This window comes from Coregonus clupeaformis, unplaced genomic scaffold (genome assembly GCF_020615455.1).
Source record: "Coregonus clupeaformis isolate EN_2021a unplaced genomic scaffold, ASM2061545v1 scaf0080, whole genome shotgun sequence".
Lineage (NCBI taxonomy): Eukaryota > Metazoa > Chordata > Actinopteri > Salmoniformes > Salmonidae > Coregonus > Coregonus clupeaformis.
The window spans coordinates 1,632-289,989 of NW_025533535.1; the positions used below are offsets into that span (position 1 = coordinate 1,632).

The following is a 288,358-nucleotide window of genomic DNA, read 5'->3' on the forward strand; positions in this document are numbered from 1 at the left end:
CTGTACTGACCTCGCCTTCTGGATGATAGCGGGGTGAACAGGCAGTGGCTCGGGGTGGTTGATGTCCTTGATGATCTTTTGGCCTTCCTGTGACATCGGGAATAGAGAGGAGACTGGGCCTATTAAGCTGCATTTAGACAGGCAACCCAATTCTGATCTTATTTTCACTAATTGGTCTTTTGACCAATCAGATCAGCTCTAAAAAAGATCTGAAGTGAAAAGTTCTGATGTGATTGGTCAAAAGACAAATTAGTGGAAAAAATATCAGAATTGGGCTGCCTGTCTAAACGCAGCCAAAGGGGCCTGGCCAGGACATAAGTGGGTGGTTTCCAGGAAAGAAACAGGACTGGACAGAGTTCAGTGTGTGTGTATGAGAGAGATAGTGTGGGGCCCCGTGTAGCTCAGTTGGTAGAGCATGGCGCTTGCAACGCCAGGGTTGTGGGTTTGTTTCCCACGGGGGGGCCAGTATGAAAAAATGTATGCACTAACGGTAAGTCGCTCTGGATAAGAGCGTCTGCTAAATGACTAAAATAATTGTTTTAATGGAAAGTGCGAGCGTGTAGAGTTAGAAGCTACACTTTTTTTTTTTAAAGCAAGCATGAATGATGGGACCAATTCAAAATTGGGGGAGATGGATGGAGATTACTGGACATACCGGCATTACAATTCTGATCTTTTTCCACTGATTCGCATTTTCACCATTCACATCAGATCTTTTCACATTAACTCTTTTTCAGAGCCGATCTGATTGGTCAAAACAGAAATTAGTGAAAAAAGTATCAGAGTTGGGCTGCCTGTCCATTACAAAAGCAGTATTTTTGTCTATGCTAAATTAAAAGTATGACCTATGACTTCCATCTAGTGGTTCTATAATCCATCTTCAGTCTAATCTAATATGATAAAACATTGAATGTCAGACGGTATCAGTTATGGAAGAGGACCATCGGAGAATGGGCTTTTAGTTTCTAACAGTGGAACACTATTCAAAAGAGACATTATTTTGAACAGTGCTGAGATTCAATCAGTGCCACATTGTGGGTGAGCAGACCCTAGCAATCATGTCTGTTGATGGCACAGCATGTACTGTATCTGTCATGCCAAGGGACAAAGGACAATAGGTCCACTAATGTGGAATGCAGGGGGTCTGGTAATGAAAGGTATGGAGTCTTGGATGGTAGTGAGACATTTACATTTTTACATTTAGCAGATGCTCTTATCCAGAGCATTCATCTTAAGATAGCTAGGCGAGGCAACCACATATCACAATCGTAGTAAGTACATTTTCCTCAATGAAGTAGTTATCGGCAAAGTTAGAGAGCTGAAAGAAAGGTGCAGCAACAGATATGAAGGACAGGAAAGGTTTTATAGCCCAGGGCTGATTGCCTCTACAGACAAGTGGAGGACATCAATGCATGGATGTTTGTATAGTTTACAGAGTAGAACACGCTACTGGACAATAGGACAAAAGAGAAGAGTGGGACTCAACACCAAGGTGGCACAGAGAACACAGCTGCCCCTAACACTTCGTTAACACAGCTGCCCTAACACTAATTTACAACATATTCAAATCTGGGTCTTTGAGACAGGAATACAGGTATGAATGTATGCAGTTTGTAATTCTTTATCTTTGTAATCTTGTTAAGCAGCATTTAAATAATATATAACTATTTTACTTAAAAGACTGTTGGAAGTTTCAAAAGCAGGACACACACAAAAGCACAAACTGACAAACTGGTAACAATGTGTTGATAAAGAAGTGTGTAATTCATTATTAAAATGTGATAATACCTAGGGCTGTTGAGGTCATGACATTTTGTCAGCCGGTTACTCATGCAAATTACTGCCGGTCTCACGGTAATTTACCATTAATTAACATAAACAAGTTTAGCATCTCCAGGGCTCCACACATAGAAGCCGTTGATGCGCGCCTTTGGAACATCTACAGTACATTTTTTTTTAAAGTCTAATAAATCTATTTAATATACACCACCACAATAAATCCATTATTTATTTTAGGCAGGTCTAAAGATGCATTATGATATGAAGAAAATGTATTTCAGAAGAATAGAATATGAGTTGGCCAACGGTCTGTTATCTGGCTATGCGCCATGTCATAGGCTGTAGGCTAGTTAATTTAGCAGACAAGATATGCTTACAAGTCCCGTGCCTTTAAAAAATATATTATATTATTTTATAGAAAGAAGATTCTAATTGAATTTAACTGAAAAAAATACAAAGGATATTTTTCCAATTCTGGAGCGAGTGCGCATATGAAGTGGCTATGTTGAGTGTAAACGTGATAATTTTAAACAGGTCCTTTATGATAGATTTAGAGTTATTTGGAAACTTTAGTTGTGAATGATAAACCTTTGAATGTCTTAGAAATCAAAGCATATATCGGCTGCATGATGCGACGATAGGCTGTTCTCTCATCAAGTGATCATATTTTCACCAATCAGACTATCCCCAATTTAATCTTGTCTTTACTAATATGTCAAATTAGTTTCGATTTAGAATTGGCCATTATCAAATGGGCAGGAACCGGGGCAGGGAAAAAATATGTAATCCAAAGGCTAGTCCGGATTTGAAACGGAGTGGGAGGTTTGAATCTATGCAACCTGCATACACATATTTTTGAAGTACAATACCAACATAGCTACTGTAGGTCAAAGCTTTGTGGTGGAAAACCTTGGTAGAGCATGGGTGGAATAGTCATTGTGGTGCTAATGTGAATTTCCTTTCTTTTTCAGCTTCAGACCAATGGCCTATTCTCATTTTAAACATCGTTTTTAGTTTTTAATACAGAAATGTCTGGGCTTATAAGAACACTCATTTTACTCCACGCATCAACCACTGTTTGAGGAGCATGCAGCCTCTGGCAGGTGATATTCCGCCCAAACTCTGTATGCCATGGGCTCTCCAACCCTGTTCCTGCAGCTACCCAGTGCTTAATTTGGGAAACTGTTCGGGAAAAGTGAAATCTGTTCGGGAACATCGATAGTAGCATGTTTTCACAACGAAACATATTTCATTAAACAGTTGACAGCCCCCCTCTCTGCGTGCTGGAGGGGGGAGGGAGAGAGAGAGAGAGAGAGAGAGAGAGAGAGAGAGAGAGAGAGAGAGAGAGAGAGAGAGAGAGAGAGAGAGAGAGATACGTATGGTGGTGAGATATCCTGTAGCTGAAGGTAATGTGTCAACCTTTTAATTATGAAAATATTTTGTGTGTAGGCCAGTGACAAAAAAATAATCTTATTTCAATCCATTTTAAATTCAAACTGTAACACATCAAAATGTGGAAAAAGTCAAGGGTTGTGAATACATTCAGAAGGCACTGTAAATTTGATGATATAGAAAAATTTGGAGGGGCTGACACTGTTAGTTATTAAGTAGCCTGGGTTACTATAAAGGAGACTGGGTTTCGGTAAGTGGGGGGAGAGGTTAAGTGCGGAAAAAGCTTAATTATGTAACCTATGCAAGCTAATGTTGAGCCTACGTATATAATCCTGCAGTGTTTAAGCCGGTACAGTACATTTGATAATGTAGAGAAATGTGGAGGGGCTGACACTGCACATAAAAGACTATACTGTACATTATGTTTGCTCTTGAGCCAAAAGGGGTCCCCTAAATATTGTCCAGAAAGGACCCAATTGGACAGAAAGGGGCACATGCTGAGTGAATAAAGTGGTCGAAGATACAGTACATCTCTTTCACTGTCAACATTTCTCCTTTTGTTTTCTGACTTGTTAGAGCGCCACATACACTGAGTATACCAAACATTAGGAACACCTTCCTAATATTGAGTTGCACCGGTGCGCCTGGCACCTACTACCATACCCTGTTCAAAGGCACTTCAATATTTTGTCTTGCCCATTAACCCCCTGAATGGCACACATACACAATCCACGTCTCAATTGTCTCAAGGCTTAAAAATCATTATTTAACCTGTCTTATCCCCTTCATCTAAACCAGGGGTGTCAAACGTACGGCCCGCGGGCCGGATCAGGCCCGCAAACGGGTTTAATCCGGACTGCGAGATGATTTTGAAAAAAACAAAAAAAAAAAAAAAAAAATTTAAAGTATAAAAATGCGCTGTGTCTCTGTCTCTGTCAAAAAAGACAAAAGTGGACGCAGAGTGCAGAGTGTTCCAAGAAAAATGGTCATCCTATTTAATCACGGAATTGAATGGGAAAGCTGTATGTTTGGTGTGTTCAGAGCATGTTGCAGTGCTGAAAGAATATAACCTTCGTCGCCACTATGTGAGTCTTCATGCCGACAAATATGACAACTTTCAAGGACAGCGGAGATGAGAGAAGGTGAATGAACTGTTGGCGGGTCTGAAGAAACAGCAGTCTGTGTTTACTCACAGCCGAGACATCAGTGACGCTGCAGTGAAAGCTAGCTACCTCATTGCTAATGAAATAGTGAGGGTGAATTTGTAAAAACATGCATGATGAAGGCAGCGGAGATTGTGTGCCCTGAAAAGCGGCAGGCTTTTGCAAATATCAGCCTGACAAGAAACACAGTTGCAGACAGGATTTCCGATCTTTCAGTGGATTTGGACAGCCAGTTGAAGCAAAAAGTAAAGTCATTTATTGCGTTTTCGGTTGCAATTGATGAAAGCACGGACATTACAGATGTTGCACAACTGGCCATTTTTTCATCCGCGGAGTTGATGACACATTGACCGTCACCGAGGAGTTCGTGGAGTTGGTGCCGATGACAGATACAACGACAGCAGCTGATATTTTTACCGCACTCGTCGGGCGCGCTGGACAGGGTCGGAGTGGACTGGTCCCGCGCTGTCAGCCTGGCTACAGATGGTGCGCCCTCAATGATCGGGAAAAAAGCAGGCGTTGTGACAAAGTTCAGAGAGAAAGTGCAATCTGCAAATGGAGGACGTGATTTTTTGACTTTTCACTGTATTTTGCACCAGGAGGCTTTGTGTTGCAAGTCATTAAAGATGGATAACGTCATGAAGGTGGTCATCCAAACTTAATTTCATCCGATCCAGAAGCCTGAATCACCGTCAGTTTGACAGCCTTCTCAGAGAGAAAGACCACATCTATGGCCTGCCATACCACACTGAGGTAAGATGGTTAAGCCGAGGTGCTGTGCTGAGAGCGTTTCTTTGATTTACGAGAAGAAATTGAACAGTTCATGGAAGAAAAAGGGCAAACCAGTGTTAGAATTTCATTCCGCAGAATGGATGCCGGACCTTGCATTTATGGTGGATGTTACAGAGCACCTGAATAACTTGAACAAACAGCTGCAAGGGCGCAACAAAGTTGTCACGCAGTATTATGACAGCATACGTTCTTTCAAGTTGAAGCTGTCATTGTGGGAGACGCAACTTGCCGGTGGTGATGCAGCTCACTTCCCCTGTCTGAAAAATGTGTGCGCGACCCAACATGTGGCAGACATGAAGCGGTTCAAATATAAAATAACTGGACTGTTACGGGAGTTTGAGCAACGCTTTCAGATTTATGTTTATGTTTTTATGTTGATGTGCTATTGTTTTTAATTGATTTTATTTTATTTGTATATTTAACCTATTCTTGACTCTGTGGTTCTTGCACTTGTTTGGGGAACAGGATTTCATTATTTTTTATCTACATTTCTGCCTGAGAAATGACACCCTGATATAGTTCTGTGATCTGTGAAACAGTTCTGTTAATCACTGAGGCATTGTGTGTTTGTGTGTTCTTTTTCTTTAGAATTTTCAAATAAACTTGACGTGTTTTATGATTAATAGTGATGTTGTGCTTGTACTATTTTGGACACACTGTCCTCAGGCTCCAGCTTTATGTTGTATGTTGATCGTATTAAAACAAAGAAAACAATCTGAAGTTGTTGTTTTTAAGTTATATATACCATGATTTTTCCGGTACGGCCCACTTGGGAATAGATTTTCCTCCATGTGGCCCCTGAGCTAAAATGAGTTTGACACCCCTGATCTACACTGATTTAAGTGGATTTAACAAGTGACATCAATAAGGGATCATAGCTTTCACCTGGATTCAACGGGTCAGTCTATGTCATGGAAAGAGCAGCTGTCCTTAATGTTTTGTATAATCAGTGTATAAGGCTTGTGTTATGAGTAACTGTTTGAATAAAGCATTACCTGTCAAGAGCAACACACAACAAATACACACACACACCACACACTGTAAAATAAGAAAGTTCTCTATTGTTAATGTAAAGTTTTCAAAGGGAAAACAGCAGTTAATAAATAAGCAAACTGCAGTATACTGTATTTTATCAGTATAAATAAATATAAGCTATATATCTTTAAAATAATAATAACAGTATAGGTAATAATATTGTAATAATAATAATAATAATGTAATAATAATAATTGTATAACTATTATCTCAAGTTCTATTCGAGTTGAACATAGAGTGGGGAGAGTCTTGTGATTGGTTCAGAACAGAGGAATATTCAGGAAGTGACTAGGAAGGTCTAGATGCATCCCTCCCACAACTGACCACAACGACATCGTCCACATATAACTCACTTTACACACAACACACACAGACACACACACACACACACACACACACAACGTGTAACTTATTTGACGAACCCACTGCAGTGCTGACTGAGGCCTCCAGCCTGTCTACAGCTCAACCATTGGACAGTCAGAGAATCTGAAATCTCTCTGTAACTATCTGCCTATCTAAGGGGACTGAAACCCACTCATTCTATACTAAATATTTTATGTACATGTGCAGTCAATTAGTAAACCAATGCAACTTGCTTTGAGTATAATACAAACATTTAGATTATACATACAGTAGATATATTCATATCACTTATTTGATTTTAAAACTCAGTTTTATGTTTTCACACCAGGTTTAAAAATATCTTAGGGATTGACCAATAGGACAGGGCATAATCCACATGTTGCTAAATTCACTAACATCGAACTGCCAAATCACTGTTTAAGCAGTGGGTCTAGTACAGTAACAAGAGTGGGACAAAATTAGAGGTCGGGGGGAGTCGCATTTCATACAAATATCATCATATATTTAAATTAATCCAGATTTCACATGGGCCGGCCCTCCAATCCTCAAAATGACAGTAATTTCCACGTTGCCCCCCCTGCCCATATCTAATATGAGGGCCTTGAAGCCTTAAGGCTAACTCCTCATTCCTCCAATATGATATCATTCTCCTTATTCATCTCCTCTGAGTTCCTCTACTGGCCCAGAGGGAGGGGTCGGGGACTGGGGAGGCAGTGGGGTCCCGCAGGTAACATGGTTTGCGATTGGTGCTTTTTTTTGTAGGTCCACCTCCCCCTGTGGCAATTGGTCAGAGCGTTGTCTTAGATCAGGGCGTGGGGCTCATCAGTCCCCGAGGATGACCTTGACAAAGCTAGCCACGTCAGTCTCTTTCGATTCATGGGAGATGAAGAAGGGATGTTGCTGGGATAAAGAGAAGAATATAAACGAGAGAAGAAGAGACAATTTAAGTGATTTATGCAAAATCAAATAAAGTATTACAATAACATACTCAACAAAAGTTTGATATATACTCAATAGCACTGATGGGATATACATTTAGTGGGGAGATGATTACAAAACATAAAGTATTACTGGACTAAGTCTGCCATCTAGTGGTGAACTGATAGTAATGGAAGTCCATCTAGTGGTGAACTGATAGTAATGGAAGTGGACATGGTCACATCAACTTTTTATTGAGCATTTCTTAGAGTTGAAAATAAAGTGTGTAACTAAATAATAAGACATCTCCAAAGTTCAAAACACACTCACCATGAGTTCTGGGTAGTTTGGCCGCTCTTTTGAATTTTTCTTTAAGCTGGGAATGAAAAGGGCAATGAGACAAAGGATTACAACTGCAATGTCTATGATTCATACAGAGATACTGTTAGATTACTCGTATCTGGTAATGTGTCACCCGCTCCACTCTACTCCAGGCAGACAATGATTGCATCAGATGCAAGTGGACATGGAACTGTCAACGGGGTAAAAAGATGAGTTGAGAAGAAAAGAGAGTGAGAGAGATAGAGTAGTAAAGCGTTCATCCTGTGATCTATGCTCCATGTGGGAGTAGAGTAGCTAAACCAGAGGACGTCATCAGTGTGTCTGCATCCTACCCCTACTGCCCTTCAATAGACAGATCTCTCAGGTGTGTGTGTGCCCATATTGTGGGGTGAGGTAAGCATATCCCCACCGCCCCCCATTACATGTTTATTAACCCTCTTCCACAGAAGGATAGTCTCTATTCAAGCCAGAGGAGAGGTTTACTCAGGTCTTCCAATTATCAATGGTCTGATAAACAGTTGAGTCACTAAGGTATAAAACAATGCTGTGATCCACTGCTGGAAAGTCCTGCTTTAACCTCTGACCTTTACAGAGCCCAGCTAAACATGGGGAAAACATCCTGGTAAGAGATTAATGATGAATACCTGCATGCATGAGCAATACTGGGACTTAATATGGTACTTAAAATATGAACACACAACGTGCAGTATGTGACCAATGAGACATTGGCTCTGGCCACAAGTAATGCACTACATACTGTAAGTCAGGGATGGGCAACCCTGACCTACAGAATGTAGTGCATTACATTGGCCAGAGCCAATGTCTCATTGGTCACATACCTGCCGTTGTGTGTCCATATTTTAAGTACCCCCCTTTGTAGGTCGGGTGCAATTTCGAAATTTGGTTGTGCATCAGCAGTTTTTTCTGTTGTTATATCAGTAACTGACAGTCACTCAATTAGCCCATGTCAGCTAACATTTTTTAGATTGGTAAATTAGTCAAGCCAGCTAACTAAACTTCTAGTAATCATGGTCAAATTACTGATCGGGGGGGCCCCCATTGATTTTGTTAATCATTCTCATTCAGATATCATATTCAAAACTGCAAACATTTTTCTCCGCCTATGGCAAAATGAGTAGAATTTCAGGAAATTAGCTGTAAAACTGAAACAAATTATCATTGCCCATGGTAAAATGAGTAGAATTGCAGCAAACTTGCTTTAAAACGACAACATTTTCTCTACACCCCATGTCAAAATGCAGGACATTAACTTTAAAAAAAAAAAAATTCTCTCCACTGTCTAGAGGGAGGCCACTAAAATGTTTCGCTCGCAAGGAGGAGGGCCCCCAACAAAATGTATAGGGCTAGGGCCGGCTCTGACTGCATGTGTGGATTTGGATGTGGGCCACTGCGGCCCCTCATGATGAGTTCAAATTTTTTGTGGACCCCACCCCGATCAAAGTTGCCCATCCCTGCTGTAGGTAATAGGTTCCCATTTCGGACAGCCATAAGACCGAAAAACTAGGGCCTACATAGTACAACACAACAGACTAAGATCCCCCATTAGCAAGGTTTTATGCTGGGAAAAATGTAATTTAGCTTTTATACTGTAGGCCTACATGTAAAACAAATGTAAAACCTTTTAGGGTTGCAGGAAGGGAAAAATGGCATGAGAAGATGCAACATATTTGGTGTGAAGACCTAACAATGCGCGGTAGACATAACAGGCTGGTGAGAATGCATATTTAGACACATTCCACAGAGGGTAGCCTAGACTCTGGAACCCAGGCATCACATTCTGTCCTGGTCATAAAGTGCTTGTGGCTATTACAACAACAACGGGAAAAATTGTCAAGAGAAATTCACTTGTGCGTCTCAATCCAGCAAGCGCTCTAGTCGGACTCATACAATAGCCAAGATATTGAGTGGAATTAGATGCGGCAAAGTACAGAAAGAAAATACTCCACATAACTGACATTGACAACACTTTTGGAGGGCCTAAATTATATACAGGTAAGCCTGGTCCCAGATCTGTTTCTGATGTCTTGCCAACTCCAATTGTCACTGTCATGACAAACATACAGTGAGGGAAAAAGGTATTTGATCCCCTGCGGATTTTGTACGTTTGCCCACTGACAAAGAAATGATCAGTCTATAATTTTAATGGTAGGTTTATTTGAACAGTGAGAGACAGAATAACAACAAAAAAATCCAGAAAAACACATGTCAAAAATGTTATAAATTGATTTGCATTTTAATGAGGGAAATAAGTATTTGACCCCTCTGCAAAACATGAGTTAGTACTTGGTGGCAAAACCCTTGTTGGCAATCACAGAGGTCAGACATTTCTTGTAGTTGGCCACCAGGTTTGCACACATCTCAGGAGGGATTTTGTTCCACTCCTCTTTGCAGATCTTCTATAAATCATTAAGGTTTCGAGGCTGACGTTTGGCAACTCGAACCTTCAGCTCCTCCACAGATTTTCTATGGGATTAAGGTCTGGAGACTGGCTATGCCACTCCAGGACATTAATGTGCTTCTTCTTGAGCCACTCCTTTGTTGCCTTTGCCGTGTATTTTGGGTCATTGTCATGCTGGAATACCCATCCACGACCCATTTTCAATGCCCTAGCTGAGGGAAGGAGGTTCTCACCCAAGATTTGACGGTACATGGCCCCGTCCATCGTCCCTTTGATGCGGTGAAGTTGTCCTGTCCCCTTAGCAGAAAAACACCCCCAAAGCATAATGTTTCCACCTCCATGTTTGACGGTGGGGATGGTGTTCTTGGGGTCATAGGCAGCATTCCTCCTCCTCCAAACACAGCGAGTTGAGTTGATGCCAAAGAGCTAAATTTTGGTCCCATCTGACCACAACACTTTCACCCAGTTCTCCTCTGAATCATTCAGATGTTCATTGGCAAACTTCAGACGGCCCTGTATATGTTCTTTCTTGAGCAGCGGGACCTTGCGGGCGCTGCAGGATTTCAGTCCTTCACGGCGTAGTGTGTTACCAATTATTTTATTGGTGACTATGGTCCCAGCTGCCTTGAGATCATTGACAAGATCCTCCCGTGTAGTTCTGGGCTGATTCCTCACCGTTCTCATGATCATTGCAACTCCACGAGGTGAGACCTTGCATGGAGCCCCAGGCCGAGGGAGATTGACAGTTCTTTTGTGTTTCTTCCATTTGCGAATAATCTCATCAACTGTTGTCACCTTCTCACCAAGCTGCTTGGCGATGGTCTTGTAGCCCATTCCAGCCTTGTGTAGGTCTACAATCTTGTCCCTGACATCCTTGGAGAGCTCTTTGGTCTTGGCCATGGTGGAGAGTTTGGAATCTGAATGATTGATTGCTTCTGTGGACAGGTGTCTTTTATACAGGTAACAAACTGAGATTAGGAGCACTCCCTTTAAGAGTGTGCTCCTAATCTCAGCTCGTTACCTGTATAAAAGACACCTGGGAGCCAGAAATCTTTCTGATTGAGAGGGGGTCAAATACTTATTTCTCTCATTAAAATGCAAATCAATTTATAACATTTTTGACATGCGTTTTTCTGGATTTTTTTGTTGTTATTCTGTCTCTCACTGTTCAAATAAACCTACCATTAAAATTATAGACTGATAATTTCTTTGTCAGTGGGCAAACGTACAAAATCATCAGGGGATCAAATACTTGTTTCCCTCACTGTAACAACGACTTGGAAAGACAGCCCAAACAGATCTGGGAACAGGCTAGCTTTACAGGAGAGGAGAACGTACCACAGGGAGGTGAAGTCAACAAATTCAGGGGAGAACTGGTCAACAGGGAGCTGGGGTGATGGTTCCTCCACCACCTGCTTCAGCTGCTGGAAGGGTGTGCCCCACGAGTCATAGGGAAACCGCAAGATGGCCAGCTCAATCTGAAGAGGGTGGCACAGGATATGACTGGGCATGAGATATGACAGGGCACAGGATATGACAGGGCACAATATATAACAGGGCACTGGTAGAGGTCAGGCTATTCATGGGTTGCATGTTTCGTCACAATATTGATTTTAATCAAAATATTTAATCAAAAGTGCCTTACAATGGCTTATAAATACAATACCATTCAAAGGGATGCAAATCATTTATAGGAAAACCTTTTATCATCATTTTGATGTCGCCAGATTGACTTTAGATGCAGTATAACGTTAGCTAGTTAGCTAAGATTGAGGGGAGGCCCCCTGATTTTAGCTAGCTAACATTAGCATTGCTAGCTATTTTTGACGAACTTTGCTAGCTAATGACAACATTGCCATCTGTCTAAAGTAAATTTGACAACATAATGCTGGCAAAGTTGTTTCCTACAAAACATTTGACTACTTTAGCAACGTCATCGTATTTCCAGGCACTATAGTGTAATTTACACTAAACAGTCGTTAGCCTCCGTCCAGAATGACTGGGCTTATCACGACTTTAGGGCACCACTATTGCGCCACCGGTAGAGGACGGCTTGAGAACGTTCAAAACAATGGCATGACGTGACCTAGTGACGGAGGTGCAACCTATGAATATGAATGCAGCATTGTATTATTGTACATAAAATGCACTAAGCTAAAGATTCTGTCATTAGATGCCAGAAATTGGGTGATTTGTGACCCTAAACCCCTCAAACTCAATCTGGACCTTGAAGCCAGTTCCACTGCGTTTTTTAATTGTTCCCCTCTAATCATTATTGATTTAGACCTGTGACACCAGGTGTGTGCAAATAATTATCATGTAAAGAGAAAAACAGTAGGGTAAGAGTTTAATACCCCTGCCCTAGACAGTGTTACATTTCTGAAAACTACCATAGCCAGTTGGAGGATCGTCACATGTTCTTTTGAGACCAACCTGTTATTGGGTGTGACAGAATTTAGGATGTGTAAATGAGAGATAGGAATATTTAATAGCGCTCCTGATAAAATGTCGAGACACCAGTTAGTCTAGAGCAGAGCAGTAGAGGGTCATCATGTCTCACTGAAAGAAGGCAGGGCTTTTCTTGAACATGTAAAACATGTGCTTTTTGCACAAGAATTCATTTCAATTCAATATAACTTTATTTGTCCATTTAGGACTATTACTAGCAATATAGAAAATGTCATTCAGAAAAAAGTAAAATATAACGTTTTATCTGTGGTTACTGTATCAGAGGTTGCTAGTGATATTCATAAATCATATAATATAGGCCTACTAGTGTAATAATCATATAATACGTTTGTAATAATAAATGAATAATCTGCATAAGTAAAAATGTTAATAGAGACTCACCATAGTGATTCCTAAACTCCAGATGTCAGACTTGACGTTGTAGCCTTTCTGACTCGTCTCTGGATTGATCCTCTCCGGCTGGGGGGCAGAACGACGCGCACGCACACACACACACACACACACACACACACACACAGCACGAGACCCGGATAATATCACTTTAGCATAGCAAACTGACATTAGTCGTCCTAGACGACCCAAACTCCCCCGTCATCTGTACCTCCAACACACACAGCCCATTCTGTTCTTTGAGTGCTACCAGGCCCTAAAAACCGCTCAGCCAATCAAAGGCTCTGTGGACACACTGTTTGGGCACACAGCAGTTAAAAGCTAACTGGGGTTATTAAAGGGCATGGCTAATGACATAACATAGAGACCTGTAGCACTTAAACATATAGGTAACAAGCAGCCAATGCAGTTCAAACTTGTACAATAATAAATTAACATGAACATCATGTATCATATCTCTGTTCTGTAAACAGTTATTCACTGAGCCAGCATAAAGAGATTGAACAGGATCTTATGCACTTACAAATTCGTAACATATTGTACAAATTGGAATTCGTAACATGTCATATGAATTGCAGGAAATGTATTTATTTGTATAACTTTTTTGCAGGACGTAACATATCATAGGAAATGGATGACGTTGTACACAACTGTGCAACAGTTTTGGGGACCAGCTTTGGGTCATGAGCATCTTTAAGCTTAAATCCTTTCTAGTTTGTTTTGACTGAGTAGACCTCTCCTACCACACACCCACACACACACAACCGCTCACCGCCATGTAGGGCTTGCAGCCGGCATCCATGGTCTTGGCCACGGAGTCCACCAGGTAAGCGCTGATCCCAAAGTCACACATCTTCACCTGGCCCTGTGTGTTGATCAATACGTTCGATGGCTTCACATCTGAGGGAGAGAGAGGGGGAGAGAGAGAGAGAGATGGAGGGGAGAAAGAGAGGAGGAGAAGGAGATGGAAGGATATAGAGAGAGGAGAGAGCAAGAGAGAGAGATGAAAGAAAGATATGGAAGAGAGAGAGGAGTGTGAGGGAAGTGAAAGAGAAACAGGGGTCATCACTGATTTAATCTGCCGTGTCAGTTACCCACAGCGACAGAACTGGGAAGCAGTTAACGGTCTCAAACACACAGCCCTCAAAACACTTCCGCAGCAGGAATGTGGTCGCTGGCTAGGCGTAGTTGTGTCACTTTATTTTAGTAACCTGCAATCATCTTAAATTACTACATGCGATGTTAATACAGAAACAGCCGCATGTCGGTTCACGGTTGGAACACTGAGGTTTTAGACACAAGAAATCAACACTTTGACCTTTGGTGAGGCATGGTTTTAAAGGATGGACACTAGTCCAACTGTTTTAAGGTGTACCCTATAGAGATGCATGATACAGGTAACTGCCAAAATAAAGGAAAAAACAACATAAGTGTCTTATTAGGCGTTGGGCCACCACAAGCCGCCAGAACAGCTTCAGTGCGTCTTGGCATAGATTCTACAAGTGTCTGAAACTCTATTGGAGGGATGCGACACCATTTTTCCACAAGAAATTCCATAATTTAGTGTTTAGTTGATGGTGGTGGAAAACGCTGTCTCAAGCGCCACTCCAGAATCTCCCATACGTGTTCAATTGGGTAGAGATCTGGTGACAGACACACACATATACACACACCCTTTAAATGTGACCCTAAGCATGATGGGATGTTAATTGCATAATTAACTCAGGAACCACAACTTACATTGTATTCATCATTTACTCAAATGTTTCCTTTATTTTGGCAGTTGCATATTTTAATATAAAACGTTCCATTTAAATCTGTGATGTTCTTACCTCGGTGGATCACTGACAGATTACTGCGCAGATGTTCCAGATCCTTCACTACCTGTAACCAGTGAGATTAGAACATGAGAACATTAGAACAGAACACCGACACATTAGCAGTAAGAGAAGGAGGAGATTGGGGAATCCATATGGTTGCATCTATTATTTATTCATTCTTAGTATATTTAGCATCTAGCATGAATGAACACATTTAGTCAACTACATGTACTGTATACCCATGTACAGTACTAGGCTATTCCTCTTGGTCTACAGACTGACTGATCTGACAACAACACGTTCATAATATACTGTATATTCCTACACATAACCAACCCATGTATTATTCTTCTTGGTCTCTAGGCTGACTGATAACTGTAGTCCTACTCACATGAATTAAGGAAGTAGGGCCAATCCCAAATCATCCCCTAAACCCTATGCACTTGTGGAGATCTGAGAGGATTTGATTGTTATAAGCAATATGCTGAAACTTCCAGATAGCCTATCAGAGGGCAAGGTGGAGCTATTACCAATATGATTACACCGGTCAATTTCGGCTCAGATCTCCACAAATACATAGGGCGCAGAGCTTAGGGGGACGATTTGGATTGGGCCCTAGTCCTACTCACCGACTGCCATTTTTCCAAGTATGTCCTCGGGGATGGTCATGCCTTTATCTATCACCTGCTTGTAGAATTTATCCAGAGAAGTGTCCATCAGCTCCATACAGATCCACACGTCACCCTGATGACACAACAAGGGGCATCATTCAGATAAGAGTCTAGGGGAGGATACAGTAAGAGGGAGAGATGGAGAGAGGGTGGAAATTGAGAGAAATAGAGATGGAAAGAGGGTTATAAGCAATGGAAAAAAGGCAAGACAGAAAGATGGAGAGAGGGGTTGAGAGAGGGATTGGAAAAACACAGAGCCAGACCACATTCCTGACACACGGTTCGACTAACAGGAAAAGAGCTTTTTCCAATGTGCTCTGCTGCAGAGGGATATCCTGTGGAACGCTCTTTTCTCTTCAGGAGGAAGGTAACTATATCCGGAAATATCAGGAATTCTTTATTTGTTTATCTTGACTACAACATAAAAGGCTCTGCCCTCCCACATCTCTACGCTACCGGTCTGAATGGCAGCCCATCATAGAGTACAATGCCATTGTATAAATGAAGGCTGTAATGGCAGTGTAGGAAGCCTTATGTTCCATATAGTTAGGAAGAGGCCTAAGTTAGTTGCTAAGTACCTGCCTCTATGAACATACAGATGCGGTCAAATATATTGGCACCGATGCACGATTCACTGTTTCTCCTAAAATAAGTTTACATTTTAAAACTTTGTTGTTTACACTAGTATTTGTTTTATTTACAACTGATCAAAACTGAAATGAAGATTTTTCATCTCAAAGTAAAAAATGTCCGGACTACACACTAACAAAAAATGGTCCTATATAGTGCCAAATAAGGGTTATTTGGCTTGTAACAATAGTGGATCCCTTTTTGGTGCTATTTACAGTGCCTTCAGAAAGTATTCACACGCCTTTACTTTTTCCATATTTTGTTGTGTTACAGACTGAATTTAAAATTGATTAAATTTAGATTGTGTCACTGATCTACACACAATATAACATAATGTGAAATTGAATTTTGTTCGTAGACATTTTTTTGAAATGTATAAAAAATGAATGGCTGAAATGTCTTGAGTCAATAAGTATGCAACCCCTTTGTTATGGCAAGTCTAAATAAGTTCAGGAGTAAAGATGTGCTTAACAAATCGAATAATAAGTTGCATGGACTCATTCCGTGTTCAATAATAGTGGTTAACATGATTTTTGAATGACTACCCCATCTCTGTACCCCACACATGCAATAATCTGTAAGGTCCCTCAATCGAGCAGTGAATTTCAAGCACAGATTCAACCACAAAGATCAGGGAGGTTTTTCAATGGCTCACAAAGAAGGGCACCGATTGGTAGATGTGTAAAAATATCAAAATCAGAAGTTGAATATCTTGTTGAAGTTATTAATTAGGCTTTGGGTGGTGTATCAATACACCCAGTCACTACAAAGATACAGGCGCCCTTGCTAACTCAGTTGCCAGAGAGGAAGGAAACTGCTCAGGGATTTCACCATGAGGCCAATGGCGATTTTAAAACAGTTAGAGTTTAATGGTTGTGATATGAAAAATCTGAGGATGGATCAACAACATTGTAGTTACTCCACAATACTAACCTAAATTACAGATTTAAAAAATATATATTCCAAAACATGCATCCTGTTTTCAACAAGGCACTTAAGTAATAGTGAAAAAACTAATTGGAAAACACATCACTGAGTACCACTCTTCATATTTTCAAGCATGGTGGTGGCTGCATCATGTTTTGGTATGCTTGTCATCGGCAAGGACTAGGGAGTTTTTTTTGTTGATAAAAATAAACGGAATACAGCTATAAGCACAGGCAAAATCCAAGAGAAAAACCTGGTCTGCTTTACAACTAGTGCATAGCGATTAGTGCTTTTTGAGGTCAGTTCGGTTTGATTATGAAAAAATTATCACTACAATTCCCTTCAGCCCAGCGTCCCATATACTTCTTGATTTAATGTCTCTTGTGAATGATTTAATTTCTCTCTATAGAAACGGGCTCACAAAAAAAACAGAAATGAATGGAATTCAAGTAATTGAATCGACGTCAGTCAATTAGTTGTTTAATAACCAAAAAATAAAACAAATCGGTTAATCACTCAGCACTATTTCCAACAGACACTGGAAGACGATTTCACCTTCCAGCAGGACAAAGACCTAAAACACAAGGCCAAATCTACACTGGAGTTGCTTACCAAGATGACATTGAATGTTCCTGAGTGGCCTAGTTACAGTTTTGACTTAAATCGGCTTGAAAATCTATGGCAAGACTCGGAATGATCATCAATAAACTTGACAGAGCTTGAATATATTTTTTAAGAATAATGGGTAAATATTGTACAATCCAGGTGTGCAAAAGGTATATATATAAAGTATTGACTCAGGGTTGTAAATACTTATGTAAATGAGATATGTATGTATTTCATTTTCACATTTGCTAAAATATCTAAAAACATGTTTTCACTTTGTCATTATATGGGGTATTGTGTGTAGATGGGTGAGAAAAAAATATATTGAATCCATTTTGAAATCAGGCTGTAACACAACAAAATATGAAATAAGTCAAGGGGTATAAATATTTTCTGAAGGCACTATACAGTGGGGGAAAAAAGTATTTAGTCAGCCACCAATTGTGCAAGTTCTCCCACTTAAAAAGATGAGAGAGGCCTGTAATTTTCATCATATGTACACGTCAACTATGTCAGTCTATGACTAGGGTGGCTGGAGTCTTTGACAATTTTTAGGGCCTTCTTCTGACACCGCCTGGTATAGAGGTCCTGGATGGCAGGAAGCTTGGCCCCAGTGATGTACTGGGCCATACGCACTACCCTCTGTAGTGCCTTGCGGTTGGAGGCCGAGCAGTTGCCAAACCAGGTGGTGATGCAACCAGTCAGGATGCTCTCGATGGTGCAGCTGTCAGTCTCCTAAGGGGGAATAGGCTTTGTCGCGCCCTCTTCACGACTGTCTTGGTGTTTTTGGACCATGATAGTTCGTTGGTGATGTGGACACCAAGGAACTTGAAGCTCTCAACCTGTTCCACTACAGCCCCGTCGATGAGAATGGGGGCGTGCTCAGTCCTCTTCTTTTTCCTGTAGTACACAATCATCTCCTTTGTCTTGATCACGTTGAGGGAGAGGTTGCTATCCTGGCACCACACGGCCAGGTCTCTGACCTCCTCCCTATAGGCTGTCTCATCGTTGTCGGTGATCAGGCCTACCACTGTTGTGTCGTCAGCAAACATAATGATGGTGTTGGAGTCGTGCTTGGCCATGCAGTCATGAGTGAACAGGGAGTACAGTAGGGGACTGAGCACGCACCCCTGAGGGGCCCCGTGTTGAGGATCAGCGTGGCAGATGTGTTGTTACGTACCCTTACCACCTGGGGGCGGCCCGTCAGGAAGTCCAGGATCCAGTTGCAGAGGGAGGTGTTTAGTCCCAGGGTCCTTAGCTTAGTGATGAGCTTTGAGGGCACTATGGTGTTGAATACTGAGCTGTAGTCAATGAATAGCATTCTCACATAGGTGTTCATCTTGTCTAGGTGGGAAAGGGCAGTGTGGAGTGCAATAGAGATTGAATCATCTGTGGGGGCGGTATGCAAATTGGAGTGGGTCTAGGGTTTCTGGGATAATGGTGTTGATGTGAGCCATGACCAGCCTTTCCAAAGCACTTCATGGCTACAGATGTGAGTGCTACTGGTCGGTAGTCATTTAGGCAGGTTATCTTAGTGTTCTTGAGCACAGGGACTATGGTGGTCTGCTTGAATCATGTTGGTATTATAGACTCAGTCGGGGACATGTTGAAAATGTCAGTGAAGACTCTTGTCAGTTGGTCAGCGCAGGCTCGGAGTACACGTCCTGGTAATCCATCTGGCCCTGCGGCCTTGTGAATGTTGACCTGCTAAAAGTCTTACTCACATCGGCTACGGAGAGCGTGATCACATAGTCATCCGGAACAGCTGATGATCTCATGCATGCTTCAGTGTTGCTTGCCTCAAAGCGAGCATAGAAGTTATTTAGCTTGTCTGGTAGGCTCGTGTCACTGTGCAGCTCACGGCTGTGCTTCCCTTTGTAGTCTAATAGTTTGCAAGCCCTGCCACATCCGACGAGCGTTCGAGCCAGTGTAGTACGATTCAATCTTAGTCCTGTATTGACTCTTTGCCTGTTTGATGGTTCGTCGGAGGGCATAGCAATTTCTTATAAGTGTTCGGGTTAGAGTCCCGCTCCTTGAAAGCGGCTGCTCTACCCTTTTAGCTCAGTGCAGATGTTGCCTGTAATCCATGGATTCTGGTTGGGGTATGTACGTACGGTCACTGTGGGGATGACGTCATCGATGCACTTATTGATGAAGCCAGTGACTGATGTGGTGTACTCCTCAATGACATCGGAAGAATCCCGGAACATATTCCAGTCTGTGCTAGCAAAACAGTCCTGTAGCTTAGCATCTGCGTCATCTGACCACTTCCTTATTAACCGAGTCACTGGTGCTTCCTGCTTTAGTTTTTCCTTATAAGCAGGAATCAGGAGGATAGAATTATGGTCAGATTTTCCAAATGGACGGCGAGGGAGAGCTTTGTACGTGTCTCTGTGTGTGGAGTAAAGGTGGTTTAGTTTTTTTCCTCTGGTTGCACATTTAACATGCTGGTAGAAATGAGGTAGAACGGATTTAAGTTTCCCTGCACTAGGAGCGCTGCCTCTGGATGAGCATTTTCCTGTTTGCTTATGGCCTTATACAGCTCATTGAGTGCAGTCTTAGTGCCAGCATCGGTTTGTGGTGGTAAATAGACAGCTACGAAAAATATTGATGAAAACTCTTGGTAAATAGTGTGGTCTACAGCTTATCATGAGATATTCTGCTGTTGTTTACAAATATACACAGACCGCCACCGGAGTCAGACGTTCTATCCTGCCGATGTAGCGTATATCAATCAATAAATCAAGTCTATCCATCCAACTAACTTATTACATCAACAGCTGTCACTATGGCTGCCCAATTCTGATTTTTTGCCCAATTATTGACAAAAGAGCTGATCTGATTGGTCAAAATACCAATTAGTGGGGAAAAAGATCAGAATTAGGCTGCCTCTATAAACGCAGCCAAAGTGCTTTTGCTAGTATCCTGAACTAGATCTCCTTAAAGAGAACATCCATAACATCATCAAATCTCACATACCTTCACTGCCATGATCAAGCCACTGGGCATGTGCCTCATCTTGTCCACCACACCGTACGCCCCTCTTCCCAGCTCGTCAATCTGCTCCAGGTCATCGGCTTTCATCACAAAGTTCTGCTCAGGCCAGACAGGGGAGAGAGCAATGTCAGGCTTGATTCAAACATTAAATGGGTGACACATTGACGTGAGAGAGAGAGAGTGAGTAAGACTGGGTCAAATTCTCCCTTACTTCTCCCATACTTGAAGTAATCACTGAACACAAAAAGAGAGGGATAAAGAGAGGTCCTTGGGGTTTTTGGTACCCAATCCTCATCTTGTGCAAACAAACAGAAACAGAGAGTGAAAAACACTACAAGAAACACTAAATCCTAATCTACCAACATACGGGGTCATTCTAGGTGGGAGTATCTCTCTTCTCCTCTTTGTTTGAGAGTGCTGCTTTGGCTCGGAGCTATGTCTTTGTTTAAACAACTACTCCAACAAAAGTTTATCAACATGGAAAGCTTTGGACATTGAAACACTAAATACTGTATATAGTCTATTCTAAGGGGTTGATGGGTTGAGTCCAAAGACGCCACAAATGTCCCTTTTCATCTGAAAGAATAGTTTACGTAAATCATGGGACCATTTTAGTTTTCTTACACTTTATACAAGAACAAAAAAATAAATTGCTGCCCTGACTTTGACTTCAGGCTATATTGTAGCACAAAAAAAACGGGCATCTTTGCCAACGGAAAATTCCACTTATTTGATGAGTTTAAAATAAATATTTTTACTGCCCGTCAGGCAGTAAAGCACATTCCAGTCTGCCTACAATCAGAAGTGTTCAATCTGGGTCGTAATGTTCGGTAGACCGTTCCTTACGGCTCACAGACCCTTAATTGAGCCAAGCTTTCAGCTTTCTGCATCCAGACCACAGACAGAGGACCTAACTCAACCTAAAGTATACAGAGGTTAGAACAACTCTATACAGATGTAAAAACGTATGTTTACGTAAGTACTTCAGTTTTAAATAAAGGTTTAGTCAAAGGAATATGTGTGGGAAAGAACATAGTGGTAGATGAAAGGTAAGAATGTGAGACAGTTAGAGATAGCGTACTGAACATTAACTAGATGAGGTACCTTCTCTCCTATGGTCACACAAGCTTTCGAATCCATATCTCTTGGGGGTCTGTAAGGTAGACAGTTGTTAGGATAAAAAACGGTTTATGTACAAAATTATCTGTATGGATCAGGGTTGGGATCAACTTGGAATTTCTGAATTTAATTAAATTCAGACAATGAATTTGAAATGAATTTGAATTGGCCACACCCCACAGGATGCAGAATCTGAATTAAAATTGGAAGTAGAATTTAATTAATTAATTGAATTGAAATTAATTAAATTCAACTGAGATGTGAACCATGAAAGTCTCATTCATTTGACAAATATTTGATCAAAAGGATATGCCACTTATTAATGCAAAAATACACATACCATTTCAAATATTAATTTGATTATAACTAAAAGATGTCAAACAGTTTTTCTTCTTTGTCATGATATGTTAGATTGTTCCCTTGCATACTGCAGTGTTCGGGCTAATGAATTCTGGGAAATTATTTTTTTCTGATATTTAAAAACATTAAGGGAATTCTTAATTATTATAGACAACCCACAACATGATCTTAGAATATTTCCAGACCACTGTCATTATAAAAAATTGTTTTAGAAGAATGAGTTTTAAAAATTAAATGTTTCAACCTTATGCTGCATGGTATTGCTAACCATACATAATGTCAAAATAAAAATGTATATGGTGATGGGTAGAATAAATAAGCCATTTGGATTTCATTGAATTTCATTGATTCAATTCTACTTCAATAATTGAATTGGAATTAAAGAGCAATTTGAAACTCAATTCAGAACCCTGGTATGCATTAATTCATTATGCTTTACACATTTCATGTGAAGAACTGCATGTAGCCTAAACGATAATGTAAGAAACTGAGCATTAGTCTAGAGTTATCTTCTTTCTGACAGTGAAAATGTACTACATCAACAATATTCACTGGCACATTGCTCCAAAGATAAACAGTATGTGAACCACTGGGTGAACGCATCCAAAAGGTAATCTCTAACTAGCCTTCTCTATCCTCAGTCATGGGAGGAAACAGAGTCGTCAGTGACATCTTTAGAATCATTAAATTGATTTAGCAGCATTGTATCCTGTAATATTCATGTGCAACATACTGAATTGTAATTGGTTGCATTCTGCTGTCATATACTGTGCTATGATTGGTTAAGACCAACCAGGTCGTGAGGTTATTGCAGTTCATCATGGCCGGAGACACGAACATGAACATGCCAGTGTAACGTGGTTTGTTATGGTTCCACATGCTACTGCAAAATGTGTATTTTATGTTTATGTATTCTAATTGGTTGGTTCAAGTCAGATGTCAATAAGGTGTAATGTCATTGGCTGCGCTTGCAGATAGGGGGAAATCGCGAATATAAATTCTTCCCAGTCCGATAGTTCTGTGCAGGCAGTAGTCCCGTGTAGCTCAGTTGGTAGAGCATGGCGTTTACAATGCCAGGGTTATGGGTTCGTTTCCCATGGGGGACCAGTATGAAAAAAAATATATGTATGCACTCACTAAATGTAAGTCGCTCTGGACTAAAATGTAAATGTAATGTCACGTTCTGAAGTGCTGTGTTCTATTTTCATATTTCCAATTTCACCATATACATTAACTGGTGTATAATATACTGTATGTACAGTATCCTGTTAGACACTATGAGCGAGTTTGATTAATTCTAGCCATGCATTGACATTATTGCTGTACGAGCGATTAATTAGCATGCTCTATTGAAGTAATTGTGGTCGCATTTAGCTCCTGACTCATACATAGTGAGTTCTCCTTGCTGCAGATCCATGCTACAGCAGTCATATTGGTGCATGTCAGAGCCATGTTACAGCAGCCACCTTGATGCATGTCAGATCCATTTAACAGCAGTCATCTTGGTGCATGTCAGATCCATGTTACAGCAGACATCTTGGTCAGAAACTATAATTGTTGTAAACTACAGCGGTTCAATGTTTCTAGGAATAGACTAACTCAGTTTATTCAGCTAGCTAACTAGGTGCAGTATTATTCCGTGAAAATCGTCCGGGCATCAAGTCATATGACGCCACAGCCAGCTAGCATGCCGGACTCCAGCAACACGGTTTAGCGCCAATACTCTGCCACAACAAACCACCAGTGTATCAACACGCAAGCAGATCGTCCGTGTCTAACGTTGTGGGTTAGTCCCGACAGCTTGAGCGAGTCCGTCGTCAACTTATTCAGCCAGTTAGTTAGCTAGAATAGTTAGCAAACTAGCTAGCCATTGCTTTCAGACAAAGAAGAACCCCTCCTTTCACGGCACGAACACACAGAGAGAGCCAAACTAACATTAACTAGTCACCCATGTCCCAAATTCCTTGAACGACTCGGGCTATCAATATGTAAAAAACAAAACAAATGTAGGTTATGACTTACCCCTAGCAGCTACTGTTAGCTAGCCAAGTGCAAAGCTAGCCACTGAATTGACTCTGCCAGTTCGCGTCTGTTCACACGGTCGTTCCAGCTATTGTTTACTAGTAGCTATCCAGGTAGCAACGAGCGAGCTAATATTTCAAGCACAGTAGCCGCTTGCTACCTAACGTTAACGGTTCAGACAATGAGGTTAGGAAACAGCTGAATGGTAGGCAATTATTGTATGTAATTATTGTAGGCAGCCAGCTGGCGTAATTACAGGCACTCTCAGGCGTGAAATAACTATACCGTTGCTAATAGCTACTCGCCAGCTAGTCCCAGTGGTGGGTTAGCTAGCTAGCTTCGTGCTACGCTGGGCACAGCCGAATACAACACTAACCTACAATAATTACATACAACAACCCACAATAACTACCTACAATACCTAACTACAATCTAAATACATAGTTTAAGCCTTACTCGACAAAGCCCAAGCTATGTGTAAAGCCAAGCTTACCCGACGACCACCCCGACGTGAAATAAACATTCAACAAAACAAGAAACAACGTAATGTGAAGTCCAAAGGGCTATACACATACCAGCCTAACAGGAACAAGATCCCACAATACACAGTAGGCAATAGGCTACCTAAGTATGATCCCCAATCAGAGACAATGAGCGACAGCTGCCTCTGATTGGGAATCATACCTGGCCAGAGATAGAAATAGACTACCTAGAACATAAACATAGAAAATATAACATAGATTTCCACACCCTGACTCAACAAACAAGAGTTCTATAGGTCAGGGCGTGACACACCCAATGGTCAAGAATGGCCTTTTTCCCTTTATTCAGATTACAACCTCTCACTTTCAGTTATTTGAAAAGGAAATCATCTCCCAAATATCACTACTTCTAAAACAAGCCATAAAAAGTTGGTTGCAATTTCAATTTAATCCTCCAGAAACGACAGAACAAATAATACAACAAATATTTTGGTTAAACTCAAATATACTAATTGATTAAAAAAAACATTTTTTGAAAAAACGTTTTAAAAAGGTATAATCTTCGTAAATCATATCATAGGTAGGACTGGTGGAGTTATGTCGCACATGCAGCTAACAAAAACATATGGAAATGTCTGCTCTACCCAAAATTACAACAAAATAATTGCAGCATTACCGCAAAAATGGAAGAGGAAAGTGGAAGGGGGAAAAAGTAAGGAACTTGTCTGTTGGCCCTGGTTAAAGAAAATTGTGATAAATAAAAAAGTATACCAGTTTCATTTAAGGACCAAAGGATTGACAGCCGTCCCATATAGATTGCAAAATAGTTGGGAAGAGATTTTTGATGAACCGATTCCATGGCATAGTGTTTATGGACTGATACGCAAATCAACGCCAGATTCAAAACTTAGAATTTTTCAATTTAAATTATTATACAAAATTCTTGCTACCAATATAATGTTATTTATATGGGGGATACAATCTTCCCAGCTCTGCAGATTTTGCTGTGAAGAGACAGAATCAATAGATCATTTGTTTTGGTACTGTTCATTTTTTGGACACAGGTCCAGGAATGGCTAAAGGATTGCAATATTTACCTGGAGCTAACCCTGCAGATAGCACTACTGGGTGATCTGAAAAGTCATAGTCAATCGATCAATAATATAATAATACTTTTAGCAAATCTGTAGAAACAATGAGAATAGAAGGGTTCAGAACTTTTGTAAAACATCACAGTACAGTTGAAAAAATATATGGCAAATAGAAATCCAATATGGATGGTGTTAAGAGATAGATGGGAGGTGTTGAATGGAGTTGAAGGATGGGACTAATAACAACAACTAATAACAACAAGATAACTAATGTAAAGCGTACTGTGTCCATAATAAGTATATAGGTTATAGGTTGAGAGCTTTTGTGAAAGAGCACAGTTAGAAAGATATGGCATATAGAAGCAAACCGGATGGGCATCATGAAAATGATCGGAGAGGTTGAGGGTAGAGGAAGTTCAGGAGTAAAAACAAACAAAATGGAATCATTGTAAAATTGACTGTGTCCATAAAATGTATATAGTATGTATAAGCTGGAAGTAGAGGCGTAAGCATTGTTGTTCACTAGTTTACTCCAATTAGGGAAGGGGTGGTGGGGTTGGAAAGTAATAAAGGGAAATATATATTTTTAAAGGATATGTATATATATGTATGTATTTATATGTATGTATGTGTATATGTATGTGTATGTATATGTACACTGCTCAAAAAAATAAAGGGAACACTAAAATAACACATCCTAGATCTGAATGAATGAAATAATCTTATTAAATACTTTTTTCTTTACATAGTTGAATGTGCTGACAACAAAATCACACAAAAATTATCAATGGAAATCACATTTCTCAACCCATGGAGGTCTGGATTTGGAGTCACACTCCAAAATTAAAGTGGAAAACCACACTACAGGCTGATCCAACTTTTGATGTAATGTCCTTAAAACAAGTCAAAATGAGGCTCAGTAGTATGTGTGGCCTCCACGTGCCTGTATGACCTCCCTACAACGCCTGGGCATGCTCCTGATGAGGTGGCGGATGGTCTCCTGAGGGATCTCCTCCCAGACCTGGACTAAAGCATCCGCCAACTCCTGGACAGTCTGTGGTGCAACGTGGCGTTGGTGGATGGAGCGAGACATGATGTCCCAGATGTGCTCAATTGGATTCAGGTCTGGGGAACGGGCGGGCCAGTCCATAGCATCAATGCCTTCCTCTTGCAGGAACTGCTGACACACTCCAGCCACATGAGGTCTAGCATTGTCTTGCATTAGGAGGAACCCAGGGCCAACCGCACCAGCATATGGTCTCACAAGGGGTCTGAGGATCTCATCTCGGTACCTAATGGCAGTCAGGCTACCTCTGGCGAGCACATGGAGGGCTGTGCGGCCCCCCAAAGAAATGCCACCCCACACCATGACTGACCCACCGCCAAACCGGTCATGCTGGAGGATGTTGCAGGCAGCAGAACGTTCTCCACGGCGTCTCCAGACTCTGTCACGTCTGTCACATGTGCTCAGTGTGAACCTTGTGACGTCACGAGAGGCTACACAGCTTTCAGCGGGATTGCTCAAGTAGTGCAAGGAGACAAGGTTCAAACAAAACAAGGAATTTATTATAGGTCTTGGGAAATTAACGAAAATATAACAAAATTCTGTTCTCTTGTGGCTCTTTAAGGGTTAACAGTTCAGGGATGTCTCTTCCACATCCAAAATCATAATTCTCACTCGCTCAGATAACTTTTCCCCAGCCTTACTGTAGTCCACGTTGCAGCTAGTGGCCAACCCAGCAAAAAGTCCTTCCAAATGTCTCTCACGTATTTCCACAGGTGCATATATCCAAAGGTGAGTATTTCCCAAAGGTAAGTATCTCCAAATCCTTATATTCCTCATGGAAGTGGACGTGCAGCACTCTTGTCCTCCAGAGAGCCCAGGTTGGAGACTGTGTCTCTTCCCTTCCCAAACCTTCAGCTCATCAGCTCCTGATTTGTTTCAGCTGCGTGGGAAGATTGGCCATAGAGGGGTGCAGTTCCCGACCATACCAGCAGATGGAGCCATAGCTGTCTGGGTTTGCAGCCATCTCAGGGGGATGTAACGTCCCTCCAGGACACAGCCTCTCGTGACATCACACATCCCCCTCCTCGGGACCGACGTCCTCCGTCGGGGTAAAGGCAGCGAAGAAGGCATCACGCCGGGAGAGGGCGTCCGCATTGCCGTGGTGCTTGCCAGCCTGCTCTCTCTTCAACTCCTCCACCTCTAGGACCAGGGACTCAGCCTCCTGTTGTCTCTCCTTGAGTTTCTTACTGAACGCATCAGCCTTGGTTTTAGCAGAGTTTAGCTTCTGTTGAGCAGCTTTCAGTTCCTCTCTCTCTCTGCCTCCGCATTCTTCATCTTGTTCTCCAACACCTTGTACTTCTCCTCTGCCTTCTTCTGGACCTCCTTACTACTGCGCAGGGTCTCCTCACACTCCTCGATGGTCCTGCGCAGCCTCTCCAGCTCCTCCTGTTGCTTATGGAAGGAGCTCTGTTGGAGTTTAGCCTGGAGGATATCTAACTCTTCTGTCTTCATGTCTAACTGTTGCTTTAACAAACGATACCTCTCAGCGGTCCCCTTCAGCCCAGACAGTTCTTTGTCCAGATTCTGTAGCTCCGTCTCTGTGTCGGTCTGGGCACCTGCCATCCCTATCAGAGCCCGGGCGGGAGTGAGTAATTCGGAGGATTGCACCGGAGCCTTCCCAGGATGAGTCTTGCCTCTCCGTTTCCGAGGTACTCGGGTTATCCTCTCCTGAGACTCTCTCCAGAGTGGGTAAAAGGCTGGGCAGTCTCGTCCCAATTAGGACAGGGACGGGAGGGGAATCAACCACCCCCGCCGTCGTGTGTATGGTTCCCCGTGTGCTGGTCATTGTAAGTTCAGTAATGGGGTATTCTCTGGTGTCCCCATGGACACAGGAAACTGGGAGGACTTTCCCCGGGGTCAGACACGTTGGGCCCACCAAATCCTTACGCACCAGGGTGGCCCGGCTACCAGAATCCAGTAAGGCCTCCACATCATGGTGATTCACAGTTACCAGGCAGGTGGGGGGTCGATCTGGGCCGCCATCTACGACTCCCAAGAGCGAGGCAAAACGGTGTGTGGGTGCTGAGCTGGAGGACTCCGCAGTGGGCATAGGTTCATCGGCTGGTTTCCCACACTGCCAGGAGATATGTCCCATCTCCCCCACACCGGTAACACTGTCGAAGTTTCCCCCTCCTGGTGTACTCTTCTTGGACCCGCCTGGTTTCTGGCTCCCCCTGGAGCCGGGATAAGTCCTGACGTGGCTGGGTTCGAGACCTTGGGGTCCTTTGGACGGGTTCTTCCCATTTGTGGTGGGGCCGCACTCCTGGGGTCTTTTCGGGAAGCATTCAGCATCTCCGCTGTGGCCTGGTACTTTTCCACAGCTTCCACGGTCAGATCAGCCGTGGTCAAGGCCTGTTGACTGATGAACCGTTTTTGCCTCATAAGGCAGGGCGCGTAGGTAACGATCCACCACAACGGCCTCCACCACCGCCGCTGCTGTATTCCTCTGCGGATCCAGCCATTTCCTTGCGATTCGGACAAGTTCATGCATCTGCGCCCGAGGAGGTTGGTCTGGTTGGAAGGTCCAGCTGTGAAAGCGCTGGGCCATACCAAACTTTGTGAGTCCATATCTGCTGAGGATCTCAGACTTCAGGGCATCATAGTCAGTAACCTGGTCAGGGCCCAGGTCCCGGACAGCATTCAGCGATTCCCGGTTAGAAAGGGGGCTAACAGACCAACCCACTGTTGCTTGGGCCAGGCTTCCCTAGTGGCCGTGGCCTCAAATGCATGCAGGTATGCCTCAATGTCATCGGTAGCTCCCCATCTTAGATATAAAGTCACTTGCCTTTATTGGGCGGGTATTTTGGACAACCCTCTGTCTCTGCAACTGCAATTCCTCTGCCTTCAGAAGGTTGGCTTTCTTTTGCTCCTCCAAGAGAGCCACGTTTGCTTGCATCTGGGCTTGCTGGCCAGCAACAAGGGCTTTCAATATGTCCTCCATTTCAGTCGGCGGGGAGCCTACGGCCAACTTGGAAAACTGGGTGATCAAACCTTCGGTATCCTCCTCTGACATGCACTATTAACGCTTGAGCGTGCCCGTATTCTCCACCATCTGTGACGTCACGAGAGGCTACACAGCTTTCAGCGGGATTGCTCAAGTAGTGCAAGGAGACAAGGTTCAAACAAAACAAGGAATTTATTATAGGTCTTGGGAAATTAACGAAAATATAACAAAATTCTGTTCTCTTGTGGCTCTTTAAGGGTTAACAGTTCAGGGATGTCTCTTCCACATCCAAAATCATAATTCTCACTCGCTCAGATAACTTTTCCCCAGCCTTACTGTAGTCCACGTTGCAGCTAGTGGCCAACCCAGCAAAAAGTCCTTCCAAATGTCTCTCACGTATTTCCACAGGTGCATATATCCAAAGGTGAGTATTTCCCAAAGGTAAGTATCTCCAAATCCTTATATTCCTCATGGAAGTGGACGTGCAGCACTCTTGTCCTCCAGAGAGCCCAGGTTGGAGACTGTGTCTCTTCCCTTCCCAAACCTTCAGCTCATCAGCTCCTGATTTGTTTCAGCTGCGTGGGAAGATTGGCCATAGAGGGGTGCAGTTCCCGACCATACCAGCAGATGGAGCCATAGCTGTCTGGGTTTGCAGCCATCTCAGGGGGATGTAACGTCCCTCCAGGACACAGCCTCTCGTGACATCACAACCTGCTTTCATCTGTGAAGAGCACAGGGCGCCAGTGGCGAATTTGCCAATCTTGGTGTTCTCTGGCAAATGCCAAATGTCCTGCACGGTGTTGGGCTGTAAGCACAACCCCACCTGTGGACGTCAGGGCCCTCATAAAACCCTCATGGAGTCTGTTTCTGACCATTTGAGCAGACACATGCACATTTGTGGCCTGCTGGAGGTCATTTTGCAGGGCTCTGGCAGTGCTCCTCCTGCTCCTCCTTGCACAAAGGCGGAGGTAGCAGTCCTGCTGCTGGGTTGTTGCCCTCCTACGGCCTCCTCCACATCTCCTGATGTACTGGCCTGTCGGTAGCGCCTCCATGCTCTGGACACTATGTTGACAGACACAGCAAACCTTCTTGCTACAGCTCGCATTGATGTGCCATCCTGGATGAGCTGCACTACCTGAGCCACTTGTGTGGGTTGTAGACTCCGTCTCATGCTACCACTAGAGTGAAAGCACCGCCAGCATTCAAATGTGATCAAAACATCAGCCAGGAAGCATAGGAACTGAGAAGTGGTCTGTGGTGACCACCTGCAAACCAGTCCTTTATTGGGGGTGTCTTGCTAATTGCCTATAATTTGCACCTGTTGTCTATTCCATTTGCACAACAGCATGTGAAATGTATTGTCAATCATTGTTGCTTCCTAAGTGGACAGTTTGATTTCACAGAAGTGTGATTGACTTGGAGTTACATTGTGTTGTTTAAGTGTTCCCTTTATTTTTTTGAGCAGTGTATATATATATATATATATATATATATATATATATATATATATATATATATAATCGTTTTTTGTTTTTTTTACTGCCCCTAACATTGGCTGAGCTGAAACGTCCTTTCACCAAATGCAAGCTATATGGTGCTAAAGATATTAAAGCTCTTCAGTGTTCGAAGACGAATTTAAAGATAAGCAGCATCTATCATAGATGTATTGACAGAGAATGGTATTTGACCATAGAATAAACACATTATTTAGGAACTTACAGTATTAGCTCTAAAAACTAAGAAGAACATAGACTTGCTTTGTTAACCTATGAAGGTGATGCAACATGAGGAAAGAGTCACATTTGTTTTCACGTGTGGTTGTCAACCAATCTTGAAAACCAGAGCCAAATCTCAAATGCACTGGCCAGCTAAGAGAGACCAGTAGATGGGGGTGTAATTACTAACTGCCTGTGTTCTACTATGAGCCCTCCATCACCGAATCAGGGCACTAATCTTGGCACACAGAACCAAATCTTGCCCGTCCTGCGTGGGCGCTGGCCAGCTGTTCAATTTGATGGTAAGAGTCTATCACGAAATAATAGGTGGGCACAGACAAAATGTCCCCGACTTAGATTTCCTGTGCTCAGCCTGAACTCACGTGTTCCCTGGCTTTACAAACCAGCTCTATGACCCACTGGTTAAATTAATCAGCTTGATAATGAGGGTATGTGTGATGAATCAAATCAAATCAAATTTTATTTGCCACATACACGTGTTTAGCAGATGTTATAGCGGGTGTAGCGAAATGCTTGTGCTTCTAGCTCCGACAGTGCAGTAATATCTAACAATTTCACAACATATACACAATACACACAAAACTAGTAAGGAATGGGATTTAAGAATATACACATATACAGTGAGGGAAAAAAGCATTTGATCCCCCTGCTGATTTTGTACGTTTGCCCACTGACAAAGAAATTATCAGTCTATAATTTTAATGGTAGGTTTATTTGAACAGTGAGAGATAGAACAACAACAACAAAATGTCAGAAATGTTATAAATTGATTTGCATTTTAATGAGGGAAATAAGTATTTGACCCCCTCTCAATCAGAAAGATTTCTGGCTCCCTGGTGTCTTTTATACAGGTAACGAGCAGAGATTAGGAGCACACTCTTAAAGGGAGTGCTCCTAATCTCAGTTTTTTACCTGTATAAAAGACACCTGTCCACAGAAGCAATCAATCAATCCGATTCCAAACTCTCCACCATGGCCAAGACCAAAGAGCTCTCCAAGGACGTCAGGGACAATATTGTAGACCTACACAAGGCTGGAATGGGCTACAAGACCATCGCCAAGCAGCTTGGTGAGAAGGTGACAACAGTTGGTGCGATTATTCGCAAATGGAAGAAACACAAAATAACTGTCAATCTCCCTCGGCTTGGGGCTCCATGCAAGATCTCACCTCGTGGAGTTGCAATGATCATGAGAACGGTGAGGAATCAGCCCAGAACTACATGGGAGGATCTTGTCAATGATCTCAAGGCAGCTGGGACCATAGTCACCAAGAAAACAATTGGCAACACACTACGCCATGAAGGACTGAAATCCTGCAGCGCCCGCAAGGTCCCCTGCTCAAGAAAGCACATATACATGCCCGTCTGAAGTTTGCCAATGAACATCTGAATGATTCAGAGGAGAACTGGGTGAAAGTGTTGTGGTCAGATGAGACCAAAATCGAGCTCTTTGGCATCAACTCAACTCACCGTGTTCGAAGGAGGAGGAATGCTGCCTATGACCCCAAGAACACCATCCCCACCGTCAAACATGGAGGTGGAAACATTATGCTTTGGGGGTGTTTTTCTGCTAAGGGGACAGGACAACTTCACCGCATCAAAGGGACGATGGACGGAGCCATGTCCTTCCCTCAGCCAGGGCATTGAAAATGGGTCGTGGATGGGTATTCCAGCATGACAATGACCCAAAACACACGGCCAAGGCAACAAAGGGGGCCAGTATGAAAAAATAAATAAAATAATGTATGCACTCACTAACTGTAAGTCGCTCTGGATAAGAGCGTCTGCTAAATGACTAAAATGTAAATGTAAATGTAAAGGAGTGGCTCAAGAAAAATAACATTAAGGTCCTGGAGTGGCCAGTCTCCAGACCTTAATCCCATAGAAAATCTGTGGAGGGAGCTGAAGGTTCGAGTTGCCAAACGTCAGCCTCGAAACCTTAATGACTTGGGAGAAGATCTGCAAAGAGGAGTGGAACAAAATCACTCCTGAGATGTGTGCAAACCTGGTGGCCAACTACAAGAAACATCTGACCTCTGTGATTGCCAACAAGGGTTTTGCCACCAAGTACTAAGTCATGTTTTGCAGAGGGGTCAAATACTTATTTCCCTCATTAAACTGCAAATCAATTTCTAACATTTTTGACTTGCGTTTTTCTGGATTTTTTTGTTGTTATTCTGTCTCTCACTGTTCAAATAAACCTACCATTAAAATTATAGACTGATCATGTCTTTGTCAGTGGGCAAACGTACAAAATCAGCAGGGGATCAAATACTTTTTTCCCCTCACTGTATGGACAAGCAATGACAGAGCGGCATGGACTAAGATACAGAAGTATATTATAGAATAGAATGCAGTATATACATATGAGATGAGTAGTGCAAGATACAGTGGGGGAAAAAAGTATTTAGTCAGCCACCAATTGTGCAAGTTCTCCCACTTAAAAAGATGAGAGAGGCCTGTAATTTTCATCATAGGTACACGTCAACTATGACAGACAAATTGAGAAAAAAAATCCAGAAAATCACATTGTAGGATTTTTAATGAATTTATTTGCAAATTATGGTGGAAAATAAGTATTTGGTCACCTACAAACAAGCAAGATTTCTGGCTCTCACAGACCTGTAACTTCTTCTTTAAGAGGCTCCTCTGTCCTCCACTCGTTACCTGTATTAATGGCACCTGTTTGAACTTGTTATCAGTATAAAAGACACCTGTCCACAACCTCAAACAGTCACACTCCAAACTCCACTATGGCCAAGACCAAAGAGCTGTCAAAGGACACAATAAACAAAATTGTAGACCTGCACCAGGCTGGGAAGACTGAATCTGCAATAGGTAAGCAGCTTGGTTTGAAGAAATCAACTGTGGGAGCAATTATTAGGAAATGGAAGACATACAAGACCACTGATAATCTCCCTCGATCTGGGGCTCCACGAAGATCTCACCCCGTGGGGTCAAAATGATCACAAGAACGGTGAGCAAAAATCCCAGAACTACACGGGGGGACCTAGTGAATGACCTGCTGAGAGCTGGGACCAAAGTAACAAAGCCTATCATCAGTAACACACTACGCCGCCAGGGACTCAAATCCTGCAGTGACAGATGTGTCCCCCTGCTTAAGCCAGTACATGTCCAGGCCCGTCTGAAGTTTGCTAGAGTGCATTTGGATGATCCAGAAGAGGATTGGGAGAATGTCATATGGTCAGATGAAACCAAAATATAACTTTTTGGTAAAAACTCAACTCGTCGTGTTTGGAGGACAAAGAATGCTGAGTTGCATCCAAAGAACACCATACCTACTGTGAAGCATGGGGGTGGAAACATCATGCTTTGGGGGTTTTTTTCTGCAAAGGGACCAGGACGACTGATCCGTGTAAAGGAAAGAATGAATGGGGCCATGTATCGTGAGATTTTGAGTGAAAACCTCCTTCCATCAGCAAGGGCATTGAAGATGAAACGTGACTGGCTCTTTCAGCATGACAATGATCCCAAACACACCGCCCGGGCAACGAAGGAGTGGCTTCGTAAGAAGCATTTCAAGGTCCTGGAGTGGCCTAGCCAGTCTCCAGATCTCAACCCCATAGAAAATCTTTGGAGGGAGTTGAAAGTCTGTGTTGCCTAGCGACAGCCCCAAAACATCACTGCTCTAGAGGAGATCTGCATGGAGGAATGGGCCAAAATACCAGCTACAGTGTGTGAAAACCTTGTGAAGACTTACAGAAAACGTTTGACCTGTGTCATTGCCAACAAAGGGTATATAACAAAGTATTGAGAAACTTTTGTTATTGACCAAATACTTATTTTCCACCATAATTTGCAAATACATTCATTAAAAATCCTACAATGTGATTTTCTGGATTTTTTTTCCTCATTTTGTCTGTCATAGTTGACGTGTACCTATGATGAAAATTACAGGCCTCTCTTATCTTTTTAAGTGGGAGAACTTGCACAATTGGTGGCTGACTAAATACTTTTTTTCCCCACTGTATGTAAACATTATTAAAGTGACTAGTGTTCCATTTCTTAAAGTGGCCAGTGATTTCAATAGGCAGCAGCAGCCTCTAATATGCTAGTGATGGCTATTTAACAGTCGGATGGCCTTGAGATAGAAGCTGTTTTTCATTCTCTCGGTCCCAGCTTTGATGCACCTGTACTGACCTCGCCTTCTGGATGATAGCGGGGTGAACAGGCAGTGGCTCGGGTGGTTGATGTCCTTGATGATCTTTTTGGCCTTCCTGTGACATCGGGAATAGAGAGGAGACTGGGCCTATTAAGCTGCATTTAGACAGGCAACCCAATTCTGATCTTATTTTCACTAATTGGTCTTTTGACCAATCAGATCAGCTCTAAAAAAGATCTGAAGTGAAAAGTTCTGATGTGATTGGTCAAAAGACAAATTAGTGGAAAAAATATCAGAATTGGGCTGCCTGTCTAAACGCAGCCAAAGGGGCCTGGCCAGGACATAAGTGGGTGGTCACAAGACTCACAGTGGTCACACTAGGGCTCAGGGCTCTTTCCAGGAAAGAAACAGGACTGGACAGAGTTCAGTGTGTGTGTATGAGAGAGATAGTGTGGGGCCCCGTGTAGCTCAGTTGGTAGAGCATGGCGCTTGCAACGCCAGGGTTGTGGGTTTGTTTCCCACGGGGGGCCAGTATGAAAAATGTATGCACTAACGGTAAGTCGCTCTGGATAAGAGCGTCTGCTAAATGACTAAAATAATTGTTTTAATGGAAAGTGCGAGCGTGTAGAGTTAGAAGCTACACTTTTTTTTTTAAAGCAAGCATGAATGATGGGACCAATTCAAAATTGGGGGAGATGGATGGAGATTACTGGACATACCGGCATTACAATTCTGATCTTTTTCCACTGATTCGCATTTTCACCAATCACATCAGATCTTTTCACATTAACTCTTTTTCAGAGCCGATCTGATTGGTCAAAACAGAAATTAGTGAAAAAAGTATCAGAGTTGGGCTGCCTGTCCATTACAAAAGCAGTATTTTTGTCTATGCTAAATTAAAAAGTATGACCTATGACTTCCATCTAGTGGTTCTATAATCCATCTTCAGTCTAATCTAATATGATAAAACATTGAATGTCAGACGGTATCAGTTATGGAAGAGGACCATCGGAGAATGGGCTTTTAGTTTCTAACAGTGGAACACTATTCAAAAGAGACATTATTTTGAACAGTGCTGAGATTCAATCAGTGCCACATTGTGGGTGAGCAGACCCTAGCAATCATGTCTGTTGATGGCACAGCATGTACTGTATCTGTCATGCCAAGGGACAAAGGACAATAGGTCCACTAATGTGGAATGCAGGGGGTCTGGTAATGAAAGGTATGGAGTCTTGGATGGTAGTGAGACATTTACATTTTTACATTTAGCAGATGCTCTTATCCAGAGCATTCATCTTAAGATAGCTAGGCGAGGCAACCACATATCACAATCGTAGTAAGTACATTTTCCTCAATGAAGAAGTTATCGGCAAAGTTAGAGAGCTGAAAGAAAGGTGCAGCAACAGATATGAAGGACAGGAAAGGTTTTATAGCCCAGGGCTGATTGCCTCTACAGACAAGTGGAGGACATCAATGCATGGATGTTTGTATAGTTTACAGAGTAGAACACGCTACTGGACAATAGGACAAAAGAGAAGAGTGGGACTCAACACCAAGGTGGCACAGAGAACACAGCTGCCCTAACACTTCGTTAACACAGCTGCCCTAACACTAATTTACAACATATTCAAATCTGGGTCTTTGAGACAGGAATACAGGTATGAATGTATGCAGTTTGTAATTCTTTATCTTTGTAATCTTGTTAAGCAGCATTTAAATAATATATAACTATTTTACTTTAAAAGACTGTTGGAAGTTTCAAAAGCAGGACACACACAAAAGCACAAACTGACAAACTGGTAACAATGTGTTGATAAAGAAGTGTGTAATTCATTATTAAAATGTGATAATACCTAGGGCTGTTGAGGTCATGACATTTTGTCAGCCGGTTACTCATGCAAATTACTGCCGGTCTCACGGTAATTTACCATTAATTAACATAAACAAGTTTAGCATCTCCAGGGCTCCACACATAGAAGCCGTTGATGCGCGACTTTGGAACATCTACAGTACATTTTTTTTAAAAGTCTAATAAATCTATTTAATATACACCACCACAATAAATCCATTATTTATTTTAGGCAGGTCTAAAGATGCATTATGATATGAAGAAAATGTATTTCAGAAGAATAGAATATGAGTTGGCCAACGGTCTGTTATCTGGCTATGCGCCATGTCATAGGCTGTAGGCTAGTTAATTTAGCAGACAAGATATGCTTACAAGTCCCGTGCCTTTAAAAAATATATTATATGATTTTATAGAAAGAAGATTCTAATTGAATTTAACTGAAAAAAATACAAAGGATATTTTTCCAATTCTGGAGCGAGTGCGCATATGAAGTGGCTATGTTGAGTGTAAACGTGATAATTTTAAACAGGTCCTTTATGATAGATTTAGAGTTATTTGGAAACTTTAGTTGTGAATGATAAACCTTTGAATGTCTTAGAAATCAAAGCATATATCGGCTGCATGATGCGACGATAGGCTGTTCTCTCATCAAGTGATCATATTTTCACCAATCAGACTATCCCCAATTTAATCTTGTCTTTACTAATATGTCAAATTAGTTTCGATTTAGAATTGGCCATTATCAAATGGGCAGGAACCGGGGCAGGGGAAAAAATATGTAATCCAAAGGCTAGTCCGGATTTGAAACGGAGTGGGAGGTTTGAATCCTATGCAACCTGCATACACATATTTTGAAGTACAATACCAACATAGCTACTGTAGGTCAAAGCTTTGTGGTGGAAAACCTTGGTAGAGCATGGGTGGAATAGTCATTGTGGTGCTAATGTGAATTTCCTTTCTTTTTCAGCTTCAGACCAATGGCCTATTCTCATTTTAAACATCGTTTTTAGTTTTTAATACAGAAATGTCTGGGCTTATAAGAACACTTATTTTACTCCACGCATCAACCACTGTTTGAGGAGCATGCAGCCTCTGGCTGCGCGGCAGGTGATATTCCGCCCAAACTCTGTATGCCATGGGCTCTCCAACCCTGTTCCTGCAGCTACCCGGTGCTTAATTTGGGAAACTGTTCGGGAAAAGTGAAATCTGTTCGGGAACATCGATAGTAGCATGTTTTCACAACGAAACATATTTCATTAAACAGTTGACAGCCCCCTCTCTGCGTGCTGGAGGGGGAGAGAGAGAGAGAGAGAGAGAGAGAGAGAGAGAGAGAGAGAGAGGTGATGGATACGTATGGTGGTGAGATATCCTGTAGCTAAAGGTAATGTGTCAACCTTTTAATTATGAAAATATTTTGTGTGTAGGCCAGTGACAAAAAAATTATCTTATTTCAATCCATTTTAAATTCAAACTGTAACACATCAAAATGTGGAAAAAGTCAAGGGTTGTGAATACATTCAGAAGGCACTGTAAATTTGATGATATAGAAAAATTTGGAGGGGCTGACACTGTTAGTTATTAAGTAGCCTGGGTTACTATAAAGGAGACTGGGTTTCGGTAAGTGGGGTGGAGAGGTTAAGTGCGGAAAAAGCTTAATTATGTAACCTATGCAAGCTAATGTTGAGCCTACGTATATAATCCTGCAGTGTTTAAGCCGGTACAGTACATTTGATAATGTAGAGAAATGTGGAGGGGCTGACACTGCACATAAAAGACTATACTGTACATTATGTTTGCTCTTGAGCCAAAAGGGGTCCCCTAAATATTGTCCAGAAAGGACCCAATTGGACAGAAAGGGGCACATGCTGAGTGAATAAAGTGGTCGAAGATACAGTACATCTCTTTCACTGTCAACATTTCTCCTTTTGTTTTCTGACTTGTTAGAGCGCCACATACACCGAGTATACCAAACATTAGGAACACCTTCCTAATATTGAGTTGCACCGGTGCGCCTGGCACCTACTACCATACCCTGTTCAAAGGCACTTCAATATTTTGTCTTGCCCATTAACCCACTGAATGGCACACATACACAATCCACGTCTCAATTGTCTCAAGGCTTAAAAATCATTATTTAACCTGTCTTATCCCCTTCATCTACACTGATTGAAGTGGATTTAACAAGTGACATCAATAAGGGATCATAGCTTTCACCTGGATTCAACGGGTCAGTCTATGTCATGGAAAGAGCAGCTGTCCTTAATGTTTTGTATAATCAGTGTATAAGGCTTGTGTTATGAGTAACTGTTTGAATAAAGCATTACCTGTCAAGAGCAACACACAACAAATACACACACACACCACACACTGTAAAATAAGAAAGTTCTCTATTGTTAATGTAAAGTTTTCAAAGGGAAAACAGCAGTTAATAAATAAGCAAACTGCAGTATACTGTATTTCATCAGTATAAATAAATATAAGCTATATATCTTTAAAATAATAATAACAGTATAGGTAATAATATTGTAATAATAATAATAATAATAATGTAATAATAATAATTGTATAACTATTATCTCAAGTTCTATTCGAGTTGAACATAGAGTGGGGAGTCTTGTGATTGGTTCAGAACAGAGGAATATTCAGGAAGTGACTAGGAAGGTCTAGATGCATCCCTCCCACAACTGACCACAACGACATCGTCCACATATAACTCACTTTACACACAAACACACACACACACACACACACACACACACACACACACACACAACGTGTAACTTATTTGACGAACCCACTGCAGTGCTGACTGAGGCCTCCAGCCTGTCTACAGCTCAACCATTGGACAGTCTGAGAATTTGAAATCTCTCTTTAACTATCTGCCTATCTAAGGGGACTGAAACCCACTCATTCTATACTAAATATTTTATGTACATGTGCAGTCAATTAGTAAACCAATGCAACTTGCTTTGAGTATAATACAAACATTTAGATTATACATACAGTAGATATATTCATATCACTTTTAGTTGTTTTTAAAACTCAGTTTTATGTTTTCACACCAGGTTTAAAAATATCTTAGGGATTGACCAATAGGACAGGGCATAATCCACACGTTGCTAAATTCACTAACATCGAACTGCCAAATCACTGTTTAAGCAGTGGGTCTAGTACAGTAACAAGAGTGGGACAAAATTAGAGGTCGGGGGGAGTCGCATTTCATACAAATATCATCATATATTTAAATTAATCCAGATTTTTTATGGGCCGGCCCTCCAATCCTCAAAATGACAGTAATTTCCACGTTGCCCCCCCTGCCCATATCTAATATGAGGGCCTTGAAGCCTTAAGGCTAACTCCTCATTCCTCCAACATGGTATCATTCTCCTTATTCATCTCCTCTGAGTTCCTCTACTGGCCCAGAGGGAGGGGTCGGGGACTGGGGAGGCAGTGGGGTCCCGCAGGTAACATGGTTTGCGATTGGTGCTTTTCTTTGTAGGTCCACCTCCCCCTGTGGCAATTGGTCAGAGCGTTGTCTTAGATCAGGGCGTGGGGCTCATCAGTCCCTGAGGATGACCTTGACAAAGCTAGCCACGTCAGTCTCTTTCGATTCATGGGAGATGAAGAAGGGATGTTGCTGGGATAAAGAGAAGAATATAAACGAGAGAAGAAGAGACAATTTAAGTGATTTATGCAAAATCAAATAAAGTATTACAATAACATACTCAACAAAAGTTTGATATATACTCAATAGCACTGATGGGATATACATTTAGTGGGGAGATGATTACAAAACATAAAGTATTACTGGACTAAGTCTGCCATCTAGTGGTGAACTGATAGTAATGGAAGTGGACATGGTCACATCAACTTTTTATTGAGCATTTCTTAGAGTTGAAAATAAAGTGTGTAACTAAATAATAAGACATCTCCAAAGTTCAAAACACACTCACCATGAGTTCTGGGTAGTTTGGCCGCTCTTTTGAATTTTTCTTTAAGCTGGGAATGAAAAGGGCAATGAGACAAAGGATTACAACTGCAATGTCTATGATTCATACAGAGATACTGTTAGATTACTCGTATCTGGTAATGTGTCACCCGCGCCACTCTACTCCAGGCAGACAATGATTGCATCAGATGCAAGCGGACATGGAACTGTCAACGGGGTAAAAAGATGAGTTGAGAAGAAAAGAGAGTGAGAGAGATAGAGTATTCAAGTGTTCATCCTGTGATCTATGCTCCATGTGGGAGTAGAGTAGCTAAACCAGAGGACGTCATCAGTGTGTCTGCATCCTACCCCTACTGCCCTTCAATAGACAGATCTCTCAGTGTGTGTGTGTGCCCATATTGTGGGGTGAGGTAAGCATATCCCCACCGCCCCCCATTACATGTTTATTAACCCTCTTCCACAGAAGGATAGTCTCTTTTCTAGCCAGAGGAGAGGTTTACTCAGGTCTTCCAATTATCAATGGTCTGGTAAACAGTTGAGTCACTAAGGTATAAAACAATGCTGTGATCCACTGCTGGAAAGTCCTGCTTTAACCTCTGACCTTTACAGAGCCCAGCTAAACATGGGGAAAACATCCTGGTAAGAGATTAATGATGAATACCTGCATGCATGAGCAATACTGGGACTTAATATGGTACTTAAAATATGAACACACAACGTGCAGTATGTGACCAATGAGACATTGGCTCTGGCCACAAGTAATGCACTACATACTGTAAGTCAGGGATGGGCAACGCTGACCTACAGTATGTAGTGCATTACATTTGGCCAGAGCCAATGTCTCATTGGTCACATACTGCATGTTGTGTGTCCATATTTTAAGTACCCCCTTTGTAGGTTGGCGGTGCAATTTCGAAATTTGGTTGTGCATCAGCAGTTTTTCTGTTGTTATATCAGTAACTGACAGTCACTCAATTAGCCCATGTCAGCTAACATTTTTTAGATTGGTAAATTAGTCTAGCCAGCTAACTAAACTTCTAGTAATCATGGTCAAATTACTGATCGGGGGGCCCCCATTGATTTTGTTAATCATTCTCATTCAGATATCATATTCAAAACTGCAAACATGTTTCTCCGCCTATGGCAAAATGAGTAGAATTTCAGGAAATTAGCTGTAAAACTGAAACAAATTATCATTGCCCATGGTAAAATTAGTAGAATTGCAGCAAACTTGCTTTAAAACGACAACATTTTCTCTACACCCCATGTCAAAATGCAGGACATTAACTTAAAAAAAAAAAAAAAAATTCTCTCCACTGTCTAGAGGGAGGCCACTAAAATGTTTCGCTCGCAAGGAGGGGGGCCCCCCCAACAAAATGTATAGGGCTAGGGCCGGCTCTGACTGCATGTGTGGATTTGGATGTGGGCCACTGCGGCCCCTCATGATGAGTTCAGATTTTTTGTGGACCCCACCCCGATCAAAGTTGCCCATCCCTGCTGTAGGTAATAGGTTCCCATTTCGGACAGCCATAAGACCGAAAAACTAGGGCCTACATAGTACAACACAACAGACTAAGATCCCCCATTAGCAAGGTTTTATGCTGGGAAAAATGTAATTTAGCTTTTATACTGTAGGCCTACATGTAAAACAAATGTAAAACCTTTTAGGGTTGCAGGAAGGGAAAAACGGCATGAGAAGATACAAAATATTTGGTGTGAAGACCTAACAATGCGCGGTAGACATAACAGGCTGGTGAGAATGCATATTTAGACACATTCCACAGAGGGTAGCCTAGACTCTGGAACCCAGGCATCACATTCTGTCCTGGTCATAAAGTGCTTGTGGCTATTACAACAACAACAGGAAAAATTGTCAAGAGAAATTAACTTGTGAGTCTCAATCCAGCAAGCGCTCTAGTCGGACTCATACAATAGCCAAGATATTGAGTGGAATTAGATGCGGCAAAGTACAGAAAGAAAATACTCCACATAACTGACATTGACAACACTTTTGGAGGGCCTAAATTATATACAGGTAAGCCTGGTCCCAGATCTGTTTCTGATGTCTTGCCAACTCCAATTGTCACTGTCATGACAAACATAATAACGACTTGGAAAGACAGCCCAAACAGATCTGGGAACAGGCTAGCTTTACAGGAGAGGAGAACGTACCACAGGGAGGTGAAGTCAACAAATTCAGGGGAGAACTGGTCAACAGGGAGCTGGGGTGATGGTTCCTCCACCACCTGCTTCAGCTGCTGGAAGGGTGTGCCCCACGAGTCATAGGGAAACCGCAAGATGGCCAGCTCAATCTGAAGAGGGTGGCACAGGATATGACTGGGCATGAGATATGACAGGGCACAGGATATGACAGGGCACAATATATAACAGGGCACTGGTAGAGGTCAGGCTATTCATGGGTTGCATGTTTCGTCACAATATTGATTTTAATCAAAATATTTAATCAAAAGTGCCTTACAATGGCTTGTAAATACAATACCATTCAAAGGGATGCAAATCATTTATAGGAAAACCTTTTATCATCATTTTGATGTCGCCAGATTGACATTAGATGCAGTATAACGTTAGCTAGTTAGCTAAGATTGAGGGGAGGCCCCCTGATTTTAGCTAGCTAACATTAGCATTGCTAGCTATTTTTGACGAACTTTGCTAGCTAATGACACCATTGCCATCTGTCTAAAGTAAATTTGACAACATAATGCTGGCAAAGTTGTTTCCTACAAAACATTTGACTACTTTAGCAACGTCATCGTATTTCCAGGCACTATAGTGTAATTTACACTAAACAGTCGTTAGCCTCCGTCCAGAATGACTGGGCTTATCACGACTTTAGGGCACCACTATTGCGCCGCCGGTAGAGGACGGCTTGAGAACATTCAAAACAATGGCATGACGTGACCTAGTGACGGAGGTGCAACCTATGAATATGAATGCAGCATTGTATTATTGTACATAAAATGCACTAAGCTAAAGATTCTGTCATTAGATGCCAGAAATTGGGTGATTTGTGACCCTAGACCCCTCAAACTCAATCTGGACCTTGAAGCCAGTTCCACTGCGTTTTTTAATTGTTCCCCTCTAATCATTATTGATTTAGACCTGTGACACCAGGTGTGTGCAATTAATGATCATGTAAAGAGAAAAACAGTAGGGTAAGAGTTTAATACCCCTGCCCTAGACAGTGTTACATTTCTGAAAACTACCATAGCCAGTTGGAGGATCGTCACATGTTCTTTTGAGACCAACCTGTTTTTGGGTGTGACAGAATTTAGGACGTGTAAATGAGAGAGATAGGAATATTTAATAGCGCTCCTGATAAAATGTCGAGACACCAGTTAGTCTAGAGCAGAGCAGTAGAGGGTCATCATGTCTCACTGAAAGAAGGCAGGGCTTTTCTTGAACATGTAAAACATGTGCTTTTTGCACAAGAATTCATTTCAATTCAATATAACTTTATTTGTCCATTTAGGACTATTACTAGCAATATAGAAAATGTCATTCAGAAAAAGTAAAATATAACGTTTTATCTGTGGTTACTGTATCAGACCTTACTGTATCAGAGGTTGCTAGTGAAATTCATAAATCATATAATATAGGCCTACTAGTGTAATAATCATATAATATGTTTGTAATAATAAATGAATAATCTGCATAAGTAAAAATGTTAATAGAGACTCACCATAGTGATTCCTAAACTCCAGATGTCAGACTTGACGTTGTAGCCTTTCTGATTCGTCTCTGGATTGATCCTCTCCGGCTGGGGGGCAGAACGACACACACACACACACACACACACACACACACACACACACACACACACACACACACACACACACACACACACACACACACACACACACACACACACACACACACACACACACACACACACACACACACACACACACAGCACGAGACCCGGATAATATCACTTTAGCATAGCAAACTGACATTAGTCGTCCTAGACGACCCAAACTCCCCCCGTCATCTGTACCTCCAACACACACAGCCCATTCTGTTCTTTGAGTGCTACCAGGCCCTAAAAACCGCTCAGCCAATCAAAGGCTCTGTGGACACACTGTTTGGGCACACAGCAGTTAAAAGCTAACTGGGGTTATTAAAGGGCATGGCTAATGACATAACATAGAGACCTGTAGCACTTAAACATATAGGTAGCAAGCAGCCAATGCAGTTCAAACTTGTACAATAATAAATTAACATGAACATCATGTATCATATCTCTGTTCTGTAAACAGTTATTCACTGAGCCAGCATAAAGAGATTGAACAGGATCTTAAGCACTTACAAATTCGTAACATATTGTACAAATTGGAATTCGTAACATGTCATATGAATTGCAGGAAATGTATTTATTTGTATAACTTTTTTGCAGGACGTAACATATCATAGGAAATGGATGACGTTGTACACAACTGTGCAACAGTTTAGGGGACCCGCTTTGGGTCATGAGCATCTTTAAGCCTAAATCCTTTCTAGTTTGTTTTGACTGAGTAGACATCTATTTTGTATCTCTTTTAAAACCCATAGACCTCTCCTACCACACACCCACACACACAACCGCTCACCGCCATGTAGGGCTTGCAGCCGGCATCCATGGTCTTGGCCACGGAGTCCACCAGGTAACCGCTGATCCCAAAGTCACACATCTTCACCTGGCCCTGTGTGTTGATCAATACGTTCGATGGCTTCACATCTGAGGGAGAGAGAGGGGGAGAGAGAGAGAGAGATGGAGGGGAGAAAGAGAGGAGGAGAAGGAGATGGAAGGATATAGAGAGAGGAGAGAGCAAGAGAGAGAGAGATGGAAGAAAGAAAGATATGGAAGAGAGAGAGGAGTGTGAGGGAAGTGAAAGAGAAACAGGGTCATCACTGATTTAATCTGCCGTGTCAGTTACCCACAGCGACAGAACTGGGAAGCAGTTAACGGTCTCAAACACACAGCCCTCAAAACACTTCCGCAGCAGGAATGTGGTCGCTGGCTAGGCGTAGTTGTGTCACTTTATTTTAGTAACCTGCAATCATCTTAAATTACTACATGCGATGTTAATACAGAAACAGCCGCATGTCGGTTCACGGTTGGAACACTGAGGTTTTAGACACAAGAAATCAACACTTTGACCTTTGGTGAGGCATGGTTTTAAAGGATGGACACTAGTCCAACTGTTTTAAGGTGTACCCTATAGAGATGCATGATACAGGTAACTGCCAAAATAAAGGAAACAACAACATAAGTGTCTTATTAGGGCGTTGGGCCACCACAAGCCGCCAGAACAGCTTCAGTGCGTCTTGGCATAGATTCTACAAGTGTCTGAAACTCTATTGGAGGGATGCGACACCATTTTTCCACAAGAAATTCCATAATTTAGTGTTTAGTTGATGGTGGTGGAAAACGCTGTCTCAAGCGCCACTCCAGAATCTCCCATATGTGTTCAATTGGGTAGAGAGCTGGTGACTGAGACACACACACCCTTTAAATGTGACCCTAAGCATGATGGGATGTTAATTGCATAATTAACTCAGGAACCACAACCTCATTGTATTCATCATTTACTCAAGTGTTTCCTTTATTTTGGCAGTTGCATATTTTAATATAAAACGTTCCATTTAAATCTGTGATGTTCTTACCTCGGTGGATCACTGACAGGTTACTGTGCAGATGTTCCAGAGCCTTCACTACCTGTAACCAGGGAGATTAGAACATAAGAACATTAGAACAGAACACCGACACATTAGCAGTAAGAGAAGAAGGAGATTGGGGAATCCATATGGTTGCATCTATTATTTATTCATTCTTAGTATATTTAGCATCTAGCATGAATGAACACATTTAGTCAACTACATGTACTGTATACCCATGTACAGTACTAGGCTATTCCTCTTGGTCTACAGACTGACTGATCTGACAACAACACGTTCATAATATACTGTATATTCCTACACATAACCAACCCATGTATTATTCATCTTGGTCTCTAGGCTGACTGATGACTGTAGTCCTACTCACATGAATTAAGGAAGTAGGGCCAATCCCAAATCATCCCCTAAACCCTATGCACTTGTGGAGATCTGAGAGGATTTGATTGTTATAAGCAATATGCTGAAACTTCCAGATAGCCTATCAGAGGGCAAGGTGGAGCTATTACCAATATGATTACACCGGTCAATTTCGCTCAGATCTCCGCAAATACATAGGGCGCAGAGCTTAGGGGACGATTTGGATTGGGCCCTAGTCCTACTCACCGAGACGGCCATTTTTCCCAGTATGTCCTCGGGGATGGTCATGCCTTTATCTATCACCTGCTTGTAGAATTTATCCAGAGAAGTGTCCATCAGCTCCATACAGATCCACACGTCACCCTGATGACACAACAAGGGGCATCATTCAGATAAGAGTCTAGGGGAGGATACAGTAAGAGGGAGAGATGGAGAGAGGGTGGAAAGGGGGAGATGGAGAGATGGAGAGAGGGGTAGAGAGATTGGAAATTGAGAGAAATAGAGATGGAAAGAGGGTTATAAGCAATGGAAAAAAGGCAAGACAGAAAGATGGAGAGAGGGGTTGAGAGAGGGATTGGAAAACCACAACAGAGCCAGACCACATTCCTGACACACGGTTCGACTAACAGGAAAGAGCTTTTTCCAATGTGCTCTGCTGCAGAGGGATATCCTGTGGAACGCTCTTTTCTCTTCAGGAGGAAGGTAACTATATCCGGAAATATCAGGAATTATTTATTTGTTTATCTTGACTACAACATAAAAAGGCTCTGCCCTCCCACATCTCTACGCTACCGGTCTGAATGGCAGCCCATCATAGAGTACAATGTCATTGTATAAATCTAGGCTGTAATGGCAGTGTAGGAAGCCTTATGTTCCATATAGTTAGGAAGAGGCCTAAGTTAGTTGCTAAGTACCTGCCTCTATGAACATACAGATGCGGTCAAATATACAGTGGGGGAAAAAAGTATTTAGTCAGCCACCAATTGTGCAAGTTCTCCCACTTAAAAAGATGAGAGAGGCCTGTAATTTTCATCATAGGTACACGTCAACTATGACAGACAAAATGAGAAGAAAAAAAAACAGAAAATCACATTGTAGAATTTTTAATGAATTTATTTGCAAATTATGGTGGAAAATAAGTATTTGGTCAATAACAAAAGTTTCTCAATACTTTGTTATATACCCTTTGTTGGCAATGACACAGGTCAAACGTTTTCTGTAAGTCTTCACAAGGTTTTCACACACTGTTGCTGGTATTTTGGCCCATTCTTCCATGCAGATCTCCTCTAGAGCAGTGATGTTTTGAGGCTGTCGCTGGGCAACACAGACTTTCAACTCCCTCCAAAGATTTTCTATGGGGTTGAGATCTGGAGACTGGCTAGGCCACTCCAGGACCTTGAAATGCTTATTACGAAGCCATTCCTTCGTTGCCCGGGCGGTGTGTTTGGGATCATTGTCATGCTGAAAGACCCAGCCACGTTTCATCTTCAATGCCCTTGCTGATGGAAGGAGGTTTTCACTCAAAATCTCACGATACATGGCCCCATTCATTCTTTCCTTTACACGGATCAGTCGTCCTGGTCCCTTTGCAGAAAAACAGCCCCAAAGCATGATGTTTCCACCCCCATGCTTCACAGTAGGTATGGTGTTCTTTGGACTCAGCATTCTTTGTCCTCCAAACACGACGAGTTGAGTTTTTACCAAAAAGTTCTATTTTGGTTTCATCTGACCATTTCACATTCTCCCAATCCTCTTCTGGATCATCCAAATGCACTCTAGCAAACTTCAGACGGGCCTGGACATGTACTGGCTTAAGCAGGGGGACACGTCTGGCACTGCAGGATTTGAGTCCCTGGCGGCGTAGTGTGTTACTGATGGTAGGCTTTGTTACTTTGGTCCCAGCTCTCTGCAGGTCATTCACTAGGTCCCCCTGTGTGGTTCTGGGATTTTTGCTCACCGTTCTTGTGATCATTTTGACCCCACGGGGTGAGATCTTGCGTGGAGCCCCAGATCAAGGGAGATTATCAGTGGTCTTGTATGTCTTCCATTTCCTAATAATTGCTCCCACAGTTGATTTCTTCAAACCAAGCTGCTTACCTATTGCAGATTCAGTCTTCCCAGCCTGGTGCAGGTCTACAATTTTGTTTCTGGTGTCCTTTGACAGCTCTTTGGTCTTGGCCATAGTGGAGTTTGGAGTGTGACTGTTTGAGGTTGTGGACAGGTGTCTTTTTATACTGATAACAAGTTCAAACAGGTGCCATTAATACAGGTAACGAGTGGAGGACAGAGGAGCCTCTTAAAGAAGAAGTTACAGGTCTGTGAAAGCCAGAAATCTTGCTTGTTTGTAGGTGACCAAATACTTATTTTCCACCATAATTTGCAAATAAATTCATTAAAAATCCTACAATGTGATTTTCTGGATTTTTTTCCCTCAATTTGTCTGTCATAGTAGACGTGTACCTATGATGAAAATTACAGGCCTCTCTCATCTTTTTAAGTGGGAGAACTTGCACAATTGGTGGCTGACTAAATACTTTTTTTCCCCACTGTAGGTCGTTATCAATAAAACATCACATTACGGTGCAGAGAGTTCGATTTGGCTGCTGGGGTGCAAGGAGACCCCCAGCTACGTTAAAACCATTGACAACTGTGTGTCGTTTTTAAGGGATTGTTAAATGAATGTTAACTATTTGGTTGTAATATCATCACCTCTTGTAGAGCATAGTCAGAAATATAAATTTCAGATGCTTCCATGCAAAACAATTGCACACATTCAGCTCTATCATCAGCGTTATAGCATACAGCAAGTAACTGCATGCTTTTCATGATCAGTAAACATCAATTGATCATGTAATTTCAGATACGTGAGGGTAGCCAAACAATATCTTTCAATATTGGCCACCATTAATTGGATATTTGAGTGATAGAAAAGAAGTGAACTATACAAGTATGAGTGATTTAGGTTAATTTCCCATCCTTTGTGGGCTCTGCCTGTCAAGCAGCAGAAGGGTGCATTTGCCGATGTACTGTTAGCTGATAATGTTTACTTTGCAAGCTACTAGTAGAAACTTTGTACAGTTGGCTAAACATAGTGATAAGTAGATCTAATGTTATTTTTCCTCCAACCAACGTAGGCCTTCCTAGTGAAGTTAGCTAACATTTTCAACATTGTTTTTGAGAGTGTTTAATCACGATTGCTGCTGCTGACAGACATGATAGGCTACATTGATTGATTGACCACGTCAAATTGGCTAGCTAGATAATAACAGATAAAGTCAATATGGCTAGTTAACAAGCTACCTTTCAGGGGATAAACTAGACGGCTATATCCAAATATTGTTTGACTTGCTTGCATCTATAGTGGTGATGATAGTAGTCCGACTGACAACTTTACCAGGATGAGGACTTGCCGATGTCAAGCTCTTTCCAAAATCCAAATCTCTGATGAAGCAAGCTAAATACTGGGGCCGCTCCTGTTCAGCCTGTACATTAATGATCTGCCTTCTGTCTGTACTGGGTCTGAAGTTCAAATGTATGCAGATGATACAGTGATATATGTGCATGCAAAGAGCAAACAACAAGCTGCACAAGAACTCACTACTGTAATGGTCCAGGTTACAAAGTGGCTCAGTGACTCGTGTTTGCATCTCAATGTGAAAAAAACTGTTTGCATGTTCTTCACAAAGGGGGCAACAGATGCTACTGAGCCAGAAGTCTATGTGTCAGGGGAGAAGCTCCAGGGGTATCTGATTTTAAGTACCTTGGCATCATACTTGATTCCAACCTCTCTTTTTAAAAAGCATGTGAAAAAGGTAATTCAAATAACCAAATTCAACCTAGCTAATTTCCGATTTATACGAAATTGTTTGACTACAGAGGTAGCAAAACTGTACTTCAAATCTATGATACTCCCCCACTTAACATACTGCTTGACTAGTTGGACCCAAGCTTGCTGTACAACAGTAAGACCTATTCAGTCTGTCTACAAACAGGCTCTCAAAGTGCTTGATAGGAAGCCCAATAGCCATCATCACTGTCACATCCTTAGAAAGCATGAGCTCCTGAGTTGGGAAAATCTTGTGCAATACACCGATGCATGTCTTGTATTCAAGATCCTAAATGGCTTGGCTCCCCCCTCCACTCAGTATTTTTGTTAAACAGAAAACCCAAACATATGGCAGCAGATCCACAAGGTCTGCCATGAGAGGTGACTGTGTAGTTCCCCTAAGGAAAAGCACCTTTAGTAAATCCGCTTTTTCTGTGAGAGCTTCCCATGTCTGGAATACACTGCCATCAGACACACATAACTGCGCCACATATCACACTTTCACAAAATGCTTGAAGACATGGCTAAAGGTCAATCAGATTTGTGAACATGGTCCCTAGCTGTGTGTTGCCGCTTTCCATGTCTGTTGTCTGTAACTTGTGAGGTGTGGAAACACTTTGTTGCTTTTATGAATTTTGTCTTGCTGCTTTTTGTTCTATGTTGCTCGGTCTGTATGCTACGTCTTGTTTGTCCTATGTTGCTATGTCTGTATGCTATGTCTTGTTCTATGTTGTTATTGTCTATATTGTAATTGTTTTTAATAACCTGCCCATTGACTGCGGTTGAAAATTAGCCGGCTGGCTAAAACCGGCACTTTTACTGAAACGTTGATTAATGTGCACTGTCCCTGTAAAAATAAACTCAAACTCAAACTCAAATGGCATGTTGTTTGCTTAGCTAGCTAGCTACATTCTAAATGGATAGGATACCCTCACGTATCTGAAAATACATGCTCAATTGATGTTTACTGATCATGAAAAGCATGCAGTTACTTGCTGTATAACTCTGATGATAGAGCTAAATGTAGAATAATCTGAAATGTGTAGTTCTGACTATGCTCTTCAAGAGGTGATGATATTAAAACCAAATAGTTATAACATTTATTTAACAATCCCTTGAAAACGGCACCTAGTTACCAATGGTTTTAGCAGGGCTAGTCTCCTTGCCCCCCAGCAGCCATATCGAACGCTCTGCACCATACTGTGACGTTTTATTGATAACGACCTATAGAACCCTTTTTACTGGTTCTTTGTAGAAGCTTTATGGAGAAAGGTTCTTTATAGAACCATTCTCAATCTCAAATAATCTACAAATAACCTTTTGGTTATTTGGAGAAGCATTAATTGTTAAAATTCCATTAGGCGTTATTATTGTGTTAATTGACAAGTTGAATCAGGTGTACTAGCTCTGGTACGGCTGGGGATCCCTGAGGAGAGAATTGAGAACCACTGACTTAGTAAACATTCACAAGACACTGTTACTGGCCATCATTTAACATGTAATGACATAACACAAGAGAAACTGGAATGACACTCTCACTCATGGTTGGACAAAAATAACTGAGCAAACCACGCCTCAATATATTCTAAATGAGCCACTGCCCCTACATTTGAATTATAACTAAATTATGAAATAACCCTTTTCTGAACTGCAAATAACCATTAAAGGGCTCAAAGGGTTATTTGAGTCATTATGGCTCAACATAGAACAATCACCCTTACCATAGAACCCTTGAGGAATCTTCTTCTCTTTTTTTTTGGACAGGGTAAAAAATAGCCTGTTTTAAAAATAGAAAATAGAACATTCTGATCCATTGCACTCCGTTTTAAATTGCAAGGGTGCCAATATACTTAACAGCATATCTACAAGGCTCTGTCCTCTGACATCTTTGTAATGACATTGTTGGAAGCCTATGTTCCTTATAGGAATCAACTAAGTCAGTAGGAGAACCCCAGAAAGAGTAGCTGTTGCAACTGCAACAACATATGGGGACCAAATAAACAAATAATAGGTTGTTTATTGTAAAGCGTCTTTGGGTTTTAGAAAAACTCTATAATATGTAAGTATTATTATTATAAAGTAGCTAGTTACCTCTCTGAAGAGTGCGCCGTAGAAGGTGACTGTGTAGAAGCAGTCTACTGTCCTCATAGAGATGTCCAGGTCCATCAGCAGTCTCTTCTGTTCCTGGGTGTTCACTGTGGCACGGATCCTCTAGGGTGGGAGGGAATGGAAATCAAATCAACATTTATTTGCCACATGTGCCGAATACAACAGGTGTAGCAGACCTTACAGTGAAATGCTTACTTACAAGCCCTTAACCAACAATGCAGTTTTAAGAAAAATAAGTGTTAAGTAAAAAATAGATGAGTAAAAAATAAATAATAATAATAATTAAAGAGCAGCAGTAAAATGAAATAACAGTATGGAGGCTATATATAGGGGGTACCGGTACAGAGTCAATGTGCGGGGGCACAGGTTAATCGAGGTAATTGAGGTAATACAGTGGGGGAAAAAAGTATTTAGTCAGCCACCAATTGTGCAAGTTCTCCCACTTAAAAAGATGAGAGAGGCCTGTAATTTTCATCATAGGTACACGTCAACTATGACAGACAAAATGAGGAAAAAAATTCCAGAAAATCACATTGTAGGATTTTTAATGAATTTATTTGCAAATTATGGTGGAAAATAAGTATTTGGTCAATAACAAAAGTTTCTCAATACTTTGTTATATACCCTTTGTTGGCAATGACACAGGTCAAACGTTTTCTGTAAGTCTTCACAAGGTTTTCACACACTGTTGCTGGTATTTTGGCCCATTCCTCCATGCAGATCTCCTCTAGAGCAGTGATGTTTTGGGGCTGTCGCTGGGCAACACGGACTTTCAACTCCCTCCAAAGATTTTCTATGGGGTTGAGATCTGGAGACTGGCTAGGCCACTCCAGGACCTTGAAATGCTTCTTACGAAGCCACTCCTTCGTTGCCCGGGCGGTGTGTTTGGGATCATTGTCATGCTGACTCCTTGCTGTCCCCAGTCCGCCTGGCCTTGCTGCTATTCCAGTTTCAACTGTTCTGCCTGCGGTTATGGAACCCCTACCTGTCCCAGACCTGCTGTTTTCAACTCTTAATGATCGGCTATGAAAAGCCAACTGAGATTTATTCCTGATTATTATTTGACCATGCTTGTCACTTATGAACATTTTTGAACATCTTGGCATGGTTCTGTTATAATCTCCACCCGGCACAGCCAGAAGAGGACTGGCCACCCCTCATAGCCTGGTTCCTCTCTAGGTTTCTTCCTAGGCTTTCGCCTTTCTAGGGAGTTTTTCCTAGCCACCGTGCTTCTACACCTGCATTACTAGCTGTTTGGGGTTTTAGGCTGGGTTTCTGTACAGCACTTCGAGATATTAGCTGATGTAAGAAGGGCTATATAAAATAAAATTGATTGATTGATTGATTGAAAGACCCTGCCACGTTTCATCTTCAATGCCCTTGCTGATGGAAGGAGGTTTTCACTCAAAATCTCACGATACATGGCCCCATTCATTCTTTCCTTTACACGGATCAGTCGTCCTGGTCCCAAACACACCGCCCGGGCAACGAAGGAGTGGCTTCGAAAAACAGCCCCAAAGCATGATGTTTCCACCCCCATGCTTCACAGTAGGTATGGTGTTCTTTGGATGCAACTCAGCATTCTATGTCCTCCAAACACGACGAGTTGAGTTTTTACCAAAAAGTTCTATTTTGGTTTCATCTGACCATATGACATTCTCCCAATCCTCTTCTGGATCATCCAAATGCACTCTAGCAAACTTCAGACGGGCCTGGACATGTACTGGCTTAAGCAGGGGGGACACGTCTGACACTGCAGGATTTGAGTCCCTGGCGGCATAGTGTGTTACTGATGGTAGGCTTTGTTACTTTGGTCCCAGCTCTCTGCAGGTCATTCACTAGGTCCCCCCATGTGGTTCTGGGATTTTTGCTCACCGTTCTTGTGATCATTTTGACCCCACGGGGTGAGATCTTGCGTGGAGCCCCAGATCGAGGGAGATTATCAGTGGTCTTGTATGTCTTCCATTTCCTAATAATTGCTCCCACAGTTGATTTCTTCAAACCAAGTTGCTTACCTATTGCAGATTCAGTCTTCCCAGCCTGGTGCAGGTCTACAATTTTGTTTCTGGTGTCCTTTGACAGCTCTTTGGTCTTGGCCATAGTGGAGTTTGGAGTGTGACTGTTTGAGGTTGTGGACAGGTGTCTTTTATACTGATAACAAGTTCAAACAGGTGCCATTAATACAGGTAACGAGTGGAGGACAGAGGAGCCTCTTAAAGAAGAAGTTACAGGTCTGTGAGAGCCAGAAATCTTGCTTGTTTGTAGGTGACCAAATACTTATTTTCCACCATAATTTGCAAATAAATTCATTAAAAAATCCTACAATGTGATTTTCTGGATTTTTTTCCTCAATTTGTCTGTCATAATTGACGTGTACCTATGATGAAAATTACAGGCCTCTCTCATTTTTTAAGTGGGAGAACTTGCACAATTGGTGGCTGACTAAATACTTTTTTCCCCCACTGTATATACATGTGGGTAGTTAAAATGACTATGCATAGATAATAAACAGAGAGTAGCAGCAGCGTAAAAGAGGGGGTGGGGTGGGGCGACAATGCAAAAAGTCTGGGTAGCCATGATTAGCTGTTCAGGAGTCTTATGGCTTGGGGGTAGAAGCTGTTAAGAAGCCTTTTGGACCTAGACTTGGCGCTCCGGTACCGCTTGCCGTGCGGTAGCAGAGAGAACAGTCTATGACTAGGGTGGCTGGAGTCTTTGACAATTTTTAGGGCCTTCTTCTGACACCGCCTGGTAGAGAGGTCCTGGATGGCAGGAAGCTTGGCCCCAGTGATGTACTGGGCCATACGCACTACCCTCTGTAGTGCCTTGCGGTTGGAGGCCGAGCAGTTGCCAAACCAGGTGGTGATGCAACCAGTCAGGATGCTCTCGATGATGCAGCTGTCAGTCTCCTAAGGGGGAATAGGCTTTGTCGCGCCCTCTTCACGACTGTCTTGGTGTTTTTGGACCATGATAGTTCGTTGGTGATGTGGACACCAAGGAACTTGAAGCTCTCAACCTGTTCCACTACAGCCCCGTCGATGAGAATGGGGGCGTGCTCAGTCCTCTTCTTTTTCCTGTAGTACACAATCATCTCCTTTGTCTTGATCACGTTGAGGGAGAGGTTGCTATCCTGGCACCACACGGCCAGGTCTCTAACCTCCTCCCTATAGGCTGTCTCATCGTTGTCGGTGATCAGGCCTACCACTGTTGTGTCGTCAGCAAACGTAATGATGGTGTTGGAGTCGTGCCTGGCCATGCAGTCATGAGTGAACAGGGAGTACAGTAGATGACTGAGCATGCACCCCTGAGGGGCCCCCGTGTTGAGGATCAGCGTTGCAGATGTGTTGTTACGTACCCTTACCACCTGGGGGCGGCCCGTCAGGAAGTCCAGGATCCAGTTACAGAGGGAGGTGTTTAGTCCCAGGGTCCTTAGCTTAGTGATGAGCTTTGAGGGCACTATGGTGTTGAACACTGAGCTGTAGTCAATGAATAGCATTCTCACATAGGTGTTCATCTTGTCTAGGTGGGAAAGGGCAGTGTGGAGTGCAATAGAGATTGCATCATCTGTGGGGGCGGTATGCAAATTGGAGTGGGTCTAGGGTTTCTGGGATAATGGTGTTGATGTGAGCCATGACCAGCCTTTCCAAAGCACTTCATGGCTACAGATGTGAGTGCTACTGGTCGGTAGTCATTTAGGCAGGTTATCTTAGTGTTCTTGAGCACAGGGACTATGGTGGTCTGCTTGAAACATGTTGGTATTATAGACTCAGTCAGGGACATGTTGAAAATGTCAGTGAAGACTCTTGTCAGTTGGTCAGCGCAGGCTCAGAGTACACGTCCTGGTTATCCATCTGGCCCTGCGGCCTTGTGAATGTTGACCTGCTAAAAGTCTTACTCACATCGGCTACGGAGAGCGTGATCACATAGTCATCCGGAACAGCTGATGATCTCATGCATGCTTCAGTGTTGCTTGCCTCAAAGCGAGCATAGAAGTTATTTAGCTTGTCTGGTAGGCTCGTGTCACTGTGCAGCTCACGACTGTGCTTCCCTTTGTAGTCTGTAATAGTTTGCAAGCCCTGCCACATCCGACGAGCGTCCGAGCCAGTGTAGTACGATTCAATCTTAGTCCTGTATTGACTCTTTGCCTGTTTGATGGTTCGTCGGAGGGCATAGCAATTTCTTATAAGTGTTCGGGTTAGAGTCCCGCTCCTTGAAAGCGGCTGCTCTACCTTTTAGCTCAGTGCAGATGTTGCCTGTAATCCATGGATTCTGGTTGGGGTATGTACGTACGGTCACTGTGGGGATGACGTCATCGATGCACTTATTGATGAAGCCAGTGACTGATGTGGTGTACTCCTCAATGACATCGGAAGAATCCCGGAACATATTCCAGTCTGTGCTAGCAAAACAGTCCTGTAGCTTAGCATCTGCGTCATCTGACCACTTCCTTATTAACCGAGTCACTGGTGCTTCCTGCTTTAGTTTTTCCTTATAAGCAGGAATCAGGAGGATAGAATTATGGTCAGATTTTCCAAATGGACGGCGAGGGAGAGCTTTGTACGTGTCTCTGTGTGTGGAGTAAAGGTGGTTTAGTTTTTTTTCCTCTGGTTGCACATTTAACATGCTGGTAGAAATGAGGTAGAACGGATTTAAGTTTCCCTGCACTAGGAGCGCTGCCTCTGGATGAGCATTTTCCTGTTTGCTTATGGCCTTATACAGCTCATTGAGTGCAGTCTTAGTGCCAGCATCGGTTTGTGGTGGTAAATAGACAGCTACGAAAAATATTGATGAAAACTCTCTTGGTAAATAGTGTGGTCTACAGTTTATCATGAGATATTCTGCTGTTGTTTACAAATATACACAGACCGCCACCGGAGTCAGACGTTCTATCCTGCCGATGTAGCGTATATCAATCAAAAAATCAAGTCTATCCATCCAACTAACTTATTACATCAACAGCTGTCACTATGGCTGCCCAATTCTGATTTTTTGCCCAATTATTGACAAAAGAGCTGATCTGATTGGTCAAAAGACCAATTAGTGGGGAAAAAGATCAGAATTAGGCTGCCTCTATAAACGCAGCCAAAGTGCTTTTGCTATAGTATCCTGAACTAGATCTCCTTAAAGAGAACATCCATAACATCATCAAATCTCACATACCTTCACTGCCATGATCAAGCCACTGGGCATGTGCCTCATCTTGTCCACCACACCGTACGCCCCTCTTCCCAGCTCGTCAATCTGCTCCAGGTCATCGGCTTTCATCACAAAGTTCTGCTCAGGCCAGACAGAGAGCAATGTCAGGCTTGATTCAAACATTAAATGGGTGACACAGTGACGTGAGAGAGAGAGAGTGAGTAAGACTGGGTCAAATTCTCCCTTACTTCTCCCATACTTGAAGTAATCACTGAACACAAAAAGAGAGGGATAAAGAGAGGTCCTTGGGGTTTTTGGTACCCAATCCTCATCTTGTGCAAACAAACAGAAACAGAGAGCGAAAAACACTACAAGAAACACTAAATCCTAATCTACCAACATACGGGGTCATTCTAGGTGGGAGTATCTCTCTTCTCCTCTTTGTTTGAGAGTGCTGCTTTGGCTCGGAGCTATGTCTTTGTTTAAACAACTACTCCAACAAAAGTTTTTTATCAACATGGAAAGCTTTGGACATTGAAACACTAAATAGTCCAAAGACGCCACAAATGTCCCTTTTCATCTGAAAGAATAGTTTATGTAAATCATGGGACCATTTTAGTTTTCTTACACTTTATACAAGAACAAAAAAATAAATTGCTGCCCTGACTTTGACTTCAGGCTATATTGTAGCACAAAAAAAACGGGCATCTTTGCCAACGGAAAATTCCACTTATTTGATGAGTTTAAAATAAATATTTTTACTGCCCGTCAGGCAGTAAAGCACATTCCAGTCTGCCTACAATCAGAAGTGTTCAATCTGGGTCGTAATGTTCGGTAGACCGTTCCTTACGGCTCACAGACCCTTAATTGAGCCAAGCTTTCAGCTTTCAGCTTTCTGCATCCAGACCACAGACATTTTTACATTTACATTTTTAGTCATTTAGCAGACGCTCTTATCCAGAGCGACTTACAGGAGCAATTAGGGTTAAGTGCCTTGCTCAAGGGCACATCGACAGATTTTTCACCTAGTCTGCTCGGGGATTAGAACCAGCGACCTTTCGGTTAGTGGCACAACGCTCTTAACCACTAAGCTACCTGCCGCCCTCACAGACAGAGGACCTAACTCAACCTAAAGTATACAGAGGTTAGAACAACTATATACAGATGTAAAAACGTATGTTTACGTAAGTACTTCAGTTTTAAATAAAGGTTTAGTCAAAGGAATATGTGTGGGAAAGAACATAGTGGTAGATGAAAGGTAAGAATGTGAGACAGTTAGAGATAGCGTACTGAACATTAACTAGATGAGGTACCTTCTCTCCGATGGTCACACAAGCTTTCGAATCCAAATCTCTTGGGGGTCTGTAAGGTAGACAGTTGTTAGGATAAAAAACTGTTTATGTACAACATTATCTGTATGGATCAGGGTTGGGATCAACTTGGAATTTCTGAATTTAATTAAATTCAGACAATGAATTTGAAATTAATTTGAATTGGCCACATCCCACAGGATGCAGAATCTGAATTAAAATTGAATTGGAAGTAGAATTTAATTAATTGAATTGAAATTAATTAAATTCAACTGAGATGTGAACCATGAAAGTCTCATTCATTTGACAAATATTTGATCAAAAGGATATGCCACTTATTAATGCAAAAAATACACATACCATTTCAAATATTAATTTGATTATAACTAAAAGATGTCAAACAGTTTTTTTCTTCTTTGTCATGATATGTTAGATTGTTCCCTTGCATACTGCAGTGTTCGGGCTAATGAATTCTGGGAAATTATTTTTTTCTGATATTTAAAAACATTAAGGGAATTCTTAATTATTATAGACAACCCACAACATGATCTTAGAATATTTCCAGACCACTGTAATTATAAAAAATTGTTTTAGAAGAATGAGTTTTAAAAATTAAATGTTTCAACCTTATGCTGCATGGTATTGCTAACCATACATAATGTCAAAATAAAAATGTATATGGTGATGTGTAGAATAAATAAGCCATTTGGATTTCATTGAATTTCATTGATTCAATTCTACTTCAATAATTGAATTGGAATTAAAGAGCAATTTGAAACTCAATTCAGAACCCTGGTATGCATTAATTCATTATGCTTTACACATTTCATGTGAAGAACTGCATGTAGCCTAAACGATAATGTAAGAAACTGAGCATTAGTCTAGAGTTATCTTCTTTTTGACAGTGAAAATGTACTATATCAACAATATTCGCTGGCACATTGCTCCAAAGATAAACAGTATGTGAACCACTGGGTGAACGCATCCAAAAGGTCATCTCTAACTAGCCTTCTCTATCCTCAGTCATGGGAGGAAACAGAGTCGTCAGTGACATCTTTAGAATCATTAAATTGATTTAGCAGCATTGTATCCTGTAATATTCATGTGCAACATACTGAATTGTAATTGGTTGCATTCTGCTGTCATATACTGTGCTATGATTGGTTAAGACCAACCAGGTCGTGAGGTTATTGCAGTTCATCATGGCCGGAGACACGAACATGAACATGCCAGTGTAACGTGGTTTGTTATGGTTCCACATGCTACTGCAAAAATGTGTATTTAATGTTTATGTATTCTAATTGGTTGGTTCAAGTCAGATGTCAATAAGGTGTAATGTCATTGGCTGCGCTTGCAGATAGGGGGAAATCGCGAACATAAATTCTTCCCAGTCCGATAATTCTGTGCAGGCAGTAGTCCCGTGTAGCTCAGTTGGTAGAGCATGGCGTTTGCAATGCCAGGGTTGTGGGTTCGTTTCCCATGGGGGACCAGTATGAAAAAAAAAATATGTATGCACTCACTAAATGTAAGTCGCTCTGGACTAAAATGTAAATGTAATGTCACGTTCTGAAGTGCTGTGTTCTATTTTCATATTTCCAATTTCACCATATACATTAACTGGTGTATAATATACTGTATGTACAGTATCCTGTTAGACACTATGAGCGAGTTTGATTAATTCTAGCCATGCATTGACATTATTGCTGTACGAGCGATTAATTAGCATGCTCTATTGAAGTAATTGTGGTCGCATTTAGCTCGTGACTCATACATAGTGGGTTCTCCTTGCTGCAGATCCATGCTACAGCAGTCATCTTGGTGCATGTCAGATCCATGTTACAGCAGCCATCTTGATGCATGTCAGATCCATTTAACAGCAGTCATCTTGGTGCATGTCAGATCCATGTTACAGCAGACATCTTGGTGCATGCCAGATCCATGTTACAGCAGCCATCTTGGTGCATGTCAGATCCATGTTACAGCAGCCATCTTGGTGCATGTCAGATCCATGCTACAGCAGCCATCTTGGTGCATGTCAGATCAATGTTACAGCAGTCATCTTGGTGCATGTCAGATCCATGCTACAGCAGCCATCTTGGTGTATGTCAGATCCCTGCTACAGCAGCCATATTGGTGCATGTCACCTTCGGAAAGTATTCAGACCCCTTGACTTTTTCCACATGTTCTTACGTTACAGCCTTATTCTAAAATGTAATTATTTTTTTCCCTCATCAATCTACACACAATACCCAATAATGACAAAGCATTTATTAAAAATAAAAAACGGAAATATCACATTTACATAAGTATTCAGACCCTTTACTCAGTACTTTGTTGAAGCACCTTTGGTAGTGATTACGGCATCGAGTCTTCTTGGGTATGAAGCTACAAGCTTGGCACACCTGTATTTGGGGAGTTTCACGCATTCTTCTCTGTAGATCCTCTCAAGCTCTGTCAGGTTGGATGGGGAGTGTTGCTGCACAGCTATTTTCAGGTCTCTCCAGAGATGTTCGATCGGGTTCAAGTCCGGGCTCTGGCTGGACAACTCAAGGTCATTCAGAGACGTGTCCCGAAGCCACTCCTACGTTGTCTTGGCTGTGTGCTTTGGGTCGTTGTCCTGTTGGAAGGTGAACCTTCGCCTCAGTCTGAGGTCCTGAGCGCTTTGGAGCAGGTTTTCATCAAGGATCTCTCTGTACTTTGCTCCGTTCATCTTTGCCTCGATCCTGACTAGTCTCCCTGCCGCTGAAAAACATCCCCACAGCATGATGCTGCCACCACCATGCTTCAATGTAGGGATGGTGCCAGGTTTCCTCCAGACGTGACGCTTGGCATTCAGGCCAAAGAGTTCAATCTTGGTTTCATCAGACTTGTTTCTCATGGTCTGAGAGTCTTTAGGTGCCTTTTGGCAAACTCCAAGCGGGCTGTCATGTGCCTTTTACTGAGGAGTGGCTTCCGTCTGGCCACTCTACCATAAAGGCCTGATTGGTGGAGTGCTGCAGAGATGGTTGTCCTTCTGGAAGGTTCTCCCATCTCCACAGACACAATCCTGTCTCGGAGCTCTACAGACAATTCCTTCGACCTCATGGCTTGGTTTTTGCTCTGACATGCACTGTCAACTGTGGGACCTTATATAGACAGATGTGTGCCTTTCCAAATAATGTCCAACCAATTGAATTTACCACAGGTGGACTCCAATCAAGTTGTAGAAACATCTGAAGGATGATCAATGGAAACAGGATGCACCTGAGCTCAATTTTGAGTCTGATAGCAAAGGGTCTGAATACTTATGTAAATAAGGTATGTTTTTTATTTTTAATAAATTTGCAAAAATGTCTAAAAACCTGTTTTCACTTTGTTATTATGGGGTATTGTGTGTAGATTGCTGAGAAAAAAAAAATTAATCAATTTTAGAATAAGGCTGTAACGTAACAAAATGTGGAAAAAGTCAAGGGGTCTGAATACTTTCCAAAGGCACTGTACATATTGTGTTTTGTAATATTTTTGTAGTTATATTATTGATTATTCCCCAGTCTGATAATTCTGTGCAGGCGATCCATGCTACATCAGTCATCTGGGTGCATGTCGCACATCTTATGTGCTCATTCTATGTCAGAATAAACCACAGATCAACTGGGACCAATAGCTGACCTTCTTTTCTTTATTACACAACACAAAAGAGAGTAGGATCACATCTGTTACACAACAGTTCAGCTAATAAAGTAGAGCTACGTTTATAAACAGCCTGTCATCCTGCATTTGATTATTTTGTACAAAGTGTGCAAAAGAAGACATTCATATTATCATGTCTCATAAAAAACAGGGTAACACTTTATATTAATATATTAAGTTGCTCTTGTACCTTTGTACTCAAGTAACATTGTAATTACACTAGTAACGACATGGTAATACAATAATACAATTTTGCTAAGTATTAGGCTACTTTAGTAACCTCATTGTAACTGCATAGTGAAAGTTTTTTGTAATTACACAAGAAGAAGAATGCAGTGTTGTTGGAATACAAAGAGTTGTGATATAAAGAAGATAAATAAGACTAAAAGTCTTACGCGGCAGCAGGAAGAGGCTGCTCAAACACCTCCTTGGAGAGCGTGAGCACCGGCTTCCTCTTACCTGGAGGGAAACAGAAAGAACAGCAATAAACAACTGGTAGAACAATACAATTCTACACACACACACACACACACACACACACCTGAAGACAGCAAATCACATTCAACAAACTTAGAAAGGCAGTTTGGATGACCCCAATCAATTGTAAACTGGAGTTTCTAAAAATGTTCATTTTAGTCATATCCGATGACCCATCCTGTAGTGTATTTTCCCTTCCAGAGCCCGAACCCAACACCCGACAGCCAGGCAGACAGGCAGACACTTACGGTTGGATGCAGTGAGTGACTCCAGATCCTAATTGAACGCAACAAGCCCTGTGACTACGAGCAGCGAGAGGAGAAGAGATATGTCTGCAGCGGTGAAGCCAGGTGGGTTAGAGCTCTCTCCATCTGGAGGTACTGCACTGAGCGGGCGGAGGGTTTAAATGGCACGATGCCACGGTTACAGGGTATTTTGGACAATCCTGACGATGTGACTGGGGCATGAGTGACAGGTTGCCGTCGCCAACAAAGTGTGTGTGTGCGCGCGCGAGAGCATCTGGTTCACACCTCCCCTGACTGGATCAGGGAAGCTAGTGTTTCCACACATAGACCTGGGTTTAACTAATATTTGAATATGTCATTTAGCTGTGCTTGATTGAGCTTGCCTGTTGCAACAGAACCAATAGAAAAAGTCCCAAAAATGGAAACATTACCCTACCCACCTAGAACTCCAGGCAGACTAAAGAAAAAGCTGAAAATATTTGAACAATTTCAAATACTATTTAAATCCAGGTCTGCTCACTAACACAGCAGGGCTGGGCCACACATCCATGTCACACACTGTAAACAGGTGACTACACGTAAAGCACGGAGGAGGAGGTGTTATGGTGTGGGGGTGCTTTGCTGGTGACACGGTCTGTGATTTATTTAGAATTCAAGGCACACTTAACCAGCATGGCTACCACAGCATTCTGCAACATTACGCCATCCAATCTGGTTTGGGCTTAGTGGGACTATCATTTGTTTTTCAACAGGACAATGACCCAACACACCTCCAGGCTGTGTAAGGGCTATTTTACCAAGAAGGAGAGTGATGGAGTACTGCATCAGATGACCTGGCCTCCACAATCCCCCGACCTCAACCAAATTGAGATGGTTTGGGATGAGTCGGACTGTAGAGTGAAGGAAAAGCAGCCAACAAGTGTTCAGCACATTTGGGAACTCCTTCAAGACTGTTGGAAAAGCATTCCAGGTGAAGCTGGTTGAGAGAATGCCAAGAGTGTGCAAAGCTGTCATCAAGGCAAAGGGTGGCTATTTGAAGAATCTCAAATATAAAATATATTTTGATTTGTTTAACACTTTTTTCGATTCCATATGTGTTATTTCATAGTTTTGATGTCTTCACTATTATTCTACAATGTAGAAAATCGTAAAAAATAAAGAAAAACCCTTGAATGAGTAGGTGTTCTAAAACTTTTGACCGGTAGTGTAGGTGACACCACCACCTGGCTTTGAGCAGAGTGATTTGACTTGCACCAGGAAGAGGCATATTGCTTATGGTTTGTGGCTTGATCGGCATGTTTTGGAGCGTGAGAACATTTAAAAGTAACTGAAGACAAGTATTTGGGAGAATGCCATGCACACACACAGCAGTATTTTAAGGTAAACCCACCTGAAAATGCAACGTCTGTGCTATGACGTTGTAGGCTAATGCTCACTGTTAACAGTGCCACTGCAGGTGCACATCTGGTAAGCCATGATGTCTACTCAGTCAATGAACTCACTGAACTATAAAAAATAAAAAAAATGTTGAAAAAAGTATTGTGCGGAAAACGATCCAACAATCCACAATACCATCCATTCCATAACAGCTGGAAACCAAACTAATTGAAACCTCTCAAACATAAATAAACATACACAGCACAGGGTGTCATGGTTTGTTGAAACCACAGCCCAGGATGTGCCACCACCACCTCTCTCTCTGTGCTGCCTCACTGCATGCCTCATGGCTTCCACTTTCCAAAGCAGCTTTGTTGCACCAAAATGTCACTTTGGGCCCCTCCCACACGCATTTACACAGACAACAATAGTAGCCTAACTGGAAACCGACACTAGTCTTCTATTAAGTCCATGACTACATTTGGACCAACACAGAACAAATGAAACTATCTGCAGGTTTCAGACTGTCAAAATAGTCCCTGCTCTATTCAAATAACTGGCATGTGTATTCAGTGAAGTTTGGGAGGCTGAGGACCGAACAGAGAGCCTTCCTGTGTATTAATTACCCTGCCAGCCTGAAATGTTCTGAACACTGCAGATAGAAATAGAATGAATAGAGCTGACACAATTCCCTTTTCTATCTGACAGACAATCATATCTGTTCTACACAATGCATTTCTAATAGTACGTTATGCAACGCTACATCCCTTGGACAAGCTCCTGGCACCTCTCACTGCTAGCTTTGCCAAAACAAAGAATTGGTGAGTGGTTATTATGGCTAAGTACCAGGCACCAGTTTCACCAAGCTTTCTTCATGACTATGCATGCCAGGCTGGCAAGTTATACTTCTGGCAGGGTATACTTCAGGCAAGCTCTCTCTTCGGTCCTCTGCCTCCTCACTACCTCAAATACTGCAATTTCGTTGCCAAAAATAATATCTGGTGAGTGGTTATGGTTGAGCACCAGCACCAACTTTACCAGGTTTTCTCCATGATTGTGCATGGCATGCCATGCTGCTAGGCTGGCAGGGAATTCAGCCTCCCAGTCTCTGGCTTGATAGGATGGGACAAGACGCGGCACGATCTGCTCCATCGAGAAGACAACAGCTTTCAAAGCTTTCATCTCCAGTCCACAGAGGCCAAACATGCAAATCATTACAACGCAGCCAGACACAGCTCCCTGCTGAATGCACACTGACTTAATATGTAGCATATAGGCTTGCTATACATTAATTCAAACAGATTTGCATGCAGGGGAGATAGGAGATCCACATACATGTATGCAAAGGGAAGTAACTCATGACCACACAAAGAGACAGTGCATGCACTGACATGCATGCCAAAGAATTACATGAGAGTAGAGAGAGACCTTTGCATACAGCTCAAGCAGGCACGCATAGGCTACAACTCAAGATGTCACTAAGTGATTGGAGCAGACCTAGTGTACTTCCAAAATGGGACCCTATTCCCTATATAGTGTACTATGGGCCCTGGTCAAAAGTAGTGCACTACGGGTGACATTTGGGACGCATTCCTATAGTAGGCCTGTTGAAACTGTTTAAACATTTGGATCAGATCTCTCCAGAAGAAAATCACAACATATGGAACCTGCAGTTGACCTAGAACAAATCTGTCCAGTGATCGTAACTCAGAAAACGAAAGAGACAAAGGTATTGGATCAATAGAATATATAATTTACAGTGTACAGGGCAGGAATAAGTCCTTAGCCAATAGAATATGGTTAGTTTCCTAAACAGGCCTTCTAAAAAAGCTGTTCCTAAGATTACAATTCTGCTCATATATTTTCAGAGCTGTGAGAGGGAATTTTGGCAAGCTACAGTATGCAAATACAGATGCTGTTTTTAGTTATTCCACATTATCTTGCACAATTTAAAATCATATATATATATATCCCCCTTTAGGCTTTTTCTCGCTGATCTCAGCATTCAATGTAAGCTTTATTTTACATTGTAGCCTAACATAATAATGACAACACCAGCCGCATTGCGTGCGCAAGCATTGCAAAATAAATGTACACATACAGCTGAAGTCGGAAGTTTACATACACTTAGGTTGGAGTCATTAAAACTCGTTTTTCAACCACTCCAAAAATGTATTTTTAACAAACTATAGTTTTGGCAAGTCGGTTAGGACATCTACTTTGTGCATGACACAAGTAATTTTTCCAACAATTGTTTACAGACAGATTATTTCACTGATAATTCACTGTATCACAATTCCAGTGGGTCAGAAGTTTACATACACTAAGTTGACTGTGCCTTTAAACAGTTTGGAAAATTCCAGAAAATGATGTCATGGCTTTAGAAGCTTCTGATAGGCTAATTGAAATCATTTAAGTCAATTGGAGGTGTACCTGTGGATGTATTTCAAGGCCTACCTTCAAACTCAGTGCCTCTTTGCTTGACATCATGGGAAAATCAAAAGAAATCAGCCAAGACCTCAGAAAAGAAATTGTAGACCTCCACAAGTCTGCTTCATCCTTGGGAGCAATTTCCAAACGCCTGAAGGTACCACGTTCATCTGTACAAACAATAGTACGCAAGTATAAACACCATGGGACCACGCAGCCATCATACCCCTCAGGAAGGAGACACGTTCTGTCTCCTAGAGATGAACGTATTTTGGTGCGAAAAGTGCAAATCAATCCCAGAACAACATCAAAGGACCTTGTGAAGATGCTGGAGGAAACAGGTACAAAAGTATCTATATCCACAGTAAAACGAGTCCTATATCGACATAACCTGAAAGGCCGCTCAGCAAGGAAGAAGCCACTGCTCCAAAGCCGCCATAAAAAAGCCAGACTACGGTTTGCAACTGCACATGGGGACAAAGATCGTACTTTTTGGAGAAATGTCCTCTGGTCTGAAGAAACAAAAATAGAACTGTTTGGCCATAATGACCATCGTTATGTTTGGAGGGAAAATGGGGTTGCTTGCAAGCCGAACAACACCATCCAACCGTAAAGCACGGGGGTGGCAGCATCATGCTGTGGGGGTGCTTTGCTGCAGGAGGGATTAGTGCACTTCACAAAATAGATGGCATCATGAGGAAGGAAAATTATGTGGATATATTGAAGCAACATCTCAAGACATCAGTCAGGAAGTTAAAGCTTGGTCGCAAATGGGTCTTCCAAATGGACAATGACCACAAGCATACTTCCAAAGTTGTGGCAAAATGGCTTAAGGACAACAAAGGAAACGTTTGACCCAAGTTAAACAATTTAAAGGCAATGCTACCAAATACTAATTGAGTGTATGTAAACTTCTGACCCACTGGGAATGTGATGAAAGAAATAAAAGCTGAAATAAATCATTATCTCTACTATTATTCTGACATTTCACATTCTTAAAATAAAGTGACCTAAAACAAGGAATTTTTACTAGGATTAAATGTCAGGAATTGTGAAGAACTGAGTTTAAATGTATTTGGCTAAGGTGTATGTAAACTTCCGACTTCTATTTTTGACGCTTGACGTGCTGCAAGTCCTGCCTCTCCCATCTCCTCATTGGTTTTTACATTATAGTCATTTAGCAGACACTCTTATCCAGAGCGACTTACAGTTAAGTGAGTGCACACATTATTTATTTATTTTTCATACTGGCCCCCCGTGGCAATCAAACCCACAACCCTGGCGTTGCAAACACCATGCTCTACCAACTGAGCTACAGTGGGGAGAACAAGTATTTGATACACTGCCAATTTTGCAGGTTTTCCTACTTACAAAGCATGTAGAGGTCTGTCATTTTTATCATAGGTACACTTCAACTGTGAGAGACGGAATCTAAAACAAAAATCCAGAAAATCACATTGTATGATTTTTAAGTAATTAATTTGCATTTTATTGCATGACATAAGTATTTGATACATCAGAAAAGCAGAACTTAATATTTGGTACAGAAATCTTTGTTTGCAATTACAGAGATCATACGTTTCCTGTAGGTCTTGACCAGGTTTGCACACACACTGCAGCAGGGATTTTGGCCCACTCCTCCATACAGACCTTCTCCAGATCCTTCAGGTTTCGGGGCTGTCGCTGGGCAATACGGACTTTCAGCTCCCTCCAAAGATTTTCTATTGGGTTCAGGTCTGGAGACTGGCTAGGCCACTCCAGGACCTTGAGATGATTCTTACGGAGCCACTCCTTAGTTGCCCTGGCTGTGTGTTTTGGGTCGTTGTCATGCTGGAAGACCCAGCCACGACCCATCTTCAATGCTCTTACTGAGGGAAGGAGGTTGTTGGCCAAGATATCGCGATACATGGCCCCATCCATCCTCCCATCAATACGGTGCAGTTGTCCTGTCCCCTTTGCAGAAAAGCATCCCCAAAGAATGATGTTTCCACCTCCATGCTTCACGGTTGGGATGGTGTTCTTGGGGTTGTACTCATCCTTCTTCTTGCTCCAAACACGGCGAGTGGAGTTTAGACCAAAAAGCTCTATTTTTGTCTCATCAGACCACATGACCTTCTCCCATTCCTCCTCTGGATCATCCAGATGGTCATTGGCAAACTTCAGACGGGCCTGGACATGCGCTGGCTTGAGCAGGGGGACCTTGCGTGTGCTGCAGTATTATAATCCATGACGGCGTAGTGTGTTACTAATGGTTTTCTTGAGACTGTGGTCCCAGCTCTCTTCAGGTCATTGACCAGGTCCTGCCGTGTAGTTCTGGGCTGATCCCTCACCTTCCTCATGATCATTGATGCCCCACGAGGTGAGATCTTGCATGGAGCCCCAGACCGAGGGTGATTGACCGTCATCTTGAACTTCTTCCATTTTCTAATAATTGCGCCAACAGTTGTTGCCTTCTCACCAAGCTGCTTGCCTATTGTCCTGTAGCCCATCCCAGCCTTGTGCAGGTCTACAATTTTATCCCTGATGTCCTTATACAGCTCTCTGGTCTTGGCCATTGTGGAGAGGTCAGAGTCTGTTTGATTGAGTGTGTGGACAGGTGTCTTTTATACAGGTAACGAGTTCAAACAGGCGCAGTTAATACAGGTAATGAGTGGAGAACAGGAGGGCTTCTTAAAGAAAAACAACAGGTCTGTGAGAGCCGGAATTCTTACTGGTTGGTAGGTGATCAAATACTTATGTCATGCAATAAAATGCAAATTAATTACTTAAAAATCATACAATGTGATTTTCTGGATTTTTGTTTTAGATTCTGTCTCTCACAGTTGAAGTGTACCTATGATAAAAATGACAAAACCTGCAAAATTGGCAGTGTATCAAATACTTGTTCTCCCCACTGTACATCCCTGCCGGCCATTCCCTCCCCTACCCTGGACGACGCCCCATGGGTCTCCCGGTCGCGGCCAGCTACGACAGAGCCTGGATTCGAACCAGGATCTCTAGTGGCACAGCTAGCAATGCGATGCAGTGCCTTAGACCACTGCGCCACTCAGGAGTTTGTAGGAGCACAACTGTAGACTCACAACTGTAGACCACTTGAACGAGGTCCACACCCCAGTCCCGTTGGTTGCAGTAATGCACCTTAAAGTTGATTGCCAATGCCATATAAAATCCACAGAAGAAGAAGACTGAACTAGGAGAGATTACTAGAAACTAACTAGGTTTCCCCTTTTATCTGTGGATTCATTTTCAGAGTAGAGAACAAACGATTTTGTGTGACTCAAAATGGGTCGATATTCCACAAAAATCCAGCAAAAAAAAGGACCTTGTACATTTCAGGTAAAATAACAACCCAATGTTTATATCCCAGGACAAATTACCTGGCAACAGCAAGCTAGCTAGCTAAATATCCATGAATGTTTAATATGTGTTTCGACCTGTCCCCAAATTAATATAGTTGGTTCAGAGTTCTTTTTGATATTTCAACCTGTGTGTCCTGATCGCGTCTGGTGTGGATGGACAAAATCAACATGCGGGCGCACGCGCGTGCCCGGTGTAGTCAGCATGTAATTAAAAACAGCAGTAGCACATATCATTCCCAGTGATTTGCAGCACATGGGCTGAAGTATGTCGCGAGATGCCAGCGAGAAGCCACTGGGGACAACTACTGAAACATTCACAATTATCACATTCTCTCTCGATTTTGTGCTCAGAGGCGAAGATGGCAAAACTAAAATACCAGAGAGAAGTACTGAAGCCAAAGGAATGGCAAAGAAAACAGAGCGAGCTTTGCTGAAACCAAGGCTGCCTGAGACTGAGTGCTTTGAGCACTGTGAATTTAGAGCAAAAGCTTTGTGCAGCCAGACAGGGCCATGCCCAGCCCTGCTGATAATAAACCCAGAGTGGCATTCATAGCAGGCGGAACCAACCAGCCTGCTTATTCTCCCTCTTCCAAACCCACACACACACACACCGCCCGGAATTCCAACAATCCCAAGAGGTTCTCAATTGAAATCCAGAGACCCAGAGGAAGATATAAGAATAAGACATCGGGATGAGGGATGGAGGGAGGGAGAGAGGGAGGGAAATAGAAATGGGAGGGGGGCGGGCCAGGGCAGAGACAGAGAGGGGGATGAAAATAACTTATCTTGAGCCTGCTGCTGTTATGCCCCTAATGGCTGCCATGGGAGTCTGTGAGATACCCTACACTTCCACCGCCCAGGCAGTCTGTGAGATACCCTACACTTCCACCGCCAAAGCAGTCTGAGAGATACCCTACACTTACATACCCTACACTTCCACCGCCCAGGCAGTCTGTGAAATACCCTACACTTCCACCGCCCAGGCAATCTGTGAGATACCCTACACTTCCAAAGATGGCAGATAAAGAGTAAAGTGTTGGTCCCATGTTTCATGAGCTAAAATAAAAGATCCCAGAAATTTTCCATATGCACTAAAAGCTTATTTCTCTCAAATGTTGGGCACTAATTTGTTTACATCCCTGTTAGTGAGCATTTCTACTTTGCCAATATAATCAATATGAGAGGTGTGGCATATCAAGAAGCTGATTAAACAGCATGATCATTACACAGTGCACCTTGTGCTGGGAACAATAAATGTTTTGTCACGCAACACAATGCCACAGATGTCTCAAGTTTTGAGGGAGCGTGCAATTGGCATGCCGACTGCAGGAATGTCCACCAGAGCTGTTGCCAGATAATTGAATGTTCATTTCTCTACCATATAAGCCGCCTCCGTCATTTTATAGAATTTAGCAGTATGTCCAACCGGCCTCACAACTGTAGACCACATGTAGCCACACCAGCCCAGGACCTCCACATCCGGCTTCGTCACCTGCGGGATCGTCTGAGACCAGCCTCCCGGACAGCTGATGAAACTGAGGAGTATTTCTGTCTGTAATAAAGCCCTTTTGTGGGGAAAAACTCATTCTGATTGGCTGGGCCTGGCTCCCAGGTGGGTGGGCCTGGCTCCCAAGAGGGTGGGCCTATGCCCTCCCAGGCCCACCCATGGCTGCGCCCCTGCCCAGTCATGTGAAATCCATAGATTAGGGCCTAATTTATTTATTTAAATGTCCTTATATGAACTGTAACTCAGTATAATCATTGCATGTTGCGTTTATATTTTTGTTCAGTATATATACTTTGGGTTACAGCTGTTATGTTGTGAAGCTCCACTGGGAACCATGTCGTCACCACCCACAAGGCTATACGCTTCTTAGACGGTTGGGGTTGACTTAAATGATACTCTTGACGGTGTTGTGTGTGCGTAAGGGTATCACCTTCAGGTTACTGCAGTGCACAGTCCTGCTTAAGTAGTGGTTAACTAGGGGGCAGCCAACTTTACCACAATGACTACAACATGAGATCACTACTCAACTATGGGGGGCCGACCGATGCATGTGATCTTCAGGTCGCATTTAGTAAACCTGTTTTTAGCCATTATCTGCAAGAGTGCGAAGAATGGGCCAAAGCATAGTAAGATCAAGTCGATAACTTAGAAATGAAGGGAAGCACTTGTCTTGAGCAGCCGTAACAGTTGCTGGCCTGGTAGCAGCCTAACATGAGCTAGCATTATTTTGAGTCCAAGCGTGGCAGCCTGCTAACTCTCTCATAGCAGATATTCACAGGATGTAGGCTGTTTGATTTGGCCAGGCTTCGGCCTGGGGATTTGGCTGGCAGTGAGAGACTAGGCTGTTACAGAACAGAAAGAAATAAAAAATTGGTCCCCGAGATTAGATGACAAATTGCTGACTGCTGGGACCAGGTGACGTGCGCATGCCCACACGCACGCACCCACGCACGCACACACACACACAGACACACACCACAAGTGGCTGGAGAGAGATCTGTTTACAAAACCCTAACAGGTGTTTTGTTAAGATAACATTTAGGCCACCATTCCGCTTAACTGGGTTTCACATAATTCAAGCACTTTTTAATCAAATCAAGGAAAGAAAATTATTGCAAGAGTAGCTAAACTTTCCTAATAATCAGTTTTAAATGTGGAACAAAATGTCTATCTGGAATTAATTCAAGTCTATTTACCTCCAGACAGCTTGTCTGTCGCACATCCAGCGGACTGTCACTGTCTGCGTCCCAAATGGCACCGTATTCCCTATATAGTGCACTACTTTTGAAAAGGGCCTATAGGGTTCTGGTCAGAAGTAGTGCACTATGTAGGAAATAGGGTGCCATTTGGGATGCAACGACTGTCGAATAGCATGCCATGCAATACGATGCACTCTCTCGGTGGTAACCAGAGTGCAGTCATTTGCAAGAGGAGCAGCAGGACATGCTTTCCTTTCCTCCGTGTGCTAGCTGGAGATTTTATGGAACTGATAATCAGGCAGGGGACAGCTAAGTGCACATTTACACATTTAATCCAGCCATGATGACAAGTGCAATGTTTTGCCTCCAGCAGAGCCGGGGAGCCAAAGTTCACCCTTTATCCTGATAGGCTGCGTTTACACAGGCAGGCCAATTCTGATCTTTTTCCACTAAATGTTATTTTGTCCGATCAGATCAGCTCTTTTTCCAATAATTGGGCAAAAGAACAGAATTGGTCTGCCTGTAATTTCATTAGACACATGATATGGATTTACTAAAACGGTCCTTCAGTCAAATAAAGGTTAAATAAAAAAGAATTTACAAAAGTAGGATGGTTGCAGGGACGGAGGTCATACAAAGAGAAATGCATGCAAAAGGCGTCAGCTCTGTCAATGACGTGTAGTGAAAAGATTGATCGCTTACTCAGGAATCTTCCAGATCAACATTAGGATTCAGCTGTGATGCATTGATTTTATTATTTTGGCATGCTTGACATGCGCTAGGAGGACTGAGCAATGGCAGCCTATTCTCTAAAAAAAAAATGCTAGGTAGCGCTAGTGCAGCGTACATGGGCCAAAACTCAGGTATTATTCATCCTATACCTTGTTCTCCATCTTCTTTTTAAATAGTGAGCCAACATGTTTTCAGCACTTTTATTTCCATGTCTGATCAAAATTCATTTTATCATGCTCCCTTGCTCTCGCTTGTCTCTCTGCAGAAGACATATAGTGAGCAATATGTTTGGAACATAAAATCGCAATATCAAATTGCAATACATAGAACAGTGAGAATCGCAATACATATCGTATCTGCACCTAAGTATCGTGATAATATTGTATCGTGAGGTCCCTGGCAATTCCCAGCCCTACTGTGGTGGTCTGTTTTGCAACCTGATTATGTTGTACTTTGTGACTGTGTTCATTTATCTGATGACTACGGTCCTCATAATACATGAAACTCAATGCACATCCAACTATTGTCCTGATGCATCAAACTCAATGCACATCCAACTATTTTTCAGTCCTGATGCATCAAGCTCAATGCACATTCAACTATTGTCCTGATGCATCGAACTCAATGCACATCCAACTATTGTCCTGATGCATCGAACTCAATGCACATTCAACTATTGTCCTGATTCATCAAACTCAATGCACATCCAATTATTGTCCTGATGCATCAAACTCAATGCACATCCAACTATTGTCCTGATGTATCAAACTCAATGCACATCCAACTATTGTCCTGATGCATCAAACTCAATGCACATCCAAGTATTGTCCTGATGCATCGAACTCAATGCACATTCAACTATTGTCCTGATTCATCAAACTCAATGCACATCCAATTATTGTCCTGATGCATCAAACTCAATGCACATCCAACTATTGTCCTGATGTATCAAACTCAATGCACATCCAACTATTGTCCTGATGCATCAAACTCAATGCACATCCAACTATTGTCCTGATGCATCGAACTCAATGCACATCCAACTATTGTCCTGATGCATCGAACTCAATGCACATCCAACTATTGTCCTGATGCATCGAACTCAATGCACATCCAAGTATTGTCCTGATGCATCGAACTCAATGCACATCCAACTATTGTCCTGATGCATCAAACTCAATGCACATCCAACTATTGTCCTGATGCATCAAACTCAATGCACATCCAACTAAAAATATCCCATTGCAAAATAATGCTTTTTTGCCTATTCATTGATGGAAATACCAGTTGATGGAAATACATTTGACCTGTCATGCTTATCTGTCTTTGGGTTAATTTGCATAATTTCATACAGATACAGAGCCCTTGAGCACAAAATCTGTCAGACAGCGCTTTTATAAGCCCAATCATTGCGCAACAATTATAAACGCAATCGTGTGTTAAAAATCGTTTTTGGGCCATGTTTAAAAAGAGCTAATATTTGTATTTCTCAACTGGTAATTGAAGCGCGCTTCCCATTCGCCATTCAAATGCAGAGGCAACGGAAGGCAGGCTTCATCAGTGCGTCACACAGCACTTTGCAATGAGCTGGAGGCAGTATGCATTTTGAAAACATTTAGCTACTTAATTATTTGAAACCTGAACATTTTACTACATATTATGAGGCATGTTTTACATTGCTTCAAAGTAGCCTTGGCAAAATCCGGCCATATCCATGTAGGCAATTATTTTATAAAGACTTCCATATGTCATTGAAACCAGTAGCCTATTTCTCTCATGTTTTATTGGTTTTCAACTTTCTTTCATTGTCCGGTAGCCAAATGGACATTCATGCGTAGCCTACTGCCTTGTGCGTATTGCTGCGCTAATAATGTTAAGAAATAATAGTTTGTCAACATTTTAAACTAAACGTTCTGATCTGTTGCATCAGATTAATTGCTTTTTTAAAATTATTATGTAGCCTAGGCCTACTGGTTGTATGAACTTGGGATCCATCGTCCCACAACTGTCCCAGAGTCTGTTTGGGCTATTTCTTTCTCGACAAGCTGACCAATATAACTGGTTAACTTTTCTACCATGGGGGATAGTAGATTGACATAGGCTCATAGGGGACGTGTCCCATGTCCATAAGGCTAGGGGATGCTTTCCCTAAGTAAATTGAATTAAATTGCCAAAATTATATAGCCTAATTAGCCTACTCCTGTCTATAAAGAAATAAATAAAATAATTAAAAAATAAGCTACTAAAGCATGATTTGACCACAGAGGATAATTAGCTTCCCCTAGTCTTAAAAAAATTAATAGTTGTGGATCGTTTAAATTGCATTGCCTACAATCGGAAGGAAAGGCTGCATGCGCAATTTGGGCAGCGGGCGCTGCAAATACTAAATAGATGATTGTTGAGTTGTGACTGTCAGTGAAAAGTAGAGGCCCAGCCAGGCATATCGCAATATGCAATATTTCAAAATGTCATCGCGGGAAAACATAGTTTGGAAAGCAAATGGCTATTGCTGTAAAGAGAACACAATAAAAATGATCTACTTAATTTAGTGAACAACAGAAGGCATATAGCCTATCTTATTGGCACCAGTGGAGAGCATAGGCCATATCCACAGTGAGTGCGCACTGCGCATATTCACTCTTTATCATTGTTGGGTCAGTGCCACTTAAAAAAAAGTTAGTTTTTTGACAATAATCCAGTTTTGATGTACGTCATATTCTATTTGTGTCTCCCCTTCTCAGAGGCCTATTATATGGACAACATCGTTTTTATTCATCTGTTTGTCAGTGTCAGCAGAGTAGGCTACCCTGTAATTTGTCTTATTAAAAAATATTCTGCTAATGTCTCCAGTCATATAAAGTTTAGTAGAACTGCATGAAATGTGTTTTTCCCGTGCAAAGAATGAAGAAACGTATGTGATATAGTCATGCTTATCTGTCTTTGGGTTAATTTGCATAATTTCATACAGATACAGAGCCCTTGAGCACAAAATCTGTCAGACAGCGCTTTTATAAGCCCAATCATTGTGCAACAATTATAAACGCAATCGTGTGTTAAAAATCGTTTTTGGGCCATGTTTAAAAAGAGCTAATATTTGTATTTCTCAACTGGTAATTGAAGCGCGCTTCTCATTCGCCATTCAAATGCAGAGGCAACGGAAGGCAGGCTTCATCAGTGCGTCACACACCACTGTCCATATGTAAAAAGTAGGCTAATGATTTACCAATAATTTAACAATAGGCCTAATTAATTAATTTAGTAACAACATCCTCATAAGTTATACTATTAAAGATACACTGCACTGTAAACCTATGTAAGCTGCCTATCAATAGGCTACTGGCAGATTTTGCATTGCAATTGTGCAGTAATGCAACAACACCAATGAGTAACAGATTACTCAAGATTGTTGAGTGTTTTTAGCTAAAAGACAGAGCTAACATATTATTATTTTGTTTTGTTCTAGATATTGTGTGAGGACCTGGCTCCTCTAGTGCCTCACAGAGGTGGACCCATTAAAAATAGGGTGTTGGCCTCCCTGTGGCTGATGGCCAACGAGGAACTTTCAGGGGAGTGGCAGACTGGTTCAACCTCAACAAAGGAACATTGCATCACTACCTCATTCAAGTGGCCACAGGCCTCACACAGGTGGTGCTTGACTATGTGAAGTGGCCTTCTGTAGAGCAACTACCAGTGGTAGAGGCCGCGTTCGATGAAAGACAAGGTTCTCTGGGGTGATTGTGTGTATAGATGGCACCCATATTATCATCAGGGGACCTTTCAACAACAGGGTTGCATAAACAGAAACGGCCATGCCACCTTCCAACTCCAGAAAGTTAGCGACGGTCAGCTCATGTTTACAAACATCTACACAGGGAATGCTGGTTCTGTGCACGATACCCAAGCAATACCATCTGCTCAGGGATTTTGCGTACCGCCTAAGTGTGGACTTAATTGTCCCATTCAGAAACAACGGCCACCTTGACGATGAACAAAAGCATTTCAACCAGGTCCACATTTCGACACATGGACACATTGAGAGGGCGTTTGGAATACTCAAGTGGAGGAGACTGCTGAACTTGGAAATGTTCCTTCTAAACAAAGTACCCCATGTGATTGCCAGTGCATGTCTCCTCCACAACTTGGTCCTGATCCATGAAGGGATCACATACAGTGCCTTCGGAAAATATTCAGATACCCTTAACTTTTTCCACATTTTGTTACGTTACAGCCTTATTCTAAAATTGATTACATTGTTATTTTCCCTCTTACACTACCAGTCAAAAGTTTGGACAAACCTACTCATTCAAGGGTTTTAATTTATTTGTACTATTTTTTACATTGTAGAATAATAGTGAAGACATCAAAACTATGAAATAACACATATGGAATCATGTAGACTCCAAAAAAGTGTTAAACAAATCAAAATATATTTTATATTTGAGATTCTTCAAATAGCCACCCTTTGCCTTGATGACAGCTTTGCACACTCTTGGCATTCTCTCAACCAGCTTCATGAGGTAGTCCCTTGGAATGCATTTCAATTAACAAGTGTGCCTTGTTAAAAGTTAATTTATGGAATTTCTTTCCTTCTTAATGCATTTGAGCCAATCAGTTATGTTGTGACTAGGTAGCGGGGTATACAGAAGATAGCCTTATTTGGTAAAAGACCAAGTCCATATTATGGCAAGAAAAGCTCAAATAAGCAAAGAGAAACAACAGTGCATCGTTACTTTAAGACAAGAAGGTCAGTCAATACGGAACATTTCAAGAACTTTGAAAGTTTCTTCAAGTACAGTCGCAAAAGCCATCAAGCTTTATGATTAAACTGGCTCTCATGAGGACCATCACATGAATAGAAGACCCAGAGTTACCTCTGCTGCAGAGGATAAGTTCAATAGAGTTACCAGCCTCAGAAATTGCAGCCCAAATAAATGCTTCACAGAGTTCAAGTCACAGACACATCTCAATATCAACTGTTCAGAGGACTGTGTGAATCAGGCCTTCATGGTCGAATTCCTGCAAAGAAACCACTACTAAAGGACACCAATAAGAAGAAGAGACCTGCTTGACCCAAGAAACACGAGCAATGAACATTAGACCGGTGGAAATGTGTCCTTTGGTCTGGAGTCCAAATTTGAGATTTTTGGTTCCAACCGGCGTGTCTTTGTGAGACGCGGTGTAGGTGAACAGATGATCTCCGCATGTGTAGTTCCCACCGTAAAGCATGGAGAAGGAGGTGTTATGGTGTGGGGGTGCTTTGCTGGTGACACTGTCTGTGATTTATTTAGAATTCAAGGCACACTTAACCAGCATGGCTACCACAGCATTCTGCAGCGATTCGCCATCCCATCTGGTTTGGGCTTAGTGGGACTATCATTTGTTTTTCAACAGGACAATGACCCAAAACACCTCCAGGCTGTGTAAGGGCTATTTTCCTAAGAAGGAGAATGATGGAGTGCTGCATCAGATTACTTGGCCTCCACAATCACCTGACCTCAACCCAATTGAGATGGTTTGGGATGAGTCGGACGGCAGAGTGAAGGAAAAGCAGCCAACAACTGCTCAGCATATGTGGGAACTCCTTCAAGACTATTGGAAAAGCATTCCAGGTGAAGCTGGTTGATAGAATGCCAAGAGTGTGAAAAGCTGTCAAGGCAAAGGGTGGCTATTTGAATAATGTCAAATATAACATACAGTGCTATGAAAAAGTATTTGCCCCCTTTCTAATTTTCTGGTGAAAACCAAACTCTGCATTCCACAGTAAGAACATCATACCAAAGGTCAAGCATGGTGGTAGTGGTGTGATGGTTTGGGGATGCTTTGCTGCCTCAGGACCTGGACGACTTGCCTTAATAGAAGGAACCATGAATTCTGCTCTGTATCAGATAATTCTACAGGAGAATGTCAGACCATCCGTCTGTGAGCTGAAGCTGAAGCGCAGCTGGGTCATGCAGCAAGACAATAATCCAAAACACACAATCAAGTCTACATGAAAATAGCTAAAAAGCAACACATTTGAAGTTTTGGAATGGCCTAGTCAAAGTCCAGACCTAATCCCAATTGAGATGTTGTGGCAGGACTTGAAACGAGCAGTTCATGCTTGAAAACCCACACGTCACTGAGTTAAAGCAGTTCTGCATGGAAGAGTGGGCCAAAATTCCTACACAGCGACGTGAGAGACTGATCAACAACTACAGGAAGCATTTGGTTGGAGTCATTGCAGCTAAAGGTGGCACAACCAGTTATTGAGTGTGGGGGCAATTACTTTTCACACAGGGGAATTGGGTGTTGCATAACTTTGTTTATAATATAAATATGTAATTGTTGTGTTATTTGTCCACTTATGTTCCCTTTATCTAATATTAGGTTTTGGTTGAAGATCTGATAACATTCAGTATCACAAATATGCAAAAGTGGAGAAAATTAGAAAGGGGGAAAATACTTTTTCATAGCACTGTATATTTTGAGTTGTTTAACACTTTGTTGGTTACTACATGATTCCATGTGTGTTAATTCATAGTTGATGCCTTCACTATTATTCTACAATGTAGAAAATAGTAAAAAATAAAGAAAAACCCTTGAATGAGTAGGTGTGTCCAAACTTTTGACTGGTACTGTATGTAAATGTGATATTTAAGTTTTTTATTTTTTATAAATTAGCAAAAATATCTAAAAACCTGTTTTTGCTTTGTCATTATGGGGTATTGTCTGAACTAATTTGCTATTTTTTATATTTTTGTTATATAAAAAATAAACATAAATATAACATTTACATAAGTATTCAGACACTTTACTCAGTACTTTGTTGAAGCATCTTTGGCAGCGATTACAGCATAGATTCTTCTTGGGTATGAAGCTACAAGCTTGGCACACCTGTATTTGGTGAGTTTCTCCCATTCTTCTCTGCAGTTCCTCTCAAGCTCTGTCAGGTTGGATGGGGAGCGTTGCTGCACATCTATTTTCAGGTCTCTCCAGAGATTTTTGATCGGGTTCAAGTCCGGGCTCTGGCTGGGCCACTCAAGGACATTCAGAGACTTGTCCTGTAGCCACTCCTGTGTTGTCTTGGCTGTGGGCTTTGGGTCGTTGTCCTGTTGGAAGGTGAACCTTCACCCCAGTCTGAGGTCCTGAGCACTCTGGAGCAGGTTTTCATCAAGGATCTCTCTGTACTTTGCTTCTTTCATCTTTCCCTCAATCCTGACTGGTCTCCCAGTCCCTGCCGCTGAAAAACATCCCCAGAGCATGATGTTGCCAACATCATGCTTCACCATAGGGATGGTGCCAGGTTTCCTCCAGATGTGACGCTTGGCATTCAGGCCAAAGAGTTCAGTCTTGGTTTTATCAGACCAGAGAATCTTGTTTCTCATGGTCTGAGAGTCCTTTAGGTGCCTTTTGGCAAACTCCAAGAGGGCTGTCATGTGCCTTTTACTGAGGCGTGGCTTCCGTCTGGCCACTCTACCATAAAGGCCTGATTGGTGGAGTGCTGCAAAGGCGGTTGTCCTTCTGGAAGGTTCTCCCATCTCCACAGAGGAACTCTAGAGCTCTATCAGAGTGACCATCAGGTTCTTGGTCACTTCCCTGACCAAGGCCCTTCTCCCCCGATTGCTCAGTTTGGCCGGGCGGCCAGCTCTAGGAAGAGTCTTGGTGGTTCCAAACTTCTTCCATTTGAGAATTATGGAGGCCACTGTGTTCTTGGGGACCTTCAATGCTGCAGACATTTTTTGGTACCCTTCCCCAGATCTGTGCCTCGACACAATGCTGTCTCGAGCCACTCCTTTGTTGCCTTGGCCGTGTGTTTTGGGTCATTGTCATGCTGGAATACCCATCCACGACCCATTTTCAATGCCCTGGTTGAGGGAAGGAGGTTCTCACCCAAGATTTGACGGTACATGGCCCCGTCCATCGTTCCTTTGATGCGGTGAAGTTGTCCTGTCCCCTTAGCAGAAAAACACCCCCAAAGCATAATGTTTCCACCTCCATGTTTGACGGTGAGGATGGTGTTCTTGGGGTCATAGGCAGCATTCCTCCTCCTCCAAAAACGGCAAGTTGAGTTGATGCCAAAGAGCTCGATTTTGGTCTCATCTGACCACAACACTTTCACCCAGTTCTCCTCTGAATCATTCAGATGTTAATTGGCAAACTTCAGACGGGCATGTATATGTGCTTTCTTGAGCAGGGGGACCTTGCGGGCGCTGCAGGATTTCAGTCCTTCACGGCGTAGTGTGTTACCAATTGTTTTCTTGGTGACTATGGTCCCAGCTGCCTTGAGATCATTGACAAGATCCTCCCGTGTAGTTCTGGGCTGATTCCTCACCGTTCTCATGATCATTGCAAATCCACGAGGTGAGATCTTACATGGAGCCCCAGGCCGAGGGAGATTGACATTTATTTTGTGTTTCTTCCATTTGCGAATAATCGCACCAACTGTTGTCACCTTCTCACCAAACTGCTTGGCGATGGTCTTGTAGCCCATTCCAGCCTTGTGTAGGTCTACAATATTGTCCCTGACATCCTTGGAGAGCTCTTTGGTCTTGGCCATGGTGGAGAGTTTGGAATCTGATTGATTGATTGCTTCTGTGGACAAGTGTCTTTTATACAGGTAACAAGCTGAGATTAGGAGCACTCCCTTTAAGAGTGTGCTCCTAATCTCAGCTCGTTACCTGTATAAAAGACACCTGGGAGCCAGAAATCTTTCTGATTGAGAGGGGGTCAAATACTTATTTCCCTCATTAAAATGTAAATCAATTTATAACATTTTTGACATGCGTTTTTCTGGATTTTTGTTGTTGTTATTCTGTCTCTCACTGTTCAAATAAACCTACCATTAAAATTATAGACTGATCATTTCTTTGTCAGTGGGCAAACGTACAAAATCAGCAGGGGATCAAATACTTTTTTCCCTCACTGTATCAGTTTTTTATTTTTAATACATTTGCAAATATTTTCTAAAAACCTTTTTTCGGTTTGTCATTATGGGGTATTGTGTGTAGATTTAAAAAAAAATCCCTATTAGAATAAGGCTGTAACGTAACAAAATGTGGAAAAAGTCAAGGGGTCTGAATACTTTCCGAAGGCACTGTAGGAATTACCAGTGGAGGCCACCATTGACCCCGTCCCTGACCCTGCCCCAGACCCCCAAAGTGCAGCTGTTCGACAGGTAGCAATGCTAAAGACGGACAACCTGAACTAGCATAGCTGAAGAGGGAGAACTGAGCTACAACACACATCTACACTCACACCAGTTTATTTTCGTACTGTACTCTTATTTTACTCTATTGAATGAAAGGTTGTTGTTGCAGTCCCCGCAGCAATGTTCCAACATCTACTGGAAAGCCTTCCCAGAAGAGTGGAGGCTGTTATGGCAGCAAAGAGGGGACCAACTCCATATTAATGCCCATGATTTTGGAATGAAATGTTCGACGAGCAGGTGTCCACATACACTATATGACCAAATGAATCTCTCTATTATGCGTGGAAATACTTTGGAACAGATTTCCAAAATTGTATTTACTTGGAGCTGATTTGCTGGTGCTTTAACAGTATTTTATGCCCCCCCACATTTTTGTGTTTTTGCTCAGAAAACTTGGGGGGCCAAATTAAATCTTGGCCCGCGGCCGCCAGTTGGGAACCCCAGGTATAGTACATAACCACATTTGATCAATAAATTATTATTGGACTACATGATTTTTTTAAAAATGTTTGTGTGCACGCACAAGGTAACAAAGCCACAATTCAATAAACAAGTTATTTAAGTTTCCATTTTAATAAAAAACATGTTCCAAAACAATGAGTTATTAACGATTTCAGTAAAACATACAATCAAGGAAAATCTCAGGATAATTAGTTATTAGTGTACATTTACATTTACATTTTAGTCATTTAGCAGACGCTCTTATCCAGAGCGACTTACAGTTAGTGTACAATTAAACAATCACAATAGCCATGACAATTAGTTATTAGATTATTCAGTTAAACATACAATCAAGAAATATCTCAGGAGAATTAGTTATTAGTTGACAATTAAACAATAAATAAATACATTTAGGCTACTGTTCTTTGAAATTCTCGAGTGCAGCAGTAAACTGTTTAAGAATATCGTTCCTCTCACTCCGTGCTTGAAGTGTTTGTTTTGTTTCTTGAAGTGCAATGATACTGTCCAGTTTCGCCCTCGAGCATCTCTTTTGGTCTTATTTTGGAGTTGTTTGTATGGAGTGGTGTTGGTATGAGGGTTATAAGGTGTTATAAGGTGTTGTAGTAGATGGAGAGGGTGACGGGGTGTCAGTATTACCAAAGATTCTTATAACTAACCCAAGATAGACCACAACCTGTCGTTTCCAATGGGAACAAATAAGTCATAGTGGGCAGAACAAGCAAGGAGGTGGGCAGAGCCAAGCACAAGCTAGCGAGATCCTATTGGCGCGTTCTAGCAAATATTTGCATGTTTTGGTTCGGGAACGCCTTCTCTGTGCAGTGCGCGTGTGCAATACCTACATTTGCCTTTGCACTCCTTCTAAACAACGCAATTTAAAAAAAACGTTGGCAAAGGGTCAAATCTACAAAATGTAGTCCACTCTGTTCATAACAGATTATAGTTTTAAGAACAGAAAATTGTACTGAGATCAAATGTTTCATAGATGAGAAAATGTGCAGAATGTCAGCCAAAATCCATCTCGTTCCATCTTCTCCCACTGCCGGACACTGAGCTTCCTCTCACTACCATACTTGGTAGTGAGTGGAAACGCCACGCGGGTGCTTCACATTTATACATCCAGTGAAATATATGTCTCATTGTTCTATCTGTGGTATTACTGTAGCGTGCTGTGTGTGGGGTGTCTGTGGAGGTGCTGGGTTGAGTGACAGTGTAATTAGTATTGTGTGCTGTATGTTGTGTGTGTGTGTAGTGATGTTGGGGTTGGTGTGGGTTGCAGTGTGAATGTTGTGGGTGACAGTGTGAGTGTTGCGTGTGGGAAAATATTATATAATGACTGAGGGGGTCACTGCAGGATCACCAGAGAGGACCTCCTCCATGATGGAGTAGAACTCCCACTTCCTTCTCCCCTGACCAGTCTTCTGATGCCCTTGTACCTATGTGACACACAATTTGGCATCATGAGTGAACATTAACAGTTACATTTTTACATTTTAGTCATTTAGCTGACGCTATTATACAGAGCGATTTACAGTAGCGAGGGCAAACATTTTTGTACTGGTCCCCAGTGGGAATCGAACCTACAACCCTGGTGTTGCAAGCACTATGCTCTACCAACTGAGCCACAATAAGGCAGCTTCGCTCTCTCTCTAAATTGAGCAACAAAATAAAACAAAGGTCAACATTTGCTAGTGTTTAATTGCAAGTTAATTGACAAATAGTGCATTTACTCACCCTTAGTGCTTCCGCTGTTCTCCATCTTCTACATTTCCGTTTGCCACACACTACCTTTTCAAACTGTTAGGTAACGTTCACGGCCAACAGAGTTTATTTTTTAAATATGTTAGCTAGCGTTGGCAAACGTTTTCCCTTGTTGAACGCACCTCTGATGTGGCTCTTGCAGTGGAATGTTTTTTTGTTGTTGATCAGTTGAGTTGAATCAACAAATCACAGCACATATTGATGAGTACACTTCCTGCTTTTACTACCTGCTTTTACTTCCTGCTTTGCTCCTATGGGTACACTCGCAATGGCTGCAAGTCCACCCATGGCAGCACATGCACAGGAGCGGAGGAGAGGAGAAAATGTGCGATATTCAAATGGTTATTACGGACACCGCGGTCATTTAGCTGGCCAATTACGTCATCCGAAATACCATGATGTCACATCCCTACCCCCAACAGCACACATTTTTGTTGGATCCCCGGACAAAAATACCTGATTCAACTTGTCAAGGGCTTGATGATTAGTTGACAAATAGAAAACAGGTGTGCTTGTCCTGGCCCACAACGACAAAAAATTACTGTTGGGGGTCCTCGAGGACCGGAATTGGGAAACACTGCCGTAGAGCGAAGTGCACAGTACAGTTAGTGGATCATCTTCAGCAAACAATGCAGTGAACAATCCTACTGTTATTGCAGCAGAAAGACACTATAAGGCTTGGAACGTGACCAACAATCAGCCTGTCAAAACAGCAAATGTACTATCTGTGCGGCTGAAAACGATGCAGGATCTATTTGCATGACAAATGGGGTGTTTGTGCAGGCCAGGATAGAGGTAGAGGGTCGGCTGAGGCAGGGCTGCACAGTGGCAGGCTGCAGTGGCCAGGGACACACACTGAGAGGACCACTAGCTGTCTGACACGCTGCCATCACCAGTATCACAGTACAGTTCAGTTCAGCAGACGATGATGATGGCACATCCGTCTGTCACTAGGCCACTGCAAAAGCCTTTTAAAAGCAAATTAAAAAAGACTCACAGGACCCTTTCCTCCCTAGTCCCTACAGACATGACAGGGTCCAGTAATTACAGGAACACACATGGCGTAGCCTAAATGGTGACCTCCTGTATGTAGGCCTCGGTCTACACTTGCATGCACATATTTTGCACAAAAAGGAGAGCAGGTGCCAGTAAAATTAACAGAATATCAACATTCTTAATATATATATTTTTTGGCCATTTGCTATCACTGCATTTGAGTTGTTAAATGCATTTCCAGACCTTGGTCCATTTCCTTTCTAGGGAAGAAAGAATGTATCTGTAAAACATTTATCAGCAAGATATGTAACACACACACACACACACTGGTGTGAAGTTCTTCTAACAACACAAATACTCAATGTAAATAGTGTAAACCTTTTTGCGGGTATTTTATTTGGCACAGATTAAACAAAGTGTGAATACTGTGATCCATCTTAATCTCACCAATGTCCCAAACCAGCCAAGTCCATAAAAGGAAAATATGGCTTTCATATTATTCAAATAGAAAGCGTACGCCTAACCATTAGCTGTCACTACAGTGTGTGTGTGGGTTGATGTTTTACCTGGATTGACAGAAGCCCACAGGTAAAGATGAACACTGCAGAGCCATCAGGGGAGAGACACTACCTGGTCATGTCCTGCACAGCTAGCCAGAGTGTGTGTGTGTGTGTGCATGCTTGTAGATGTGTCTTGCGCCTGTGCACGTGAATGTGTGTTTGGGGGAGATGATGGGGGAGGGGGGGAATGACACCCCATTCCCTATATAGTGCACTACAGGCAAGGCCAGTTGTTTTCGTTGTTGTTGTTGTTTTTTTACACCGGTATTTGGAGTATTATCCACTAGGTTTGCTGCAGGTAGAAAATCCTAGGAAATGTTCTTCAATTGGCACAAGCTGTCTCAAATCAAATCAATCAATGTCTGGTTGTGCATGAGCATTTTGTGGGTGGGTCACCTAAGCCAGGGGAGGCGTAGCTCTACGAATCTTAATTGAAAAAAGCCTTTATACTATTTAGGCCTTTTCACACAGGTATTGTTCTAGAATGGCCCTGGGCTATTTTATCCCCAGGCTAGAATGGCCCTGGGCAATTTTTTCCCCAGGCTAGAATGGCCCTGGGCAAGCATGTGTTAACCCTGGGCTAAGCTTTAGCCCTGGGCTAAGGATTCACACTTGTATTCCAAAGCCCTGGGCTAACGCGGACAAAACCAAACATGCGACCAACATTCTATCTTTGACAGACAACCAATGTTATAAGCAATAAGACATTTATTAACACATTATTTCCTCTTGCTTCTAGCCTGGCATTTGATTTCCAACAGTGATGGTTTGTATAAACCTTGCTGTCTGCCTCTCCGACATCAGAAACAATTTTTCACTTTTGAAATTCGATCTCGCCCCTGTACAGAGAATGTACAAACGAGACACCAACTTTTTTGATCCAGGTGAAATCGTGCAACAATATTATAATCATGGATATACAGTGGGGAAAAAAAGTATTTAGTCAGCCACCAATTGTGCAAGTTCTCCCACTTAAAAAGATGAGGCCTGTAATTTTCATCATAGGTACACGTCAACTATGACAGACAACTTGAGAGAAAAAAAATCCAGAAAATCACATTGTAGGATTTTTTATGAATTTATTTGAAATTATGGTGGAAAATAAGTATTTGGTCAATAACAAAAGTTTCTCAATACTTTGTTATATACCCTTTGTTGGCAATGACACAGGTCAAGCGTTTTCTGTAAATTTTGAAATGGGGGGGGGGGGAACAATGTAGCCTATGTTTTTTTAGCTATGACATAGCCAATGTATATATAGCAGAAGGTTGGATTTCACCCACATTTCAAAATCGAATGGTTTTTAACATTTGGACGTTTTTAGTGAGCTTCTTTTCTCCTCCCGCTTTGGCAATGCACTGCGAATCGAAAACGTGATTCCTCGTTATTCAATTACCAACATTATCCTGTATATCTAAAACTTACCATATACACTGATTGTTTAAAGCAAAATTACCAAAACTATTGCTGATGGTGAACCTGAACAATCAAAATAAAATCTATTGTAAGCCCTGTTTGTCAGGTACAGCCAGATGAGAGTTGTGTCTCCGGTAGCCTACTTTTATTCCGGTAAAACAACAACTTTAACAGTGCATAGACAACAATAACCTAGCAAATTACATAGGTTGTCACAACTAATAAAGCCTAATATCGCGCAAGCCATTTTAGTATTTGAATGCTGTAGGTGCCGTGCAGATGTGTTAGATTAGGAACAGGCCGCCTACCTCGTGTTGGTCAGCACGCGAAGCTGGGCACAGTGTGCAGTTTGACTAGGCTACTGATATACCCTAGGGTTGTTCGGCATGCAAAATTACTTGTAGATCAATGGATGTCAACACACTTACAGTGCCTTGCAAAATAATTCATCCCCCTTGGCATTTTTCCTATTTTGTTGCATTACAACCTGTAATTTAAATGGATTTTTATTTGGATTTCATGTAATGGACATACAGTTGAAGTCGGAAGTTTACATACACTTAGGTTGGAGTCATTAAAACTCGTTTTACAAGAACTCCACACATTTCTTTTTAACAAACTATAGTTTTGGCAAGTCGGTTGGGACATCTACTTTGTGCATGACACAAGTAATTTTTCCAACAATTGTTTACAGAGATTATTTCAGTGGGTCAGAAGTTTACATACACTAAATTGACTATGCCTTTAAACAGCTTGGAAAATTCCAGAAAATGATGTCATGGCTTTAGAAGCTTCTGATAGGCTAATTGACAACATTTGAGTCAATTGGAGGTGTACCTGTGGATGTATTTCAAGGCCTACCTTCAAACTCAGTGCCTCTTTGCTTGACATCATGGGAAAATCAAAAGATATCAGCAAAGACCTCAAAAAAATAATTGTTGACCTCCACAAGTCTGGTTCATCATTGGGAGCAATTTCCAAATGCCTGAAGGTACCACGTTCATCTGTACAAAGAATAGTACGCAAGTATAAACACCATGGGACCACGCAGCCGTCATACTGCTCAGGAAGGAGACGCGTTCTGTCTCCTAGTGATGAACGTATTTTGGTGCGAAAAGTGCAAATCAATCCCAGAACAACATTAAAAGGACCTTGTGAAGATGATGGAAGAAACAGGTACAAAAGTATCTATAGCCACAGTAAAACAAGTCCTATATCGACATAACCTGAAAGGCCGCTCAGCAAGGACGAAACCACTTTTTGGAGAAATGTCCTCTGGTCTAATGAAACAAAAATAGAACTGTTTGGCCATAATGACCATCGTTATGTTTGGAGGAAAAAGGGGGTGGTTGCAAGCCGAAGAACACCATCCCAACCATGAAGCACAGGGGTGGCAGCATCATGCTGTGGGTGTGCTTTTCTTCAGGAAGGACTGATGCACTTCACAAAATAGATGGCATCATGAGGAAAGAAAATGATGTGGATATATTGAAGCAACATCTCAAGACATCAGTCAGGAAGTTAAAGCTTGGTCGCAAATGGGTCTTCCAAATTGACAATGACCCCAAGCATACTTCCAAAGTGGTGGTAAAATGGCTCAAGGACAAAAAAGTCAAGGTATTTGAGTGGCCAAAGCCCTGACCTCAATCCTATAGAAAATGTGTGGGCAGAACTGAAAAAACGTGTGCGAGCAAGGAGGCCTACAAACCTGACTCAGTTACACCAGCTCTGTCAGGTGGAATGGGACAAAATTCAACCAATTTATTGTGGGAAGCTTGTGGAAGGCTACCCCGAAATGTTTGACCCAAGTTAAACTATTTAAAGGCAATGCTACCAAATACTTATTGAGTGTATGTAAACTTCTGACCCGCTGGGAATGTGATGAAAGAAATAAAAGCTGAAATAAATCATTCTCTCTACTATTATTCTGACATTTCACATTCTTAAAATAAAGTGGTGATCCTAACTGACCTAAGGCATGGCATTTGTACTAGGATTAAATGTCAGTAATTGTGAAAAACTGAGTTTAAATGTATTTGGCTATGGTGTATGTAAACTTCCGACTACAACTGTTCACAAAATAGTCCAAATTGGTGAAGTGAATTTTTAAAAATAACTTGTTTCAAAACATTCTAAAAAATAAATCACTGAAAAGTGGTGCGTGCATATGTATTCACCCCCTTTGCTATGAAGTCCCTAAATAACATCTGGTGCAACCAATTACCTTCAGAAGTCACATAATTAGTTAAATAAAGTCCACCTGTGTGCAATCTAAGTGTCACATGATCTCAGTATATATACACCTGTTCTGAAAGGCCCCAGAGTCTGCAACACCACTAAGGAAGGGGCACCACCAAGCAATCGGCACCATGAAGACCAAGGAGCTCTCCAAACAGGTCAGGGACAAAGTTGTGGAGAAGTACAGATCAGGGTTTGGTTATAAAAAAAATATCAGAAACTTTGAACATCCCAAAGAGCACCATTAAATCCATTATTAAAAAATGGAAAGAATATGGCACCACAACAAACCTGCCAATAGAGGGCCGCCCACCAAAACTCACGGACCAGGCAAGGAGGGCATTAATCAGAGGGGCAACAAAGAGACCAAAGATAACCCTGAAGGAGCTGCAAAGCTCCACAGCGGAGATTGGAGTATCTGTCCATAGGACCACTTTAAGCCGTACACTCCACAGAGCTGGGCTTTACGGAAGAGTGGCCAGAAAAAAAGCCATTGCTTAAAGAAAAAAATAAGTTTGGTGTTTGCCAAAAGCCATGTGGGAGACTCCCCAAACATATGGAAGAAGGTACTCTGGTCAGATGAGACTAAAATTGAGCTTTTTGGTCATCAAGGAAAACGCTATGTCTGGCGCAAACCCAACACCTCTCATCACCTCGAGAACACCATCCCCACAGTGAAGCACGGTGGTGGCAGCATCATGCTGTGGGGATGATTTTCATCGGCAAGGACTGGGAAACTGGTCAGAATTGAAGGAATGATGGATGGCGCTAAATACAGGGAAATTCTTGAGGGAAACCTGTTTCAGTCTTCCAGATTTGAGACTGGGACGGAGGTTCACCTTCCAGCAGGACAATGACCCTAAGCATACTGCTAAAGCAACACTTGAGTGGTTTAAGGGGAAACCTTTAAATGTATTGGAATGGCCTAGTCAAAGCCCAGACCTCAATCCAATTGAGAATCTGTGGTATGACTTAAAGATTGCTGTACTCCAGCGGAACCAATCCAACTTGAAGGAGCTGGAGCAGTTTTTGTTTCACAATAAAACATATTTTGCATCTTCAAAGTGGTAGGCATGTTGTGTAAATCAAATGATACAAACCCCCCAAAAATCAACAAAATAGGAAAAATGCCAAGGGGGGTGAATACTTTCGCAAGCAACTGTACAAGCTTAGTTCGACACTGAAGGAGAGGACACATCAGTTGTCACAAAATATTAAGTATTTTCAGAAGGTAGAAAGAAAGTAATATGATCAACAACAACAACAAAAATTTGAATCTGCGATTCGTAATGTTTGAATAGATTTTCTGACCGATGCATGCTACATTTGGATTGGTTTAGGGTCCGCAGATCGATGCAGCCATATCTTTTGTTTTTTTATCAGGAACTAAGCATATATCGGTGAATCATTACATCACTGGTCAACAGTACTAATCGTAGTAGGAGTGGGAACTATGGACGGGATTCTTCAATGAAGTGTTTATTGTCATTCAACAAGAGACGACTAGTTTAAATGCAAATGTTTTCACTTGAGAAAACTGCATCAAACATCATAGTTAGATGTAAAATTGCACGACTAAGACCTCCTCTGCAATTTTTTGTACAAATTAATAACAGATTTCTTGATTTATCTTAAATTAATTCCAAATATTTTGAGGAAGTGTATACTGGCCATGTTGTTGTTACGGCGTCTCAAGAGGGACAAACAGTAATATTGCCGCATTTTTCTCGTTTTTCCAGTGAAGGTCTTTTAAGGGAGTATGCGAAGCACAGACGTTCGCTTCGCCTAGCGGAGTTCTGCTAGTAGCAAACCGAACCTAGTCTTTTAGGCGATCCCCCCACCAAACGCTCACGCACAACCAGATATTGATTGATTAATTGTAGACAGCTTGTGTCAATTAAATAATATCTACTAGGATTTTCTACCTGCAGCAAACCTAGTGAATAATGCTGGAAATACCGGTCCAAAAATGTAATTTTTTTTAATGGCCCTAACTATAGGGAATATGGTGCCATTTGTGACACATCTGATAATTGTACTCCTGGCTATGCAAATCTTATTTAAATCATATACTGTAAATTTTTTCTCCTTGATGATCTGTCAAAATTCATGTTTGCCCTTGCCTTAGGAACGCTGTAGGGCCTACTATGTGCACTCAGCAGTGGAGGCTGCTGAGGGGAGGTTGGCTCATAATAGCGGCTGGAACGGAGCCAATGGAATGGAATCAGACCATGTGTTTGATGTATTTGATACCATTCCACTGATTCCTCTCCAGCCATTACCACGAGCCTGTCCTCTACAATTAAGGTGCCACCAACCTCCTGTGCTGTGCAGTGGCCTAGGCCTACTGCTATTGGACAAGTGCATGGTTTAGATTTATAGGAGTAATACAACAATTAGGCCTGTGGTGTGAAAACACTCATGAATGTTCGAAGAGTTTCAAAGATGCAAATGCTGTCTGAAAAGATAAGATCAGGGGTGTAATTCCATGGAGGGCCCAGAGTCTGCTGGTTTTTCTTTTTTCCTTTTAATGTGTGTCCAATGGAGACCTAGACAACCAGGTGAGGGGAGCTCCTAATTAATCAGTGACCAGTAATCAGTAATCATTAATTAATAAAGTACAAGGGAGCAGCGCACACCTGCAGACACTTGGCCCTCCATGGAATAAATGTGACACCTGTGGATTCATTTGGCCAGTAGAAATGCATTCCAGAGGGTTATAGATGTTGATTCTGAATATTGTCTCTAGGCATCGTCTTCTTGTGCAGTGGTCTTCAGAGAATTCCCTTACAAAAAAAAGATTGCAGTTTTGAAACTTCAGTAAAAGTGCTGTAACTGCAGTCAACTGAAATTTTGGACACAGTAATTGTTGCTACGGCGTTACACTAAAATTACTGCAATAAAAAAAAACTTATTTTGGACGCTGTATTTGCAGCATACTGCGGTTATACTGCACTCTTAACTGCAATCTGTTTTCGTTAGGGAAAGCTGTCAGAGCTGACAAAATAGTGTACTAGCTACTTACTGACTGTTGCAGGGACATTTTTGCTTGGAGACTCGTATTTTAATAGCCTATTGCCCTGTTCCTTAGGCTGTTTGTATCAGTAGACGTTCACACAGCAAATCTAAATGTAGCTTTTTATTTTTTTAAATGTCTACCTATGTATTTATTACTGCAGGAACAAAGCTCAGTCACTAGGACGAGGCGTCCCAATAATTTTCCATTACGCACCACTGACACTGAAAACAAAACCGAAAAAAAAAAAATGGTCAGAAGAACTTTAGTGTGATTTTCCAAGCCGTTTGAACTGAACTTGACCTGGCTACAACGCATGCACAATACTGTACGCAAAGTATGCAGTTAATGGATACACCTTGTGTGCAAGTGCAAATGTAGTGCAATAAATGCATTCGATTCATTACCTTGCAAAGGCAACATCTCGTCGAAATGTGCATGGATCGTGTATGCTTTAAAGGCGTTGCAATTTTATGTCTGCAGGGTGTTTGACTGTATGACAGCTATACCTACGCTATAACATCCCTGGTACAAGAGGACTGCAAATACCGTAAAAATGATAAATGAGTGTCTATCTGATGTGAGTACAGACAAGACAGCATCGTTTTACCAGGAACTCTGCAAAAGGAAAGATCTAAACAGGAAATGCTGACCCTTTTAACGCAGCAAACTTTAAAATGCATTGACTATATCCAACCTGCAGAAATGCACTTTGCAGACAATGCAGAGCTCGTTGCATATCAGTCGTTTTGCACAGATCGCATGTAATATTCTTACCTCCCTTTGGCTGAGACATTTCCCCTTTACTTTGATCGGGGGGAGGGGAAGCACAAAAGACTTTGCCTTCTTTCTCACTCCCTCCCTCCATCGCCCTCGCACCGGAGCTTGCTTCAGCGGCTTGCTTTGCAACAAAGATGCAAAATACAAGTCGCGATCTTCATGCACTTGGAGCCTTTTTGCGTCTGAACCGTGCGTGTCCGTGCAAACAGCAATATTACAATTGCACACCTTGTAAAACTGTCTGGAAACGGGTAATTTTGCAATTGCAATGCAAAGAATTCTCAGCGGCACTCACATAAGGGGCCGCGGCTGGCAGCTGAAAGCTACTAACTTGGATCAGACAATGTGAGCCATAGACGGAAGAGGAAGCGAGACACCCCACTCGCTGTTTTTTTCTGGGGGGGTTTCTGGTTCAATGAAAGTCAACGAACTAAGTAGACCAGACCCATCTGAGACACACCCAGTTAAGTAGACCGGAACTTAAAGTTTTTTTTCAATGGTTAAAGGCCTGCGTGAACTATCTTTATTTATCCACCATCTTTGCTGTGAGCCATTGGCCTTTGGTTAGTGCTATGCAAAATCATTGGTACGTCCCTGCCCTAAACCCCGAACCATAACCATTACATGACCTTAATCCTAATCCTTACCTTTACCGTTTAAAATGTCAACTTCAATGGGGGGTAGGGACGTCCCAAGGATCCCGGATAGCATGAATCATTGGCCTATTTTATTAACGTTATTCCTCCTTGGGCGCAAAGGATGGTGGGAACTGTAGTAAATATTGTAGTTATGCAGACTGTATGACAGGATTGCGTTACTTTATTGCAGTATCTGAGTACGGTTATATGTGATAAATGATCAGCATGTTTTCTTGCAGGTTATATTTAACTTTATATAGCTACAGTGTTGTAAAAAACTATTTGCCCCCTTTCTAATTTTCTCTACTTTTGCATATTTTTGATACTGAATGTTATCAGATCTTCAGGCAAAACCTAATATTAGATAAAGGGAACCTGAGTGAACAAATAACACAAATGACATACTTATTTCATAAACAAAGTTACGCAACACCCAATGCCCCTGTGTGAAAAAATAATTGCCCCCTTACACTCAATAACTGGTTGTGCCACCTTCAGCAACAATGACTCCAACCAAACGCTTCCTGTAGTTGTTGATCAGTCTCTCACATCGCTGTGGAGGAATTTTGTCCCACTCTTCCATGCAGTAGACATTTGTGGGTTTTCAATCATGAACTGCTAATTTCAAATCCTGACATATCTCAATTGGGATTATGTCTGGACTTTGACTAGGCCATTCCAAAACTTCAAATGTGTTGCTTTTTAGCCATTTTCATGTTGACTTGATTGTGTGTTTTGGATAATTGTTTTGCTGTATGACCCAGCTGCACATCAGCACACAGACGGATGGCCTGACATTCTCCTGTAGAATTCTCTGATACAGAGCAGAATTCATGGTTCCTTCTATTAAGGAAAGTCGTCCAGGTCCTGTGGCAGCAAAGTATCCCTAAACCATCACACTACCACTACCATGGTTGACCCTTGGTATTAGGTTCTTACAGTGGAATGCAGTGTTTGGTTTTCGACAGGCATAATGGGACCCATGTCATCCAAAATGTTATACTTTTGACTTATCTGTCCATTGAACCTTCTTCCAAGAGTCTTGGTGATCATCCAGGTGCTTTTTGGCAAACTTGAGTCAAGTTTTTGGACGATATGGGTCCCATTATGTCTGGTTTTGTTTACATCCCTGTTAGTGAGCATTTCTCCTTTGACAAGATAATCCATCCACCTGACAGGTGTGGCATATCAAGAAGCTGATTAAACAGCATGATCATTACACAGGTGCATGTTGTGCTGGGGACAATAAAAGGCCACTCTAAAATGTGCAGTTTTGTCACACAACACAATGCCACGGATGTCTCAAGTTTTGAGGGAGCGTGCAATTGGCATGCTGACTGCAGGAATGTCCGCCAGAGCTGTTGCCAGATAATTTAATGTTCATTTCTCTACCATAAGCCACCTCCAACGTCATTTTAGAGAGTTTGGCAGTACATCCAACCGGTCTCACAACCGCAAACCATGTGTATGGCATCATCTGGACGAGCAGTTTGCTGATGTCAACGTTGTGAACAGAGTGCAACATGGTGGCGGTGGGGTTATGGTATGGGCAAGCATAAGCTATGGACAACGGACACAATTGCATTTTATCGATGGCAATTTGAATGCACAAAAATACCGTAGAATAATAGTGAAGACATCAAAACTATGAAATAACACATATGGAATCATGTAGTAACCAAAAAAGTGTTAAACAAATCAAAATATATTTTATATTTGAGATTCTTCAAATAGCTGTCTTTGTGATTGTCTCCACCCCCCTCCAGGTGTCGCCCATCTTCCCCATTATCCCCAGTCTATTTATACCTGTGTTCTTTGTTTGTTTGTCTGTTGCCAGTTTATTTTGTTTTGTCAAGCCTACCAGCGGTTTTCCCCTTGCTCCTGTCTTTTTCAAGTTCCTGTTTTCTTTTTTTCCCGGTTTTGACCATTCTGCCTGCCCTGACTCTGAGCCTGCCTGACGTTTTGTACCTTGTCACACCACCCTGGATTATTGACCTCTGCCTGCCATGACTCTGAGACTGCCTGCCGTTCTGTACCTTTAGGACTCTAATCTGGATTACTGACCTCTGCCTGCCCTTGACCTGTCGTTTGCCTGCCCCCTGTTTTTGTAATAAACTTTTGTTACTTCGACACTGTCTGCGTCCTGGTCTTCTCCTGAAACGTGATAGGCAGAGGTCGTAGCGAGACATCACAATATTAATTTCAAGTGTATTATGAAAACTGTATGCACTCATATCCTGACATAATCAATAAACAAAGGCTACTTGTAATACATCACTCTAAAATATTGGAAACACACAAACAGTCAATCTGGCCTGGAAGAACTTTGCTTTATTGGATGGTACCAAAAGCAAGAGATGTCATCAACAGTAATGTCAATGAAGAGGGAACTTTTTTTTTTGTTTGTTTCTGAACCTTGGTGAACAGCATGATAATAATAAACATATTTTCTAAGATAACTAATATTAGCTATTATTAATGAAAAGAAAAGTGACAATGAATCTAATCTAATCATGTTTTTGATAACCTTAGTGTTATTTGTTATACAAAGTGACTAAATGCATTCAATCCATTTCTCTATCAACATGGTTTCTAGTACTTTGGTTTCTAGGCCTAGGTATGCTACATGAGAAACAGAATGGCTAAAAGCACCTGAACAGAGTAACCATGTTAGATGTGATGAATGGCAACGCCCCCTTTGAGGTGAATGCCTGGCGTATAATAGCACCAAGAGAAATAGCGTTTAAAACATAACTAAAACAAAGTTTGAAAGACATATTGATCTTGAATAAATACTGTACAAAATGTTTCTAAAAGCTATCAAACAGATATCGTCTACTATCCATGTATCCCATGCATTGCAGACATGATGGGATGGGTTGGTTCTCCCTTGACATTGCGTATTATGCGATATGAGTGTGATGCTTTAAGAGGGCAGTGCTTGGCTTACATGGTGTCCACCATACCACTGTATGTACTGAGAGGGAGGAGGGGAATTTCTCCCAAAGTGTGCACTCATGTACTCCTCCACATGCACATGCAGGTCTCGTGTAGCTCAGTTGGTAGAACATTGCGCTTGCAACGCCAGGGTTGTGGGTTCGATTCCCACGGGGGGCCAGTATGAAAACATTTATGCACTCACTAACTGTAAGTCGCTCTGGATAAGAGTATCTGCTAAATGATTAAAATGTAAATGCATGAAGGGAAGTGAACAAGTGCACACGTATGGCAGAAGGATAGAGAATTGGGGCACATAGAAAGAGTGAGGGGGTCATTTCTTGGTAGCGATGAGTGTCTGGTAGAGTGGCTTGACCACGATGTGTAGATGGAGGGAACCATCGACCAGGTACTCAGACATCTTGCGGTGCAGATCAGCATCCACCAAGAAGTCTCCAGTCTCCTCGGTGCTCTGGTGGAAGTTATAAACATGTCTCACCACCATCTTTCCCTGCTTCCTTGCCATCACCACCACCGTCTTCTGGAAGCTCACCCCGGCAAAGTCCGCACTTGACGTAGCGGGAGTAATAATGATTCGCAGGCGGCCTCCGTCAACGCGGGTCGGCTGCGTGGAGCCCTGTTCGGAGTACATTGGCCTCATGCTGAGGGGCAACCAACGGGGCGAGAACAGTGCGTTCCAGGTCACCCTCTTGTTGGCATCATGGCCGCTGGGTCCCAGCTGTGTCTGGAAGCTGGTGCTGCGGTCGTCCCTCATGGGGTTGTTGATGACCCAAGGACTCCCCCAGGCTGGGGAGAGGTAGTTCCTGGGCATGAAGAGACTGCAGTTCACGTCAAAGTACTTGGCCATGTGGAGGGGGGAGGCGGAGTGGAACTGGTAGGACTGGTAGAGGAGGTCCCGAACCGACTCCTGGTAGCGGGCCAGAACAGGAGACTGGGTCTGCAGGCGGAAGAGCTCCCGCGGGGGCATCATGGCGTAACGGACAGCTCTCAGAGCGTTCTCGGCTGTTAGAGCATCCGGTTCGTTCTGGTTGATCCAGGCTTCCAGTGCAGCGAAGAGCTCCATCTCACTCTGCAATTCAAAGTCACTTTTTAAAACATTATTGTTCCCACGGGCCCAGGAAATTCATTGTGCAGCCAGTAGTACATTAGACACAATATTTACTGTATACAAATAAACAAAGACACACAAGTTAAAACATTTTCAATGGTTCTGTACATAATCATAAGATGGAGTAGTACACAGGATTTACCCTGCTCCCAGATCGGTTTGTGCTGTATTGCCAACATAAACAGATCAAATAAATGTATGCACGCATGACTGTAAGTCGCTTTGGATAAAAGCGTCTGCTAAATGGCATATTATTTTATTTATTATATCTGGGATCAGGCAGGCATTTGTGTGACAATGAGTGACAAGGAGTTGGCCAGACAGCTCAAGAGTGATTCTTCACGAAACCCAGACAAAAACAAGACCATGATTTTGGGGATTTTTATTAAATGTAATCCATAGAATAGTCCTTTTGACATTTGTATCTAAAAGCATAATTGAGAAATAATGTATCAAAGTTGGCATATTTATGACATTTTGGCCTTACCCAGGCCTCCTTTAAGACTCCATAGTGTTTCATCTGTATGTGCAACAAAGCAAGCATTGGTGTCATATTAAGTTTTTCTCGTTGCTCTGTAATATGAGTAGTATTTTGATTTCAATTACTTATTTTTTTACATTAATTTATGAATATTGTAAACTATAAACATGAATATTGATCAAATAAAAATGTGGATTAGGCAAATGTTTTAATATATTGTTGAACATAATATACTGTACGGGCATATCGTAGTTCCAGAGTGGGATCTCTGCTACTTTTAGAGTTATGATCCAATTTGAAAGCATTACCAACAGTGAATGTGAAAATTGATTCAAAATGGTCGCCCTCTGCTGGTGATTTGCAGGATGTGCAAAGATAGTAAAAGAAGGGCTGTGATTGGTAACATTAGCTAGGTTTCCATCCAATTGGCGACAGATTTTCATGTGAATATTCAAAAATCTGCATATAGAACATATGTGCATTTTCGCAACAGAGGTGTGTTTCCACTAAACAGTTTTAAAAAAATCAGTTACGAGGACATAGTGCACACAAAATGTACTTTTTCGCATATGTTTTCATGTACCGAATACAAATGTAAAGTTCAATGTGTTTCCATCACATTTTCAACAAAACTACTGATAGTTTTGTCACAAAAACTATTGCATTAAATAGCATATGTGCCTACTCTGGTGCGGGTAGCCTAGTCTACATGATGAGATTATTATGGATAAGATTATTATTATGGCAAGAATATTTGTATTTGTCAAACGGCGGTCAAGCATCAATCATCATGTCACCAGAATAAGACCCTTGATATTTATTGGAAAGAAGCATCAACATCACCGTGTACTTTCACCACACTGTGAAGACCATCATAATGTATGTAATCTGTAGCCTAATAAACTGCATGGTTTCCCGAAGCGTAGTGGGAGGACCACACACCATATCATCATGTGACTCCAAGTTTACTTTGATATGATATTACCGACACAAAAAGATCCCACCATGTCAAACAAACAAATGATCTGTCAGCATTTATAAAATTGTACCGAAACTTCCTGTTTCCATCACAGCTGTCATATATACGGTATGACTTTACTCGCATTAAAACAGTGGATGGAAATGCTGTTATTGCCTACCATGCCAATTTATCTGTATAAAAGGGGCCATAACCTTCAAACTAGCAGAGATCCCACTCTGGAACTTTGATATGCATCTAGATTATATTATGTTCAACAATATATTGTTGATTTGAAAAAAATTGTCAAATCCTAAAAATGTATATTTTCAATATTCATGTTTATATTTTTAAGTATTCATAAATGTATGTACAAACTTTTTATTGAAATTAAACACTACTCATCAGGGGTCGCATTAACCAGCATTCTCCGTTTTTCACACCGAAAAAAAATCTAAAACGCATACGAGATTTCTTGCTGCATTTTGTCATTTCTGCTCAGCTTAAGACTCATTTTACATTTACATTTAAGTCATTTAGCAGACGCTCTTATCCAGAGCGACTTACAAATTGGTGCATTCAACTTAGGATAGCCAGTGGGACAACCATCCCTTTTTTAATGGGGGGTGGGGGAGGGGGGGTAGAAGGATTACTGTTATACTATTCCAGGTATTCCTTAAAGAGGTAAGGTTTCAAGTGTCTCCGGAAAGTGGTCAGTGAATCCGCTGTCCTGGCGGAGCTTGTTCCACCATTGGGGTGCCAGAGCAGTGAATAGCTTTGACTGGGCTGAGCGGGAACTGTGCTTCAGTTGCACTTCTCCTCTCGGATGGGATATCTTTGCTCTCATCGTCAGACCAATCAAATTCCAGCATTCAAGGCACAGGCATTCTATCAGTAGACAGTGCTCTGACTGATGTAGCTACTTTTCTCAGATGACTTTTCTTGTACCTGTCCCCACGAGGGGGCTAAAGGGGGCTTAGCCCCCTCAGTTGAAACACTACCCCCTCAGTTTTAGTTTTACAGAGGTCAGATGTTTCTTGTAGTTGTTCACCAGGTTTGCACACATCTCAGTAGGGATTTTGTCCCGCTAGGCCACTCCAGGACCTTAATGTGCGTCTTCTTGAGCCACTCCTTTGTTGCCTTGGCCGTGTGTTTTGGGTCATTGTCATGCTGGAATACCCATCCACGACCCATTTTCAATGCCCTGGCTGAGGGAAGGAGGTTCTCACCCAAGATTTGACGGTACATGGCCCCGTCCATCGTCCCTTTGATGTGGTGACGTTGTCCTGTCCCCTTAGCAGAAAAACATCCCCAAAGCATAATGTTTCCACCTCCATGTTTGACGGTGGGGATGGTGTTCTTGGGGTCATAGGCAGCATTCCTCCTCCTCCAAACACGGCTAGTTGAGTTAATGCCAAAGAGCTCCATTTTGGTCTCATCTGACCACAACACTTTCACCCAGTTCTTCTCTGAATCATTCAGATGTTCATTGGCAAACTTCAGACCCTCAAATCTAATCTTTGTTCATGCTTTCTCTTGTAAGGATGTAGGATCTTAGGATCTATATGCTTGGAATAATGCCCTGTAATGCTTGTTACTTAAGATTTATGCCCTGTATGTGAATCCACTTATTTTACAATGTAAATGAAATGTCTGCCTTTGATAAACAAAGCATTCAGAAAGTATTCAGACCCCTTTACTTTTTCCACATTTTGTTATGTTACAGCTTTAATCATCCTTTTTCTCCCCAATTTCGATCTTGTTTAATCGCTGCAACTCCCCAACGGGAGGTGAAGGTCGAGTCATGCGTCCTCCGAAACATGAACCGCCAAACCGCGCTTCTTAACACCCGCCCGCTTAACTCAGAAGCCAGCCGTACCAATGTGTCAGAGGAAACACAAGGAGTCGCTAGAGCGCGATGAGCCAAGTAAAGCCCCCCCCGGCCAAACCCTCCCCTAACTCGGACGACGCTGGGCCAATTGTGCGCTGCCCTATGGGACTCCCGATCACGGCCAGTTGTGATACAGCCTGGGATTGAACACAGGTCTGTAGTGACGCCTCTAGCACTGCACAACTCGGGAGGCCCATTACAGCCTAAATTGATTTAATTTTTTTCCCCCTCATCAATCTACACACAATACCCCATAATGACAAAGCAAAACAGGTTTTTATAACTTTTGGCAAATGTATTAAAAATAAAAAGCAGAAATACCTTCTTTACATAAGTATTCAGACCTTTGATATGAGACTCGAAATTGAGCTCAGGTGCATCCTGTTTCCATTGATCATCCTTGAGATGTTTCTACAACTTGATTGGAGTCCACCTGTGGTAAATTCAATTGATTGGACATGATTTGGAAAGGCACACACCTGTCTATATAAGGTCCCACAGTTGACAGTGCATGTCAGAGCAAAGACCAAGCCATGAGGTCGAAGGAATTGTCCGTAGAGCTCCGAGACAGGATTGTGTCGAGGAACAGATCTGGGGAAGGTTACCAAAACATTTCTGCAGCATTGAAGGTCCCCAAGAACAGTAGCCTCCATCATTCTTAAATGGAAGATGTTTGGAACCACCAAGACTCTTCCTAGAGCTGGCCGCCCGGCCAAATGGTCACTCTGACAGAGCTCCAGAGTTTCTCTTTGGAGATGGGAGAACCTTCCAGAAGGACAACCATCTCTGCAGCACTCCACCAATCAGGCCTTTATGGTAGAGTGGCCAGACGAAAGCCACTCCTCAGTAAAAGGCACATGACAGCCCGCTTGGAGTTTGACAAAAGGCACCTAAAGGACACTCAGACCATGAGAAACAAGATTCTCTGGTCTGATGAAACCAAGATTGAACTCTTTGGCCTGAATGCCAAGTGTCATGTCTGGAGGAAACCTGGCACCATCCCTACGGTGAAGCATGGTGGTAGCAGCATCATGCTGTGGGGATGTTTTCCACTGGCAGGGACTGGGAGACTAGCCAGTATCGAGGGAAAGATGAACGGAGCAAAGTACAGAGAGATCCTTGATGAAAATCTGCTCCAGAGCGCTCAGGACCTCAGACTGGGGCGAAGGTTCACCTTCCAACAGGACAACGACACAAAGCACACAGCCAAGACAACCAGGACTGGCTTCGGGACAAGTCTCTGAATGTCCTTGAGTGTTCCAGCCAGAGCCCAAACTTGAACCCAATCGAACATCTCTGGAGAGACTTGAAAATAGCTGTGCAGCGATGCTCCCTATCCAACCTGACAGAGCTTGAGAGGATCTGCAGAGAAGAATGGAGAAACTCCCCAAATACAGGTGTGCCAAGCTTGTAGCTTCATACCCAAGAAGACTCTATGCTGTAATCGCTGCCAAAGGTGCTTCAACAAAGTACTGAGTAAAGGGTCTGAATACTTATGTAAATGTGACATTTCAGTTTTTTATTTTCAATATATTAGCAAAAACTTATAAAAACCTGTTTTTGCTTTGTCATTGTGGGGTATTGTGTGTAGATTGAGAGAGAGAAAACAATTCAACACATTTTAGAATAAGGCTGTAACGTAACAAAATCTGGAATAAGTCAAGGGGTCTGAATACTTTCCTAATGTACTGTAGACCATTCTCAGACCAATTCTTGTTAGTCTACGTCAACTGATTGCCTAATGCTTGCGTGTATATTATAATTATTTTTATGGAGTCAGATAAACATTTTAATAGGTTAATTGCTTAGTCTTATTACAAATCACGTGAGGTATTTATAATATAATATACACTTTATACACACGTAAAACATTACTGCCCACTACATAAGCTAATTTAGCGTTGCATTTATGTTGTCATTTGATGAAAATGAAGTTATTTTCTGCTGAATGTGTTGCAATAATTTATTTTTTGTGAAGGAAAACTATGGTTGCACGCCCTTGATCACTCTATTGAAGAATATTTTTGACTTTCAATATAAAACGCATGTGAAATGGTTTAAAACGCAGATGTTTTGATGGCCTGCGTTATGAAAATGAGACCTCGTTTTGCTAATGCGACCCCTGCTCATAACAGAGCAAGCTGTAAAGCTTCATATGACAGCAATTTTTGCTTTGTATCATCTGCAGATTAAACATTATGCAGTCTTGAATGTCTGGGTAAGGCCAAAATGTCATAAATATGCCAACTTTCATTAATCATTTCTCAATTATGCATTTAGAAAGGACTATTCAATTTCTTGAAAATTCCCCAAATCATGGTCTTATTTTTTGTCTGAGTTTTGTGAGGAATGACTCTCAAACAGATCTGGGATCAGGCTACCCAGGAGTAGGCGTACCTGCAGGATGAGGTCTGAGCGCTGCAGCAGGGTCATGAGCAGGTCATTGCTGACGGTGGTCCACTCCCCACTCTGCAGCACAGAGGACAGGTTCCAGGACAAGTACTGCAGACAGCTGTCCCTCAGGGCCACGTCGCCAGTCTGCAGGGCGTACTGGTACCTGCAATGTTGTCAACAATAAGTCCAGACCATGTTTTCATGATACCAACCGATGCACTTAGGTAAGGGTACCTGCAATGGTTTCAACAATTATTTTAGTCAAGTATATGTTTTACAAGTTGAGCTAGTTGTTAACGAATGCAATCTTTATAGTAAAGACTAATGTATGGACTTCATAATGCATAGACTTCAGCTGAAAACTTTCTTCCTAGTTAAAAACAATTTACCTACTATATTTTTGACAGCAATGCCTTTAGTAAGTTCAACAAACTACATCAGACGACGCCTGACCTCCATTCTTATAACCATAACATATACAATACAACATAAAGGGGGAGGTTATATTTTCAAGGGAGATCTGAAAATACAGGTATCCCTAGGGAAAGACGTCTTCTGACCTCAGTGGGACTTCCTGGTTAAATAAACATTAATTAAATAAACGGTACAGTACCATTCCACCACGTGTCCAGAAGGGGAGTTTGTGGCCAGGTTCTGGGTCATGTACTGGGTGACCCCCTGCTGAAGGCCCTGGACGCGGTACTTGGTGGCCAGCTTGTGTAGATAGGTGGCCTGCTCCAGACACAGGGAGATCTCTCCACAATACAGGTACCTGGATAGAGAGAGGGGGAGATTAATATATATTCAGCAACTCTTAGTAGGACAATGGAACAACGAATATATGTTAAAACCAAGGCAGGGATACGCAGGGAGATCCTTCCATAATACTAGGAGAGAGGGACAGAGAGAGAGAAGAGCAAGGGTCAGATGATAGCAAAGAGGTCATTCTCTCAGAAACTAGGCAACTAGGCTAGTGATAAATACTATTTATGTTTGCACATTATGCAATCTATATCATAAGCCTTAAGCTGAAATAGTTCCTCTAACACACACAGGCAACATACAGTCTTTGTTAATCTAATATACACTGAACAAAAATATAAACACAACATGTAAAGTGTTGGTCCCATGTTTCATGAGCTGAAATACAAAATCCCAGAAATGTTCCATACGCACAAAAAGCTTATTTCTCTCAAATTTTGTGCACAAATTTGTTTACTTCCCTGTTAGTGAGCATTTCTCCTTTGCCAAGATAATCCATCCACCTGACAGGTATTTGTGTCTGTAATAAAGCCCTTTTGTGGGGAAAAACTCATTCTGATTGGTTGGGCCTGGCTGCCAAGTGGGTGGGCCTATGCCCTCCAAGGCCCACCCATGGCTGCACCCCTGCCCAGTCATGTGAAATCCATAAATTAGGGCCTAATGAATTTATTTCAATGGACTGATTTCGTTACAACTACTAATGACGGGTCGCCACTGATTGTTCTTGACACAGTGCCTTGGAAACTAGGTCAGTGATAAATATTGTTTACATATGCACATTATGCAATGTATATCATAAGACTGAAGACTGAATAGGTTCTTCCCCTATAACACACAGACTTCATACAGTCTTTGGTCATTTCAATCAAATCAAAATTTAGCAGATGTTATAGCAGGTGCAGCAAAATGCTTATGTCACTAGATCCTAACAATGCAGTAAAATGTTAAACAAGCACGCAAATCATTAAGAAAAAAAAGAAATTAAAAAGAAAAATATAAATCAAGAATGTTGGAAAGAATCCAATTAACAACCCAAAAAGCAAAAGTAATCAAAATGCAATGTATACGTATGTACACTGGAGGAAGTTATACATAGAGTGCCATCGGAAAGTATTCAGACCCCTTGACTTTTTCCACATTTTGTTACGTTACAGCCTTATTCTAAAATGGATTCAATTGTTTTTCCCCCTCATCAATCTACACACAATACCCCGTAATGACAAAGCAAAAACAGGTTTTTATAAGGTTTAGCTAATTTATTGAAAATAAAAAACTGAAATGTCACATTTACATAAGTATTCAGACCCTTTACTCAGTACTTTGTTGAAGCACCTTTGGGGCAGCGATTACAGCATAGAGTCTTCTTGGGTATGAAGATACAAGCTTGGCACACCTGTATTTGGGGAGTTTCTCCATTCTTCTCTGCAGATCCTCTCAAGCTCTGTCAGGTTGGATAGGGAGCATCGCTGCACAGCTATTTTCAAGTCTCTCCAGAGATGTTCGATTGGGTTCAAGTTTGGGCTCTGGCTGGAACACTCAAGGACATTCAGAGACTTCCCTCGATCCCAGTCTCCCAGTCCCTGCCGCTGAAAGACATCCCAACAGCATGATACTGCCACCACCATGCTTCACCGTAGGGATGGTGCCAGGTTTCCTCCAGACGTGATGCTTGGCATTCAGGCCAAATAGTTCAATCTTGGTTTTATCAGACCAGAGAATCTTGTTTCTCATGATCTGAGAGTCTTTACGTGGGCTGTCATAAATAAAATAAAAATAAATATGCCATTTAGCAGACGCTTTTATCCAAAGCGACTTACAGTCATGCGTGCATACATTTTTTTTTGTGTATGGGTGGTCCCGGGGATCGAACCCACTACCTTGGCGTTACAAGCGCCGTGCTCTACCAGCTGAGCTGAGGAGTGGCTTCCGTCTGGCCACTCTCCCATAAAGGCTTGATTGGTGGAGTGCTGTAGAGAAGGTTGTCCTTCTGGAAGGTTCTCCCATCTCCACAGAGGAACTCTAGAGCTCTGTCAGAGTGACCATCGGATTCTTGGTCACCTCCCTGACCAAGGCCCTTCTCCCCCAATTGCTTAGTTTGGCCAGGCGGCCAGGTCTAGGAAGAGTCTTGGTGGTTCCAAACTTCTTCCATTTAAGAACGATGGAGGCCGCTGTGTTCTTGGGGACCTTCAATGCTGCAGACATTTTTTGATACCCTTCCCCAGATCTGTGCCTCGACACAATCCTGTCTCTGAGCTCTACAGACAATTCCTTCGACCTCATGGCTTGGTTTTTTCTCTGACATGCACTGTCAACTGTGGGACCTTATATAGACAGGTGTGCGCCTTTCCAAATCATGTCCAATCAATTTAATTTACCACAGGTGCACTCCAATCAAGTTGTAGAAACATCTCAAGGATGATCAATGGAAACAGGATGCACCTGAGCTCAATTTCGAGTCTCATAGAAAATGGTCTGAATACTTATGTAAATAAGGTATTTCTGTTTTAATTTTTTATAAATTTGCAAAACTTTCTAAAAATCTGTTTTCATTTTGTCTTTATGGGGTATTGTGTGTCGATTGGAGAGATTTTTTTTTTTGCCATTGTACAATAAGGCTGTAACATAACAAAATGTGGAAAAAGTCAAGGGGTCTGAATACTTTCCGAAGGCACTGTACTAAGAATGATATGTACAGCAGTAGATATATTCAAGTGACCTATGTCAAGAATCAAGTATATATTACGTTACAGTCTCTCGTATTTCTCTGGTGGGAAAACCGTGCTCTGATCTCGCGAAGTTTATTGTCCACAGACTGTACATTAGCAAGTAATATACTAGGAAGTGGATTAGCCTTTTCCTTAATCGGACTAGTACTCCAGCTCAACTTCCCCTTCTCTAGCGGTGTCTTTTTAGAAAAAGGGCTCCCGAGATGAATGGAACTGCTTCGGGTAATCCAGACAAAGGATCCAGCTCCAAAAAAGTCACATTTGTGGTCATTAATCTCCGATCTGATGTCAACAAGTGCTTCTCGGTCATAGGAAATAATACTAGAAACCTTCTGATCAAAAAGTAAAAAAAACATTAAAATAAGCAAAAGACTGCAAAGTTGGTTAGGCGCTAGCTACAAGGCAACCATTGTCGACGCCATCTTGTTGATCTTTAACATACAAGTTAAGTTTTACTGAAGCAAATGACTGTCTGTTGTTCTTGACCCAGTGCCTTAGAAACTAGGCCAGTGATAAAGTGTTTACATGTATTGAAGGCCCATACCATTGTCTTGGGTCAGATAGAGTGAAAGCTTTCTGCACTGATCTGTTTGATAACCTGCAAATATTCATAGATAGTTTGGGCTACAATATGCTGTCCTAACATTCGAAAATGTTACCAACGTGACATCGTCCACTGAGCCTCCTTTCATCCTCAAAAGAGTCAGCGTTAATCTGACGAGGGTCAGTAATATGCACAAGAATTAGCTAGTTAGCTAAGGTGTTAGCTAGCTAGTGTCTAATGTTAGCTAGTGTCCAGTTTCAAATCAATCCATATGAAACGAAAGGCAGGGATGCTAACAACGCCAGTTCACACACTCAATGCTGAATACTCCCTCTAGCTAGCTAGTGTAGTGAAGTGCTAGCTAATGCACAAATTTGTTCTCATGATATCTGTTCTGCCCTGATTAGTCCGTCAAGTTCTACAGCACATCTGACTGCTCTCTGTGATGTTATCACATTGACCAAATGTTACAAAGTAGTGAGGCACAGTGCAGCTGTCAGAATCTGATAAATGCTGATTTCTGAGAACAGTCCCATAACTTTGGTGCCATACAACTTCATCAACAAGCTGGCAAGCTAGTTACCATATGGCCATTCAAACAAGCTTGCACTAGTCTGCTAGCTGAAGTTTGCTCAGCTGATCAAGCATGGTTTGCCGTAGTAGCCAGTGTGTCATAGCCACCGAGAGCAGAGTGATTTTCAGAATTAGGAACTAGTGTTAGGCGGATGAGCAAAATGTAGATTTTTAGAGATGTGTTACATGGGCATCTATAGTCCAGACAGAAACTCTAGCCCCAACAAAAAGTTCAACAGGTCAAAAGCTATTTATGGTAGGAGGCTATACCCTGCCGGTCGCTGTTCTACCTGATAATTATTTGCACCCACCTGGTGTCCCAGGTCTAAATCAGTCACTGATTAGAGGGGAACAATGAAAAAAATGCAGTGGCACTGGCTTCGAGGTCCAGAGTTGAATTTGGGGGCTATAGGATGTACCCAAAATACAGTAGCGAAGATATCCTTTTCTGCTGTTGAAGTCTAGTGTTGTCTATTGTCTAGCATTAGCCAGCCAGAGTAAGCCTCCACAATCAAGACTATGGTCAATACCCTATACCCTATAGGATGTGTACAATATACAGCACAGTTAGAGAGCCTTCTGCTGTCTAGTGTTGCAGTCAAAGAGATACAATTTCTAGAACAGGTTTTCCCGTGCAAGTCAATGGGTGGAATTATGTGGGAGTTCTATTTCTATGGTTGCAGTAGCCGGCCTGAGTGAGCCTGGCTTTACAGTAGGGCTGTGACGATACCAGTATTGCAATATTTTTGTAAAATGTGTCTCACGGATCAAGCCTGTATATCAGTGCAGCCGACCCCTTATTATAGCAAGCACCATGCCTGCTCCACTTTCTCATTGCTAGCCTGCACTGGGAGTCTGGGCTGCATCATGTTAGATCCCCACCACAGGCGGCCGGTGGAACCTTAATTGGGGAGGACGGGCTCATAGTAATGTCTGGAATAGAATTAATGGAATGGTATCAAACACAGCAAACACATGGTATAAAATGTTCTTCTACTTCTCTGCTTTTCACAACAGAATAAATATTAGGCATAGCTTGTATCAGTAGATAGAGCTTTTTTAGTTACCCATCAACTGCTCTCTTTCGAGATGCAGCAAGTCATGTCAGAAGCTAGTAGATTAATTATTTACCAACAACAGCTGCAAATTCCAACAAAACTACATTGCATTTTGAAGTTCACTTTGTCTATAAACACTATCATGAATCTGGCAAATACGTTTTGTGGGTCAGAGTGCAGTACTTATTTAGTATTAGCACAAACATACTGTATGTTAGCATGTTTCTCACACTTGCTTTAGCTATAAGGGAGCAGTGTTGACAAGGCTACTGTTGCCTAGCAGCACATTTGCTTGGCGGGAGAGAATGTCTTCATAGCTCAACAAATTCCCATGATTTGTGAATCTGTTTCGGACCGAACACCCAGTGCTAAGATTTCGAATGCTTCCCCGGTCTGGACGACCTGGAATGATAATGAGACAATTTCTAATGCTCTAGGTTTGTCCTCCTTCTCAGGATCATGCTCCGTGCTCTATATATCTCAAATGGCTAGTTTGCCTGTCTCTAAAGACAAGGGCAGGCTGTACCCCTCTGAATGGATAGAGCAGATTAGGAATAGCTCCTACCAACAAAAAGTTACAGCTGTTTGTCTGAGTTTCGAGTGACAAAAAGTGGCTAGCTAATGTTTTCTAACAGCTCTCTGTGTCATCATTGAGCAGCCTGAACGGAGCCGTTGCTATGAATACTCACAGACGCCGAGGGTAAAAATTATGGTGAGGGTGGAGAGTGACCACAATTACTGGACACAACCACACAAATATTGACAACACAACAACTGAACCACACAACTACATACCACAACCACACAGCTACTGACCACAACTACTGACCACAATTACTGACCACAACTACACAACTACTGACCACAACCACACAATTACTGACCACAACAGAACTACTGACCACAACCACACAACTACTGACCACAACCACACCACTGCTGACCACAACCACACTACTACTGACCACAACTACTGACCATAACCACACAACTACTGAACACAACTACTGACCACAACCACATAACTTCTGACCACACAACTACTGACCACTCAACAACTGACCACAGCCGCATAACTACTGACCACAACCACACAACTACTGACCACAACTACTGACCATAACCACACAACTACTGACCACAACCACACAACATCTGACCACACAACTACTGACCACTCAACTACTGACCACAGCCGCACAACTTCTGACCACAATCACACAACTACTGACCACAACCACACAACTACTGACCACAGAACTACTGACCACAACACAGCTATTGACCACAACCACACAACTATTGACCACAACTACTGACCATAACCACACAACTACTGAACACAGCTACTGACCACAACCACAACTTCTGACCACAACCCCACAACTACTGACCACAACCACACAACGTCTGACCACAACCACACAACTAGTGACCACAACCACACAACCTCTGACCACAACCATACAACTACTGACCACAACCACACAACTACTGACCAGTCCACTACTGACCACAACTTCTGACCACAACCACACAACAGCTGACCACATCTACTGACTACAATTGAGCCCTTGTTACGAACAACCGTATATGTGACATTTCTTAAAATTAACTTCAAACATTATTATTTGATATGCTGAAAAAAAACGTATGTCCACAACTATGAATGGATGGACAAGCGCTTTCGTTTTCTGCTGCCGATGAAAATCTCAGAAATGTCAGAAATAAAATAAAAACCAAACTAAAGGAATGGAAGAACAGACAACGAAAGACATTGAGGGCTGCGGGGAAACCCTGTATTAATCGTAAGGGGCAAGAAAAAACTGAGAAAATGTATCCAAAAGAGGTACGTGGAAGAACCGTATATCAACCAAGCTAGCGTTGCTAGCTAGCTAACGACGTTATGTAGTTCTGTGTTGGCTCGCTTGTGTAACTAGCTGCAGTGAAACATGGCTATACATTAAGAAAGTGGTTGCTAGATTAGTCAGGAGAAACATATCATTTACATCTATCTATCCACCTGATGAGTCATGGCTATTGGTAACATTACACTGTTTCCTGCATTAGAGACGAGTGTGTGCCTATACTGTTATGTGCAGAAGTTATTGTGGAAAGTTGACAGAGGAGCGCAAGTTGCAGCTTTTCAGCGGATTCTATATAGTCCCATACGAGAAGCAGCTAGCTTTGATTCTCTCAGGCTTAGAGCAGGTGAGCTCCAAAATGACTGAATAGCCATAATATTGTACACTCGTTGAACGTTGAAGCAGATGACACACCACCAGAAGTTACAATCCTACTGCGCTGGTCTAAAGAGGGAGTGTATGACCATTGCTCATGTAGACTTTAGCTAGCAACGGAGCCGGAGTAGAGTAGAGGAGACGAAGCGGTGAGTAGGCCGTAGAAAAGACGTGTAAACAGAGAAGATTACAAAACTGTTCTACCAGTTCAACTCTTTGAGGGGGGGAGAGCCTCATAAATGGCGTCCCTTGAGAAAGCAAGAAACAGATGTATGTCAGGAGAAGTGCAGTATTATCATAAGGAGACGTATACTTGGATGACAGAGGAGGAATGGAGGGAAAAAGAGAGGCAGAGGAGGTCTGAGAGTGGGAGGAAGATTGTGAGCTTGAGTCTGTAAAGAATGGCAGGAAAAAGGGAGAAGGTTTGTTAAAGAAGAATGGTAGGAAATGTAAGCAAAGTGAGCTGAAGACAGGAGGAGAAATAGAAGTGAATGAGGGTAAAGTATTGGAGGTGGTAGGTGTGGTGAAGTACTCGGAGCCCGAGGCTTGCACAGAGGGTCTGGATAAAGATGAGTCTGTGACAGTAGGAGTGAAGTCTTTGGAAAAAGTGGACCCTTGCCTTTTGGCTGATCCATTTGTGGTTTCAGGATGGGTGAAAAAAGCGTTGGGTATAGTGGAATCGGTGAGGGTAACTAGAAGTGGTCTAGTGATTGTTTGTGTTTCTGTTGGTCAGAGGGAGAAGGGGCTCAGAGTTAAACAAATGGGGGAAATAATTGTGAATTGTTTCGCTCTCAAGAAAAGGGCGCCATTGAAAGGAGTGATTACTGGGGTAGCAGTAAATGTAAAAGTTGACCAACTGAAGGGGAAGATTCCCGGTGTTTGTGATGCTCGTCGTTGGTGCGACGCAAACAGGGTGGCGAGAATGGGGAAACAGAAGAGTCATTGTCTGTTCTTTTGAGTTTTGAAGTTGAGTCTTTGCCTGACAAAGTGAAGTTAGGGTATAGAAGTTATCCTGTACGAGCTTATGTGCCGAATACATTACGATGTTACAGGTGTCAAACTTATGGGCATGTGGCAGCAGTGTGTAGGAGGGAGGTTCCAAGGTGTGAGAAGTGTGCAGAAGGGCATGAGACAAAAGAATGTGTAGCATTGGGGAAAGTAGTGGTATGTGCTAATTGTAGGGGTGCCCATGGCGCTGGGGATCAGAAATCTCCTGTGTGAGAGAGGCAGGTTGAGGTTTCCAGGGTAAGAGTAGTGAAGAAGTTGTCATATGCTGAGGCAGTGAAGAAAGTAGAGGAATATGGGTCAAGGGGGGGGGGAATGGTGAGAGTAGTAGATATGTACCAGTACAGAGGGATAGGCCAACAAGTGATATATGTTTCAGTAAGATTGGATTTTTAGCGTCATCAGAAGAGTTACAGGGAGTGTTAAGTGGTGATGTCCCATCATTTCAGGTTGAGGGCATGAGGTAGGAATGAATATATTTTAAATAGCAGTGTAGGGTGGTGTTAATTATTTATAATATTTTTGAATTTGTGAGTGTAGTGTTAGATGGCAGGGTATTTCTTTATTTTATTTTATTTTTCAAGCAAAATATAAGGGAGTTGTACTCCAGTCTAGTAGGTGGCGGTAATGCAACAAATTGGATGCCAACCGCCGTTAAACCTCATCGAAGAAGAAGAAGAATTACTCATGTAGTGTAAGCTAGACAAGGATATTCAAGCAGATTGTCTACCATCATTGTTACTGTTAGTTATGGGTTAATGGACCTGTATAGATGTTACATTGTTTTAGCTTATATTTCTTAGTTATTATTATAATATTATTAATGCTAGGCTTGTTAGGGACATGTAGAGCTACTTCATACTGTACATTCAGCAAGATGGGTATAGAGAATTATACAGGCATCAGTTTATTTTTGTAGCTTGATGAGATATTAGTGCCTGACTAGTACATGAACCCGGGTCTTATTGACTGTCGAGTGGGATGGCGCCCTGATGAGAACATCATCAGAACTGTCAAGGCTCTTGGTGTAATGTGTTGATTGACAGACACAGGGACTGAGGTCCTGGTCAGGCAGTAATGATACAATGTTGCAAACCTGGAGAGTGTGTGTGTGTGTGTGTGTGTGTGTGTGTGTGTGTGTGTGTGTGTGTGTGTGTGTGTGTGGTCTCAGCCCAGGAATGAGCAGGGGGACTGTCATAATAATAGGGGGAGACAGTTGGGAGAGTCGGAGGGATCAGACATCTCACTCACTGACTGATATGATAGAATGTTACAAACCTGTGTGTGTGTGTGTGTTTACAATTCAGCACAAAGTCAAGTGAAGAAGGCAGCTTCAGGACCAGCCTAAAAGAAAGCAAACTTTTCAATACACCTTACAACAGGGAGGCCAGAGACTGACTGTCTACAAGAAGACATTTATGTCAGCACATCAATTGATTAACAGCCGTCTACAGATATGATTAGGCTATATATTATGTCTACAATTCTTACTTAAATCAGAATATGCTGATCAGAACTTAAGTTAATGTATGTGCTTTCAGTGGCCTGACTATATCCACACTGGGCAGAAATATGTTCACAATGTGGCCCTGGTTACTTGACCAGCTAAACTACACATCACCTTACTGATGTGGTCAAACTCTCAGTTACTTTATAAATCTCGCTCTGTCTCCCTCGCTGTCTGTCTGTCTTTTAGATGGGTTCCCTAACCCCAGCACACTGCTTTATACCAAAAGTGATGATAGAGCATTTGGTTGAAAAACGAATTAGAATTGTATCCTAAATATTGTTTCTGCTGTCCTTTATAATTTTAGCTGATGATCCTTGGAACATACTGTACACACCAGGCAGAGCCACAGCCAGTATGAGGGATGGAAGTCCTGCTCAAACCACTACCCCAGGGCCTACGAGTCTCCTCTTCCAGTAAAGAAAGAAAAATGCAGAGATCTGATGACCATGCTGGACTACCTGCCAGCTGCTGCACATATTTTTTACGAGACACTAGAATGTGAAGTTTCCCCGGAGGAATAGGCAAGCCCAGGTTGTAGAATCTTGTGTGCATGACTTTCTACAGTAACAGTGTGTTTAGCCAACCTTCATGTAACATTCTATCTCTATAGCAGAGGTCCACATTCTTTCCAAATATGTTGCATTAATTTAATAACATTGGTTTAGGCAAACTTGCCTTTCAAGCCCTCAACTTGTTGTTATTTGGCAAGACTTAGTCTTGTTCAATGTATGAGTTTTGTTATCTCTTACTCTGAATTACGTGGTCATATGGGTGAAAAGTGTATTTTGTTATATGCATGTCTGCCCTGTCACACTCCTTACTGTTTGTTTTGAGCTGGACTCATTGATTGCAGAAGTGGGAACACCTGTGGGTATATATATATATATATATTTTATATTATTTGTATTGCCTGGCAGGTTGGCATTCCTTTTATAAGAGGACAGCCAGCGTGAGCCTCTCCCTGCCACCTCTTGCATCCAAGAGTGAGTAGCCAGATGAACCACAGCCCTTGCACCCGACTGTAGTCTTCACCCCGAGCATCTAGCCACTGACTCAGCGACCCAGCATTGTCAGACGCAGGTGAGAAGCAGATGTGATTGAATACCACATACCTTTCACAAGGAGCAACACCAGACGAACTGGGAGCTTGTATTGTATTGTATTGTAATATATTGGATATGTTTTATATTATTTGTATTTGGAATAAATTGTTTTTACTGTATTTATATGACTTGCATTCTTAATGACTTGAGTTCATTGTATTCATAAAATTTACAAAATGTATCCACATAGAAAACAAAGAATATTGCTTTAATGCATTCAATGTAAGACTTTTTAACATAAGGTGGACATCGATTAAACTAATACAAACTCAACATAATGGGAATAGACTGAAAAAGTGCAAGGAATTGTAGATAATGTGACATATAGTGTTCTTCCATAAATATAAATTGTCATTGGAGATATACTGTTTTTACACATTCCAAATATTAAGGCAGCATTAAAAATGTTTCAAAAACATAACAACTAAAACATACCAATACTAGTAGGAATAGTTAAGTGTGATTCATATACATTTAAGCTATAAAACTTCAGATGTGGTACACAAACAAAAAAAATAAGAAATGATTGATTATCTGAAAATGGGGAATGATGCACATGTATGGTTCTTTGTCTGTAGGTAGATTAAGCTATAAGAACAACTTTAAAACATTCAGGCTATCCTAACTTCAAATTCTTTAAGATCTTTATCAACTATAACTATATACGTACATTTGCATAAATAGCCCACCAAGAGTAAGTTAGAGACACTAAACCAACTTTTACATGTTTAGGCTATACTAACTTCAAATTCTTTAAAACGGCAGGTAGCTTAGTGGGGCGGCAGGTAGCTTAGTGGGTAAGAGCGTTGTGCCAGTAACCGAAAGGTCGCTGGTTCTAATCCCCAAGCCGACTAGGTGAAAAATCTGTCGATGTGCCCTTAAGCAAGGCACTTAACCCTAATTGCTCCTGTAAGTTGCTCTGGATAAGAGCGTCTGCTAAATGACTAAAATGTAAAACTTGCATCAATTATAACTATTGTGGCATACAGCAGGTCAGCCACCAGGGGGAGACTCGTCGAGGCCTGGTAACAGATGGAGTATACATCACGAGGCGGTGGCTCCATCTGCTGGACGTGCCAGGTCTCGACGGGCTCCCTGGACAGGACTAATTGGGGCTGATTGGGAGCTGGTGAGTAATTAAGGGCAGATTGCTCACCAGCTGTGTAAGGCCCATAAAGCTGCCAGAAGGGCAGCACATGAGAGAGGACTGGGGGAATTAAGGTAACGTCCGTGTAGTTGGAGACGGTATCGTGGAGAGGGTCTCATGGGGGAGACCTAACCTTTTCTTTTGATTATTTTATTAAGAAACACCCTTGAAACTGAGCTACTCATACTCTGTCCGTGTCTGATCTGTGTAAACGTCTTGACCCAAACCCCTGATCTGCCACAATAAATTAACATAAAGTAGCATAAAATAACACACCAACTCTTGAACCGTTCAAGCTAGAGACACCAAACCAACTTTCACATGTTCAGGCAATCCAAACTTTGAATACTTAAAAACTTTTACTAACTAATAACTATATACATTTGCCTAAATTAGCCTAACATAACCCACCAACACTAACTCTTGAACCATTCAGACTACATACACCAAACCAACTTTCACATGTTCAGGCAATCCTAACTTATAATAACCTCAAATTCTTAAATAGTTTATCGTCTAAAACTATATAAATTAGCATAAATTAGCATAATATAACTCTCCAACAGTAACTCTTGAACCGTTCAATCTAGATACTGCAAACCTATTTTTCATATGTTCAGGCTATTCTAACTTTTCATCAACCTACTTTTTCAACTATAACCAGTCGCTACAATTACCACTGCAGACCCCATAACTACTATAATGTTTTTCAAAACCATACAAACTTTAAAACTGCTTTGCTTTAAATAGTAAAGTATAACTTTTTTAACTTCTACCACTACTACAAAAATAATTTTAAAGAGTTAAAGCAAGTCCCATCAATTGTACTTCATGTACAATTACCATCTAGTTATAATTATTATTACCTGATGAACTTGTCGAAGACGGCAGCACACTCAGCGGTCTCCAGGAGGACCAGGGTGGTGCCGTTACGGCTGAGCAGCAGCTCCTCGAACACAGGGCTCTGCAGGGACAGCATCAAGGAGTGGGCCTGGATCACCTTTACCTGCTCTGCTCCCACTGTCTGGAAGAAGAGGAGGAGGAGGAGGAGGAGGAGGAAGAGAAGAAGATTACATTTTTTTAAGTCACAGACATGGTGATTTGTCACTTTCCTTTATCCTAGCCCCCCGAGACACATACAGTACATACATATACAGAGAGGTTCAAGGACAAAGTCAGCCACCAGATTTTTCCCAGGATTTAAACAAGCAACCCTCCGGTCTCTGGCCCGACCTCTTTAACTTTCTAGGCTAGTTTTCTACCTGCACCCTGAGGGCCACATCGCTGCCGTTCCCCTGAGCCAGCAGGGCCTCCAGACGCTGCACCAGGGCCAGGGAGTGGCTGATGGTGTCCCCGCCACCATTCTGGATCTCATCAGCCTTCATTATGCCTAAAAAATGAAGTTTTAGGGTTTAAAGGGCAATGACATTCTATGGTTTAACTTTTTTTTGCTACAAAACCTAAAAATGTACCGTATTCACATTCAGACACTGGTATGATGCTGGAGATAATTCATATGAGGTTTAAAAATTGTGTAATTGTCCTTTAGCAAGGGCACAGACGCAGGAGATGGCATGGGCCCCCTCACCATGGATTGGGAAAGGAGAAGGAGGGGGAAGGGATGGTTGTTAAATAAAGAAACGAGACAAAGCCCAATCTATGCCCCCTCAACCTTCACCATGGCTATTGGGAGGATGGGGTAGAGTCCCAATCCATGGGATCAATCATCACAGCTGTGCACACTGTCTGGGTGATTGTAGGTCAGTTTTAATTAAACTTGATTCATGTGCTGCTAATGTAGGCTGTGATACATGCCCTGACCAGATTTAAATGGGACTCAGAGACTGTATATTATTTGAATTGAGGATCTATTTGAGCTTTTATTAATTTGTCAGAGGGAGTTCCTCTTTTTCTGTTGGTCAAACTTCCTTTTACGGAAGAAAAAGAAACAAGAAACACCGGAACTATTGTGTAAATTTACACTTTAACTTAATGTTTCCAGAAATCTCAACCAGTACTGATTCACGCAGACATGAAGATGACACTGTAAATTACTATAAGACTACACTAATTGTCGAAAACAGGGATGGGCAACTGGCGGCCACCCTTTTGTAGCCCGCGAAGAAAACTCAGTCTGGGTCTCAACTTATTGTAGTAGAATACATAAGGTGGAATTTCAAAATTTGGTTGTGCATCAACAGTTTTTCTCTTGTTATGTCAGTCACTGACATTCAAGTTTCAAGTTTTATTAGTTGTACAGTACCAGTCAAAAGTTTGTACACACCTACTCATTCAAGGGTTTTTCTTTATTTTTACTATTTTCTACATTGTAGAATAATAGTGAAGACATCAAAACTATGAAATAACACATATGGAATCATGTAGTAACCAAAAAAGTGTTAAACAAATCAAAATATATTTTATATTTGAGATTCTTCAAATAGCCACCCTTTGCCTTGCTGACAGCTTTGCACACTCTTGGCATTCTCTCAACCAGCTTCATGAGGTAGTCACCTGAAATGCATTTCAATTAACAGGTGTGCCTTCTTAAAAGTTAATTTGTGGAATTTCTTTCCTTCTTAATGCGTTTGAGCCAATCAGTTGTGTTGTGACAAGGTAGGGGGATATACAGAAGATAGCCCTATTTGGGAAAAGACCAAGTCCATATTATGGCAAGAACAGCTCAAATAAGCAAAGAGAAACGACAGTCCATCATCACTTTAAGACATGAAGGTCAGTCAATATGGAACATTTCAAGAACTTTGAAAGTTTCTTGAAGTGCAGTCGCAAAAACCATCAAGCACTATGATGAAACTGGCTCTCATGAGGGCCGCCACAGGAATGGAAGACCCAGAGTTACCTCTGCTGCAGAAGATAAGTTCATTAGAGTTACCAGCCTCAGAAATTGCAGCCCAAATAAATGCTTCACAGAGTTCAAGTAACAGACACATCTCAACAGCAACTGTTCAGAGGAGACAGTGTGAATCAGACCTTCATGGTCAAATTTCTGCAAAGAAACCACTACTAAAGGACACCAATAAGAAGAAGAGACTTGCTTGGGCCAAGAAACACGAGCAATGGACATTAGACCGGTGGAAATTTGTCCTTTGGTCTGATGAGTCCAAATTTGAGATTTTTGGTTCCAACCACCGTGTCTTTGTGATCTCCGCATGTGTATTTCCTACCGTAAAGCATGGAGGAGGTGGTGTTATGGTGTGGGGATGTTTTGCTGGTGACACCGTCTGTGATTTATTTAGAATTCAAGGCACACTTAACCAGCATGGCTACCACAGCATTCTGCAGCGATACGCCATCCCATCTGGTTTGGGCTTAGTGGGACTATCATTTGTTTTTCAACAGGACAATGACCCAACACACCTCCAGGCTGTGTAAGGGGTATTTGACCAAGAAGGAGAGTGATGGAGTGCTGCGTCAGATGACTTGGCCTCCACAATCCCCCGACCTCAACCCAATCGAGATGGTTTGGTATGAGTCGGACCACAGAGTGAAGGAAAAGCAGCCAACAAATGCTCAGTATAGGTGGGAACTCCTTCAAGACTGTTGGAAAAGCATTCCAGGTGAAGCTGGTTGAGAAATGCCAAGAGTGTGCAAAGCTGTCATCAAGGCAAAGGGTGGCTACTTTGAAGAAACTAAAATATAAAATATATTTTGATTTATTTAACACTTTTTTGGTTACTATGTGATTCCATATGTGTTATTTCATAGTTTTGATGTCTTCAATATTAGTCTACAATGTAAAAGAATATGTAAAAATAAAGAAAAACCCTTGAATGAGTAGGTGTGTCCAAACTTTTGACTGGTAGTGTATGTACAGGATACAGATGGTATACACCGCCCAGGATCCTTGGAGGATCCTTCTCGACAATGCAACAACAATAAGAAATAAGAAAAGATAAGAATATGAACATAAAGTAAATATTATAAACATTTTAGCATAAGTATAATACAGGAAGGCACAATTTATAGTCCAATATTTACACTTGTTTTGGGGAAGGGGGAAATGGGGGCAAGTGTTGAAATTGTGCAGTATTTAGCAATCATAATAAGAGTCTGGTAGCAGCAGTTGTGATGTGTGTGTAGCATGAATGTTTGTGTGTGTGTGGATGAGTTTATATCTGTGTGTGCGTGAGTTAGTGCATGTAGCTAGCTAACAGTAGCTGCTAGGGGTAAGTCATAACCTACATTTGTGTTTTGTTTTTACATATTGGTAGCCAGAGTCGTTCAAGGAATTCGGGACATGGGTGACTAGTTAACGTTAGCTTGGCTCTCTCTGTGTGTTCGTGCCGTGAAAGGAGGGGTTTCTTCTTTGTCTGAAAGCAATGGCTAGCTAGTATGCTAACTATTCTAGCTAACTAACTGGCTGAATAAGTTGACGACGGACTCGCTCAAGCTGTCGGGACTAACCCACAACGTTAGACACGGACACGAACGATCTGCTTGGCGTGTTGACACACTGGTGGTTTGTTGTGGCCGAGTATTGGTGCTAAACCGTGTTGTTGGAGTCCGGCATGCTAGCTGGCTGTGGCGTCTTATGACTAGGTGCCCTGGACGATTTTCACGGTAGAATACTGTACCAAGTTAGCTGAATAAACTAGGTTAGTCTATTCCTAGAAAACATTGAACCGCTGTAGTTTACAACAATTATAGTTTCTGAGGTGGAAGTTGGGAGAGTTATATTTGGGTGTTGTGGTGAGGGAGGCCCCGCTCTCTCCTTTCCCAGATGTTTAGTTCATTTCATTCCGATCTCCTTTGCATTATTGTAGCCATTTTCTGTAGCCTGTCAACTATGCCTCTGTCTATCCCTGTTCTCTCCTCTCCGCACAGGCTATACAAACGCCTCACACCGCGTGGCTGCTGCCTCTCTAACCTGGTGGTCCCTGCACGCACCACCCACCGTGGAGTTCCAGGTCTCAGGCAGCCTCTGGAACTGCCGTTCTGCTGCCAACAAGGCAGAGTTCATCTCAGCCTATGCTACCCTCCAGTCCCTCGACTTCTTGGCGCTGACGGAAACATGGATTACCACTGAAAACACTGCTACTCCTACTGCTCTCTCCTCGTCTGACCATGTGTTCTCGCATACCCCGAGAGCGTCTGGTCAGCGGGGTGCTGACCCATCTGTCTATCTCCTCATTTGAATTCCATGCTGTCACAGTCACTAGCCCATTTAAGCTTAACATCCTTGTCATTTATCGCCCTCCAGGTTCCCTTGGAGAGTTCATCAATGAGCTTGACGCCTTGATAAGTTCCTTTCCTGAGGATGGCTCACCCCTCACAGTTCTGGGGGACTTCAACCTCCCTACGTCTACCTTTGACTCATTTCTCTCTGCCTCCTTCTTTCCACTCCTCTCCTCTTTTGACCTCACCCCTTCCCTTGTCCCCCCTACTCACAAGGCAGGCAATACGCTTGACCTCATCTTTACTAGATGCTGTTCTTCTACTAATCTCACTGCAACTCCCCTCCATGTCTCCGACCACTACTTTGTATCCTTTTCTCTCTCGCTCTCCTCCAACACGGAAATGGAGGAAAAATAGACTCCCTGCGGACCTGGCATCTTTTCACTCCCTCCTCTCTACTTTTTCTTCATCTGTTTCTGCTGCTAAGGCCACTTTCTACCACGCTAAATTCCAAGCATCTGCCTCTAACCCTAGGAAGCTCTTTGCCACCTTCTCCTCCCTGCTGAATCCTCCTCCCCCTCCCTCTCTGTGGATGACTTCGTCAACCATTTTGAAAAGAAGGTTGACGACATCCGATCCTTGTTTGTTAAGTCAAATGACACTGCTGGTCCTGCTCACACTGCCCTACCCTATGCTTTGACTTCTTTCTCCCCTCTCTCTCCAGATAAAATCTTGCGACTTGTGACGGCCGGCCGCCCAACAACCTGCCCGCTTGACCCTATCCCCTCCTCTCTTCTCCAGACCATCTCCGGTGACCTTCTCCCTTACCTCACCTCGCTGATCAACTCATCCTTGACCGCTGGCTATGTCCCTTCCGTCTTCAAGAGAGCGAGAGTTGCACCCCTTCTCAAAAAACCAACACTCGATCCCTCTGATGTCAACAACTACATACCAGTATCCCTTCTTTCTTTTCTCTTGAGCGTGCCATCTCTAGCCAACTCTCCTGCTATCTCTCTCAGAATTACCTTCTTGATCCAAACCAGTCTGGTTTCAAGACTGGTCATTCAACTGAGACTGCTCTTCTCTGTGTCACGGAGGCTTTCCGCACTGCTAAAGCTAACTCTCTCTCCTCTGCTCTTGTCCTTCTAGACCTGTCTGCTGCCTTTGATACTGTGAACCATCAGATCCTCCTCTCCACCCTCTCCGAGCTGGGCATCTCCGGCGTGGATCACTCTTGGATTGCGTCCTACCTGACCGGTCGCTCCTACCAAGTGGCGTGGCGAGAAGCTGTCTCCGCACCACGTGCTCTCACCACTGGTGTCCCCCAGGGCTCAGTTCTAGGCCCTCTCCTATTCTCGCTATACACCAAGTCACTTGGCTCTGTCATATCCTCACATGGCCTCTCCTATCATTGCTATGCAGATGACACACAACTAATCTTCTCCTTTCCCCCTTCTGATAACCAGGTGGCGAATCGCATCTCTGCATGTCTGGCAGACATATCAGTATGGATGACGGATCACCACCTCAAGCTGAACCTTGGCAAGACAGAGCTGCTCTTCCTCCCGGGGAAGGACTGCCCGTTCCATGATCTCGCCATCACGGTTGACAACTCCGTTGTGTCCTCCTCCCAGAGTGCGAAGAGCCTTGGCGTGACCCTGGACAACACCCTGTCGTTCTCCGCTAACATCAAGGCGGTGACCCGATCCTGTAGGTTCATGCTCTACAACATTCGGAGAGTACGACCCTGCCTTACACAGGAAGTGGCACAGGTCCTAATCCAGGCACTTGTCATCTCCCGTCTGGATTATTGCAACCTGCTGTTGGCTGGGCTCCCTGCCTGTGCCATTAAACCTCTACAACTCATCCAGAATGCCGCAGCCCGTCTGGTGTTCAACCTTCCCAAGTTCTCTCACGTCACCCCGCTCCTCCGCACACTCCACTGGCTTCCAGTTGAAGCTCGCATCTGCTACAAGACCATGGTGCTTGCCTACGGAGCTGTGAGGGGAACGGCACCTCCGTACCTTCAGGCTCTGATCAGTCCCTACACCCAAACGAGGGCATTGCGTTCATCCACCTCTGGCCTGCTGGCTCCCCTACCTCTGCGGAAGCACAGTTCCCGCTCAGCCCAGTCAAAACTGTTCGCTGCTCTGGAACCCCAATGGTGGAACAAGCTCCCTCACGACGCCAGGACAGCGGAGTCACTCACCACCTTCCGGAGACATTTGAAATCCCACCTCTTTAAGGAATACCTGGGATAGGATAAAGTAATCCTTCTAATCCCTTACCCCCCCCCCCCCCAAAAAAAAAAATAATAATAAAAAAAATAAACATTGTAAAGTGGTTATCCCACTGGCTATAAGGTGAATGCACCAATTTGTAAGTCGCTCTGGATAAGAGCGTCTGCTAAATGACGTAAATGTAAATGTAAATTTATGTGCTAAGGTGCAGAGAGTCAGTGCAGGTGGTCAGTCCAGTTCAAGTGTTAAGCACGCTGATGGCTTGTAGATACCAACAGGCTCAGAGACAGTTTCTATCAGACCTCATGCTCCGATACTGCCTGCCCGACGACAAGGGAGTGAACAACTCGTGGCTGCGGTGTGTAGGGTCATTGATGATGCTGCAGGCTTTCCTCAGGCACCGTTTTGAGTAGATGTCCTGGATGGGTAGGAGCACAGTCCCAGTGATGTACTGGGTCGTCTTCACCACTGACTGGAGGGCCTTGCGGTCGTGGACTGAGCATTTCCCGTACCAAGCCGTGATTCAACCGGTCATTACACTCTCGATGGTGCAGCGGTAGTATTTGTAGAGGACTCGGGGTGGCATGCCAAATTTCTTCAGCCGCCTTAGGAAGTAGAGACGCTGTTGCACCCTCTTGGCAAGAGGGGTGATGTTGTTGGTCCACGGTGATGTGGACGCCGAGGAACTTAAAACTGCTGACTCTCTTTACTGCAGTCCCCTTGATGTGGATCGGGGCGTGTTCCCTCCTCTGCTTCCTGAAGTCAACAATCAACTCCTTTGTTTTGCTGATGTTGAGGGAGAGGTTGTTATTCTGGCACCGCAATGCTAGTTCACTTACCTCCTCCCTATAGGCTGACTCGTCGTTGTTGGTTATCTGGCCTACAAGCGTGGTGTCGGCAGCAAACTTGATGATGGATTTGGTGTCGTGCAAATAACGCAGTTGTGGGTGAACAGGGAGTACAGCAGAGGGCTGAGGACACACCCCTGGGGGGCCACTGTGTTAAGAGTCAGTGTGGAGGAGGTGTTGTTGCCAATCCTCACAGCCTGTGGACTGCCCATCAGGAAGTCCAGAATCCGGTTGCAGAGGGTGGTGTCCAGACCCAGGGCTCTGAGCTTGGTGTCGAGGTTGGAGGGAACAATAGTGTTGAATGCTGAACTGTAGTCAATGAACAGCATTCTCACATAGGTGTTCCTCTTGTCCAGATGTGTTACTGCTGTGTGAATAGTGATGGATTTCAGTACTTCAGCATGACGTTTTCTGCAGGTTTCCTCATGGTTCTATTTAAAGTAATTTTCTCAGAACATCAAGAAAACGTTACATAACATTCAAAGAACGTTCTAATAATATTATCCTGGTGGCACAGTGGACTTAATCCATGGATAGAGAACAGAAAATTATAGGTCTTTATCAATAAAACGTCACAATACGGTGCAGAATGTTCGATTTGGCTGCTGGGGGGCAGCTCCACTAAACTATTGACAACTAGCTACATGCCGTTTTCAAGGGATTGTTAAATAAATGTTAGCTAAAACTATTTGGTTTTAATATCATCACCTCTTGAAGAGCATAGTCTACACATTTCCATTAATTCCACATTTAGCTCTATCATCAGAGTTATACAGCAAGTAACTGCATGCTTTTCATGTTCAGTAAACATCAATTGATCATGTAATTTCAGATACATGAGGGTAGCCTATCCATTTGGCATGTCATTTAGCTTGCTTCATCAGAGATTAGGCTTTTGGAAAGAGCTTGACATCAGCAAGTCCTCGTCAACTTGTCAGTCGGACTACTGTCATCACCACTATAGATGGCAAGCAAATCAAACAATATTTGGATATAGCCGTCTAGTTTATTCCCTGAAAGGTAGCTTGTTAACTAGCCATATTGACGTGATCTGTTATTATCTAGCTATCCAATTTGACGTGGTCAATCAATCAATGTAGTCTATCATGTCTGTTAGCAGTAATGGTGATGAAACACTTAAAAACAATGTTGAAAAGGGGATAGTGATACCTAACTTCGCTAGAAAGGCCTACGTTGGTTAGTGAAAAAAGTACATTAGGTCTACTTACTATATGTTTAGCCAACTGTACAACGTTTCTACCGGTAGCTTGCAAAGCAAACATTATCAGCAAATGCGCCCTTCTGATGCTTGACAGGCAGAGCCCATAAAGGATGGAAAATTCACTAAACCACTCATACTTTTCAGGTATAGTTAGATTGTATTTTATATCACTCAAATATCCAATTAATGGTGGCCAATATTGAGAGATATCTTGTGGCTACCCTTACATATCTGAAATTACATGATCAATTGATGTTTACTGATCATGAAACGAATGCAGCTACTTGCTGTATAACTCTGATAATGGAGCTAAATGTGCACAATTGTTTTGCCTGGAATAATCAGACATTTGTAGTTCTGACTACGCTCTTCAAGATGTGATAATATTACAACCAAATAGTTAACTGTATTTAACAATCCCTTGAAAACGGCACACAGTTGTCAATGGTTTTAGCAGAGCTTAGGGTCTCCCTGCCCCCCAGCAGGCAAATCGAATGCTCTGCACCTTATTGTGACATTTTATTGAAAATAACCTATAGGTTCGCATCTCATTGATGGCGTGTCACAATAAAAAATTAGTGTTTCCATGATTAATGCCTAAGGAAATTAATTTCCAAGTGTCCTATCTGTGCTTGGAGTTCAAAAAAGCTAACCCAAAATAAGCCAGCAGTGTTATTAAAAATCTTATTGAAACATTCAGTGAAAGTTTTAAATACGTTTTTAAAACCTCCTAAGAAAACTTTCTCAGAACCAGAGTAAAACTTTCTCAGAACATGCAACCTAAAAAATAAACGTTCCCAGAACAGCCACTTCTGTTCTCAGAATGTTTAAAAAAGGTCTGTTTTACCGGTCAGGAAACATATAGCTTCATTCCCACAACCAATGTGAAACCAAAAACATACGTTCCCACAACTTCCAAGGAACCAAATGTGCTAGCTGGGTAGGGATCAAACACTCCCACTGTTACATTTACTATGCCCCCAAGGTTTACATGCACTGAAATGTTTTGTTATCTCAATTCAACCCCCAGTTGCTGTCATCCTACCCAGCAAAGTGAGCGGGGACAGACAGTGGTGGTGTTGGGTGGCCTTACCTCCAGTGACGGGGCCGGTGTGGAGACAGAGAGACAACAACAGCGTGCTGATCAGGTTGGTCTGGGCCAGGGGCCCTCTGGGTCTGAGAAGGGCAGCAGGCATCTCTCCTCCTTTTCCTCTTCTCTTACAGAAAGTACTTTTCTTCTGTCTCACTCGTCTCCCCTTCTCCTCTCAATCTTTCTCTATCTCTTCCTCTTTGTCTCTTCTTCTCTGTCTCTCTCTTCTCCCCTTCTTAGCTGGGCATGTGGTATCCTATGGTTGTCCTGCTCCGTCTGTCTGTCTGGCCTGATGCTGAAAGAGGAAAGAGGGGTCTGTAAGTGGGACACTGGCTCTTCTAGGTCTAGGTCTATAGACTCTGGCACACATCCGCTAGTTCCAGACTGCAGGATTCTGCACGTGCACAGATACAATAGAACCCTCCATCGATTGGTGGAATGAATCTGTATCCGGCCCGCCCGGGTAGGCCATTGTCATGACGACCGCTTTGATTTTTGTAGTTCTTTCTCTTCTTTGGGTGTATTGCTGCTCGGCACATGTCATTGATCTGGATCTGTATAGCAGACCTTGGGCGGTCCTAGCTGCGATGTGAAGGAAATAGATAGAGTATATTAAGGATGTGCAAGGATGGAGATTATTCACTGGCAAAGGAACTACTGCATCAATTGATGGTAACATGTCATGCTGTGGTGTACAAACAAATCTATGTGCCTGAGTGTGTTAGTGCGTGTTTGTTAGTGCGTGTGTTAGTGCGTGTTTGTTAGCGTGTGTGTGTTAGTGTATGCATGCGTGTGTGTGTGCGTGCATGTGGCCTGCTCTGAGCCAACCAAAATATCCAAATTCTCTGAATAATGTACAGTATATCTGATTCAATAATTTAATCAAAGCTAGTATGCTGGCAACATCAGGTTACTGTACAAATGGGACAATTGAGGCCATAGAACATATTGATTAGGTTTGGTAGTGTTAGTCTGCACATTTGATTGTATATGTGTTTGTGTGTCAGTGTGACCAGAAAGCTCAGTCCCTATGCGTGACATAGCGACCCAAGCCAATAATGTATCTAAGGCTTCAGGCGAGATCACGTTTAATTAATTAGAGAGACAATAAATGAGACAATCAATGGTCAATCGTTCCATCTGTTTGTGTAGAGCAAACATCTTTTGGAATATGACCTATACACAGACAAAACACAGATCATATGACCCCACTACAGAATAATCATTTAAGTTTAGGCATAGGGGAGAGTGGGGTACATTAAGCCAAAGGGGTAAGTTGAGCTACCCGTGTTTCTAGGAATCCATACACCAAATTAATAATTTGACCAAATATTTAAGAAGAGGTTATAATTTAATGGAGTCTATGAAGGAACAAACTAAATGGAAAAAGTGCTAAGCAAGATAGGTCCAAAAAACAGATTTTCAGCAAGTCAAATTAATTTATTGTGTTAGAGGTTTCATGATGCTTGTATCTAAACTAAAGTAGATCATGTTTACGATTGTCTATATATAAGTTGCGGTCTCTATAAGCTTCAATATGAGGTCCTAAACATAGCATGAAAGTGCATTCTGAGCTAATATAGTCAAGATGTTTGCCTTGGGGTAAGTTGAGCCAATGGCCATGGGGTAAGCTGAGCCAATGGCAAGTTGAGCAAATAGATTATTTCTTTCCAAAGCGTAATGCAAGGCATTAGCGCTGGGATATGAGGTAACAACAGGGCCTGGCCTAAAATTCAATTGTGACTGTGTTGAATTGTGTTTGGGAAGTAAAGATAGACATGGTTTTAAAAAGGTAGTGGTAATATTTCATTTGGTACAGAAATTTGTAGGAGGCTTAACTTACCCTGTCCAGCGGCTAAACATACCCCATAACCGGGGTAAACTGTACCACGAGACCACTTTTTTTGGACAAGCTACATTTTTAGAACTGTTATGTTTACATGAATTCTGATTATTTCCAGGGACACAAACATGCTGAATGTAGATATCTGTTGGGAAGAATACTATATTTCCCTTGAAGGAGTGATGCTGAATGTAAAAAATGGCTCAACTTACCCCACGCTTCCCTAGGGAATAAAATGTATTAACGTTAGGTTTAGGAAAGAGGGTGAGGTTAAGGTAAGGGTTAGATAAGATAATTACTTTATTATCGCCATGGGGATATTTTGGTTGCGGCTCTGTGTATACATAACACATAATCAACGATAGACAAAGGACATATACAGACAATATATAGGGTTAGGGAAAGGCATAGAAATTTACATTCGGTTGGCATAGAGCTGGCTGCCGCCATTCATTTTCTGTCGGTTAAACATGCACTGGCTTTAATGTACCCCAAGATCCAACAAAGACCCAAACTTCAACATGATAGTCCAGGCAGAATATAATAAATTGCTGGCTGCGGAAGCAGCAGAAGCAGAATGTCAGTGGTCCAGTATCATGTCAATGTTGACCCTAGTCTATTCTGGCTGTCCTGGGGTGATTATTGATTACGGATGATAAACCTGTCAAAGTCAATGACCATCCCAGCAGGAAGTCACATTGTCTTTTGGGTTTTTATTTAGCCTTTTAGGAGAGCAGAGATGAGAGGGGGCAACCTTGTCTGGCTGGGATCCCAAAGAACAAAGGCCTGGTTGGCAGAGAGTGCATGGACTTTAACAACGTGGGCAAGAAGTACTCTGGGATGGGCCTCAGAGACAGCTCTCCTCTTTCTTCCCTCTCCTATTTTATTCCCTCTCTTTTCCTAATGTGTGTTCAGAAACACATTTTTGTGCCAGAACTCGTTTGACAGAAAATACACAATAAATCCACTGGTTTTGATTATACATTTTGCCAATCATCTAATAATTGCATCCTATTGCCACAAGAGGGCAGGCTCACTTCACGTCAAACACAAACCTTCTGATCATCTGTATGAGCGAAAGGAGTCACAGCACAGAGGCTATGAGGCTGTCTAACTCGTAATGGAAACAGTCTGAAGATAATGATGTCCATCTGTGATTCTTCACCAGATAAAGAGATCTATTCTAGTGCTCCCTTCCCTTCACCCTGATGATAAAGTAATCCTCTGTATCTTTGTTTTGACTGTGTTTGTGTGTGTGTCTGATTGCTTGTTTTGTCCTTTTTAAACCCCTGCTAACTCAATCCGTGTTAATGAACTAAATACTAAATGAATTCTGTGTACTGTAAGATGTTCTTACGTAACCAATCACATTAGTGTATGTACACATTGTAGGTTAACAGATTAATTCATTCGCAAAACAAATCAGCTCATTCCACCTAATGGCTCCTGTCAGTCAGAGAAATCACTTCTGTGCCAATTACTTATTTATCCTCGAAACCCACCGAAGACAAGAGATGCATCCCAAAAGTAGGGTTGTGACGATACCAGTATCGCGATACTCGATTTTCCATGTAAAATATTATGTGATATACGTTTTTTTAAATGACTGTGGATGACAAGATAATGTTTGTTTCCAACATTAGGGCTGTTTTCCAAAATAATTTAAATCTGCTTCATGTTTTGTTTCCTTGCCATGATACCACTGTGTATCGTGATACTGGTGTCGTCACAACCCTACCCAAAAGGTAACCTTACATTTTAGCAGACACTCGTATCCAGAGCGATTTACAGAAGCAATTAGAGTTAAGTGCCTTGATCAAGGACACAGAGACAGATTTTCCACCTAGTCGGCTCGGGGATTCAAACCAGCGACGTTTCAGTTACTGGCCCAACGCTCTTAACTGCTAGGCTACCTTATCCCTATGTAGAGCCCTGGTCAAAAGCAGTGCACTATATACAGTGAGGGAAAAAGTATTTGATCCCCTGCTGATTTTGTACGTTTGCCCACTGACAAAGAAATGATCAGTCTATAATTTTAATGGTAGGTTTATTTGAACAGTGAGAGACAGAATAACAACAAAAAAATCCAGAAAAACGCATGTCAAAAATTTTATGAATTGATTTGCATTTGAATGAGGGAAATCAGAAAGATTTCTGGCTCCCAGGTGTCTTTTATACAGGTAACGAGCTGAGATTAGGAGCACACTCTTAAAGGGAGTGCTCCTAATCTCAGTTTGTTACCTGTATAAAAGACACCTGTCCACAGAAGCAATCAATCAATCAGATTCCAAACTCTCCACCATGGCCAAGACCAAAGAGCTCTCCAAGGATGTCAGGGACAAGATTGTAGACCTACACAAGGCTGGAATGGGCTACAAGACCACCGCCAAGCAGCTTGGTGAGAAGGTGACAACAGTTGGTGCGATTATTCGCAAATGGAAGAAACACAAAATAACTGTCAATCTCCCTCGCCTGGGGCTCCATGCAAGATCTCACCTTGTGGAGTTGCAATGATCATGAGAACGGTGAGAAATCAGCCCAGAACTACACGGGAGGATCTTGTCAATGATCTCAAGGCAGCTGGGACCATAGTCACCTAGAAAACAATTGGTAACACACTACGCCGTGAAAGACTGAAATCCTGCAGCGCCCACAAGGTCCCCCTGCTCAAGAAAGCACATATACAGGGCCGTCTGAAGTTTGCCAATGAACATCTGAATGATTCAGAGCAGAACTGGGTGAAAGTGTTGTGGTCAGATGAGACCAAAATCGAGCTCTTTGGCATCAACTCAACTCGCCGTGTTGAGAGGAGGAGGAATGCTGCCTATGACCCCAAGAACACCATCCCCACCGTCAAACATGGAGGTGGAAAAAATATGCTTTGGGGGTGTTTTTCTGCTAAGAGGACAGGACAACTTCACCGCATCAAAGGGACGATGGACGGGGCCATGTACCGTCAAATCTTGGGTGAGAACCTCCTTCCCTCAGCCAGGGCATTGAAAATGGGTCGTGGATGGGTATGACCCAAAACACACAGCCAAGGCAACAAAGGAGTGGCTCAAGAAGCAGGACATTAAGGTCCTGGAGTGGCCTAGCCAGTCTCCAGACCTTAATCCCATAGAAAATCTGTGGAGGGAGCTGAAGGTTCGAGTTGCCAAACGTCAGCCTCGAAACCTTAATGACTTGGAGAAGATCTGCAAAGAGGAGTGGGACAAAATCCCTCCTGAGATGTGTGCAAACCTGGTGGCCAACTACAAGAAACGTCTGACCTCTGTGATTGCCAACAAGGGTTTTACCACCAAGTACTAAGTCATGTTTTGCAGAGGGGTCAAATACTTATTTCCCTCATTAAAATGCAAATCAATTTATAACATTTTTGACATGCGTTTTTCTGGATTTTGTTGTTGTTATTCTGTCTCTCACTGTTCAAATAAACCTACCATTAAAATTATAGACTGATCATGTCTTTGTCAGTGGGCAAACGTACAAAATCAGCAGGGGATCAAATACTTTTTTCCCTCACTGTAGGTAAGGCATTTGGGATGCCATCAAGGTCTCTCTGAGTACATTTTTATGGGATGTGTCAGCCAAGAGGAGTGTCATTGCAGTGGTATGAGTCTGATAACATGCAGGAACCCGCACTGTAAACTCTTAGGCTCGCGTCTCTATTCCTTATACTGTGTACTACTTTTGAGCAGGGCTCAAAAAACCAACACTCGATCCCACTGATGTCAACAACTACAGACCAGTATCCCTTCTTTCTTTTCTTTCCAAAACTATTGAGCGTGCCGTCTTTAGCCAACTCTCTTGCTATCTCTCTCAGAATGACCTTCTTGATCCAAACCAGTCAGGTTTCAGGACTGGTCATTCAACTGAGACTGCTCTTCTCTGTGTCACGGAGGCTCTCCGCACTGCTAAAGCTAACTCTCTCTCCTCTGCTCTTGTCCTTCTAGACCTGTCTGCTGCCTTTGATACTGTGAACCATCAGATCCTCCTCTCCACCCTCTCCGAGCTGGGCATCTCCGGCGCGGCTCACTCCTGGATTGCGTCCTACCTGACCGGTCGCTCCTACCAAGTGGCGTGGCGAGAAGCTGTCTCCGCACCACGTGCTCTCACCACTGGTGTCCCCCAGGGCTCAGTTCTAGGCCCTCTTCCTTTCTCCCTATACACCAAGTCACTTGGCTCTGTCATATCCTCACATGGCCTCTCCTATCATTGCTACGCTGACGATACACAACTAATCTTCTCCTTTCCCCCTTCTGATAACCAGGTGGCGAATCGCATCTCTGCATGTCTGGCAGACATATCAGTATGGATGACGGATCACCACCTCAAGCTGAACCCTGGCAAGACGGAGCTGCTCTTCCTCCCAGGGAAGGACTGCCCGTTCCGTGATCTCGCCATCACGGTTGACAACTCCGTTGTGTCCTCCTCCCAGAGTGCGAAGAGCCTTGGCGTGACCCTGGACAACACCCTGTCGTTCTCCGCTAACATCAAGGCGGTGACCCGATCCTGCAGGTTCATGCTCTACAACATTCGGAGAGTACGACCCTGCCTTACTCAGGAAGCGGCACAGGTCCTAAGCCAGGCACTTGTCATCTCCCGTCTGGATTACTGCAACTCGCTGTTGGCTGGGCTCCCTGCCTGTGCCATTAAACCCCTACAACTCATCCAGAATGCCGCAGCCCGTCTGGTGTTCAACCTTCCCAAGTTCTCTCACGTCACCCCCTCCTCTGCACACTCCACTGGCTTCCAGTTGAAGCTCGCATCCGTTACAAGACCATGGTGCTTGCCTATGGAGCAGTGAGGGGAACGGCACCTCCGTACCTTCAGGCTCTGATCAGTCCCTACACCCAAACGAGGGCATTGCGTTCATCCACCTCTTGCCTGCTGGCTCCCCTTCTTCTGCGGAAGCATAATTCCCGCTCAGCCCAGTCAAAACTGTTCGCTGCTCTGGCACCCCAATGGTGGAACAAGCTCCCTCACGACGCCAGGACAGCGGAGTCACTCACCACCTTCCGGAGACATTTGAAACCCCACCTCTTTAAGGAATACCTGGGATAGGATAAAGTAATCCTTCTACCCCCAAAAAAAAATAAATAAATAAATAAATAAATAAATAAAAATAATAATAATTGGAAAGTGGTTATCCCACTGGCTATAGGGTGAATGCACCAATTTGTAAGTTGCTCTGGATAAGAGCGTCTGCTAAATTACGTAAATGTGCCCTTGAGCAAGGCACTTAACCCTAATTGCTCCTGTAAGTCGCTCTGGATAAGAGCGTCTGCTAAATGACTAAAATGTAATGTAAATGTAATGTAAATGGATAGGGTGCCATTTGGGATGTAGCCTTACTGCAATATCACTCAGATATGCCTTAACTAGGAACAAACAGCAAAGATCTCAGGTATTTGGAGATGAAGCTTGTCTTAAAGAGATAGTTCCCACAAATTACAAAATTACACATTAGTTAACTTACCCTGTAAGCAGTCTATGGACAAGGTATGACAGCAATCCATGCTTTGGTTTAGTTTCCCTGGCAGTGGCTGGCACTGTTTCCAAACACGTTAGCATTTGGAAACAGTGCCAGGGGAACGAAACCAAAGCATGTATTGCTGTCATAGACTGCTTACAGAGTAAGGAAACCAATATGTAATTTTGTAATTTGGGTGAACTATCCATTTAACCAGGACATTTTCCGGCAGGACATCAGGTTTACATATTCACGTCCTCCCATACTTCTTAATCCCCAGTCTCTCTCAACAGACGTACAGTACCAGTCAAAAGTTTGGACATACCTACTCATTCCAGGGTTTTTCTTTATTTTTTACTATTTTCTACATTGTAGAATAATAGTGAAGACATCACAATGTTGAAATAACACATATGGAATCATATAGTAACAAAAACGTGTTAAATAAATCAAAATATATTTTATATTTCAATTTCTTCAAAGTAGCCACCCTTTGCCTTGATGACAGCTTTGCACACTCTTGGCATTCTCTCAACCAGCTTCACCTGGAATGCTTTTCCAACAGTCTTGAAGGAGTTTCCACATATGCTGAGCACTTGTTGGCTGCTTTTCCTTCACTCTGCGGTCCAACTCATCCCAAATCATCTCAATTGGGTTGAGGTAGGGTGATTGTGGAGGCCAGGTCATCTGATGCAGCACGCCATCACTCTCCTTCATGGTCAAATACCCCTTACACAGCCTGGAGGTGTGTTGGGTCATTGTCCTGTTGAAAAACAAATGATAGTCCCACTAAGCCCAAACCAGATGGGATTGCGTATCGCTGCAGAATGCTGTGGTAGCCATGCTGGTTAAGTGTGCCTTGAATTCTAAATAAATCACAGACGGTGTCACCAGCAAAGCAGCCCCACACCATCACACCTCCTCCTCCATGCTTCATGGTGGAAACCACACATGTGGAAATCATCCGTTCACATACTCTGCATCTCACAAAGACACAGCGGTTGGAACCAAAAATCTCAAATTTGGACTCATCAGACCAAAGGACAAATTTCCACTGGTCTAATGTCCATTGCTCATATTTCTTGGCCCAAGCAAGTCTCTTCTTCTTATTCGTGTCCTTTAGTAGTGGTTCCTTTGCAGCAATTCGACCATGAACGCCTGATTCACGTAGTCTCCTCTGAACAGTTAATGTTGAGATGTGTCTGTTACTTGAACTCTGTGAAGCATTTATTTGGGCTGCAATTTCTGAGGCTGGTAACTCTAATGAACATATCCTCTGCAGTAGAGGTAACTCTGGGTCTTCCTTTCCTGTGGTAGTCCTCATGAGAGCCAGTTTCCTCATAGCACTTTGTCACGATCGTTGAGAGACGGGTCAGACCAAGGTGCAGCGTGATATGCGTACATATTTATTAAGACGAATAAACACTTGACAAAATAACAAAACAACGAAAACGTGAAGTCCTATGGGCTATACACACAACAAGCCTAACAGGAACACAAACAAGATCCCACAACTAAGGTAGGCAACATGGCTGCCTAAGTATGATCCCCAATCAGAGACAACGATTGACAGCTGCCTCTGATTGGGAACCACACCCGGCCAACATAGAAATACAAAACTAGATATACACATAGAAATTCACACCCTGACCAAACCCACTACAGACAACCGGGCTCTCAAGGACAGGGCGTGACACACTTGATGGTTTTTGTGACTGCAAAGTCAAAGTTCTTGAAATATTCTCGATTAACTGACCTTCATGTCTTAAAGTAATGATGGACTGTCATTTCTCTTTGCTTATTTGAGCTGTTCTTGCCATAATATGGACTTGGTCTTTTACCAAATAGGGCTATCTGCTGTATATCACCTCTACCTTGTCACAACACAACTGATTTGCTCAAACGCATCAAGAAGGAAAGAAATTCCACAAATTAACCTTTAACAAGGCACACCTGTTAATTGAAATGCATTCCAGGTGACTCCTGCATGAAGCTGGTTGAGAGAATGCCAAGAGTGTGCAAAGCTGTCATCAAGAAAGGGTGGCTACTTAGAAGAATCTCAAATATAAAATAAATTGTGATTTGTTTAACACTTTTTTGGTTACTACATGATTCCATATGTGTTAGTTCAACGTTTTGATGTCTTCACTATTATTCTACAATGTAAGAAATAGTAAAAATAAAGAAAAACCTTGGAATGAGTAGGTGTGTCCAAACTTTTGACTGGTACTGTACATCTCTACAACTAGCAGAGCAAGGTCTAAAGTCCCCAACCTCTACGAGTATGTAATAACTTGTCACCATACAACAAAGGCTCAGCAAACAGGCTCTGATGAAGGCATCCTACACCGAAACCTAAGCCTGTTTCTTCGTCCCATGAATAAAAAAAGACACAGAGTGCTCCTTTCTTCTGGGATTGTCACTTGTTGTCCGTGGATTAGGAATTATTTTGTAACCATATCACAAAGCTTGCAGTAGCTCTGTTTATAAAAAGGTCTATTTTTTCACCACTAATCATCATTATCAGCCTCCCCACTGATGAATTATAAATAGACAGTCACAACTAACTTCACTTGGTACAGAGATCAGAAGGTTGAATTCTTGAAAAGCTGTTCATGTAACAGAGAGAGCAGAGAGGACACAAGGAGTGCATCATCGCTTGGAAGCTGTGGCTAAGTGACAGTTTGGAAACAGGGGTTAAGGATGGTAGCCAGGACGGGCTGATCTGTGTCATAATTTGTCCCAGTGAGTGAGTGAGTGAGTGAGTGAGTGAGAGAGAGAGAGAGAGAGAGAGAGAGAGAGAGAGAGAGAGAGAGAGAGAGAGAGAGAGAGAGAGAGAGAGAGATTGCCCAGAGCATGCCTTACTCCCATATGTTTTCTTGCTTTAAAGGGGAAATCTGCAGTTGACTCAGGCCAGGAAACAGAGTCCCAAAGACATAAATATGTTTTGTAGTGACAGGTTTCTGAAGGGGTATCTGGCTGTGGTGATAAAGGTTGATTGTTACTCAGCCTGACCAGTAGCCGACAGACGTTAGCCTCTGCATCCGTGAAATTATCTGTGTCCCAAATGGCACCATAGGGCACTGGTCAAAAGTAGTGCACTATACAGGGAATAGGGTGCCATTTGGTATGCAGCAGTGAAATTGTCTCCTGAGAATGAGACAGACTGTTGACTACTGCCGCAGAATGGCCTATACGTTCCAAAAGGCACCCTATCCCCTACGTAATGCACTAAATTACACCTATGGCCCCTGGTCAAAAGTAGTGCACTATATAGGGAATATGGTGCCATTTGAGACACATCCAATGTGACCTGGGGGAAAAGTCATTAATATGATGGACACAGCAGTGGCTGTGCAGATATTGTGCCAAACCATACACACATTAGTCAGTCTCATGGACTCTGTCAAGTATGTATTTTAGTTGATAGTTATTTAGGGGCAGTGTTATTTGTCAGGAGAGCAGAGACAGGGTTAAAATGAGACAGAGGTTTAGTCCCAAATACCCCCCTATTCCCTAAATAGTGCACTACTTTTGACCAGGGCCCATAGGGCATCATGAAGTCAGAATTTCATTGAAGTCATCATTTTGAAGTCTTAGTTAAGTAGGACAAATATAAAATAATGCATTGAGGATTTTTGTTTTGCAATGTGTCGTGACTCAATGGTAATGTAAGACAGGTAGTGTTTAGAGTGGGCCGTTCAGATAAAGTAAGGCAAAGACATACATATGGTGAAAAATGTTATACAAATAGTATTTCCATTTCTATATTTTGGTGACAACGTATTATATTGCAATATCTTTTGAAAGTTTGCATGAAGGGTACTCTGCATAAAGGATTCCTTGTGTCGGTTGTATTTGGTTTATCATGATGTAACTTCTCTGGAACTGTACCTAATGTATTTTGTCATGCCTGGTTTGACTAACCTGCTGTATTTTGTCATGCCTGGTTTGATTAACCAAATACAGCAGACACAAAAATGTAGTTCCAATCAAGACACTAAGTAATGCACTCACTTATATTTTTATTTTATTTGATCTTGTATCACACAATGTACCACTTGTGTATTAAAGCTTTCCACAAATGGTTTTACATGGAACCCAAAAGGGTTCTACTTTGAACCAAAAAGGTTATCCTATGGGGACAGCCGAAGAACCCTTTTGGAACCCTTTTGTCTAAGAATGTGGAAGTGGTGAGTGGCGTCGACCAGGTATTCTTACAGTAAGCCTAACCATGGGATATACCCTGGATGTAGAATTTGGAGTCATCATTTTATTGAAGTCATCATTTTGATGTCTTAGGTAAGTTGGACAAATATCAAATAATGCATTGAGGTTTTTTGTTTTGCAATGTGTCTTGACACAGAAACACAGACATTGTTCAAAGTGTGGCATTCAGATAAAGTAATGCAAAGACATACCTTTGGTGGCACATTTTATACAGATTGTTTTGTCCATTGTTATACATATCCATTGTTACAAGGTGACAATGCAATATATTATGCTACAACGTATCCATTGCTATATGGTGACAATGCAATACTGTATCTTTTGAAAGTTTGCAGAAGGGTTCATTGTAACTCATTCCCTGTGTCCGCTGTATTTGGCTTGGATTGTCACAAGTGTAGAGAGGAGTAGGCAGTCACAGGTTTAGAACTACTGAATTTATTAAAGCACCATAGCTTAAAGCAGGACGAAACCCACAGTGCAAAATATAAAGTACTCAGGAAACAGTAGGCGAGATTCCTCTCAGGAAAACAAGCAACATATACAATGACTGACAAATGACAGAGGGAGTATATATACAGTGATAGAGTGGGGATTGGAACCAGGTGTGTGTAATGATGACGAGACAAGTCCGGGGTTGGTGAGTGAAGGCCGTTTGCCAGCAGCAGGTTCGGCAGCAGCTAGAAGGCCGGCGACGCCGAGCGCCTGAACTGAAAGAAAAAAACTACTTGAGTTATTAAAACCAGATATAAACTACGTAAAATGACAATAGTAACAACATTCATTTGCTTGCTAACAATCACTGAAATGAAAGCTAGACAGTGAATGAACATTAAACATTTGAAAAACAAAACCATTTCACGGCAAATCAAAGGCTTCAGTCTTAGAAAGCATCAGACATTGCAAAGATTATGGATAAATACCCCCCCTCCCCCTGTTTTATATAATATAATAATTTTTCTTCACACTTGTATTAAACCTACACTAAAGACACTTGTTTTGATAAACATCTGAGGGATGGGGCTGAAGATATGTAACCATACACATTTATGGACGGAGCTATGGACTGACCATCCATGAGATTGAAATAATAGTTTTAACCAGAGCCATATACAGAGCCTAGTGAAAGTCTACACACCCATTGCACCCATTACACCCATTCACATTTTGCTGCCTTAAATTATATCTAAAAATGGATTTAATTATATTTTTTCCCCCTGATCTACACAACCTACTCCATGTTTTCAAAGTGAAATGTAAACGAAGATGTCTTGATATTTGAATATATTGTGTTTTCAATTATTGAATCTTATTCGAAATGATTCACCGCTGTAATGGCTGCCAAAGGTGCTTCCACCAAGTATTAACTCTGGGATGTGAAAACATACTCAATCATTATTTTGTATTAATTTGGAAAATGTCCTATAATTTCTCTTTCACTTTGAAAATGTGGAGTAGGTTGTGTAGATTGGTAGGGAAGAAATCCAATTGAATCCCTTTTTACATTTAATTTTAAGGCAGCAAAAATGTGAAGACTGAGCAACGTGTGTGTAGACTTTCACTAGCGACTGTATGGTGCAGCTGTCTAAGGCACTGCATCTCAGTGCCTGAGGCGTCACTACAGACCCCCTGGTTTGATTCCAGGCTGTATCACAACCGGCCGTGATTGGGAGTCCCATAGGGCGGCGCACAATTGGCCCAGCGTCGTCCGGTGTAGGCCATCATTGTAAATAAGAATTTGTTCTTAACTGACTTGCCTAGTTAAATAAAAGGTTTAAAATAAATGTTTTTAGATGGCTCTGGTTTGAACCATATTTTGAGTCTATTCATGGGTTGTGCCATTATTGTGAACGTTCTAAAAAGTTTTCAGTCATAGTGGTGCCCGAAATTCACGTTGTGCCAGTCATTCTGAAGGGGGACTAATGGCTGTTTCGCCTAAATTACACTATAGTGGCCTGAAAATACGATGACATTGCTTAAGTAGGCTATATTGTGGATACAGAGTTACCTGTCTAACAGAAGACAGAGGGTGTTCTTTAATGGAAGCCTCTCCAACATAATCCAGGTAGAATCAGGAATTCCCCAGGGACCATTACTTTTTAAATCTTTACTAATGACATTCCACTGGCTTTGAGTAAAGCCAGAGTGTCTATGTATGCGGATGACTCAACACTATACATGTCAGCTACTACAGCGACTGAAATGACTGCAACACTTAACAAAGAGTTGCAGTTAATTTCAGAGTGGGTGGCAAGGAATAAGTTAGTCCTAAATATTTATAAAACTACAAGCATTGTATTTGGGACAAATCATTCACTAAACCCTAAACCTCAACTAAATCTTGTAATAAATAATGTGGAAATTGAGCAAGTTGAGGTGACTAAACTGCTGGAGTAACCCTGGATTGTAAACTGTCATGGTCAAAACATATTGATATAACAGTAGCTAAGATGGGGAGAAGTATGTCCATAATAAAGCGCTGCTCTGCCTTCTTAACAGCACTATCAACAAGGCAGGTCCTACAGGCCCTAGTTTTGTCACACCTGGACTACTGTTCAGTCGTGTGGTCAGGTGCCACAAAAAAGGACTTAGGAAAATTGCAATTGGCTCAGAACAGGGCAGCACGGCTGGCCCTTGGATGTACACAGAGAGATAATATTAATAATATGCATGTCGATCTCTCCTGGCTCAAAGTGGAGGAGAGATTGACTTCATCACTACTTGTGTTTATGAGAGGTGTTGACATGTTGGGTGCACCGAGCTGTCTGTTTGAGCTACTGGCGCACAGCTCGGTCACCCATGCATACCCCACAAGACATGCCACCAGAGGTCTCTTCACAGTCCCCAAGTCCAGAACAGACTATGGGAGGCGCACAGTACTACATAGAGCCATGACTACATGGAACTCTATTCCACATCAAGTAACTGATGTAGTAAAATTAGATTTAAAAAACAGATTAAAAAAACACCTTATGGAACAGCGGGGACTGTGAAGCAACACAAACATAGGCGCAGACACATGCATACACACACACACACACACAATAACATACGCACTATACACACACGTACACATGGATTTGTGTACTGTAGATATGTGGTAGTGGTGGAGTAGGGGCCTGAGGGCACACAGTGTGTTGTGAAATCTGTGAATGTATTATAACGTTTTAAAATTGTATGAACTGCCTTAATTTTGCTGAACCCCAGGAAGAGTATTATTGGGATCAATAATAAATACAAAAAAATACAAATACAAATAACAGGTGTGTTCTTGCTTTCAACAAGCACACTAATAAATAAATATATCTTGCACACGGTGACCTTGTAACACACCAGTAGTAAGGGAAATGTACCACAGTTTTTGTAGGTTTGTGACAAACTGGCTGGATTGGGTCAACAGTATTTTTTTTATAGTTTATGATTTTCTAATTTAAAAGCTGAGTAAGTAAGTTATGTAAAAGGTCAATACAATTGTTTTGCTATGGTCTATATCCTGCCATCTCTCTAAGTTAATTACAATGCAAGTGTTGGCATGCACAATACATTCAAATGCACTTACCTTCTAGGAAATAAAATGTGTCGTTACCAACCATATACTAAGGGAGTGAACGCTATTTATAATAAGGGTTACATGGAGAAAATCGGACCTCTCTGAAATGAAAATGGATGGCCCTCCCTTCAGCAAAATATATTTGACCTAAACCCTCCCTGAACGCTTGAAAAAAAAACAATTGACCCTCCCCTATACCCACAATAATAATTAAAACATAAAGTGGATAGCAGAGAACATGTCTACTGTTTACTCTCACTTCCTGGACAGACCAGAGCCTTAGATATGCAGTTTCAGAAACTGTTCTTCATCCTGTAAGCATTACATTGCAACGTAATAATTTTAATTGTGCACAAGGCTGCGGGCCAGAAGGTTGTGGGTTCGCAGACCACCGTGGACAAGAGTTGGGGTGGAAATATCTCCTTAATAGGAAAAGCATTGCATGAATATATCATTGTGTTTGCAGGTACGAGAAAAAATAGCCTTTTATAAACATTTCATGCAATTCTATGTAATTTTAAATTTTAGCCTAATCTTTTTTAATACCACACAAATTACCATAATTACAGGCTAAGAATGGACAGAGAGATAGGCCTATGTGTTCATCTTATCATATTTCTCCAATGCCAAGTCAGTGTGTCTTGTTTGCATCAAAACTGTCCCTGTTAACAAATAATTAAATCTGAGACGTCATTAGGAAGCATGGTACTTTCAAAAGTTAGGCCTACCTTTCCACCTCAGACAGAGCAGGCCCACCAATGCAGAAAAATGTCAGCTTTAACTGTTGGCTACTCTTCTTCCGTGGCTTAACCCAACGAGAGAAACTAACAAGGGGCAAGACTGTGCTTTTGCCATTTTCTTTAATAAAAATTAAGTCTATGGCATAAGCTCTCATTCCCTCAATTCAAGTCTTGGTTTTAACTTAACAGCCCTTCACTGACACGGAGGTAGGCTATTTAAAGAGTGCATGGTGGGTAGAGGAATTGACCGACAAATCTATGGATATAGCAGCTTACAGCCTACTTTTGTCTGTCAAACAGGTAGGCCTACCTCTTATTTCTTAGATAGGAAGAAATAGGCTCCAACACAAAGCCCTCTTGTTGTTACTAAAGCCTATTTAAAATGAAGACGGTTTAAATGAATTACGTCTACTTGAATTTGCCGACTTTCAGCACCATGAGCTGTCCATTTCCAATTGATAGTGCCGCTGCTGCTTCAAGTTTCAGCACCACAATGTAAGTTACTTGAATCTGGCTTATTGTGAGGTCAATAACTCTGATAAATAGGCCTACATCATGGGTAAGAAACATCTTGTTATTAATAAAATAAATGATAGTAGTAGCAAGCTATCAAGGTTGACCTCAGTCCTCCTTCTCATCTTCGCACTCCTTTTCAAACAGAACAGAACAGAACATAGGCTACAGGCTAGTCCGAGCGCAATAATTTTTCGGGGGACTAAATTATTTTTGAAAGAAGCCTTTGACTCTCCTCCTGAACTGCCACCGTAGGCCTACACAGCACAGCCATTGGTTAGGCAGAACACTAAATAGCCTATAGGTGCACTTGATATTGCGCGCCCAGTGGAGAATCAGATATAAGGGGCGGCATTGGGTATACATTGAGATATAGCCTAATAAACAACTAATTGTAAAACACTGAGAAAAATTGGAATTTCATAAACTACAAATTACATTACCCTTCTCTGGACTAGGTTTAAAAAATACTAAACCCTCCCCTTGACTGAAATTAAAAAAGCATGAACCTCCTCCATTTTCCTCCAGGTACCCATTATGTACATTTCGATCCATACCTACGTTTTTTTGCGATTATGTGCTATTTGGTCGTTTCGCCTTTGTTGGTTGAATGTACTTGTTGTTGCTTTCACAACCCTCCTCCCTCATGTAGACTGCAAAGTCAGTCGAACATGAAAAATAAACATGTACATACATATGCGTGACAGGTAGGATTGCTCAGAGCGTCTGCTCTTTTTTACCCATTTCTTCTGGCTTTGTTGGTCACTGTTGTGGAGGGGGAGGAATGAAGGGAAATGGGCAGGGCATTCGAAGAGGTAAGGGAAGCTCATTGGTAGTTAAATAGTAACAAGTAAAAAAGATAGTAAGAGAGATGCATAAAAGAGTTAGAGTAGCATATTATAAAAGATAGTAAAATATCAAATAACCATTACATTTTTTTCCTTTCTTTTTTTATACGTGTTATTGACCACAATGAACAATTCCTAACCTACAACTGAACCCACTGGGATGTCTTGTCTTGAGGTTGCATGGGGGAAGGGTAGGGTTGGGGTTTGGATACAGACCCATTTTAGGGTAAGAGGTAGGGTAAGGGTTTGAGTTAGGTGGTGCTCAGTATGGTGGAGAGAGGGATGTCTTTGTAGTAATGCTTATTCGATTGATTTCGTCAGTGATGGGTTGTCTTACTTTGTGGATGTATATCTGTCCCAACAGGTCCAGGTGCTCGTTGATTGTTTTCAGACCAGAGATTTAGTGAAGGTAGGTGACAGGTATGCCTCTACGGAGGCGGTAGGCTGCGCTCTGGATTATTTGTAGCTTGTGTTTCTGTTGTGTTGATGTGGTTATCCAGGCTGGGGAGGAGCACTCGAAGACAGGCCTGATGTACCTTTGGTACACTTTCAGTACCATTTGGGTCTTCTGGGCATAAATGTAGTTGTTGTAGGTAGTTGCGGAAGGCTTGTACTTTTTCTTTATTTTTCTCCAGGAGCTAGCTGTTTTGGACTAGGGCTAGTGTTGTGTTGTGGACCTCGTTTGCATTGTCTTTTTATTTTTTGCCAGAAAGTGCGGGGGGGTTGGAGTCTTTGTCCAGTAGGTGGTAGAATGTGGGCCATTTCTTCTGGTTGTGCAGAGTGAGCTGGTGTTTGATGTGGTTCTGGAGTCTGTTGACTTCTGTTTTGAGGTGATCTTGTTTTAACGAATTCTCTCCTTAGTTTAAATTTTTCTTTGATGAGTTTAAGGAGGTGTGGAAGCTGTTGTGATGGTGGCTTGGTGGTGGTGAGTGGTAATGTATCCTCTCTTGCCTGGGAGAGGCTCTTCCCCAACCTCTCTGCCAGCTGATCCTGGGGGTCCTTTGGGGCTTCTGTGATGTTATGTGTTTTCCTTCACACACATTCTCTGAATTGTTCCCAGTCAGCTTTTTTCTAATCATGTTTCTTTTTTGGGGTAACCTAGTGGAGCTGAAGGGAGAAGGAGGTGGGGATGGGGAGGTGGTCAATCCCTACATCACGGGTAGGCAACCCTGTTCCTGGAGTGCTGCAGGATTTTGTCCCAACTAGGCCCCACACCAAACCAACTGAGCTAATTGATCAGTTCAGTGATTGACTAAATTCAACACACATGGTCTTCCAGGTTGGTTAAATCAAAAACATGAAGTGCATGCCCTACATCGTGGCTGACAGAGAAGTTGGGGACTTTTGAGGCCATGTCGGGAGAAGAGGATGAGGTTAAGGATGTTGTTGGAGAAGTTATTGTTGTGGATGTGGGTGGGATCATCATTGTTGAGGATGCTGACTTTCCCGGAGTGGTTGGTGGTATTACAGTTAAGATGTGTGTGTTTTGCATTCAAATCTCCCATGATCAGGGTGGGGTTGCCAGTTTGGGTGAGGCTGTTTTAAAACTTTCTCAGATGGGTCTGTTTCAGGCGGGCAGTAGACTGATGCAACCACTAGTTTGGTGCGATGGTTGATGTTGATTTTGGCCGCTACATATTCATTGTTGGCTTCAGCTTCTGTGAGGTTAAAAGTGATTTAATTGTATTCAATATCTTCTCTCACCGTGACAGGTGTCACTTAGCTGTGATTAGTACCAGGTGCTACCTGTTAGTTTGGGGCAGAGTTTCCCTTCTAAATGCCCAGTGTTTCCCTGTGTCCAGCAGATCCCTTTTTATCCGTGTAAAGGTTGGTGTGAGCTGGGAGGACGAGAGCAGGTGTGGTGGCCTAGTCCAAATTTTGTGGAACAAGTTTGTAATTGTGCTTGTGGCTTGAGTGCCCATCTCCCTCCAGATCCGCTCTCCTTCTCCATGGGCATACCTTCCTCAACAGTATATACTTTTGTAAATTGTTATTGAAAGCTGATATTTAATCGTATTATTGGATAGCTTGTTTTTTTAACGATAGCGCTGAAGATGATGCTTGATATATGCGGAGCGCTCCGATTATCGATTGTCAGTTGATGGTGATCTTGAGCACTGCTGCTTGCTGCTACAGGAAATAAAAATAAGCTTTCTATTACAAGATCTGCCTAGTTATTTTCCATGCTCCCCCCTGATGTTTTAAGAACCTGTATTTTGTTAATGTTTAGTTATTTACTTATCAGAGGAACTTAAATCTGTATAAGTGCAGTAGTGGCTATAATCTTCCTGTCAATATCCTGGTGAAGTATTAGTTGATCTTTGACATGCAAATTCCCGGCATTGCAAATATTGATTTAACCATTTGAAAATATCCCTTCCCTCATCATATATCTATATAAATGATGCACAGTTAGTACCTTCCTCCACAATCTGCCATAACCATACCCATCAAGACAAGACCACAAAGTAGCTCCAAACTGGTAAGAACAAATAATTAGTTTTTGAATCAGCGTATTAATACAGATTGGTGTTTCAAGGAAATGTCAGGGTGTGATCATATAGCACACATTCAACTTCTTGGAGATCTGTATTGTGTGGATACATTTTGGGTGCTATTGTCCGTCTATAGGTATAGCTGTGTCAGGTTTTTATAAACCACAAGATGTATTATTATGATTATTACGATATTAGGGCTCTATTCAATCCGTATCACGGAAATTCAGCGTTACAGCGGGATTGAAATTTAAAGGTAATTTTCTCGCATTAGCAGAGACTACATACAAGGTAAACGCTGCATCTGTCGGCTCAATAGGACATTACATTAAAATGTCAGCGATACAGATTGAATAGAGCCCTTATTATGAATAGTATTATTTATTATTATTATGACCAGTGTCTAGGACTGGCTAGGTGACGGTAATATGACGGCACCTTTACTCATTAGCAGAGACACACATTCTGATTTATTTGACATGGACAGTGCTTAGTAGTCAACATTTCAGTGTTCATACCAATGTACATAAATGTGGCAGAGTTAGCAAAACAGCACATTTTGGTCTAGTGTATATATTTCCTTCAGTTAATGCTTGTTGTGTTGTTCGTTTTTCCAGAAAAACGTTCATGGGTACCGCAAAAACCTTAATCTCTGTGCTCTTCTCCTGTACTGCAGCTTCTCCAAAGTTGATCTGACCTCAGATCAGGTTACTCAGGTTAAAAAAGGATTAAATACCATGAGCGAATTCGGAGCTGGCCTCGATAAATTACTGGATAATTCACATGAACTACTTAGATTTTTGCCTTAATTCCAAACACTGTTTACAGAGGTGAACAGAAAACTAGACTTGATCTCACTGAAAATCGACAACCTTCAAGACGAGATGGAGTGGGTGACCTACACGAGCATGAATGGCAAAGACGAGAGCGCTATCAAGAGTTGACCAAATTCTTGGAACAAGCTCCTTTAGCAGAGAAACTAAAAAAGACCGGTTTAGCTGAAGCATTCACCAGATTCTATGACAACACTGGAACACATAGCAGTGTCTCTAACTTTTACCATACCTAACAGAGATAAACAAACAGTCTCAATAAGAATCTACTACAACTTGTCATTCAGAAGTCAAATGGCAACATCAAGATCCTGTTGAGATATTCTGCCTACTTTATGAGTCTGATGGTTAAAGGCTTGCAGTTGAATGTGTATTATGACGCCATGAAGGGCTATGATGGTGCTGCTACGGCGAAAGAGGGTGTTGCAAGGTTGTCCACCATGCTGACAGCGATGAAGGATGCTGTGATTGAGTGTGCTGATGACTCAACAACATGGGCTAAGAAAGATGCAGAGATAAATTGGGGCACAGAAAGTCTCAGGCGATTACGAGCTAGTCAATCAAATCAAGACAAAATTGGACCAGATGTATAACTGGAACGATTTGACAGTTATGGTGTATGACACAGAAGCTAAGAATTAGTTGACCAGTGGAAACTCTGTAGATCTTACTGTCCAAGACAAAGCAAAAATTCACCTCATCCAACTCCATCCTGGACTTCCTGACGGGCCGCCCCCAGGTGGTGAGGGTAAGGCAACAACACATCATCCACGCTGACCCTCAACATGGGGCCCCTCAGGGGTGCGTGCTTAGTCCCCTCCTGTACTCCCTGGTCACCCATGACTGCGTGGCCGCGCACGACTCCAACACCATTATTAAGTTTGCTGACGACACAACAGACGACGATAAGACAGCCTATAGGGAAGAGGTTAGGGTGTTGCCAGGACAACAACCTCTCCCTAAACTTAAGCAAGACAACGGAGCTGATCGTGGACTATAGGAAACGGAGGGCTGAGCAAGCCCCCATCCAAATCGACGGGGCTTTAGTGGAACGTGTCGAGAGCTTCCTTGGTGTCCACATCACTAAGGAGTTAACATGGTCCACCCACACCAACACAGGTGTGAAGAAGGCATGACAACGCCTCTTCCCCCTCAGGAGGCTGAAAAGATTTGGCATGAGCCCTCAGATCCTCAAAAAGTTCTACAGCTGCACCATTGAGAGCATCTTGACTGGCTGCATCATAGCTTGATATGGTAAATGCTTGGCATTCGACCACAAGGCGCTACAGAGGGTAGTGAATATGGCCCAGTACATCACTGGGGCCGAGCTCCCTGCCATCCAGGACCTCTATACCAGGCGGTGTCAGAGGAAGGCCCCAAAAATTGTCAAAGACTCCAGCAGCCCAAGTCATAGACTGTTCTCTCTGCTACCGCACAGCAAGCGGTAGCGACGCATCAAGTCTGGAACCAACAGGACCCTGAACAGCTTCTACCCCAAGCCATAAGACTGCTATATAGTTAACCAAATAGCTAACCGGACTATCTGCATTGACCCTTTTTGCACTAACTCTTTTGACTCATCACATATGCTGCTGCTACTGTGTATTATCTATCCTGTTGCCTAGTCACTTTACCCGTACCTATATGTACATATCTACCTAAATGACCTCGTATCCCTGCACCTCGACTCGGTACTGGTACCCAGTGTATATAGCCAAGTTATCGTTACTCATTGTGTATTTATTCCTCGTGTTATAATTGTTTTATTTTCTTTTTCAATTTCCACTAGTGGGCGATTAGGTCATTTGACTGCAGGAAAGGGCTACAAGTAGAACATTTAACAATACCCCAAAACCATTACTTATCTGAAGTTGGAACCACATTTCAAAAGGGCAAAACATTATATTTCATGCTGAGTCAATTCGATCACGATGAAATGGACAGGGTTCGGTGATAAAGGTAACTTACTGGACATTGTTCGGACGACACTGCTGTTGCAGAAACAAGAAAACAACTGAGTGCTCTAAAGTATATAGTGACCGGTTAGATTATTTTGTACGCTACATATTTGACCTAGAGAAGGAAGCCATCTCATCCTGGTTGTAGTATCTGGTGAACACTGGTAAAAGAAAGAACAGTAAAACATTCGAAGCCTACGTTTCCTCACAGTGGATGTTGTACAACAAAAATGGTTGTGGCCCACTCAAGGCTGAGAAACTGTCTAACAATTACTGTGAGAAGCTTTACCACAGCACTGACAAGCAGCAGGTACAACTCAAATGTGCAGGTGGCCACCAGCCTTATCCAAAGACTGTCATCTGCTCTAAAGGAAAGTGGAGTCATTTGCCTGTGTGTTACACAGCACTCATTATTGGGGCAGGGATCATGGGATGCAAGTCTGAGGGGGGAGCAACAATCTGCTAGCATCCTGCTCAAATGGATGGACCGTCAAAGATGGCAGGACCAGTGTGACTTCTAATTGCACAAAGCAGCCTTGTAAGTCATTTACTCTACCCAGCAATTGTAACAGATGCACAAGTCACATTGTTTGAGGAGGAAACCAAGTGTGTAGCAAGGGTGAATGCAAGGATGTTTGCAGTTTTCTTTCCTGTGGAGGCAATGCCAAATGCACCAACACCAATCACGTCTGCTTGGATCGGGGACCGTCGCAAGCGTTGGGGCTGCCGGGAAAAGGCTCTACGTTGGGAGAGCTCTTCAGGAGTACCATACAGTATGTGAACAAACCTTATTCTATACGAGTTAGAAAATAAGATCAACTCATATTCAAAACAGATTTGTTTGCAGCTGTCTTCCATCTATCATTGACCTGTTCATTTAAAGGGGAAAAACACAACCCAGTCATAAAACATAACACAAATTAATAAGGCTCCTCTTAATAAGTGCTCATGTGCTCCTGTTACAGATGCGGTCAAATCCCCAGAAGGAAAAGTAGTTTGAAGGCCTGATGACAGCTATCAAGGAGGATGGATTGAGATCCCCGGGGGAATGGCCAACTGTAATTAGAAACACAATTGGTCAGAGCTCAAGACTAGATCATACCAGGTAATACACTGAACACCAAGCCAAAGGGTGGACTAGGAATATGTATGTAGCACAGGTGGCAACTTAATTGGAGAGGACAGCTTCATAGTAACGGAATAGTATCAGACACATGGTTTCCATTCCATTCCAGCTATTATTGTGAACCGTCCTTCCCACAGTAACATAGAGTCAAGAGTACATAGATATTTCAAATGGGTGGTCCCAGTGGGAATCAAACCTACAACCTTTGGCATTGTAAGTGGTGTGCTCTACCAACTGAGCCACACAGGACCACCGTGAATACCAAATAATGTCATGAGCATGTCTCTGCAGTTTCTTGTGGACCCCTGTGGCGGTACAGGAGTACAATGGAGATTCAGGGGAGTGCCAGACAACAAATCTGTGATGGCTGGAACCTCAACATTTCTTGGGGGTCTACCAATATATGTGTGCAGGTGAGTACTTGTGCCCATCCTTTAATACGTATGACATGTACAGTGCCTTCATTTTGTTGTGTTACAGCCTGAATGGATTACATTTTTTTTTTTTATAATGCTCACCCATATACAGTGAGGGAAAAAAGTATTTGATCCCCTGCTGATTTTGTACATTTGCCCACTGACAAAGAAATGATCAGTCTATCATTTTAATGGTAGGTTTATTTGAACAGTGAGAGACAGAATAACAACAAAGAAATCCAGAAAAACGCATGTCAAAAATGTTATAAATTGATTTGCATTTTAATGAGGGAAATAAGTATTTGACCCCCTCTCAATCAGAAAGATTTCTGGCTCCCAGGTGTCTTTTATACAGGTAACGAGCTGAGATTAGGAGCACACTCTTAAAGGGAGTGCTCCTAATCTCAGTTTGTTACCTGTATAAAATACATATGTCCACAGAAGCAATCAATCAATCAGATTCCAAACTCTCCACCATGGCCAAGACCAAAGAGCTCTCCAAGGATGTCAGGGACAAGATTGTAGACCTACACAAGGCTGGAATGGGCTACAAGACCATCACCAAGCAGCTTGGTGAGAAGGTGACAACAGTTGGTGCGATTATTCGCAAATGGAAGAAACACAAAATAACTGTCAATCTCCCTCGGCCTGGGGCTCCATGCAAGATCTCACCTCATCAGCCCAGAACTACACAGGAGGATCTTGTCAATGATCTCAAGGCAGCTGGGACCACAGTCACCAAGAAAACAATTGGTAACACACTACGCCGTGAAGGACTGAAATCCTGCAGCGCCCGCAAGGTCCCCCTGCTCAAGAAAGAACATATATAGGCCCGTATGAAGTTTGCCAATGAACATCTGAATGATTCAGAGGAGAACTGGGTGAAAGTGTTGTGGTCAGATGAGACCAAAATCGAGCTCTTTGGCATCAACTCAACTCGCCGTGTTTGGAGGAGGAGGAATGCTGCCTATGACCCCAAGAACACCATCCCCGGCGTCAAACATGGAGGTGGAAACATTATGCTTTGGGGGTGTTTTTCTGCTAAGGGGACAGGACAACTTCACCGCATCAAAGGGGCGATGGACGGGGCCATGTACCGTCAAATCTTGGGTGAGAACCTCCTTCCCTCAGCCAGGGCATTGAAAATGGGTCGTGGATGGGTATTCCAGCATGACAATGACCCAAAACACACGGCCAAGGCAACAAAGGAGTGGCTCAAGAAGAAGCACATTAAGGTCCTGGCCTAGCCAGTCTCCAGACCTTAATCCCATAGAAAATATGTGGAGGGAGCTGAAGGTTCGAGTTGCCAAACATCAGGCTCGAAACCTTAATGACTTGGAGAAGATCTGCAAAGAGGAGTGGGACAAAATCCCTCCTGAGATGTGTGCAAACCTGGTGACCAACTACAAGAAACGTCTGACCTTTGTGATTGCCAACAAGGGTTTTGCCACCAAGTACTAAGTCATGTTTTGCAGAGGGGTCAAATACTTATTTCCCTCATTAAAATGCAAATCAATTTATAACATTTTTGACATGCGTTTTTCTGGATTTTTTATTCTGTCTCTCACTGTTCAAATAAACCTACCATTAAAATTATAGACTGATCATGTCTTTGTCAGTGGGCAAACGTACAAAATCAGCAGGGGATCAAATACTTTTTTCCCTCACTGTACACATAATAACAAAGTGAAAATGTGTTTATTTATTTTTTGTGAAAGTGAAATACAGAAATAGGATGTATGTTTTGGAAGATTTTTATTCTGTACAGGCTTCCTTATTTTCACTCTGTCAATTAGGTTAGTATTGTGGTGTAACTATAATGTTGTTGATCCATCCTCAGTTTTCTCCTATCACAGCCATTAATACACTCTGTAAGTGTTTTCATTGTCACCATTGGCCTCATGGTGAAATCCCTGAGTGGTTTCCTTCCTCTTCTACAACTGAGTTAGGAAGGATGCCTGTATCTTTGTAGTGACTGGGTGTATTGATACACCATCCAAAGTGTAATTAAAAACTTCACCATGCTCAAAGGGATATTCAATGTCTGCTTTTTTTTACCCATCTACCAATAGGTGCCCTTCTTTGCGAGGCATTGGAAAACCTCCCTGGTATTTGCTCGACTGAGGGACCTGTATGTGTTGTATTTGTGGGGTACAGAGATGAGGTAGTCATTCAAAAATCATGTTTAACCCTGTTACTGCACACAGAGTGAGTCAATGCAACTTATTATGTGACTTGTTAAGCACATGTCTACTCCTGAACTTATTTAGGTTTGCCATAACAAAGGGGTTGAATACTTATTGACTCAAGACATTTCAGCTTTTCATTCTTTATTAATTTGTAAATATTTCCACTTTGACATTATGGGGTATTGCTTGTAGGCCAGTGGAAAAAAATCTAAATGTAATCTATTTTAAATGCAGGCTGTAACACAACATTTGGAAAAAGTAATGGGGTGTGAATACTTTCCGAAGGCACTGTAAATTACTACATAAATCACTACTGGTTTACTACACATCTCAATAGCAATAAAGTCGTAAAACCACTAGGTTTTGTGTAGTAGTGATGAGTAGTGATTAAGTAGTACTTTTTCATGAGGGGAGGCAGACATTCCAATGTCCTCTACTTGAGTGAGAAATAAAAAGCTGCTTGTCCCTCTCAGGGCAACATCAAGGAAATGTAAAGACATTAACTGATAGAATACCTGATATTGGAAGTCAGAGAACTGCAACCTGTATGGAAAACATCTTAAAGAGATAGCAAAGTGTAATTTCTGGAAAATATCCTTTAAAGTCTTACATATTAAATAAATTAGACTGAGCATTTTAAATTATTCAATCCATGACACAGTAAGTTCCTGTAATACATGGCTGTGTCACGGTCGTTGAGAGACGGGTCAGACCAAGGTGCAGCGTGGTATGCGTACATATTTATTAGAACAAATAAACACTCGACAAAAACAACAAAAGCAACGTAACATGAAGATCACTATGGCTACACACAAACAAGCCAAACCAGAGTCAAGATCCCACAACTAAGGTAGGCAAAATGGCTGCCTAAGTATGATCCCCAATCAGAGACAACGAGTGACAGCTGCCTCTGATTGGGAATCACTCCCGGCCAAACCTAGACATACACATACTAGATCTCCAACATAGAATATCATCACATAGATCTCAAACTGAAACTCACACCCTGACCCAACCAACAAGAGTTCTCTAGGTCAGGGCATGACAGGCTGTTTTTTAATAGAGCATTCATCACCCCCCAAAAAAGATGTTCTACTTCTTATAGAGCCCCATAATGCACTAAGGCTGTTATGATATGGATACAAGGGTTCATCAACAATTCAACCACATTATTTCCATGTGCATACAGTTCAACTGGGCTCCAGAGTGGCGCAGCGGTCTAAGGCACTGCATCTCAGTGCTAGAGGCGTCATTACAGACCCTGGTCTGATTCCAGGCAGTATCACAATCCGGCCGTGATTGGGAGTACCATAGGGCGGTGCACAATTGGCCCAGCGTCGTCCGGGTTTGGCCGGAGTAGGCCGTCTTTGTAAATAAGAATTTGTTCTTAACTGACTTGCCTAGTTAAATAAAGGTTCAATAAAAAAACTGAGCTCTCAATGTTGTCTTTACTTCATGTTTGACATTTAGCCAGTTATATAATCTGTCAGGGACAGGGAAGGGGGCGATTGCAGTTCAACTGTTTGTCAGCAGCAGAACAAATTCAAACCAAGTAAAAACTAGCTAGCTCGTTTTGACAGCATAGCTAAATACCTGATTCATCTGCATTGGGATGATCAGCTGACCCCTGTAGTCATTCTAGCTTGCTTAGAATGTGTGATGAGGGAGTGTGTTTTTGCAGAAAATTATGCTGATGCTAAAAATGAATAATGAGGACTGAACTATTTCACACTATTACTCTTAAAGGACAAACGACTATAGCAGTGATTGAGGCTGTCAGAAACTACACACAGCATTGTTTGAATTTTGTTTTTGTTCCGCCAAGATATCAAATGCAGTTCTTGCTTAGCCATGGAAAAAAAACTAAAAAGTGGGGGTTGGAGCGTGTGTGTGTGTGTGTGTGTGAATGTATGTGTATGTGTGTGAGAGAGTGTATGTGTGCGTGTGTGTGCCTGACTGTGCAAGATATCAGCAGGGTTTTGGATCCAGGATAACGGAGAGATGGAAAAATACAGAGTACAGGCCAGGTTCCTCAGGTTTACATCTGACCATTAGAGGCAGAGAGAGAGACAGGTTGCATCCCAAATAGCACCCTATTACCTATATAGCCACTACATTTGACTAGGGCCCATTGGGCTCTGGTCAATATCAGTGCACTATGTTGGGAATAGGGTGCCATTTGGGACATAGACGGCATGCTGTGAGTGTGAGGAGATGGGGCCATAAAACAGCTTGTTAAATGTGACCTCTGTGAAAAATATAAAATATAATGACTTTGAAAGAACAGAACTCTTGATTCATTTCTGTCTGATTCATTCTTACTTGAACACACACACACACATACACAAACCATTCCTTATTAAAGAATGACGTCAACCCCTACAGTGAGGCTGTGCCTCCGTAGCTGTTGGCGGTAGCAGGCAGTGACTGAGTAGATTGAAACTTGACTGTGATGGGGCATATCTGCAGAGAGATTAGTAGTAATCATAAAACTGTACGTTCAGAATCAGCAGCCCTCGCATCCTCCCTCTTGTGTGTTTGTGTCAAGACCCCCCTAACACATCTTCTTCCTCCCACGCACCACCCAGCCCCGGGCCATCAGCTCTGCCTGATTGATAGCAACCCATGCCTGTGCACGATCAATGGCTCTGGGGTTCATTATCTGCTTGACTGAGCCCGTGGTGCAAGGGGCAAGATGCAGGGCGGTAGAGGCGGTAAACATATAGTACATACAGTGATTATGAGGAGACCCCCCACTCCGCTCTGACCACCACCATCTATCTCTGACCCCCCACCTAGGCCCCCTTGCTGCGTTCTCTGATCTGCAGTCCTACCTGAAACCACAGGAGAGCCATTATGTGGCATATCACCAGTAAAACACGTTGGTCTGGTAATCCCTACCCATCTCTGACCCCCTCCAAGCCTCTCTCACCCCACATCTCACCACCCCCTCTCCTATCTGCAGTCCTACATGACACCACAGGATAGCCATAATAGGACAAATGTACAGTTGAGCATATTGGTGACCTAATCTGCAAAGAAAGCATTGGTGACCTCTTCTGCAACCTCTAATGCTTGAAAACAAAAACTATTTTCATACTTATTAAACACATTTTTATAATTATTGGAACTATTTGTAATATTCCAATGCCAATAGACTACAGAGCAATGAGGAACAGATAATTATAATAATTATAATTATAATACATGTTTTATTAAAATGTCTTCTATTAGTGCTAATGTACTATTAGTCATGCACATTCACTTAGTTTGCCTATAGGCCACTCACTATTATGATAATTGCATGATGCTAATTGCATTAGCAGGTAATTGCTAATAGCCTAATTTGCATAATGTATGTAAGATGCTAATTTGTCTGGATGCTTACAATGTAATTCTGTATGCTTAGCTACTGTAATTCTATATAACAGTACAGTACTGTAAAGAGCAATGTATTAAGAGGGCTCAATGGCAATCCGCTACACTGCTCTAAAATTACAGCAATTGTAAAGGACTAAATTACCTGTATTGCTGTATATTGACATCAGCAGACTGTGAATTATGGTGCATTGTGGGAAAATTCTGTGGGTGGCGAAAGAATCTCTGGCTCATTAACATATTGAGGCCTGCCTTGTAAGAGGTTGTATTTGTTGCACCCGTTAGTGAGAATTCTGCAATCTGAAAGCCTTTTTCTGTAAATCTACAGTAATATAAATCTACAGTTACTGTGCTGCCAGTAATTTACTGTAATCTAGTACCAGAATACAGTAGCATAACTTATTTTTGGTATTGTTCTTTCTGGCTCATTAACATACACTACATGACCAAAAGTATGTGGACACCTGCTCATTGAACATCTCATTCCAAAATCATGGGCATTAATATTGAGGTCCCCTCTTTGCTGCTATAACAGCCTCCACTCTTCTGGGAAGGCTTTCCACTAGATGTTGGAACAATGCTGCAGGGACTTGCTTCCATTCAGCCACAAGAGCATTAGTGAGGTCGGACACTGATGTTGGGCGGGTGATTAGGCCTGGCTTGCAGTCGGCGTTCCAATTCATCCCAATGGTGTTCGATGGGGTTGAGGTCAGGGCTCTGTTCAGATCAGTCAAGTTCTTCCACACCGATCTCGACAAACCATTTATGTATAGACCTTGCTTTGTGCACGGGGGCATTGTCATGCTGAAACAGGAAAGGGGCTTCCCCAAACTGTTGCCACAGTTGGAAGAAAATAATCATCTAGAATGTCATTGTATGCTGTAGCGTTATGATTTCCCTTCACTGGAACTAAGAGGCCTAGCACAAACCATGAAAAATAGCCACAGACCATTATTCCTCCTCCACCAAACTTTACAGTTGGCACTATGCATTCGGGCAGGTAGCGTTCTCCTGGCATCCGTCAAACCCAGATTCGTCCGTTGGACTGCCAGATGGTGAAGCGTGATTCATCACTCCAGAGAACGCGTTTCCACTGCTCCAGAGTCCAATGGCGGCAAGTTTTACAGCACTCCAGCCGACGCTTGGCATTGTGCATGGTGATCTTAGGCTTGTCTGTGGCTGCTTGGCCATGGAAACCCATTTCATGAAGCTCCCGACAAACAGTTCTTACGCTGATGGATTTGACGAATTGACTTGTTGGAAAGGTGGCATCCTATGACAGGGCCACTTTAAAAGTCACTGAGCTCTTCAGTAAGGCCATTCTACTGCCAATGTTTGTCTATGGAGATTGCATGGCAGTGCTCAATTTTATACACCTGTCAGCAACAGGTGTGGCTGAAATAGCCGAATCCACTCATTGGAAGGGGTGTCCACATAATTTGTATACAGTGCATTTGGAAAGTATTCAGAACCCTATACTTTTTCCACATTTTGTTACATTACAGCCTTATTCTAAAATTGATTAAATGATTTTCCCCTCATCAATCTACACACAATACCCCATAATGAAAAAGGAAAAACTGTTTTTTAGAAATGTTTGCAAATGTATACAAAATAAAAAAAACTGAAATATCACATTTGGTGATATTTCCGCTGGTGAAAAAGCCGAGCCGACTAGGTGAAAAACCTGTCGATGTGCCCTTGAGCAAGGCACTTAACCCTAATTGCTCCTGTAAGTCGCTCTGGATAAGAGCGTCTGCTAAATGACCAATTTTTATATTTTATTTATTATTAATTTATATTCAGACCCTTTACTCAGTACTTTGTTGAAGCACCTTTGGCAGCGATTACAGCCTCGAGTCTTCTTGGGTATGACGCTACAAGCTTGGCACACCTGTATTTGGGGAGTTTCTCCCATTCTTCTCTGCAGATCCCATTCTTCTCTGTCAGGTTGGATGGGGAGCGTCGCCGCACAGCTATTTTAATCATTTTAGTCATTTAGCAGGCGCTCTTATCCAGAGTGACTTACAGTTAGTGAGTGCATACATTTTCATATTTTCATACATTTTCAGGTCTCTCCAGAGATCTTTGATCGGGTTCAAGTCCGGCCTCTGGCTAGGCCACTCAAAGACATTCAGAGACTTGCATTGTCTTGGCTGTGTGCTTAGGGTCGTTGTCCTGTTGGAAGGTGAACCTTCGCCCTAGTCTGAGGTCCTGAGCACTCTGGAGCAGGTTCTCATCAATGATCTCTCTGTACTTTGCTCCGTTCATCTTTCCCTCGATCGTGACTAGTCTCCCAGTCCTTGCCGCTGACAAACATGCCCACAGCATGATGGTGCCACCCCCATGCTTCACCGTAGGGATGGTGCCAGGTTTCCTCCAGACGTGACGATTGGCATTCAGGCCAAACAGTTCAATCTTGGTTTCATCAGACCAGAGAATCTTGTTTCTCATGGTCTGAGAATCTTTAAGTGCCTTTTGGCAAACTCCGAGCGGGCTGTCATGTGCCTTTTACTGAGGAGTAGCTTCCGTCTGGCCACTCTACCATAAAGGCCTGATTGGTGCTGCAGAGACGGTTGTCTTTCTGGAAGGTTCTCCCATCTCCCCAGAGGAACTCTCGAGCTCTGTCAGAGTGACCATCTGGTTATTGGTCACCTCCCTGACCAAGGCCATTCTTCCCCAATTGCTCAGTTTGGCCGGGTGGCCAGTTCTAGGAAGAGTCTTGGTAGTTCCAAACTTCTTCCATTTAAGAATGATGGACACCACTGTGTTCTTGGGGACCTTCAATGCTGCAGACATGTTTTGGTACCCTTCCCCAGATCTGTGCCTTGACACAATCCTGTCTCGGAGCTCTACGGACAATTCCTTCGACCTCATGGCTTGGTTTTTGCTCTGATATGCACTGTCAACTGTGGGACCTTATATAGATAGGTGAGTTCCTTTCCAAATCATGTCCAATCAATTGAATTTACCACAGGTGGACTCCAATCAAGTTGTAGAAACATCTCAAGGATGATCAATGGAAACAGGATACACCTGAGCTCAATATTGAGTCTAATAGCAAAGGGTCTGAATACTTATGTAAATAAAGTATCTGTTTTTTATTTTTAATACATTTGCAAACAATTCTAAAAACCAGTTTTCGCTTTGTCATTATGGGGTGTTGATTGATGATGGAAAACAATAATTTAATCCAGTTTAGAATAAGGCTGTAACATAACAAAATGTGGAAAAAGGGTATGCACTAACTGTAAGTCGCTCTGGATAAGAGCGTCTGCTAAATGACTAAAATGTAAAATGTAAATACTTTCCGAATGCACTGTATACAGTATAGTGTATTTTTGAGGCGTGCCTTGTAAGAGGCTATATTTGTTGCACCCGTTAGTAAGAATGCTGTACCCCACAGAATACTGTACCAATGGCAAACCTTCATAAAGATGGCAGAATTCAGATATTATGTAATTGTTTTAGCACTATCTACTGAGTTTGTAAACTACGGCACGTGACATTGTTCAATGTGTTAATAAATCAGCCAAAATTCCATTTTTGTTTTCTTAAAATTGCCGGTGCTTTGAAGCTAAAATTGGGATCATGAATTCTCTGCTAATGACCATACAAAAAAACATTGTAACAGAGAGCAATTTACAATACAGCGAACTTAGCAAAATGAGGAATTTGTGCATGGGGGCCACCATCTTTATGCACCTCAGCTATTTAACTGAAATGTGGTAGTAGTTTCCTAGCAATTTAATGTGTAAGGGACAGAGCAGAGTGGCAGCAAGTTTCAAACCTTTAATGGTTGAGTGTTTAGCCATGTACTTTTGGTCTGTTTTGCCCTATAATCACAGCCAGTTTAGAAGACATTGTTTAGGCCTCTAGAAATGCAGGTGAAGTAAAACATCAAATATTAATATGCTGTACAGTGCATTCTGAAATTATTCAGACCCCTTCACTTTTTCCACATTTTATTACGTTACAGCCTTATTCTAAAATGGATTTAAAAAAAAATAAAAAATCTACACACAATACCCTATGATGACAAAATGAAAAGAGGTTTTTAGAAATTTTTGCAAATTTATTAAAAATAAAAAACAGAAATACCTTATTTACATAAGTATTCAGACCCTTTGCTCTGAGACTCAAATTGAGCTCAGGTGCATCCTGTTTCGATTGATCATCCTTGAGATGTTTCTACAACTTGATTGGAGTCCACCGGTGGTCAATTCAATTGATTGGACATGATTTGGAAAGGCACACACCTGTCTATATAAGGTCCCACAGTTGACAGTGCATGTCAGAGCAAAAACCAAGCCATGAGGTCGAAGGAATTGTCCGTAGAGCACCGAGACAGGATTGTGTTGAAGCACAGATGTGGGGAAGGTTAGCAAAAACAATCTGCATCATTGAAGGTGCCTAAGAACACAGTGGCCTCCATCATTCTTAAATGGAAGAAGTTTGGAGCCACCAAGACACTTCCTAAAGCTTGGCGCCCGGCCAAACTGAGCAATCAGGGGAGAAGGGCCTTGGTAAGGGAGGTGACCAAGAACCCGATGTTCATTCTGATAGAACTGCAGTGTTCCTCTGTGGATATGGGAGAACCTTCCAGAAGGACAACGATCTCTGCAGCACTCCACCAATCAGGTGTTTATGGTAGAGTGGCCAGACGGCAGCCACTCCTCAGTAAAAGGCACATGACAGCCCGCTTAGAGTTTGCCAAAAGGCACCTAAAGGACTCTCAGACCATGAGAAACAAGATTCTCTGGTCTCTTGGCCTGAATGCCAAGGGTCACGTCTGGAGGAAACCAGGCACCATCCCTACAGTGAAGCATGGTGGTGGCAGCATCATGCTGTGGGAATGTTTTTCAGCGGCAAGGACTGGTAGACTAGTCAGGATTGAGGGAAAGCTGAACGGAGCAAAGTACAGAGAGATCCTTGATGAGAACCTGCTCCAGAGTGCTCAGGACCTCAGACTAGGGCGAAGGTTCACCTTCCAACAGGACAACGACCCTAAGCACACAGCCAAGACAATGCAGGAGTGGCTTCGGGACAAGTCTCTGAATGTCCTTAAGTGGCCCAGCCAGAGCCTGGACTTGAACCTGATCTAACATCTCTGGAGAGACCTGAAAATAGCTGTGCAGCGACGCTCCCCATCCAACCTGACAGAGCTTGAGAGGATCTGCAGAGAAGAATGGGAGAAACTCCCCAAATACAGGTGTGCCAAGCTTGTAGCGTCATACCCAAGAAGACTCGGGGCTGTAATCGCTGCTTCAACAAAGTACTGAGTAAAGGGTCTGAATACATATGTAAATGTCATATTTCAAAATATACAGTACCAGTCAAAAGTTTGGACACACCTACTCATTCAAGGGTTTTTCTTTATTTTTAGTATTTTCTACGTTGTAGAATAGTGAAGACATCAAAACTATGAAATAACACATTTGTAATCATGTAGTAACAAAAAAAGTGTTAAACAAATCAAAATATATTTAATATTTGAGATTCTTCAAATAGGCACCCTTTGCCTTGATGACAGCTTTGCACACTCTTGGCATTCTCTCAACCAGCTTCACCTGGAATGCTTTTCCAACAGTCTTGAAGGAGTTCCCACATATTCTGAGCACTTGTTGGCTGCTTTTCCTTCACTCTGCCGTCTGACTCATCCCAAACCATCTCAAATTGGGTTGAGGTCGGGGGATTGTGGAGGCCAGGTCATCTGATGCAGCACTCCATCACTCTCCTTCTTGGTAAAATACCCCTTACACAGGCTGGAGGTGTGTGGGGTCATTGTCCTGTTGAAAAACAAATGATAGTTCCACTAAGCCCAAACCAGATGGAAGAGCATATAGCTGCAGAATGCTGTGGTAGCCATGCTGGTTAAGTGTGCCTTGAATTCTAAATAAATCACAGACAGTGTCACCAGCAAAGCACACCATAACATATCCTCCTCCTCCATGCTTTACGATGGTAGCTACACATGCGGAGATCATCCGGTCACCCACACGCGTCTCACAAAGACACGGTGGTGTTTCCCTTTATTCAGATTACAACCTCACACTTTCAGTTATTTGAAAAGGAAATAATCTCCCAAATATCACTATTTCTAAAACAAGCCATAGAAAGTTGGTTGCAATTTCAATTTAATCCTCCAGAAACGACAGAACAAATAATACAACAAATATTGTGGTTAAACTCAAATATACTATTTTGACAAAATGTTTAAAAAAAAGGTAGAATCTTCGTAAATGATATCATCGGTAGGACTGGTGGAGTTATGTCGCACATGCAGCTAACAGAAAGATATGGAAATGTCTGCTCTACCCAAAATTACAACCAAATAATTGCAGCATTACCGCAAAAATGGAAGAAGAAAGTGGAAGGGGGAAAATGTAAGGAACTTGTCTGTCGGCCTTGCATTAAAGAACATAATTGGTTAAAGAAAACTGTTATTTATCACTAAGTATACCAGTTTCATTTAAGGACCAAAGGATTGACAGCCGTCCTATATAGATTGCAAAATAGTTGGGAAGAGATTTGACGTACCGATGCCATGGCATAGTGTTTATGAACTGATACGCAAAACGACGCCGGATTACAAAACTCTGAATTGTTCAATTTTCTAAATTATTATATAAAATTCTTGCTACCAATAGAATGTTATTTATATGGGGGATACAATCTTCCCAGCTCTGCAGGTTTTGCTGCGAAGAGACAGAATCATTAGATCATTTGTTTTGGTACTGTCCATTTGTAGCTTGTTTTTGGACACAGGTCCAGGAATGGCTAAAGGATTGCCATATTTACCTGGAGCTAACCCTGCAGATAGCATTACTGGGTGATCTGAAAAGTCATAGTCAATCGATCAATAATATAATAATACTTTTAGCAAAAATGTTTATTTTCAATTTACAATCTGTAGAAACAAAACCCTTGTTGGCAATCACAGAGGTCAGACGTTTCTTGTAGTTGGCCACCAGGTTTGCACACATCTCAGGAGGGATTTTGTTCCACTCCTCTTTGCAGATCTTCTCCAAGTCATTAAGGTTTCGAGGCTGACGTTTGGCAACTTGAACCTTCAGCTTCCTCCACAGATTTTCTATGGGATTAAGGTCTGGAGACTGGCTAGGCCACTCCAGGACCTTAATGTGCTTCTTCTTGAGCCACTCCTTTGTTGCCTTGGCCGTGTGTTTTGGGTCATTGTCATGCTGGAATCCCCATCCACAACCCATTTTCAATGCCCTGGCTGAGGGAAGGCGGTTCTCACCCAAGATTTGACGGTACATGGCCCCGTCCATTGTCCCTTTGATGCGGTGAAGTTGTCCTGTCCCCTTAGCAGAAAAACACCCCCAAAGCATAATGTTTCCACCTCCATGTTTGACGGTGGGGATGGTGTTCTTGGGGTCATAGGCAGCATTCCTCCTCCTCCAAACACGGCTAGTTGAGTTGATGCCAAAGAGCTCCATTTTGGTCTCATCTGACCACAACACTTTCACCCAGTTCTCCTCTGAATCATTCAGATGTTCATTGGCAAACTTCAGATGGGCCTGTATATGTGCTTTCTTGAGCAGGGGGACCTTGCAGGCGCTGCAGGATTTCAGTCCTTCACGGCGTAGTGTGTTACCAATTGTTTTCTTGGTGACTATGGTCCCAGCTGCCTTGAGATCATTGACAATATCCTCCCGTGTAGTTCTGGGCGGATTCCTCACCATTCTCATGATCATTGCAACTCCACGAGGTGAGATCTTGCATGGAGCCCCAGGCCGAGGGAGATATACAGTTATTTTGTGTTTCTTCCATTTGCGAATAATCGCACCAACTGTTGTCACCTTCTCACCAAGCTGCTTGGTGATGGTCTTGTAGCCCATTCCAGCCTTGTGTAGGTCTACAAACTTGTCCCTGACATCCTTGGAGAGCTCTTTGGTCTTGGCCATGGTGGAGAGTTTGGAATCTGATTGATTGATTGATTCTGTGGAAAGGTGTCTTTTATATAGGTAACAAGCTGAGATTAGGAACACTCCCTTTAAGAGTGTGCTCCTAATCTCAGCTCGTTACCTGTATAAAATACACCTGGGAGCCAGAAATCTTTCTGATTGAGAGGGGGTCAAATACTTATTTCCCTCATTAAAATGCAAATCAATTTATAACATTTTTGACATGCGTTTTTCTGGATTTTTTTGTTGTTATTCTGTCTCTCACTGTTCAAATAAACCTACCATTAAAATTATAGACTGATCATTTCTTTGTCAGTGGGCAAACGTACAAAATCAGCAGGGGATCAAATACTTTTTCGCTCACTGTATATAGTGCACTGCTTTTGACCAGGGCTCTATATAGGGATAAGGTAGCCTAGCAGTTAAGAGCGTTGGGCCAGTAACTGAAACGTCGCTGTATATATATATATATATATATATGTATGTGTGTATGTATGTGTGTACGTACAGTGGGGAGAACAAGTATTTGATACACTGCCGATTTTGCAGGTTTTCCTACTTACAAAGCATGTAGAGGTCTGTAATGTTTATCATAGGTACACTTCAACTGTGAGAGACGGAATCTAAAACAAACTCCAGAAAATCACATTGTATGATTTTTAAGTAATTAATTTGCATTTTATTGCATGACATAAGTATTTGATCACCTACCAACCAGTAAGAATTCCGGCTCTCACAGACCTGTTAGTTTTTCTTTAAGAAGCCCTCCTGTTCTCCACTCATTACCTGTTTTAACTGCACCTGTTTGAACTCGTTACCTGTATAAAAGACACCTGTCCACACACTCAATCAAAACAGACTCCAACCTCTCCACAATGACCAAGACCAGAGAGCTTTGTAAGGACATCAGGGATAAAATTGTAGACCTGCACAAGGCTGGGATGGGCTACAGGACAATAGGCAAGCAGCTTGGTGAGAAGGCAACAACTGTTGGCGCAATTATTAGAAAATGGAAGAAGTTCAAGATGACGGTCAATCACCCTCGGTCTGGGGCTCCATGCAAGTTCTCACCTCGTGGGGCATCAATGATCATGAGGAAGGTGAGGGATCAGCCCAGAACTACACGGCAGGACCTGGTCAATGACCTGAAGAGAACTGGGACCACAGTCTCAAAGAAAGCCATTAGTAACACACTACGCCGTCATGGATTCAAATCCTGCAGTGCACGCAAGGTCCCCCTGCTCAAGCCAGCGCATGTCCAGGCCCGTCTGAAGTTTGCCAATGACCATCTGGATGATCCAGAGGAGGAATGGGAGAAGGTCATGTGGTCTGATGAGACAAAAATAGAGCTTTTTGGTCTAAACTCCACTCGCCGTGTTTGGAGGAAGAAGAAGGATGAGTACAAGCCCAAGAACACCATCCCAACTGTGAAGCATGGAGGTGGAAACATCATTCTTTGGGGATGCTTTTCTGCAAAGGGGACAGGACGACTGCACCGTATTGAGGGGAGGATGGATGGGGCCATGTATCGCGAGATCTTGGCCAACAACCTCCTTCCCTCAGTAAGAGCATGGAAGATGGGTCGTGGCTGGGTCTTCCAGCATGACAACGACCCGAAACACACAGCCAGGGCAACTAAGGAGTGGCTCCGTAAGAAGCATCTCAAGGTCCTGGAGTGGCCTAGCCAGTCTCCAGACCTGAACCCAATAGAACATCTTTGGAGGGAGCTGAAGGTCCGTATTGCCCAGTGACAGCCCCGAAACCTGAAGGATCTGGAGAAGGTCTGTATGGAGGAGTGGGCCAAAATCCCTGCTGCAGTGTGTGCAAACCTGGTCAAGACCTACAGGAAACGTATGATCTCTGTAATTGCAAACAAAGGTTTCTGTACCAAATATTAAGTTCTGCTTTTCTGATGTATCAAATACTTATGTCATGCAATAAAATGCAAATTAATTTCTTAAAGATCATACAATGTGATTTTCTGGATTTTTGTTTTAGATTCCGTCTCTCACAGTTGAAGTGTACCTATGATAAACATTACAGACCTCTACATGCTTTGTAAGTAGGAAAACCTGCAAAATCGGGCAGTGTATCAAATACTTGTTCTCCCCACTGTATGTGTATATACAGTTGAAGTCGGAAGTTTACATACACTTAGGATGGAATCATTAAAACTAGTTTTTCAACCACTCCACACATTTCTTGTTAACAAACTATAGTTTTGGCAAGTCGGTTAGGACATCTACTTTGTGCATGACACAAGTAATTTTTCCAACAATTGTTTACAGAGATTATTTCACTTATAATTCACTGTATCACAATTCCAGTGGGTCAGAAGTTTACATACACTCAGTTGACTCTTTTTTTAAACAGCTTGGAAAATTCCAGAAAATGATGTCATGGCTTTAGAAGCTTCTGATAGGCTAATTTACATAATTTGAGTCAATTGGAGGTGTACCTGTGGATGTATTTCAAGGCCTACCTTCAAACTCAGTGCCTCTTTGCTTGACATCATGGGAAAATCAAAAGAAATCAGCCAAGAGACCTCAGAAAAGAAATTGTAGACCTCCACAAGTCTGGTTCATCCTTGGGAGCAATTTCCAAACGCCTGAAGGTACCACGTTCATCTGTACAAACAATAGTCCGCAAGTACAAACACCATGGGACCACGCAGCGTCATACCACTCAGGAAGGAGACGCGTTCTGTCTCCTAGAGATGAACGTACTTTTGTGCGAAAAGTGCAAATCAATCCCAGAACAATCCCAGAACAACCTTGTGAAGATGCTGGAGGAAACAGGTACAAAAGTATCAATATCCACAGTAAAACAAGTCCTATATCGACATAACCTGAAAGGCCGCTCAGCAAGGAAGAGCCACTGCTCCTAAACCGCCATAAAAAAGCCAGACTATGGTTTGCAATTGCATATGGGGACAAAGATCGTACTTTTTGGAGAAATGTCCTCTGGTCTGATGAAACAAAAATATAACTTTTTGGCCATAATGACCATCGTTATGTTTGGAGGAAAAAGGGGGCTGCTTGCAAGCCGAAGAACACCATCCCAACCATGAAGCACGGGGGTGGCAGCATCATGCTGTGGGGGTGCTTTGCTGCAGGAGGTACTGGTGCACATCACACAATAGATGGTATCATGAGGAAGGAAAATTATGTGGATATATTGAAGCAACATCTCAAGACATCAGTCAGGAAGTTAAAGCTTGGTCGCAAGTGGGTCTTCCAAATGGACAATGACCCCAAGCATACTTCCAAAGTTGTGGCAAAATGGCTTAAGGACAACAAAGTCAGGGTATTGGAGTGGCCATCACAAAGCCCTGACCTCAATCCTATAGAAAATGTGTGGGCAGAACTGAAAAAGCGTTTGCGAGCAAGGAGGCCTACAAACCTGATTCAGTTACACCAGCTCTGTCAGGAGGAATGGGACAATATACACCCAACTTATTGTGGGAAGCTTGTGGAAAGCTAACCGAAACGTTTGACCCAAGTTAAACAATTTAAAGGCAATGCTACCAAATACTAATTGAGTGTATGTAAACTTCTGACCCACTGGGAATGTGATGAAAGAAATAAAAGCTTAAATAAATCATTCTCTACTATTATTCTGACATTTCACATTCTTAAAATAAAGTGGTGATCCTAACTGTGTCACGGATTCTGCCGAGGCTGCTCCTCCTCCTTGCTCGGGCAGGCTTCGGCGTTCGTCGTACCCGGAGTACTAGCTACTGCCGTTCGATGTTATCGGTGTTTGTTTAGTTTTGTCTGTATTGTTTACACCTGTTCATCAATATGTTAATTGTTTCCCTTATAATTACCCCTGTCTCTCATCTGTACTTTGTGTGTGATTGTTTTCCCCTTCACGGTTGTCTATTTTGTGAGCGGGTTATTTCCTCCCTGCGTGGAGTTATTTTCTGTGTCCTTTTGGATCCTTTTCGTATTAAAAGTACGTATCCGAGAGTTCTGTGTCCTGCGCCTGACTTCGTTTACCGCATCTCACAGACAGTCGTGACAAACTGACCTAAGACAGGGAATGTTTACTAGGATTAAATGTCAGGAATTGTGAAAAACTGAGTTTAAATGTATTTGGCTAAGGTGTATGTTAACATCCGACTTCAACTGTATATATATTGCGACTGCACTTGAAGAAACTTTCAAAGTTCTTGAAATGTTCCGTATTGACTGACCTTCATGTCTTAAAGTAATGATGAACTGTCGTTTCTCTTTCCTTTTTTGAGCTGTTCTTGCCATAATATGGACTTGGTCTTTTACCAAATAGGGCTATCTTCAGCCAACAACTGCTAAGCATATACGGGAACTCCTTCAAGACTGTTGGAAAAGCATTCCAGGTGAAACTGGTTGAGAGAATGCCAAGAGTGTGCAAAGATGTCATCAAGGCAAAGGGTGGCTATTTGAAGAATCTCAAATCTCAAATATATTTTGATTTGTTTAACACTTTTTTGGTTACTACATGATTCCATATGTGTTATTCTATAGTTTTGATGTCTTCACTATTATTCTACAATGTAAAAAATAGTAAAAATATAGAAAAACCCTTGAATGAGTAGGTGTGTCCAAACTTTTGACTGGTAGTGTATATATTTATAAATTAGCAAACATTTCTCAAAAACCTGTGTTTGCTTTGTCATTATTGGGTATTGTGTGTAGATTGATGAGGATGTTTTTTTTTTATATTATCAATTTTAGAATAAGGCTGTAACGTAAGAAAATGTGGAAAAAGTCAAGGGGTCTGAATACTTTCCGAATGCGCTGTAACAGAAATATTGACCATCGTTGGCACTAGCTGCCTGCACTTTAAACTAACAGTTTACTAACCACTGTGCTTCCACTGGAGCTCCAGTAATGCTGTATTCTGGAGCTCCAGTAATATGCTATAAATTTGTGTTTCAGTAAAGGTCCTGTAAATCTACAGTAATTTACTGGCTTCTGTGCTGCCAGTAATTTACTGTATAAATTACAGGAAATGTTTTACAGTGTACTTAATGCAGCTAAATAATCAGACATATGGTTGTCTCCTTGGTTTGCTTGTGTGTTATTCAGTCTATCTCACGTCCTGGTGTCAGTCTGGGGAGTGTACAGCTCTGCTATATGTGGACTGTAGGGTTATTTGCATTTTGATCCCAACCTGTGAAACCTTCTGAGACCTCGTTAAAGTAGAGAAGAGCTGACGTAGGCAGGCGACAGGTTTCAGCACTGATCAGGAGACGTTATGTCAATAAAAGCTTTTACTTTCTATATTGTTTCTAAGCTTTTACTTTCTTTGTTTCTGTATATCTCCCACGGACAGTTTCCCTCCTTTACCTGTTTCTATCCATCCTAAGATCAATATCCCTTTTCTTTATCCCCTCCCTCTCTGTCCCTCTCTCTCTTTCTCTCCCCTCTCTCACATCTCCTCCTCTCCTCATTCACTTTCTCTTGCACTTGCTGCAGTGATGAGCCTGCTGCTGGGAGCACAGTTATCTTCCTCCTCTTCCTCTTCCTCTTCTACAGTGGCTGTGTGGGTCGTTAGTGTCACTGGCAGCTGCAGCGGTAGGGAATCGGCTACAGATGGAGGTCAACAGACACAGGGACCTATGAGACAGATTGGGAGATACTGTGAAGACCGGTTATAAAGGTAAGAGTCTTACTTCTTCTTTTACCTGATGTCACATGATGACTAGTTTAGTCTGGCATCACAGGTACAATAGATGCTGACCGTACAAGGGAATAGAGTACAAGGGAAAGGCTGCTATCTCTTCAAATGTTTATATACACTGGATATCTCTTCAAATGTTTATATACACTGGATATCTCTTCAAATGTTTACATACTGGATTCTTACTGACTGTTTTACTGTTCTTTGAGGTATACAGTTATGTCAGTGCTATCTTTTCTGATATTATGTTAGCATTTGTTTTACTTTCATTGTTAATCCTTATAGTGCCCAGGATTCTAAAAGTTTATACCATGGAGGAAAAACACCCTAGTAGAAGGCAGAAGGGCGGCAGGTAGCCTAGCTGTTTTGGGCCAGTAACCGAAAAGTTGCTGTTTTGAATCCCTGAGCCGACTAGGTGAAACGTCTGTCCATATGCCCTTGAGCAAGGCACTTAACCCTAATTGCTCATGTAAGTCGCTCTGGATAAGAGTGTCTGCTAAATTACATAAATGTAAAATGAACCAGAGAGAGAGTCTGACTTGGTCATTTCAAAGTACCATCTGTGAATCTGCACATCTAAGATATGTTTGACTCTTTCTGTTATTTTCAACAACCTCAATTTTTACATGGAAGAGCTACTTCAGAGTGATTTGTGAAGTAAAAATAGCAGCCAGTTACTTCTGATGCCAAAGTTTACTTCTGGATTATGTCATGTTAATATCTGTGGCCGCCTGCCCTTAAATACAGAGGTCAGTTTTAGAGTTGTGAAATGTGAACGGCAGTGCTCCATCCAGTGTGTGTGTGTGTGTGAGAGAGAGAGAGTGTGTGTCTAACTATGAACTGAAAGGAGTGAATTGAAGGCTTCTTTAACTGACACATTCTGGTGTGTCTTGTCAGCTTGTCCCTTTGTCCTCCTGTCACAACCAGCACTATACTGTACGCAGCAGCCATAGCCGCCAAAATGAAACCCGAACTCTTACCCTCACTTTCCTCTCAAAGGGTGAAATGTATTCTTCTCCTTTCGCTGATCTTCATCTGAAATGGTGATATCACCGAAATGCACAATATCACCATCACTATGTCGACCGCGTTCTGTCCTTGGGCCCTGCCCTAGCTATCTCTATCTCCAAGTCCCAGGCAGCAAGACGAGTGCCCAGCACTGTCTGTTGTTTCAGGTGAACTGAAACTGCCAACCTTTGCATGAATAATTGAGAAGACTGAGTGGGGGAGAGGGGCTAATCTAAAGATAGAGGTTATTTCAGCTCAGCGTGGGACACAAGACACCAAATCCCCCTCAGATCTAGCCAAAACTGCTTATGCACATCAAATTGGCCAGTGTTACCTAGTGTTGATTTTTCAGTGTAACATTTCTTTAGCTGATTCAGGAGTTAAATTAACTATCTAAGAGTGATATTAACACTCAGCGGTCTAAAGGAACCCCAGTGTTGGTGTTAATAACCAATGTTGAGCAGACCTGGGCCAAAAAACGATTTTCTTTGCTATTGAAATACGGGTCTCAGAAAAACAAATAATATTTGAAAGTATTTTGAATACCTCTCAGAAAACCAAATAATACTTGAAGGTATTTGAATATATGCAAATTATTTGACAAAAAATATAATATTTACTCGATGGCTGCCAAATATTTAATGAAGAACCAAAAACTACAACAGTTAGTTGAATTAGTCTAAATATATGATCATAAGCACATGGTTTGGAGGGCTCTTAGATATGAATCTTAAACTTATAGCTAGAATTAAATAAATGATGAACATGGAATCACCTTAACATTAGAGTAGTCCACTTTTTGTCACGACTTCCGCCGAGGCTGCCTCCCCTCCTTGTTCGGCAGGTTTCGGCGTTACCGGCTTACTAGCTACTGCCGCTCCCATTCTCATCACTCCACTTGTCTTGTCTTGTCAATCACACACACCTGGTGCTCATCCCCTGTGGGATGTTCAACATTTCGGATATCTTTTTATAACCCAACCCTGATCTGTACTTCTCTACAACTTTGCCCCTGACATGTTTGGAGAGCTCCTTGGTCTTCATGGTGCCGCTTGCTTGGTGGTGCACCTTGCTTAGTGGTGTTGCAGACTCTGGGGCCTTTCAGAACAGGTGTATATATACATGTGACAGATCATGTTACTTTATTTAACTAATTATGTGACTTCTGAAGGTAATTGGTTGCACCAGATCTTATTTAGGGGCTTACATATGCACGCATCATTTTTCCGTTATTTATTTTCTAGAATTTTTTGAAACAAGTTATTTTTTCATTTCACTTCACAAATTTGGAAAAATGCCAAGGGGGTGGAATACTTTTGCAATGCACTGTATCCACACTATAAAATAATTGAATTATATAAAAAGCCATATGCAGGCATTTTTGTGTGTCTGCACTTTCCATTAACTTTGTGGCTTTTAATTAAAACCAATATCAATATCTGGACATGGATTTGTATGTAGCACAATACTTTTCTGTGGATAATTCTACCTCTTAAAGAAGATGTTGTAATACGGAGAGAATAACAGGTTTATTGACTGGCGATTGCTAGCTGGTTTAGTCATTGTCACTCTGTCATACTAGAGACAGAATAGAGAGCTGTGTTTCTCTCATGACTATAATTTTTCTCAGTGCTTGTCCTAAGATGAGCATCCCAAATGGCACCCTATGCACTACTTTTGACCAGAGCCCATAGCATTATGCACACACTAAGAAAGGAGGGTTCCTTTAAGGGTTCTTTGGGGAGGGTGATTTTTCTACGTGGAACCATAATGACTCAAAAAACACTGAGCCCTTCAATGGTTCTTTGCAGTTCAGAAAACATTTATTTCCACTTTTAGGGTTATTAGAATATTTAGGTGGGTGGTTATCGCACAGCTCTTTTTGTGCAACCATGAGTGAGAGTGTCATTCCAGCTAGTCTAATCTGTTGTGTTACGCAATTACATGTTAAATATGATGATGGCCAGTGACGGTATGGCCTTGTGCCTATTGAGAACTGTTGTCTACATCAGTTTTACATTTTCTCCTCAGGGACCCCCAGCTGTTCCAGAGGCAGCTCATTTGATTTAACTTGTCAATGAGCACAATAATAACACCTATGGAATTTTAACAATATAATATGGCTAACCTGAAGAAATAACCCTATATGGTTCTTCATATGGTTCTTTGTAGAACCTTTGAGATTGAGGAAGGTTCTTTATAGAATCATTATTGTGAATAAGAATTTGTTCTTAACTGACTTGCCTAGTTAAATAAAGGTTAAATTAAAAAAAAGGTTCTATAAGGAACCATTAAATAGGGTTGTATACAGCACCAAAAAGGGTTGTAACCATAGCGGAACCCTTTTTGGTGCTATATAGATAATAACCTTTTTTTAATAGTTATTTATAGAACCTTAGGAAAGGGTTCTATACTGAAAAAAATATAAACGCAACATGTAAAGTGTTGGTCCCATGTTTCATAAGATGAAATAAAAGATCCCCAAAATTTTCCATATGAATAAACAAGCTTATTTCTCTCAAATTTTGTGCACAAATTTGTTTACACCCCTGTTAGTGAGCATTTTTCCTTTGCCAAGATAATCCATCCACCTGACAGGTATGGCATATCAAGAAGCTGATTAAATAGCATGATCATTACACAGGTGCACGTTGTGCTGGGGACAATAAAAAGCCATTCTAAAATGTGCAGTTTTGTCACACAACACAATGCCACAGATGTCAAGTTTTGAGGGAGCATGCAATTGGCATGCTGACTGCAGGAATGTCCACCAGAGTTGTTGCCAGATGATTTAATGTTAATTTCTCTACCATAAGCCGCCTCCAACATTGTTTTAGAGAATTTTGCAGTACGTCCAACTGGCCTCACAACCGCAGACCACGTGTAACCACGCCAACCCAGGACCAACACATCTGGCATCTTCACCTTCGGGATCATCTGAGACCAGCCACCTGGACAGCTGATGAAACTGAGGAGTATTTCTGTCTATAATAAAGCCCTTTTGTGGGGAAAAAGTCATTCTGATTGGCTGGGCCTGGCTCCCCAGTGGGTGGGCCTTGCTCCCAAGTGGGTGGGCCTATGCCCTCCCAAGCCCACCCATGGCTGCGCCCCTGCCCAGTCATGTGAAATCCATAGATTAGGTCCTAAAGAATGTATTTCAATTGACTGATTTCCTTATATGAACTGTAACAGTAAAATCGTTGAAATTGTTGCATGTTGCATTTGTATTTTTGTTCAGTATATATAGCAGTGGTTCCCTAATTGCTATATACTGTAGCGGTCGGCAAGGGTGGTGCGGGGGTCCCCTGTGCCCCCCTAAGGAACTCAGTTCGGCTTTCAACTTACTCTTGAATGTTGTAATAGTAGAATGCACAAGGTGCAATTTCGAAATTGGGTAGTGCATCATCAGCTTTCCTCTTGTCATGTCAGTCATTGCATACCTTAGAAAGTTATTTATGTCTTGCCAAAAATGTCCAGATCAACTAGCCCATGTCAGCTAACGTTTTTTAGCTAGATTTTTTTGCTCATAGATTTTATAGTAATGTTCACGTCGCTCAAATATCACATGAATACACATTAAAACTGCAACATTTTCTCTCCGCCAACAAGAGGGGTGTGAACAGTTTGTGTCATGAACACTGCTTGTGCCCATAGAAATAGACGTAGTACACGCGTGCAGGCGGAGGGGTGCGGGATGTTCCCTAATGCTGGAAAGGGGCCCTGAGTGGGAAAAAAATATCACCAAAAAGGGATCCGCTATGGTTCCGAGCCAAAGAACGCATATTTGGCACTATGTAGAACCATTTGTTTTTAGTGTGTAGGGGAATAGGGTTACATTTGGGACACACTCCAGGACATTCTATCTCAGCAAGTGTGCTTGGGCCTCTTACATAAAATAACATGGTTGAAATATGAGTATGTTCTCATCTGTTCAACGGTGCAGGCTGTGAGGAGACCACCTATACGATTAAAGATATTTCAGAATAACGACAGACAGGGATTTAAGTACTCAGGGCACACCTCTGGAGAGAGCTAGAGACAGTGGCAATGCCTTGAGAGACAGAATTTATTTATGTCCCTCGATCAGACCGCTGCTGTCTCCATGCCAAGACTGGTGGAACGGAGCACGGCGGAGTGAGCGGACATTGTAATAAAGGATTCATTACAGCATATTTCACTGGTAGATTACAAGGGCTGGAAATGGATAAGGAGAGGAACACTGTTAAAACAGATAGATTTGTTCCAAAGACGGCACCGTCAGGCTTACAGGAAGGATTACCTGCCTGTGTTTTACGCGTAATGTAAATGTAAAGTCATGTTATCTAGTAGTGCCAAAGACAAGGGGAATTAGACCTTTCTCTAAAGCACAGCATAAATGGTCAAAGTCTTACATTCATTTAAAAAGATTTCTATGTAGTGGCTTACAGGTAGAATTGAGAGTGATTTTTTGTGTTAGACACAATGACCTTTCCGATATCAACATTATCGGAGACAACAAAATGCTGACCGTGTGGCTTTTTTTCTTCTTCATTAAAATGTCTAAACACACATCTCTGATCTGCAAAGCCACTTTGATGACATACTGTACTGGAATATAACTCCTTTACCATATAGCCTAGAGCAGAGATGAAAAAGACAAGAGAGTCAATATTACTGCCCTGCAGAGAGAGAGAGAGAGAGAGAGAGAGAGAGAGAGAGAGAGAGAGAGAGAGAGAGAGAGAGAGAGAGAGAGAGAGAGAGAGAGAGAGAGAGAGAGAGAGAGAGAGAGAGAGAGAGAGAGAGAGAGAGAGAGAGAGAGAGAGAGAACCCCCACTGATAAAGCACACCACAAATTATAAAGACAGGGAACCGATGATTATCACTGTTCCAACCGTTGAGCTGCTTTTTGAGCGTGAATTGTGTACTGCTAAGCAGGAATGCTGAATGCCGCAAAAGCAACCTATTCAGAGCCGATAGGCTACATTGACACTATGCTACAAGCTGTAAATCCTGCTACTGCCACACGTGTGTGTGTGTGTGTTTATTATGCAAAATAGCACACATAATGAAATAGCCCATACATACTGTTCCACTCTCTGCCATCTACAGTGAAATTGATAAAGTTTTGAGGTTTAGAGATGACTTAACCTTTTAAATGTAGCATCCCATCTCTAACAGGAGGCAAAAATCGTGTTTTGTCGGTACATTGCTATTTACTGTAATGAATGTTCTAACATCTCCATTGAGCATGCATGCATGTGTGTGTGTGTGTGTGTGTGTATTGAAGTCATATTCCAGATTATTATAAAAAAATATGTTTCTTAAATGTCCAATGCAGCCATTTTTATGGGGGGGCTGCATACACTCTAAAAAATGCTGGCTTACAAACAACCCAATAGGGCCGGGGGTGCTGTCAAATGAATCGCTTTTACATTGGCTGTAATTACACTTTAACAACTCCAGTTATGGTGATTGCCCTTGTAGCTTACCGCTGAGGAGGAGTGAGAGGATGGCTGACTGCATCCATAGAAAATAGATTTACTAGAACGGAAATTCCCATTGAAGTCAATGTTCTGTGATAGGTGGACCGGCGGTCATATGTATTGATGTCTATTTCTACGATTCCATCCAGAGGGAAACTGTAGCCAGACACGTTAGTAAGGGTCTTTAATACTAGAAGGGTAGAAGCACAGGCATTTGACGCCACCCGATTGCGCCAAGAATGGCTTTTTACGTCTACATTGGTTTTCACAGTGATCAACATTCAGTTCACTGGCCAAAAAACTAAGAGCGAACAAACATTGCCTGATAGCCTATGGGTGAGTAAATTGAATGATGCATTAGAGAGGCAGATAAAGAGCAAACAGGAAGGATGGCATCCAGGTAAAATGAGGGTAGATGGGGCGAGAGAGAAAGAGAGTGAGTGAATTGGGGAGAGAGAGAGAGGAAGAAGGAGAGAGGGGGTGAGAAGGGCAGTGAAAGAGGGGAATAGGGAGATAAAGAGAGCGAGAGAGAGAGAAACAGAGTGAGAGAGAAATGGAGAGAGAGAAACTGAATGAGGAGAGAGCGAGAGAGAGAGATAGTGAGAGAGTAATGGAGAGAGAAACTGAATGAGGTGAGAGAGAGAGAGAGAGAGAGAGAGAGAGAGCTTTAGAGTGAAACGATGACATCAGGGAGAGTAGTATAGCACCACTGATGGGGTCATTCCTGTCCATCTGGTGTTGTGAGCTCAGCTCAGTCTAATTGAGTCCAAAATCCATGGTCCCATTTTCAACTCACACACCATCATTAACACCGTTGAGAGAGAGATAGAGAGAGAAAGAGGGGGGTCAAAACTCCATGGCCTCAGTATGGCCTCACTCACCATCATTAACACAGTTTCCCTCTGGAAAACATCCTTAATCACTCGTCACTGAGTCTTTACCTGGTCATCACCATCACAGATCAAATCAAATTGTATTGGTCGAGTACACATACAGTGAGTGTACAAAAACATTAAGGACACCTTCCTAATATTGAGTTGCACCCCCCTCAGAACAGCCTTTTTTCTTTTTTCTTTTTTTTTGGGGGGAGGGGAATGGATCAGCTTAATATTGCAGATAGATTGTATCTTCTATCAATGTAATTGTCTGCATCACTTCCAATCCCCCATGTTTTATTTTATTTTTATTTTTATATATATATACTCCCCTTTATTACTTTTCAACCCCACCATCCTTTCCCTACTTGGAGTAAATTAGTGAACAACAATGCCCAGGTCTCTACTTCCGGTCTATACTTACTATCTACACCTTATGGACAGAGTTAATTTTACAATAATTATATTATATATTTTTTATTTTATTTTATTTTTTATTGCTCCTGAACTTCTTCTACTCTCAACCTCTCCAATCATTTTCATGATGTCCATCCGGTTTGCTTCTATATGCCATATCTTTCTAACTGTGCTCTTTCCCAAAAGCTCCCAACATACAACCTATATACTTATTATGGACACAGTATGCTTACATTATTAGCTATCTTTGTTATTATTTGTTGTTATTTGTTATTAGTCCCATCCTTCAACTCTATTCAATACCTCCCATCTATCTCTTAACACCATCCATATAGGATTTCTATTTGCCATATATATTTCAACTGTACTGTGATGTTTTACAAAAGTTCTGAACCTTTCTATTCTCATTGCTTCTACAGATTGTGAATTAAAAATAAACATTTTTGCTAAAAGTACCAACAGTGCATTTATTTTTAACAAAAAGTTAAAATTAAACAACAACAAAAAAAGTGTTGAGAAAAAAAGAGCAGAAGTAAAATAAAATAACAGTAGGGAGGCTATATATACAGGAGGGTGCCGGTGCAGAGTCAATGTGCGGGGGCACCGGCTAGTTGAGGTAGTTGAAGTAATATGTACATGTGGGCAGAGTTAAAGTGACTATGCATAAATAATTAACAAAGTAGCAGCAGCGTAAAAGGATGGGGTGGGGGGGCAGTGCAAATAGTCTGGGTAGCCATGATTAGCTGTTCAGGAGTCTTATGGCTTGGGGGTAGAAGCTGTTGAGAAGTCTTTTGGACCTAGACTTGGCACTCCGGTACCGCTTGCCGTGCGGTAGCAGAGAGAACAGTCTATGACTAGGGTGGCTGGAGTCTTTGACAATTTTGAGGGCTTTCCTCTGACACCGCCTGGTATAGAGGTCCTGGATGGCAGGAAGCTTAGCCCCAGTGATGTACTGGGCCGTACACACGACCCTCTGTAGTGCCTTGCGGTCGGAGGCCAAGCAGTTGCCATACCAGGCGGTGATGCAACCAGTCAGGATGCTCTCGATGGTGCAGCTGTAGAATTTTTTGAGGATCTGAGGACCCATGCCAAATCTTTTCAGTCTCCTGAGGGGGAATATGCTTTGTCGTGCCCTCTTCACGACTGTCTTGGTGTGTTTGGACCATGATAGTTCGTTGGTGATGTGGACACCAAGGAACTTGAAGCTCTCAACCTGTTCCACTACAGCCCCGTCGATGAGAATGGGGGCGTGCTCAGTCCTCTTATTTTTCCTGTAGTCCACAATCATCTCCTTTGTCTTGGTCACGTTGAGGGAGAGGTTGTTGTCCTGGCACCACACGGCCAGGTCTCTGACCTCCTCCCTATAGGCTGTCTCATTGTTGTCGGTGATCAGGCCTACCACTGTTGTGTGGTCGGCAAACTTAATGATGGTGTTGGAGTCGTGCCTGGCCATGCAGTCATGGGTGAACAGGGAGTACAGGAGGGGACTGAGCACGCACCCCTGAGGGGCCCCCGTGTTGAGGATCAGTGTGGCAGATGTGTTGTTACCTACCCTTACCACTTGGGGGCGGCCTGTCAGGATGTCCAGGATCCAGTTGCAGAGGGAGGTGTTTAGTCCCAGGAGCCTTAGCTTAGTGATGAGCTTTGAGGGCACTATGGTGTTGAATGCTGAGCTGTAGTCAATGAATAGCATTCTCACGTAGGTGTTCCTCTTGTCCAGGTGGGAAAGGGCAGTGTGGAGTGCAATAGAGATTGCATCATCTGTGGATCTGTTGGGGCGGTATGCAAATTGGAGTGGGTCTAGGGTTTCTGGGATAATGCTGTTGATGTGAGCCATGACCAGCCTTTCGAAGCACTTCATGGCTACAGACGTCAGTGCTACGGGTCGGTAGTCATTTAGGCAGGTTGTCTTAGAGTCCTTGGGCACGGGGACTATGGTGGTCTGCTTGAAACATGTTGGTATTACAGACTCAGTCAGGGACATGTTGAAAATGTCAGTGAAGACACTTGCCAGTTGGTCAGCACATGCTCGGAGTACACGTCCTGGTAATCCGTCTGGCCCTGCGGCCTTGTGAATGATGACCTGCTTAAAAGTCTTACTCACATCGGCTACGGAGAGCGTGATCACATAGTCATCCGGAACAGCTGGTGCTCTCATGCATGCTTCAGTGTTGCTTGCCTCGAAGCGAGCATAGAAGTGGTTTAGCTCGTCTCGAAGTCTTGTGTCACTGGGCAGCTCGCGGCTGTGCTTCCCTTTGTAGTCAGTAATAGTTTTCAAGCCCTGCCACATCCGACGAGCGTCAGAGCAAGTGTAGTACGATTCAATCTTAGTGTGGTCTTCACGGATGAATCCCGGTTTCAACTGTATCGGGCAGATGGCAGACAGCGTGTATGGCATCATGTGGGCGAGCGGTTTGCTGATGTCAACGTTGTGAACAGAGTGTCCCATGGTGGCGGTGGGATTATTGTATGGGCTGGCATAAGCCATGGACAGTGACCAAAATTGCATTTTATCGATGGCAATTGGAATGCACAGAGATACCGTGACGAGATTGTGATGAGGTGTGAATGACGGAGTCAGGTGCAGGAGGTAAAACACCGAAATCCAGAGTTTATTCAGTGTACATAAATAAAGCGCAGCAAGCGTCAAAACGAAACTAGCACAAGGGAAAAATCCACCTTGGCTACATACAAGGAAAGAGTAGCTCAACCGAGCTACTCACTCTCACAATGAACAATCACTCACAAAGGACAAGGGGGCAGAGGGAACACTTATACACAGACTAATGAGGGAATGAGTACCAGGTGTGTGGGATTGACAAGACAAGACAAGACAAATGGAGTGATGATAAATGGAGTGGTAGTGGCTAGTAAGCCGGTGACGACGAACGTCGAAACCTGCCCGAGCAAGGAGGAGGGGCAGCCTTGGCTGAATTCGTGACAGTACCCCCCCCCCCACTTGACGCGCAGCTCCAGCAGCGCGCCGACACCGGCCTCGGGTGTCGACGATGGAAGTCCCTCAACAGAGAGGGATCGAGGATACCCCTACCAGGACCCAGCACTGTTCCTCCGGACCGTACCCTTCCCACTCCACGAGGTACTGAAGGCCCCCCACCCAGCGCCTCGAATCCAGTATGGAACGGACAGAGTACGCCAGTGCCCCCTCGATGTCCAAAGGAGGTGGAGGGACCTCCCGCACCTCAGACTCCTAGAGCGGACCAGCCACCACCGGCCTGAGGAGAGACACATGAAACAAGGGGTTAATACGGTAATCAGGGGGGAGTAATAACCTATATGTGACCTCGTTGGTTCTCCTCAGGACTTTGAACGGCCCTACAAACCGCGGGCTCAGCTTCCAGCAGGGCAGGCGGAGGGGCAGATTCCAGGTCGAGAGCCAGACCCGATCCCCCGGTACAAAGACGGGGGCCTCACTGCGGTGGCGGTCAGCGTTGGCCTTCTGACGACTCACAGCGCCTTGGAGGTGAACATGGGCAGCGATCCGAGTCTCCTCCGCACGCCAAAACCACTCATCCACCACAGGAGCTTCGGGTTGGCTCTGGTGCCACGGTGCCAGAACCGGTTGATAACCTAAAACACACTGAAATGGCGTTAGGTTTGTAGAGGAGTGGCAGAGAGAGTTCTGGCCATATTCTGCCTGTGGCAGGAACACCGACCACTCCCCCGGCCGGTCCTGGCAATAGGACCTCAGGAACCTACCCACATCCTGATTTACCCATTCCACCTGCCCATTACTCTCAGGGTGGAACCCAGAGGTCAGGCTGACCGAGACTCCCAGACGTTCCACGAACACCTTCCAGACTTTTGACGTGAACTGGGGACCTCGGTCAGACACTATATCCTCTGGTACCCCGTAGTACCGGAAGACGTGTGTAAACAGGGCCTCCGCAGTTTGCAGAGCCGTGCGGAGACCGGGCAAAGGAAGGAGGCGGCAGGCCTTTGAAAAGCGGTCCACAACGACCAGGATGGTGGTGTTCCCTTGAGAGAGAGGCAGATCAGTGAAAAAATCGACACTCAAATGAGACCATGGTCGTTGTGGAACTGGTAAAGGTTTTAACTTACCCGCTGGGAGGTGCTTAGGTGCCTTACTCTGGGTGCACACTGAGCAGGAGGAAACATACACCCTCACGTCCTTAGCCAAGGTAGGCCACCAGTACTTTTCGGTCAGGCAGCGCACCGTACGACCGATACCTGGGTGACCAGATGAGGGTGACGTGTGTGCCCAGTAGATCAGACGATCACGGATAAGCGCAGGCACGTACTGCAGCCCAGCTGGACACTGCGGTTGAGATGGATCTGTGCGTAATGCCTGCGCTATATCCGCGTCCATCGCCCATACTACCGGCGCCACAATTCATGAGTCTGGCAGTATGGGGGTATTGTCTCTGGGCCTCTCCTCTGTATCATACAGCCGGGACAGTGTGTCTGCCTTCACGTTCTTCGTACCCGGAATGTATGACAGTGTGAAATCAAACCGGGTGAAGAAATGGGCCCACCTGGCCTGGCAAGGGTTCAGCCTCCTGGCAGCCCGGATGTACTCCAGGTTACGGTGGTCCGTCCAGACGAGGAATGGGTGTTTCGCCCCCTCGAGCCAATGTCTCCACACGGTCAGAGCTCGGACAACAGCCAACAGCTCCCGATCACCAACGCCGTAGTTCTGCTCTGCCGGGCTGAGCTTCTTTGAGAAGAACGCACAGGGGCGGAGCTTGGGTGGCGTGCCCGAGCGTTGAGACAGGACTGCTCCCATCACAACCTCGGACGCATCCACCTCCACTACGAACGGTAGTGATGGATCGGGGTGGGCCAGTACCGGGGCCGAGGTGAACAGTTCCCTCAGGTTACTGAAGGCCCTGTCAGCCTCAGTAGACCAGCGGAGCCGGGACCGCCCACCCTTCAACAGAGATGTAACGGGGGCTGCAACCTTGCCAAAGCCCCGGATAAACCTCCGATAATAGTTGGCGAAGCCAAGGAAGCGCTGCACCTCCTTTACCGTGGTTGGAGTCGGCCAATTACGCACGGCTGCAATGCGGTCGCTCTCCATCTCCACACCTGTGGTAGAAATGTGGTATCTGAGGAAGGAGACGAACTGCTGGAAAAACATACACTTTTCTGCCTTAGCATAAAGTTCATTTTCCAACAGTCGGGCCAGTACTTTGCGAACCAGGGACACATGCTCGGTGCGCGTAGCGGAATACACCAAGATGTCATCGATGTAGACCACTACACCGCGACCAAGCATGTCACGAAACACCTAGTTCACAAAGGACTGGAAGACAGAGGGATCATTCATCAAACCATAGGGCATCACCAGGTATTCATAATGCCCCGTGGTTGTGCTGAATCCTGTCTTCCACTCATCTCCCTCTCGGATACGTACCAGGTTGTATGCACTCCTGAGATCTATTTTAGTGAAGAAGCGCGCTCCATGCAATGACTCAACCACTGACGGAATGAGGGGGAGAGGATAACTAAATCTAATCGTCTCCTTGTTCAATGGTCGATAGTCAATGCACGGGCACAGAGCGCCGTCTTTCTTCTTCACAAAAAAGAAACCAGAGGAGGCGGGTGAAGTGGAGGGACGTACAGTATGTACCCCTGGCGCGGGGACTCGGTGACGTATGTCTCCATAGCCTCCGTCTCCGCCTGCGACAGGGGATACACATGACTCCTGGGGGGTACAGCGTCTACCCAAAGGTTTATTGCGCAATGAGGTGTCAATTTAGTTGCTTTATTCTTGGAGAAAACTTGTGCCAGATCATGGTATTCGGGGGGAATGCGCACGGTGGAGGCACCGTCTGGACTTTCCACCGTGGTTGCACCAAAGGAAACACCCAGACACCTACCCTGACACTCTCGCGACCACCCCGTGAGAACCCTCTGCGGCCATGAGAAAGTGGGGTTGTGGAGTGCTAGCCACGGAATACCTAACACCACAGGGAAAACAGGAGACTCAATGATGGAAAAAGTGACCTGCTCACAATGCGTCTCCTGTGTGATCATGGTGACTGGTACCGTGACTTCCTTTATCTACCCGGACCCTAATGGTCGACTATCAAGTGCTTTGATGGGGCGTGGAATGGATAGGGGAACTAATGAAATGCCCTGGTGGCGTGCGAAAGTTTTATCCATAAAGTTCCCAGCTGCGTCTGAATCTACTAGCGCCTTACACTTGGGAACTCTCATGTAATCAGGGAAGTATATGGGTATGGTACAGTGCGTAGCAGAGGGCTCTGAACAAGTGTGGGTGCTAAATACCTGGGGTGATGCGAGAGTGCCCTGCCGGCCGCCTCCTGACCCAAAAGAGCGCTGACGACAACATGTGGTGGAATGTCCCTTCGTGCCATCCGATTGGCACTGGCGCTATCGTGAGCTCCATGAGCTCTGGATCCACGGGAACGGGCAGACCTCCTCCAGGACGTCCTCTGGTTGCCAGCAGGTTATCCAGATGAATGGCCATGTCCACCAGTTCGGTAAAAGACAAACTGGTGTTACGGCAGGCTAGCTCCCGTCGGACGTCCTCCTGTAGATGGCACCGAAACTGGTTGATCAGGGCCCGCTCGTTCCACCCGGATCCTGCTGCCAGAATCCGGAACTCCTGTACTGTCCTCGTCCCCTTCCTCAAGTGGACCAACTGCTGACCCGCCTCTCGACCCTCGGGCATGTGATCGAAAACCGCCCGAAATAGGCGGGCGAACTCCTTGTAGTCGTCCAACGCGGCTCCTCCTCCTTCTCTCCAAACCGGGTTGGCCCACTCCAGGGCTTGCCCCGAGAGGCAGGAAATGAGGACGGACACCTGCTCTCGATCTGATGGCGCCAGCCCATCGAACGCCCGTGGTCGAGATATCTGGATCCCTCCGGGTGCTGTGATGTAGGAGCTACTCACTCTCACAATGAACAATCACTCACAAAGGACAAGGGGGCAGAGGGAACAGATATACACAGACTAATGAGGGAATGAGTACCAGGTGTGTGTGATTGACAAGACAAGACAAGACAAGACAAATGGAGTTATATTAATGGAACGGTAGTGGCTAGTAAGCCGGTGACGACGAACGCCGAAACCTGCCCGAGCAAGGAGGAGGGGCAGCCTCAGCTGAATTCGTGACAGAGATCCTGAGGCCCATTGTCGTGCCATTCATCCGCCGCCATCACCTCATGTTTCAGCATGATAATTCATGGCCCCATGTGCAAGGATCTGTACACAATTCCTGGAAGCTGAAAATGTCTCAGTTCTTCCAAGGCCTGCATACTCACCAGACATGTCACCACCCATTGAGCATGTTTGGGATGCTCTGGATCGACGTGTACGACAGCGTTTTCCAGTTCCCGCCAATATCCAGCAACTTCGCAGATGCATATCTGTATTCCCAGTCATGTGAAATCCATAGATTATGGCCTAATAGATGTATTTCAATTGACTGATTTCCTTATATGAACTGTAACTCAGTAAAATCGTTGAAATTGTTGCATGTTGCGTTTATATTTTTGTTCAGTGTAGTTTTATAGTTATTTTATAGTTTATGGTTATTTTATAGTTATAGTTACAGTATATCCCCCCAACTTTCCTTCCCTCCCTCCCTCCCTCCCTCCCTCCCTCCCTCCCTCCCTCCCTCCCTCCCTCCCTCCCCTCTCTCTCTCCATCCCTCCCTCCCTCCCTCCATCTCTTTCTCTCTCCATCTCCCTCCCTCTCTCCCCATCTCCCACCCTCCCTTCAAATCTTACCCTCTCTCTTCCAGGAGAACGACCAAGGTCATGTTTGACTGGCCCAACATCACAGTGCCCAGCTATTCAGAGCAGGGCCTGAAACCAGGAGGTGAGGAGCTGCAGAGGTCTACATGTGTCCTGGGCTTCTTCCCTGTCATCTATTATAGCGCCCTCCTCTGTGTGGGAGTACCAGGTACACACACGAATACACACACACATGCAGGCACACACGCACACACTGTCCCTTCTCCAAAATGAACACTCCAACGTTCCTGAGCAACAAGACAAAACAACAATCACATTAATGGATTGCGTTCAGTTCATGTAAGCTGTGTTGTCATTGTCGGTGTTGTTGTGGGGCTACAACATCGACAGACGTGCCGATCACGGTGATGTGGTATTGATCCAACATAGGCAGGGATGGTTGTAGGGAGGGAGGGGAAGCAGGAGACTAGGGGGGTCATCTGAGATCAGCCGCCTGTATTCCCTCACTCTGAATCCTCCAGATGACCTTTTGGAACTAATTGCTCCCAGTGGGGATTGAGAGGTATATGAGTTGGAGCGGAGGGCTGAAGACAGAATGGGCACCAATTGTTTCTAGTGGGAATATCCTGTTGTTGACTAGTCGCCGAAAAGAAACCCAGACTATGATAGCTGATTGTATAGAAATACAGCTGAAATCTATGCAGCTACTGTATGTCACACTACTGGAAGAAAATAAAAACATACACACACACACACACACACACACACAGACACACTGTTACGGCAGTCAGGGTATAAAAAAACAGGGACTCTTGGAAAGACTATGTGCTTGCTAAGAACAAATATCTCCCTCCTCCATAGAATATCTACCGTAATGCTGCCACGAGCCAAGTACACTATATATACAAAAGTATGTGGACACCCCTTCAAATTAGTGGATTCGACTATTTCAGCCACACCCGTTGCTGATAGGTGTATAAAATCGAGCACACAGCCATGAAATCTCCAAAGACAAACATTGGCAGTAGAATGGCCTTACTGAAGAGCTCAGTGACTTTCAATGTGGCACCGTCATAGGATACCACCTTTCCAACAAGTCAATTCGTCAAATTTCTGCCCTGCAAGAGCTGCCCCGGTCAATTGTAAGTGCTGTTATTGTGAAGTGGAAACATCTAGGAGCAACAATGGCTCAGCCGCGAAGTGGTAGGCCACACAAGCTCACAGAACTGGACCGTCAAGTGCTGAAGCGCGTAGTGTGTAAAAATAATCTGCCCTCGGTTGCAACACTCACTACCGAGGTCCAAACTGCCTCTGGAAGTAACATCAGCACAATAACTGTTCGTCAGGGTTTCCATGGCCAAGCAGCCGCACACAAGCCTAAGATCACCATGCGTAATGCCAAGCGTTGGATGGAGTGGAGTAAAGCTCGCCGCCTTTGGACTGGGGCTGTTTTTCATGGTTCGGGCTAGGCCTCTTAGTTCCAGTGAAGGGAAATCTTAACGCTACAGCATACAATGACATTCTAGACGATTCTGTGCTTCCAACTTTGTGGCAACAGTTTGGGGAAGACCCTTTCCTGTTTCTGAATGACAATGCCCCCGTTCACAAAGCAAGGTCTATACAGAAATGGTTTGTCGAGATCAGTGTGGAAGAGCTTGACTGGCCTATTCTTAAATTCTATTCCTTACTAGATTTGTGTGTATTGGGTATATGTTGTGAAATTGTTAGATATTACTTGTTAGATATTACTGCACTGTCGGAGCTAGAAGCACAAGCATTTCGCTACACCCGCAATAACATCTGCTAAACACGTGTATGTGACAAATAGAATTTGATTTGATTTTAATCCCTCTCCCTCCCCTCTCTCCCTCTCCTTCTCCACCCTGCCCTCTCTCTCTCCCCCACTCCCTCCCTGCCTCCCTACTCCCTCCCTGCCTCTCTCCACTCGCTCCCCCTTCAATCTATCAGTAAACATACTTACTGCGGTGGCTCTATCCCGGCTGGCAGCCCGTACTAAGAAGGCGCTGTATGTGTACCTGCTGGCTCTGACCGGCTCTGACATCCTCTCCCAGCTCTTCATCATCTTTGTGGGCTTTCTGCTAGAAACAGCTGTGTTCCACCGTGAAGTAGGTACAGTAGTACAGTGGATAAGAAGGTGGATGCGTAGCTAATAGATTACCAGTACAAATCCTGGGCATGGCACTGAAAAAAATAACAATTGGGAACAATTGAGTTGAGAAATTAGCAAAGGATAACATTTTATTGTTTGCTGTATGGAATGGACGATAAAGGTGTAGTGATCTGTTTTGGGAGAAAGTTTGAATTCTAATCAACCTGCCTACTTGTTGTTTGAAGTACAGTAGATCAACATTGTCCCTGTGCTGCTCATGTGAATTTCCTTTCTCTTTGTCCTGACTTCTCACATAAAACGTAGCTTTTGTGTTTAATTGTATTCTAGGTCCCCACCCTCCTGCTGCGCTCGGTTAGCATGGCGGAGTTTGCTGCCAACCACGCCTCCATCTGGGCCACCGTACCTCTAACCGTGGACCGCTACGTGGCGCTGTGCCACCCGCTCCTCCACCGCCAGATCAGCTACCCGGCACGGGCGCGGCGGATCATCGCCGTCGTCTTTTTCTTGGCGCTGTTGTCAGGCGTACCGTTCTTCTGGTGGTCTGACATGTGGCGTGTCGCCCGCCCGCCCACCTCCCTGGACTCCGCCCTCATATGGACGCACGTGACGATAATCTACTTCCTGCCGTGTAGCATCTTCCTGGTTCTGAACTTGCTGATCATTCACCGGCTGCGGGCGCGGCAGAGACAGGTCCCGTGCCAGGAGGAGCGTGGTGGTGGTGGGGCCCGGTTGGCCCCGCGGCGGCGTCTGGGTAAGAGCACCGCCATGCTGCTCGTCATCACCTCTGCGTTCGCCATTCTCTGGGCCCCCAGGACTATAGTGGTCATCTATCATCTATATGTGTCATCAGTCCACAAGGACTGGCGGGTCCACCTGGCCTATGATCTGTCTAACATGCTGGCCATGCTCAACACTGCGGTCAACTTCTTCCTCTACTGTTTCGTCAGTAAGCCATTCAGAGCGGCCGTGAGGGATGTTCTATTGCTAAGGGGGGGGTCCATTGTACCACCGAAGGACCCTCCACCATCAGCAGGCCCCCGCCAACGCCTCTACGTCCTCGCTGTCTAGCAGGACAGATAAACACTCGCACCGAGACTCTACCAACCCCACCCCCCTATCACCCCGCAGGGCTAACAAGACTATGTGACCCTGACCTTGACCCTTAATCCTGAGATGAGACCCCCTTAATTGAGACCAACCCCCTCGTCCACCCCATCTCTCCATCCCCTCGTCCACCCCATCTGTCAATCCCCTCGTCCACCCCATCTCTCAACCCCCTCGTCCACCCCATCTCTCCATCCCCTCGTCCACCCCATCTCTCCATCCCCTCGTCCACCCCATCTGTCAATCCCCTCGTCCACCCCATCTCTCAACCCCCTCATCCACCCCATCTCTCAACCCCCTCATCCACCCCATCTCTCCATCCCCTCGTCCACCCCATCTCCAACCCCCTCGTCCACCCCATCTCTCCATCCCCTCATCCACCCCATCTCTCCAGCCCCTCATCCACCCCATCTCTCCATCCCATGGATGATGTGACTATGACCTTGACCATGACCATGGGACCTCCCTAATTGAGACAAACCCCATACCCTCTTCCCTCCATCGCCTCTTCCATTCCTCTATCCATCCCCCCAACACCCCATCCCACGGACCATGTGACCTTGAAGGTTAGATCCCCCCTAATTGAGACCAAACCCTCCCCTCACCCCATGCCTCCATCCCTCTATCCCCTCATCCCACAGACCATGTGACCTTGACCCTGAGACACCAGATCAACCCCCTTTACCCATCCTCTCATTGCCCCAACTCTCTATCCCTCAATCCCACCATCCATCCCCCCATCCCACGGTCCCCCTAAGCACTTATGACCTCTGAACCACAGAGAACCACAGAGAACCGCAGAGTGCATTCCAGCCATGTTCCGTGGACAGCTGCCAATCACCCTCTGAGCTGAACATTCTCAAAGGGCCTTTTACTGAACTGTTGTTGGACTCAAAACAAGCAGAATGTTTTCTGATTAAACGTGTTATTTATTATGTTATTATGTCCAGCGGGAATCAGATTAAAATGACACACAAAGTATTTATTTTTCCTTAGGGGAACATTTGGCTTGTGACATTACGAGCACTTGGCCTGACTTTATGTTACTTTCCATATATGGTAGCTAGTCACAATTATGTAACATGCATTTGTTTATATTGCAAAAAAAATTTGAAAAAATAATGACATATGGACATTGTTTGGTCTTGGTGGCTGCAGGTGAACATAGTGCTTTAGTTAGCACATAGAGAGAAGAGACTGTGAAAAGAGATGATGCTTTCATCATGTGCATGCTACTTCATGTGAATGGTTCATCTATCTATTTACACATTGAGCATAGCCTCATTTCCTCTCAGTTCTCTACAGGGGGACAGTTTAGTTCTCTGTGAATCACTTTACAATAGAAGGAAATTCAAAATTCTCTTCCATAACGGAACATAAGTTAAATAATAGTAAGACATTATTTTCATACAGTGCATTATTCTTTACTATGGAGAGAACACTCCACATGCCTATTTGCCCAAATGATAGTGTGACAGGCTTGCTGAGCAGCACAACCGAACCAATCAAGCAAACAAATAGCATTAAGTACTTCATTTCAACACTGAGAGCGAGGAGCAAACCACAGCTGTGGTTATTTTTCATGAAAACGCAACTGGATGGAGGTTTAAATGAATGCTTGCTGTAAGTGACTGCCTAAAAGCCGCAGCAGGGGAAGAAGACCCTGTTCTACAAACACACTCCCCCTGTGGGCTTCAGCTCAGCTAGCTAAACAAATCTAACATCAGACTGACGGACGGCACACAGAAAGTACATTTCCATCTGCTCCTGTGCAAGCCCCTAGAAACATCAATAAGACAATATGGACAAATTCAAATGACAATTTTTCATCAATAAGGCACGAGAACCTGTGTTTTATTGTAAATAGCACACGGGTAAGGGGTCCTCTGGAAACATCCACACTTACTGAGTATTTGTGTGGAGCTGAGCGTTCTACCCTGCGCCATATCTCTTCTCTATACATGGTTCTAACTAATGATTGCATTAATCAACACTTGGCAAGTGCAATCTGTTGGTGTATTGCTTTTTAATGCAATTAGTTCATTAAGCCCCAAGAGTTGATGAACCATGTTTAGACTTTGATCTTGAAATAAGCTCAGGCTCATCAATAAGTCCTCAGTGAAAGGCTTTTAAATAAGGATGTACTTTTCTGTCCTCATAGCCATTGCATAATTGGCTTGAGAAGACGTTTCATCTACATACTATAGTTAATCTGTTTGCACTGGTAGGAACAGACAGTAAGAGAGAACAATATGTTTTTGTTGATTACATCTTTTGTGTTCCTTTATGGCTGAATTGGTAGAGGATGGTGCTTGTAACAGGCGGGGTAGTGGGTTCGATTCCCATAACCACCCATACGTGAAATGTATGCACACATGGCTGTATGTCGCTTTGGATAAAAGTGTCTGCTAAATGGCATATATTTTGTCTTATTGAGATTAAGCTAATTGCCTACTATATAATACATTTTAACCACAGGAGGTTGGTGGCACCTTAATTGGGGAGGATAGTCCTCCCCTCAGCAGCCTCCACTGATTTTAAATAATGTACATGTGAAAGCACACTAAAATCCTTCTTGCCATGATGATTGTTTTAACCTTAAGTCTTTCAGATGGCAGCCTAAATGCTCATCATTCCCACTACAACTGGATCATTCCTAATGTTTGTAAATAACTAATATGTGTGACCAGTTGGATGAGTAATCAACATACTATTGTGTTCGATTTACTATAGTCGAAGTGTAATATCTATATTATCATACATGAGCACAAGACCAACCAACCAAATACCAATCTCTGTGAGCTTCTTTGAGCAGTTCAGTCATATAATGTTGTTGTACAGTAGTTGTTTAATTAAGCAATAAGGCCCGAAGGGGTGTGGTATATGGCCAATATACCACGGCTAAGGGCTGTTCTCCGGCACGACGCAACGCGGATTGCCTGGATACAGCCCTTCGCCGTGGTATATTTGCCATATACCACAAACCCCCGAGGTACCTTATTGCTATTATAAACTGGTTACAAATGTAATTAGAACAGTAAAAATAAATGTTTTGTCATACGATCTCATATACCACGGCTTTCAGCCAATCAGCATTCAGGGCTCGTAATACGGTATACTATAGGGCTAAGCACACAGTCATATAATGTGATTGTAGTTATTTGATTCATACAGTACAAAGTCCAATACCAACATTAGAGAAGCATAGAAATTAAGTTATTCTGTTTCATGTCTCCAAGTGCCACCAGCTCATCATGTCCCTCTCTCTAACAGACATTAATGCACTCTGTGTGATACTGCTTAGAGCCATCCCCTCTGTGTGCAGCTGTGTGTCCATCCATCCATACTGAGTTCTGAGAGTCTCTCTATGTATCCATCCTGTGACCAGCTCAGATGGGGCCCGGCCTGAGGCACAGACACAGATGTTACCTCATGCAACTGTTTGTCCATGTCGTCCTGCTAGTGACCATAACATTCTGACTTCTGAGAGTCACTCTATGTGTTCATTCTTCACTCAGGTAAGAGAGGGAGAGTGTGACAGCACTCGGAGGTGTCCACTCTGCTCTGTGTACAGCTGTCCATCTATCCATGCCCCCCATGTCTCCAGTGACCATGGCCTACTAGGTTCTGAGAGTCTCTCTATGTGTCCATCCTATGACCAGCTAAGACAGGGGCTTGGCCTCAGGGTACAGACGCAGATGTTACCGAACTTTTCTTTGAAGACGTCCCCCCACTGTCTTACCAACACAGCGAGGGGGACGAGAGAGCATGTAACCGTGGCGACCCCAGGGGGACACACACAGTGGGGACGTCGGCGGTATCATGAGGGATCATGAGAGAAAACAGTTTAGAGTTTAAACGTTAACACGGTGGTGTAGATGTCAGGGCAGGCTCTGATTAGTATCTTATTGAAGGCTCCGACACAGCTTTAGTGATGATGATTATGTCTGTGTCCCAAATGGCACGCACTATGTAGGGCTCTATATAGGGAACAGGGTGCCATTTGGGACATAACAAATGCTCCTTTATGGAGGAGGGGAAAGAAGAGGAGGAGAGGAGAGAAGAGAAGGGGGGAGGGGAGAGGAGAGGAGGAGGGGAGAGGAGGAGGGGAGAGGGGAGAGGAGGAGGGGAGAGGAGAGTAGGAGGGGAGAGGAGGAGGGGAGAGGAGAGGAGAGGAGGAGGGGAGAGGAGGTGGGGAGAGGAGAGGAGAGGAGGAGGGGAAAGGGGAGAGGAGAGTAGGAGGGGAGAGAAGGAGGGGAGAGGAGGGAGGGAGGGACATGGAAGAGTAAGGTTTTCCCCTCTTTCCACACATCCCCAGCCTGCCTGTCCTCCTGCTTATCACCTGCCATATGTTGTGTGCCTGCTCAGACACCTGTCTAGGCCAGCTACTGTACACCCCACCCCATCAGTGTGACCTGCTCTGCTCTCTCCCAGCTGTTCATAGCTCACAATGAGAACCACAGCATAGAAAACACAACATGTTGGTAGTTGTTGATTAAGACTCTATGGAAATGTTTCATCTCAATATGCTCCACACGCTCAGAAAAAGGGGTATGTTAGGGTACAGTATTGTTCCCTTGGGTACAACAAGATCAAAATTCATATAAAATACCTTCAGATGTACACATATAATCTCATATGGCACTGTTCGCTACCTTTTAGGGTACATGTACAGATAATCTAGTATATGGTACATTTTTTGTACCCAATCATTTGAATATAAAAGGTACAATCATCACACTCTCGCTTTCAAAAAGGGGTACGGTGATGGTACATTTCTATTTCCCCAGGGTACAAACATATTTTGTGTACCTCAAGGGTGCACTAATGATTATTGATGGTTCTGATCTGTACATTTGCTTAGCAGAAAAGCTACAAATTGACAATGTGTTGAAGAAAGGTACATATTTGTACCCACTATAAGGTACAATTATGAACTTTTGCCACTTTAAAGGAACTAACGGCTTTGTCATTGTGGTGTTACCCTAAAAAGGTAATTTGTACCATAAGGTACAGAGCAAATTGGCCAGTGTTATCTAGTGTTGATTTTTCAGTGTAACATTTCTAGTGTTGATTTAAATGAACACTCAGTGATGTAAAAGGACCCCAGTGTTGGTGTTAATAACCAGAGTTGAGTGTGAGAGTGTGATTGTGTCAGTTTTACTCTGTGGAGGGTAAAACAGTCCCATTAAACCCACGCCCATCATTATCATATTTCCCAGCATGCTCTACTGCAGGTTGATTTTTTAAAGGATTATTTTTAATATCTGTGTTTTTGCATGTACATTAATTGATTGATTAATCTTATGCTACACAAAGATAAATACCATTTATATTTTCAAAACTAATCCAATCAGCTAGTTAGATTTATTGTACCCGTTACTGAAATGGTTGTTCAAGTTTAAATGGTTTAAGCAGTCTCCTTGATCAATGTTCCTATTTCTGATAGTCATTCTGAATGCAGTATGTGGGTGAATAAATAAAAAAATCCAACTGTTGGATGTTCTGACTGGACTCCAATAGCAGCATAATGTGATCTGCAGGCCTGATGTGGCCTGTAAACCTGATCTCTTGGTGTAATGGTTAAGGTGTTTGTTTTACATTCACTGGACCCAGATTCGAGTCCTAGTCAGTTGCTGCATTGGTGTCAGGGGTGTAGTGATGGGAAGTTCAGCTCTTTTTACTGACTCTGATCTTTTCAAACTATTTCAGTCAAAATAACACATTTCAACTTATTTCAGTAATACCCAGAGCATGCAGGACCCCCTACCGGCAAACCATGAAGTGAAAACTCTAAAGAGTCATGATTCTACAAGCCTCTTGATCACGTCATTCACCATAAGGGGCTTATTGGAGCTGTCATTTGTGACTGAGACTTATAAAAGTGTGCTTCAAACAATGTACATTTGTGATTGTTACGCATACAAAAAGGATTGTTTATTGATACCTTTGTAACAAGGTCTAGTTTTGGCAGCAACCAGATTAGAACGACTCTTGGCGGAATGCCACTGCTTGACTGCAGCATGGGAGATTAGCACTATATCGTTTGCTAACTGAAGCAGACCTCCAAACGATTCGTTCTCGAGTTTGAGTGTTGAGCAGAGGCAGGCTGTGTATGTTTTGGTTCTACAAAACTGTGCCCATCGATAACACTCAATAATCAATTAATAGCATTCATTCTTGCACCATGCGGTCAATCTTCAGTTCAAAACATTTTCTTCTCTATGCTACATGCAGCATGATCTATTTTCCCTAGCACACATGATAGACAGCTGCTGGTTGGAACACGTCTCCAGAGCAGCTGAGCCGGAGGAGCACAAATTAACCTTGCTGTAGAATTCATTGCGGCCAACAGGTCAAACAAACAACTAAAAGGAACGACACTCTGAATCATGACTCTTGAGTCAGTAAAAAGAGTAGTTCAAAAAGAACAAATCGTTCGCGAACTGCACATCACTAGAGGAGTGTGTACATGTGAGGGACTTGGTATAGAGAAGAGGTACATTATTGCCACTTAAATGGAACAAACGGCTTTCTCACTGTGGTGGTACCTTGAAAAGGCAAAATTGTACCTTTTCTAAAGGTATGCTTTTGTACCTGTGGACTATATGTAAGAAAGGTACGAGCTGGGTACAAACTGGAGTACAATTATGTACCTTACAGGGTACTACCACAGTGACAAGCGTTTGTACCCCTTTAAGTACAATTCACAACTTTATTTCGAGAGTACAAGCTGAAAAATGTGCACTTATCTGTCAACCAACATGGCTCTTACTATAAAACTGTCATTTTCAGCTTGTACTCTCGAAATAAAGTTGTGAATTGTACTTAAAGGGGTACAAACGCTTAAAAGTGTGTCTAACACACTAACCTGACTGCACGCTCAGATGATCCCTTAGATATTTACTTAATTTCTATGTAAAGTGAAGCTAAGAATTATGTTTTTGTGCTGCCTGCCCAATGTGTTTCTTTAAATGAATGTTATGGAGAATTGTGAACCTAAAGAAAATACCTTTCTATCGGCATGTTGCTCTTGTCTTGCATGTTGCCTCGCTGTCTCACTGTTGTCAAGTGGCTTCATGATCAATGTTTACTTTGTGGTTTTAGGTTATGACCGTTTTCCCTAACCTGTTCCCAGATCTCTTTGTGCTGTTTTGCAAAGTGATATGGTCAGTTGGAATTGGTAAGACAGCACAAACAGATCTGAGACCAGGCTATCTTTTCCCCACCACAGCACAATAATGTAATGCACAGAATGTTCTTGTCCTGTCATCAAGCACTGATACTAGAGTTGTACTTTTGTATGGAAAGGAAATAAATGTTTAATGGTATTCCTAGTATTTTATACTGCTTATTTCATCTACTACTTCTACTGGTGCTGAAGATAACTAAAGGCATCCGCTTGCTTCCCATCCAAAACAATCTGGGGAATGGGGGGCTCAGGGAGAGAGTGAGGGTGAAGCTCCAGAAATAACCAAAGCTGAGCTGAGCTGAGAGCGCTGAGAGACATGGTGGTGGAGCAGAGAGTGGAGCTGAAGAACATGGAGAACAGACTGAGGAACAGCGAGGACATGGTGTACACAATATAATTTTTTTAGGTAATCCTGTCTAACGCAGCTTTTAAAAAAAAATATCATGTAGTAGAACGGCATAAGTGTTGCGCTCCACTTTCTGGAGGACCGAGTTTTGGAATCAGTGGAATTAGAGTATGATAGCTAAGGAGATGGAGAAAACACCTGTCTCCGGATTACATCTTCAATCAAACTAAGGGCAACCATGGCATCCGTGACAGGGAGAAGTGTCCATCCATGATGTATACAGGTAAGATAGTCTAGCTAGTGTGACGACCCTCCCACTCTGTCTGCCGTATTCTCTCTTTGCTCTTGTTTCCTTATTAGGATGCCGGTGGGCGGAGTTGGGGGGGTCGTCAGTTACATGGGAAACACCTGGGCCGGGTGTGTCCCAGGATAAATGGACCTCTTCCACATTCATTGGAGAGACTCTCTCCAGGCAGATACTTTGATCTTGGTTGTGATATTTTTGAGGCCTTTTTGGGTTGTTTGCTTTGGCACTTTTCAACACTTTTCCATATTACATTTATGCATGCAAACACTCACGTACACTACTGATTACTGATTACACACACCATTGTTATTTGATTTAGTTTACTTTAATTAATAAATATATACTTTGAGTACTCCTTGTCTCCACGTGTCTCCCTTTTGTTACGAACTTGAGCCGGTTCGTGACAAGTGGGGGTTCGTCCCGGGATTTTGAACTGGTTGTGTTTGGGAGAACGTGGAGTTAATGTCCAATTCTGTAGGGTTTTTCTTTGTAAATTTTGTTAGTTTGTTTGAGTTTGATAGGCCAGTATTGGTTGCCTTTGGGTTTTGTACTGCGTTGGAGAGAGTACATTGGTTAGTTTCCAGTCCCTGCCCAGCCTGGAAACTCTTGCTCTACTCGCTGTTGGGACATCGGTCTGAGGTGAGTACAATCGGCTGTGTACCTCAGTGGGAGATTGGGTAGGGTAGTGACATTTGCTACCCGGAGCTATAGCTTTTTTCCCCTGATAGGCTTAGTGACGTGTTTTGTTTTGGGATACGTTGGGCATGGTTAAATGTTTGTTATTTTTGTGTGGTGTCAGTGGACTGAGCAGTTGTCTCGGGGCACATCCGTGGCTGGGGAAATCTACCAGCGTGCTGGGGGTTTAATTCCTTGCCAGCGGGCTACAGTGCGTAATTACCCACCGCAAATCTGCACGAAGACTAGGGTTGAGTTATTGTAGGTTTTGGGGAAGCTCCATATCCCAGCTCTTTTCTGTGGTGCTCGGTGTGATTGTATTTCTCTTGTGTCTGGTGTGCTAAGCAGAGGGGTTGAGCAAGATTATTATGATCTATATATATTTAATTTTTTTCCCTGATTATGGCGTCTAATGTAGACGAGTTCATTCGCTTTCCATCAGAAGAACTGTTAGAATTATGTACTAAAGAACAGCTGTTGAAGGTTGCTGAACACTACAAGGTTGAAATTAGTGATAAACGTCTAAAAAATTCTATTAGGTTAATATTGAAGGCCAATTTGATGGAGAGTGGTATTCTGGATGTTACCACTGGGGCAGCCTCTGCTGAGGACACGTTGTCTCCCCGATATGTTACAATGACCGTTCCATCGGTTAGTCATAGTAGTCTTCTTTTTGAACAGCAGAAAGAACTGCTTCTGTTACAGCTAGGGCATGATCGTGTAAAATATGAAAGGGAATTGGAATTTAAACAGGATATGGAGCGTGCTAAAATCAAGCTGCAACAAGAGCGACTAGAGTTGGTTAGGGAAGGAAAGCTCTCAGGGGAGAGTTTGCTCTGGGAAGGTGACCCAGAGTTACCTAGGGGTCGTTCCTCTTTTGGTCGTAATCCAGAGACATTTGATGTTGTAGGGAATTTACGGTTGTTGCCCCAGTTTAATGAAAAGGACCCGGAGACATTCTTTTCGTTGTTTGAGCGTGTTGCTGACGCTAGGAGTTGGCCTGATTCTGATCGCACTTTGATGTTGCAGTGTGTGCTGACTGGTAAAGCGCAAGAAGCATATTCAGCTCTTAGCGTAGCAGACAGTGTTAGTTATGAGAAGGTTAAAACGGCTGTGTTACAGAGTTACGAATTGGTCCCTGAGGCTTACCGCCAACGATTTAGAACTTTAAAAAGGGATGATCAGCAGACTCATGTTGAGTTTGCGCGAATATTATCTTCACAGTTCAATCGCTGGTGTTCTGCCTCTGCAGTTATGACTTTCCAAGGGCTGTGTGATCTGATTATGTTAGAACAATTTAAGGACACAATCCCTGATCGTATAGCGACGTACATTAACGAACGAAAAATAAAGACTGTTGCTGAAGCTGCGGTTTTGGCAGATGAATATGTGTTGACTCACAAAAATGTTTTTGCCGAACCCCGTATTCGGAGTGAGTGGGGGGCGTTCGCAGAGATTTGGGCCTCGCTCGCCGAGATACTTCGGTTCCCGGGCAGAGTCTCATTCAAATAGGGTTGAGCCTGATACCCGTGGTAAAACTGACGTTGGTCAAGAGTGTCACTACTGTCAAGAATTAGGTCATTGGAAAAATGAATGTCCGATTCTTAGATCTAGGGGTAAATTCAGTACAGGTGCTTATGGTAAATCGAGGCCTGCAGCGTTAGCCGCGCCTGTTCCACATCAGTTCACTCATGACGCATTGTCTCCTGCCCGGAGCCAGGTGAAGGGTTATATTGATCCCGACTATTTACCTTTCGTTACGGAGGGTTTTGTGTCTATGGTAGGAAGTAAGAACCTAGTGCCAGTAAAGATCCTAAGAGACACAGGTGCCTCTGAATCATTTGTGTTGGAGTCTGTGTTACCCTTCTCTGCGGAGACTGATTCGGGGAATAGTGTTCTAATCAGGGGAATAGGTTTGAACACTCTGTCAGTTCCATTGCATAAACTGATGTTGGATTGTGGACTGGTGAAAGGTGAGGTTGTTGTGGGGGTGCGTCCTTCATTGCCTATTGAGGGTATTGACGTGATCCTTGGAAATAACTTGGCTGGGGAGCGTGTGTGGCCTATCGTGTCTCCATCTTTAGTGGTTTCCACTAAGCCGTCAATTGTAGGGATTCCTGATGAGAGTGCGCAGGATTTCCCAGAGGTGTTTTCTGCGTGTGCAGTGACGCGTTCTATGATCCATGACGACCTGGTCACGGAGCTGGCTAACGAGAATACCATAAAGAAGTCTGTTACTGTTTTCCCTGTTATCCCGTTATCTGTATCCCGCTCCGATTTAATCGAGGCGCAACGGACTGACCCTACATTAGAAGAGTTGCGGGACCAAATTGTGTCTGTGGAACAGTTGGGAGATGTCGCACAGGGCTATTTTCTCCAAGAGGAGGTCCTGATGAGAAAGTGGATGTCTCATGGTAGTTGTTTTCTGGGGGAGGCGATTAGTCAGGTTGTGGTACCAGTTAAGCTTCGTGAGTTGGTGCTGACAACTTCTCACAACGACGTTGCTGTGCATATGGGTGTGAGAAAAAACCTACAATCGCATATTACGAAAAAAAATTTGGCCAAGATTAAAGAGGGATGTTTCTGATTTCATCAAAACTTGTCACACCTGTCAATTAACTGGTAAACCTAATCAAGCTATTAAGCCGGTACCACTGTTCCCTATTCCTGTACTCAGTAACCCTTTTGAGTATCTGATTATTGACTGTGTTGGTCCTCTGCCTCGTTCCAGAAAGGGTAGTAATTATTTGTTGACTGTGATGTGTCAGACCACTAGGTTTCCTGCTGCCTATCCTCTCAGGTCTATCACGACTAAGTCTGTGTTAAAAGCTTTGACTCAGTTTTTCTCACTGTTTGGAATCCCTAAGGTCATTCAAAGTGATCAAGGATCTAATTTCACCTCTAATCTCTTTGGACAGGTTCTCCAACAACTCCATATTAAACACAACTTGGCTAGCGCTTATCATGCCCAAAGTCAAGGAGCACTGGAACGTTTCCATCAAACGCTTAAGTCTTTGTTGAGATCTTATTGTACTGAGATGGATAAGGATTGGGAGGAGGGGTTGCCTTGGTTACTGTTAGCTGCTAGGGAGGTTTCACAGGAGAGCACAGGTTTTAGCCCAAATGACCTAGTGTTTGGACATAAGGTGCGTGGGCTTTTATCTGTTCTCCAGGATGACTGGAAGTCTCCCGAGCCTCCTCAGTCCCTGTTATCATATGTGTGTGATTTTCTTGTATGCCGCTGGTGAAATGGCTAAAGAGAAGCTATCATCTTCACAGGACAGGATGAAGAGCATATATGATCGGCGAGCTGAGCCTCGTCACTTTAGTCCAGGTGATCAGGTTCTGGCTCTGCTGCCAATTGTTGGTTCTCCTTTTCAAGCCAAGTTTCAAGGTCCATATACAGTGGTGCGCCAGGACACTGAGCAAAATTATCTAGTTGCCACTCCAGAACGGAGGAAAGCACATCAACTGTGCCATATAAATTTGTTAAAACCCTATTATGCACGTTCCTCTGAGACTGAACAGGGGGAGTCTACAGAGGACGGTAAGGCTGTTCTTTTGGCTGATACTGTTTATTCCCTGGATTCTGGTCATGCTAGGTCTGTGCAGGAGCAGGAAGATGTTTCTGGTCCCGACGATTGCATACTGCAGGGTAGATTGAAGAATTCAGAGACACTGGAGATTTTAGATAGTCTTCTTACTCATCTACCTGTTGATGGGCGGAAAGAGATGGTGGGTCTGATTCGGAGATTTCCAGGGTTGTTTTCTGATACACCAACACGTACAAACTTAATAGAACATGATATTGACATTGGAGATGCTGACCCCATTCGTCAACGGTTCTGTGGAGTTTCTTCGGAGAAACTGCGTTGTCTGGATGCTGAGGTCAGGTACATGCTGGAGAGTAAAATAGCAGAGCCTTCTTTCTCCAGTTGGGCTTCTCCCTGTATCTTGGTCAGTAAATCGGATGGAACAAACAGATTTTGTACGGACTACCGTAAGGTAAACGATGTCACTAAGCCGGATTCATTTCCTCTTCCTCGGATGGAGGACTGCGTTGATCAAGTCGGCGCAGCTAAGTTTGTGAGCAAATTTGACCTGTTAAAGGGCTATTGGCAGGTGCCACTGACGAGTAGGGCACGTGAAATCTCTGCCTTTATTACACCTTTTGGTCTGTACTCGTATTCGGTTATGAGTTTCGGGCTGCGTAATGCGCCTGCAACTTTTCAGCGACTTATGAACAGGGTTGTCTCTGGTCTGGCCGGGTGCGCTGTTTATCTGGACGATGTAGTGATATATGCAGATACTTGGGAGGAACATCTGTCCCGTATTCAAGCCTTGTTCGAACGTCTGGCTGCGGGTCGTCTCACGATAAGTTTGGCTGAATGTGAGTTTGCTCAGGCGACTGTGACATACCTTGGAAAGGTGGTTGGGCAGGGTGAAGTGCGTCCTGTTCGGGCTAAAGTGGTAGCTATTGATGCTTTTCCACTACCAACTACTAAAAAGGAACTGATGCGTTTCTTGGGAATGATTGGGTATTGTCGTGGTTTTTGTAGGAACTTCTCTACTGTGGTCGCTCCCTTGACAGATTTGCTGAAAGCTAAGGCTGTGTACGTATGGTCTTCTCATTGTCAACAGGCTTTCGAAGATGCAAAGAGGTTGCTTACTTCAACTCCGGTACTGGCTGCTCCTCGTGTGGATTTGTCATTTACCTTGCAGGTGGATGCTAGTCATGTGGGGGCGGGTGCAGTGTTGCTGCAAGCAGATGTGGCTGGGGTTGAGAGGCCTGTTAGTTTCTTTTCCAAAAAGTTTAACCATTATCAGTTGAACTATTCTGTCATTGAAAAAGAAGCATTAGCACTTATATGGGCGCTACAACACTTTGAAGTGTATGTTGGGTCGGGTGTAGTACCTATTGTGGTTTACACCGACCATAACCCTCTCACATTTTTGAGGTCCATGAGGTGTCCTAATCAGAGGATAATGAGATGGTGTTTATTTTTACAATCTTTCCATCTAGATGTGCGGCACATCCGGGGGACTGATAACGTGATTGCTGATGCGCTCTCGTGCGCCCTGTTCATGAATATTGATGTGACCGACCAGTGTTTGATTTTGTCATGTTCTATCTTTCCTGTTTGTCCCCTCCTAGTCTTGTGTTTTTCTTTCCTCTTAAAGGTTGCTTCCTGGGTAAAGGTTGCTGAGGTCTGGAGAGGAGGATGATGGGTGGGGCAAGTGGAGGGGTGAACATGTACAACTTGTCGGTTTGGGACGCAGGGGCTGGTACGTTGGGCCGGGGTCCTTGTTGGTCCCCGGTCTTATGGGGGGGGGTGTGACGACCCTCCCACTCTGTCTGCCGTATTCTCTCTTTGCTCTTGTTTCCTTATTAGGATGCCGGTGGGCGGAGTTGGGGGGTCGTCAGTTACATGGGAAACACCTGGGCCGGGTGTGTCCCAGGATAAATGGACCTCTTCCACATTCATTGGAGAGACTCTCTCCAGGCAGATACTTTGATCTTGGTTGTGATATTTTTGAGGCCTTTTTGGGTTGTTTGCTTTGGCACTTTTCAACACTTTTCCATATTACATTTATGCATGCAAACACTCACGTACACTACTGATTACTGATTACACACACCATTGTTATTTGATTTAGTTTACTTTAATTAATAAATATATACTTTGAGTACTCCTTGTCTCCACGTGTCTCCCTTTTGTTACGAACTTGAGCCGGTTCGTGACACTAGCTACATTTTCAGATATCATAAATTTTCATTTCAAGTTAAAGTGTACTGTTAGCTAGCTAGCTAACGTTAGCTGGCTGGCTCGCTAGTTAACGTTACGTGTATGATCTGTGTAGTAATATTATTCGTATCTCAGAGCCGTTTGCTTTGCTAGTTATAGCCTAATGCTAGCTAGCTAGCTAACATTGAACCTGGTTGGTTAGCTACCTGCAGATACATGCAGGGTAGTAACGTCATGAGTTGGGATTATGGTTCATTGTTTAGCTAGCTAGCTACATGTCTTAACAAAAGACTCCACTATGCAAGTATCCATTTCAATAGGGCGAGTAAAATGGTCAGTGAGCTGTTCTCTCATTTGTGTCTGGAAGTAGCTAGCAAGCTAGCCAACGTTAGCCAGTTAGCTTGGGTGTTTGACTGCTGATGTTAGGACAGAACGCTCGGATCAACCCTTAAAGAGATGGGTGGGGCTAAAGCTTAAGAGGGTGTGAACGATGCTGAATGGGTGTAGACAAAGAAGAGCTCTCCAGTAGGTACCAAAACATTCAAAGGCCATTTTCTCAAATGTGATGTTACAAGTTTATCAACTTTCAAAGCAGAATTATTTTCTGTAGTTATTATTATTCAACTGTAGTGTATGATATACAATTTTCTAGCTCTGAGTCAGTACTTTTATCCAATGTAAAAAACACCATCCCTGGTACAGAGTTACAGACTCTGGGGCCTTTCAGAACAGGTATATATTTACTGAGATCATGTGACACTTAGATTGCACACAGGTGGACATTATTTAACTAATTATGTGACTTCTGAAGGTAATTGGTTGCACCAGATCTTATTTAGGGGCTTCATAGCAAAGGGGGTGAGTACATATGCACGCACCACTTTTCTGTTATTATTATTTTTTTATTATTTGAAACAAGTTTTTTTTTCATTTCCATAACCAATTTGGACTATTTAATGTATGTCCATTACATGAAATCCAAATTAAAATCCATTTAAATTACAGTTTGTAATGCAACAAAATAGGAAAGACGCGAAGGGGGATGAATACTTTTGCAAGGCACTGTATCTGTGCTGTCGCCAAGTGTGTTCTGTCTATGTTGTCCATCTTGTCTTACACTTTCTTTTAATCCTTGCCCCCTGTCCCACATGAGGCCTTTTGCCTCTGGCCATCATTGTAAATAAGAATTTGTTCTTAACTGGCCTGCCTGGTAAAATAAAGGTCAAATCAAAATAAACGTAATTGGCTAACCTAGAGTCAGTTTAGCTACAGGCTTGAAATAACACAAAATAATTCAGATAGTAATTCACACTTAAGCTTTTTCATCTATGGGCAAAGGGTATGAAAAAACAGTGTCTTATACTACAATTTCATTTTGTGGTAGAAGTTTGGACTGGACTGTGTGAGTTTACAGTGCCTCAGCAGAATACTATGATAATAATAATACTTGTCTATGCACCAGACTCTTTTATGTACAAGAAGTGACGCAGTCAGTCTTTCCTCAACTCTTAGCCAAGAGAGACTGGCATGCATAGTGTTCATAGTAGCCCTCTGGTTACAAGGAAGAGCAAGACGTGCCACTCTGTTCTGGGCCAGCTGATGCTTACAGTGAGGGAAAAAAGTATTTGATCCCCTGCTGATTTTGTACATTTGCCCACTGACAAAGACATAATCAGTCTATAATTTTAATTGTAGGTTTATTTGAACAGTGAGAGACAGAATAACAACAAAAACATCCAGAAAAACGCATGTCAAAAATGTTATAAATTGATTTGCATTTTAATGAGGGAGATAAGTATTTGACCCCTCTGCAAAACATGACTTAGTACTTGGTGGCAAAACCCTTGTTGGCTATCACAGAGGTCAGACATTTCTTGTAGTTGGCCACCAGGTTTGCACACGTCTCAGGAGGGATTTTGTCCCACTCCTCTTTGCAGATCTTCTCCAAGTCATTAAGGTTTCGAGGCTGACGTTTGGCAACTCGAACCTTCAGCTCCCTGCACAGATTTTCTATGGGATTAAGGTCTGGAGACTGGCTAGGCCACTCCAGGACCTTAATGTGCTTCTTCTTGAGCCACTCCTTTGTTGCCTTGCCCATGTGTTTTGGGTCATTGTCATGCTGGAATACCCATCCACGACCCATTTTCAATGCCCTGGCTGAGGGAAGGAGGTTCTCACCCAAGATTTGACGGTACATGGCCCCGTCCATCGTCCCTTTGATGCGGTGAAGTTGTCCTGTCCCCTTAGCAGAAAAACACCCCCAAAGCATAATGTTTCCACCTCCATGTTTGACGGTGGGGATGGTGTTCTTGGGGTCATAGGCAGCATTCCTCCTCCTCCAAACACGGCGAGTTGAGTTGATGCCAAAGAGCTCCATTTTGGTCTCATCTGACCACAACACTTTCACCCAGTTCTCCTCTGAATCATTCAGATGTTCATTGGCAAACTTCAGACGGCCCTGTATATGTGCTTTCTTGAGCAGGGGGACCTTGCGGGCGCTGCAGGATTTCAGTCCTTCACGGCGTAGTGTGTTACCAATTGTTTTCTTGGTGACTATGGTCCCAGCTGCCTCGAGATCATTGACAAGATCCTCCCGTGTAGTTCTGGGCTGATTCCTCACCGTTCTCATGATCATTGCAACTCCACGAGGTGAGATCTTGCATGGAGCCCCAGGCCGAGGGAGATTGACAGTTATTTTGTGTTTCTTCCATTTGCGAATAATCGCACCGACTGTGGTCACCTTCTCACCAAGCTGCTTGGCGATGGTCTTGTAGCCCATTCCAGCCTTGTGTAGGTCTACAATCTTGTCCCTGACATCCTTGGAGAGCTCTTTGGTCTTGGCCATGGTGGAGAGTTTGGAATCTGATTGATTGATTGTTTCTGTGGACAGGTGTCTTTTATACAGGTAACAAACTGAGATTAGGAGCACTCCCTTTAAGAGTGTGCTCCTAATCTCAGCTCGTTACCTGTATAAAAGACACCTGGGAGCCAGAAATCTTTCTGATTAAGAGGGGGTCAAGTACTTACTTCCCTCATAAAAATGCAAATCAATTTATAACATTTTTGACATGCGTTTTTCTGGATTATTTTGTTGTTATTCTGTCTCTCACTGTTCAATTAAACCTACCATTATAATTATAGACTGATTATTTCTTTGTCAGTGGGCAAATGTACAAAATCAGCAGGGGATCAAATACTTTTTTCCCTCACTGTACTTTGAAGAACTAGTCAAATTATTTTGTCAGAGAGCTCTGCAGCATACTTAGGCAGGCAAGCCTAGCTAAATAGGAGGACTAAAGACAGTACAGTATGGGGAGCACAGAGATAACATTAGATGGTCTGGCTGGCTGGCTGCTACTGCCTGAGAAGAGATGAGATGATGACTTTAAGGAATAAAAAATCATAAAATCATAAAATAGTAATATATACTGAACTGAAATATTTTATTATTTCATTGTAATTTCCTATTTCTCTATTGATGTCTAACCAATGTCGACCAGACAGAGACAATTGAATATTTTCAATGTTTTGGAAATTGAGTATTCACTATTTTTGGCTTTGGAATTTTCATTAAAAAGCTCTAAAATAATTTTTATTTCATTATTTCATAATGCATTTAATGTTTACAAAAAATGATTGAAACCTAAATCGAAAACCGTGATATTTTTTTTTGAATCGAACTGAAACTGAACAGACCTCAAAAAGCACTAATCGCTCAGCACTAGTCACTCACTACAAACCATGAATCCTTCAGATAAAAATGTGGGCTTCCTGATTTGAAATATCGTTGTGTGTTATTTAGCAGTAAGGCCAAATTCAACATTTGTATCAAATAATTTTTACACATTTCTTTCTGATCCCCCCAGGTCTCTTAAAATAGAGAATTAAATAGCTTGCTTGTGCATGTTATTACTATCTCAAAGGTCCAATGCAGCCATTTTTATCTCAACATCAAATCATTTATGGCTAACAATTAAATACCTTACTGTGATTGTTTTAATTTAAAATGGTCAAAAACAAACCAAAATAGCTTCTTAGCAGAGGGTAATTTCTCAAGCAAGAATTTAGCTAGGACTGTCTGGGAGTGGGGAGGGGAAAACTGAACATTTGCTGTTTTTGGCAGATGGGTTTGGAACTGTCTTTCTTATTGGTCTATTAACTAATTTACCGCATGAGGATGTCACCATGGAAGGTCAAAAACTCCATCCCACCCAAACAGGCAGAAATTTCAGGTGGTCTTTTCAAACAGCCCTTACACTAAAAGGGGGTTATCATAATTTTCACAATTGCACAGTATTTTGGAAATATATATAAAACATTGGAAAATCATGTTTGTGATTGCAGTGGCTCTTTAAAATAATTATATATGTTAGGGTAGTAGATCAATGGGCAATTATTTTTTCACCCAAAGGTCCCCAGAGAAAGAAGGCCATGCCTTGCTGGTCCCCTCTCACAAAAAAAGTTTAAGAAATGCTGAACGAAACCATGAAAGCAGTCTAAGCAGACAGAAGCCAGTTATAGACCTAAACTCAGCCCACTGGGCAAATACTGGTTGAATCAATGTTGTTTCCACGTCATTTCAACCCAAAAATTTAATGTGATGACATTGAATCAATGTGGAAAACGGATTATATTTGCAAAAAGTCATCAATGTAAGGGAATTTCATATTTTTTTCACCCCTTTTAACTTAAATCCAACAACATGGTGGCATTTTTTGTTGATTTCATGTTGAATTCACGTTAGTTGACAACTCAACCAAATGTAAACCAAAACTAGACATTGAAATTATATCTGTCCCCACTGGGAAACACTCATGAATACATAAAAAAAGTTATTGTCTGTATCAAAGAATGTCATTTTGGATATAAAAATGCTTTCATATAAGTTATAGAAATGGGCAATTAGATATTTTGGAAAGATTTTTTACACATAAAAGACACCTGGAACCAACTCAGTAGCCTTGTGGTGTCTGCCCTGAGATTGGAAGTTCGATCCCCCGTCGAGTCCTACCAAAGACTAAAAATGGGACCAGATGACTCTGCTAGGTACTCAGCATTAAGGAGATGGAGCTCCCTGTCCAGGGGGACCAGATGCCTCTACTAGGTACTCAGCATTAAGGAGATGGAGCTCCCTGTCCAGGGGGACCAGATGCCTCTGCTAGGCACTCAGCATTAAGGAGATGGAGCGTCCTGTCCAGGGGCTGTACATCAAGCGGCTTCACGCTACAGAAACAGAAGATAGGCTGAGGCTCCTGCCCCGATGGTCCGTTGACAAAGCTTACTTGTCCAAGGCTTACTTACTTATACAGACAGATTGGTATCAGATATATACAGACAGATTGTATAAGATATATACAGACAGATTGTATCAGATATATACAGACAGATTGTATTAGATATATACAGACAGATTGTATAAGATATATTCAGACAGATTGTATCAGATATATACAGACAGATTGGTATCAGATATATACAGACAGATTGTATAAGATACATACAGACAGATTGTATAAGATATATACAGACAGACTGTATAAGATATATTCAGACAGACTGTATAAGATATATACAGACAGATTGTATCAGATATATACAGACAGATTGTATCAGATATATACAGACAGATTGTATAAGATATATACAGACAGATTGTATCAGATATATACAGACAGACTGTATAAGATATCTGCTTTTTTGCACGTTGACAAGATGATAGGGAGTCACCGATGGAGAATATTGACCAACAGAGTATCATTGAATAGTCCTTTTCATGTACACCTCATAAAACAAAAAAGGGGGTTTTATGCTTTAATGTTCTGTGTTGTATATAAAGTGTAACAATGGGAAGTAAACACACACTTAAATACTTTCAAACTCAATATTTGACATGGTACAGGTGTCTTCTTCAATTTGAGCCAATAACCATATGTGTGTGAGGTCCACGGTGGAAAAAGTACACAATTTTCATACTTGATTAAAGGTAAAGATACCTCTGCAGAAAATGACTCAAGTAAAAGTGAGTCACCCAGTAAAATACTACTTGAGTAAGTCTAAACGTATTTGGTGTTAAATATACTTAAGTATCAGAAGTAAAAGTAAAAGTATAAATCATTTAAAATTGCTCACATTAAGCAAACCAGGGGCACACTCCAACATTTAGACATCATTTACAAACAAAGCATGTGTGTTTAGTGAGTCCGCCAGATCAGAGGCAGTAGGGATGACCAGGGATGTTCTCTTGATACGTGTGTGAATTGGACCATTTTCCAGTCCTGCTAAGCATTCAAAATATAACGAGTACTTTTGGGTGTCAGGGAAAATGTATGGAGTAAAAAGTACATTATTTTCTTTAGGAATGTAGTGAAGTAAAAGTAAAGTTTTACCACTGGTGAAGTGTATACTTTTCATACCATGAAGACTAGTAAGAATACCAAAACATACCCTGTGTGACCCTGTTGTAGCCCGTGGGACGCAGCGGGTGAACACTATTTGGCAGTGGACACTATTTAGCATGACAGGAACCTGCAACATTTTCAACAAATCTGTGGGTGGCAAGCCAACCCAATAAGGGGCTTGTTTAAAGGGTCTCTGAAATGTAAAAGGTAAATATTTTCCCTACATTTACATTTACATTTACGTCATTTAGCAGACGCTCTTATCCAGAGCGACTTACAAATTGGTGCATTCACCTTATAGCCAGTGGGATAACCACTTTACAATATGTTTTTTTTCTTTTTTTTCTTTCTTTGGGGTGGGGTAAGGGGGGGTAGAAGGATTACTTTATCCTATCCCAGGTATTCCTTAAAGAGGTGGGGTTTCAAGTATCTCCGGAAGGTGGTGAGTGACTCCGCTGTCCTGGCGTCGTGAGGGAGCTTGTTCCACCATTGGGGTGCCAGAGCAGCGAACAGTTTTGACTGGGCTGAGCGGGAACTGTGCTTCCGCAGAGGTAGGGGCACCAGCAGGCCAGAGGTGGATGAACGCAATGCCCTCGTTTGGGCGTAGGGACTGATGAAAGCCTGAAGGTACGGAGGTGCCGTTGCCCTCACAGCTCCGTAGGCAAGCACCATGGTCTTGTAGCAGATGCGAGCTTCAACTGGAAGCCAGTGGAGTGTGCGGAGGAGCGGGGTGACGTGAGAGAACTTGGGAAGGTTGAACACCAGACGGGCTGCGGCATTCTGGATGAGTTGTAGGGGTTTAATGGCACAGGCAGGGAGCCCAGCCAACAGTAATCCAGACGGGAGATGACAAGTGCCTGGATTAGGACCTGTGCCGCTTCCTGTGTAAGGCAGGGTCGTACTCTGCGAATGTTGTAGAGCATGAACCTACAGGATCGGGTCACCGCCTTGATGTTAGCGGAGAACGACAGGGTGTTGTCCAGGGTCACGCCAAGGCTCTTTGCACTCTGGGAGGAGGACACAACGGAGTTGTCAACCGTGATGGCGAGATCATGGAATGGGCAGTCCTTCCCCGGGAGGAAGAGCAGCTCCGTCTTTCCGAGGTTCAGCTTGAGGTGGTGATCCGTCATCCACACTGATATGTCTGCCAGACATGCAGAGATGCGATTCGCCACCTGGTTATCAGAAGGGGGAAAGGAGAAGATTAGTTGTGTGTCGTCTGCGTAGCAATGATAGGAGAGGCCATGTGAGGATATGACAGAGCCAAGTGACTTGGTGTATAGCGAGAATAGGAGAGGGCCTAGAACTGAGCCCTGGGGGACACCAGTGGTGAGAGCACGTGGTGCGGAGACAGATTCTCGCCATGCCACTTGGTAGGAGCGACCGGTCAGGTAGGACGCAATCCAAGAGTGAGCCGTGGCGGAGATGCCCAACTCGGAGAGGGTGGAGAGGAGGATCTGATGGTTCACAGTATCAAAGGCAGCAGACAGGTCTAGAAGGACAACAGCAGAGGAGAGAGAGTTAGCTTTAGCAGTGCGGAGAGCCTCCATGACACAGAGAAGAGCAGTCTCAGTTGAATGACCAGTCTTGAAACCTGACTGGTTTGGATCAAGAAGGTCATTCTGAGAGAGATAGCAAGAGAGTTGGCTAAAGACGGCACGCTCAAGAGTTTTGGAGAGAAAAGAAAGAAGGGATACTGGTCTGTAGTTGTTGACATCGGCGGGATCGAGTGTAGGTTTTTTTGAGAAGGGGGTGCAACTCTCGCTCTCTTGAAGACGGAAGGGACATAGCCAGCGGTCAAGGATGAGTTGATGAGCGAGGTGAGGTAAGGGAGAAGGTCACCGGAGATGGTCTGGAGAAGAGAGGAGGGGATAGGGTCAAGCGGGCAGGTTGTTGGGCGGCCGGCCGTCACAAGTCGCACGATTTCATCTGGAGAGAGAGGGGAGAAAGAAGTCAAAGCATAGGGTAGGGCAGTGTGAGCAGGACCAGCAGTGTCATTTGACTTAACAAACGAGGATCGGATATCGTCAACCTTCTTTTCAAAATGGTTGACGAAGTCATCCACAGAGAGGGAGGGGGGGGGGGGGTAGGATTCAGCAGGGAGGAGAACGTGGCAAAGAGCTTCCTAGGGTTAGAGGCAGATGCTTGGAATTTAGAGTGGTAGAAAGTGGCTTTAGCAGCAGAAACAGAGGAAGAAAATGTAGAGAGGAGGGAGTGAAAAGATGCCAGGTCCGCAGGGAGTCTAGTTTTCCTCAATTTCCGCTCGGCTGCCCGGAGCCCTGTTCTGTGAGCTCGCAATGAGTCGTCAAGCCACGGAGCAGGAGGGGAGGACCAAGCCGGCCGGGAGGATAGGGGACATAGAGAGTCAAAGGATGCAGAAAGGGAGGAGAGGAGGGTTGAGGAGTCAGAATCAGGAGATTGGAGGGAGAAGGATTGAGCAGAGGGAAGAGATGATAGGATGGAAGAGGAGAGAGTAGCGGGAGAGAGAGAGCGAAGGTTGCGATGGCGCATTACCATCTGAGTAGGAGCAGAGTGAGTAGTGTTGGAGGAGAGCGAGAGAGAAAAGGATACAGAGTAGTGGTCGGAGACATGGAGGGGAGTTGCAGTGAGATTAGTAGAAGAACAGCATCTAGTAAAGATGAGGTCAAGCGTATTGCCTGCCTTGTGAGTAGGGGGGGACGGTGAGAGGGTGAGGTCAAAAGAGTAGAGGAGTGGAAAGAAGGAGGCAGAGAGAAATGAGTCAAAGGTAGACGTAGGAAGGTTAAAGTCACCCAGAACTGTGAGGGGTGAGCCATCCTCGGGAAAGGAACTTATCAAGGCGTCAAGCTCATTGATGAACTCTCCAAGGGAACCTGGAGGGCGATACATGACAAGGATGTTAAGCTTGAATGGGCTAGTGACTGTGACAGCATGGAATTCAAATGAGGAGATAAACAGATGGGTCAGGGGAAAAATAGAGAATGTCCACTTGGGAGAGATGAGGATTCCTGTGCCACCACCCCGCTGACCAGATGCTCTCGGGGTATGCGAGAACACATGGTCAGACGAGGAGAGAGCAGTAGGAGTAGCAGTGTTTTCAGTGGTAATCCATGTTTCCGTCAGCGCCAAGAAGTCGAGGGACTGGAGGGTAGCATAGGCTGAGATGAACTCTGCCTTGTTGGCTGCAGAACGGCAGTTTCAGAGGCTGCCGGAGACATGGATCTCCACGTGGGTCGTGCGTGCAGGGACCACCAGGTTAGAGAGGCAGCAGCCAAGCGTTGTGAGGCTTTTGTATAGCCTGTGCGGAGAGGAGAGAACAGGGATAGACAGAGGCATAGTTGACAGGCTACAGAAAATGGCTACAATAATGCAAAGGAGATCGGAATGAAATAAACTAAACATCTGGGAAAGCGAGAGAGCGGGTCCTCCCTCACTTACGTTTCACTGACAGCGGTTCAATGTTTTCTAGGAATAGACTAACTTAGTTTATTCAACTAGCTAACTTGGTACAGTATTCTTCCGTGAAAAACCGCCCAGAGCACCGAATCCTATGACGCCACAGCCAACTAGCATGCCAGCCTCCAACAACACGGTTTAGCACCAATACTCGGCCACAACAAACCACCGGTGTGTCAACACGCCAGGCAGATCATACGTGTCCGTGTCTAACGTTGTGGGTTAGTCCCGACAGCTTGAGCGAGTCAGTCGTCAACTTATTAAGCCAGTTAGTTAGCTAGAATAGTTAGCATACTAGCTAGCCATTGCTTTCTGCCAACGAAAAAAAAAAACTCCACCCACGGCACGAACACACAGAGAGTGCCAAGCTAACGTTAACTAGTCACCCATGTCCCGAATTCCCTTGAACGACTCTGGCTACCAGTATGTAAAAAACAAAACACAAATGTAGGTTTTAACTTACCCCTAGCAGCTACTGTTAGCTAGCCAAGTGCAAAGCTAGCCACTGAATTGACTCAGCCAGTTCACGTCTGTTCGCTAGGTCGTTCCAACTATTGTTTAGTTAGCTATCCAGGTAGCAACAAGCTAGCTACATTTCGAGCACAGTAGCTACTTACTACCTAACGTTAACGCTTCAGACAATGAGGTTAGAAAAACAGCTGAATGGTAGGCATTATTGTATGTAATTATTGTAGGCAGCTAGCTGGCGTAATTACAGGCACTCTCAAGCGTGAAACAACTATCCGCAGTTGCTAATAGTTACCAGTAGCTACCCGCTAGCTAGTCCAGGTAGTGGGTTAGCTAGCCTCGTGCTTCACCGGGCTCAGCCAAATACAATACCTACAATAATTACATACAATAACCCACGATAACTACCTACAATACCTAACTACAATCTAACTACATAGTTTAAGCTTTACTCGACACCATATAAGCCATATAAGCCAAGCTTACCTCCCGCCAGAGAGAGACACAACCTCCCTACTTGTACCCAATAAATTACTGGGAGTTTACAGTGCATTCGGAAAGTATTCAGACACCTTGACTTTTTCCACATTTTGTTACGTTACAGCCTTATTCTAAAATGGATTAAATTAAAAAAAAAAATCCTCATTAATCTACACACAATACCCCATAATAACAAAGCAAAAACAGGTTTTTATAGTTTTTTTGCAAATATATACAAAAAATAAAAAACAGAAATACCTTATTTACATAAGTATTCAGACCCTTTGCTATGAGACTCGAAGTTGAGCTCGGGTGCATCCTGTTTCCATTGATCATCCATGAGATGTTTCTACAACTTGATTGGAGTCCACCTGTGGTAAATTGATTGGACATGATTTGGAAAGGCACACACCTGTCTATATAAGGTCCCACAGTTGACAGTGCATGTCGGAGCAAAAACCAAGCCATGAGGTCGAAGGAATTGTCCGTAGAGCTCCGAGACAGGATTCTGTCGAGGCACATACAGTGGGGAGAACAAGTATTTGATACACTGCCGATTTTGCAGGTTTTCCTACTTACAAAGCATGTAGAGGTCTGTCGTTTTTTTTATCATAGGTACACTTCAACTGTGAGAGACGGAATCTAAAACAAAAATCCAGAAAATCACATTGTATGATTTTTAAGTAATTAATTTGCATTTTATTGCATGACATAAGTATTTGATACATCAGAAAAGCAGAACGTAATATTTGGTACAGAAACCTTTGTTTGCAATTACAGAGATCATACGTTTCCTGTAGGTCTTGACCAGGTTTGCACACACTGCAGCAGGGATTTTGGCCCACTCCTCCATACAGACCTTCTCCAGATCCTTCAGGTTTCGGGGCTGTCGCTAGGCCACTCCAGGACCTTGAGATGCTTCTTACGGAGCCACTCCTTAGTTTCCCTGGCTGTGTGTTTCGGGTCGTTGTCATGCTGGAAGACCCAGCCACGACCCATCTTCAATGCTCTTACTGAGGGAAGGAGATTGTTGGCCAAGATCTCGCGATACATGGCCCCATCCATCCTCCCCTCAATACGGTGCAGTCGTCCTGTCCCCTTTGCAGAAAAGCATCCCCAAAAAATGATGTTTCCACCTCCATGCTTCACGGTTGGGATGGTGTTCTTGGGGTTGTCCTCATCATTCTTAACACTGCGAGTGGAGTTTAGACCAAAAAGCTCTATTTTTGTCTCATCAGACCACATGACCTTCTCCCATTCCTCCTCTGGATCATCCAGATGGTCATTGGCAAACTTCAGACGGGCCTGGACATGCGCTGGCTTGAGCAGGGGGACCTTGCGTGCGCTGCAGGATTTTAATCCATGACGGCGTAGTGTGTTACTAATGGTTTTCTTTGAGACTGTGGTCCCAGCTCTCTTCAGGTCATTGACCATGTCCTGCCGTGTAGTTCTGGGCTGATCCCTCACCTTCCTCATGATCATTGATGCCCCACGAGGTGAGATCTTGCATGGAGCCCCAGACCGAGGGTGATTGACCGTCATCTTGAACTTCTTCCATTTTCTAATAATTGCGCCAACAGTTGTTGCCTTCTCACCAAGCTGCTTGCCTATTGTACTGTAGCCCATCCCAGCCTTGTGCAGGTCTACAATTTTATCCCTGATGTCCTTACACAGCTCTCTGGTCTTGGCCATTGTGGAGAGGTTGGAGTCTGTTTGATTGAGTGTGTGGACAGGTGTATTTTATACAGGTAATGAGTTCAAACAGCTGCAGTTAATGCAGGTAATGAGTGGAGAACATGAGGGCTTCTTAAAGAAAAACTAACAGGTCTGTGAGAGCCGGAATTCTTACTGGTTGGTAGGTGATCAAATACTTATGTCATGCAATAAAATGCAAATTAATTACTTAAAAATCATACAATGTGATTTTCTGGATTTTTGTTTTAGATTCCGTCTTTCACAGTTGAAGTGTACCTATGATAAAAATTACAGACCTCTACATGCTTTGTAAGTAGGAAAACCTGCAAAATCGGCAGTGTATCAAATACTTGTTCTCCAAGAACACAGTGGCCTCCATCATTCTTAAATGGAAGAAGTTTGGAACCACCAAGACTCTTCCTAGAGCTGGCCGCCCGGCAAAACTGAGCAATCGGGGGAGAATGGCCTTGGTCAGGGAGGTGACCAAGAACCCGATGGTCACTCTGACAGAGCTCTAGAGTTCCTCTGTGGAGATGGGAGAACCTTCCAGAAGGACAACCATCTCTGCAGCACTCCACCAATCAGGCCTTTATGGTAGAGTGGCCAGACGGAAGCCATTCCTCAGTAAAATGCACATGACAGCCCGCTTGGAGTTTGCCAAAAGGCACGTAAAGGACTCTCAGACCATGAGAAACAAGATTCTCTTGTTTGATGAAACCAAGATTGAACTCTTTGGCCTGAATGCCAAGCGTCACATCTGGAGGAAACCTGGCACCATCCCTACGGTGAAGCATGGTGGTGGCAGCATCATGCTGTGGGGATGTTTTTCAGCGGCAGGGACTGGGAGACTAGTCAGGATTGAGGGAAAGATGAACGGAGCAAAGTACAGAGAGATCCTTGATGAAAACCTGCTCTAGAGCGCTCAGGACCTTAGTCTGGGGCAAAGGTTCACCTTCCAACAGAACAACGACCCTAAGCACACAGCCAAATCATTGCAGGAGTGGCTTCGGGACAAGTCTCTGAATGTCCTTAAGTGGCCCAGCCAGAGCCCAGACATGAACCCGATCGAACATCTCTGGAGAGACCTGAAAATAGCTGTGCAGCAACGCTCCTGTCACGCCCTGGCTCTGGGGACTCTTGTATGTTGAGCCAGGGTGTGAGTTTCTATGTTGTGTTCTAGTTTGGTATTTGTATGTTGGCCAGGGTGGTTCCCGATCAGAGACGGCTGTAGCTCGTTGTCTCTGATTGGGAGCCATACTTAGGTAGCCGTTTGGCATTGTTTTGGGGTGGTATCTTGTTCCGTTTGGTTTGTGTAACCGTAGGACTTCACGTTTCGTATCGTTTGTTGTTTTGTTTGTTGTGTTGTACATTCAATAAATATTATGTACGCATATCACGCTGCGCCTTGGCCCGCTTCTTCTCAAGACGATCGTGACAGAAGATACCACCTCGACTGGGTCAAGCAGCGTGAGGAGGAGAGAGGTTGGACGTGGGATCAGAGGAGCGAGAGTCTGGCGAGAGCCATGGAGGCCTGGTCCACGGGGAGGAGAGATGCCCAGAAAAAAGGGGGGGGCTCACGCCGTGGACGACGGGGAAGCAGGAGGTCGGGATAGAGTGGTTCAGCGGTTTGGCAAGGGAGGCCGCCAGGTTACGGGAGTCACTGGTCACCAGGGGGAAGGAGAATGTAGAGGCACGGCGAGAGGTACTGGGGTGTGTTGCCAGTCCGGTCCGGCCCGTTCCTGATCCCCGCGTAGGGCCAGTGGTGTGTGTCCCCAGTACGGTCCGGCCCGTTCCTGATCCCCGCGTAGGGCCGGTGGTGTGTGTCCCCAGTACGATCCGGCCTGTTCCTGCCCCTCGCACCAAGCCTATGGTGCGCGTCGCCAGCCCGGCCCGTTCCTGCTCCCCGCACCAAGTCAGTGGTGCGCGTCGTCAGCCCGGTCCGGCCCATTCCTGCTCCCCGCACCAAGCCTGTGGTGCGCGTCGCCAGCCCGGCCCGGCCCGTTCCTGCTCCCTGCACCAAGCCAGTGGTGCGCTTCGTCAGCCCGGTCCGGCCCGTTCCTGCTCCCCGCACCAAGCCAGTGGTGCGCGTCGTCAGCCCGGTTCGGCCCGTTCCTGCTCCCCGCACCAAGCCAGTGGTGCGCGTCGTCAGTCCGGCACAGCCCGTGCCTGTTCCACCGGTGCCTGGTCCGGCACCGGTCAGCTGCTCCACTCCGGAGCTAGAGCAATCCGCTCCACCAGTGTTCAGTCCAGCTCCGGCCAGCAGGGCCAGACCGGACCAGGGGCGCTTTAGGGGGTTAGAGAGGGAGTGGGGGTCATGCCCGGAGCCGGATCCGCCGCCGAGGCGGAGTGCCCACCCGGCCCCTCCCCTGTTGTGTTTGGTTGCCGCGGTTGGAGTCCGCGCCTTTGGGGGGGGGTACTGTCACGCCCTGGCTCTGGGGACTCTTGTATGTTGAGCCAGGGTGTGAGTTTCTATGTTGTGTTCTAGTTTGGTATTTCTATGTTGGCCAGGGTGGTTCCCGATCAGAGACGGCTGTAGCTCGTTGTCTCTGATTGGGAACCATACTTAGGTAGCCGTTTGGCATTGTTTTGGGGTGGTATCTTGTTCCGTTTGGTTTGTGTAACCGTAGGACTTCACGTTTCGTATCGTTTGTTGTTTTGTTCGTTGTGTTGTACATTCAATAAATATTATGTACGCATATCACGCTGCGCCTTGGCCCGCTTCTTCTCAAGACGATCGTGACAGCTCCCCATCCAACCTGACAGAGCTTGAGAGGATCTGCAGAGAAGAATGGGACAAATTCCCCAAATACAGGTGTGCCAAGCTTGTAGCATCATACCTAAGAAGACCTTAGGCTGTAATCACTGCCAAAGGTGCTTCAACAAAGTACTGAGTAAAGGATCTGAATACTTATGTAAATAAGTTATTTATGTTATTTATTTTTTATACATTTGCGAAAATGTCTAAAACCTGTTTTTGCTTTGTCATTATGGGGTATTGTGTGTAGATTGATTAATGTAATCCATTTTAGAATGCGGCTATAACGTAACAAAATGTGGAAAAAGGGAAGGTGTCTGAATACTTTCCGAATGCACTGTATATGACAACTGAATAGGCTACCCTCACTTATTTGAAAATACAAGATCAATTTATGTTTAGGCTACTGATCAATGAAAAGCATGCAGTTAGGCTTGCTGTATAACTTATGATAGGGCTAAATGTGCGCAATTGTTTTGCATGGAATAATCTGAATAATCTTACTGCTCTTCAAGAGGTGATCCAACAAAATAGCTGTAAAATGTATTTGACAATCCCTTGAAAACGATATTCAGTTGTCAATGGCGGAGCTGGGGGTCTCTGCCCACCAGGCGAATCGAACGTTCTGCACCTTACTGTGATGCTTATTGATAACAACCTATAAACCTCCAGAGATTAAATCCTGTGTTCACACAGTGAGGATTCTGTGGAGAGCGAGATAGCTCTGGAGAATATAGCCTACAGCAGGGCCAGCCCTAGGCATAAACGATATAAGCGGTATCTTAGGGGCCCCGATCAATGGACGCCTCAACTTGAGTGTTAGAATAGTAGAATACACAAGGTGTAATTCGAAATTTGATTGTGCATCAGCAGTTTTTCTCTTGTTTTGTCAGTCACTGACAGTCACTCGACCCATGTCAGCTAAAAATGTTTAGCTTGGTAAGTTAGTCTAGCCAGCTATCTAAACTTAATAGTAATCACGGTTGAATTGCCCAGGGGCCATGACCTCCAGGAGGCTCCCATTGATTTTGTTAGTCACTTTCACTCAGAAATCATATTAACATTGCATGAGTAACGGCAAAATGGGTAGAATTGCAGGAAATTAGATGTAAAACTGCAAAATGTTCTCCCCGCCCCATGGCAAAATGAGTAGAATGACATAAAATGTGTTATAAAATTGCTAAATCTTCTCTCCGCCCCATAGCTTCTTTTTTTTATTACAACAAACTTGCTCTAAAACTGCAACATGTTCTCCCCGCCCCATGGCAAAATGGGTAGAATTTCAGGAAATTAACTCTGAAACTTTTTTTTAAATCGATTTTAATCCCTGACCTATAGTGTGGATTAAATGGGGATGTGATTTTAAAGAAGGCTATCCTTTAAAGGTTATTCCCAGGCACAGAAGTAAAACACAAAACTAAGAAGATGTTTCCTTTTGGATAACTTGCAGGAAAATACATAATGAAATCAATATTGGACACTACAGATTGACCTATTCCAATAGTGTCTCTGTCCATATGTCACATTCATATAGCTGTGTCTGTACCACAACACACATCATGGATAGCCAGGTGATGTATTTTTTGATGAAGTTACCTTGTCACATGGGCAACAACAGCAACAACCAGCTGAGGAAAGAAACCAGGTCAAGCAGCTATTCTTCTATTTGTCCTTTTAGCGGCCACGTTGAGTGTGTCATTGTGGTATGGTGGGAACGGGTGTCATTGTGGTGTGGCGGGAACAGGTGTCATTGTGGTATGGTGGGAACGGGTGTCATTGTGGTGTGGCGGGAACGGGTGTCATTGTGGTATGGTGGGAACGGGTGTCATTGTGGTGTGGCGGGAACGGGTGTCATTGTGGTATGGCGGGAACGGGTGTCATTGTGGTATGGCGGGAACGGGTGTCATTGTGGTGTGGCGGGAACAGGTGTCATTGTGGTGTGGCGGGAACGGGTGTCATTGTGGTGTGGCGGGAACGGGTGTCATTGTGGTATGGCGGGAACGGGTGTCATTGTGGTGTGGCGGGAACGGGTGTCATTGTGGTGTGGCGGGAACGGGTGTCATTGTGGTATGGCGGGAACGGGTGTCATTATGGTGTGGCGGGAACGGGTGTCATTGTGGTCTGGCAGGAACGGGTGTCATTGTGGTATGGCGGGAACGGGTGGGCAGCTTGCAGAGAAGAGAAAGGGTATCAACCAGGTAAAAACATTATTTTTTACAGAAGGAAGACGAAAACAATGGTATTATCACAATCAAAAGCAAAGGGGTTGCATTTCAAATAGCCTTCCATTTGTGACATATTCTAGTTCATGGAGTGTGCTGCCACCTTGTGGCTTTGTCAAAATGATCAACAGTTGGACTAGGCCTAGTAGTCTAGTAAGCACTGCCCTACCACCAGGTGTCTTCTCATACCCACTTTTTTAGATCCTACAGTCGTGGTCAAAAGTTTTGATAATGACACAAGTATTGGTCTTCACAAAGTTCGCTGCTTCAGTGTTATGAGATATTTTCTGTCAGATGTTACTATGGTATACTGAAGTATAATTACAAGCATTCCATAAGTGTCAAAGGCTTTTATTGACAATTACATTATGTTTATGCAAAGAGTCAATATTTGCAGTGTTGACCCTATTTTTTCAAGACCTCTGCAATCCGCCCTGGCATGCTGTCAATTAACTTGGTTGGGAGAAGTTGCTCTCTGAGGATGTGTTGGTACCATTCTTTATTCATGGCTGTGTTCTTAGGCAAAATTGTGAGTGAGCCCACTCCCTTGGCTGAGAAGCAACCCCACACATGAATGGTCTCAGGATGCTTTACTGTTGGCATGACACAGGACTGATGGTAGCGCTCACCTTGTCTACTCTGGACAAGGTGTTTTCCGGATGCCCCAAACAATCGGAAAGGGGATTCATCAGAGAAAATGACTTTACCCCAGTTCTCAGCAGTCCAATCCCTGTACCTTTTGTAGAATATCAGTCTGTCCCTGATGTTTTTCCTGGAGAGAAGTGGCTACTTTGCTGCCCTTCTCGACACCCGGCCATCCTCCAAAAGTCTTCGCCTCACTGTGTGTGCAGATGCACTCACACCTGCCTGCTGCCATTCCTGAGCAAGCTCTGCACTGGTGGTGCCCCAATCCCGCAGCTGAATCAACTTTAGGAGACACTTGCTGGACTTTCTTGGGCGCCCTGATGCCTTCTTCACAACAATTGAACCTCTCTCCTTGAAGTTCTTGATGATCCGATAACTGGTTGATTTAGGTGCAATCTTACTAGCAGCAATATCCTTGCCTGTGAAGCCCTTTTTGTGCAGAGCAATGATGACGGCACGTGTTTCCTTGCAGGTAACCATGGTTAACAGAGGAAGAACAATGATTTCAAGCACCACCCTCCTTTTAAAGTTTCCAGTCTGTTATTCTAACTCAATCAGCATGACAGAGTGATCTCCAGCCTTGTCCTAGTCAACACTCTCACCTGTGTTAATGAGAGAATCACTGACATGATGGCAGCTGGTGCTTTTGTGGCAGGGCTGAAATGCAGTGGAAATGTTTTTGGGGGATTAAGTTCATTTTCATCTGATCACTCTTCATGACATTCTGGAGTATATGCAAATTGCCATCATCAAAACTGAGGCAGCAGACTTTGTGAAAATTAGTATTTGTGTAATTCTCAAAACTTTTGACCACGACTGTATGAAGAAAGATTATTTCTGTGTGTGCAGATGCAAAACTAGGCTATTGACACATTGGGGGTCTCTATTTCATCATAGGCTATAAATATTCGGAGGAGAGGCGCGAATAGATAGCCTACTTAATTTACAATGGCCTATTTCTAGCCTTGATAACCCAATAGCAAATTAATGTTCGATCCATGGAGCGGGGAGAGGACGCTTTAAATACCTTCAGAGTCACCGCGGTCAAATGCCACAACTTGGACATGGCGCGCACGACTAGTAATTTCTGTGCAAGCTTGATTTATTTGAATCAGACACCTATGTAAATTGTCATTTAGAAAGTGGTTCACACACTCCCCCTTCCCTTCGAAGTAATGCATTGTATTTGTTATCCTTGTAGAGTCAACAAGACAAAACGTTCCTTGTATTATTCAATTTACAGTAACACTTAACCCTGTTAGTATTAATCAAAATGGTGTTTGTGTGTGAGGGAGAGCGAGAGAGAGAGAGACACAGACAAAGAGAGAGAGTAGGCAGTCGCTATCCAGGGACCAATCGCTCCGCATGAATAGGACTAGAAGCCTAGTTTTGTGAGATCCAACCGCGTCTTCAATATTTCAGAATTGACCAAAAGCAGAGATTGCAGTGTAATTCAAAACCACTAGAAACGGAATATAGGAGATATTTTCAGAGCTATTACCTTTAATAGCCCACTGGATGTAAGCTACCTGGGGACAATGTAGAGCGCGTTTTTTTGGAACAGGTTAATTGCAACTAGCGACAATATCAAAGACCACCAAGAACAACAGACTTAAAACAAACAGACATCGGAAGGTAAGGTCCTCTACAGATTCTTTCATTTGTGAAGAGGTGGAGGTACAGTGAAATGTTTAGTAACACAACCAATACGCACGGTCTAATAGTGACACTCAAAAACCAGTCGAGACTATACAACTTTCATGGGTTTTTGTAAATTGTTCGCAAAAATATGTAATATTTAGTTAAAAGCCTATAGTTGAGCCTCATGGATCTGTTGTGAAGAGACTTTGCGATTCGAACTTTGGTGAAACACATGCAAACGTTTTGTACGTCATGTTATAATGTCCAAAATATGGAATATGAACACTATATAGCCCAGTGTTTCTTAATCCTGGGGGTACTCATTTTTGCATCTAAAACATCTGATTCAAATCATCAAAACTTGATGATGACTTTATCCTTGAAATCAAATAAAATAAAATTGTATTGGTCGCATGTGCCGAATACAACAGGTGTAGACTTTACAGTGAAATGCTTACTTACGAGCCCATTCCCAACAGTGCGGAGTTAAAAAGTAAGACAAATATTTGTTAAATGAAATGAAATAGTAACACAATAAAAACAATAGAGGGTATATACAAGCAGTACCAGTACCGAGTCAATGTGCAGGGGTGCTACGTAATTGAAGTATGTACATGTGGGTAGGAGTAAAAGTGTGTATGTAGTGTAAGGGGGGAAACAAAAATATGCACCCCTTTTGTTCCCCAGGACCAGGAACCACTGTTTATATAAACGTACATATTAATCGATACATTTTCAGATTAAAACAGCACTGACTATCGCTTTTGATGCATGTACAGCACACACCTGATCAGGTGAGCCTTTTTTGCTAGCAACATTATATTCCCGCCTTCTCTGTAATTTCATTGGTTTGAAAGAGTGATATTCCGGAGTGATTAGTCAGAGCTACTGCTTGTCAAGTCTTCAGCGAGGTTTTGAGATTTGTATTGACGATGGATTGAGAATAATACCGGTAAAAGTAAAAACGACATTTCAAATCAATTCAAATTGCATGTGACCATGCGCCGAATACAACTTGTAGACTTTACCGTGAAATGCTTGCTGATGAGCCTTTCCCAACAATGCAGAGTTAAAAAATACAAATAACATAATAACACAAGAATGGAGCTATTAACAATTTGCATAGGTACGAGGTATTTGAGGTAGATATGTACATGAAGGCCGGGTAAAGTGAAACCAATGAGTGAAACTGATACATGGCAAAAAATAAATCTACATTCTCCATGGTATTCAGTTTGATGTTGAATGACCTTAGTTGGTGATTGTCAGAGTTAATGTCAGAAGAGGAGTGGTTAACATATCCATGTGCTTTTTCTTGGTTTTAAGGTTGGGAACATAGAGACCATGTGTGCGCGCGCGTGACACTAGCCTATGCATGTGTTTGTATATGTGAGATCAAGAGGTCCAAAACAATTGTCTCTCACTTCCCTCCACAAACAATTGGCGGATGTTGTGCTACTACTCCCTAGTACACAACATCAACTTTGTTACATTATTTGCAGAATTGCGGCCAGAGAAGGTTATTAGATGAGGGTTATTGAATTAAGGCAGCTGGAAAGTATGTCTCTCTTATGACTATGCAGTGGCTCCATGGCAGGAAACTAAATAGCATCCGCCACCACAAGAACTCCATCTATTTGGTTATAAAATGGCTGTCGTCAGCTCAGCGTTATGTAATCTGACAGGGACAGAGACAAACGGCATGGCACAGCACTAAAAGATGTCTGAGACTACTGTAGGGATGCTTATTGAAAAAATTGGCAGTTGTTTAGATGGGTTTGACAAAACAAACTCTTCACGAAGAGAAGTCTTGGTCTAAAACTTTGAAAGGCTCATGGCACCTCATCTCAAGTTCAACTTATAGTTAGAGCAGTACATATACAGTATGTGCTGTTAGTGTGTGTCCTGTACTATGCTGTTCTATGAGTGTATTGACTCAACAAGAGTGTCTCAACTGACATTCCTAAGTGTTATTACTGGGGCGACAGGTAGCCTAGTGATTTAAGAGCGTTGGGCCATTAACCAAAAGTTAACTGGTTTGAATCCCCAAGCTGACTAGGTGTATCGAGAGTGACTCTTCTGAAGGGATGACAACGTCACTAACCTTCTCGTATGCCAACACACTCAGACTCTCCCTCTTCTCTTTCTGTGTGAACAGTTTCTGCTGAACTCCATGGATCAGACACGCAAGAGGCTTCATCTCCTTCTGCTCCCGACCGCTGTCACTGTCTGGTCTCTCCCCGTCTCGATGGGCGCCAGCGTGACCCCAGGGGGGTGTGGCTCCATTGTAGACTCCCTGTACTACAGCCTGTGTGACCTCAGCGCCGTATGGGGCATCGTGCTGGAGTCGTTCGCGGCGGCCGGCGTGGTGGGTTCCATCATCCTCCTCATCGTCCTCCTGGCCAGCCTACCCTTCATCACAGACAAGAACAGGAGGAGCTCCGTGGGGATCAATGCCTGCTTCCTGATCTGTACCCTGGGCCTCTTCTGCCTCACCTTCTCCTTCATCGTAGGGAAGGACTTCGCCACCTGCGCCTCGCGACGCTTCCTCTTCGGGGTGCTGTTCGCCGGGTGCTTTGCGTGTCTTCTCATGCAGTGTGTGAGGCTGAACCTCCTGACCCGCAGGGGGGATCAGGGGCCCCGGGCCTGGGTTCTGTGTCTGGGAGCCCTGGGGCTCTGGCTGGTGGAGGTGGTCATCAACACGGAGTGGCTGATCATTACCATTGTTCGCTACCCGCTGTCACCACTCAACGTTACAGGGACAGCACTAGGCACGGCCGCAGACGTGCCCTGTAACATTGCCAACCAAGACTTTGTCATGGCGCTGATCTACGTACTGAATCTTCTCCTAGCTGTCGTAGTGGCATCCTTACCCTCCCTGTGCGGGAAACACAAGCAGAGGCGCCAGGAGGGAGCCTTCATCCTCGTTACGGGTCTCCTCTCTGTTTTCATCTGGGTGGCCTGGATCACCATGTACGTCTGGGGGAACCTGAGAACCGGCGGACCCAGCTGGGATGACCCTACCCTGGCCATCGCCCTGGTCAGCAACGCCTGGGTGTTCCTGGTCCTCTACACCATCCCAGAGATCTGCTCTCTGACCCAGGAGGAGGGGGGTGTGCCGGGGTTCGGAGAGGACCTGTACCCAAGCAGAGGGGTGGGCTATGAGACCATCCTGAAAGATCAAGGAGCCCAGAATATGTTTATGGAGAACAAGGCTTTCTCTATGGATGAGCCCAACTCAGGTATGTAGAGATGCACACACACAGGCGTGCGCACACACACACATGCACATACGTAAGCTGCACACACACACACACACACACACACACACACACACTGACACTTGTTGACCCACATCAATTACCTGCCTTCACTAATTAGTACACTTCACTAGACGACAGGGTGTTTTGTCCTCTTGCTGGCACATCACAGTGGATGTTTCTAACACACCTAGCAAACATTAGAGGCGAAGGTTCATTAAGAGGGCCACTGAAGCTTGCATCAGTACAGTCAGGCACGTGAATAAGGGAACATTGTCATCTGCATGGAGCGATCTTCACACTCTACCAGTGAAGAAGTAACAATGAATGTCATCGAAACGGTAATGAATTTCACACCCAGTTTACGTTCTCCAAACTCTTCAGAATTTGATATGCTGATGCGCTTTTAATCCTGTTGGTGACCATTATCTGATCTACCAGGCTGCAGCGTGGCCAGACAGGACACTGTGTCCCTCCTCTCCTCCCACTCTATATCTTTGATGCTGCTCTACCTGCCCTCAGCCTGCCCTAGCCTCATCTCATCACCACAAGGGGTGCGTCCCAAATGGCACCCTATTTCCTATATAGTGCATGCACTACTTTTGACCAGGGCACATAGGTCTCTGGTCAAACGTAGTGCACTATATAGGGAATAGGGTGCCCTTTGGGACGCATCCCATGGCTTAGGTTAGAGTGGGAGGGAGGGATAATAGCACATGGTAATGTGGATGGCGGATGGCGCCTTATGAGTGAGCAGCTCTGTCCTGACTAAGAGATTAGCTTACTGTATGTCCTGGTCTGCTGAGAGGTCAGCTGGCACCACGCCATATCAAGACAATATTAGAAGATAGAGGGACATACAGCATTCATTAAGCAACCATTTTTACTGACTGGAATATCATGTTTGAATAAATGAAACAAAATAACATCCGGCCTAGCCCACAAGTTGCCATATCAAACTAATAATGAGAAGAGAACGTTGTGAGAAAAATAACCCTTCCATATTTGGCGATTATATTAAATATTAAAGGGAAATGTTTGTTTTAAAACGCATCAACCTTTTCTGGTAGAGACTGAGAACGAAGGATGATGTCCTTCATGATGAGAGAGAGCTATGAAAACATTAAATAGTCAATCATTGTCTTTATTTAGCCCGAGGACTTATTTAAAAGTTAAGCGACCGAGTTGTCTCTCCCAAACACACATTCCATTACCACCGATCTACCAGGTGATTCAATGGGAGTTTGTAATTACTCACACATTAGTAAATGTCTAGAATAAAACAGTGACCTAATCAGTGTACCATACATACATAAATGTTGACACAACACACTCCTCAGCTCTGATTCAGTCCCAACATCAATGCTTGTATTTGCGTTACTGTGCCGTCTCCATAGATACCTAGTCAGTTGCACAACTGAATGCATTCAACCGAAATGTGTGTTCTGCATTTAACCCAGCCCCTCTGAATCAGAGTGGTGCGAGGAGCTGCCTTAATCGATGTCTACATCATTGGTGCCCAGGGAGCAGTTGTTGGGAGTTAACTGCCTTGCTCAAGTGCAAAACAGCAGATTTTTACACCTCTGGGATTCAAAGCAGCGACCTTTCAGTTACTGGCCCAAAACTCTTAAATGCTAGGCAATCTGTCCATAGGTGTGGCAACAGTATCATCGTGGATAGATATTTCACAGGGGGGCCAGGCATTTCCACCTGGGGGAAAACAAAACTGTCTCTCACATTATCCACACCAGACCTGGGATAACTATAGTTTTAAATATGCTTTGTGGAAAATCAACAACAAAATAATGGCGGAACAAATAGTTACTTTGAAGGTGACTACAAATATTTGAATACTGATTCTAAAATTACAACTTTTTAAAACTATTTGAATACAGATCTGAGAAAGCAACTACTTAAAAATATATATTTTAATGTAAAGCCTTGCCTTGCCTTTTGAGTGACTGTATTTGTTGGACAGAGACATGGTTGTTTTATTCATCCATTTTCTGTCCAATGGACTTCACCAAGTAAGATCCTAAGCTGTCATAAAAAAATGAAAATATTAACAAAATACCATACATATTTCATAAGGCCTTATTTTTTTACGCTTATACAGGGGCCTGAAACTCATACACGTCACTTTGAACCAAAACCACGCCCATCATTATCATATTTCCCTGCATGCTCTATTGCAGGTAGATTTTTAGAATTCTTTGTTTCAATATCTATGTTTGTGATTCATTAATTAATCTTATGCTAGTCAAATAGAAATTACAAACAGTTTCTAAACTAATCCAATATGTTACTTGGACTTATTGCACCCGTTACTGAGATGGTTGTTCCACTTTAGGTAGTCTCATAACTTAGTCTTCCCAACCATGGCAGTCATTCTGAATACATGTTGCAGGTGATAAAAAATTCCAATAGGTTGCTATCCCCACACTGGCTGGATTCAAATAGGAATTATGCATCACCTTGCAAACCAGCATAATGTGACTTGCAGGCCTGTTGTGGCCTGTAAACCATAAGTTTCTGGCCTTTATATTATGCACTAAGAAAAAAAAGGTATAGAGTTGTTTCTAAAGGGGTACAAACACTCCTCACTGTAGTGGTACCCAGTAAGGTTATCATTTTTACCTTTAGTTATAATTGGCCTGCAAATAGGGTTGCAAAATTAGTGATGTTGCAAAAAAAAAAAAGGATTTCTGGAAAACCTGGGAAATTTGGAAAAGTTACCTGCAAGTCACATTATACTGCCTTGCAAAGTGATGTATAATTCATATTCGAATCTAGCCAGAGCTAGGATAGCCAACAGTTGGAATTTGTATTCACCTGCAACCTGCATTCAGAATGAGCATCATGGTTAGAAATATTGAGAAGAGACTGACTAAGGCATCTAAACTGGAACAAACATCTCAGTAATGGGTGCAAAAATTGGATGATTGGATTAGTTTAGAAAAATGTATGTTATTTATCTTTGTGTAGAATAAGATTAACTAATTAATCAATGTACATACAAAAACATAGATATTTAAACAAACAATCCTAAAAATCAACCTGCAATAGAGCATGCTGGGAAATATGATAATGATGGGCATGGTTTTTGGTTCAAAGTATATGAGTTTCAGGCCCCTGTATTAGGGTAAAAGTAGGCTCTCAAAATAAGGGCTTATGAAATATGTATGGTATTGTGTTAAATAAATGTTTTTTTAATGATAACATATTCACTTAGGATCTCACTTGGTGAAGTCCATAGGACCGAAAATGTATGAATGCAACAACCATGTCTCTGTCACTAACAAATCAGTCATGGGTGAAAACACTACAATGTACTCAAAAGGCACTCAGGCAAATATTTGAATAAGGCTTTACACTAAGCAGTGTGTTAATTTAACACTTCCGGTGTCTATACGGGTCCAAAGACTCCACACTGTCAGTATTAATTATTATTATGAATTATATTTTAAATCACAAAAATGTGTCTTATAAGTCCATGTCCCAAGTAATTTGTTGTGTAGATCCATAAATACTGCATTCGGAAAGTATTCAGACCCCTTCCCTCTTTCTACATTTTGTTACGTTACAGCCTTATTCTAAAATGGATTAAGTAATTTTTTTCCTCATCAATCTACACACAATACCCCATAATGACAAAGCGAAAAACGGATTTTAGAAATGTTTGCAAACGTATTAAAAATTAAAAACAGATACCTTATTTACATACAGTTGAAGTCGGAAGTTTACATACACCTTAGCCAAAAACATTTAAACTCAGTTTTTCACTATTCCTGACATTTAATCCTAGTAATAATTCCCTGTCAGGTCAGTTAGGATCACCACTTTATTTTAAGAATGTGAAATGTCAGAATAATAGTAGAGAGTGATTTATTTCAGCTTTTATTTCTTTCATCACATTCCCAGTGGGTCAGAAGTTTGCATACACTCAATTTGTATTTGGTAGCATGGCCTTTAAATTGTTTAACTTGGGTCAAATGTTTGGGGTAGTTTTCCACAAGCTTCCCACAATAAGTTGGGTGAATTTTGGCCCATTCCTCCTGACAGAGCTGGTGTAACTGAGTCAGGTTTGTAGGCCTCCTTGCTCGCACATGCTTTTTCAGTTCTGCCCACACATTTTCTATAGGATTGAGGTCAGGGCTTTGTGATGGCCACTCCAATACCTTGACTTTGTTGTCCTTAAGCCATTTTGCCACAACTTTGGAAGTATGCTGGGGGTCATTGTCCATTTGGAAGACCCATTTGCGACCAAGCTTTAACTTCCTGACTGATGTCTTGAGATGTTGCTTCAATATATCCACATAATTTTCCTTCCTCATGATGCCATCTATTTTGTGAGGTGCACCAGTCCCTCCTGCAGGAAAGCACCCCCACAGCATGATGCTGCCACCCCCGTGCTTCACGGTTGGGATGGTGTTCTTCGGCTTGCAACCACCCCCTTTTCCCTCCAAACATAACGATGGTCATTATGGCCAAACTGTTCTATTTTTGTTTCATCAGACCAGAGGACATTTCTCCAAAAAGTATGATCTTTGTCCCCATGTGCAGTTGCAAACCGTAGTCTACCTTTTTTATGGCGGTTTTGGAGCAGTGGCTTCTTCCTTGCTGAGCGGCCTTTCAGGTTATGTCGATATAGGACTCGTTTTACTGTGGATATAGATACTTTTGTACCTGTTTCCTCCAGCATCTTCACAAGGTCCTTTGCTGTTGTTCTGGGATTGATTTGCATTTTTCGCACCAAAGTACGTTCATCTCTAGGAGACAGAACGCGTTTCCTTCCTGAGCGGTATGACGGCTGTGTGGTCCCATGGTGTTTATACTTGCGTACTATTGTTTGTACAGATGAACGTGGTACCTTCAGGCGTTTGGAAATTGCTCCCAAGGATGAACCAGACTTGTGGAGGTCTACAATTTATTTTCTGAGGTCTTGGCTGATTTCTTTTGATTTTCCCATGATGTCAAGCAAAGAGGCACTGAGTTTGAAGGTAGTCCTTGAAATATATCCACAGGTACACCTCCAATTGACTCAAATGATGTCAATTAGCCTATCAGAAGCTTCTAAAGCCATGACATCATTTTCTGGAATTTTCCAAGCTGTTTAAAGGCACAGTCAACTTAGTGTATGTAAACTTCTGACCCACTGGAATTGTGATACAGTGAATTATAAGTGAAATAATCTGTCTGTAAACAATTGTTGGAAAACCTACTTGTGTCATGCACAAAGTAGATGTTCTAACCGACTTGCCAAAACTATAGTTTGTTAACATGAAATTTGTGGAGTGGTTGAAAAACGAGTTTTAATGACTCCAACCTAAGTGTATGTAAACTTCCGACTTCAACTGTAAGTATTCAGACCCTTTGCTATGAGACTCGAAATTGAGCTCAGATGCATCCTGTTTCCATTGATCATCCTTGAGATGTTTCTACAACTTGATTGGAGTCCACCGGTGGTCAATTCAATTGATTGGACATGATTTGTCCGAGTAAAAACCATGCCATGAGGTCGAAGGAATTGTCCGTAGAGCTCCGAGACAGTATTGTGTCGAGGCACAGATCTGGGGAAGTGTACCAAAAAATGTCTGCAGCATTGAAAGTCCCCAAGAATACAGTGGCCTCCATCATTCTTAAACGGAAGAAGTTTGGAACCACCAAGACTTTTCCTAGAGCTGGCCTCCCAGCCAAACTGAGAATGTCATTGGTTAGGGAAGTGACCAAGAACCTGATGGTCACTCTGACAGAGTTCCTCTGTGGAGATGGGAGAAACTTCAAGAAGGACAACCATCTTTGCAGCACTCCACCAATCGGGCGTTTATGGTAGAGTGGCCAGACGGAAGCCACTCAGTAAAAGGCACATGACAGCCCGCTTGGAGTTTGCCAATAGGCACCTAAAGGACTCTCAGAGAAACAAGATTCTCTGGTCAGATGAAACCAAGAATGAACTCTTTGGCCTGAATGCCAACCGTCACGTCTGGAGGAAACCTGGCACCATCCCTACGGTGAAGCATGGTGGTGACAGCTTCATGCTGTGGGGATGTTTTTCAGCAGCAGGGACTGGGAGACTAGTCAGGATCAAGGGAAAGATGAACGGATCAATGTACAGAGAGATCCTTGATGAAAACCTGCTCCAGAGCGCTCAGGACCTCAGACTGGGGCGAAGGTTCACCTTCCAACATAACAACGATCCTAAGCACACAGCCAAGACAACGTAAGTGTGGCTTCGGGACAAGTCTTTGAGTGGCCCAGCCAGAGGCCGGACTTGAACCCAATCAAACATCACTGGAGAGACCTGACAATAGCTGTGCAGCGACGCTCCCCATCCAACCTGACAGAGCTTGAGAGGATCTACAGAGAAGAATGGGAGAAACTAAACTAACTGTTCTAGTTTTTGGTTCTTTATCAAATATTTGGCAACCATCCCCTAAATTAATGGGTTGTTTTCAAAGGAAATAGTTGCCTTTAGTTGATTCTCTATATTCAACTACATAGAGTATTTGAAAAGTTTGTATTTTAACTACAAAATACAACAATTTTCTGCCCAGGTCTGATCCACAATACCATCGTTTATAGAGGATGCACAGTTGAAAAAAAAGTGTTGTAATCAACAGCCAGTGTTTATTTTTTTCTTTGGGGCTATAACAATTATAGCAAGTCAGTCAGTATTTTTTACATTATTTCAATCAGTTTTCCACGTTGATCGAATGTCATCACATTGAATATTTTTGTTGTTGTTGAAAGTTTTGATTAGTTTTAATTTCAATATTACAGATGTACAAAGAGGACGTCTTACGTCTTACAGATTGAGTTTGATAGCTCAGCTGCATCTGGGTCCAAATATAAACCTGATGACCGTGACAGCTCGAGTTTCCCACTGAAAACCGAACTGCACCCTTAGTTTTTGTTTACTTTCAATATTACAGACATACAAGGAGGATAGCGATACTGACGTCTTATAGATTGAGCTTGATAGCTTAGCTGCGTTTGAGTATAAACCTGTTTCTCCAGTGACCCCATTTTAAAATCAGGTGGTGACCCCTTGTTTGGGAAACGCTTATTTAGGGTTAGGAAAGTATTTATGAATCTACCTACTTCATAAAAATAACAGGTGTGGAGAGAATAAAAAATAGAGGTTTGATTCATCCTGAAAGTTGCCATATTCAGTTGTTCAATCCATTAAATATAAATAAAGGGGAGAAAAGTGTAGAAAGTGGTTGAACAACAGTCATATAAATCTACCTTAATCCTCACTGATGATGGAACTGTGATGACAACGGTCCAGTCGTCATGAACCGTGCGTCGGGCTCCAGGTTTAAACTGCCATATTTTGTCTGCATTCCATAATGATTCAAATAGGCTACATGTCCCACATTATTGCACAACTTGCAATTAAATATTATTCATTATTGCTAGCAACCCTCAGCAACAACCACATGGACGTGACAGCATTTACAGAGGAAACAAATAAAGATAGGCTAAATCAAACAATGTAATGAAATGTAGGGTAGGCCTACCAACTGAAAGGAACTAACACTAAATTGGCAGTTATATATGTGTGGTTATTACTTACGGTCACTACCGATAGTGGCTAATAATATTTAACATTATAGGAAATTGTAGGAAACAGGAAAAATCTGCGAATATAATTAAAACATTCTAGAGTGCACAAAGTTTAAATTTGGACTGTCATTATGCTCGGCTTTGCCTTGCGTCTTGCGTCTCCAGGATTCATCCCTGAAAGTTATAAGGCCATACAATTTAAATTCTGCATAACGGCACAGCATTTCATACTTCCCTGTGGCAAAGGGGCATAAATACCTGTCATGTTGATGTGCTTTTCAGTTTGCTGCCATATGACTGATTTCACATTTGTCTCCAGCGATCATAGTGTAAAATAGATCTAAAACAATTGTCATTTATATTTACAATCCCCTTATCCAAACAGATTACTCATTTACCTAGCTCTTATCAATTTATAAATTACAGTGCATGGAGAATGATGCTATTACTATCGGGAAAAATAAAGTCGCTGTTTTTCCACTTGGAACCAACAGGTTCGCTAGACCTTATCCATGGTTTCCTCATGCGTAAAGGTGGTGGAATTATGAGGGAATTAAGTCAAGGTCTGAATATGGCGTATCGGTAGACACACCTCTGCCATACCTCAATTTCTGTGATCTCCACCCCAAACGAATACATGGCTGGCACATGCGTTTCCCCATGCTTAAGTTCAAGGTCAGAATAGGCGCAGAGAGAAAATTGCATAAAACGGGAATTAAGTTCCTTTTACGTGCGCACATAACTTGGGTCTGAATTCCACCCTTATAGCCTACATCAGTGGTTTATGATCTTGTCATGGTGGTTAAATACAAGACCAAGCTACCATGACTGGTTGCTTGGGAACACTGAATACCTAGAGCCCTCAAACTCAACTCTGGACCTCGAAGCCAGTTCCACTGAGTTTTTCATTGTTCCCCTCTAATCAGGGACTGATTTAGACCTGGGACATCAGGTCGGTGCAATTAATTATCAGGTAGAACAGAAAACCAGCAGACGACGGACCTCGTAGGGTAAGAGTTGAATACACCTGACCTAGAGGAGGATAACGCTTGAGAGCTGGATATCTGACTGATTGATTGAGATAAGAAGTTGAAAGTGTGTTTTATATGAAGAAAGTATCCATTGTCCCAAGGTATATGATTCAGATCTAATGTTGTCTGTTTTCTTGTTGTTGTATCTTTCAGGTCCGAAGGTTGTGTCCCCATACAGCGGCTACAGTGGTCAGCTCCGCAGTTCTGTCTACCAGCCCACAGAGCTAGCTATCATTAGCAAGGGAATGGGGAATGTGAGTACTGGCCATCAGTTGTTTGTCCATGCACACACACACACACAGGCACGTCTGCACACACACACACAGCCTCAGATTGTTGTTGATTTGTTTTTCAATTCTCTCTTAAAAAGAAAGCGGAACCTTATTAATATCCATTTGTTTGAATATTATTCCCTTCTCTGTTGTCTGGATGCTGATGTGCATGTTGTGGCCCATGTGTATCGTTGGCTGCAGCAGGAAATGTCCTATGAGTCTCGCATCCCCCGAGCCTCCATCAACAACAGCTCCCCGGCCCACAGAGGGGGCAGTACCCTGTCAGTACGCACCGACGAGGCCGCAGACACACAAACACAGCAGGGCCACAGTGTAGGTGGAGATAGAAAGCCCATGTCCTCTGGTGTGCGTCCTAAATGGCACACTATTCATTTTATATTACACTACGTTTGATCAGAGCCCGGTCAAAAGTAGTGCACTTAATAGGGAAAAGGGTGCCATTTGGGACGAACAACTGCTGTACTCGGACACATTCTCCTCACCTTTCTCCCTGCTGCGTCCTGTTCTCTAGCCTCTGTCTGTGTCTGCACACAGCACAAGCAATCCTCTCAACTCTACCGTATAACCGTATCCATAGCAACTTGTTCTACCTACAGGTTCCTCCTGATGAATTCTCTCTTTGTCTATGTTTCACCTTGACGTTCATTCTCTTCCTGCTCTTGTACATTCTTACTGGATGGTTTTTAGTTCTACATTTCCAGGGAATATATTGCTTTTGTTTCTTTCTTTCCATATTTTTGTCTTATTGAGATGTTCCTGTTTTGGACCTGTCTTATCTTTCACTTCATTCGTCCTGTGGGTTTCTTACTTCTTTCTGGTGCTACAGCCAGTCCTCTTATCAATTCAGTCTTTTTTCACACGCACATTGCATTAGGACTTTCATTACACTATGCATATTTATAACGTTAGGCTTATGCGCAATTCCACGGTAACGGAATTACGGTGAGACTCAGATTTTTCACTTTTAAATGTATGCCAACCAAAAACCATTGATTTCAAAGTTTAACAAACCATACAACTCTATGCACAATGACTACTTTGAACAATTTACACAGTAAAATAATAATATATATACAGTGTGGAGAACAAGTATTTGATACACTGCCGATTTTGCAGGTTTTCCTACTTACAAAGCATGTAGAGGTCTGTAGTTTTTATCATAGGTACACTTCAACTGTGAGAGATGGAATCTAAAACAAAAATCCAGAAAATCACATTGTATGATTTTTAAGTAATTAATTAGCATTTTATTGCATGACACAAGTATTTGATCACCTACCAACCAGTAAGAATTCCGGCTCTCACAGACCTGTTGTTTTTCTTTAAGAAGCCCTCCTGTTCTCCACTCATTACCTGTATTAACTGCCCTTGTTTGAACTCGTTACCTGTATAAAAGACACCTGTCCACACACTCAATCAAACAGACTCCAACCTCTCCACAATGGCCAAGACCAGAGAGCTGTGTAAGGACATCAGGGATAAAATTGTAGACCTGCACAAGGCTGGGATGGGCTACAGGACAATAGGCAAGCAGCTTGGTGAGAAGGCAACAACTGTTGGCGCAATTATTAGAAAATGGAAGAAGTTCAAGATGACGGTCAATCACCCTCGGTCTGGGGCTCCATGCAAGATCTCACCTCGTGGGGCATCAATGATCATGAGGAAGGTGAGGGATCAGCCCAGAACTACACGGCAGGACCTGGTCAATGACCTGAAGAGAGCTGGGACCACAGTCTCAAAGAAAACCATTAGTAACACACTACGCCGTCATGGATTAAAATCCTGCAGCGCACGCAAGGTCCCCCTGCTCAAGCCAGCGCATGTCCAGGCCCGTCTGAAGTTTGCCAATGACCATCTGGATGATCCAGAGGAGGAATGGGAGAAGGTCATGTGGTCTGATGAGACAAAAATAGAGCTTTTTGGTCTAAACTCCAGTCGCCGTGTTTGGAGGAAGAAGAAGGATGAGTACAACCCCAAGAACACCATCCCAACCGTGATGCATGGAGGTGGAAACATCATTCTTTGGGGATGCTTTTCTGCAAAGGGGACAGGACGACTGCACCGTATTGAGGGAGGATGGATGGGGCCATGTATCGCGAGATCTTGGCCAACAACCTCCTTCCCTCAGTAAGAGCATTGAAGATGGAGTCGTGGCTGGGTCTTCCAGCATGACAATGACCCGAAACACACAGCCAGGGCAACTAAGGAGTGGCTCCGTAAGAAGCATCTCAAGGTCCTGGAGTGGCCTAGCCAGTCTCCAGACCTGAACCCAATAGAAAATCTTTGGAGGGAGCTGAAAGTCTGTATTGCCCAGCGACAGCCCCGAAACCTGAAGGATCTGGAGAAGGTCTGTATGGAGGAGTGGGCCAAAATCCCTGCTGCAGTGTGTGCAAACCTGGTCAAGACCTACAGGAAACGTATGATCTCTGTAATTGCAAACAAAGGTTTCTGTACCAAATATTACGTTCTGCTTTTCTGATGTATCAAATACTTATGTCATGCAAATTAATTACTTAAAAATCATACAATGTGATTTTCTGGATTTTTGTTTTAGATCTCTCACAGTTGAAGTGTACCTATGATAAAAAATTACAGACCTCTACATGCTTTGTAAGTAGAAAAACCTGCAAAATCGGCAGTGTATCAAATACTTGTTCTCCCCACTGTATGTATATACATATATATATTTATATATTTATATATTAATTACAGGAAAAACTGTGCCGATGCGAAGTTTGGTAACAGAATTACGGTAAAATCTCCCTCAGTTTTATTCTGTTACCAAACGTTGGATCTGCACAGTTCTTCCTATAAATGTGTTTTTGTAAAATTTTCTGTGGAAATTGTTGAAAGTAGTCCTTCTGCATAGTTGTATGGTTTGTTAAACTTTGAAATCAATGGTTTTTGTTTGGCATACATTTTAAGGTGAAAAATCTGAGTCCCAGTGTAATTCCATTATCATGGAATTGCCCCTATACAGTTTTTAACAATATCATCTCTCTTTTTTTCAGGGTAATGGACTGCACAAGAAATCCCAGTGGTGAACACAGACTTTACGTTACACCTCTCTTCTCAAGACATTTTTGTTCATCCATTTTCCTCAAATCTGTTGACTCTATTTTGTTGTTGTCCATTGGATCCTTAATATGAGCTGGCTCTAAAGCGACCAGCCTATCAGACTCCAGAGTTGTCGTTTGGGTGACCGACACAAACAGTTTGCCGTTTGTACAACACCTCCAATCTATAAATGGACAGTCCTGCACAGCAAAATCAGTGGTGTACATTTAACTATGAAAGTGTAAAATGCACACTATTTACAGTGAACATATGAGTCCCACTGTACTGGTGTTAAAACAACACTTTTGAAAGTGTTAAAGATTTAACTCTGTTGCAGTGTTCCCAATTAAACTCTTAAAGTGTTCAAATGAACTAGATTGTGGTGTTTGCATAGCTCTACTGTAGAGTAATGCACAACACCTACAGTGTAAAACATAACACTTGATTTAGAGTAAACTGGACTCGCTTTACGTAGTGCTGACGCTGTTACACTTTCTCAGTGTAAGAAATTAACACCTGTAGTGTTACAGTAAATCATTTGTGGGTGTTGTTTTAACACTGTATGGTGTAAAGCCCAATTTGCATATTTCCCAGAGTGCCTTTTCTTTTCAAGTGAATTGTAGGGTTACCACCCATGACTGTATTTGTTAGCGATAGAGACATGGTTACTGAATTATTTTATTTTAAAGGCCTGTGGCTTTCACCAACTGAGTACCTAAAAATGTAACTGACAGTACATACATAATGTCCTTACTTTGACCCTAACACAGTGGTGTTAGGAAAATAATGGTTTGCAGGCCGAATCAGGTCTGCAAGTTACATTATGCTGGCTTGCAAAGTGATGTGTAATTCCTATTGAAATCCAGCCAGAGTTAGGATATCCAACAGTTGGAATTGTTATTCGACCGCAACCTGCATTCAGAATGACTGTCAGGGTCCTTCTTCTTATGAAAATTGATAAGAAGACTACCTAAATCATTTAAACTGGAACAACAATTTCAGTAACGGGTACAATAAAGCTAACTAACTTATTGGAATAGTTTAGAAAAATGTATGTTATTTATCTTTGTGTAGTTTAAGATTAATCAATCAATGTACATGTAAAAACACAGACATTAAAAACAATCCTAAAAAATCTACCTGCAGTACAGCATGCTGGGAAATATGATGATGATTGGTGTGGTTTTGATGGGACTGTTTTAATCTCTCCAGTGTAAAACAAAAACTCTGGTTATTAACACTAACACTGGGGGTTATTTTACCCAACTGAGTGTTACTTTCACTCTTACAGAGTGAATTTAACTCCTGAATAAACACGAGAAATGTCACACTGAAAAATCAACACTGGTCAATTTGCTGTGTGTTGATGACATAACCCTCTATAGATCAAAGCAACCCACAGAGCAGACAGCATACCCATGGCTTTGGGAGAGAACAATACCTTTTGCAAAGGTTACCATTCCTCTCACGGTGAGCTAAGCTAAGCTCTCCACTGGATGTACTGTGACAGATGAACTGTGAGCATGCTGACAGCATGGAATGGTGGAAAATAATAGTCAGACGTTCTCTTAGCATGGGGGGGCTATTTTGGCAACAAAGGTGGCTATACAGTAAACACACACACGCACACTCTCTCACACACAAACACATACACACGCTCACAATAGTTACACACAATAGTCACGTGGAAGTGCAGCCAACGACAGGATCAGTCAAGCGAGGGGGCAACAGGTGTGATGGTATCATGGGATTTACCAACCATTCCAGGGTTCCCAGAGGAGGACTCATTAAGAGTGGAAAATTCCATATTTGGAACGTTTCTATGGTTCCATGGAATCTTGGGAAATGACTCTTCTGTCACTGGGATACCTAACTAATATGAATACATTTATTTATAGGTTTAGCATACAAATAGTGTGCACTTTCATGCTTTAATTGAAGTAAGTGTCGATTATTATTATGTCAATGTTTAGCGCTTGGCTTGTGGACATCACTTTCAGAAAGTTCACATAGCTATTTCAGTTGTAGCTAAAGGGTGTTGAATGAGTTCATGTAAATACCATGCCAATGAATGTCTCTTCACTAGATAATACTTGTTGTATGAATTGTTGTGTGAATTTGAAATATATTTTTAACATAGCTATTTACAGTACTTACTTTTCTTCTAATCAGATTTGAGCCAACACCTGTAATTGCAATCCTGAATTTTTTATCTAATATGAAGTTTAAAAACCACAATGAGTTCATTGATTGCACATTCTGTATCAACAGCCATTGATGTCCCAAATAATAAAGATTGACTGGTGAAATACATAGTCCTAAAATAATCTGTCATAAATAAAACCCTAATACTGTTAATATCTTATACTGTTAATTACCCTTATACTGTAATAATAACTCACATCAGAGACCACATAATATACTATACACTGAGTGGCCAGTTAATTAGGTATACCACCCCGTTCACGAAAATGGTAGTGACAGTGAGTCACGTGGCTGTGGCTTGCTATATCAAGCAGGCAGAAAGGCAGACAGGAATTCAGTTACTGTTCGATTTAATGTTAGAATGGGCAAAACGAGTGACCTAAGCGACTTTGAGCACAGTATGATTGTTGGTGCCAGGCGCGCCGGTTCCAGTATCTCAGAATTGGCCATCCTCCTGGGCTTTTCACGCACGACAGTGTCTAGGGTTTATCGAGAATGGTGCGACAAACAAAAAACATCCAGTCAACGGCAGTCCTGTGGTCGAAAACAGCTCGTTTGTAAGAGGTCAAAGGAGAAAGGCAAGAATCATGCAAGCTAACAGGCGGGCCACAAACAGGCAAATAACGTCAGTCTGAGGGGTTGGGTTAAATGCGTAAGACACATTTAGGTTGAATGCATTCAGTTGTACAACTGACTAGGTACCCCTTTCCTTTCCCCTTGTCACAGAGGGGCTATTACAGCAGACGATCACACCGGGTTCCACTCCTATCAGTTAAAAACAAGAAGAAGCGGCTCCAGTGGGCACGCGATCACCAACACTGGACAACTGAGGAGTGGAAAAACATTGCCTGGTCCAACGAATCCCAGTTCCTATTGCGTCATGCTGATGGCAGTGTCAGGATTTGGCGTAAGCAGCATGAGTCCATGGCTCCATCCTGCCTGGTATCAACGGTACAGGCTGGTGGTGGTGGTGTAATGGTGTGAGGAATGTTTTCCTGGCACACATTAGGTCCCTTGATATCAATTGAGCCACGTTTCCATGCCCCGAAGAAGTCAGGCTGTTCTGGAGGCAAAGGGGGGTTCGGCCTGGTACTAGATTGGTGTACCTAATAAACTGGCCTCTGAGTGTATATACAGTACCAGTCAAAGGTTTGGACACACCTACTCATTCCAGGGTTTTTATTTATTTTTACAATTTTTTACATTGTATAATAATAGTGAAGACATCAAAACTATGAAATAACACATATGGAATCATGTAGTAACCAAAAAAGTGTTAAACAAATCAAAATATATTTTATATTTCAGATAATTCAAAGTAGCCACCCTTTGCTTTGATGACAGCTTTGCACATTATTGGCATTCTCTCAACCAGCTTCATGCAGGAGTCACCTGGAATGCATTTCAATTAACAGGTGTGCTTTGTTAAAAGTTAATTTGTGGAATTTCTTGCCTACTTAATGCGTTTGAGCCAATCAGTTGTGTTGTGACAAGGGGTGGGGGGGGGGGGGGTTTAAAGAAGATAGCCCTATTTGGTAAAATACCAAGTCCATATTATGGCAAGAACAGCTCAAATAAGCAAAGAGAAACAACAGTCCATCATTACTTTAAGACATGAAGTTCAGTCAATACGGAACATTTCAAGAACTTTTAAAGTTTCTTCAAGTGCAGTCTCAAAAATCATCAAGCGCTATCATAACTGGATCTCATGAGGACCTCCATGGTTGAATTGCTGCAAAGAAACCACTACTAAAGGACACCAATAAGAAGAAGAGACCTGCTTGGGCCAAGAAACCCGAGCAATGGACATTAGACCGGTGGAAATCTGTCCTTTGGTCTGGAGTCCAAATTGGAGATTTTTGGTTCCAACCACTGTTTCTTTGTGAGATGTAGTGTAGGTGAACAGATGATCTCCGCATGTGTATTTCCCACCGTAAAGCATGGAGGAGGAGGTGTTATGGTGTGGGGGTGCTTTGCTGGTGACACTGTCTGTGATTTATTTAGAATTCAAGGCACACTTAACCAGCATCCCATCTGGTTTGTGCTTAGTGGGACAATAATTTGTTTTTCAACAGGACAATGACCCAACACACCTCCAGGCTGTGTAAGGTCTATTTGACCAAGAAGGAGAGTCATGGAGTGCTGCATCAGATGACCTGGCCTCCACAATCCCCCTACCTCAACCCAATTGAGGTGGTTTGGGATGAGTTGGACTGCAGAGTGAAGGAATAGCAGCCAACAAGTGCTCATTATATGTGGGAACTCCTTCAAGACTGTTGGAAAATCATTCCAGGTGAAGCTGGTTGAGAGAATGCCAAGAGTGTGCAAAGCTGTCATCAAGGCAAAGGGTGGCTATTTGAATTATCTGAAATATAAAATAAATTTTGATTTGTTTAACACTTTTTTGGTTACTACATGATTCCATATGTGTTATTTCATAGTTTTGAGGTCTTCACTTTTATTCTACAACGTAGAAAATAGTAAAAATAAAGAAAAACCCTTGAATGAGTAGGTGTGTCCAAACTTTTGACTGGTAGTGTATATTATAGTTATATTATAGTTGTCAACATTGCTGTTACAATGTGTGGCGGGTGATGGGGAAATTAGGCAGCAAGGCTGTAACCCAGGGTTGTCAGGACACTGGTCTGTTTCCGCTGTGTAAAGATACTGTAGACATGCATAGAATAAGGAATTAGTCATTTAATAGGATCTCTCTGGATATATGCTAGTCTCCCTCTGCAGATGTGTTGCCTCCCACATTAACAATGTTGCAACATACTGTTGCCCTAGGTCTGGGATTTCCCAGACTAGATAGATGCCATCTCAAAGGACACTGTTGATTGGTGGCGGAAAGTACATCATTCTCTGCTCTCTCTCTCCCTGTTCCATGGGTCATTTCCATAGCCACCTGTGATAAGGGCCTCTGTGGAACTCGCCTCAGGGTCTCTATGTGTCACACTATAGTGCTCATAGGGTTCTGGTCAAAAGTAGTTCACTATGTAGGGAATAGGGTGCCATTTGGGACACACAGGTGATATAAAGCTACAACATCAGGTCAGTTAAGGCCAGGGTTACAAGTTGGATAAAAACACAGAGAGAAGCAATAATTACAGTTTTTAAGTACTGTTTAAATGGAGAGTGGTATAGTGAGATAGCTAAAAGGATGTAGAGCGGTGTGTTGCATTCACAGCCAAGAATGTGCTATTGTTTATAAGTGAGATCAAGAGCATTGGGGTTGACTTTCACACCCCTCATTTGTTTGCCTGTAATTTTACTGATGATGGGGTCCTGTGTGGCTCAGTCGGTAGAGCATGGTGCTTGCAACACCAGGGTTGCGGGTTCGATTCCCACAGGGGACCAGTATGGGAAGAAGTACACAAATGTATTCACTCACTACTGTAAGTTGCTCTGGATAAGAGTGTCTGCTAAATGATTGAAATGTAAAATGTACTAAACCACAAAGCTCCCACAAAGGCCCATTGTGTATTAGAAAAGATAAGTCAGGTAATATTGAGTAGCTGGCCAGTGCATGGGACATTTGGTTTTGTTAGGTTGTTGTGGAAAAGGACAAAATAAACTGTTCACATAATCAAAAATGACAGAAGAATTGTTTAGGCTAAATTGTTTTCTATGATGCCATTATTTGATAGGTGTCTGATGACACATATACTTCTGATCCACCAGTGGAGAGAGAATTGGGAGACACCCAAAAACAGTTCTGCTTATTTTCATAATAGCATGTCATTACATCATGTGCGTGGTCATAGTAATATTGTATCCAGTTACACTGACTGACATTAGATCGATGGAACGATACCAGTCATCAAAGGGGATGGAAATAATTAATCTACGTTTGTTGTATAATCTATTTTCTGCCTTTGATATGAAAGATACAGTATACAGTATGTATCCATAGTTCTCTCCCTGGTTGTATTATGACAACATAAGAGAGGCCTACAGTAAGACGGTATTACTATCCATAGTTCTCTCCCTGGTTGCATTATGACAACATAAGAGAGGCCTAAAGTGGTCCAGAATATCCACTCCTGCATTGTTATAGTGCTTGCATAATACTGTACAAATCAAACATCATACTATCTTACTATCTGGTCCAGTGAATCACCACCCAAGTTATCATTGGAGTGGCCAGTTGTTTATCTGTTATCCTGGCCAGTGTCAGTTGGAGAGATTCCACTCTCTGGGACGGGCTATTCAGGTCTGTATATCTGGGATGGGCTATTCAGGTCTGTTATGATGACAACTGCTGGTGTTGGCAACACCCTACACAGGGCTATAATCCTAGGGCTGTAATGGATAGGGATAGACTGAGAGGAGGGTATGCTTTGAATGTGTTGTGCATCTGTTGAAGTCTGTCAGTAAGCACATGTGTATGAGCTGACTACCCTCAATCCTTTTCCCCATGCCATCGTGGCATAAACGGACTGCTGCCTCTTCAGTCTTGTAACCATGAAAACTAAAGCTAATCATCGCAAACCTTCCATTATGATAGCACATATTCTCTCTCTCTCTCTCTCTCTCTCTCTCTCTCTCTCTCTCTCTCTCTCTCTCTCTCTCACCTGTAAGTGGGCGTCAGGGCGCTGAATGTGATTTATGTCTGACTCCAACTACAGAAGGTCGACCTTGATAACCTCCAAGCGCTAAATAGCTAGGGAAGGGCTACCCCACACAAGTCTGATAGATAAAACTCTCTCTATCAAATGTTGTTGAATGCTGCAGGCTCAAGAGGAGGAAAAGCTATATTTTCTTTGATGGGCAGAGAAGAAAGAGAACCGGATATTTTCTAGGACAATCCTACCTCAACAATGTAGGGTCACGAAATGGTTGTAGGGTTACGAAACCCATTCTGTGATGAAAACAATGTAGGGTTATGAGTATGTACAGAAATGTGATTATAACAAAGACTTGATATATTATGTAAGGGCGGGGAGATTAAATAGGGAGATGTGTTTTTTTGTGTTAGCGCCCACACATAGGTTAAGTTCAGATGACTCTGTTACATAATAGGCGCATCCCAAATGCCACGCTATTCCCTCTATTGAGCACTACGTTCTCTTTCTAACGCCCAGAGAAGACTCATCCATATTGTAATTCCGATCAATGTGAAAAACAAACCCTGTCTGTGAACACAAGGTCAGGGGAGCCATAGAGATGCAGTAGTGTTCCATTTAATTCTGTGGTCAGAGCATTCAGAAAAGCATCTCTAGCCTCATCTAGTCTGTGTTCTATGTCCATTGGGGTATACATACAGTAAAGTACACACACTAAAGGGTAAAAAATAATATGTTTTGAGCAAAATAGTGTTTTTTAGACAACTGCAAATTTCAAGGAGTAGGTCATTCAAGTGGTGATGTCATCTGCCTCCCCCTTGCTTGAGGAACAATATAGGAGCAATAGAGAACAAAAGATGAAGGGCTCACTCCCCCACTTGTGCTATGTCATGACTTACCTGGACCACCTATTGACATGTGCTTTTTGTTAAAGATGCACTCCGGGAGCTTAAGCACAACAAATTCATAACATATTGCAAAAATTGGATTGGTAGCATATCAAACGAATTGCAAAATTCTTATGATATCATACAAATTGTAAAATTCATAACATATCACATGAAATGGATGACATAGTACACAATTGGATGATGTAGTACACTAAAAACGGGGACCCGTTTTGGCTCGTGAGCACCACTTTCAGAACTACTGGCTGAAATTATACAGAAGTTCAAGAGTGCATCTTTAAGTAAATCAGGTGTCAAATGAGGTGAAAAGGAGACTGGAGTGCCACTTTAAGGCTGTGTCATAACACCTTGATTAATTGTTGTTATGGCTTCAGCTGTGTCATACTGACATCTGTGTCCACAGGTTTCCACTTAAGAAAAGCTCCTCCTTAAATTGCATTTTTTTTTTTTTATTATTTTATGTGACCAGTTTAGTTATTTTAGTGCATTGCTGTGTTCTGCACATCTAGAGCAATTGGAATATACTTTTCTTTTGTGGAAATAGTTTTGAGAAATTGATCTATCAAGGCTCATCTGCTATTGGGGGACTATAACCCCAACCAGGACAACAAGAAGTATTAGGACATAGATAAACAAACACAAAACCAACACAGAGAGAAAGAGTAAGGATTTCTGAGGGATTACGTGAGGATAGTTCAGGCCTTGAGGGAAACAAGCATTCAGACGAACAAACAAACAAGCAAAAGAGCACTTGGAAAGGAGGTGGGAACATCCTGAACATTGAGAGTATCTTAATTTGTGTAATGTGTTGTTTCATTGAAAAACACATTTAGGGTGTGTTTGTAAATTCACTCTGGAGTGCCAGAGCATGCTCAGAGTGCGCTCTGTGCGTTCTGTGACGTCACGAGAGGCTACACAGCTTTCAGCGGGATTGCTCAAGTAGTGCAAGGAGACAAGGTTCAAACAAAACAAGGATTTTATTATAGGTCTTGGGAAATTAACGAAAATATAACAAAATTCTGTTCTCTTGTGGCTCTTTAAGGGTTAACAGTTCAGGGATGTCTCTTCCACATCCAAAATCATAATTCTCACTCGCTCAGATAACTTTTCCCCAGCCTTACTGTAGTCCACGTTGCAGCTAGTGGCCAACCCAGCCAAAAGTCCTTCCAAATGTCTCTCACGTATTTCCACAGGTGCATATATCCAAAGGTGAGTATTTCCCAAAGGTAAGTATCTCCAAATCCTTATATTCCTCATGGAAGTGGACGTGCAGCACTCTTGTCCTCCAGAGAGCCCAGGTTGGAGACTGTGTCTCTTCCCTTCCCAAACCTTCAGCTCATCAGCTCCTCATTTGTTCCAGCTGCGTGGGAAGATTGGCCATAGAGGGGTGGAGTTCCCGACCATACCAGCAGATGGAGCCATAGCTGTCTGGGTTTGCAGCCACCTCAGGGGGATGTAACGTCCCTCCAGGACACAGCCTCTCGTGACATCACACATCCCCCTCCTCGGGACCGACGTCCTCGTCGGGGTAAAGGCAGCGAAGAAGGCATCACGCCGGGAGAGGGCGTCCGCATTGCCGTGGTGCTTGCCAGACTGCTCTCTCTTCAACTCCTCCAACTCTAGGACCAGGGACTCAGCCTCCTGTTGTCTCTCCTTGAGTTTCTTACTGAACGCATCAGCCTTGGTTTTAGCAGAGTTTAGCTTCTGTTGAGCAGCTTTCAGTTCCTTCTCTCTCTCTGCCTCCGCATTCTTCATCTTGTTCTCCAACACCTTGTACTTCTCCTCTGCCTTCTTCTGGACCTCCTTACTACTGCGCAGGGTCTCCTCACACTCCTCGATGGTCCTGCGCAGCCTCTCCAGCTCCTCCTGTTGCTTAGGGAAGGAGCTCTGTTGGAGTTTAGCCTGGAGGATATCTAACTCTTCTGTCTTCATGTCTAACTGTTGCTTTAACAAACGATACCTCTCAGCGGTCCCCTTCAGACCAGACAGTTCTTTGTCCAGATTCTGTAGCTCCGTCTCTGTGTCGGTCTGGGCACCTGCCATCCCTATCAGAGCCCGGGCGGGAGTGAGTAACTCGGAGGATTGCACCGGAGCCTTCCCAGGATGAGTCTTGCCTCTCCGTTTCCGAGGTACTCGGGTTATCCTCTCCTGAGACTCTCTCCAGAGTGGGTAAAAGGCTGGGCAGTCTCGTCCAATTAGGACAGGGACGGGGAGGGAATCAACCACCCCCGCCGTCGTGTGTATGGTTCCCCGTGTGCTGGTCATTGTAAGTTCAGTAATGGGGTATTCTCTGGTGTCCCCATGGACACAGGAAACTGGGAGGACTTTCCCCGGGGTCAGACACGTTGGGCCCACCAAATCCCTTACGCACCAGGGTGGCCCGGCTACCAGAATCCAGTAAGGCCTCCACATCATGGTGATTCACAGTTACCGGGCAGGTGGGGGGGTCGATCTGGGCCGCCATCTACGACTCCCAAGAGCGAGGCAAAACGGTGTGTGGGTGCTGAGCTGGAGGACTCCGCAGTGGGCATAGGTTCATCGGCTGGTTTCCCACACTGCCAGGAGATATGTCCCATCTCCCCACACCGGTAACACTGTCGAGTTTCCCCCCTCCTGGTGTACTCTTCTTGGACCCGCCTGGTTTCTGGCTCCCCCTGGAGCCGGGATAAGTCCTGACGTGGCTGGGTTCGAGACCTTGGGGTCCTTTGGACGGGTTCTTCCCATTTGTGGTGGGGCCGCACTCCTGGGGTCTTTTCGGGAAGCATTCAGCATCTCCGCTGTGGCCTGGTACTTTTCCACAGCTTCCACGGTCAGATCAGCCGTGGTCAAGGCCTGTTGACTGATGAACCGTTTTTGCCTCATAAGGCAGGGCGCGTAGGTAACGATCCACCACAACGGCCTCCACCACCGCCGCTGCTGTATTCCTCTGCGGATCCAGCCATTTCCTTGCGATTCGGACAAGTTCATGCATCTGCGCCCGAGGAGGTTGGTCTGGTTGGAAGGTCCAGCTGTGAAAGCGCTGGGCCATACCAAACTTTGTGAGTCCATATCTGCTGAGGATCTCAGACTTCAGGGCATCATAGTCAGTAACCTGGTCAGGGCCCAGGTCCCGGACAGCATTCAGCGATTCCCCGGTTAGAAAGGGGGGCTAACAGACCAACCCACTGTTGCTTGGGCCAGGCTTCCCTAGTGGCCGTGGCCTCAAATGCATGCAGGTATGCCTCAATGTCATCGGTAGCTCCCATCTTAGATATAAAGTCACTTGCCTTTATTGGGCGGGTATTTTGGACAACCCTCTGTCTCTGCAACTGCAATTCCTCTGCCTTCAGAAGGTTGGCTTTCTTTTGCTCCTCCAAGAGAGCCAAGTTTGCTTGCATCTGGGCTTGCTGGCCAGCAACAAGGGCTTTCAATATGTCCTCCATTTCAGTCGGGCGGGGAGCCTACGGCCAACTTGGAAAACTGGGTGATCAAACCTTCGGTATCCTCCTCTGACATGCACTATTAACGCTTGAGCGTGCCCGTATTCTCCACCATCTGTGACGTCACGAGAGGCTACACAGCTTTCAGCGGGATTGCTCAAGTAGTGCAAGGAGACAAGGTTCAAACAAAACAAGGATTTTATTATAGGTCTTGGGAAATTAACGAAAATATAACAAAATTCTGTTCTCTTGTGGCTCTTTAAGGGTTAACAGTTCAGGGATGTCTCTTCCACATCCAAAATCATAATTCTCACTCGCTCAGATAACTTTTCCCCAGCCTTACTGTAGTCCACGTTGCAGCTAGTGGCCAACCCAGCCAAAAGTCCTTCCAAATGTCTCTCACGTATTTCCACAGGTGCATATATCCAAAGGTGAGTATTTCCCAAAGGTAAGTATCTCCAAATCCTTATATTCCTCATGGAAGTGGACGTGCAGCACTCTTGTCCTCCAGAGAGCCCAGGTTGGAGACTGTGTCTCTTCCCTTCCCAAACCTTCAGCTCATCAGCTCCTCATTTGTTCCAGCTGCGTGGGAAGATTGGCCATAGAGGGGTGGAGTTCCCGACCATACCAGCAGATGGAGCCATAGCTGTCTGGGTTTGCAGCCACCTCAGGGGGATGTAACGTCCCTCCAGGACACAGCCTCTCGTGACATCACAGTTCATAAATGCAGAGCTTTAACAGATTGTCTGTTCACAAATTCAGAGCATTTCTCTCTCGAAGAGTTCAGAGCACACACTGTACACTCAGGCAGAGGAGTAGGGTTGATCCGAGCGTTCTGACCTCACAACGGCAGTCAAGCACCCAAGCTAACTGGCTAAAGTTGGCTAGCTTGCTAGCTACTTCCAGACACAAATGAGAGAACACCTCACTCTGATCATTTTACTTGCCCTTGCAGAGCTGGTTAGGCTGTTTTCATGTTATCTGGAGCGTTGGTGACTGCAACTGTGCTGCTGGCAACAATCGAATTGCGTTTTTTTCATACATTTACTGACACCGGCCATATTCAACAGGTGTTGCGCGTTCGTAAATTCATCAGTTATTCTGTGCTCTGGCACACTCAGATGAGAGCGCTCTGAAATCGGAGTAGATAGTGAATTTAAGAACGCACCCTTAATATATTTTTGTATTATTCATAAAAGTATATATATGCATTTATCTATGTAGGTGCATTATTTAAATAAGTGCTTTCATCAAGAGGCACATGCACATCATTCTAGAGCACAGTGCATTGTTTAAAGAGGTCACCATGGAGATGAAGATGGATGCCTTGCCGTATCCTGAAAATGTTACAAATTCAAAAAGAAATTGCAAAGAGAATCCCCAGAGACTCTGAGGGCAGACTTCATCCTAAAAGCGAACAAGGAAATAAAATGAGACCTGTTCTACACAGATGATACTAATGCTTGGCACACAAGACCAACAATTCACTTAAAATGTCAGAAAACAGAACAATGAGGTGACCCCCAAATGTAACAATATTTATAATAATGGCACTGTGATGGTTCAAGATTGTCCACTACTACTTCGACCAAACAAAACCTCTTGTTGCTGAAGTTAAAACCACTCCACTGTCACTACCTACAACAGCCTCCACTCCCTCTGTGCCCAGTATGTAGTCCCCAGTGTCCCTCTCCCTCAAGAGTCCCACAAAAACCTAGGACCAAGCCAACAGCTGAATCAGAAACCACCAACCAACCAAACCAACCAATGCACCAACCCAGCTGACCCCCTCCATCCACCTCTCACGGCCTGTAATTACTCCCATCACTCCTGCCATCCTCCACAGACCTGATGAGAAACCAGACATTATATTAATGATAGACTCCAATGGAAAGTTTATATTAGAGAATAAACTTTTCCCAAATAAAAAGGTGACAAAGATATGATTCCCCACAACAGTGAGAGCTCTTGACTGTGGCCCAGCTTGGCTCCCCCAGCCATATCATCATTCACACGGGGACCAATGACCTGCGTGCCCAACAGGAGAGGGTGGCCACATCACTAAGGGGAGTGATAGAGAGGGGGCCTCCACCATCTTCCCCCTTGTGATGATAGTAATATCTACCCTGCTCCAGAGGAGAGACTTCCACCATGCCACCATCCAGAGGGTAAATGCCAGCCTCTCTGGGGACTGTGTGCTAATGGCCCAATGTACACCTGGCCCACCATCCCACCCTTAGCCTGGACTGTCTTTACGACAATGTACACCTGTACAAAGAGACAGTCCCCACCTGTACAGAGAGACAGTCCCCACCTGTACAGAGAGACAGTCCCCACCTTCGCCAGGACGTTAAAGGATGTTGCTGTGGGTGGCCAGTCCACCTCACCTTATAGGAGCAGCAGACCAGCCACCAACTTATCTCAATACCAAATCATTTCTGGGTAACAATTAAGTACCTTAATGTGATTGTTTTCAATTAAAATTGTCAAAAAGAAACCAAAATAGCTTCTTAGAAAATAGCCATTTCTCAAGCAAGAATTATGCTAGGACTGTCTGGGAGTCATCTGAGTGGGGAGGGAAAAACTGAAAACGAACTGTTATTGGCAGAGAGGTTTGGAAAACTCTCTTTCTTATTGGACTATTACCTCATTTACCGCCTGGTGATAGGCAGGCCAAAACAGGCTGAAATTTCAGGCAGTCTTTTCAAACAGCTCTTAAATTTAAAGGGCATTATCGTCATAGTCATTTAGCAGACGCTCTTATCCAGAGCGACTTACATGAGCAATTAGGGTTAAGTGCCTTGATCAAGGGCACATTGACAGATTTTTCACCTAGTCAGCTTGGGGATTAGAACCAGCGACCTTTCGGTTACTGGCACAACGCTCTTAACCACTAAGCTACCTGATTTCACAGTATTATTCCAACCTCCTAGTGTGGAAATATATATAAAACACAGGAAAATCACATTTCGACTGCAATGGGCCTTTAAGCAATTGGTTGAGTTGGCTTTTTTACAGTGTTGCCTTCCAAAAGCAAACATGAATTTGTAATTTTACAACACACGTTGTTTTTCAAATTCAGCTCACTACGAGCAGAGTTTGTTGAGCAAACAAACTTTAACATATTAGCTCAAATTCTTGTCCTTTTGAAGTCCACTCAACTCACAAAAAAATGTTGATTAAGCAATTGGTTAAGTTGGCTTTTTTATGACAATACATTACATATCTCATAAGGCCTTATTTTGAGGCCTAGTTTTACCCTATTACAGTGGCCTGAAACTCATTTCCAGGCCAAATCGGGCCTACAAGTAGGCTTGCAAAAGACTGGTAACTTTCCCGAAATTCACAGATTTTCTACAAATCATGGTTGAAAGATTCCCTCCCCCGTGTCCAGGAATCTTCCAACCAGGATTTCTGGAAAACCTGGGAAATTCGGGAAAGTTACCAGAATTTTGAAATCCTACCTGCAAATCACATTATGCTGGCTTGCAAAGTGATTTGTAATTCCTATTGGAATACAGCCAAAGTTAGGATATCAAACAGTTGGAATTTTTATTTGCCCCCAACCTGCATTCATAATGACTGTCAGGGTTCTTCGTCTTCTTCTTCTTCTTTGGGATTTGGTTGGTGAATTGCTTCCAACTTTTAGGTGCCTACTGTACTGGAGTGTGAGGCCCGTCACGGCCTACCTACGTTAAATTCTCTTCATTAGTCCTGTTCCTCTAAGAAAGTGAAATATAGCCCTAGACACCACCACCTACACTCATTAAAAACCCACTACCCCATTCCACTTCTTTGACCCTATCTGCTCCTGCACCATGCCAACAGCCTGGGATGACAGGACACCACCCCTCAACACAACCTGTAACTCTTCTGAAGTCAAATCTCCTATACCCAAATACATCTCTGCAGCTGCCACCACCACATCTAATTTCTGTGATTTACGTTCCATTTCTGCAGTACAGTTGATAATCATTGCTATGAACGCTAAGAAGCCAACCTTACTGAAACATAAATAACTCATTTGCCTATCCCTCTGTGATGGCACAAATCTACTACTCACTGGAATCCTCTCAGGATCCCTCACCCATCCTCCTCTACTTTCTTCACTGCCTTAGCATACAACACCTTCTGCACTACTCTGACTCTAGCCACCTCAACCTGTCTCTCTCGCACCAGACACTTCCGATCCCCAGCAACATGGGCACTCCTACAGTTAACACACACAACTTTATCCACCAAAACTACACAATCCTCTATTCCATGCCCTCCTGCACACTTTCCACATCTTGGAATCTCCTTCCTACACACTGCTGCAACATGACCATAAACATTGCACCTTAAACAACAAAGTGGATTCGCCACAAAAGCTCTTACAGGATAACTGATATATCCTGATATATCCTGATATATCCTGACATGATTTTGTCTGGTAGAGACTCTGACTCAAAACTACTAACAGTGACTCCTCTGTTTCACCACGCTCACCACCGGGTCTGCAACACACCAAACGGAGGGCGAAACAAACACCAGGAATCTTTAACTTTAATTGCTCCATCTCCACACTTAACGCTACCCCAGAAATCACTCCTTTCAATGGTGCCCTGTTCCAAAGAGCAAAGCAAGAAACAGATCTTGACCCAAGTTACGTGACACAGAGCGTGACACTCCCTCTGATCAGAAGAGTCAAAAACAAATATCACAAGTCCACTACAGGTTACCTTCACTGATTCAACTGCACCCAACTCCTTTCTCACCCTGAAACCACAAATGGGTCTGCCAAAAGGCAAGGGTCGACTTTCTCCAAACATTTCACTCCTACTGGACCAGATTCTTCTTTATCATGTCCAAACTCGGCGGTCCTCACCGCAGGTACTTCATCCTAAACTCTCGTCAGGTTCCATCTCTGAGCTACTGGAGCGCGTATCCCTCTTTTTTCACTTGACGCCAACCTTCCTCACCACACAGCTTCCCTCTACACCCAGCTCCTTCTCGGCAGTCATCACTGCACCTGCCACCGCAGTTAATTTAACCTCACTCTTGTCACGTTCAATTTCCTTCTGTAGCTCTTCCAAAAGTTCTGTGTTATTCTCCATTCCATATTCACTCAAAACATATTCCACTTTTCTCATTTTTTCTTGTCCGCCATCTTGTCCTTCATCAGATCTTCCAGAAGGCTTTTGCAATCCCCCACTCCATATTTACACATAATATGTTCCACATTCCTCCTGTCCGCCATCTTACCACCAACCTCTCCATTAAATTGTTTTCAAGAAAGACTTGCTTGACATTTGAGCACGCACTCACATCCCTAGTGACTGTCAGGGTTAGGAAACATTGCGAGGAGACTACCTAAGCCATTTAAACTGGAACAACCATTTCAGTAATGGGTGTAACACATCTAACTGATTGGATTAGTTTAGAAAAATGTATGTTATTTATCTTTGTGTAGCATAAGATTAATCAATCAATCAATGTACATGGAAAAATACAGATGTTAAAAACAATTCAGAAAAATATACCTGCAGTAGAGCATGGTGGGTAATATGATGAGGATAATAATTATGGTACAAATTGCCTTTTAGGGTACCACCCCAGTGACAAAGCTTTTAGTTCCTTTTAGTTGGCAAAAATGCATCATTGTTCCTGATGAGAGTGAGAGTGTGATGATTGTACATTTATATTCAAAATATTGGTTACAAAAATGTACCATTATACTCTTTATGTACCCTAAAAGGTACCGAACAGTACCATGTGACATCATTATGTGTACCTCTGAAGGTACATTATGTGTATTTTGATACTTTTTGTACCACAGGGAACAAAACCGTACCCTTATTTCTAAGACTGTAGGCCTACGTGAGAGAGGACCTTTGCCTCTGTGGTCTAATGTTTACTCAGGTAGAGCTCTGCCTGATAAACTTAGTTCAGGAACATGTTCTCTACCTGACTGACTGAGAGTAAGACACACACACACACACACAGGCACCTGCACACATGCACCTGCACACACACAGACACACACACACGCACATACACACACACACACACACAGAATCGCTGGCAGTGCAGGACCAGGCTTCCTATCAAAGCCCCTCTGTCCCAGTGCAATAACAGTCCCATCCAGGCCAGCCCCCCTTCCGCCAGCCTCCAGCCCACCTCTTGTCCACTGCCCCAGGCCTAACGCCAGGGCCGAGGGCCCCTCAGCAAGCAAACTGAGAATCACCAGCAGCCATTGATGAGTGTGGTAACATCAGGAACTAGCTAAAACACCACACAGCCAAGGCAAATATTTCCAGAACTTTCTGGATGGATGGACAGTCCTCCTCTGCAACTGCAAACCTGGGCGTAACTGATCTATAAAATAAAGCCAGGCAATAAACTAAATGGCACAATCTGGACGTATGAATCAGTGTTAGCGAGACATCGATTGTAGTGTTTTTGTTTATTGAAGCTTAATAGGATTGTTTAGATTTACTAATCTATTCCCCCCCCTACTTTGACATTAATTAACGTTTTCTTTATTGGATTTTCCACTAATCCTATCTATTATTTATCAGAAACATTTCAGAAATGTCAGTGAAACATACCGCATACAGTTTGGATTTCAAAGTTAGCAGGGTGTAAGCAGGGTGTTGGGATAAAGTGGTGTTTGACAGATACTCTTCTGGAACATATAGGCTACCTGTTCCCCCTCTATGTAAATAAAAAGCCTCTCATTATGGACTCATGAACCTGGCCTGAACCTCTGTCCTGTTTACCAACAGGCTTACATCACTACCGCTAACTGCTCCATGGGGTCCCTGCCCTGCCAGAGGCCCCCGAGGGTGAACTAACTGTGTGAGAAGTGACGACTGACATCATTGCTATGTAGGGCTGCTGTGCGGTCACTGGTCAATCAGGTTATACATCACTGGAAAAACCATTTGGTAAACAGCCTACGTTTATTAGTCACATGCACAGGGTCACAGATGTAATCGCAGAGTACAGTGAAATTCTTATGCTCCAAACTCCAACAGCGCAGGTCAAAAATAAGAGAAGTGAATGAGAAAAAAACATAATAATAACAAAACAATAATAATAATATTAATACAACACTGAGTTTTAGACCCCCTCAGTACGAGTTGCTGAATCAATAAGGGGATCGGTTTGGAATTCAGTTACAACCTAGAGGGAAGGCGACTCTCTCTCCCTCAGGAAGTATTTACCAGAAGTTTGCATAATGCTGGTGACTGTTACAACATCTCTGTGGTCAAGGCAAACAGAGAGAGGCCTGTTGAAGCATGTGATATAGGAGTACAGATCTGCCTCACAGCTACATTCATTAATTGTCTATATCAGAGCCAAATTGTGTGTATATATATATATATAAACTGTTTCAAGTGAGAAGTAGGCATTGGTCTGAAAAATAAAGGAAATTCACATGAGCACCACAATCCCTATTCCACCCATGCTCTACCAAGGTTTTCCAGGACACAGCTTTGACCTGCTACAGTAGTTATGTTGGTATTACATATTTTGTCTTGCCCATTCACCCTCTGAATGGCACACATACACAACCCATGTCTCAATTGTCTCAAGGCTTAAAAATCCTTCTTTAACCTGTCTCCTCCCCTTCATATACACTGATTGAAGTGGATTTAACAAGTGACATCAATAAGGGATCATAGCTTTCACCTGGATTCACCTGATCAGTCTGTTATGGAAAGGTGTTCCTAATGTTTTGTACACTCAGTGTATATGGCTGTGGTCCATTAAAGCAGTTACTGTGTACATCAACTGTATATGACTTGACTTATTGTGTTGATAGTATGGTAGGGTTATTTCAAGGCCAAGGGCACTCCACTCACTGCATCAGTGTGACGAGTACTGAGGATACGAAGAGGCAGGACGCAGACGCAGGAATTAACAAGGTCAAGGTTTACTCAAACAATGATAAAGATAATTAACAAAGAGAGAGTACATGACACGAAGCAAAAACAATCACAAACAACATATTACAGAACAGTCCAGGGCTAAATAGGGGTGGTGATGCGATGATGAGATGCAGGTGCGCTGGAGGTGATTAGGGTGTGTTGGGTTTCCATTCCAGTGTTGCCGAAGTGGTGCGCTCAGACTGGTGGCTCAGTAGACTGGCGAATCGGAGCGCCGGAGAGAAGCAACAGGAGGAGACATGACAGTACCCATCCCCCCCACCAGATACGCGGCTCCAGCCGCTGGACATCACTGGCCAGGAGGACAACCCCGAGGACGAGGAGCGGGCCGGTCAGGGCGGCGACAGTGGAAGTCCCGAATTAGGTTGGGGTCCAGAACTTCCCCAGCCAGAACCAAGCTCCTCTCCTCAGGACCATACCCCTCCCAGTCCACCAAGTAATGGAGCCGTCCCCCACAGAACCTGGAGACCAGCAGGTCCCTCACCGCATACGCCGGACTCCCGTCGATGTCCAGGGGCAGAGGAGGCATACCCCGGGGGACGGCATCCGCCAGAGGACCAGGAACCACCGGCCTGAGGAGAGACACATGAAAAGTGGGTGAGACACGGTAGTGAGGGGGAAGGAGCAGCCGGTACGACACCTCATTTATCTGCCGGAGGACCTTAATCGGCCCCACAAACCCGGGGGCTCAGTTTCTTGCAGGGCAGGCGGAGAGGGAGGTTCTTTGTGGACAGCCAGACACAATCCCCAGGCTGGAATACAGGGGCCTCACTGCGGTGGCGGTCAGCTTGGTCCCTCTGCCGACGAATAGCTCTCTGGAGATGGACATGGGCGGCGTCCCAGACCTGTCCGGCCCTGTGGAACTACTCGTCGACAGCGGGCGCATCAGTCTGGCTGGGTGTCCAAGGGGCCAGGGCCGGCTGGTACCCCAGGACACACTGGAAGGGAGTGAGCCCCGTGGAGGAGTGAACGAGGGAGTTCTGGGCATATTCTGCCCAGGGAAGAAATCTCGCCCACTCACCCTGCCGATCCTGACAGTGGCAACGAAGAAACCTTACCAGCTCCTGGTTCATGCGCTCCACCTGCCCATTCGACTGAGGCCTATATCCGGAAGTGAGGCTGGCTATGGCCCCAATCTTCTCCAGGAAAGCCTTCCACACTCGGGAGGTGAATTGGGGGCCACGGTCTGAGACGATGTCCTCCGGAAGTCCATAATGCCGGAAGACCTGTTGGAACAGGACCTCAGCAACCTAGAGAGCAGAAGGAAGACCAGTTAGTGGCAAAAAACGGCATGATTTGGAGAACCGATCTACGACCACCATGACTGTGGTGAAGCCATCAGAATGTGGAAGGTCGGTGACAAAGTCTATGGACAGGTGTGACCAAGGTCGCTGAGGCACTGGGAGCGGAACTAGTTTGCCTGCCGGGGCATTCCGAGGTGTCTTCGTTTGGGCACATACGGAACAGGAGTTGACATAGCGGTACACATCAGAAGCCAAGGTGGGCCACCAGTACTTTTGTGCTAGAGAATGCAGGGTGCGCGTAATACCGGAGTGCCCTGCCGTAAGGGTGGTGTGCACCCAGATCAGCAGGCGGTCCCGGACACTGGTGGGTACATACACGCGCCCCGGAGGGACGTTGGCAGGCGCCGGGTCCTCCTGAGCCGCCAGGCGGATGTCTTCGTCCACATCCCAAATGACAGGGGCAATGATGAGAGACGAGGGCAGGATAGGGCCCCCCAGATCCTTCCTTTCTCTGGTATGGTGCATACTGGAGAGTGCGTCAGCTTTCACATTCTGGGATCCTGGGCGGTAGGACAGAATGATTGGAAATTGGGCCCACCTGGAGAGTTCATCCGTTTCGCTGCCCATATGTGCTCCAAATTCCGCTGGTCAGTAAGAATTCAGAATGGATGGACTGCGCCCTCCAGCCAGTGTCTCCATTCCTCCAGAGCAAGGACCACAGCCAACAGCTCCCTGTCTCCAACTCCATAGTTCCTCTCTGCGGGGGTAAACTTTTTAGAGAAAAAGGCACAGGGATATATTTTCTCTTGCTTACCGTGCCGCTGGGAGAGGACCGCACCCACACCCTCCTCCGATGCGTCCACCTCCAGGATGAAAGGACGAGAGGGATCTGGGTGTTTTAGGATGGGCGCTGTGGTGAACCTCTCCTTCAGCCTCTTGAAGGCATCGTCAGCCTCAGGGTTCCAGGTCAGCTTCTGAGGCCCACCCTTCAGGAGAGAGGTGAGCGGGGCGGCTATGGAGCTGAAGGACCTGATGAAATGCCGGTAAAAACTGGCGAAGCCCAGAAAGCTCTCTAGGCCCTTGATGGTGGTGGGAACTGGCCATGACCTGACGACCTGTTGGTGGAATTCGCATTTCTCCCCGTTCACCAACAGGCTGTTCCCGGAGGCGGAGTAGGACAGCTCGGACGTCCCTGACGTGCTCCTTGAACGTAGCCGAGTAGATCAGGATATCGTCGATGTACACCACCACCTGTCTACTCAGCATGTCCCGGAACACATCATTGACGAAGGACTGGAATACAGATGGTGCATTGGCGAGGCCGTAGGGCATGACGCAGTATTCATAGTGGCCTGAGGTAGTTCTGAATGCCGTCTTCCACTCGTCTCCTTCCCGGATTCGGATCAGGTTGTAGGCACTCCTCAGGTCCAACTTGGTAAAGTACCGGGCCCCTCGTAGCTGCTCGATGGCTGACGGAACCAGAGGGAGGGGTTACCGATACTTGGTGGTGACTTCATTCAGCTCCTTGTAGTCAATGCATGGTCTCAGTCCTCCGTCTTTTTTGGCCACGAAGAAGAAGCTGGCGGAGGCAGGAGAGGTAGAGCGTCTGATGAACCCCTGTGTCAGGGTCTCCGCCATATACTTCTCCATGGCCTCAGTCTCCGCCATGGAAAGGGGGTAAATGCGACTCTTCGGGGGGTGTTGTCCCTCCAGCAGGTCAATGGCGCAGTCCCAGGGCCTGTGAGGAGGGAGACACATAGCCTTTAATGAAGAGAAGACATCGGAGAGATCTGCGTACTCACATGGAATGTTGGGCTTACGGCCATATCTGTCTGAATACGCCCGATCTCGTCCGATCTCGGAAGCTAAGCAGGGTCGGGCCTTGTTAGTAATTGGATTGGAGACCGCCTGGGAATACCAGATGCTGTAAGCATTTTCATTTGGTGTGTGATTCTGTGACGAGTACTGAGGATACGAAGAGGCAGCACGCAGACGCAGGAATTAACAAGGTCAAGGTTTACTCAAACAATGACAAAGAGAATTAACAAAGAGCGAGTACATGACACGAAGCAAAAACAATCACACACAACATATTACAGAACAGTCCAGGGCTAAATAGGGGTGGTGATGAGATGATGAGATGCAGGTGCGCTGGAGGTGATTAGGGTGCGTTGGGTTTCCATTCCAGTGTTGCCGAGGTGGTGCACTCAGACCGGTGGCTCAGTAGACCGGCGAATCAGAGCGCCGGAGGGGAGCAACGGGAGGAGACGTGACAATCAGCAAACATAAGCACCTGTGAGATGAACAGTCAATTCACAGAGGAAACCATAGCAATATTATCATAGCAAAGTCATACAGTATAGTTGACACTGAAAGCAAATGCTTGAACTATTTTTCATTTTAAAGAGAGCAAAAAAAACAAGTCTATTTTTAATTAATCTCTGAACCCAGAACCAAATCTCAAGTGCGAGGCTACTTTTTCATAAGCAAACTCTTGGTAATCAACCGGATGCTTTTCAAGTAAGATGTTCGGGGGAATATAACACCTATCCCTGTGAGGGTTTTTGTTCTGCAATCTATCCCTGCGGGGGTTAGCTCTAGTCACTACTAACTGTCCATGTGATTGTCTCTCTATTCATGTGCTTAATTAGAGTGTTCTGATGACTCCCTCCCTTGTTTACATCGTTATCTGCTCTGGGCTCTACCTCTCTGTGGAGAAGGGCTTTGTTGTACCTGGTCATCACCACCACAGTTATTACCGTTATAGACAACTGCTTAACACTATTGATGGATAACTGTGAGGTGATAACCAACGGGAGTTATACCATATCAACATATCTATGGCATGGTCTTGATGCATGAGAAGAATAGATAACCGCACACTGTATAAAAATCAAAACGGAGGCTCTAGATGCAAAAATATATAAAATACTGCCAACTACTGTAGGAACAGACATGCTCAAAAATATCCCCTCAGGACAGGTCTCTGTGTCCTCCTCTACCCCTAATCCTGTCTACCCTGCCATCCTGACAGGTGAGGAGTCTGGGGTGTCACTAAGATGTCATTTTGGATCTGTGGCTGCTCCACTGCCAGAGGAGATGAGATAAACAGTGTGGTCTTTGTGTGTCTGGGACAAAGCTGGTCCTGTGAGAGAGGAGAGCCAGGGGAAGGCAGGGCCACGGGAGATATTCCACTGACTGCAGGACTTTGAGGAAGGGCACCATCTGAACACCACAACAGCCCCCTGTCCTGCTACTGCGGACAACCACAGTGTCATCCCCTGACAGCTCATCTCACAACCCAGAACCAAATCTCACGTGCACTATAGCTATCTAGCTACTATGTTAACAGTCAAGCCTATAGGTGTGACACACACACCTATAGGCTTAGATACTCAGCTTGTAGGCTCCATCCCTCCAAAGCATCAACCAACGCCAATAGGAAAAGTCAGGGGCCTCATTTATAAATGTTGCGTATGCACAAAATATGCCCCAAAACATGTGTGCCAGTTTTCATGCAAAAGTTGGCATTTATAAAAACTGAACTTCACGTGAGAATGTGATTATCCTCCTGCAAACATTAGACTATGCGTACGCACAGTTTCTAGTGGTTGAAGTATTGCATTGCAAGAAGGCAAAAGTAGCCAAGTAGCCTTGTGTGAATGGGGAATACATGATGACAATCGTATTCAAAAGTAAGAGTGAGTGAGTGGGTAGGAGAGTGTGGTTAAGAGAAAGAGCTTGATGTGTCAGTATTCCTGTGTTACCTACTAATGTGGTAATACTGTGTTAATACTGAGTTACTCTGAATATCCCCTGTTTGAGAGATCAGGGGAGGAGGTCTGCAGGTATTTGCCCAGCCTGTTGACACAGCTGCTTCTTCCGTCAAGTACTGCACAGTCAGACTGTCATGGGAAGGCTACAAGCCAGTAGCTAGAAATAGAACTAATGCATGGCCCACAATCGCATTAATGAACCCCTTGAACTTCTTCTGTCACTCATAGAGAAAAACAGTGGCTTCGCCAAGAGTTGAACGGAAGGGAAACTGAGATCAGAGAAACAGATTTCCCCCGCTTCAGTTTAAGACCACAAGACCGTCTATTTCCCAACTCCGGTCCTCCAGTACACCCAACAGTACATATTTGTGTTGTGGCCCCGGACAAGCACACCTGATTCTACTTGTCAACTGATCATCAAGCCCTTGACAAGTTGAATCAGGTGTTTTTGTCCAGGGCTACAACAAAAATGTGTGCTGTTGGAGGAACTGGAGGACTGGAGTTGGGAAACACTGATGTATGGCGTACACTACTGTCACTAGTGTTTCCCCTCTAAAGAGGCACAGGGACATTGCAGAGCGGCCACCAGGTTGAGGAATGTGAAACAGTTGTCCGACGGCTGCCAGACAGGCCCATTGTGTGGCCCACAGTCAGAGGGCTTCAAACACAGGGATAAGCACAGCTAAAGCTCTTTATCCTCTGTCCCTTTTAGGCAATCCATGCTAAATGTGTTAATGTGAAATGTTTTGTTCTTTTTAAAAAAGTCCTCTTCTAACTTTTTCTTGTGTCTGACCTGTCAATGAATGAACTCAGATGAACTCAAGGATAACATTTTTATCTCTGCGTCCAGTATGAAGGAAGATAGGAGTCGTTTTGCAAGCCAATGCTAACTAGCTGTAGCGAAAAGACGAGTTCATCGGACTGTGGGGAAGTAGATAAAGTGCTTATTTGCCAAAATCTCGAACTATCCCTTTAATCTGAGCTGAGGGCCCTATGGAAATACCTCCCTGAGGTAAACTGAGGTTCCATGGTTTCCAAGGGCACAGGTGTGGAGAGAAACCCTATCCAGGTGGGGGAGGGGGACAGCCTGCTTCAGATGCACACCGGACAGCAGTGTGAGAAAGAAGACTATTCTCTCTCTCTCTCGTTTCTTACAGCTTGGTGACTTGGTAAGAGCGTGGTTGTCCTATGGTTATTTTGCATAACCTTCCTACAACTTTCTGCAGGATAGTTGCTTGGCTTTGCAACATTCTCAGCACATGTAAGAAACTTGATAAAAATAAATAAAAATAACAACTATTTTCTTGGTATTTCATTACTTTAACGTAACGTTTTCCTAAAAGTTCAAACATGGTTACATTTCATTTCAACCGCACACGTGGTGTGCGGTTGTAAGGCAGGTTGGACGTACAGCCAAATTCTCTAAAACGACGTGTGGCTTATGGTAGTGAAATTAACGTTCAATTCCATGGCAACAGCTCTGATGCACATTCCTGCAATCAGCTTCCCAATTGGACACTCCCGCTAAACTTGAGACATCTGTGGCATTGTGTTGTGTAACAAAAGTACATATTTTAGAGTGGCCTTTTATTGTCTCCAGCACAAGGTACACCAGTCTAATGATCATGCTGTTTAATTAGCTTCTTGATATGCCACACCTGTTAGGTGGATGGATTATCTTGGCAAAGGAGAAATGCTCACTAACAGGGGTATAAACAAATATGTGCACAACATTTTAGAGAAATAAGCTTTTTGTGCATATGGGCAATTTCTGGGATGTTTTATTTCAACTCATGAAACATGGGACCAACACTTTACATGTTGCATTTATATTTTTGTTCAGTATATACAGCTACTGATTTACTTTGAATTGCCATTTTCTAGCTTTCTCATTTCACTATTTAGAATATTTCTAGCACTCTCTTTTTATCTTCTGATTCTATACTTCTCTTCTCTCTTTTCCTCCTTTTCTTTACTGCTCTTTCTCTCTCTCTCTCTCTCTCTCTCTCTCTCTCTCTCTCTCTCTCTCTCTCTCTCTCTCTCTCTCTCTCTCTGTCTCTCTCTGTCTCTCTCTCTCTCTGTCTCGCTCTCTGTCTGTCTCTCTGTCTCTCTTTCTCTCTCTGTCTCTCTCTCTCTGTCTCTCTCTCTCTGTCGCTCTCTCTCTGTGTCTCTGTCTCTCTCTGTCTCTCTCTCTCTAGCTCTCTCTCTGTTTCTCTCACTCTGTCTCTCTCTCTAGCACTCGGTTTCTCTCTCATTCTGTTTCTCTTTCTCTCTGTTTCTCTTTATTTCTCTCTCTCTTTTTCTCTCTTTCACTCTCTCTGTCTGTCGCTCTCTCTCTTTCTGTTTCTCTCTCTCTGTTCCCTAAGCGTCAAAGAAAAAACAAAAACATCTGAGGTCCCCACATGTACCCAACAACAAAAAACATAATTCTTCAAAAAATTTATACAGAAAGAATATGACACAAATTATGTATTACACATGCAAATATGTATATAAATCATTGCAGACACTGGAATGTAGTCCACTACACTGCATCTCCTCAGCAGTGTCGACTTTCAATGCAACGTCGATGATGGAATCCGAACATTTCCACACCGTCCTTGTTCAACTTCCTCCAGTCCATTCATATTGTCCATGTTTGAGTATTTGAATCCCACTCTACACATTCCCCATATGCTTATGGAAGAAAATAAAACACCAACCAGTATCTTTTGCAAAGTAACACATGAAAATTAAAACATCAATATCAAAAATAATATATAAAAATTATATATATAAATGAATCACATTCCATTTCCCCTCTTTGATTCATAAGAAAACACTAAATATCACAACCATATGCAAAGAAATTTGAAAATTATCACACAATCAGATATTCAAAATGTATATCTATCCATCAACACTCCATCCAGTACCACTTGTTCATCTCCATCTAGATCAGTCACGGTTAAAAATGGCATCTGAGTGTTGTCTCCAGGCATCACAACTCCAACCCATCTCAATATCATAGCCTTCGCAAAAGTCAATAACAAAGTACAAAAGCAAAACATCACACACAGCGCTACAAGAGCTGCTACTAAAATCTGAACTATCACTGCTCCCACTGGGCCTAACGGATCTTGCAACCAAGCCTTCGCTGACCATCCAGCTCCTTCAGATCGACCAAACGCATCCCTTATACTCTTCAATGCATCTATAACACTAGTGATATTATCGGAACTATCGGGGATCAAAGTATAACAATCGTCCCCCGTCAAGTTCATAGCCACACATACAGTGGGGTAAAAAAGTATTTAGTCAGCCACCAATTGTGCAAGTTCTCCCGCTTAAAAAGATGAGAGAGGCCTGTAATTTTCATCATAGGTACATGTCAACTATGACAGACAAAATGAGAAAAAAAATTCCAGAAAATCACATTGTAGGATTTTTTATGAATATATTTGCAAATTATGGTGGAAAATAAGTATTTGGTCAATAACAAAAGTTTCTCAATACTTTGTTATATACCCTTTGTTGGCAATGACACAGGTCAAACGTTTTCTGTAAGTCTTCACAAGGTTTTCACACACTGTTGCTGGTATTTTGGCCCATTCCTCCATGCAGATCTCCTCTAGAGCAGTGATGTTTTGGGGCTGTCGCTGGGCAACACGGACTTTCAACTCCCTCCAAAGATTTTCTATGGGGTTGAGATCTGGAGACTGGCTAGGCCACTCCAGGACCTTGAAATGCTTCTTACGAAGCCACTCCTTCGTTGCCCGGGCGATGTGTTTGGGATCATTGTCATGCTGAAATACCCAGGCACGTTTCATCTTCAATGCCCTTGCTGATGGAAGGAGGTTTTCACTCAAAATCTCACGATACATGGCCCCATTCATTCTTTCCTTTACACGGATCAGTCGTCCTGGTCCCTTTGCAGAAAAACAGCCCCAAAGCATGATGTTTCCACCCCCATGCTTCACAGTAGGTATGGTGTTCTTTGGATGCAACTCAGCATTCTTTGTCCTCCAAACACGACGAGTTGAGTTTTTACCAAAAAGTTCTATTTTGGTTTCATCTGACCATATGACATTCTCCCAATCCTCTTCTGGATCATCCAAATGCACTCTAGCAAACTTCAGACGGGCCTGGATATGTACTAGCTTAAGTAGGGGGACACGTCTGGCACTGCAGGATTTGAGTCCCTGGCGGCGTAGTGTGTTACTGATGGTAGGCTTTGTTACTTTGGTCCCAGCTCTCTGCAGGTCATTCACTAGGTCCCCCCGTGTGGTTCTGGGATTTTTGCTCACCGTTCTTGTGATCATTTTGACCCCACGGGGTGAGATCTTGCGTGGAGCCCCAGATCGAGGGAGATTATCAGTGGTCTTGTATGTCTTCCATTTCCTAATAATTGCTCCCACAGTTGATTTCTTCAAACCAAGCTGCTTACCTATTGCAGATTCAGTCTTCCCAGCCTGGTGCAGGTCTACAATTTTGGTGTCCTTTGACAGCTCTTTGGTCTTGGCCATAGTGGAGTTTGGAGTGTGACTGTTTGAGGTTGTGGACAGGTGTCTTTTATACTGATAACAAGTTCAAACAGGTGCCATTAATACAGGTAACGAGTGGAGGACAGAGGAGCCTCTTAAAGAAGAAGTTACAGGTCTGTGAGAGCCAGAAATCTTGCTTGTTTGTAGGTGACCAAATACTTATTTTCCACCAGAATTTGCAAATAAATTCATTAAAAATCCTACAATGTGATTTTCTGGATTTTTTTCTCTCAATTTGTCTGTCATAGTTGACGTGTACCTATGATGAAAATTACAGGCCTCTCTCATCTTTTTAAGTGGGAGAACTTGCACAATTGGTGGCTGACTAAATACTTTTTTTCCCCACTGTACATTTACTACATCCTTTAATTTCAGAAAAGTTGTTGTTGGTGTCTGTGTCACATTTACAAAATGTGTTATCGCTATCCTAACATTCATCTCTTTCAGAGTTTCTGTTAAAATAGTGACTTTAGTTGATGTATTAACACTCTTAATTGTTTCCAAGGGCATAGTGACAAATGTCCTCTGTATATTATTTACTCTTGGAGTGACTACTGTAATATACTGCTCCTGAACTCCTTTGGTGACTGTGGAAACTTCAACAGACTTTAAATCTTTCATCATAAGCGTCCCCTTACGAGTTACATAGCCTTCTATCCAGTAATTCTTAACCGGAACAAATTTGAACGCTGGCTCTAAATAAGTACACATATATTCTCCCTGATCTTCCCATGTAGTATTACGCAAAATAAGTGAGCAATCACTCATAACCCTCTTCCACTTCATATCATTGTACAAAATATATTTCCTTCGACTAGGGGGTACAGCTTCTACTTCTGGTCCTGATAACAACACTTCTTCTCCGTAATTATCTCTCCACATGGGAGGAATGTCACCACCCCCACTCCGTCTCTCACATCTACAAGGAAGATGAGCTGTTCCACCCATCCTAACCCTAATCACAGTCTTTGTCAGGGGTGCTGAAGGTGGGTGTGGTGCAGGAATCAAGCGCAGGACGCAGAAGCTAAGTCCAAAAGACTTTAGTGAATTATTCACGTAGTAAACAAGCACAATAAGCCCGGAGGCGAAATAAAGGCGCACACAGGCGTCAAACAAAAGGCGCACTAACATGTGCGAAAACCTCTCCAAACAACGGAGGGAAGTACGTAGCTCAGAACACCAAAACAGAAGAGCAATCACACACAACACCATACACACACAACGAGAACTAAATAGGACACTAATGAGGACTAACTAGACACAGGTGTACAACATCAAGACAAAACCAAACGAACATGAAACATAGATCGGTGGCAGCTAGTACTCCGGGGACGACGACCGCTGAAACCTGCCCGAACAAGGAGGAGGAGCAGCCTCGGCCGAAACCGTGAAAGTACCCCCCCTTGACGCGCGGCTCCAGCCGTGCGCCGACCCCGGCCTCGGGGACGACCAGGAGGGCGCGGAGCAGGGCGCGCAGGATAGTCCCGGTGGATCTCCGACAGGAGAGATGGGTCTAGGATGTCCCTCCGCGGCACCCAGCACCGCTCCTCCGGGCCGTACCCCTCCCACTCCACGAGATACTGGAGACCCCCCATCCGGCGTCTTGAGTCCAAGATGGACCGAACGGTGTACGCCGGAGCCCCCTCGATGTCCAGTGGGGGCGGAGGAGTCTCTCCTATCTCACCTTCCTGGAGTGGACCAGCTACCACCGGCCTGAGAAGAGACACATGGAACGAGGGGTTAATATTCTTATATTCAACAGGCAGATGTAACCTATAACACACCTCGTTCAATCTTCTCAGGACTTTAAAAGGCCCCACAAACCGCCGACCCAGCTTCCGGCAGGGCAGGCGGAGGGGTAGGTTTCTGGTAGAGAGCCAGACTCGATCTCCGGGTGCGTACACCGGCCCCTCACTGCGGTGGAGATCGGCGCTCGCCTTGTGACGACGGATGGCCCGCTGCAGGTGGACGTGTGCAGCGTTCCACGTCTCCTCCGAGCGCCTCATCCAATCATCCACCGCAGGGGCCTCGATCTGGCTCTGCTGCCAAGGTGCCAGAACCGGCTGGTAACCTAACACACATTGGAAGGGGGTTAGGTTGGTAGAGGAGTGGCGGAGAGAGTTCTGGGCCATCTCGGCCCAGGGAATGTACCGAGCCCACTCCTCAGGCCGGTCCTGGCAATACGACCTCAGAAACCTACCCACATCCTGGTTGACTCGTTCTACCTGCCCGTTACTCTCCGGGTGGTACCCTGAGGTAAGGCTCACCGAGACCCCAAACGCTCCATGAACGCTCTCCATACTCGGGAGGTAAACTGGGGGCCTCGATCAGACACTATATCCTCGGGTACCCCGTAATGCCGGAAGACGTTGGTAAATAGTGCCTCTGCGGTTTGTAGGGCAGTAGGAAGACCCGACATAGGGAGAAGACGACAGGCCTTAGAGAACCGGTCCACAACGACCAGGATGGTGGTATTCCCCTGAGAGAGGGGAAGGTCTGTCACAAAATCCACCGAGAGGTGGGACCATGGTCGTTGTGGAACGGGCAGGGGTTGTAACTTACCCCTGGGCAGGTGTCTGGGCGCCTTACACTGGGCGCACACCGAGCAGGAGGAGACATAAACCCTCACATCCCTGGCTAACGTGGGCCACCAGTATTTAGTGCTAAGACAATGCACTGTCCGGCCAATACCCTGATGTCCAGAGGAGGGTGACGTGTGAGCCCAGTAAATGAGTCGATCCCGAATCTCGAGCGGAACGTACTTCCGACCCTCAGGACACTGTGGAGGGCTGGGGTCGGCATCGCAACGCCGCTCGATTTCGGCATCGACCTCCCACACCACCGGTGCCACAAGACAAGACTCCGGTAGTATGGGAGTAGGCTCAACGGACCTCTCCTCCGTGTCATACCGCGGGACAGCGCATCTGCCTTACCATTCTGGGACCCAGGGATGTACGTGATTTTAAATACGAACCTGGCGAGAAACATGCTCCATCGAGCCTGGCGAGGGTTCAGTCTCCTCGCTGCCCGGATGTACTCCAGGTTCCGATGGTCAGTCAAAATGAGGAAAGGGTGTTGAGCCCCCTCAAGCCAATGCCTCCACACCTTAAGGGCCTGAACTACAGCTAACAGCTCCCTGTCCCCGACGTCATAATTACGCTCCGCCGGGCTGAGCTTTTTAGAGTAAAAAGCACAGGGGCGGAGTTTAGGTGGCGTGCCGGACCGTTGAGAGTACGGCCCCTATACCGGCCTCAGACGCGTCCACCTCGACCTGAAAGGGTAATGCGGGGTCCGGATGTGCCAGCACCGGAGCCGACGTAAACAGGTCCTTCAGTCTCCTAAAGGCCCTGTCCGCATCAGCTGACCACTGCAGGCGCACCGGACCCCCTTTCAGAAGGGACGTGATGGGAGCTGCCACCTGTCCAAAACCCCGGATAAACCTCCGGTAGTAATTCGCAAAGCCCAAGAACTGCTGCACCTCTTTGACAGTGGTTGGGGTTTGCCAATTACGCACAGCTGACACACGATCCACCTCCATTCTCACCCCTGACGCGGACAACCGATAGCCCAAAAAGGAGACCGACTCCTGGAAAAACAGACATTTCTCTGCCTTGACATATAGGTCGTGCTCCAACAGCCTCCTCAATACACGACGCACCAGGGCTATATGCTCGGCTCGGGTAGACGAGTACACTAGAATGTCATCAATGTACACGACCACCCCTTGCCCCTGCATATCCCGAAAAATGTCATCTACGAAGGATTGGAAGACTGATGGAGCATTCATCAACCCATATGGCATGACGAGATACTTGAAATGACCTGACGTGGTACTAAACGCTGTTTTCCATTCGTCGCCCTCCCTAATGCGCACCAAGTTATACGCGCTCCTGAGATCCAGTTTTGTGAAAAACCGCGCTCCATGCAATGACTCCGTCATGGTCGCAATCAGAGGGAGTGGATAACTGTATTTCACAGTAATCTGATTGAGACCACGGTAATCGATGCACGGGCGCAACCCTCCATCTTTTTTCTTCACAAAAAAGAAGCTCGAGGAGGCGGGAGAAGTGGAGGGCCGTATGTATCCCTGTCTCAAAGATTCGGCTATGTAAGTTTCCATAGCTTTTCTCTCCTCTTGAGACAAAGGATACACGTGGCTCCGTGGGAGCGCTGCTCCTGCCTGGAGATCAATCGCACAATCCCCCTGTATATGAGGAGGCAACTGCGTCGCCCTAGCTTTACTAAACACGAGAGCTAAATCCCCATATTCAGGCGGAATGTGCAGTGCGGGCACTTGGTTTGGACTTTCCACCGAAGTCGCCCCTACGGAAACACCCAGACATCGCCCCTCACACTGAGCAGACCACCCATTGAGAGCCCTCTGTTGCCACGAAATAGCAGGGTTATGGGTGCTTAACCAGGGAATTCCCAGCACCACCGGGTACGCAGGAGAGTCGATCAGATACAACTGTATAGTCTCCTCATGACCCCCCTGCGCACACATCCTAAGTGGTGCTGTGACTTCCCTAATCAACCCCGACCCCAACGGGCGGCTATCTAAAGCATGAACGGGAAAAGGCTTGTCAACAGGTAGGAGAGGGATCCCTAAATCTAAACAAAACTTCCGATCAACAAAATTCCCAGCTGCGCCTGAATCTACTAGCGCCTTATGCTGGGAATGAGGTGCAACCTGTGGAAAATAAACAGGTATACAAAAGTGCGCAACAGAGAGCTCTGGGTAAGTGGGGCGTCTACTCACCTGGGAAGGCTCCCCAGTGCGTGGCCTGTTGTCTCCTCCCTCGGGGAACCCTCCCCAGCACCTGGCCGCAGTGTGCCCTCCACGACCGCACTTGGTGCAGGGGACAGGCCCCTCTGGGCTCCTCCTCCTCCTTTCTCTAGCGCCAGCACCCCCGAGCTCCATAGGGCTCGGCTCGGAGGTGCCGGAGGGTGGAATGGACGGACCCCACTCGGGACGTCCACGGGTGGCCAGCAGGGTGTCCAGACGGATGGACATATTGACCAACTGGTCGAAGGTGAAATTGGTGTCCCTGCAGGCCAACTCACGTTGAACGTCCTCCCGTAGGCTACATCGAAAATGGTCGATGAGGGCCCGTTCATTCCACCCTGCGTCTGCCGCTAGAGTCCGGAACTCCAGCGCGAACACCTGTGCGCTCCTCCTCCCCTGTCTCAGGTGGACTAGACGCTCCCCCGCCGCTTTGCCCTCAGGTGGATGGTCGAACACGGCCTTGAAGCGACGGGAGAACTCGGCGTAGGAGATGGTGGTGGCGTCCATCCTCCTCCACTCGGCGTTGGCCCATTCCAACGCCTTGCCCGCGAGACAGGAGATGAGGGCGGAAACGCTCTCGTGTCCCGAGGGCACCGGGTGTACAGTGGCCAGGTAGAGCTCCACCTGCAGGAGGAACCCCTGACACCCGGCAGCTGTTCCGTCATACGCCCTCGGGAGCGAGAGCCGAATCCCACTGGGTTCCGGACCTGGGACTGGTGGACCGGCCGATGGGGGTGGCAGGGTAGGTGGAGGTGTGGGTACCCCTCTGGACTCCCATCGGTGCAGGGTGTTGATGACGTCCTGTAGAGCGGTCCCCAGTTGTCATATCTGGTCATCCTGGCCGCGGACATGCTCCTCCAGCGACTCAGGCGTGACTGTTGCTCCTGCTGATTCCATTATTAATGGTGTGTGATTCTGTCAGGGGTGCTGAAGGTGGGTGTGGTGCAGGAATCAAACGCAGGACGCAGAAGCTAAGTCCAAAAGACTTTAGTGAATTATTCACGTAGTAAACGAGCACAATAAGCCCGGAGGCGAAATAAAGGCGCACACAGGCGTCAAACAAAAGGCGCACTAACATGTGCGAAAACCTCTCCAAACAACGGAGGGAAGTACGTAGCTCAGAACACCAAAACAGAAGAGCAATCACACACAACACCATACACACACAACGAGAACTAAATAGGACACTAATGAGGACTAACTAGACACAGGTGTACAACATCAAGACAAAACCAAACGAACATGAAACATAGATCGGTGGCAGCTAGTACTCCGGGGACGACGACCGCTGAAACCTGCCCGAACAAGGAGGAGGAGCAGCCTCGGCCGAAACCGTGACAGTCTTTTCTAAAATTGGTGTTGGAGCGATCGTCCGAGGCGTCATTGTAGTCAAATGTGATACATTTATAGCTTTAGTAACTGTCAACAATAAAATTGTAGAATTGCTTCTCACTGTTATTGTGTTAGGCTGAAGTGTTGATGTCATTGTTGTTGATTCTTTTATCTTCCCTACAGCTAGGAGCTCTTTACTTGTATTTCCATCTATCACCACTAGTGTCACTACAGTAACTCTGAGTCCCGACTCTAATCCCTCACTTTCAAACTGTGGATTATAAAAATTACATTTATAATCACCTTGATCCTCCTGCTGGGAATTGTACACATAGAGACTGCAATCACCTTCAATCTTCAGTCTTCTTTTATCATTCAGCAACGCATACTTTCTAAATGCAACTGCTCCTAACAGATCTAAACTCCTACCATAGCTATCTTCCCACTGAACTCTAAATTTCCCTTCACCACTGTTCTCTCTCATACACTGACATGGGAGTTGAGCTGACTTTCCTAGAGTTACTTCAACCCTAGTTTTCGTAACGTTTTGGTCTGACTTTTTTCCGAACTGGTCTGGGGCTACTTTGTCTAACCGAATCACCAGCTTCTCCTGTAACAGAGTTGCCCTGGGTGATCTCTGCGGTTTCACATTCCACTGAAATATGCCCTGTTGTTTCTGGGACGTATTGAAAATCAATGTCCCCAAATCTCCTTTCCTGTCCATCCATTGCAGAGTCGTCTCTGGCATCATCAGAAGTGTACACATGATCATCTCCTTCTGTCTGTTCTTCCCTATCTTCATCCTGCTCTCTTGAGCCTTCAACATCTTGGCTCTCTGCGCGTGGCACCTCTTCTCTAGGCGCTTTAACACAATGTGACAAATGATACCACGTTGGAGACCCTTTAACCTGGACAGCCGTTCCAGTACTACGAACAACTTCAAATGGTCCCTCACGGCGTTCGTTATACCACTTCCTTCTAAATACCTTCACAAACACTTTGTCCCCAGGTTGCACTGTACTCCTTTTTTGCTCATCGAGCTTCTCCTGCACCTCTTATTTTCTTTGCCTGTCAGAAACATATGTGGACAACTTTTTATGAAAATTGGCCATATATGTAACATACGCTCTCATTTCATCTTCCAAAAGAGCCAAACTTGGACTCTTTCCGCTTGTTCGCAAACAAGGCGTAGGCATCCTTCTTCCTGTAACCAGTTCATGGGGTGTCATACGTAGATCACGCAACTCACTTGAGCGACACACCATTAATGCTAAAGGGAGCGCAGCTATCCAGTTTAGACCCGTATGCTGGCAAATCTTGACAATGCGATTTTTCAAAACACCATTCATTTTTTCACAAATCCCTTGACTTTGTGGGTGATAAACTGCGCCTAGACGTTGCTTAATTCCCAATTTTTGCTAAATCAATTTCACTGATTTATCCACAAATTCTTTCCCATTATCTGAGGATATTCGATCGGGAAGTCCCCACCTGCTTATGACTTCTTTACACAAGAACTTGGCAACCGACTGAGCGTCTTTTCACTTGGTTGGACAGGCCTCCGGCCATCGTGAAAATCTATCCACAACCACCAACATGTATCTTTTCCCTTCAATTGGTTTTATCATATCAACAAAGTCGATAACCAACTCACACATAGGACCTCTCGGTGTTGGAATGTAACCAGGAAGAACAGTCACACCCCTGCGAACATTATTTTTCAGACAGATTGTGCACCTGCCTATGACATAGTCAACCTGTTCAAGCAAATATGGTGCCCAAAAACCATACCCCTTTGTGATCTTTCTCCTAACCTCCCCCCTTGCAACATGGGCTAACCCATGTGCTTCCTGAATCATCAGACCTAATAGGTCTAGAGGCGCTACTATCAACCCCTCATGGTTTCTCCAAAGACCCGTAGCATCTTTGACAGCACCTCGGTCTAGCCATAACTGTTTGTCAATCGTAGAAGCAGCTTGCTGCATCAAAATCACGTCCTTAAGCGTAATTTTGTCTTCCAAGTCCACTCCATGAGTGACCAGAAAAACCTTGCCCAATTTGTCCGCTCCTGTGACGGCTTTTGCAGCTTCATCAGCGGCTTTGTTCCCTTGTGTGACTTTTGACACATCGGTTTTATGAGCTGCACACTTAGCTATCGCTATCTCTTTAGGCTTCATCATAGCATGCAACAGTTTCATTATTTGCGCATGATGTTGTAACGGAGAACCATCCATTTTCTTAAACCCTTGACCTTTCCATACTGCTCCAAACAAATGACATACACTATGTGCATATGCAGAATCAGTATATATCGTCACTCGCTTTCCTTCTGCTAACAAACACACTTCTGTTAGCCCCACAAGTTCAGCAAGTTGTGCAGACGCAGGCTGTGGTATTACTTCAGCCTTTTCAACAACAAATCCAGTTCCTTGGGCTTTAACTACTGCATAGCCAGCACACAATTTATCTCCCACACGATAACAAGACCCATCAGTCCAATACTCCAGGTCTGCCTCACATAATGGAAGGGCTTGCAAATCTGATCCAAGCCTCGAGTATTTCTCTGCTTCTTGAACACAATCATGTGGCTCACCATCCTCTGAAGTTGGCAAATTCTCGGCTGGATTCACCGTATCACACCTCACTAGGGTGACATCTTCCTGCTCTAAGAGCCTATGATAGTCTCTGAGCCTAGGCATAGTCAATGTATATTTTCCATAGTTCAGAAGATTTCTGAGACTATGATGGGTAAGGATTGTTACTGGGTAACCCATCGTAACAGATGATGCTTTGTCATACAGTAAATATACTCCCACCATTGCTCTGTAGCATAGTGGTAGCTCTAGTTCTACTTCTGAATAGGCAGTAGAGTAGTAGGAAATAGGTTGAGGATTCGTCCCTGTACCTGTCGGCTGACAAAGAACTGCACAAGCATATTTACCTCCAGTAGAAGTAGACACATATAGCAAGAAATTCTTAGAGTAGTCTGGTAGTGTGAGTGCCGGTGCCTCTTGTAACCTCTGTTTGATCGTTTCAAATGCCACAAGGCCTTCCTGTGTCCAGGAAAGATTGCTATGGAGTTGACCATTCCCAGTATCCTTAACCATAGCTCTCAAAAGTCCCGTCAAACTAGCATAGCCCTCAACCCAGGCTGAAGAATAACCAGCAATACCAAGAAATGTCATCATCTCTCTGACAGTTCTAGGCTTCGGAGCCTTACGAATAGCTTCCAATTGACTGTCAGAAATGCTTCTGTGTCCATGTATTATTTTCTGACCCAAATAAACGACCTTCTCCTGGCAATATTTTAACTTTTTCTGTGAAACCTTATGCCCCTTTTCTGTCAATACCTGTAGCAATTTAATTGGGTCTTTATGACATGTTTCCTTATTCTGTGAACAGATAATTATATCATCCACATACTGAATGACAGTGCTTTGCAATATCTGATCTATCCCTACCAAATCGTCCTTCAGTACTTCATTGAAAATGTGAGGGCTATGCTTGAACCCCTATGGCAATCGACTGTACTCATATAACTGTCCATTATATGTGAACCCAAATAAACCCTGACTTTCAACACTAAGTGGAACGCAAAAAAATGCACCACATAAGTCTAACACCGTGAAATATGTTGCATCAGGAGGGATTTGGGCTAACAAGGTATGCGGGTCTGGCACTTCTGCTGGAAAATCAGTCACTACCTCATTCACCGCTCTCAAATCATGAACCACACGATAAGTTTCATCAGGTTTCTTCACAGGCAACAAAGGCGTGTTACTCTGAGGATTTTTTATTGTCTTCAAAACACCTGCTTTCGAAAGTCCTTCAATTTGTGGTTCAATCCCTTGGATTGCTTAATCTTTCAATGGATACTGATTCTTCCAAGGAGGTCTGGCTCCTGGTCGAAAGTTCAATTTTAACCGGTTGGGCTGATTTCACAAGTCCAATATCGGTACTGTGTTGAGACCACAAACCTCCTGGAACTTGTTGCAACATCTCCTCTTTCATAGGGTCTGAATCCATCTTCACACTGCAAATAGATTAATGTGTCATCCGTACAGCTTGTGGCTGTCCTTGTCCTTGAGCCGAAATCATGATTTTGAGAAATCGCTGATCTTCACTCCTCCAAATCGCCAAATTCTCTTTCATCGGTACAAAAACAGCTTTCTCTGCATCTGTCATCATTTCTCCTATATGCTTCTACTCATAGTCTTCAGAAACCAACAAGGTCACATGTGGCACACTCTTCTCAATCTCAAATTCTTTATCCAGATAATCGTCTATGTTTATCTTCATAGCTGCTCCTTGTGGTCCTAAAATTATGCAACATGAGTTGAGTTGAACTTTCTTTGGTTGATGACTCAACCATTCCTCTGAGTTCGATTGGGCAGCATTCTTGAAATACTTGAGCGTACAATGAAATGGCTATTCAGGAAGCCTCGCATCTGGCATGTTTGCCACAATGAATTTCTCCCATATCTTAGCCGGCTTCAAAAAATCTGCACTGAGATTTACAATCCAAAATACTGAAGAAGAGTTAATCTCTGTCGTCATCAACAATTGGTAAACCTTTTCTTTTGGCACTTCTACCAGACAGCCGTCTGGCGTACATTTTATTGTACAATTCAATCTACACAATGCATCTCTTCCCAACAATGCAATAGGTGTATGTTCCGATACCAGTATGGTTATTGTAGTTTTCTGATTTTTATAGCAGAGCTCAATTGGTTCTGGAAGAGGAATCAGCTGTTTCACTCCCTCAAATCCGATTGTCAGAATCAGTCGATTGGACATAGGGAGATGTGTAGCATCTTCAGGCTGAACACAGGTGAAAGCAGCTCCGCTATCTGCCATCACTTCCAATGGTCGGTTGTTTACTTTCACTTCAATTGTTGGATCTTTTTCCGGTCCTGATGCTACCAGCTGACACCCCCCTTTCGGATCTTCTGGGCACCTCTAGAATCCTGGCTCCGGGCCCCTATAAGGGTTCACCGGTCCTCCAAATGATCTTGACTGGCCCCTGTATCTTCCTCTGAAATTTCCTCTGGTGTTTCCTCCTGGCCCATTACACTCACGGGCAAAGTGACCAACCTGTCCACAATTATAACACACTTCTGAAGATTGCTGGAAGTATGGATTAAATCTTCCTCCTCTTCCTCTTCCTAAGCCTTCTCGTCCTCTTCCTCTCCAATTCTGTGTCTGTCCGGAAACTGGCTGTGGATATGAAACAACTGGTCCCACTAGTGGTGGCTGGGACAATTGCGGTTGGACCTGGTTCGGTTGAAGCTGTGGCAGTGATTGTTGATTTGATGAACACTGATTCTGCATAACCAAAGCCTGTTTCTTCTCCGTCTTCTTATTCTCCACCAGTTGTATTTGATTGAGTTTTCTGAGAGTTTCTTGGTCCTGTTCTTTCTGGTTGTGTTCCTTTTTCCTGTATAGATCCACTTGATGGGCTATATGATCTGTATAGACACCTTTTGCCATGCTTCCAAGTCCAACCACCTCTGCCAGTTTGCTCCTTACTGGTGAGGGCAGCCCCATCTGCAGTTTAGCTCGCAAAATTGACTGCTCTATTTGACTCACATCTGGATCATTTCTGGTAATATTTCTCCACACTTGATGAGCTCTTGACACATAGGCTCTCGGATTTTCTTGTTGTCCTAGTGGGTCAATCAGAATGTTGTCAGGATGCACATTTGTTGGAAACGTATCTTTCAGTGCTCTCCACAGCCTATTTCTACTTGCAGCTAACAACTCAGGATCATTCACCGCAGTCCCCATATATCGATTAAGTCCAGCTCTCTGAAAAATTTCTTCCATACCTGGAATCCCAAGGAGATTAGCCAAAAGTATCTTAATGTCTCCTATGGCAGACTGTGTTCCCACCGTAATTTCTTCCAACTTTGAAATCCAAGGATATGCTCCATCTTGAAGAGTAGGCAGCTTCTCAAGTATATCTGACATATCGGTATTCTGCAAAGGCTTATACTCCAGGTTCTGTCCTCGAATTATCACTGGCATCATCTTCTTACTTGTGCTCCCTTTTCTTGGCCGCAATGTGTACTTCCTCTCCAATTTTTGGGATTCTTTTTTCAGCAGTTTTTCCTTCTGTATCTTCAACTTTTTGAGTTGTTCTTCCAATTCTCTTACTTCTTCTAAATTATTTGCGTTATCCAAGCATGATATGCATCGATCCATATCTCTTTCTATTTCTTCTGTGCTAGTCATTGTAGGATAAAATCCTCTTGAACATGAAGCACCTTTAACCTCCAAATTTTCATCGCTGTCTCCATCTTCACTTTCATCAGAGGTCGAATTTCTTGTATCCTTCTTCTTCCAACTTTCATCACCCCTTCTTTCCACTCTAGCCAACCTCCGTCTGATCACAGGGTCATATCCACCCATGATCTCTTCTGAATCACTCTGATCATCCTCATCATCATCTTCAAATTCCATCCTCCTGAACCTCACTCTACCCTTAGTTTCTAGACATGTCGTTTTCTTCTTACTTTTGGAGTTTGGATTCATCTTTATGGTCGTTTCTGCTTGTCCTCTCTCTATTATTCGTTCATCTTCATCTCTGATGCAATAATCACCCTCCTGAATGATCACTGGAAGCTGAGGATAGACGTCCTTAAACTCTACTTCTTCCTCGTAAGGTGGGGGTCTTTTTGTTGAATCCTTATGTGAGAAAGGTGTATTGACTTCTGCCATTAGTTTTTCTGTTACCTTCGCCTCTTTTGCCATTTTCTTTTTTATCTTTTGTATCTTTTATCAGTTTTTGTCCCTCATTTTCAAACAACTTAAGAACACCCAGCTCTCTTTGTCTCTTTTCTTTACGCTGTTCCACTTTTTTCTCCTTCTTCTGATCTGCCTTATATGTGGACACAAGCACTTGCACTATTATTTTAAACTAATTCATTTGTAAACCAAAAAATACTTTAAGCTATGTAGCTTATCTTTTCCTCCTTTTTAATGTTTTTATTTTATTAAATATTTGTTTCTTCTTTTTTCTTTTTCTTTCTTTCTTTAAACTTTTTGAAATTTGTATCTAATTATTATTATTATTATTATTATTTTAGTTTTTATTTCTACCAAATTATTAATTAGTGGCAATCTTACCACATCCGATAAAGAAAAGTAAAGGAAACTAGTCAACTTCAGAGCAATCAAAAAATAAAGACAAGTAATCCAGCAACACTACAGCACCCACAAACCAATTGCTTAATAAGCACCTCCTCTCTCTCTGTCTCCTCCCTCTCGTCTCTCACACCACAGGAGAACAAAAGAAACAGACAATAATTTAGTATTTTATGTACTCACTGGGTTATTTCAACCATACAATACCCTTTTAGACATACCTATATTCACATTCGCGCTAAGAAATAAGCAAACAGCTTAACTCAGGAATATTATAAATAGCACAATAACATTTTTTTTTTTTTTTTTATCCGTCAACATAGCTCTCATTTATAAATTAAATGAATCTCAATCAAATAGGTTCATAGTTAAGCAACAGCCACTTTAACAAACAGAATACTTTATTCGTGTGTACTCAAAGTCTCCCCCTCCTTCTTTTTGCAGCTCTAAGTTCTGCGTCTTCCAGCAGCTCAGTGCAGGCAGGGGAGTGGCCTATTCGTTCTGTGCAACTATAACCTCCTAACATTCCACACATGCGCAGTTCATTTATTAGTGCGACTTCGGGGTGAGAGGAGCGCTCCCCCAAGCAACTTCTCTCTAAGTCAAACAGCAGACAGACCAGCTGTCCCTCCGTTCTTTCCAACACAGACAAACAGTAACACTGAACAAAACGCACAAACCAACACAAAACATAGAACACAAATCCTACTTAAGTCTATTTTCTCTCTCCTCTTTCTTCACCCATTCTACTCTAATCTGTAGATTTATAGTTATTTTCTTATCCATTACAAATCCTCACTATACAATCATAACGTCCTCCCGGGGGCTCATAGATTTTAACAAATTTGAAAACGTTCTCTCAAATGGAGACTCATAAGGTTTTAACCGTAATTAACAGATTTCCTTCCTGAGATGCTGTGTTGACAAGGAATCCGCTGACACTGTACTTGATTATAACTTTTATTACATCAAAGATTTCAGCATCAATTTACAGATTTCTGCAGAATCTGGAGAGCAACTAACCCAATCTCAAATATGATCACTCTCTCGTCCCTTTGTTCAAACATGGTATATATCCTATGTAACACAAAATGGCGTGTTTTGAATAGACCAATCCCTGGCCTCCACATATCCCCATGTCCACTGTTTTAGGGGGCCCCTATAGTAAAACTTTCCAGATGTTTCAGCACAGCAGAGCAAAGTTCATTTAACCAACAATATGAAAACCTCAGCCAAAGCTATAAATGTTCAGATACTATACTAGCGCTTTTCTTATCCACTCTCTCTTTCTCTCTGTCCCTATTTAACTCTCTACTTCTCCCTTCCGCTTCAGTAGATTAGGCTGTATGGAGAAATAACATAACTTACCTCACGTCTTTGGACTGGCTATCCTGTTAGTGTAAATATTGACTTCCATGATTCACAGTCACACACAGAGGCAGGCTAGTAGCCTAATGTCAATAGACCTTGTGGACCCCTGGAAGAGTCGCTGCTGCTTCAGCAACAGCTAATGGGGATCCAAATAAAATACTAAAGACCTCTGGACAAAAGGTGCAACTGTGCTGCGTATGTTTGCCAACCATTGTAATGCAGTCAATGGAAAAAAACTTTTTTTCAAGGTGTGAGTAATTGCAAAGAACTGAATCATGGGAAGGGCCAGCATCAAGATGTTAAATGGTTGTTGGCATACTGTAGAACAGAGGAGACTAGTTGGTGTGCTGCTAAAAACATAGAGCATTTTATATATGACTCAAACTAGTATTTTTACAAAGCTGAACCATAGAGCTCCAGTATAGTATGTTAGACTCTTTCCTCATGCACTAATGAGAGAATCCTGGTAGGGCAGATGCATGGCTCTACAACTCTCTAAGTAGGTAGTGCTTGGCAACAAGACGGTCTATTGGGATATACTCACATGCTTCATCCATCCTTAGCTTGATATAGTAGTGATGAAGCAGGGGTCTCTCTTTGTTGAAAGTGGACATGTATTGATGTACAGCCAGCAGGACACAAAATGAATCTACCATCTTCATTCCAAATCTCCCCAGGAACATATCTGTTGAAATAGACATTGTTTATAAATGTACCTCTATGCTGTACATTCATTTGCTCAGTTATTCTTGACAAAATCACTGAGACAGTAGCTACACAGCAAGGACATTTGGCTCCTTGAAAGTTGTGGGAATGTAAGGTTTTGGTTTCACATTGGTTCTGGGAACGAAGCCATACGTTTCCTGACCGGTAAAACTGAATGTTTTTCAAACATTCTGATAATGGAAGTGAACATTTCGCCTGTTCTGGGAACGTTTACTTTTAGGTGGCAGGGAGGTTCTGAGAACGTTTTACTCCAGTTCTTTTCAAGTTTTCCTGGGAGATTTTATTAACGTTCTGAGAATGGAAATTATAGGTTATTTGGAGGTTTTTTAATAACTTCCTTAAAACTTTCACTAAATGTTTCAATAACACTGGTAGCTTATTTTGGGTTAACATTTGTTTTACTCCATGCACAGATATGACACATGGAAATTAATTTCCTTATGCATTAATCATGCAAACACATTACTTTTTTATTGTGACACAACAACAGTGAGATTTGAACCTATAATCTTCTGTTCTCTATCCATGGAATTAATCCACTGCACCCCAGGATGGAGCTAGCATGCCATGTTTTTTTACGCATACAAAGCTGATCATTTTAGTCTATTCAAACTGACCCTATTTTAAAGGAAACAAGTTTTCTTATGGTTTTTATGGAAAGTTTTCTTAACGTTCTCTGAACAATTTCAGAACATGACTTTAAATAGACCCATGAAGAAACCTGCAGGAAACGTTATGCTGAAGTATTGAAATTCCCACAGAAGAACGTTGTTTCTTACTGTTCTTGGAACAATTTGAGAACATAAATTGAAATAGAACCATGAGGAAACCTGTAGGAAACATTATGCTGAAGTACTGAAATTCCCACAGAAGAACGTTGTTTCATAACGTTCTCTGAAGTATTTGAGAACATTCCCAATGTCAAACCAGTTGGAGAAGGTTCCTAGAACATTACCAAAATGTAAATTAAATGTAACCATGTTTGAACTTTTAGGAAACATTCTGTTAATGTAATGAAATACCAAGAAAATCATGTTTTATTTTGTCAAGTTCCTTAAATGTGCTGAGAATGTCACAAAGCCAAGCAATTATCCTGCACCATTCCTAGAAAGTTGTGGGAAGGTTGTATGCAAACCATAGGACAACCACACTCTCACCAAGCTCTAAGAAACATATGGTTCTCAGAACGTTATGTGCTAGCTGGGTAGGTTTCCATCCAATTGGGCAGATTTACATGCAATATTCTCAAATCTGCATAAAACAATATGCACATTTTCCCAGCAGAGATGTGTTTTCATCAAATGTACTTGTTGCGGATAAAAGCCTGTGCGTGATGACGAAGCGCACATAACAATTCCCATATACCAAATAACAAATACAAGTTAAATGGGTTTCCAATGTTTTTTCAACTCTACTGATGGTTTTGTCACAAAAAAAAAATTGCGTTAAATAGCGAATGTACTCACTCTGGTCTAGGCATGTGCGCTCTAGCCAACAGCTTGCATTGTGCGTGTATAGCCTACATGATGAGTTATTATGGACAAAAGAGCAATATTATTATTAAACGGCAGCCAACCATCGATCATCATGTCACCAGAATTAACCCTCAATATTTTATTGGAAAGGAGCATCAAGCTCATCACCGTGCACTTTCACTACCCTGTGAAGTTCATCATAACTTATTTAAAGGTGAACTATGCAGAAATTACTCCACCATTTGCTGGTAGCAAAAGTTTTATGTGAAAAAAAAAAAGTATAGTGTAGATAATTATTTTACCATCTAAACCGCTATGAAATATATTTTCTATAACCAAAACTATTGTATTTTTATTATCGCCCTGTAGCACTCACATCTGTAGCCATGAAATGCTTTAAAAGGCTGGTCATGGCTCACATCAACCCCATCATCCCAGACACCCTGGACCCACTCCAATTCGCATACCGCCCCAACAGATCCAAAAATGATGCAATCTCTATTGCACTCGACACTGCCCTTTCCAACCTGGACAAAAGGAACACCTACGTGAAAATTCTGTTCATTGACTACAGCTCAGCGTTCAACACTATTGTGCCCTCCAAGCTCATCACTAAACTAAGGACCCTGGGATTAAACACCTCCCTCTGCAACTGGATCCTGGACTTCCTGATGGGCCGCCCCCAGGTGGTGAGGGTAGGCTACAACACATCCGCCATGCTGACCCTCAACACGGGTGTGAAAAGATTTGGCATGGTCCCTCATATACTCAAAAAGTTATACAGCTGCACCATTGAGAGCATCTTGACTGGCTGCATCACCACTTGGTATGGTAACTGTTTGGCATTCGACCGCAAGGCGCTACAGAGGGTAGTGTGTACGACCCAGTACATCACTGGGGCCGAGCTCCCTGACATCCAGGACCTCTATACCAGGCGGTGTCAGAGGAAGGCCCTAAAAATTGTCAAAGACTCCAGCCACCCAAGTCATAGCCTGTAGGTCTGGAACAAATAGGAACCTGAACAGCTTATACCTCCAAGCTATAAGACTGCTAAATAGTTAGTTAAATAGTTTCGTCGACATTTGGAAAGTTTACCGAAAAATGTGCTGTTTCCATCGGCCTGTCGTGACATTTGTTATGTACTTCACTCGCATAAAAAGGTTGAAAGGAAACCTGGTTACTGAGGGTGGGACATGTTTCAACTGAAGGCCAAATCCCAAAGATATTATCTACTGACATCTGCTGGACATAAGCTGAAAATGCAGTCATGAACACCCATTTCAGCCAATCAGCAACGTTGTTTACAGTCACTGACAAGGTCATAGTTCCTCCATTCCAACATCGAGAAATTTCACGGCTAGCATGCGAGCTAGCTAAGTAGATGAAAAACCTTGGGAAAGACCTTGGTGGATTGTACTCTACATAGGAAATTAAGTGTTCCGATATATAGATAATATATATCAGAAAGAATATGTTTCGTTTGAGAGTAAATATCATGGGATCATCGTCGTCTTTACAAAAGGTTGGTAGTAGCTAATTTTAGCTGTTAAACGCCACTAGCCAGCTACAGCCAGAGCCTTTTATTTGTAAATAAAAGCGAAGACTAGTTCGCCAGGATGATAACAAAGTTATTATTCAGAGCTAGCTAACTAGTATTCCAACTATTGATTGTCTGTATGGTGTAAATCAATACGTAACTATTGGGATTCCTATATATCTCGTTCACCAAAGCCTACACAGTACATTCAGTACAGTACATTATTGGGCTAGCTGGCTAGATATTTGCCTAATAAATCAAACCAGCTAGGTTTCCATCCAATTGGCGACATATTTTCATTGGAATATTCTAAAATAATTTCCCCACCAGAGATGTTTCCATCAAATTGACGTTTGTGCAATAAAAGTCTGTGCGTGATGACCTAGTACGCATAAAAATAACTTTTTGCGGTTAAATTCCCATTTATTGAATTAAAAATACATTTTAGATTAGTTTCCATCGCATTTTCAACTCTACTGATGGTTTTGAAACCATTTTTTGCGTTATATAGCTAGCTAATGTGCCCACTCTGGTCTAGGCAATATCTAGCAGATACAGTGCGGGTGTAGCCTACTACCTGATGAGATTATTAGGACAAAAGAGCGAGATAATTGTTATTTGTCAAACGGCAGCCAAGCATCAATCATTTTGTCAACAGAATAAAACCTTCGATATTTATTGGAAAGTAGCATCATGCTCATCACCGTGCACTTTAACCACCCTGTGAAGTTCATCATAACTTTAATCTGTTGCCTAATAAACTGCACGATCTCCCGAGTTGTAGTTGGAGGACCCCACACGGTTTACTTGATATGATGCCGCCATTTCTCGCATAATTAATTTTACAGACACAAAAAGATGCCACTTTGTCTAGCGTATTTTGTTTTGTCACATTTGGAATGTTTACCGACAAATTTGCTGTTTCCATCATGGACTGTCATTGTGAGAAAAAAAATTACATCGGGTATGTATGCTACTTTAATCGCATAAAAAGTTTGGATGGAAACCTGGTTAGTGATACCAATTATTGGTATACAGTCTGAAACAAAGCACTACTAAAACTTGAAAAGTTTATTTACAAGTTAAATAAAATTACTTTTGAACTTATTCTACCAGTTGTCTGTGGGGTTGGTCTTTCAGTTGGTCGAAATTTGAGAAAAAATATCCACAGAAAAGTATTATTTACCCGACTTTTTAGAGCACCAGTACTGCAGTTGAAATTGGTAAAACCTGGCACATTGCAAGCAAAACCATGTAAATCCCTGCAAGACTTCAGTTAGTATCATTTTGAAGTCTGTTTAATAATACTTTCCAGTGGATATTTTGTCTCAAATTTCGATCAGCTGAAGGACCAACCCAACGGACTATTGGCAGAGTAAGTTCAAATATAACTTTATTCA

At 43.3% G+C, this 288,358-nt stretch overlaps 5 protein-coding genes, 1 long non-coding RNA gene and 1 pseudogene across 11 annotated transcripts; 4 read left to right on the top strand and 3 right to left on the bottom strand.

Annotated features, from left to right (window-relative positions):
- Positions 1-6,749: 6,749 nt before the first annotated feature.
- Positions 6,750-20,933, bottom strand: LOC123483342 (dual specificity mitogen-activated protein kinase kinase 6-like). Its single transcript, XM_045213149.1, has 10 exons — positions 20,925-20,933; positions 20,696-20,809; positions 15,571-15,626; positions 15,512-15,536; positions 14,895-14,946; positions 13,835-13,962; positions 13,054-13,131; positions 11,542-11,681; positions 7,773-7,818; positions 6,750-7,424 (listed from the first exon to the last, which is right to left on the bottom strand). Exons 1-10 carry the CDS (start codon positions 20,931-20,933, stop codon positions 7,347-7,349), a joined length of 726 nt encoding a protein of 241 aa, XP_045069084.1. The 3' UTR covers positions 6,750-7,346.
- A 19,531-nt stretch (positions 20,934-40,464) lies between these two features.
- Positions 40,465-95,681, bottom strand: LOC121575920 (dual specificity mitogen-activated protein kinase kinase 6). Its single transcript, XM_041889215.2, has 12 exons — positions 95,270-95,681; positions 63,929-63,992; positions 59,868-59,916; positions 58,579-58,692; positions 53,404-53,523; positions 47,733-47,849; positions 47,118-47,169; positions 46,061-46,188; positions 45,154-45,231; positions 43,626-43,765; positions 41,458-41,503; positions 40,465-41,141 (listed from the first exon to the last, which is right to left on the bottom strand). The coding sequence occupies exons 1-12, from the start codon at positions 95,358-95,360 to the stop codon at positions 41,064-41,066; spliced, it is 1,077 nt and encodes a 358-aa protein (XP_041745149.1). The 5' UTR covers positions 95,361-95,681; the 3' UTR covers positions 40,465-41,063.
- A 3,375-nt stretch (positions 95,682-99,056) lies between these two features.
- Positions 99,057-129,295, bottom strand: btbd17a (BTB (POZ) domain containing 17a). Of its 2 annotated transcripts, XM_041889192.2 has the most exons (7): positions 128,908-129,295; positions 119,631-119,758; positions 119,235-119,392; positions 115,887-115,952; positions 106,314-106,472; positions 105,704-105,863; positions 99,057-99,937 (listed from the first exon to the last, which is right to left on the bottom strand). In XM_041889192.2, the coding sequence occupies exons 1-7, from the start codon at positions 129,008-129,010 to the stop codon at positions 99,182-99,184; spliced, it is 1,530 nt and encodes a 509-aa protein (XP_041745126.1). In that variant the 5' UTR covers positions 129,011-129,295; the 3' UTR covers positions 99,057-99,181. The 2 variants fall into 2 exon arrangements, with proteins under 2 accessions (XP_041745126.1, XP_041745133.1); XM_041889199.2 differs by lacking the exon at positions 115,887-115,952 and having other exon boundaries at positions 128,908-129,294.
- Positions 112,879-117,340, top strand: LOC121575913. Its single transcript, XR_006002395.1, has 2 exons — positions 112,879-113,212; positions 116,423-117,340. It is a non-coding gene; the product is annotated as an uncharacterized LOC121575913 (long non-coding RNA).
- A 58,320-nt stretch (positions 129,296-187,615) lies between the features above and the next one.
- gpr142 (G protein-coupled receptor 142) lies at positions 187,616-190,932 on the top strand. The gene is made up of 4 exons (XM_041900137.2): positions 187,616-187,765; positions 189,526-189,683; positions 190,016-190,668; positions 190,706-190,932. Exons 1-4 carry the CDS (start codon positions 187,621-187,623, stop codon positions 190,833-190,835), a joined length of 1,086 nt encoding a protein of 361 aa, XP_041756071.2. The 5' UTR covers positions 187,616-187,620; the 3' UTR covers positions 190,836-190,932.
- Positions 190,933-224,342: 33,410 nt separating this feature from the next.
- gprc5c (G protein-coupled receptor, class C, group 5, member C) lies at positions 224,343-242,319 on the top strand. 5 transcript variants are annotated; one of them, XM_041889162.2, is made up of 5 exons: positions 224,343-224,792; positions 226,957-228,040; positions 236,812-236,912; positions 237,135-237,211; positions 239,963-242,319. In XM_041889162.2, exons 2-5 carry the CDS (start codon positions 226,972-226,974, stop codon positions 240,099-240,101), a joined length of 1,386 nt encoding a protein of 461 aa, XP_041745096.1. In that variant the 5' UTR covers positions 224,343-224,792; positions 226,957-226,971; the 3' UTR covers positions 240,102-242,319. The 5 variants fall into 5 exon arrangements, with proteins under 5 accessions (XP_041745096.1, XP_041745106.1, XP_041745090.1 ...); XM_041889172.2 differs by having other exon boundaries at positions 237,135-237,263; positions 239,963-240,087; XM_041889156.2 differs by having other exon boundaries at positions 224,346-224,792; positions 237,132-237,211.
- Positions 242,320-262,100: 19,781 nt separating this feature from the next.
- On the top strand, positions 262,101-262,219 carry LOC121585050 (annotated as a pseudogene).
- The last annotated feature ends 26,139 nt before the right edge of the window (positions 262,220-288,358 follow it).

Bases quoted from the DNA above. Each gene is read 5' to 3' on its own strand.
- LOC123483342 (XM_045213149.1), bottom strand. The intron at 15,537-15,570 runs GCAGGTGATAGA...ACCATCCCCGAG, and splicing joins TCTCTGGATAAATTCTACAA to GACATACTTGGAAAAATGGC. The intron at 13,132-13,834 runs GTGAGCGGTTGT...TCTGCCCCCCAG, and splicing joins GCTGCAAGCCCTACATGGCG to CCGGAGAGGATCAATCCAGA.
- LOC121575920 (XM_041889215.2), bottom strand. From the start codon at position 95,360: ATGGAGGGAGGGAGTGAGAAAGAAGGCAAAGTCTTTTGTGCTTCCCCT. The intron at 43,766-45,153 runs GTGAGTCTCTAT...CACCCTCTTCAG, and splicing joins GGAGTTTAGGAATCACTATG to ATTGAGCTGGCCATCTTGCG. The intron at 41,142-41,457 runs GTGAGTGTGTTT...TCTTTATCCCAG, and splicing joins CAAACTACCCAGAACTCATG to CAACATCCCTTCTTCATCTC.
- btbd17a (XM_041889192.2), bottom strand. From the start codon at position 129,010: ATGCCTGCTGCCCTTCTCAGACCCAGAGGGCCCCTGGCCCAGACCAAC. The intron at 119,393-119,630 runs GTAGAAAACTAG...CTCTTCTTCCAG, and splicing joins ATGTGGCCCTCAGGGTGCAG to ACAGTGGGAGCAGAGCAGGT. The intron at 105,864-106,313 runs GTACTGTACCGT...ACAACATTGCAG, and splicing joins TCTGGACACGTGGTGGAATG to GTACCAGTACGCCCTGCAGA.
- gpr142 (XM_041900137.2), top strand. From the start codon at position 187,621: ATGTTTGACTGGCCCAACATCACAGTGCCCAGCTATTCAGAGCAGGGC. The intron at 187,766-189,525 runs GTACACACACGA...TCAATCTATCAG, and splicing joins CCTCTGTGTGGGAGTACCAG to TAAACATACTTACTGCGGTG. The intron at 189,684-190,015 runs GTAGGTACAGTA...ATTGTATTCTAG, and splicing joins CAGCTGTGTTCCACCGTGAA to GTCCCCACCCTCCTGCTGCG.
- gprc5c (XM_041889156.2), top strand. From the start codon at position 226,972: ATGGATCAGACACGCAAGAGGCTTCATCTCCTTCTGCTCCCGACCGCT. The intron at 236,913-237,131 runs GTGAGTACTGGC...CGTTGGCTGCAG, and splicing joins TTAGCAAGGGAATGGGGAAT to CAGGAAATGTCCTATGAGTC. The intron at 237,212-239,962 runs GTCAGTACGCAC...TCTTTTTTTCAG, and splicing joins CACAGAGGGGGCAGTACCCT to GGTAATGGACTGCACAAGAA.